General features: G+C 43.5%; 2 protein-coding genes across 4 annotated transcripts; one reads left to right on the top strand and one right to left on the bottom strand.

Moving 5' to 3' along the window:
* Positions 1-60,884: 60,884 nt before the first annotated feature.
* LOC141146896 (anterior gradient protein 2-like) lies at positions 60,885-67,447 on the top strand. The gene is made up of 8 exons (XM_073633678.1): positions 60,885-61,042; positions 61,323-61,499; positions 61,674-61,737; positions 62,019-62,071; positions 63,746-63,822; positions 64,012-64,075; positions 65,731-65,814; positions 66,685-67,447. Exons 2-8 carry the CDS (start codon positions 61,328-61,330, stop codon positions 66,732-66,734), a joined length of 564 nt encoding a protein of 187 aa, XP_073489779.1. The 5' UTR covers positions 60,885-61,042; positions 61,323-61,327; the 3' UTR covers positions 66,735-67,447.
* Positions 67,448-79,625: 12,178 nt separating this feature from the next.
* USP40 (ubiquitin specific peptidase 40) lies at positions 79,626-222,564 on the bottom strand. 3 transcript variants are annotated; one of them, XM_073633674.1, is made up of 32 exons: positions 222,466-222,564; positions 216,184-216,409; positions 213,981-214,048; positions 211,996-212,109; positions 210,061-210,225; positions 199,153-199,299; positions 193,125-193,268; positions 190,865-190,993; positions 188,221-188,307; positions 183,897-184,007; positions 183,026-183,299; positions 175,567-175,648; positions 160,632-160,803; positions 148,956-149,040; positions 147,543-147,613; positions 145,178-145,497; positions 144,384-144,510; positions 142,754-142,811; positions 142,237-142,287; positions 135,494-135,582; positions 135,073-135,159; positions 114,645-114,681; positions 106,276-106,343; positions 100,929-101,003; positions 100,723-100,846; positions 98,074-98,168; positions 97,806-97,924; positions 94,200-94,265; positions 90,532-90,742; positions 90,131-90,226; positions 86,128-86,222; positions 79,626-83,752 (listed from the first exon to the last, which is right to left on the bottom strand). In XM_073633674.1, exons 2-32 carry the CDS (start codon positions 216,386-216,388, stop codon positions 83,665-83,667), a joined length of 3,660 nt encoding a protein of 1,219 aa, XP_073489775.1. In that variant the 5' UTR covers positions 216,389-216,409; positions 222,466-222,564; the 3' UTR covers positions 79,626-83,664. The 3 variants fall into 3 exon arrangements, with proteins under 3 accessions (XP_073489775.1, XP_073489777.1, XP_073489778.1); XM_073633676.1 differs by having other exon boundaries at positions 100,741-100,846; XM_073633677.1 differs by lacking the exon at positions 193,125-193,268.
* Positions 222,565-275,107: the final 52,543 nt, after the last annotated feature.

The raw sequence follows: 275,107 nt of genomic DNA, 5'->3' as shown, positions 1-275,107 counted from the left end.
ATCTGCCCCTCCTTTATGTCATGGGTGGGGTTGGTGCCTATGTAACACTACCCCCCGCAGGAGCTGCTGGTGAATGGTCCCCCTATTCCTGCACAGCCAGGCATTCAGACAAAGGAAACAGTCTTTGGGCTTAGTTTTGTTGTTTTATTAGGGGTAATAACTTGCATGGGGTAAAGGGGTTATGGGATGCCCAGCTTAACTGGAATAATAAATGGGGACAACCTCCTTGCTATGTACAAGATACTGAACTGTCCTCCTTCTTGGACACTGACAGTCTTTGGTGATCAAAAGCCCCTTGTGGACTAGGAACTCTCAGTCCGTTTTAGAAAATACCACAGTGCGTCGTAAGCTGCATTCAGGAGTTTCTCCAACTTCACTGAAACTGCTCCTACCTCTACTGCCTGCAGGAACTACCAGTCCACCTGGCTGCTTTGAAGATTTCCCAGGCCAAAGGATAAGGGTTAAGCACAGTGCTGTCCTCCTGAAAGGCTTGCTACATGTGGCAGTCTCTGCCCTTGTGAATCCCCAGGTGTGCTGATGTGCTCTGATTCAGCCACCCTGCCAGGAAATTCTGCCTGGGAATTGGCCAAGTTCCCTCAAGTATGCAGATCAGCCCTCCTGGCCGCCGCTCAATAACTTCCAGAAGGTTCTCCAAACTTCCATATCGAGGAAGAAGTACCAGAGATATACCTCTCTGAGTCATCCAGCTTGACCTGCAGTAAACCCTGACCCAATTTCTGACTCACAAACTAACAATGAGTTATGACCTAAATTTTCCTGCACTAACACTAGTAGCACACTAGAGGGTGCTACACCTGTATACTGTATGTATATGCAGTGCTATCCCACGAGAAGCTGCAGAATTGTCTTGTGATTTCTCTGCACACCTGAAGATGACAAACCTTGCTCACCCAGCACTTACCGACACACTTTGAGGTATTTCAAAGACTTTATTAGGCCAAGCATAGCCTAATTCAGGTGTGCCCAGCCTTTTGAAGAGCAAGGGCCACTTAAGCGACTTGGTAACCGGTCGCGGGCCACAATGACGGAGCGGGAGGATGACAGATCCGTGTCCACTTTTCATTTGAGGACACTGACACAGCCGCTGTACTCTATGGGCCCTCTGACCCGATCCACCCAGGTGGAAGGGGGCGGATCTCCTGTTTTTTTTAAAGAGGAACTGCAGTCTACTCACATAATTTATAATAAAAACATCTTTGCCATTCTGGAGCTTCCCTCCAACCACTTTGCATATTATTTTATATATACTGTGATACTGTACTTGCCAAATATGCTGCAGAAATCTCCCTCCACTGAGTCTGGCTGCAACCATTTTCACTGTGGGCAGCTGAAGCTGCTGCCTGTTTACTTCCTGGATTTACACAGACACACAGAGGCACACCTCCAGCTCTGCAGCTCTCATTAGCCCTCTTATGACTCATCCCCTCCCTTCCTGGCAAACTCTCACAAGAGTGAGAGGGAGAGAGCTGCGCATGATGTCATAAGCCTAGGCTTTTTACCAGACAAGAAGCAGGAAGTGGGCTGTATAAGGTATTTACTGGCAGAAAAAAAAATGTTTGACTATCCAAGTTAAAACCACAAGGGCAGAAGATTTAATAGCTGGAAAGTTGAAAAAATGACTAAAGTTCTGCTTTAAGCGGATTGGAGGTAGGCGGGTGTAAATGGACACAAGTCAGTTTACATCTGCCACTCCATAGAAGTGAATGGAGGATCCGAATGGGTCCGCCTGAAAAAGAAGCTGGCTTCTGTGTGTGCAAGTGATAGTAGTGAGCAACGGGCAAGGGGCTAGCACTGGAGGTGGCTGAAAAAAAAAAAAGTCCTGCTGTGAATCCTCCTCTAAATAAAATGACACTAACCAATATTCTTATTCCAAAAATAATCCATACACATCCACTTCTTAATGGTCCTGTAATATATTTTTCATTAATTTTTTTTTTTTACTGTGTTTTTCCGTCACATAGTATAACATCTTCCGTGAGCTCCCAAACCTCCCCCTGTCCCTCTCACTTCCATCTGTATGAAATAAGCAGTGCACATCAGTTGTACACTCAGGGGTCAAGTCCTGGGAAAAAAGTGTGGGAACTCACCCAAGATTCCCCCCACCTCAAAAATAAGGTGTGTGTGGGGGATGTGTGTGTATATATAATATACGTACTTCTTTTTTAACAAATAAAGTGCAACATTTATTGTAAAGTGCCAGTTTACGAGGACACCTCCAAAATTCACATGCATTAAACAACTAAATATAGAACAGATGTAACAACAAAATAATTTAACCTGTATGCTATACTAACAAAAAAAACACCACAATGTGTGATAATGGTTCAATGCAGCCTCACTGTGCCGATCAATGCAGACTCACTGTGACCATCAATGCAGACTCACTGTGCCCATCATTGCAGCCTCACGTGCCCATCAATGCAGACTCACCATGCCCTTCACTGCAGCCTCACCGTGCCCATCATTGCAGCCTCACCGTGTCCATCATTGCAGACTCACCTATGCCCATCAATGCAGACTCACTGTGCCCATCATTGCAGCCTCACTGTGCCCATCAATGCAGCCTCACTGTGCTCATCATTGCAGCCTCACTGTGCCCATCATTGCAGCCTCAAGTGCCCATCAATGCAGACTCACTGTGCCCATCACTGCAGACTCACCATGCCCATCTTTGCAGCCTCACCTTGCCCATAATTGCAGCCTCACCGTGCCCATCATTGCAGCCATACCTGTGCCTATGAAATGCAGACTCACCTGTGCCCATCATTGCAGCCTCACTGTGCCTATCAATGCAGCCTCACTGTGCCCATCATTGCAGCCTTGCTGTGCCCATGAAATGCAGACTCACCTGTGCCCATCATTGCAGCCTCACTGAGCCCATCATTGCATCCTCACTGTGCCCATCATTGCAGCTTCACTGTGCCCATGAAATGCAGACTCACCTGTGCCCATCATTCCAGCCTCACTGTGCCCATCAATGCAGCCTCACTTTGCCCATCATTGCCGCCTCACTGTGCCCTTCATTGCAGCCTCACTGTGCCAATCAATGCAGCCTCACTGTGCCCATGAAATGCAGCCTCACCGTGCCCATCAATGCAGCCTCACCGTGCCCATCAATGCAGCCTCGCTGTGCCCATCATTGCAGCCTCACTGTGTTCATGAAATGCAGACTCACTTGTGCCCATCAATGCAGCCTCACTGTGCCCATCATTGCAGCCTCACCTTGCCCATCAATGCAGCCTCTCCGTGCTCATCATTGCAGCCTCGCTGTGCCCATCATTGCAGCCTCACTGTTCCCATGAAATGAAGATTCACCGGTGCCCATCAATGCAGCCTCACTGTGCCCACGAAATGCAGACTCATCTGTGCCCATTAATGCAGACTCACTGTGCCCATCTATGCAACCTCACTGTGCCCATCTATGCAGCCTCACTGTGCCCATCATTGCAGCCTCACTGTGCCCTTCATTGCAGCCTCACTGTGCCCATGAAATGCAGCCTCACCGTGCCCATCAATGTAGCCTCACCATGCCCATCAATGCAGCCTCAGCGTGCCCATCATTGCAGCCTCAGCGTGCCCATCATTGCAGCCTCACCGTGTCCATCATTGCAGCCTCATCGTGCCCATCAACCTGTATGCTATACTAACAAAAAAACACCACAATGTGTGATAATGGTTCAATGCAGCCTCACTGTGCCCATCAATGCAGACTCACTGTGCCCAACATTGCAGCCTCACCATGCCCATCAATGCAGCCTCACCGTGCCCATCATTGCAGGCTCACCGTGCCCATCATTGCAGCCTCACCGTGCCCATCAAGGTAGCCTTACTGTGCCCATAATTGCAGCCTTACTATGCCCATCAATGCAGCCTCACCATGCCCATCATTGCAGCCTTACTGTGCCCATCATTGCAGCCCCCCCAAGCCCAAGTTGGGAAGCTGATGGGAACTTGCAAAAATCTAAACACATGATGTCCTTCTCAGTGGCGGAGTGTAGCGTGTGTAGTACTGCAGCAAGGGTTAATAGATCATTGGGCACTCGCCGAGCTCACGTTGTTCACGGTCAGATTGTCGGGCTCGGACTGACTGACATGGCTCTATACCACCAGGAAGCATTGAATACAGTGGGAGCGGCGCCCGTAGTCCTGCCCACCACTAGAGAGTGGTGGGTGGGACTATGGGCGCTGCTCCCGGTGTGCTCAATGCTGCCTGGCAGTATAGAACCGTGTCAGTCAGTCAGTCCGAGCACAACAATCCAGCAGTGAACAGTGTGAGCTCGGGCTATTAATCCTTGCTGCAGTACTACACACGCTAGACTCCGCCACTGACAGGGACATCATATTTTACATAAAATGAGGAGGGGGGGGACTCTGCACCTGAACCTCCCAAGATCAGCCCACTGCAGCCACAGCACAAAGGGAACATTGTTCCTGCCTTAGAAAAAGTACAGGAACGACATTCCCATGCGTTCCTGCAGGACTCGAGCCCTGTGTACTCTGCTCTATGCACACTACAAATCCCACAGTCCATAATCCTAAGCCAAAGTCCACCTCAGGACCGTGCTTAATACAGTGGGACATGGAAAACAAACATAGCCACCTTCTAACATCCACATTATGTATCTATGAACAGTGAGCCTGGTGCTGTGTCTTGTATGTTCTCAAAATCTGAATGCATTTTGTGGCCAGAAACACCATTTTGCAAGCTGGAGACTTTTTGTTGGTGCAACCTGACCTCATTACTCATATTCCACTAGGGAATTCTTTACCCTGGTGTATGAACCTGTTCCCCAAGACCTTCTCACCGCCATCTTGAAAATATGCAAAAAATATCTTTGTAGCCAGGTGCTTGGCTAGAGACAGATTGCTATTTAAAACACTGTGCTGCAGTGCTTTCTGCATCTTAACTGAACTTCAGACTGAATAGGTTAACACTACCTTACCTCCATCCACCAGGGGTAGCAATGAATCATGGGAGATTAAGTTTATTAAAGCTAAACTCCAACTTTCTTTTCACTAGAACTGAATGGAATGATCAATCCCAGCGTAGATTCTACCTCTGTACCATGTTGCTCTGTTGTCTGCAGATCCCCTGAAATTCTGGGTTTAGTTGTAGCTTTGTGTCATGTGACATTCTGCATATCCTGCTGATAGACTCTGTTCCTTCCACAACCCCCTGCTGCAGCAGCTAGAGTCTATAACACACCTCTTTGTAGTCTTCCAGACTCTTTAAATGATGTAACTTCCTTCACAGCTTTGATGGTGGGTGGGAATGAATACATCCTATTAGCATCCATTAGTATTCTATCCCACCCATTCACACCTAAAGGAAGAGTCCAAACCTCCCAATTCCCACCTCACAGATCACAGCATTATTCAAGAAGGAAACCCTTCATATGATATACACAGCCCGTTTTAAATTTGCCGACCAGTGTGAACAGAGTCCCACCCCTCAGATCCCACCCTCCCAGAGCCCTGAGCCCTGATTTCTGTGAAGTGATTAATTTACATATGAAGTAAACACCTTCATAAAACCCTCCTAAAGGCCCTTTGTAGTCTTGCAGTAAGCCATTATTCTTTGGCATGCTGCAAGACTGGAATGACACAGGAGGAAGTATGATACATTTACCAAAAAAACAAAGGTCCTTGTGTGCACGCCATGCATACAGCCCCAATAGTGGGTGGGCATATGCATTCCTGACAAAGAGGTACCCCTGGGGGTGGCCATAACGTACTGGCACCTAATTATAAGAGTTGGCAGGGCGTATGTGTTCCTGACAAAGGGGTACCCCTGGAGGTGGCTATAAAGTACTGGTGCTTTATTGTTGAAGCTGGCCGACTTTCATTGGGGCCCTTCTGTAGGTTGTGCACATGTAGCTGTCCCATTAAGAGTGTAAAGTAGATGGCTAGTGGGCTGCTGAACAAGGAGCAGTCCCTATTGTCTTAATTGTGTTGGGATAGACATGAATGGTCAAGCTCACTCCTCCTGGTACACAGCCATCTGGTCCAGATTGCTTGGCAGTCTGCAGTTCTCTGAAGTCAGGTTCTGTCAGCTCAGTCTCTCAGCTCTGGTGAAGGCACTCATATGACATCTTGTCTCTCCAGTCTTGAGTTCTGGCATGGCAGGAGAACTCTCAGCGTCTCAGTTCTTTGGTCCCTGGTGTGGACACAGACACCCCAGTGATGGGTCTGTACTTCTCGAGGTCTCCTCACACAAGGGGCTCACGGTGGCTTAGGCTTTTAGCACTCTGTTGTGAGTGTGGATAGACACCTTACACAGCAGATCTTCACTCTCTCTATCCTGGCACTTGACTGCCTCAATCTCTCTCAATTTGCCCAGTTAAACACTGAAACTCTCCTATTTGGGAGGGGGATGGGCAGAAATACGATGGGCCGTGATTAGAGGTGGTGCAGGCTTCTGGAAGCTGCCCCTAGAGCCCTCACTTGCACTAGTACCTCCTACCCCCCGGATGGAAAGGCGGCCATCCATGTCCTTACCTTAGGAGGTGGTGCTGGATACAGGGTAGGGCTCCTGGAAGCTGCCCCTCCATCTGCTGCAGCTTGCCGAGGGAAGAGCTAGGCCACTGCTTCTCCTTATGGATGAACAGAAAGTGGGTCCTGAGACCCGATTGGCCAGGATTCCTAAGACTCCCTAGCCAATCAGGTCTCAGGACCCGCTTCCTAAATGGCAGGATGGAGAAGCAGGACAACATTACGAATATTAATTTGCTAATGTCACACAACTGGGTGGGCTCAGGGCACAGTGCTCTGCCCCCCAGCCCACCCGTTTTTGAATCCAATTGTGCTTCAAAAAAGAAAAAAAAAAAAACTATCTTTCATTCTGAATCTGTACTTTGTACAAGGGACACTTGGCCCCTTACTCCTACTCCTTCCTAACAGTTCCCCCCACCCTCTTTCCCTCTTCCTTTTCTCTCCCCCTACCCCATATACCTGGCTCAGTCATGGGCGCTTTATTTTTCAAATATTTGAGTATCCTTCTATACATTATCCCAGTCTCACTGTTCCCTTTCTGGGTTCGGCTGGCCATAGGAATGCTTAGCTTTCCGTATATTGTTGTGTTCTATATAGTTGCACAATTTTACATTTAAGAGTATACATTCTGGGTCTCACATGTTGCCACCTGATATGCCTTAAATGCCCTGCACATTGATGACCAATTTAATATTAGTAATGCTTTATGTGCCCATGCATATCGTGTCCTGCTAGGCCTGTTGGCTTGTGGATCTAATTGTGCGACCCTCTTTGTCATTTGATTATGCTTCTTTTTTCCTTTTTTCTATCTGACTGTAAACTGAAACTTTTTGGAAAATAAAGGAAATTGCAAGAAACCCCGCCCCCCATTGAAATCATTTACTGCAGAAATTTATCCTTTCTTTCATTTGCGCCTGCAAACTACATAGGATCCTCTATTCCACTCTTTGTATGCATACATTTTAGGGAAACCTAGGGATTTCCAATATAAAAAATGTATTACAAAGCTGCACAAATCTGATCTTTCTCTATTACATGCTAACACCGATGTAACCCTCTTGATGTTTTAGAGTTGCCAAACTGAGGCTCCATCCTACTAGCTGCTTTGTTTTGGCCCCCTCAAAAGGCCTGCCCATTATCCTTAGGTCCTCCAATGCTACATAGTCTGAGACTTTGGCCTCAGGTTAGATACAGGTAAGTTGATGTCTCCCTTTTCACCTTTGTTGCCAATCCTTAAGAACTCAGTATTCCCACTGGGCATGGACTACTCATGACTTTACGCATGTACATTATTTTTTGACCTTGCACATTTTTACTACCTGAGCAACTTTGAAAGATCATCATAAAGCACCTGGAGAGCAACATTATCACTATCTTCAACTTGACATTGGATCTCATCCCTCATAAGGAATTTTGAAATTCCGTATAGAAAGATTGGTCTTTAAGCAAGTCTGCCTGCATTCCTTGAAATCATTCAAGACTTTTATTACTCTTCTACTCCACTTTGAATACTCAAGGGTAGAGATTGGAAAGTCTGGAAAAGTGTGGAAAATGTTATTTTACAATGATAAACAATATAATTTTGACATGGTATTCAAACTATATAACATGGAGACCTTAATGAAAGATTTCTGACTTTAAAATTTTATTGCAAGTTCTCTCAGCTGAAGATAAGCAAATCCTGGAACACGATTCAAGTAACACTGTACTTCTCAATGCAGTTCTCAAAGAAGAGAAATATGCATTTCTGTCACTAGGGAGCACTGCAGGGGAAAGGCTCCAGTTTAGTTTGCTTGTGGGTTCCATCTTCTACCTTACTTGTGTTTATCTTTATAACCTTTAAATGAGTCCTGATAATGTCCTTCACCATCACAGCATAATGTTTACCTATAGTCTAGTCAGTAAATTGTTTTTTCTTTTCCTCCTCTCAGTAAAACAGTGAGACGAACATTTATGCCGCATACGCACGGTCGGAATTTCCGACAACAAATGTTCGATGTGAGCTTGTTGTCGGAAATTCCGACCGTGTGTAAGCTCCATCGGATATTTTCTGTCGGAATTTCTGATTTTTTTTTAACAAAAATTTGAGAGCTGGATCTCAAATTTTCCGCCAACAAAATCTGTTGTCGGAAATTCCGATCGTGTGTACACAAATCCGACGCACAAAATTCCACGCATGCTCGGAAACAAGCAGAAGAGCAGCACTAGCTATTGAACTTCATTTTTCTCAGTTCATCGTACGTGTTGTATGTCACAACGTTCTTGACGCTCGGCATTTCCGACAACATTTGTGTGACTGTGTGTATGCAAGACAAGTTTGAGCCAACATCCGTCAGAAATAAATCCAGGATTTTGTTGTCGGAACCTCCGATCGTGTGTACGTGGCATTAGAGTTTGGAAACATTTCCACAGTGCAATTTCTGCTGAGAGCAAAACTGCAATTTGCAAATATTGTGAGATGAAAAAATATGCTACAAGGATGACAAAACACATTTTGACATGCCAGAGGTGCCCTAAAGACTTAAAAAAATATTTTATGGAATGAAATGATGAGGACCAGAATAAAAGTGCGAGTAGCTTTTCCCTCCAGAGTTCTCATTCCAGAAACACTATTTCTGCTGCTTCTGGATCATCACAAATTGTTTCTTCCCCAGCAGCATCTTCAAGTAAGGAAGTGTTGCAAACCACGGCCTCCGAAAAAATACACAATTTATAGATAAAATTACACCTGAAAATCAGGAGAAATTTGATTAAGCTCTAGCAAGAGCAATATATAAATTTGGATCAGCATTGTAAATAACTGAACATATATTGGCAAGTGGCTTTTACATTATTATGAGGGATGTATGATATTATTATCATGTATAGTTGAAAATTTCTTAATATATACAGTCCTTGTTATTCCATGTATAATTAAAAATAGAAATTTAAAAAAGCAAGTTTAGTTTATTTACTGAAGAAGCTGTACTTTTATTTCAAGCATAATACTTTTATATACATTGCATGTTACCTTCCCAGTGTAATAAAAGGACTTTCAATTTGTACAACTACTCCACCCTGGATTTTTTATTACATTTTTTAAAAAATTTCAATTTTTTCGGAAAAAGAACAGGGGCAAAACTTTTTTCCCCATGGCTTTAAAATTTCCAGAAATGTTACATCTCTACTCAAGGGCCCCATTCACTTCTTTTGTACAGTGGGGACGGAAAGTATTCAGACCCCCTTAAATTTTTCACTCTTTGTTATATTGCAGCCATTTGCTAAAATCATTTAAGTTAATTTTTTTCCTCATTAATGTACACAGAGCACCCCATATTGACAGAAAAATACAGAATTGTTGACATTTTTGCAGATTTATTAAAAAAGAAAAACTGAAATATCACATGGTCCTAAGTATTCAGACCCTTTGCTCAGTATTTAGTAGAAGCACCCTTTTGATCTAATACAGCCATGAGTCTTTTTGGGAAAGATTTTCACACCTGGATTTAGGGATCCTCTGCCATTCCTCCTTGCAGATCCTCTCCAGTTCTGTCAGGTTGGATGGTAAACGTTGGTGGACCGCCATTTTTAGGTCTCTCCAAAGATGATCAATAGGGTTTAAGTCAGGGCTCTGGCTGGGCCATTCAAGAACAGTCACGGAGTTGTTGTGAAGCCACTCCTTTGTTATTTTAGCTGTGTGCTTAGGGTAACTGTCTTGTTGGAAGGTAAACCTTCGGCCCAGTCTGAGGTCCTGAGCACTCTGGAGAAGGTTTTCGTCCAGGATATCCCTGTACTTGGCCGCATTCATCTTTCCCTCAGTTGCAACCAGTCGTCCTGTCCCTGTAGCTGAAAAATACCCCCACAGCATGATGCTGCCACCACCATGCTTCACTATTGGGACTGTATTGGACAGGTGATGAGCAGTGCCTGGTTTTCTCCACACATACTACTTAGAATTAAGGCCAAAAAGTTCTATCTTGGTCTCATCAGACCAGAGAATCTTATTTCTCACCATCTTGGAGTACTTTAGGTGTTTTTTTTAGCAAACTCCATGCGGGTTTTCTTGTGTCTTGCTAGAGGAGAGGCTTCCGTCGGGCCACTCTGCCATAAAGCCCCGACTGGTGGAGGGCTACAGTGATGGTTGACTTTCTACAACTTTCTCCCATCTCCCGACTGCATCTCTGGAGCTCAGCCACAGTGATCTTTGGGTTCTTCTTTACCTCTCTCACCAAGGCTCTTCTCCCCCGATAGCTCAGTTTGGCTGGACAGCCAGCTCTAGGAGGGGTTATGGTCGTCCCAAACGTCTTCCATTTAAGGATTATGGAGGCCACTGTGCTCTTAGGAACCTTAAGTGCAGCAGAAATTTTTTTGTAACCTTGGCCAGATCTGTGCCTTGCCACAATTCTGTCTCTGAGCTCTTCAGGCAGTTCCTTTGACCTCATGATTCTCATTTGCTCTGACAAGCACTGTGAGCTGTAAGGTCTTATATAGACGGGTGTGTGGCTTTCCTAATCAAGTCCAATCAGTATAATCAAACACAGCTGGACTCAAATGAAGGTGTAGAACCATCTCAAAGATGATCAGAAAAAATGGACAGCACCCGAGTTAAATATATGAGTGTCACAGCAAAGGGTCTGAATACTTAGGACCATGTGATATTTCAGCTTTTCTTTTTTAATAAATCTGCAAAAATGTCAACAATTCTGTGTTTTTCTGTCAATGTGGGGTGCTGTGTATACATTAATGAGGAAAAAATGAACTTAAATGATTTTAGCAAATGGCTGCAATATAACAAAGAGTGAAAAATTTAAGGGGGTCCGCATACTTTCCGTCCCCACTGTATGTCCAGAAACAGGGCAGGATCTTACTGACCCATTGAAACTTGAGGACCAGGGAAAAATGTAGTGCAGAATAGTATAATGCTCTTTTAATATGATCATTCTGAAAGCAGATTACAAGCATAGTTGCCAACAGTCCCGATTTTCCCGGGACGATCCCGATTTTGGGACCATCGTCCCAATCGGAGGCTGTCCCGAATCGGGATTTTGCCCAGGGAAATCAGGAATGTTTGCATTTTAATTTTTTGGGCAGCTGGCTTCAGCAAAATGGCCACCGGCACCGCCGCTAGATCGTTCCCCCTTGTGTTCAGTGGAGGGAGGAAGGGGGCTCGATCCATGCAGCCAATGAATCGTCTTCTCTCTTCACACTGAAGCCGGGGTTAGCTGCATGGATCGGCCCCTCCCCTCTCCACTGAACACACAGGGCCGGCGGCCGCTCATGTCATGTTACTTCTAATGTAATGGACATGTGCTGGGGGCGTTATGGGAGGGGAGGGTCTGCACTGAGGGGGTCTGCACTGAGGGGGGTCTGCACTGAGGGGGTCTGCACTGATGGAGGGGGGTCTGCACTGAGGGGGTCTGCACTGATGGAAGGGGGTCTGCACTGATAGAGGGGGGTCTGCACTGAGGGGGGTCTGCACTGAGGGGGGTCTGCGCTGAGGGATGTCTGCACTGATGGAGGGGGGTCTGCACTGAGGGGGTCTGCACTGATGGAGGGGGGTCTGCACTGATAGAGGGGGGTCTGCACTGAGGGGGGTCTGCACTGAGGGGGGTCTGCACTGAGGGATGTCTGCACTGATAGATGGGGGGACCGCACTGAGGGGGGTCAGCATTGAGGGAGAAGGGTCTGTATTGAGGGGGTCTATACTGATGAGGGGGGTCTAAACTGATGGAGGGGGTCTGTACTTAGTGGGGGGGTCTGTACTGAGGGAGGAGGATCTATACTGATGGAGGGGCGGTCTGTACTTAGTGAGGGGGGTCTTTACTGAGGGAGGGGGGTCTGTACTGAAGGGGGACCATAGTTGGTGGAGGGGGGTGACACCAATTTTTTTCCGCACCGGGTGACACCAGCTGTAGTGACGCCACTGGCTCTTGTCTCTGCAGCAATTTAACTTTAATGTACAGGAGGGGGGTTAACTATATACAGGAGGAGAGGGGGTAACTATATACAGGAGGAGGGGGGTTAGGTATATACAGGAGGGGGGTTAACTATATAGAGGGGGAGGGTTAACTATATACACGAGGGGGAGGGTTAACTATATACAGGAGAGGGTTTAACTATATACAGGAGGGGGGTTAACTATATACAGGAGGGGGGAGGGTCAACTATGTACAGGAGAGGGGAGGGTTAACTATATACAGGAGGGGGGTTAACTATGTACAGGAGGGGTTACTATGTACAGGGGGGAAACTATGTACAGGGGGGATACTATGTACAGGGGGGGTAACTATATACAGGGGGGGTAACTATGGCTCTGCCTGGGACACTGATTTAAGAACTGAGGCTGGGAACACTGGTGTAAAGACTGACTGTGCTGGGGGCACCTGATGTAAGGAGGGACTCTGCTGGGGGCACCTGATGCAAGGAGGGATTCTGCTGGGGGCACCTGATGCAAGGAGGGACTCTGCTGGGGGCACCTGATGCAAAGAGGGACTCTGCTGGGGGCACCTGATGCAAGGACGGACTCTGCTGGGGGCACCTGATGCAAGGAGGGACTCTGCCGGGGGCACCTGATACGAGGACAGATTCTGCTGGGGACACCTGATACAAGGACAGACTCTGCTGGGGACACCTGATGCAAGGACGGACTCTGCTGGGGGCACCTGATGCAAGGACGGACTCTGCTGGGGGCACCTGATGCGAGGGCGGACTCTGCTGAGGGCACCTGATGCAAGGAGGGACTCTGCTGGGGGCACCTGATACGAGGGCAGACTCTGCTGGGGACACCTGATGCAAGGACGGACTCTGCTGGGGGCACCTGATGCAAGGACGGACTCTGCTGGGGACACCTGATGCAAGGACGGACTCTGCTGTGGACACCTGATGCTAGGACAGACTCTGTTGGGGACACCTGATGCAAGGACAGACTCTGCTGGGGACACCTGATACATGGACAGACTCTGCTGGGGACACCTGATGCAAGGACGGACTCTGCTGGGGGCACCTGATGCAAGGACGGACTCTGCTGGGGACACCTGATGCAAGGACAGACTCTGCTGGGGACACCTGATGCAAGGACAGACTCTGCTGGGGGCACCTGATGCAGGGAAGGACTCTGCTGGTGGCAGGCGACATGGCTAGTGACATGCTCAGGGATCCCACTGATTCGGCATTATGGTGAGTTGAATGATTTCATTTTATATTACAATGTAATAATGGAAATAATGCGCTTCAATCATCCTGACACCATAACAATCATGGTGCCGGGATGATTGAAGCGCTAACACCAGGTGTTTGGAGTATCTTTATCTGCTGATTGTTAAACTTTCTAGAATACACATATTTCTATTGTTGTGTAGGATCTGGGGCTGCTGTCCCTTCATTCCTCTCTCCCCCTTTCCCTCTCCATCCCTCATTTATCTCAGGCTCTAACCACACCCCATTGAGCCACGCCCATTTAAGCCACACCCACTATTTCACGTAAACCACTCCCACTTTTCACGCGCCGCAGTTTTCTTTTTTATTGCTATGCCATGCCTACAAACGCATGCCCCTAATTATTATACGACTCCGCCTACAGCCAAAAAAGTGTCCCTCACATTTTTTTTGCAATGTTGCCAACTATGTACAAGGTTCTCTTTTTGTAGTATTGGGTACCTGCTTTATTAGCTCATGCTTTCCTGCATTACAGTAACAGGTGCTTCAGCGGAGTGGTCAGTGTGGTGATGTACTACTGTCTGAAGCTGAATGCATTTTGGTCCAGAATAGTTGGCCTCCATCAACCCTTGTTTCATATAGTAGTCCCAAAGGACCCACGAGTGGCTCTCCCCACCAGACAATTCCAGGTCTTGTTTCATACCAACATAGATGAGCTATTTAAATGTTTTTGACTGCTGATGATAGCCAAGGCCTGGAAAACCCTACAGTTTATCTTCAAGAAGTTAAAAGAGAAGTACAGCCAAAGTTTGTTCTGCACTCCTATGACCCGTTTTAAGTAGACAGCGGGCAGAAGCTGACGTCACGGAGCCATGCCAGGATCGTGACAATAAAGTCGGGATCCGCCCACATCCCTGGACTGGCAGCTGGGCTCAGCCTCTCAGCGAGCTGCTGAAAATTTGAGCCAGCTGCTCCCGCCCCTTCCACAGCCCAGCCCTCCAGTAACTGAGAGGGGGAAGCAGAGCAGACAGTGGTGACTGACAGTTTACAGCTCTCTGCTCAGGGAGCCCTAAGAACCAAGTGATCGCAGTGTTTGATCGATTGGTTCTCAGTGTTAGAGCCAGTGGGGGATACATGCAGCATCCACCTAGGTAAGTATGATTCAGAAAAAAAACAAAACTCTGTACTTCTCTTTTAAGAGTCGTATGAATATGATGTTGGTCAATGAGAAACTATCCAGTATTCTCAATAATTCACAAGCCAAATTTATATTGCATACCTATGCCTATCCATCTTTGAGCTCTTTATCTGGCCTTTGGACCAAGTTCATAGGGTAGACATTTTGTGTGCCTCTTCTCCTCTACCTATTCCCTTTTTTGTCCTCGTTTCCCCACTCTTATTTTTGTCCCCCTCTGGCTTGCCTTTCTTTTTCCCCTTCTTCTATTGTTTCCACTTTCTCCTCCCTTCCCCTAAACCCTTTCCCAATATCTCCTCTCCTTCCTGCCTCTCCCATCTTCCCCTCTCCTCTTCCATACCTAATCTCTTAACCAGTGGACCAGGTCTATTATCTGCAAATACCATCCCCAAAAGGGCCCACTAGAATTATCTTCATAAAGATCCTTAATTTACCCTTTACCCTGACTTGATTGTTACTCAGATGTCCTAGACCCTGCCTGTGTGTCACAATTATTATTTACTCTTTATAACAAATAAAATGATTGCAGCAGAAATGGAAAGGTTTTGGCCTAGAGAAAAATATGTTGCAATCAGAAGCAAATGCTCACACAAAGAGACGACAATGGCAGTCCTTCTGTCATACTCATTCTGAAAAAGTTTGCACACAGGTATGTTTTCCTGCTAGACTGGTACTGAACTTGACTTGTGATGTGACTCATAGTTTAACTTGGTCTACTACCACCTGAACTCCTGCTCGTCTGATACTAGCTAACTTCAATTCCTGCTTGTAATATCATACCACTTTTTATATCTAATATTACAAAACACATACAGTTATTTCTTATGCACTCTTTTGTATGTTAATTGTTGTCTTGTCTAATGCCCCTATCATTTTATTAGTCAATCTTCCATTTATGGCATAAATTAGCCTAAAGCTAATTTATGCATTAGCAGCATTTTATTACCTATGGTTTATGTCTCCTATACAGCACAGCCAATTTGTATCTACTCCACTTACAATTGGTTACTAGACTCAACAAACCTATATACAGTCGGTCCCGGGTTTACCTACAAGATAAGGTCTGTAGGTTTGGTCTTAAGTTGAATTTTGCGTGTAACTTGAAACAGGTACAATTTTTAAGTAATTCCAGCCAAAAAATATATTTTTAACACTCCTGTAATGTTTGTTTTGCGGTCTTGGCCCCTCTTCAGAAGATTTGACCTCACTTTCTGTCCCTATGACAATTGGATTTTGAGAATTTCGGGTTGTTGTGGAAACAAGGATTGGTGATAAAGCTTCAGTGGAGACACCTTTTTCCGATAATAACTCTTACAGGAGTGAGATTCCCTTCCTAGGGGTAGATTTCCTCGCTCTTCCTGTTGTTTCTCTCTCGATTTGTAAGCCTGAACCTGTCAGGGCTGGCTCAGCCCTTCCTTCTCTGAGCTGGCCGCTCAGCTGTCAGCTAATTGCCAGCTCTCATCTCTCTCCTCAGTTAACCAGCTGTTGTGGATCTGCTCGTCAGTCCCGCTTACTTAAAGATCTCCAGCTCACTTCATTCCTGCCTTCGCCTTGGTCACATCACAAGAAACCATCTCCTGCGTTCCTGTTTAAAGACTGGCTTTGCTGACATCCCTTCTGGCTCCTTATCCAGCTTGCTGTTCCTCTACCTGGATCCCTGACTTCTGGCCTGGCTGATTACCCGATCTGGTTACTGAACTCTGGCTTGGCTGATTACCTCATCTGGTTACTGAACTCTGGCTTTTCTGACTACCCGATCCGGTTACTGGACTCTGGCTATGCTTTTACTATGCTTACTCTATTTACCTTTTTATTTTTATTAATAAACAAGTGTGATTTTACTGTACTTCTGTCTCGGTCTGGTTCATGGTTTCTGACAGAGTCGTATGTAAGTCGAATGTTTGTAACTCGGGGACTGTCTGTACAGAAGCCCAAGATTACAGACCCACAATGAAAATGACAGTAATAAATACAATACATATCTCCCAACTTTCTGACAAGGGACAGAGAGACAACTTTTAGTGCGGTGGACACTCTTACCACATCACCAGTCATGCAGATCATGATGAATTATCACTCAAACCCACTGGTGCTTTCTTCACCATTATGTTTCCTGTATACTAGGTTTTAATTATAACCAGTGCAATGATCTGAGGAGAGGATGACATTTTAAGTGCAATATTAACACCTTTGGCAGTTAAATAGTCTCATACAGTATTTTTAAAAGCCGGTGTTCTGCCGAGAACTGTCCTCCTATCATATAGTGCTCGCCCCGTACTGCGCAGGCGCAGCACCTGCGCAGTACGGAGGAGAAGGAGATGCTGAAAATGCCCAAAGTTGATCAGCTGACCATCAGCTGTACATGGTGCTCAGGCACTTGTTAGTGATGGCTTTGCAAGAGGGCCCCTCGTGGGCTCGCTTCGTTCGCCACGCTTCGGGCACGGCCTCGCTGCGCTCGGCAACTATTTATTCTTACTCTATGTCCACTTGGATAGCAGGGAATGAACCTGGACACAGGGTAAGAATAAAAGCGCAGGCGCCGTGTACAGCTGACGATCAGCTGTTGAACTTCGGAGACTTTCGGCGTCTCGTTTGTCCTCCGTACTGCGCCTGCGCAGTACAGGGCGGACACTTTTGGATAGGGGACTGTATTCGACAAGACACCGGCACATGAGACCTAAAATATAGACCTTTTTAAGGGGGAAAGAGAGACAGTATTTCCAAATGAAAGACCATTGGGAGCTATGGTCATTTAAATATTTACAGCCTTTTTAGTACAGATTCATATAATCAGATGTACACTAACCGGCCACTTTATTAGCTATACCTTAATAGTACCTGATTGGTGTTGGAATCATTCCTCAGAGATTTGGGTCCATATTGACATGATAGCATCACGCAGTTGCTGCAGATTTGTCGGCTGCACATCCATGATGCAAATTTCCCATTCCATCACATCCCAAAGGTGCTCTATTGGATTGAGATCTGGTGACTGTGAAGGCCATTGGAGTACAGTGATCTCATTGTCATGTTCACGAAACCAGTGGTGAGATTATTTAAACTTTGAGACATGGTACATTATCCTGCTGGAAGTAGCCATCAGAAGATGGGTACACTCAGAGCTTTTTTTCTCAGAGAATAGGTGCAGGAACTCACCCTCCCCACCCAACTCCCCGCCCCCAACCACGCCCAAACTCCACCCCAGCCACACCTTGTTTAGAGGGGAGAAGTACTGTGGTATCAAATAACTGTAATAAGTTAAGGATTAGAACTGCATATCACACAAGGCACGTGGTTCAGGAATGTGTATTGTACAGTGGTGAAAGGTGCGTATCATACAAGGCACAGAAAAAAAATCAGCAAAAAAGGACAGTACTTACATTCAAACCAAAGCATCCCTTGTGCTCAGGCATATGAAGCATCTAGCCCTCTGTACAGAGTGCAGGGGTCAGGAATATGTAACAGAGGGTATCACACAGAGTGCAGTGGTAAAACGTATGTAATATGCAGACCAGCATACAGAATGCATGGCTCAGGAGTATGTAACACAAAACCCATTGTACAGAATACAGCATGCAGTAGTACCATCCCGAGGCCTTTAATATGTGACATACAGCCAAGCATTACATACTCTTACTCACTGAACTCTGCATGTGTTACTGTTCCCCATCCCTGGTCTTCCCCAAGCAAAAATCCCCCTTCCGTCAAGTATCCTACCTCTGTGACCCCTCTTCCACAGCTCACATTTGACCCCCCATCAACATCTCACCTCTGCACCCCTAAAACCACAGCTTACACCCCCAGTCCACAACTCACTTCTACACCCCAATTCACTTATTATCTCTGCACCCCTATCTAAAGTTCACCTTAATCCACAGCTCTCACCTTTGCCACCCCCCATGTTTCACTTCTGCACCTCCAGCTTCCCCCATGGCTCTCACCTATGCACAACCTACCCAACTCTCCACAGCTCTCATTTTGCACAATCTGCCTTCTGCAGCTCTCCCCTCTGCACAGAGATCCCCCTTCCCAGTTCTCCTCTCCCTCTCTGCAGAAAAATCCACCCCCCCATCCACACTTTCCCAATTCTCCTCTCTGCACACATCACCCCAGCTCTCCTCCATGTACAAATCCCCTCTCTGCACACATCCCCCCAGCTTTCCTCCATGTAAAAGTCCCCCCCCAGAGCCCCTCTCTGCACACATCCCTCCAGCTCTCCTCCATGTACAAATCCCCCCCAGATCACCTCTCTGCACACATCCCCCCAGCTCTCCTCCATATACAAATCGCCCCCAGATCACCTCTCTGCACACATCCCCCCCAGCTCTCCTCCATGTACAAATCCCCTCTCTGCACACATCCCCCCAGCTCTCCTCCATGTACAAATACCCCCCAAAACCCCTCTCTGCACGCATCCCCCAAGCTCTCCTCCATGTACAACTCCCCCCAAGATCCCCTCTCTGCACGCATCCCCCCAGCTCTCCTCCATGTACAAATCCTCCCCAGATCACCTCTCTGCACTCATCCCCCCAGCTCTCCTCCATATACAAATAGCCCCCAGATCACCTCTCTGCACACATCCCCCCAGCTCTCCTCCATGTACAAATCCCCTCTCTGCACACATCCCCCCAGCTCTCCTCCATGTACAAATACCCCCCCAAAACCCCTCTCTGCACGCATCCCCCAAGCTCTCCTCCATGTACAACTCCCCCCAAGATCCCCTCTCTGCACACATCCCCCCAGCTCTGCTCCATGTACAAATCCACCCCAGATCCCCTCTCTGCACACCCCCCCCCCAGTTCTCCCCCATGTACAAATCCCCCCAAATTCCCTCTCTGCACACAAATCCCCCCAGCTCCCCTTTCTGTACAAATCCACCCCAGATCCCCTCTCTGCTAACCCCCCCTTTCACCGTTCCCTCTGCACAAATTGCTACCCACTCTTTTCTCAGCACATATTCCCCCTTCCCCCACACCTTTACAGTGCACTTCTCTCTGCACAACTTCAGGCTTTGGCAATCCCTCATCTCTTCCGATGGCCACCGGTCTCTATGGTATGCATGGCTTTTTTTTTAATTCAGCAGACTACAGAGAGCTCCGCCTGCTGTAGCACAGAGCCGAGGAGGAGTTTCAGAGCTCCTCAGCTCTGTGCTACAATGTCTCAGTAGCAGCAGCAAGCGGGGACAAGCTGTCTTTGGAATCACTGCAGCTGTAGCTTACAGTGCTGGGAGCAGAAGCATGCACAAGGGCTCGAACCTCGAGGGTAGCAGCACTGAGTGCCCATAGCTAACACAGAAAAGCCAGTAGAGGAAGTGAGCTGTGCAGAAAACTTCCTCTACTGGCTATCTGTAACAGGTCGGAGAGGAGAGGGTTGCCAGAGGTTCCAGAACGCAGTTCCGGCAAGTTCCGGCTGAAAAAAAGCCCTAGGTACACTATAGTCATGAAGGGATTGACATGGTCAGCAACAATACTCAGGCAGGCCGTGGTATTTAAACGATGCTCAATTGGTATTAAGGGGCTCACTTCTGATGACGTCTTTGTGACAAAACGCGTAAAGAGGAGCTACTGCGTCACACACGGTTTCAGTCCGTGGAATGTATCGCGACCTGTACTTCCTGGCTGAGTTACATAAATGCCTAATTTTATCTGGATTCATGTAAGTGCACTACATACTTACGCAATATTGCATTGTTATACAGAGTTACGCTATGGAAACAATTATAGTCTTTACATTAGTTCACTGGGGCAGAGAAAATCAAGGAGACAGCTGTGAGGATAAAGGATTTCACTTACAGTCAGTGGTACTGTGAAGGCTAATTACCCCTTAGTGGGTAGTTGTATCCGGTGAGTGCAGCAAGAAAGGGGGGCACGAGTGAGACACGGACACACTGCCTGATTGCATGCACATTGGCAGCACTATTTTCACATCATATTTTTTATATTTTTCATATTTTTTATGAACTTGACTTTATTATTTGTTTTTTATTATATCATGTATGTACACAGTTTCACTAATGGATGTATTTGTTATAGCACTTTTTTCATACTGTAGCACTTTAACACTTTGATTGATCATAGTTGCTACAGATGTTCACTAATTAATTAGCATAATTTAATTGAAGCAATTGTCACTTGCATTTAGCACTTTGTCGTGTTTTTTTATGATATATTGTGACACATTAAAGCACATTTACTAATAGCAGCACCAAATCCCCCTACCCCCTTATTTCCTATATCTTACCATCTACCCCGGTAGTTGGTTTAAGTGGAGGCAGCAGCTACAAGTGATACATTTTAGTCAATAGTGCGGAACCACTTTTTCTTTTACAAGACAGGATGGATTCATGCTTTCATGTTGTTTATGCCAAATTCTGACCCTACCATCTGAATGTCGCAGCTGAAATCGAGACTCATCAGATCAGGCAACATTTTTCAAATCTTCCATTGTCCAATTTTGGTGAGCCTGTGCGAATTGTAGCCTCAGTTTCCTGTTCTTAGCTGATAGGAGTGGCACCCGGTGTGGTCTTCTGCTACTGTAGCTTCAAGGTTCGATGTGTGTTCAGAGATAGTATTCTGCATACCTTGGTTGTAATGAGCGGTTATTTGAGTTACCGTTGCCTTTCTATCATCTCAAACCAGTCTGGCCATTCTCCTCTGACATCAACAAGGCTCACTGGATATTTTCTCTGTTTCGGACCATTTGCTGTAAACCCTAAAGATGGTTGTGCTTAAAAATCCCAGTAGATCCGCAGTTTTTTAAATACTCAGACCAGCCCCATCTGGCATCAACCATGCCACGTTTAAAGTCACTTAAATCCACTTTCTTTCCAATTCTGTTGCTCAGTTTGAACTTCAGCAAGTCATCTTTACCACATCCAAATGCTTAAATGCATTGAGTTGCTGATTAGCAATTTGTGGTACCAAGCAATCGAACAGGTGTATCTAATAAAGTGGCCGGTGAGTGTATATGCACATTTAAAGAGATGTTCTGCCAAATCATTATATAACCTTGAACCATCATAGTTAAAACTTATGTCTGATGACCTATTTGGATGTAATCTGTAAAAATGTGTGATCACTTGGTTGCAAAAAAAGACTAAGAAGTGGTCCTATGAAAAAAAGCTGTTATTGTTACATCAGGGAATGAGACTTGCATTGATTGTAAAGTCATTTCCATGTTTGATGCAATTTTTTCTGTACACCTCAAAAACATTTTTGAATAAACAGATTGAATTATAAAGAGATGTTTTAAAGTTCTTTGGTGATCGTTCAGACACATGACATTCCTGCTTATTTCTGATGAAGATTCTGGTGACATCCAAACCCAATGAAAAGCTGTAATTTCCTTCTCAGTGCTTAGTTTCAAGTTCCCCTTTCACTTGGATTATTAGGGAATAAAATATCTAGCCATGCCTTGGTAATCTGGAAAGTTAATCCTACCCTTCTTCCTAATAACGTAAACAAGAAAACACATAGGCTCCCAGAGGCTTTTGAATCAGAATGACATAACTGCAGCAAAACATCAAAGACTCTAAGGTAGACCACGTAATTACTGGCGGGCCCTGTAACAGCCAAGGGAACTGTCTAATTTATCCAGGCTAGAATAGCAGCTGGAAAATTATTTTTAATAATATTTTATATTCATTGGAGACAGTTTTATTCTGTTAGATTACTTTGTCTATACAATTGAAGATTTAGGGGTCCCTTTAATGCAGGCATGTCCAAAGTCTGGCCCACAGGCCAATTGCGGCCCCCATTCCGGTTTAATGCCACCCCACTGGTAATTTGTGTATATATATATCTTTTGTGGCCCCCAACACATCTCCAAGTGCCGCTCGGCACTTGGGGTGCCACAAAAGATCTATACTGTATTTATCATTTTGGCAGCCTTGGAGGGGACAAGAAGGGCCCGGGACGAGTGCCATCAGACTACAGACTAGAATCTCCTGTCTATTTGGCAGCCTCTGTATTAGGAAGTCCCATCTCCTGGGCTAGCATTGGACGACTGTTCTGTCGATCATAGGAGGCGGGACTTTGTATTAAAGAGGCCGCCAAGTAAACAGGATACTCCGGTATGTAATCTGTTGGTGCTCGTCCCGCCCCCCTCGCTGTCCCCTCCAAGGCTGCAGATGAGCATGGATCAGGCTGCATTAATGGCAATGGTGAGGCTGCATTCATGGCGATGGTGAGGCTGCATTCATGGCAATGGTGAGGCTGCATTCATGACAATGGTGAGGCTGCATTCATGACAATGGTGAGGCTGCAGATGGGCACTGATTAGGCTGCATTGATGGGCACTGACCCTTATTTTGCTTCACAGCTCTTTATTTAAAATTTAATTTTTTTTCATGAAACTTTTCCTGAAACTTCCCTCTTAAAGTGAAGGTGCGTGTTATATGTCAATAAATAGGGTATATCCAAATAACACGCCCGAGCTCATCCTTAGACTCTTCACCACACACAGCAACAAAGGCAAGATAATTCTGGTTGGACAGTGTATTAGATAATTTGCATTTAATTTAAATGGTTCAAAGAATCTCAGGCAAAATGGTCGGCCCTCACGCATATTCACTTCATCAAATCTGGCCCTCTTTGAAAAAAGTTTGGACACTCCTGCTTTAATGTAAACATTACGTGCCAGTATAATAAATACACTACTATGTATCATAAGCTGCTGGACTGCTGAACCGCATGTAGATTTAGAAAAAAGTTATATGTAATTTATCCTAAGTTCCCTAGTGTAATAAAATACTTTGGAGCAGCAGGCTACAATAGTGAAATAGGTGCAGTACTGAAGAGTATTTCTTGTAATTATGTTCTTATGAATTTCTGCCCTCCAGTGGTTAAAAGCAGCAGTGCATTGGCTGTAAAGTTTTTAGGTTTGTGCATTTCATGATAATGAGAATAGGCAAAAATACAGACATACTCACCTAGTTAAACATTCATTTGTCCACAGGGTGAATAAGCAAATGAAGATCTTCATATGACAAAACAAACAAAAGTACTGGGTTATGTCGGTTTGGGCCTGATCATTTTACCCATAAACATGCTACTTGTAACCATGGCAAACAACCCAAAAAGCATTAAAAGGGAATGATTGGTGAACTAATCATCAGTCACATAAATAGGCCCACGAGTGTGCTCAGCGTAGAGGTTTTTGATGTCTAGCCCTTGACCTGCCTTTGATCCAGATTAGGCTTTAGATAATTATAATACTAGGGGAAAGTCAAGAAAATGTATAGAAAACAGCTGCATGGTCAGCAATACAATACCACTGAAAATGTACTACATCACAAACAAAACAAAAGCAATTTAAACAGGGGAAACCCATTACAGATATCCAATTTCAGCTCAAACACCATATAGAAGTGGGTCCAACAGATGTATTATTACAATCCAGAGGCCTGCAAACTGTGGCCCCTACAAGATTTTTTCCAGCCCACAGCTAGGATCAGTGGCATATCATTAATGTGCTCAGATTTAGGATTCAGTTTGGCAGAGGCTGTTTGTAGCCTCCTTTGAAACTTCCCCCTCACCCTGCAGTCTCCAGTACAGCTATACCCCCCCCCCCCCACACTGCACTGTCGTCATCCCTATTCGATGATTGATAGGATCATCAGTGTCCTAGCATCCAATGATGTGCTTGCCCCAGCATTCACATGAGGTCATAACTTCCTCCATAATTACCTGCTCTGTGCAGTGGATTTGCACAGAGTAGCCCATATCCTCCTCTTCTAGGGTCCCTCCTCGATGCTCCTGGCCCATACCTCCTGTTGAGTGCCCCCATAGCAAGCTGCTTGCTGTGGGGGCACTCAACAGGCGGTAGGGGCCAGGAGCATCGAGGAGGGACCCTAGAAGAGGAGGATATGGGCTACTCTGTACAAATCCACTGAGCCGAGTCACAGCTCCGTGTCCATTTAGACATGGAACCGCGGCCCAGTCCAGCCCCATTTCTCTCCTAATTGACTGACTGATTTTGATGGACAGCAGTGGGAGCCAATGGCGCCATGCTGCTGTCTCAGCCAATGAGGAGGGGAGTCCCGGGCAGCCGAGACACTCTTGCAACATTGCTGGATAGAGAGGGGGCTCAGGTAAGAATTAGGGGGCTGAGAGAGGCTGCTGCACACAGAAGGTTTTTTTTATCTTAAAGCATAGAACCTTCTGCCTTTACAATCATTTTAAGACCTACTCCACCTCTCGCCTGCTGCTACAGCCATGCTGAAACCTGGAAGCCTTATGCCGCGTACACACAAGCGGAATTTCCGTTGGAAAAATCTTGGATGGTTTTTCGGACGGAATTCCGCTCAAGCTTGTCTTGCATACACGGTCACACCAAATTCCGACCATCAAGAATTCGGTGACATACAACACGTACGACTGGACTAGAAAATGGAAGTTCAATAGCCAGTGCGCCATCCTTTGGGCTCCTTCTGCTAATCTCGGGTTTATCTCTTGTTAGTAGAAGTTTGGCGAGAGACGATTCACGCTTTTCAGACTCGTGCTTTTGAGTCCGTTACTGCTCTTCAGTTTGTGCTTGTGGGTTTGTATCTGGTTTTCAGTGCGTGTAGTCAGTTCGTATCTGTTTTTCAGTGCGTTCTTGTTTGCTTGTTTCTGATTTTCAGCTCGCTCTTCACAGGCCTTTCTGTCCCTCAGTGCGTTCTGTTAGTTCGTTCTGACCAGCCGACCATTTTGAAGCCATGTTACGGGTACGTACTCATCGTCGCGTTCGTGGGGGCTTGGTGTTGGTGTTGGGGCAGGGTGGGGAGGAGTTCATGGACCAAGAATTGGTTGCTCCAGCGTGACCAATTCTCTCATATGCCTTTGCTGCGTGAGATCCAGGAGAATAACCCTGATGATTTCAGGAATTTTCTCCGGATGACGGACCCCCTTTTTCACCATCTGATGGCTTTGCTGTCCCCTTATATTACGAAGCAGGACACCTGCATGCAGCAAGCCATCACTCCGGAGCAGAGGCTAGTCGCCACGTTGCGGTACTTGGTGATGGGGAGAAGTCTACAGGACCTCAAGTTCTCTACAGGCATCTCCCCCCAGGCTCTGGGGATCATTATTCCAGAGACCTGTTCTGCCATCATACAGGTCCTGCAGAAGGACTATATTAGGGTAAGTTTCCTCCTTTAACATCACATTCTATGTATTTAATGTAAGCTAATGTTTTGTATTTCTTTCATCATCCCTTAATTACCATGATTGTAATATGCTGTGAATGTCCCCTTTGTGCCTATGCATGCTGTAAGCTTTTAATGCTCCTTTTTTGTCCTTCATGCATATTTGCCTTCACTAACCTCCCCAGCATGCTAACCTGGGCCCATATACACCTAGCCTAGTCACTTAACACTTAATGTATTTTGTCAGCTCCATTGTAGTGCTTTACCCTAAACACCCCCTAAAATGTGTCCAAATGTTATTGTTGTCCTTAAATTCAGGCAGAGTGCCAGAGGCTTTTTTTTGGGGTCCAAAACTCATTTATACCCCCCCCCTAAAATGTTTCCAATGGGCCATCAGAAGGGGTGAGGAATCTAATAAGTGGACCTTATCTTTTAATACTCCTTAAAATAAATGTTATACTGATGTTGGCCAAGAATGTTTGTGTCCAATCTTGCTTGCTTGCAATGTTATGTGCAAAAGTACCAATTTTTTTTTCTTTTTGACTCCATAGTTTCCTTCAACGCCACAGGAATGGCAGACTGTAGTTACCCAATTTGCTCATCGTTGGGACTTTCCCAACTGTGGAGGGGCAATCGATGGGAAGCACATCCACATCGTCCCACCGCCCCACTCGGGGTCATACTATTTTAACTATAAGGGGTTTCATAGTATTGTGTTGATGGCGGTGGTGTCTGCGATATACAAGTTTCTCTGTGTGGACGTGGTGAAGAATGGCCTGATGTCGGATGGTGGAGTCTTTGCCCAAATGGCGTTCTACACACGTCTCCAGAGTGATGGCTTGGGATTGCCACCTGCAGAAGAGAACGTGGAAGGACTCCCATTTGTTTTTATCTCTGATTAACTATTTGGTCTGGGTGATCACCTGATGAGGCAATCCCCCAGAGGACCCTCTGGCTGGACAGAGCCAGAAGAGTCGTGGAGAATGCCTTGGGAAAATGGGATAATGGCCAGCCTGTTCCGCCTATTTCTTATGGCAATAAATATGGAGGAGTACAAACTGAACCACATAGTTCTAGCATGCTGCATACTTCACAACTTTTTAAAAAGAAATGCTCCGAATTATGTTGCCTCAGTTGGGCCTGAGGCCGGACTTCCAGAAACTAAGACGGCCCTGGAAGCTGGCCATCCTGGCTTCCCCCCCCCAAAGCGCTCGTGAAGTGCGTCAAAAATATGTTGATTATTTTACGGGTAGGGGGCCATTGCTATGCCAGCAAATTTGTAATTATTTTAGATATTAAAAAAAAATTTGATCTGATAAAATCTTGATTTTTATTTACTGCTTGTGTTTCTTTTAGCTGTCTCCTAGGTTCTCCTAGTGCACTTGTAGTGCCAAGTGTTTTTTCCATTATTAAATAACACCCATTGTCACTGTAAACACCAACTTAATACAAAAGCATTGAGCATTGAAAGAAGAAGCCACACATTGTTGAGTATAAAACCTTTTACTCCGTGCACATTCACATGTGCGTTGTAAAACATTTTTGGGTAAAAAAAACATCTTGGGGGGCGTGTCCAGATGCAGTAGGAAGCGGACGTGTTCCAGAGGAGCTCCGTCGGTCCGAATGCAATCCGTAGGAATCCTGCCTTAATAATCCTCGCTTCTCTTGCACACTGACTCCTAAGTGCTGCCAGGCATCATTAGCAGCAGAACCCGGAGATATTGTGGAGGCCGACCGACTGTTGGAGCTGCCTTAGGCCCTCGGCAGGCACCACATCCTGGAGGCGATCCGCCATCTTGCAGCCTACGCAGGCCCCGCGATCCCCGGCCTTGGATGCCGCGATCAGCGGCTGGAAGACTGCAACAATTTAAGCAGTGAAGCTATCCGGCTGTGAGAGGGGGAATGACCCGGAGGAGATAGACAGAGCCATCGGCGGCACCTCGGAGGCCCTCGGCTGACGCCACACTCCGGAGGGGATCCACCATCTTGAGGCCTACGGAGCCTCCGCGATCCCCGGTCTTGGGTGCCGCGAACGGCGAGAAGAGGGCCGCGGCACGCCACACAACAACACCATCCGGCGGTGAGCTACAGCGGAGCCCGGGGGGGCCACTAGGGACACAGAATACCCCACAGAGAAGCTCGGCTGGCTCCTTATACAGGCCGCCGGCCGCCATCTTGAGGCCTTTAGCAGATACCAATCCCTGCCATAGTCCACAGAGGGGGAGCTACCACCAGGCCTGAGACTTCAACAGTGCCTCCAAAAGGACTACACCTAAGGACCATTGAGGGAGTCACAGTGGAGATCTGCATCCTGCCCTGCAGCCTAAAGGACAGTCCACAGCATATACAGTAAGATAATGGACTCTGGGGGGGTTGTATGACTGCAGACTTAACAGCCTGAACCCTTGCAGTGTGCTGGCCCGCATCATAGTTTATCCCATCCAGCAGTGGAGGGCACTTGGGCATGAGAAGAGGCAGATCTAGCTCCGCGAAGACAGGTGGGCATACCCCTAAAGCTTCCTCACAGCGGAAATCACAGTCCCCAGCGGGCGGAACCAGCTACACGAACATGCCGTCTCAAACTGTCCCTGCGGATCCAGGTTCAGAGGAGGACCGCTTCCAAGCTCTTATGCTGGCTATTTCTGGCTGCCAGAACACCTTAACAGCCAAAATTGACACTTTGCAAATGGAATTTGGGCTCATGCGCAGAGATATGGACAAGATGCGGGACCGCATGTCTGAAGCAGAGCGACGAATTGGTGACTCGGAGGATGCCGTTCGAGACAACCGGGCCTCTATCCATACCCTACAAGCCAAGGTAAAGATACTTGAATCGCGGGCTGAAGACAGTGAGAACCGTAGTCGCAGAAACAACTTGTGGCTAGTGGGCCTTCCGGAGGGCGCTGAAGGTCGGGATCCCACGGCTTTTACAGAGACTTTGCTCTGCACCCTACTCCCGCAAGCCCTATTCCCCCCGCATTTCGTGGTGGAGTGAGCGCACAGGATGCCTCCTGTAAGAGGCCCACCTGGGGCCCCATCGCGTACCTTTATCTTTCGATTGCTGAACTTCCGTGACAGAGACTTGGCCCTCCAGGAGGCCCGGAAGATTCCGGAGCTTCGCTTCGAAAACACCAAGATCATGATGTTCCCAGACTACTCTGTCGACACACAGCGGCTCCGCAGAACCTTCGACCACGTCAAGGCGCAGTTACGCCTGAAAGGGCTAAAGTACAACATGTTGTTCCCGGCTCGTCTTAGAGTGATTGATGGAGAGTCCTCTCGATACTTCACCTCGCCGGAGGAGGCTTCCCATTGGTTGGACACCCTGCCCCAAGATCGAAGAGGGCAGGAGTAGCCCCTGCAGAAATGCTTGTGTAAATCACCAACGCTGTGGCCCAGTGCCTTAGAAGTAACTTTCTTGGTAAAGTATGCCTGTCACCTTCAACATTTATCTTGATGACAATTTTTGTTCATGTTGCTGCTCACGCAGCTTTATTGCCACCCTTCCCCCCCCCCCCCCTTGTTATTGGTTCTGCTGCACTAAAAAGTGCCTGTTGGGGAGGGAGGGGCTGAGGTGATGGATGGCTCCCTTGCTGCTTTTTCCGCTTACTTCACCATGGGGCTCTACTTGGAGGTTCTATCCTCACCCACCTTCATGTAAGAAGACATTATGACACACCATTTGTTGTCGACTGAAGGGAAAGGAGGCCGATGGAGGAGAGCATTATTCCCCTGGGCCTCATTGGTAGGTCTGTGGGGGGTTTGTGTTACAGATCTGACCAAAAGTGTGTGCCCCTAGCTGCGGCTAGGTGTTTTTTCTTTTCAATTTTTATTATTACGTTTACTTTTCTAGTATACAAGTTATATGGATTCCTATTACGTTTCTTTTATCCTCAGGACACAAATGGATATCTCTGGACTGCACCGAACTTTGACCGCCCCTGTGTTATTTGGTGCTGTTCTGGGAGTTGTCTCTCTGCTTTGTGGGAGAATTTCCTAGAACCTAATGGGTTTTGTTTGGGGTTTAGGCACGCCGAGTTCCACAGCGGTTGTGCGGGGTGGGAGGGGCTTGGGTTTTTGTTTTTTCTTGTTTTATAGTGTTATTTGTTACTATATAAGACAGATGAGTGACAATGTACGTTGCCCGGGGGTGTTATGGATCCGGGCCCGGCTACTGCTTTGCCCAGATCCATGGCGGACCCATAGGTATAGTGTATTGATGATGTTGCCGGCCACCCAGGGTCCGGGTAACCATAACTTAATCCTTGAATATGTATATCCTCCCACGTTATGGCCCCCCTGAAAATTCTTTCCTGGAATGTCCGGGGTCTGGGTGACAAAATAAAGCGCTCACTAGTGTTTGAATATATCAAGAAATACAACCCCCATATCTGCATCTTGCAAGAAACACATTTAGTGGGAAGTAAGATAATGAGCCTTAGACACCCCTGGGTGGGGAGGCATTTTCATGCCACCCACTCAGGTTACTCACGGGGAGTCACTATTTTGACTCATAAGTCCCTTCAATTTGAGTTGCTGGATGTTAAGCTGGACCCTGGGGGTAGGTATGTACTAATTCATGCAATCATTGATACGGTTGAGATGGTAGTGGTGGGCATCTACTTACCACCCCCGGCTGACATTTCCCTACTCCATAACCTTATCCCCCTTCTAGCTCAATATCCCACAGATAATGTCCTCCTGGCAGGGGATTTCAATATAGCGCCGAACCCGTCCCGCGATAGACTCACACCTGACCCCGCCAAGGACTCTTCCCTATCCAGATGGACGGGTGTATTTGGTTTTGAGGATGTGTGGAGATGGAAATACCCTAATGAACGCTCATACACATGCTGCTCCCTTTCACACAATACGCTATCTCGCATTGATCTCATCTATGCCAGTGGTAGCCTTTTACCTAAGATAAGAGAGATCAAGATCCTCCCAAGAGGAATATCGGACCATTCACCGATGTTCTGTATTTTACAAGCGGAGACACACCCTGCTGACAGAATCTGGCGTTTGTCTAGATTCTGGATAAACCACCCAACTATAGAGTTTGAGATGGCCACCTTGATTAGACAATACTGGTTGATAAATGCAGGCTCAACGTCAGCGGGTAATGACTGGGATGCATTTAAGGCCTATATCAGAGGATGTTATATGTCTTCTATTGCTACGGAACGTAAAAATAACCAGCTTATACTTGAAGAGGCGGAGCGCAAGGCTCAGACTCTTGAATCTGACTTTGCCCTCACGGCTAACCCCATCACAGGACAGGACATGAAAGCAGCATATAGAGAGGTTCTGCTTCTTAGGGTGGCCAAAGTTAATAAAAGACAGTTGGTGCAATCACAAAAAATATTTGAACAAGGGGAGAAGACGGGGAGACTGCTGGCTTGGCTTGCTAAAGAACAATCCACGACCCCCACTATAGCGAGAATTGAAGCCACTGACGGAACAATAAAGACAGACCCATCAGATATAAAAATATGCTTTATGGAATTCTACTCCAATCTGTACTCATCAAGAGCAGGATACTCTGAGGAAGAGCTATCTGGGTTCTTGGATGAAGTGGACTTTCCTACCCTGACACCGGAAGCTAGGCAGTCCCTGGATAGTCCAATTACGCTAGAAGAGGTCCAAATAGCCTTGGGCTCTCTACAACCTGGTAAAACTCCTGGAACGGATGGATTCCCTCCAGAGTTTTATCAGCAATATGCTGAGGAGGTGGCTCCAAGAATACACAATATGTTTGTTAAAACGCTAAATGAGAGAGTTCTCCCCCCTTCTATGGCACAAGCAATCATAGTGGTAGTGCCCAAACCAGGAAAGAATCCTCAACTGTGTTCATCCTATAGGCCCATTTCCCTGTTGAATTCTGATGCAAAAATTTTAACTAAGATACTCGCCAGGCGTCTCAATGACGTAATACTGTCATTAGTGCACGAAGATCAATCGGGGTTCATGCCGGGCAAGGGCACTGACATTAACCTCCGGAGACTGTATGCAGTCTTGGCCTCGGGGATTGGAGACTTTGACCAAGCGGTAGTGGCCTCCCTAGATGCAGAAAAAGCTTTCGATTCCGTGGAGTGGAAATATCTTAGGGAGGTCCTCCGCAGATTTGGATTTGGTCCCGTCTTCATCTCCTGGGTTGAGGTGGTGTACAGGTCCCCGACGGCCAGGGTGCGTACTGGAGCGGTCCTCTCTCCGTCTTTCCCCCTTCGTAGAGGAACGAGGCAGGGATGCCCGTTATCCCCGGGGCTTTTTGCACTGGCGATAGAGCCCATGGCTATCCTTATTAGGTCCACCTCACAAATACAGGGTATTACTATAGGTCCACTACAGGAAAAGGTGTCATTGTATGCGGATGACACCTTGTTATACCTTAAAGACAATGGACAATCATTGACACAAGCGCTTCAGGTTATAGATAGGTGTGGGCGATATTCAGGAATATGTATTAACTGGGGAAAATCAGTATTGTTCCCACTGCACTCTGGGGTTGCTCCTGTGCATTTGGACGCACAGCTATGCCGGGTATCACAGTTCAGATACCTTGGCGTAGAGATACACAGAGATCTTCGTCAGTTCATTGGCCTGAATCTGACCCCGATGATGTCTCGAGTGACCCACCAATTTTCTTCATGGAAATCTCTTCCCCTGAGTCCAGTGGGCCACGTAAATTTAATTAAGATGTCCATCCTGCCCAAATTCACCTATTTGTTCAGACAAACGCCTGTACCCATACCCCTTTCCTTCTTTGCTAAGTTGGACAGTTTGGTCATCTCCTTTGTATGGAATGGAAAGGCCCCTAGAATCGCAAAAACAACATTTTAACTACCGGTTACGCTGGGTGGCCTGGCACTCCCATGTTTCTTAAAATATTATTGGGCGGCAGTCCTGGTGACGTTAAAGTGGTGGATCGCGGAGGAGCCCTCTAATCCGGCATCCGATGTGGAGGCCGCATTGCTGGGTTCCTACTCGGAACTAAGGAATCTCATACATAGAGGGCCCCGCTCCAATCCCAAAATTTCGGTGCCCATGAAAACGACCATTAAGGTGTGGGATACGGTGAACGCGAAACTAGAGAAACAACATACGTGGTCCCCTGTGACACCACTTTGGGGTAACCCGCGGTTGAGTCATTTTCAGTCGATTCCAGATCCCGTCATATGGGCTAGATGCGGCATAGTTGCCCTTGGTGATATTGTATCGCAGGGACAACTGATAACGTTTGATGATCTGAAAATTAGAAAGGGCCTCCCAAACCGGATGTTTTTTAGATTTCTCCAGATAAGGCATGCTTTTCGCTCCCAGTTTCCCAGCCCGATAACTCTGCGGATGTCGGATTTGGAGACTGAACTCCGTGCACCTGAAGGCACTAGACTACTCTCGTCTATCTATAACAAACTTACCCTGCTGGACACATCTAGAGTCTCACAAATGCTGACAACCTGGCGGCGTGACATCCCTGACCTCAGTGATGATGACTGGGAGGAGGGGGTGCAGCAATATCTAACTCTGACCATATCCTCTAGGGATAGATTTACCCAATTAAAATTTCTACACCGGGCTTATTACTCCCCGTCGCATCTTGCAAAAATTTACACAAATAGAACAGCCACCTGTCCTAGATATGGCGCAGATGATGCAGATTTTTTTCATACTGTGTGGACATGTCCACAGATAGTGTTTTTTTGGAAGACAGTACTGGATGATATTAACTCGGTGGGAAAAATCAGGGTCCCCTATAGCCCTCTCCCCCTCCTGCTGGGCATATGTAACTATCTTGAGGCCCCCAAAAGGAAACAATTATTTGTTTTTTATACTGCAATCTATGCCAGAAAGGCGATTCTCCTTAACAGGAATCAGCCTCAACCACCTACTAAACAACTATGGCTCTCTCTCATTAATGCAGCCCTGCCCCTATATAAACTAACATATATGGGAAGGAACTGTCCGAAAAAGTTTGATAGAGTCTGGGCGGGTTGGGTGGAGGCCAAGCACCTGACTATTCCATAGATAAACTAAGTACTATAACTTACACTCTTGGCTGCCCAAGCATTCCTGCTTTAGGTAATTTTGCCCCGGACAAGGCCTCCCCGCTACGAGGTTAATATATAACTAAGTTTGGAGGACCCCTGCGGTGCCTTCCTACCTGGGCCTTCCCCCCCCCTACCCTTTCTCCCCCCACACGGTGACTTTTATAGCGACCTGGATTTGAAGTTTTACAACCCTATTTTGACCATTTACTGTGCGGTTGAAATTTATTATCTGCAATGTACTAGTCGATTTGATATGGTATGGAAAATCCTTGTACATTATCTGTCTTGAGCTAATGTAACTTGTTTTGTATTCTGTTTGTTTGAGATAAATAAATAAACTTTATGTTAAAAAAAAAAAAAAACAAAACACATCTTGGTTTTATAAAGTTTTACCTTGAATATTTTTTTTTTAGTACATAAACAGGCATGTTTCAAAACATAACATACACAACTCAGGAACTTACAAAGTTCAACATTGAAAAACTGAAGGCAATATCAGACATTATAGTGTCAAAAATGTGTTGATATTGCCTTCATCAGATGGGGTGATGTCACACCTGTAACAGCCAAATTTTGAAGATGCACACAAATTGGGAGTCAAACTGGGGATTTCCCTCTTGATCCCATGCCTAATGTCAACATGTGCTAGCTCCCATCATGGGGGATCACGGACATGTTTTAGGGGTGCAACCACTTCCTCTCACCTACTTGAGTTATGAGGAAGGGGTTGCACCCACAAAACACATACATTGATATCCCCTGATGGCAGATAGCACATGTTGACACACTGTGTGCATGTTCAAAATTTGGTTTTTAAAATGCGTCAAAAATTTAAAAAAATTGATCCCCAAAAATAGAAAATGTTGTAATTTTGTTATTTAGATTCTTTCTAGTACATCAATCATGTTCTTCAGTTTTTGTTCTATGTCATTTGTTTTTTGCTTGATGATGTCTAAATCCTGACTACAAAACATTATGTCCTGGATTAGCCTTTGTGCACTGTCACTCGTGAAATAAGGAGATTGTTCTTCCACAACATGCACATCACCTAAAAGAAAAAATACACACCATGTATTATAAATATGCAGGCATACATCTATTTCCTGAATATGTGGTCTCAGACACTCATCTGTTGTGGTGACAATTTCAACCACCTCTTCTCACCACCTCACCTCTCCTTCCTCTACATCCTCTGGTTGCGGTGTCCTCTGTTCCCCTTCTTCAGGAGGTGGGGGGTTCCTGGTGTCCTCAGAGGTCCAGAGTCTTTTCTCCCCTATGAGAATGAAACAAAAGGTATACTTAGCACACCAATATTTGAGGCCAGAAATAGGAATATGAAACATTGCTTAGAAGTAGGGTACAATTGTCTGTTTTGGCAGAGTTCCAAGCTGAAGACATGATTTTTTCCCTTACCAAATCTGGAATACTTACCTTTTTTGGACAAGTTTCACACCTGGAGACAACCCAAGTATCCACTGGAGTACCTGTGTGGGACACCCTAAAAGGTTTGTTCTTGTGCCCCACACTAGTGCTCCTGAATCCAGATTTGTAAACAGCTGCTGAGTGTCCTCTCCTAACATTACACCGAATCAAGTTTGCAATTTTTTCTAGTTTCAAACACATCTAGACAACAATGTCCTAAACTTCTTTTAATACAAATAAGCATAACCAAATGTAGTTAACCCTGTATCTGCCCAAAACATTGTATTTAGTTGGAAAACGAACAATGTTTACTGCGACCGATTACTGTGCCCATGAACATGAAAGTAGCCATTTTAAACTGTACAACAGTAAAGAGAAGCACATGGAGCAGCATGCAAGTAATAATAATAATAGGAACACATGACAAATACTTACTTTTTAGAAGCACTTTCTTGATCCTTCTGTACTGATCCTGTTCCCTCAATTTCAGGTCTGACTAGCCTTTCCTCAATTGCTCCTTGGATCGTCGTACCCCAAATTTCCTGTGCAGACTCTTCACAACTTTACACATGATCTTGGCCTTTCTCACATTTGGGTTTAGGTAAGTTCCATACTTCCCGTCATAGTCGGCCCACTTCAAGATGTCCACCATCTCCGCCATCTCTCCAAAGGCCATATTTGAGGCCTTAAATCTCCTGCAGGATCGGGACGTTTCTGTCTCTCGCTATTACGCACCTGCTGTGTCTCCACCATGTTCCTCTCCCACTGCAATGAAAGAGAAGGGGTGGGGAATATTCTAGAAAGAACATCGGGGCGGGCGACGTGGGTGGAGTTTCACTCCTCCATATAAAGCTAACACGCGTGTGTCGTACATACCATCTGTGAGTGGAAGTGCAGATCATGAGAACGAAGGTAACATTTTAACTTGGAACATCAGTGGCCTATACTGATTCGAGATTGAGGCCTATATTGGGATAAGATTAGGAGAGTTTAGACTGATTAGTGTTTTTGTCTTGTGTTTTGTCTTGCAGCAAATATGAAACAATTCAAAGACCCAGAATTCATGGGCCAGTTCATAGACAGATACAGGGATATGAGAAATTTGTGGGAGCTTAAAAACCCCTTATATCAAAATAAACCAGCTAGGAAGGCATCGCTGGAGAAACTGCTGCAATTTGCGAAGATGCAGGTCCCCGACGCAGGCATCGTCTGGGACCTGCGATGTGTATGTACCCACTCTGTGGTACTACAACAGGATGCAGTTTCTGGAAGACCAGATTGAAGCCAGGGAATCACTTTCTACACTTCCATCCACGATCCCTCAACCCCAGCTGAGGAAGAAGTTGAGGAGCCCAGCTGGAGCCAGGTATAGTATTTTTTAACATATTTATTGTCCGAAAATTATTGTTGTTAACTAGATGTTATTATGGATAACAAATGGATGATTGAACAAAAAGTGTTTGACATATCAATAGACAGTAGGGGCCAAAAATGATTGGGACAAGAATGAAAAATGTTGGGCTCAGAATGATATTCTTTTCTATTTATTAACATTCAATTTGCAACAGTCATGTTCTGAAAATTGTGTGTGATTGATAAACCAAAAACTAAAACTATGTAATCTTTTTCATACACAGGAAGACCTCAGCCAGGACGAGGCTCTGGAATGTGGCAGACAGGAGGAGGTGGGGGTGAGTGTCAGCCAGGAGGAGGCAGGGGTAAGTGTCAGCCAGGAGGAGGTGGGGGTAAGTGTCAGCCAGGAGATGGCCAGGCCCAGTAGCCTCACCCAATCCCAGGTGCCTCCCCTCTGCCTTACAACAAAAAGGGCCAGGAAGGGGAGTAACCTGGAGGAGGCAGCCCTGGGCCTCATTAAGGACGCTAATGCGGCCCTGAAAACACCCCCGATGCTGAACAGGCCTATGGCTGCTATGTAGCTAAAAAACTGCAGCAAATGGAGGCGGGCCAACGCCTCATGTGTGAGAATATTATTTTTCAGGCCCTTCAGAAGGGGTTGAGGGGCCAAATTAGTGAGAACATACACTTATGTGCGCTCACCCATCCTCCTCCTCCTGCCACAAGTCCACCTCCAGAGCCACAGGCTGCAGGGAAGGCTGCAGGGAAGCGTGGAGAGAAGGCTGCAAGGAAGACATGAAAGTGATGGCCTGGGTTCAGTCTGGTCTGACAGAAGACGCAGGCTGTGGTAGTACCACAGCCTGGGGACATATATGTCATCTGCTGCTGTTCCTGATCTCTGGGAGTCCTGTACCAGATTGTGCTCCCTATTATATGGACTTCTCAGGCTACCACTTTTTAGTAACAAAGAGTTGATGTGTGTCCTGGGGTACAAAGGCTTCACGAATTCAAGCAGTTTCTCCAGCGTTGCATTCCTCTTTATTTTGTTATGAGCCAGAATAAATGGAGATTTTTTTTTTATATGAAAATACTTGCCTATGCGTTTTTCTTCAAAAAGGGCAGCTTGATTGTGAGTAGGCAGGTACATTTCAAAAATACAATGTCAAATTAACAAGGGACAATAACCAACTTCCTTGAGCTTTAAAAATACAAGATAATAATGTTGTTGTGGAAACTTGACACAAAAAAAAAATTATGGAGATCACTAGAAAATAATTTAAAAATAATCAAAAAAACTGATCTTCATTTAAAAAAATAAAAAAAATAAGATGACTATAAAAAATAATTCTAAACATTATTATGGAGATCTGGCTTTAAAAACAAAAAAGATTATTCAGGAGATCACGAGAAATAATAAAGAAGTAAGTTTGTCAGAACTGTGTGAAAATCAGCAGAAAAACAAATTAATTATTCTAGCATTATAAAGAACAAAAGAATGCGCTGCATTAAATGATCCAAAAATTTACAGCATGACGAATGTGCTATCTCCATTATGAACGCTAGTTTTACCAGACCGAGCGCTTCCGTCTCGTACTTGATTCTGAGCATTCGTGATTTTTTGCGTGTCCAAATTGCATACAGACGATCGCATTTTCGTATAGGAACTTTTTCCCACCAAAAGATAGAGAACATGCTTTCAATCTTTTGCTGGCTGGAATTCCGCCAGCAAGAGTCCGATGGAGCATACACACGGTCGCATTTTCCGACCAAAAGCTCTCACCTGAGTTTTGCTGGTGGCATTTCCGATCGTGTATATGCAGCATTACAGTTGTAAGGGGGTTTCTAAAGGGGACACAGATGTAAAGGAAAACTCTGATGGGGAGTGCGTGGGGCCCTTATAAAGGGAGGGCTCTGTCAGGGGAACGTTACATAGTTGATAAGGTTGAAAAAAAAAAGAAAGGTCCATCCAGCCAAGTGTGTGTGTGTGTGTGTGTGTGTGTGTGTAAATTTGAATTCTCTAACAATTCCCATAACCCTGTATATTACACTTCCTGAGGAAGAACCCTTTCCGCAACCTAAGGTTTAACCTTCTGTCCTCTAAACTGAAGTCATGGCTGCATTTCCACTTTAGGGACCTTAGATTAAACAGTGTATTACAGCTTTTGCAGTCACGTTTGATATATTTCTACATTGTAATTATATCCCCTCTTAAATACTTTTATTCCAGAGTGAATAACTGTAATCTATGTGTAGCACCCCCTAGCTAGTGTACTAGAGTGTTATTTTTGTTGTTGTTAGTGTAGATAAAATGTTCAGGCTTGACTAGAAGCACAGGCAGCACTTCCGATACCTCCCCCTACTTCTAGAAACTTGGAGAAGATTCTAGAATAATGAGTGGAGGTGAGGAGGAACTCCCTGGAGTGTTCTGAGAGCCCTGGCCAATCCCCAGATGGGTTGGCAGGGGGCAGGCCCACTCAAAAGCTCAGGGTCAGCCCAGCTTGGGCAGTGGAGTTCAGGTGGAATATGGAGATGGAGTGTTAAGAGGCTGTTGGAGATGCTTGAGGGTAACTCCATAGTCTGTGGGGGGGGGGGGTGACCTTGGGTTAGGAAAAGCACAGGTGTGGAAGGGACCCTCTTCATGACACACAGAGGTATCCTGACCAGTGCTACGGGAGCAGGAGCGAGGACAGCAGGAGGAGAACACTGCTGGGCAAATCTCTAGGGAGGAAGACAGCCAGGCAAGCTGGTAAGTGTTAAAGTCGGGGAGGAGGACTGAGAGGCAGCCTGAGAGGACTGGGTGAGAGCAGTCTGAGATGGATGCACAGTCAGTTTAGGAGGACTGTGGAAGGTTAGCCAAGAGGGCTGTAGAAAGGGGCAGCTGCAGTAAGGTGGGCTGGCAGTGCCGAAGAGGTGGTGCTGGGATCAGTAGCCACAGAAGGACAGCTGGGCACTAGGACTTTGCTACACAAACAAGGGGCCCACTGTCCCTGCCTGTGTAGGGCATTTGCTACCAATCTAACAGTGCCAGCTGGTCCTGGGTGTTGTAGTGCTTCAAGCAAGTGTTGTGCTGGAGGAAGCTGAGAACTGTAAATAGCTGTTCAGAAGAAATTGCCCTGAAAGTTCTACTAAAGTCAAATGGGCATCCCATATTACCTTTCTCCCTATCCAAGTTAAACTCAATAAAACAGTGGCGGCTGGTGCTCAATACTTTGGCCCCCTCACTCGCACTACCACCCCCACTCCCCCACAGGACGGGTCAGACGGGAAGGTCAGCAACCCATGGCCTTACCTTAAGAGGACAATGACGAGGTGGTGCTGGATCCGAGGTAGGGTTCCTGGAAGAGGCCGTTACTGCCCCTCCGCCCCTCCACCTGCTGCAGCTTGCCGATGGGAGGGCCGAGGCCATTGCTTCTCCTCCTGGTCGAACTGGAAGCGGGTCCTGAGACCCGATTAGCCAGGAGTCCTAAGACTCCCTGACCAAATGGGGTCTCAGGACGCAGGAAGACATAAGCGAATATTAATTTGCTAATGCCACACAACTGGGTGGGCTCGGTGTGCAGTGCTCTGCGCCCTGAGCCCACCCTTTTTGAAGCCAATTAGAGGCTCAGTCTCAGCCTCAAAAATAAAAACCCACATTGAAAACAATGCGTCCGGCATCCTGCATGGATATTACGGGCCGGGCGCCACTGCCCCCTAATAAAATTAAAAACACAAAGCACTGGGCTGTTTCATGCCTCAAGTGTACTGTGAGAATGCAGTGTGCCTGGCTGTGCAAGGTGGGGAATCCCTTTCTACTTGCAGGTCCTTAGGGGGTGCGCCACACATGTAATTGATCCTCATAGCTGAGATCTTCCATCCCCCTTATTCATTTTGTTGCCCTTCCCTGAACTTTTTCTAATTCAACAACATCTTTCCTAAGGATTGGTGACCAAAACTGAACTGCATATTCAAGATGAGGCAAAACCACTTGTTCTGCTTCAACAATCTAAACTGAAAGTGTGATCTCTATAACTAATTCAGTTGTGGTGGGATAGCTTAACTCACAGTCTAGTAGCTTGGCAGACAGTGGCTCAATCCACATGACATCCTGCAGATCGTTAAAATTTTAATCAAAAATTTGTGCAGATCATAACAGATGATCAGACAAAAATCATTGGGGGATTTACTAAAACTGGAGCACACAAAATCTGGTGCAGTTGTGTGGAGTTACCAATCAGCTTCTAACTGTAGCTTGTTCAGTTAAAGCAATATTAAAGCCTTGTTTTTTTTTTTAAATAACAAACATGTTATACTTACCTGCTCTGTGCAGTGGTTTTTGCACAGAGCAGCCCAGATCTTCCTCTTCTCAGGTCCCCCACTGGCGCTCCTGGCTCCTCCCGGGTGCCTCCACAGCAAGCAGCTTGCTGTGGGGGCACCTATGCAGTAGTGCTCCTGACCTGCGGCTCTGTGTCCAATCACACATGGAGCTATGGCTCGGCCCCGCCCCCTCTGTCTCCTGATTGGCTCTTTGACTGTGATTAACAGCAGCGGGAGCCAATGGCTCCCTCTGCTGCCAAAAGCCAGCCAGGAATGAGAGTCCCTGGAGAGGAAAGGCTCTCATGAATATCGCTGGATCGAGAGGGGGCTCAGGTAAATATTGAGGGGGCTGCTGCACACAGAATGCTTATTTACCTTCATGCATCAACCTGGATTCACAGTCTAGTCACCATAGGGCAGCACCACCAGATATGGGACATCGCCCCCGGCTGGGAAGATCCGCAAAAGAAGGTTGGTGGATATTGGTCAATTATTCAGACCAGGCGTGCAGGTACCATCGGTATATGACCTTATAAGCATTTTCTAAAATAACTAAATTTCTGGAACTCTTCAAAGCAGCTCGTAGCATAATCTGCCAATTCGCCGATGCAAACTCCGTTAGTTCACGTTCCTAATGTTGTTGGAAAGGGCACATTGACGGTTTCCTAGAAGATATAATCGAAGAGTTAATCAAGGAGATTATACCTGTAGAGTGTAGATGTGACCTGCATATGCTCTCGTAAGCCGACAGAAGTGGGACCAGAAGAGCTTCTGAATAAAATGATGAAAATAGCAGAAATGTTCACATAGCGGTATCTCATGTGAGGAGCGAAGGGTATTGAAAGTTATGATCCTAACTGGAATGAGTAAAGAGTAAACATCTGAGAACCCTTGTTCTGTCTACCAGCCAAACTGTCCGGGGTTGTCCATACCGGGGGAAAATAATGGGCAGTATAAGAAGCATAAGAGGGGTTAATGAGGTGATATCAAGCCTGCCGAATATGTAATTGAATCCTAAAGGGGGAGTTTATCTACTTTTGTGATAAAGTAGAATTTATACCTTTTGGACGGGAGGAAGGGGGAGCCATGGTAAGGAAGACACATTCATTTTCATTTCATTCATTAATAAAACCATTTTTTTGGCTTACAAATGTTTGTAAAATATTCGATGTGGCCATCATACTGAAGAATTTGGAGAGCCCTAATCAAATCTAAATGCATTAAATAGGATGTTTTATTCTACATAATAACTGTCACAAGGTGCGGGGAGCGCAACACAGAGGCTGGCTGTCCAGTGCAAGAGCTGGGGACTTATTTTTTCCATAGTTATTTCTTCCAATCCCAGAATTCTTCTGGGTCAATCCAGAGTCTGTCTGCTTTTTACCTGTTAGAGAGTACCTATTGCGGAGTGAAACAAGTCCCCTAATAGGGAAAATACGATGGAAGGTGGTGAAAGGACCACATAGTTGATCATTCTAAACCATCAAAAACTGTTTACTGATCTTTTGGGTTAGTGTATAAGGTGAGCGAGCATTGCACCTAGAGGGAATTGGTGGCTAAAGCACATCCAGATATTCACTATTATTTTGTTTGAAGTGTGGACTATTTTGAGCACATTATTATGGACACCTGCTATACTTTATAATTAAGAGCACAGTTTATAATCTATCACTTGTTGATGCTGGCAGCAGATGTTCACATCAATTATTATGTTCAACACAGATTTATTAACTGATGTAGTTATACATTACTTATGATCAAGGTATAAAATAGATTGTGTACTATTTATATTTAATGGAACAGCACACCATTTTTTTAAATTAGTCTTAATCTACAAAATGTTACTGTCAGCAAGTGCTTTACTTAGAAAACACACAGTGTATTAGCCTTTCCCAACCTGTTTAACACAGAGGAATCCTTGAAACTACTTTTAGATCTTTTGAAACCAGTGATGATGCCTGCACTGTAGTAATAATTTGCTTGGACATGCAGGTGTATTGCCTGTCTTTAGAGGGTGCCTATCCCCTGCTCTTGACTCTTGCACGACATGGAGCTGTCAAACACCTTCTCTGCCTGTGTACATTTCCACTTACCTGTTTGTATTACATTGTAGCAGGATCTCTGCGTATGGATAATGAACAACAGTGTGCTGACTATTCTAGAACCAAACTCCTAAGACTTTATGTTACAGACATACTTTTGTGGGAAGCCCAATGGTCTGATAAAAAATAAAATAAACATTTTTTTCTGTATTTGAAATACATCTGGACTGTAATTGCAGCCTAAAAAAATAAACCTACTTTTTTATCAGTAAAAAAACTTTATTAAAGGTTTCCAAAGTATAATATATTGACAAGAGTCAATATTGTTACCACAGTTCAAGTACTCCCCCCCCACCCAATTTCCAGAGGCATGGAGATGACCCCCCCAGACAAGACAGGGAGGGCCTTCATTCCTCCTCAGGGTGCAGGTTGCTAGGCATTTTGGGTGATGTACAAGGTAGAAAGATCACTTTTATGCTTGAACAAAGAGAAGTTTTTTTCTCACAACAGGAAAAATATGGAAGAGAGGGGTAGGGCACAGGACACCCTTAGTCAAAAACAGCGGCGACTAGCAGACCGGCAGACTCCTTAGACAAAAATATGTAGAAAAGGTAGACAGCAGTACAGGAAAGGGACCAGTGGCGGCTGGTGCTCAAAAATTTGGGGGGGGGGGGGGCGCAAACAAGCTGAAAAAAAAAAAAAAAAAAAAACATCAATTGCAGCCACCGTGCCTGTCAACTATAACCCCACTGCCCTAGGACACTAGCTCAAGAGTGCAAGTAGTGTATAGTGAATACAGCTTACATATTGTTGGATACCCTGCTATTGTCCATCTGGTCCAAACGTATTTACTTCCCTAATGTGACTATATTTACGCCTCGTATCATGGAATGTTGTTCCTCTTTTTTTTTTTTTTTTATTTCCCCACATGTATACTACTCTGTTGTCAGTTGCCGAGTTGTACATTATTCACAGGCGTTGGTATGTCTCTGTTAAGTTTACATGGACCTACTTATGTCTTTATGGTCTATCATGTATGATATTCTCTTTGTACTTTATAATGTTGAAAACTTAATAAAACAAGATTAAATATAAAATTGCATCATCATGAACCAGGCCTTAGAGACTTTACTTTTGATGATAAAAAACAACCATCCCAGTTTAAATGTATGTATTAAAATATATAGGAAAAGCTCATTAGATTAGATCAACAGATTATCACCTGCTTTTGTTTTGTTAATGCTGGGACAGGCTTTTCCACTATCAAACGGAAGGAAATGGGAATGCTGAATGGGAGAGTCTGCTTTTCATAATTTCATGATAAGTCCCAGAGTAGTAATAGGAGCAAAACTGCTGAACAATGAATGCAATTTCTGAGAAGATACATAAATCTGTATTATAAAATACAGATAAAGCTTCACATGCCCCCAGCAAACAAAAAAAAAAAAATTATTTGTTAACACAACATGAGTCACATTGGTCAGGAGATTTTGTTAGACTGTACGCTGTCAGGCCCAGTTACACCATTATCAAGGATTTTACAGTTTGGGACGTGCAGGAACAACATAATTAGAAGTCAAATGGCCCCATTGAAAAATTTTGAAGAGACCCAATCAGTGGCAGACAGAATATAATTTGCCCCTAGTTATAACCTCTATACATTAGTGGTCAGAGGTAAGCAACCTAAAATACACCTCTGTAGGGGTTCTTTCTATCCCTTGTAACATTGGTGGCCATTGTAATTGCAACCTTAAGGCCGAGGGTTCATGCCTGGGGTCCGATGCGTGTCTGTTCACTAGTTCAGGTGCAATTCAGGTCCGAAATTTTGCCTGAATTCGCACCTGAACCGAACCCAAACAAGCAAAGGACCTTTTTGCAATTTGCTCCGCGGCCACCCCAGACCTACGTGAATCGGCTCTATTGAGAGCCGAACACCCTCGTATGTCATGCGAACTGGATGCGGGGAAATCCGCATCCAATTCGCACATATGTGAACCCAGCCTTAAAGCTGCAGACAAACAGTTTGAATTAACTGCAGGCAGGGTTGCTGTAAGGCTTGCATTCCTCCTCATGAGTTGCTGCTGTGATGAGACTGTTATTTACCAAAAGCAGAGGAGCCTCGCAGTCAGCTCAAAACTAAGCAGGTAATTAAGTGTGTAATTAATAAATGGAAGGGTCTGCACTTCACAAACCCTCAACCAGCAATTTTACAGTTGATACAATTTTCCAATGAGCTACCATGACTGTAGTTATGCCCTTAGGTGGCAAAATCCTTGTGCATAGGCTACATTAACAAGTCTTCAGGCCTTTTTGGTTTGCTAATAAAATTACTCAATAAGAGAATGATTGTAAAATTGAAAATATGAAATCTATGTTATCCATGGAAAACATTTACTGCCATTACATAAAGTAAGACATTGCATGCTTTCTGGTCTTGCTAATCCATCAGAATTTTCTGGAAATTAGCCATAAAATATTTAATGACTCGCCTCTTTAACCTGTTGCCCCACATGCCAGATATTTCAGGATGACTGAGGTGTAAGAGCAGTTATTTGATATTACCAGGATTAATTTTTTCTTGGTAACAAAAAGATATACTTATGGATTTAACCAACTTTCCTGTTACACAACAAATCTTACTTAAACTTTAATAATAAATTATACTCTGATACGGTGTGATCCTGAAACCTTTAAACTTAACTTCCATTTGTTTTCTGATACTGACATCTTGCCAAAGCCTGGATTTACACTTGTTTCTTTGCGTTGCAATAATGCATGCATGTTACAGTGTGCTACATTATGTTAAGTAAATCCATCCATTTTAAATGGGCTGCCAATCCACAGGAATGGACCAAGAAATTAATACAGAACATTTTTTCCAATGCAGCTTCCCCGCTGTCAGCATAAAATGTTAGTGGGGAGGATTCCTCTATCCGCCTCGATTTTACAGATGGAGAAATCTGTTTGTTTTTTTCATTCAGTCCACTGGCTGAACAAAAAAAAAAACAATTTATCTATGGCCAGGCTAAAGCATGGTACACACAGAACAGAAACCGATCCATGCTCAGCCCGTGTGTACACCAGCCTGTCTGACAGAAGCCGGCCGAACAGGCTTCTGGAAAACCAGCCTCCAATCGACAATTTTTTTTTTGGGGGGGTGGAAAAAAAACAAAAAACACAGTAGCTCAGCAGGGAGGTCACTGTACTAACATTGGATAGTTAGTATGGCGAGCTTCTCAGTTTTTCTTGTTCGGCCTGCTTGTTTGAACGGAAAAAAAATGATATACCGCATACACACGATCAGATTTTCCGTCAACAAATGTTGGATGTGAGCTTGTTGGCGGAAAGTCCGACCGTGTGTATGCTCCATCGAACATTTGTTGTCAGACTTTCCGCCAACAAATGTTACCTAGCAGGTTCTCAAATTTCCCACCAACAAATTTTCGTTGTCAGACTTTCCGATCGTGTGTACACAAGTCCGTTGCACAAAAATCCACACATGCTCGGAATCAAGTATAAGCCGGAAGCAATCGGTCTTGTAAAGCTAGCGTTCGCGTACGTCTTGTACGTTACTGCGTTCATAATTGTTGGCCAACATTTGTGTGACCATGTGTATGCAAGACAAGTTGGAGCCAACAACCTTCGAACAAAAATCCACAGTTTTGTTGTCGGAAAGTCCGATCGTGTGTACGGGGCAATAGTGTGTACTAGGCATACCAATTCCTCCATTAAAACATATAAGTTGGATGGAGGAATCCCCCTCCAATGGGACATTGTATTCTGACAGCTGCACCCTCTAGCCAGCTTTATTGTGTGGATGTAGGAATCTGTTCATTTTTGTCGCTCAGCTGATAGAGAAAAAAATTTCCAACACGTCCCTTTGACAGAAGTTGATCAAATGATTCACTACTGTTGAGCGTGGACTGCCATACACTGATGGAAGTGAGGCTGGTCCCTGCTGAGACATCTGAATTTTGATCTGTGTATAGCCAGCTTTAGTTTATCATGTTACTCTTCCCCAAAAACAACATGTATGTACAGTATATGAATGATCTGTCAATTGCCACTTGGCTTTTACAACAAACTGGAATATATCTTCAAATGGCTGTGATGTCTGCTATTGTTAATAAACAAAATATGTAAATAACATTTACTGTAGGCAGAGATATATAATAACAGCTATTAGTGAGTGAGGTGGGTCTATAGTACAGGCTTCCTGAGATAATCCTATAAGTACCAATTTAGCTCACAAATGTAATCACAGCCAGGGGATAATAGTTTATCATATTACCTACTTGTATTTCAAATCCTTTTTCACTCAATAAAAATGTTCAACTAATGGTATCTGTAGCTTTATGTCTACAATTTTGGCCAAAAGTAGCCATTTTGTACAGTATAAATACAAAAAAAAACAAAAAACTTTGCTAATATTTTCACAAGTTTCATCACCATTTATTACAGCCAGGAGAAAATAGAAAAACAAATTATATAATTATGTTAACCACTTGCCTACTGGGCACTTAACCCCCCCTCCTGACCAGACCAATTTTCAGCTTTTGGTGCTCTCACACTTTGAATGACAATTACTCATGTAATACTGCACCCCAAAATAATTTTTTGGCCTTTTTTTCATACAAATAGAGCCTTCTTTTGGTGGTATTCGATCACCTCTGGGTTTTGTATTTTTTGCGCTATAAATGAAAAAAGAACGAAAATTTGAAAAAAAAACTAATTTTTCTTAGTTTCTGTGATAAAATTTTGCAAATTATTAATTGTTCTTCATAAATTTTGGCCACAATTTATACTGCTACATATCTTTGGTAAAAAAAACCCAAATTAGTGTATATTATTTGGTCTGTGTGAACGTTAGAGAGTCTACAAGCTGTGGTGCAAATCATAAAAAATTGATCACACCTGATGTACTGGTGGCTTATGTACTGGTGGCCTCTTTTTTGAAAGTAGACATTCCAAGGTATTTAGTAAGATGCATGGTGAGGTTTTTGATGTTGTCATTTTTTCCCACAATTCTTTGCAAAATGAAGATTTATTTTTTTCCCACAAAATTGTCATTGTATTAGGTTACTTCTCTCACATGGCATGTGTATACCACAAATAACGCCCCAAAATACATTCTGCTACTCCTCCCGAGTATGGCGATACCATATGTGTGGAACTTTTTCACAGTCTGGCCACACAGAGAGGCCCAACATGCAGGAAGCACCATTAGGTGTTCTAGAAGCATAAATTACACATCTAACTTGACTACCTATTACACTTTTGAAGGCCCTGGAGCACCAAGACAATGACAAATGACACTGATGTGGCACTGATACGTGGCACTGATGACACGTGACACTGATGTAGCACCGATACGTGGCACTGATGATACATGACACTGACAGAAGGCACTAATACGTGGCACTGATGGCACATGAACTGATGTGGCACCGATGACAGATGGCACTAATACGTGGCACTGATGGCACTGATGACAGCACTAATATGTGGCGCTGATGACAGATGGCACTAATATGTGGCACTGATGACACGTGACACTGATAACAGGTGGCACGTGACACTGACAGGTGGCACTGGGGACAGACAGCACTTATAGGTGGCACTGGGGACAGATGGCACTGATATGTACTGTGGGCACTGTGTTTTATATAGTGTTCACTCATAGATCTGCAGAACAGGTCGCTCTCCCTCCTCACATGCGGTCTCTGTGTGAGGAGGGAGAGCCGGCAATGAGAGATGATCTCATATGTTTACACTTGAGATCATCTCTCATTGGACACTCTGATCGAGTGCTAAATAGCCGCTGTGTTTGGCCATTTAGCACGATCTGTGATTGGCTGTGTCCCAGGGACACGGCCAACACAGAATTTCCCCGATGTGTGCCCGTGGCGGAGAGCGTGGAGGCAGTAAAAAGGACGTCCAGGGACACCTTCCCGGCAATTGAGCGCCGCGCTGTAGCTGTCTTTTGGCTATAGCGCGGGCGCAAAGTGGTTAACAATGCCATGCATTTTTTTCAAGCTTAGAACCTACAGTGCCTTGAAAAAGTATTCATAACCCTTGAAATTTTGCACATCATGTCATGTTACAACCAAAAACATAAATGTATTTTATTGGGATTTTATGTGAGAGACCAACACAAAGAGGCACATAATTGTGAAGTGGAAGGAAAATTATAAATTGTTTTCAACATTTTTTACGAATACATATATGAAAAGTGTGGTGTGCATTTGTAAGCCCCCTTTACTTTGATACCCTTAACTAAAATCTAGTGCAGTGCAGGCGAACTTTTGCACCCCAGATGTTTCGGAACTACATTTTCTATGATGCTCATGCACTCTGCAGTGTAGTTGAGCATCATATAAAATGTAGTTCCAAAACATCCGGGGTGCCAAGGTTTGCCATCACTGATCTAATGGAACAAATTGCCTTCAGAAGTCACCTTATTCATAAATGGAGTCCACCTGTGTGTAATTTAATCTCAGTATAAATACAGCTGTTCAGCGAAGCCCTCAGAGGTTTGTTAGAGAACCTTAGTGAACAAACAGCATCATGAAGGTCAAGGAACACACTAGACAGGGCAGAGATAAAGTTGTGGAGAAGTTTAAAGCAGGGTTAGGTTATAAATAATATCCTAAGCTTTGAACATCTCATGGAGCACTGTTCAATCCATCATCTGAAAATGGAAAGAGTATGGCACAACTGCAAACCTACCAAGACATGGCCGTCCACCTAAACTGACAGGCTGGGCAAGGAGAGCATTAATCAGAGATGTAGCCAAGAGGCCCATGGTAACTCTGGGAGGAGTTGCAGAGATCCACAGCTCAGGTGGGAGAATCTGTCCACAGGACATCTATTAGTCGTGCACTCCACAAATCTGGCCATTATGGACGAGTGGCAAGAAGAAAGCCATTGTTGAAACAAAGCCATAAAAAGTCCTGTTTGCAGTTTGCGGGAAGCCATGTGGAGAACACAGCAAATATGTGGAAAAGGGTGCTCTGGTCAGATGGGACCAAAATTGAACTTTCTGGCCTAAAAGCAAATTGCTATGTTGCGGAAAACTAACACTGCACATCACCCTGAACACACCACTGTGAAACATGGTGGTGGCAGCATCATGTTGTGGGGATGCTTTTCTTCAGCAGGGACAGGGAAGCTGGTCAGAGTTGATGGAAATATGGATGGAGCCAAATACAGGGCAATCTTAGAAGAAACCCAGTTAGATTCTGCAAAAAACTTGAGACTGGGGCGGAGGTTCACCTTCCAGCAGGACAACGACCCTAAACATACAGCCAGAGCTACAATGGAATGGTTTACATCAAAGCATATTCATGTCAAAGGCCAGACCTAAATCCAATTGAGAATCTGTGGCAAGACTTGAAAATTGCTTTTCACAGGCGCTCTCCATCCAATCTAACAGAGCTTGAGCTATTTTGCAAAGAAGAATGGGCAAAAATGTCACTCTCTAGATGTGCAAAGCTGGTAGAGACATCCCCAAAAAAACCCACAGCTGTAATTGCAGAGAGAGGTGGTTCGACAAAAGTATTGACTCGGGGGGGGGGGCTGAATACAAATGCATGCCACACTTTTCACATATTTATTTAAGTAATTTTGAAAAACATTTATCATTCATTTTCCTTCCACTTCACAACACTTTGTGTTGGTCTATCACATAAAATCCCAATACAATACATTTACGTTGTTGGTTGCCACATGACAAAATGTGGAAAATTTCAAGGAGTATGAATACTTTTTCAAGGCACTGTATATATGTAAAAGTATCAGGGAAAAAAATATTTCTCTAGGTAAGATAAAATTAAAGTAAGTTATGGCTTGACTATATAGATCACTATATGCTAAGTGATGTCAGATCCAGCATACCTGCAGTTCCAGACCTTCTGAATGGTTAAAAGTTCCAATGAAAGAGCACACTTACCAAACGGCTGAATGGCTGCTAATAAATTCATTGGTTGTGATTCCTCCTGCCCTGCACAACTTTACAGAATAGCGATGGTGGTCAGGGGAGTTTTGCAGGACAATGCTCAAAACTGTGAGACTGCAAGATATGCATCAAAATCTGGGGCAGTCCTGCAGAATGCAGGGCTGTTGGGAGGTTTGGATCCATGCAGTGCATGACTAGGACTAAATACAATGAGAGATAGACAGACCTTTGATCAGTCAGCTCACATGTAGAAAGCCTGTGGACAGCTGAGACTAATAAATGAGGTCTGGTGGACATGTAAGACTAGGACAGGGACCTAGGAACCTAGGGATGGAGGCTTTATCCCTACAGTCTCTGGAATCCAGGACCAGAATATAATTCAAAGTTGAATTCCAGGTATTCTCTCTCTTTTTTATTTTTTTTGCATAGTTTAATTGGTTCAACTTGAACAAGTGCAAGTATGCATATTCCATACCTGGTGAATCCCTATGGAAGAGGAGAATGTGAGCGGCCTTCTGTGGTTAATCTGCAACAGGCCAGTCGCATGCTCATCATGGGAGCCATGCAGAGAAAGCTTTGAATTCTCTCAATGAATGCAAAATGTTTTTTTGATTGGGCAAGGTGAACAGGTGGGACAGTGATAGCACAATCTCCACCTTGTCTAATCAGAGAATGCCTTGTATTCATTGAGCGGTTGACCCCTTGTGGGTACTATACAGCAGGACAGCTGCTGGGCACAGGTTCCAGAAGACAGCAAGGATCACGGTAATAATGGTGGCTACTACAGTGATTCTCCTCTGCCAAAGGGATTGGCCAGGTATAGAATATGAATACTTACATTGGTCCAAGCTGGACCAACGTAACTATGCCAAAAAACATACACTTTAAGATTCAGAGAAAACAAAGATCGTTTTCTCCATAGTACTCACCAACTCTGTAGCGCTTACCATGTGCAGGTGAGAACCTAGGAGAGACACATATACACCATCCACAATCCTGGCAGTCAGTGCCTCACTAATATATATATATACTGTATGTAAATATAAAACAGGGCTCACAGAAGTCACCCCTAGACAATACTTTTTCCAAAGGCCAGAATTGCCAGAGCGACATTTTGGGTAAGTGAAATGGATCTGAGGCACTCTGTTCTTGTGATAATTTATTTTGAGGGAAAAGTCAATACTTTCAGCTGTCCTGTTAATTAATTATACAATCTGTGCATTGGCACAGGAACATAAGTACTGGGAAGCACTGGCAGCAAACCACTTATATCTTCGCCCCCTCCTCTCCTGATGTCTGTCCTTTTTTGCAAAAGTGCTGGAAGTACATTAGTATCTGGTGCTCAAGTATACACAAATTTACTGAAAAAAAAAGACAAAAAAATATGATATTCCATACTCATTAGCAGGGCATCATCTGAGACCTGTGCAATAGGTTTAGTAACATTACACATTTTGCAAAATATGTCAAATGGCCTATGTAGTTAAAATACTCACAACAATGTGTAAAGTGCTAAGTAACCTCTAGTGACAAGATAGATTTTTTTTAATAATCAGTTTTTAGAGCATTTAGAACAATGAAAGATAAAGACTCTTTATTGTTTTTTGTTTTTAAATCTCAACTCCAAAACATTTTTCTGTATTGAGTGAAGGAACAGAACCCAGAGGCTCTGCAAATCCCTGGCACACAGGTCTTCTAAGTGTAACAGCTAGAGAAGCGCTGTGCAGTTTGCTCCTGTGCGGCTCTTCTTTACCCCCCACTGAGTGTGCAGCTCGAGTGGCCCCACTGTAAATAGCTGAAGAATGGGCCAATCTGCTCTGTGTGGATCCCTTGTTCCCCCCCAGCCACCGCTGCAGAGGAGGGAATCACAGCGGTCCGCTAAGTGTCAAAGCAAACTGTGACTCCCCCATCTTTCCTGGAAAGCATCAGAGGACCAATCTTAATAGATTGGAGGGGGATCAGGGGATATGTAGTGCTATTATAAGTATTTGCAGTGACTTTCATTCAACTAGGTGTGTCAGAGGAGCTGAGGCTGTTGTTGGAGTCGAGGTGCAGAACAGAGAACCCAAAATTACTAAGTGTCTCCTACGGGGGTAGAACTACATATGCACAATAAACATTTGGAACACTGTGTAATTTATCTACTTTTCAAAAATATGATTTTTTTATTCTCTAAACAATAATAATACAACTGATTATAAATTTCGGTCCCATTTATGTCTATGCATTTACGTAGAGAGGGGTACTAAATTAAAACTCATGGAGATCTGATCAGTAAACATTTCTTCCAGCAGAGGTCCGAATTGCATGTTCGTGGGATGACTCTTCACATCGCAGCCTCCTGCAGTGCTGGCCCCTCTTCACATTACAGCCCCCTGCAGCTCTGGCCCCCCTTCACATCACAGCCCCCTGCAGCTCTGGCCCCCCTTCACATCACAGCCCCCTGCAGCCCTGGCCCCTCTTCACATCACAGCCCCCTGCAGCTCTGGCCCCCCTTCACATCACAGCCCCCTGCAGCTCTGGCCCCCCTTCACATCACAGCCCCCTGCAGCTCTAGCCCCCCCTTCACATCACAGTCCCCCCGCAGCTCTGGTCCCCTTCACATCACAGTCCCCTGGAGCTCTGGCCCCCCTTCACATCATAACTGTCTGCAGCTGTGACCCCTGTTCACATCTCAGCCACCTGCAGCTGTGACCCCTGTTCCAGGGGCGTAACTACCACCATAGCGACCCATGCGGGCGCTATGGGGCACGCAGCTGAGTGGGGTCCCGTGAGGATGAGAGCACCGCCGGCACAGTCTCCCAGCCAGGGGAAGAGAGAGGAGGGAAAGAGGCGAGCTGTCCTTATCAGCAGAGAGCTGAATTGCCCAATGTAATAGCTTTCATTAGAACTTCCAGTGTTCCCGGGGCTCACGTCACATAGCTCCACCTCTTGGCCTGATAGACAGAACGCCGATCCAATGCGAGACATGTGACGTCATCAAAGGCATCGGGCCAAGAGGTGGGGCTATGCGACGATGAGCCCCAAGACAGGAAATTCAAATGAAAGCTATTACAGCGGGCAATCCCGCTCTCTGCTGATCCGGGTGGCTTGCCTCTTCCTCTGCACAGGTGAGGCTGTATGGGGCACAGGCAGACCAGGCTGTATGGGGCACAGGTCACGCTGTATGGGGCACAGGTCACGCCGCATGGGGCACAGGTCACGCCGCATGGGGCACAGGTCACGCTGTATTGGGCACAGATCACGCTGCATTGTGCACAGGTCATGCTGTATGTGGCACAGCTCACGCTGCATTGACACTAGGGCAGCTGTGAAGGGGGCTGTTTGCAGGGGGGCCCCATACAACACTTTGCTATGGGGCCCTGCTATTTCTAGTTACGCCCCTGCCCTGTTCACATCACAACCACCTGCAGCTGTGACCCCCCTTTACATCACAACCACCTGCAGCTGTGACCCCTGTTCACATCACAACCACCTGCAGCTGTGACCCCTCTTCACATCACAACCACCTGCAGCTGTGACCCCTGTTCACATCACAACCACCTGCAGCTGTGACCCCTGTTCACATCACAACCACCTGCAGCTGTTACCCTTCTTCCCATCACAACCACCTGCAGTTGTGCCCTCCCTTCATATCACAACTGCCTGCAACAATAGTCCCCCTTCACATCACTTGCATGGGCTCACAGAGTGGGAGGCACAGCAGCACTGGATGGAGGGCAGGAGCTGGCGGAGTTAACTTTTCATATTAACAAGCTGGTGATTGGTTGGTAGGACTGCCCTGCATCCTACCAACCAATCAATAGCCTGTTAATATGAAAAGTTAATTCCGGCAGCTTCCGCTCCTGCCCTCCATCTTGCGCTGCTGTGCCTCTGTGTATAGAACTGCTCTGCCTCCCTCTCTCCGCTCTGTTGTGATGGTGACAGCAGCAGAGACAGGGAGAAAGAACCGGCCTCCTAAATGGTGGGACCGCAGCGGTCTGGATGGGACAGTGACTTAGTCTAGATCCAGATTGTGATCCGCTATTTAGTGATGCCTGTCGTGGGTGTATGTTATTTTGACAGATTGAGCAGGTGCATGGACAGAATTTGGAGTGGATGAGGCTTGTTAATACCTGTTGCCAACACATCAAAATGCATGTTACAAGCACTTTGATGCGTTGCCATTCACTTCTATGGGCTTCACAATCTACTAAAATGCAGAAAAAATAGACATGTCGTATTTTTAAAAAATTGCTGCACTGCAGCACTAAGATGAAAACAGATGCACGTTTTGTTGTACCCACAATAAGGATTGTATTTTAGAGCATCGGAACTCAAAATACAATGTATCATGATTTGTGAATGGTGTATCTTCAATCAGGATTTGTAATTTAAGCTCCTTATATTTAAAAACTGTGTAATTTCCCTTCTCTACAAAATGGATTCTAATTACACTCACCAATAATCTACTGATTAGGCCTCTCCCAGTTGACTATAAAGCTTATCACTTGACTTTATCTGTATCCTGCTCTAGGAGCTTTAAATGACTGTACAGTTCAGGCAAAAGGAGCCGAATGCTCCGCCTAGCAGTGCACCTGTAGATGTGATAAATGAAGCATTGCTGGCTTTTAAGAAACTGTTACATAAAAACTGATACTGTGGATTAAATCTATAGATAACAGCAGGCGTGTGACAGAGGATAATCATTCTGTGATCTGAAACATTCTTTATGGTCAAGGGAAGCTGTGTAATTTACTTTTATATTTAAATATTAACTGTATTTGGTGACATGACAGCAATGGGAGTTAAATGAGCTTCCATCAGAAATAGAAACACGTCATATACAAACACCATGGCTACATTCACAAAGGCGATTAGAATCAGCGAATTCCTGCATCTGGAAAGACAGGTGTGTGTGAATAAGGCTGGCTATAGATGGAGCGAATCTCTTACGAAAGAAAAAAGGAAGGAAAGAAAATTGCTCGATTTCCCCATCAACACAATAAGTGTTGATTGGGGATCCCTCCCGTGGAGCCATTGTGTTCTTCCAATGGGGGGAGCCACCCCCACCAGGAGAACACAGTGATTATTGCTAGCGGCTATAACAGCCGCTAGCAATAATGGCATGTAAAATCTGACAGGCTGGTTGCACCGACGTTGATTAAGCTACTATCTTGGGTACATTCAGCCTGCCCATACATGGTTAGAATCTCGTCCGGATCCTGCTGAACCGGCTGAGATTCAAACAGTCTATGGCCAGCAGAACTATTACCTGTGGTGATTGTGGCTGGGCACACACAGAATGTGTTCATCCATGATCACCACAGTAATCACTGGCCGTGCAAGCAGTCACAAATAGCTGTGGCCGTCATTATTCTGTCATTGCATTGGCTGAGCATGTGCAGCTCTTTGCATACATCTCCAATTCCAGGCGCAGAAATACACAGGTTTGTGCCATTGAAAATCCCACGTACAGTAAAACCTTGGTTTGAGAGTAACTTGGTTTGAGAGCGTTTTGCAAGACGAGCAACATTTTTTAATAAAGTTTGAATTAATATACAAGCGATGTCTTGATATAACAGTAGCGTCATGTCACAACTGAGTATAAAAGAGAAGAGAGGCGCCTCTAAGTGTAGCAATATGGTTACATTTAATGAAGGTACAACATTTAGCAACATATTGCTACACTTATAGGGGCCGTTTGTGGATGGACATTTTATGGTTACATTGCTATAAATCTTTTTATATGGACTATAAACTAAAGAACCTATGAATAAATGGTTGCGGAACTAATCATCTGAGTTTCCATTATTTCTTAGGGGGAAATTTGCGTTGATATACAAGTGCTTTGGATTACAAGCATGTTTCCGGAACGAATTATGCTCGCAATCCAAGGTTTTACTGTACACTATATTTTCAAAAGTATTGGGACCCTTGCCTTTACACCCACATGAATTTTACTGGCATCCCAGTCACACCTCTGACACATAGCACAGCCTTGACCAGCAAGGCAGAAGACCTGAATTTTGTTTACTGCACTTAAAATGTATCTGTGGTCAATATTTAAATAGTAAATTTCCACGTTCACACGGCTGATTAGAATACACTATATTGTCAAAACTATTGGGACGCCTGCCTTTACACACACATGAACTTTAATGGCAACCCAGTCTTAGTCCGTAGGGCCCACCCTTTGCAGCTATAACAGCTTCAACTCTTCTGGTGAAGGCTGTCCACAAGGTTTAGGAGTGTGTGTATGGGAATGTTGACCATTCTTCCAGAAGCACATTTATGAGGTCAGGCACTGATGTTGGACGAGAAGGCCTGGCTCGCAGTCTCCGCTCGAATTCATCCAAAAGGTGTTCTATCAGATTAAGGTGCAGGCCAGTCAAGTTCCTCCACCCCAAACGTACTCATCTATGTCTTTATGGACCTTGCTTTGTGCACTGGTGCGCAGTCATGTTGGAACAGGAAGAGGCCATCCCCAAAACTGTTCCCACAAAGTTGAGAGCATGAAATTGTCCATGTCTTGGTATGCTGACGCCTTAAGAGTTCCCTTTACTGGAACTAAGGGGCCAAGCCCAACCCCTGAAAAACAACCCCACACCATAATCCCCCTTTGCCAAATGATTTGGACCAGTGCACAAAGCAAGGTCCATAAAGAAAAGGATGAGTGAGTTTGGGGTGGAGGAACTTGACTGGCCTGCAGAGTCCTGACCTCAACCTGATAGAACACCTTTGGGATGAATTAGAATGGAGACTATGAGCCAGGCCTTCTTATCCAACATCAGTGCCTGACCTAAAAAATGCGCTTCTGGAAAAATGGTTAAACATTCCCATAGACACACTCCTAAGCCTTGTGAACGGCCTTCTCAGAAGAGTTAAGGCTGTTATAACTGCAAAGGGTGGCCAACTCAATGTTAGTACGGTGCATTCGACAGACGATTTGACTTTTAGATCAGACAAAGGCTGGATGTGCAGGCTATAAAACTTTTGTCTGATGTGAACTCAACGTCTGATTTTCGGATGGTCAGTACAGAAATCCGTCACACAAAAGTCGAAAGTACAAACACGCATGCTCGGAATCAAGGAACAACTGGGAAGAGTTTGGTCTTGTAAACTACTGTTCTTAAAGTGGAGGGCCACCCTAAAATAGAAAATAGCATGAAAAATCTTTAAAAAAATAAAAAAAAAACATTTGAAAAAAAAAAACAATTCTTTAAACTTACCTGAACCCTTGTTTCTAGGCAGTCTTCCTATTCTGCCTCTTCCTATTCAATATACACAAAATAATTCTGCGCTACCCAAAGAGGGAAGGAAAAGAAAGCAGCTAACACGACCAACAAAGTATAAATGGGGAAAGCAGAGAAAAAGTGTAGCGCTATACAATGTCCAACATGAACGCCAATTGGCCAGTCAATATACAGTGAAAGGAATCAACCGTATCTAGGAAATAAACAATAAAAATGGGTAGTCCTCATGAAAACATTTTAAACAGAAAATTCCGGCATCCAAAATGCAGACAAGCTCACTCCCACCGAGAGATGAAAAGGCTAACCGGATGAGATGGACCCAAAGGGGCATACGCCAAGTTGGGTCGGATAAGGCTTGGGTGGTGAGTGGCTGTGCTTGGCCCAAAGAAATGATGTTAATAAGTGATCTCACGGATTACTGTATCCCTCCAAGTGGCACCCGGGTCCTCGCGGATATAGATGGTCCTGCAGATCCCGGAAGGGTGGGGTATTGCGTGAATGAATCCCTCAAGGCGATATTCCATGGACCAGAAGATGGTGTTAATAGGTGAGGAGAGACAGGAAGGGCCACATAGTGTAAATCCGAAAACAAAGATTTTATTTAAAATAAATAGATGTACACTCACATGTAAATCCAAAGTAAAAAACAGCGCTGTGAGAAAGTGGCGACAGTGGGGTCCTACCCGTCGCGTTTCGTCTTCATAGACGTCGTCGGGGGGGAGTGAGCTTGTCTGCATTTTGGATGCCGGAATTTTCTGTTTAAAATGTTTTCATGAGGACTACCCATTTTTATTGTTTATTTCCTAGATACGGTTGATTCCTTTCACTGTATATTGACTGGCCAATTGGCGTTCATGTTGGACATTGTATAGCGCTATACTTTTTCTCTGCTTGCCTCTTCCTATTCCGCGGCGTGTTCTGCACCTAGCTGAGTGGCCCCGTTGCCTTCTGGGAACTGTGTGTGTTCCCTGAAAACCACGGGGTCATTCACAGATCACCGCGCCTCTCATGCGTGCGCAGTAGGAAACTGGCAGTGAAGCCGCTAGGATGGCGGTGCCGGGACCTGAGAGCCAAGGGACGGGTTGGCCTCGGGCGGCCGACATCGCGGGCACCCAGGACAGGCAAATCTACTTATTTAAAGTCAGCAGCTACAATGTTTGTAGCTGCTGACTTTTAAAAAAAAAATTTAGTGGCCGGAATCCCGCTTTAATCTATAATTAACATTCATGAAGAGGCAATTGATGATATGTCAAAATTCTCATCTTCTTTAATAGGATAATTATAAAGCTGCTTTGCATGTGGTTATGCCAAACGTATTTTAAAAGGCATTTGTTTTTTACGATCTGAAAATCGCAAATCAACGCTCACCAAACTTCTACGAACATGAAATTAGCAGAAAGGGCCCAAAGAGTGGCGCTTGAGAAATGAACTTACTCTTTAAACTCCCATAGTATGTCACGTCACTAAATTTGTGTTTGTCAAATGACAATTTGCAGATAGTTAGTATGCTAGACAAAATCCTGCACATGCCCTTTTGACAAAAATCAGGCCGTGTGTACTAGGCTTAAGACCGGGATGCAATTAAAGTTCATGTAAAGGCAGCTGTCCCAATACTTTTGACAACATAGTTTATTCTAATCACCTGTGTGAATGTGGAAATGAATATTTAAATTTTGACCATATATACATTTTAACTGCAGTAAACAAATTTCAGGTCTCCTGCCTTGCCGGACATAGGGGGTCAGAGGTGTGAAAATTTTCAAATGGACAAAATTACAAATCTTTTGGCGGGTTGAACAGTTTATATAGATGTATTTCTTTGTGTATTTAGCTGTCTGCTTTGTGTTCAGCTTTAGGATCATTAGTTATTGTGCACATTTGGAAAAAAAGAATTTCTCTTCCTGCCATCTCTGAAAAAAAAAAAAAAAAATCCCTGAATATACTGTAGCTATGGGAACTGTGCATATTTATATGATAATGACATATCATTTTTATTATGTTCATTATTTCCCAGTGCAGCAGAGATGACGATTTGTTGAGATAAGCTTTCAGCTTCTACTGCATAGTTCTATTTTGTACTGTAAAAACACCATAACCAAGTTCACGTGGAGGTGCAATTTCTGTTGCCCCAGGGTCTACCTAGAACATGCAGGCCGACAGCTACACATCTCAGTATGACATAACAGCTAGCCAGAGGGCCATATTCTGGTATAGACAGTATTGGGCACAGTATAATTATAAAAAAAATCCCTGAGTAATAGTTTAAAAATGATGTTTAGAGAAACAGATACAAGTGTAAAATTTCCTGAAGACGTAAAGGAGCAAAGAAGTACAGTCATGCTTGTGAAAGGAATGTACAGTCATATATTTTCTTAATTGTTCTTCTTGGTTCTGAATCTCACAAACACTGTACTCTTCAGCCAATAAGTATAGGACACATCCAGAATAAAGGGCCAGGGACGGGTGTGTCCCCCAGCATATCTCCACTAAACAAACAATGGCAACCTGGAGAAAGGGAAAGGTGTGATGGGGGCAGTTCCTAGCTTTCGTTGAGCTCTGGGTTGGGTCAGACTGCAGGGATCAGGACATCCTGGTTTTAAGGCTGACGTTGATCTTTGGCAGACTGCTCAGCTCTGGGTATAAATAGATGTTCACCTGTAACCTGCAGTACTGATCATCCTGTTAGATTTCTGACATTGCCAGAGGCAGCCACAAGCCACAGGTGAGTGAAAGAAACAGTCCAGCAACAGATTTAAAGGATGCTTTTTAGTTATTTTCCCCAATTGCTATATATTGTTTTAACTTTCTATAGTAAAGCCTGTGTATACTTAAAGATGTATTAATAGAGAACATTATGTGCAATTTTGGAGTATTTTATACAGGAACAAGAGTTGTTTGTATATTGTTCATAGAAGGGTTTTGACAGCTTTGGCATCTTACTTATAGGGGAAATCTGACATCACCGTTCTTCAGTACTATTGGTATATGTTTTTTCTTTACAGACACCATGAATTCCAACCTGTCTTTTTGTTGCCTGCTTATCCTCCTGTGTACTGTGATGAGTGAGGCTGCCACCCGAAAGCCAAAAAGACAGCCAGCAGCTGATACCGCTGCTTCACCAAAGCCTGATGCAGAATCTACTGAAGCCCCTGTCGGTCAGCCCAAAACTCTTGACAGAGGTGAGTGTTTTCAATAAGATGTTCCTGGGGTGGTCTTGGTGGAAAGGTATACACTTATTAAACTAATACAAGGGAAGCCTTGCAATCGTGGAGACATTACAGATTGCTATGGTGGGAATTTTTTTTTTTTTTATAGTGAGAGCTGATGAATATGATTTATTCTTTTCTTTGTAGGCTGGGGTAGCGACATTACATGGATCCAAACCTATGAAGAAGCCTTAGCCAAATCCAGGGAATTGTAAGTAGAGCCTTCATGCCATCACATACAGAGATACCTGCATGTTTTTTGTTTTTTTTTTATCATTCATAAGGTCAAATCCTTACGTGTATGGGTGGATTACAGTTTTCGTGTAACAAACTTGGAATCAGAACCAGTTATAAAATTCTATTGCACTGATGTTAAGTTTTATTGCACTTTACATACATAATCACTAAACCAAGTGTGTTTGCAGCAAAGGCTTAAAAATGGTCATGTAGCTTTTATCATAACTCTTTTCTTTTGTCAATATTTCATTGTAGAAAGAAACCTCTTATGGTGATCCATCATCTGGAAGACTGTCCCTTCAGCCAAGGTAAATTTATTGATTATTGGTTTTAAAATATTGTCAATAAGAGGTTTTTTGCAAATTATTTAAGTAAAAAACTTAAACACCATGTAGGGCCTAAGCGGGAAATGTAATATGGAACCAATGTAACATTTGTTGAAAAATGCATTGTCCTCATAAACCAGCAGCAAAACTAAAGTTTGCCCTGGTCTAAGTAAAGTAGAACGCCATCTCTTATGAATACAATTCCAGCTTCTGGTGCCTAAGAAAGAGTATAAAGCTAATAAGAAGAGCTGATAAACTAAAACATTAGTTTGCTGGTCATCATAAATGCATAAATTAAGATTCTGGTGTAAGCTAAATTATTATTTCCAACCTCTGCTGGCTGCTAATGTAGGATGCCAGTCGTTGTAACCATGAAAGCCTAATAATCTCGCTTCTGATTTTGGGACCCAGCTGGGGTTGATGACAACCTTAGAGTCATGTTATTTTTTAAAACAGTCCTAAACATAAGCTGGAGATGGAATTTTTTTTTTTTCTTTAAGATTCTAGCAGCAGGAGGCATAGGCTGCTTGGCACCTCTGCTTAGTGATTCATGCTGGTCAGCTCTACCTTGACAGTTGACGTCAATCTAAGGGGCAGACTCTTAATTTAAATTAATGAGCACTGAGTTCCTCCCCATCTTTGAGTTGTTCCTAGACCTGCCCATCTACTGAGCAGAGTGCTTGGTTTTGAAAAATCATCAAATACTCCCCAAGTCCTCAAGAGTAAAATAAGTGGCATAGTGGTGCATGGTGATTTATATACAGTAATACCACGGCTTGCAAGTAACGCGGTTTAAGAGCGTTTCGCAATATGAGCTTCTATTTTTTTTTAAATCCTGACTCGGTTTGCACAAAACAAGCAGGATGCGAGCCTCTAGGGTGTGCAGTATCGCATTTGGCCAGAGGTGCGGGGGCGTCGATGACACTCGGAGCCTTTCGAAACCGCTCGGAAACATTCAGTTTCCGAGTGTCTTCGAGTGCATTCAGGTGACTCTGAGTGCTCTCCGAGCGTTCCCGAATGTCTCCGGCACCCCCCACCTCTGGTTACATGCGGTACTGCATACACTAGCAGTGCCACTGGAACGGATTATCTGCGTTTCCATTATTTCCTATGGGGAAACTCGCTTTGATATACGAGTGCATTGGATTACAAGCATTCTTCTGGAACGAATTATGTTCGTAATCCATGGTACTGTAGTTAGTTTAATGAGACACTGGCAGGGTAGAAAGTGCCATGCATGCCTTGTTTTTGAAGGTGCATTATAATCATCTTTTCTTTAGTACTAGGAAATTTGCTAGCCTAGAATACGACAATCTGACACTTTCGTGGCTTCATGCTTGTTCAGGGTCAGCTACTCACTATGTAGTGACTAAAGGATGACAGCCATGGGGTAGTTGTGGACAGTTTCATATTTCTGTGTTGACACATTATTCATATATAGCAAAAGCATTCCTATGGCAAGCAAACATCCAAAAGTTTTTCTTTGTAATGGTTATGTAGGCAGTACAACTAATCCATAGCTGGAATAAGATTGAAACCGTGAATCCCTACTAATATGTACCAATAGGATTCAGTGCTCTAAATTTATTTATTATGATCTCATATCCTACCAATGATCAATAAAACTGATTATTTTATTTTCTCTCCCATATCCAGAACTGAAAAAAGCTTTTGTTGCCGATGCCCTAGGACAGAAACTGGCTCGTGAAGACTTTGTAATGTTGAACGTAGTGGTGAGTTTTCCAGTATTTTTCTGTAATTTATACCTAGTTAATATTATATAAAATTAAATATACAAAAAGATATATATAGCTATATATATCCAGTACTTTTACTACAAAATAAAAAAGAAAGGATACCTGCCTGCAGCAACAGAATTACATGAAGATTATTCCATCTATATATCTGCTCTTTGCTTACAGCACCCTATCGCTGATGAGAACCAGTCTCCAGATGGGCACTATGTACCCAGAGTCATATTTGTGGGTGAGTTCTGTTGCCATTGCCAATAAATACAATTTTGTCTTGATTTGGACTGTTTATATCATCCCGAAAATTTATCTAACATTGCGTTCTTCATTTATCAAAGTATGTGAAATAAAAACTGTTTAGTTACTCCGATGATTCAATGTAATTCACATGTATTAACCAGCATTTATTTTCCAGGGAAAGCTTGACTTTCAATAACTGTGTAAAAGTTCTTATTTAAGACACTATGCCTTATTAGAACCACAGTGCCTTCTTCCCAGTATCTATAATGGCCAAGTCTTTATATTATCATCATTCTAGCCTATTTCAGGATAAATCCACAATGTCTAGAAACTAAAAGGGAAGGAATGTGTATTCTAGACATTCTTTGGTTCAACTATGGTTAGACTTGAATTTGAATGAATTAGGGGAAAGAACTTGCATATCCAAATTTTTTGGAATTGCATAGTCTACATTGTTTTTATATATACATTTCATAAGAGATCAGTTTGCTGTATATAATCGTATGCAATAATCAACATGCATGGTTGGCTGACTCATTAAAAACAAAACCATCTCCTTCTGGCTGATAATTTAAAGAGACTCTGCACATACCTTCAACATCTCCCAAAACCTTGCTGTCATGGGGGAAGGCTTAGACCTTCTCACAAACTCTGGCACATTGTAGTAGTGAAGCTTGCCAATCCCTCCCTGCCTTTTGTTTCCCTCCTGCCTTTGATAAAAAGACGTTTATCAGTTAACAAAAGCTACCCAAACATATGCAACAACATATCCACCTAATCAAAAGGCTTCTGGCATAAAAGCAAATTACATAACTAGCAGGAAAATTTAACTGCATATCCAGTTTTTCACGCCGGTGCACAAAGAATACATGCTGGTCTTCTGTGTATGTTCTTATCAACAAGACGCTACCAGCATTATTCTTAACTTTGGGGTATAGGGAGACCAATAGTCTATCAATTAGGGCTCGTTCAGGCTTGCTTAAAATACTGACGCTTATCAAATGCACCTATAGCGTTAATGTGCGTAATAGGGCAGTTGATAAGCTTTTAATAAGCATTAAAAAAGCTCCCCCCAAACGCCCTATGTGTGCTTGACATGCGTTTTTGGTGCTTTAAAACTGCACCACAAACACCTGTTATTAACTGTAATGGACTACTGCACCGCAACAGCATGCTGCTGCCCGCAGGGTTGCATTAAAAAAAAACTGTAGTGTGTACCAGGCTTTAGGCTATAGACTTCTCAAGATCATTGATAACATTATCTTTTGAGATCTGATTTCTGGTTTGTGGCCCATTACTGATAAAATTGTACAAAAAGGGCATTCATCATGCTATTTATACCTTAGCACCTGGATTCTATCATATTAAGCCATCTCGTAAGGTGTATGTCCACCTTTTGCGAAAATAGTTCTTTATGATAAAGCAAACTTGCAGTGTTTAAACCTTATACATACTATTGTTTTCAAACTGTGCTTGTACTGAATTTTACAATAGTGGTTCAATAATTATAGAGATGTTCAAATGAAAAGTATTTTCATAAGTTCTTGCTGTCTTAGTTGCATAGTTATTGATCGTTTAACTGTCCTAAGCTGTGGTCTTTGTCATTTGCTATCGATTTGTCACTTCTTCTAACAGATATGTTTTTTACAGATCCATCAATGACTGTCAGAACAGACCTTGCAGGAAGATACTCAAACAGACTGTATGCCTATGAAGCTGGAGACATCCCAGAATGTAAGAATCACTGGAAAACGGTTTTGTGTAAAAGGAAATAATTATACATGTAGCTATTTGTTTACTATAAAACACATTTAAAAACTGTAGGGGGCAACAGAGATATCGTTTTTTAGTTAGGTCAAAATTAATGTTTTTGTATAATGGTGTTTAAATTATTTTCTCATTATCCTAAAGCTAAAGTGACAAGCCTTTAGAAAATAATAATAAATAATCTGCACATTTTTTGGTTACCCAACAATTGCTTACTTAAAAACTTGGTGCAGAGGAAAGGTAGAGATGTTCTCTATAGTGACAAATCAGAAGCCATCTGATATAATTTAATTTAAATTAGAAAATGTAATCTGACTGGTTACTGTGAGCAACAGGCCTAGCCCATAAGAGGTGCAATTTCTGTCTTAAATAGTATCCATTCTTTTAGGGGCAGGGCTTACACCACAGAGGTCTGCTGTGTTCCCCAGTAGGATACAGTAGGATAAATTGGGTCAATTGGCTATTGCTGATCTACCTCTGAAAATGCTGGTTTCCTGGTCATTTTGTTGATTCGACTGGGAAAACGTATGCAAACTGAAATTCCAGCCTTACTACATGCGTGTTCACAGTCTGTGATTTAGACAATATCGAAGACAGTGATAGCCAGGCATCCAACATTTTCAGAAGGTAGTCAGCAATGACAGTCTACATATCTTTATCCTGACAGGTTTCTTTGTATTGATCTCACCCTTTCAAAAAAAACAGATGACAGTTTGTAATGCTTCAAACACTGTATATGCAAGTTACTTATCACTTATTGTTTGCATAGTGTAATGATTCTTTTGCCATCATGGATGATGATGTTAACACTTGCCTTTCCTTATATTTCACCAACAGTGGTTACAAACATGAAGAAGGCTAAAATCCTCCTGCACACAGAGTTGTGAGTGCCCAGAGAAAGGAGTCTTCCAGTGCTCCAATGGTGACCAGGAAAGCACCACGTAGCACAACCCAGGAAAGACCAGCAAGTCCCTATTTAAAAACAGTCCCTCACCTATATGAAACATGGTGAACTTGACCAGATAGAACTCCTAGAATCCTCATTTACAAGGTCTCCTCTGGTTAAGTTCCCAGAAGTACATTGGCTTTATTCTTTTTAACTCACAGCTATTTAATATTTTTTCACCTCTGTGCACTCCCCTAGTTAATTGAAAAGCTAATTGAAAAGATACATAACGCACATATTAATTTGAACTTACCTTCTGTTTAATATAGTGCTGTATAAACAGAGCAACACCCATCAGTCAACATTAGCCTACAATTCACAATATAAATCTCTCCCATATGCAGATGCCAGTACTTTGCGGGAGTCTCTAGAATTTACAACCTTTTACAGGCTGTCAGAACTGTAGGCCTTGTTTTTTTTTCTCACTGAAAATATTTTGTCCAAGTTATTTTATTCTATTGCTTTGTGTTATTTTATACAATCCACCTAATTTCCGGTGGGTGATGTTACCAAACACAGGCATTAGGGGCTCCTGTTCAGGTTTTTTGCACACACTTCTTTCGATCAACAGTTCACCTCCTCTTTAACTTTATACATTTTATATGAATATTTACTATGTATTTTTAACTGTATCAAATAAATATTTTATCGGAAGCATTCTGTCTACTGAGTGGTTGACTGCACATTAATAAATACAAGTTTATTAGTAAGCAAATCTAATTGCATGATGTCTGCAAACAGAAAGGACCAACCTAGTCATAGCTTTGTTTATGCATAACCTAAAGGGAAGCTACAGAATATTTTTCAGTCAGCACATACATATTTATTGTATTAGATTAATGATATATAAATATGGGGGCATTCGGGTTTGCTCATCAGATACACATGCTCCAGTCCATAATTTGCATTGCTGCACAATGATACTGCTTCTTCATATAAATCAAATCTGAGTCCACTGACTGATTGAAATCAACATAACGTGTTATAAAAGGTGAACTTTTATCCTATAAAAGCTAAGTTTACTTTTAGTAACATGTTACACTTGTATTTAGGTATAACATAAAACTATGCTTCAACCCCGTACTTTCCAATTCCCTGCAGTTCTTCTCCTTGCACCTGCTGTTACAAATTAAAACCGCCTATGCGGGACTCTGCCAACACAATCTTGTCATTACAAGAATCTGTGAACAAATAAATTACAAGTCCTGTCTGCCACTGCAGCAGATGGCTTGTAGTTCTCAAACTGTGAGGGTGCTGGTTAAGTTTGAGCTCCGCCATGTTCGCACAGCCCACGTGCAGAGCCCGCCAGGAAGTCAGCACTGCACTGCGCTGCGCTAATCACAGGCAGTGAGACATTTCCCGATCTGTGCAGCCGCGCATCGGGACAATGTCTCACTGACTGTGATTAGCGTAGCGCAGTGCTGACTTACTGGCGGGCTCTGCACGTGGGCTGTGCAAACACGCCGGAGCTCATCCTTAGTGCTGGTGTATGCTCTCGTAGTTCATTGACATTCCTACAGCTTTCAAACAGCCATACATAGGCACAGGCAGAAAGTTATAAGCAGTGTCTGCAGGATCGTGGGTTGGTGCAATGCTCTGCAGACACCTGAGAAAAACAAAAAAGATAACTGCACATTTTTTTACCTGCAAAAATGCGCATTGTTATTTTTAAAAGGTGAACTTATCCTTTAAACAAAAAAAAGTAAATAAAAAAACAAGTAATTGATCTAAGCCAGCAAGAGCTCCCTCTAGTGGCTAATCTACACATCTTTCTCTTTTAAAAGAGAAGTATGGACAAAACTCGTTTGGCCACTTCTCATGTGGGTCACAAGAGTAAACCAAGACTGGCCATACATTCTACAATTGTACCAAAACCATATAATACGAGGTCACACCTAAACGCTTTCAATTTGTATGCAATCAGGCAGGCCCTTGCACTACATAGTTGAAGGTAAATCTACAGGAAATTGAATAAGAAAATTGTACAATGTATGGCCAGCTTTACTTGTGCTCTCCTGTGACCCAGAATCAGCCAACAGAAGGCTAAAGCCCAACTCTGGAGGGATCGACGACAATGTTGGAATCCACCCAGATGCCTTAAAGGCTTCTGCCTCATCCTCTCATTGCGCTGCTGAGAGTCTGAGGAGCCAGCCTCTCATGCCTGGTGTTCCAGTTAGCGCTGGAGGAGCAGAGCAGAGAGCTGGTGATTGACAGTCCCAACTCTGCTCAGTGAAGACCGAGAACCGAGCGATCAGTGGTTACGTGCGCAAAAAAGGTCCATAAAGACATGGAGGAGTGAGTTTGGGGTGGAGGAACTTGACTAGCCTGCACAAAGTGCTGACCTCAACCAGATAAATTACAGCAGAGGCTGCGAGCCAGGCCTTCTCGTCCACATCAGTGCCTGACCTAACAAATGCGCTTCTGTAAAAAAAGGTCAAATATTCCCATAGACACAATCCTAAACCTTGTGGACAGCCTTCCCAGAAGAGTTGAAGCGGGTATAACTGCAAAGGGTGGGCCAACACAATATTGAACCCTACGGACTAAGACTGGGATGCCATTAAAGTTCATGTGCGTGTAAAGGTAGGTGTCCCAATACTTTTGGTACTATAGTATGTATACATAATACTGCCATGCAGTACAGCCTACATCAGTAGCCAAACTTTTCTCTTCTGCAGTTAAACAATAGTGTTTGCTCACCTGTCTGCACTAGTCTAGAAATGGCGACATGGGCAGTGAAAAAGAAGTAAAAGACTAATGACTCACTGCTCTGCCTTCTCCTCCTCCTTTCAGTGTGTCCTGTATGTAAGCCTTCAATCGTGTCTGATTTTTTATGCAATTGCCAGCGACTATAGCCGCTAGCAATAATCACTGTGTGTTCTCCCGGCGGGGGGTGGGGTGGGGTAGGGGAGCCGACCCTGTGGGGAGAAAGCTCCGCCAGAGGGATTCCACCCTTCAACACAGTTAGTCGTGAAAATCGATCGATTTTCTTTCCTGCAACCCATGGTTACAGGAATAAAAATTGCACATCTATGGCAGACTTTACACTAGTTGCATTTACACCAAGGCCCCTTGAACACAGGCATCAAAATTTACAGATGTTTACTGAGGAACTTGTGACACTCGTGTGCAGGGGGACAAAAACTGTGTGTAAAGACCTAAATAATGTTGAGTATAGGCGAGTAAAGTACGTACGTATATAGGCAAGTAAAATTCTTCATTCCCAGTATTTTAATATACCGATTTATACTTGTGTAAACATGCTTATAGACATGTAAACACGTGCATTTGAGTACATTTCTGTACTTGAATGTAAAATGTTCTATTTTTGTTTTACTGCTCTGTACTCAACGCTGTATTACTGATCTTTACTCAGCTGTGTGCAATGCACCTTAGACAATAATGCATCTCATTTCAGATCAGTAAAAAAAACTCAGCATTTTTTTACTCCTGTGTGCAAGAGGCCCAATTGGTGTTTTTAATATCTGTTTGGAGTTCAGCTTTATATAATTACAAAACTTACATGAAAATGACTTTAAAGTGTAAGTTCAGTTTATGAAAAGGTGAGTCAACATTCTACACCCTCCCCCTCCCTGGTCCCCTGATGTACTTACTTAAAATTCCTTCGAACATGAACACCGTTAAAGTCTATCGGACACGAACATGAATAATCAAAAGTGCTAATTTTAAAGGCTTATATGCAAGTTATTGTCATAAAAAGTGTTTGGGGACTTGGGTCCTGCCCCAGGGGACATAAATCAATGCAAAAAAAAGTTTTAAAAACGGCCGTTTTTTCGGGAGCAGTAATTTTAATAATGCTTAAAGTGAAACAATAAAAGTGAGATATTCCTTTAAATTTCGTACCTGGGGCGTGTCTATAGTATGCCTGTAAAGTGGTGCATGTTTCCCGTGTTCACAAAAGTCCCTGCACAAAATGACATTTCTAAAGGAAAAAAAAGTCATTTAAAAGTACTCGCGGCTATAATGAATTGTCGGTCCCGGCAATACACATAAGTAATTGAAAAAAATGGCATGGGATTCCCTCACAGTCCATTACCAGGCCCTTTGGGTCTGGTATGAATATTAAGGGGAACCCCGTGCCAAAAAAAAAAAAAAAATGGCGTGGAGGTCCCCCCAAAAATCCATACCAGACCCTTATCTGAGCACGCAACCTGGCAGGCCGCAGGAAAAGAGGGGGGGAGAAGAGAGAGCGCCCCCCTCCTGAACCATACCAGGCCACATGCCCTCAACATGGGGAGGGTGCTTTGGTGTATAGACCCCCAAAGCACCTTGTCCCCATGTTGATGGGGACAAGGGTCTCATCCCCACAACCCTTGCCCAGTGGTTGTGGGGGTCTGTGTGCGGGGGGCTTATCGGAATCTGGAAGCCCCCTTTAACAAGGGGACCCCCAGATCCCAGCCTCCCCCCTGTGTGAAATGGTAACGGGGTACAAATGTACCCCTACCATTTCTGATGCTACAGGGAAGCCATAGGGATGTCCCCATGCGTCAGAGGGGGCGGAGTCACCCTGCGACGTCACCGTGTGGCCCCCGCCCTCAGTTATAAAAGAACTGTCACCTGAGAGGACAGTCATTATGGCGGGTGCCTCCCATGAAGGCGGATCGGAAGACGACTTTGCGGGACATTTTTATTTTTTAATAAAGGACTTGTCCCAAGCCGTGTCATGTCATTTTTACCATTTTCACACTTTTTTTGTGAAATGGTAGGGGTACATTTGTACCCCGTAACCATTTCACACAGGGAGGAGGCCGGGATCCCCTTAATATCCATACCAGACCTGAAGGGTTTGAAGGGGCGAACCCCCACGCAATTTTTTTTTAAATCTTGGTTCGGGGTTCCCATTAATATTCATACCAGACCCAAAGGGCCTGGTAATGGACTGTGGGGGAATCCCATGCCGTTTTTTTCAATGACTTGTGTATTGCCGGGACCGACAATTCATTATAGCCGCAAGTACTTTTAAATGACTTTTTTTCCTTTAGAAATGTCATTTTGTGCAGGGACTGTTGTAAACATGGGAAACATGCGCCACTTTACAGGCATACTATAGACACCCCCCCAGGTACGAAATTTAAAAGGAATATTTCACTTTAAGCATTATTAAAATCATTGCTCCCGAAAAAAAACTGCCGTTTTTAAAACTTTGTTTTGCATTGATACATGTCCCTTGGGGCAGGACCCAGGTCCCCAAACACTTTTCCTGGTGCCTCCATGGCAGCATACTGGTGATAGAGCTCCTCGACTCCTCCCTCAGGACTAGTGAATAGTATAAATTAAAGGCATAGCCCCTCCCCCAACATTTTCCTTTTTTTCCTCATACCTCTTGCGCTGGTGAAGAGGAGCAGTACGTCCATACCTCTGCCTTTGGCAGCGTCCGCCGGGTTTAGCCTTTCCCGTGCGCAGTCCCTGTTCTTGGGCCGCTCACAACGCTGATAAGACTGGGAACCCCTCTGTGCATCTGTTGGGGTCTTCTCGCAGAGTTTCCTCACAGGAACGCAGTCTGCCACCACATCCTATGATAAATGTAAAGGAGTTGCAAAAGGATCAGCTCCCATTTTCGCAGACTGGTGGTTTTTGTTTTATTTAAGGCATATGTTATTCTCTCTCTCTTTTTCCCCCCTTCCTTCCCTTCCTTTGCTTTCCCTTTAAAAAAAAAAGTTTTTATCTTACTTCGTTTCTCTTGTTACACTGGTCTGCTTTATGAGGCCGGTGCCTTTTTTTGTCCTGACATGCTACCTGCGCTCATCTATTCCGTGTTCAGCGTGGGGCCTGCGGGTGCCTTGTTTTTCCCCTCTTCTTCAGTCATTCTGCCCGGCAGGAGAACATCTCTGGTTGGCGTCCCCGCTGCTGTATTACGCATGCGCGATCCAGGGCGAGATTGTGATCTGTCTGATGATGATCTGTCTGTCTGATGACGGTTCTCTGTACTGCTCGGCTTGGCGGTACGGCGGCCATTTTGGTGTCTGGAAAAGGAGCTAGATTTGCCCTTTTTCCAGAATTGTCAGTGGTGGTTGATGGGATTAGCCCACCCATTTAGAGTGTATTTAAGGTCACCCTCAGGGTTAGCTGTCAGAGTCTCCTCAGCTGTGCCCTGCTAGGTTTCTCTGATGCTGCTCTGTGGTAGGTATTTTTTTTCTTTTAATTGTACACACAAAAAAAAAAAGTGTTCTTTTTAAAAAAAAAACTCCAAAGTTCCTTTTCTCTTTCTTTCTATATTTCCGCAGCTGATCCTTATGCCCAACTTCACAATGAGTCATTCATATCGCAACAAAGATCCTCACATTTCTATTAGGTATGAGACCAACTATACGAGAGTATAAAAAAAAAAAAAAGTGCGCTCACTGGCCTAACGTGGATTTCTTAAGTCTTAGCCCTGTTCACACCAAGAGGTCTAGAAAATCCTCAAGACACCGTGATGACAACAGCCCAGACCGCAGGTCTCATTCTTCACGCCACCAGTCCCGCTCTCCAGGTTGTAGGTCCCATTCTTCAACGACTCTCACAGACGATCCTGCTGACGGGAGTAATGCGTAGGAGTCTTCACTGGTGGACCTTCCCAGAAAACCTCTCCAAACCTCGTCATCTGGGCTCCCTCCCCTGGATCACAATTACGTCCAACGCAAGTGGACAAGGCTGGGGAGCCCATTGCGGGGAAACCACGATACAGGTAAGATGGTCCTGTTCCACCCAGGGAGTGGTATCCAACATCTTAGAGATGAGGGCAGCATTCTTAGCGTTGACTTTGATGGCATCTCAAATCAGAGGCCAGAGAATACTTCTATGCCTGAACAACAGGGCAGCTGTCGCGTATCTGCAAAAGCAGGGAGGCACTCGCAGAAGATCACTCCTCAGAGAGGTAGAGCTGATTATGCTCTGGGCAGAGAACCTCCTGGACCTCAGAGAGATGTATCTTCCGGGCAGGTTGAACACGGAAGCAGACACTCTGTCAAGGAACTTCCTGGACAATGAGTGGGCCCTTCATCCTCATGTCTTCCATCAGACAGACAGCCTTTGGGATCCCCCTCAAGTAGACCTGTTCACCACTCTGGGAAATGCCAAACTGGCCAGGTTCTTCTCTCGCTTGCCGCATACGCAAGCCGAGGAAGTGGATACCCTGTCATGCCTTTGGAGGTTCACCACGGCATATGCCTTTCCTTCCCGGCCATTAATATTCAAGTTCCTTCTGAGGCTCCTCAGAAAGTCAGGCCAGGTGGTGGCAGAACTTCCATATTGGCCAAAGAGACCCTGGTTTCCTCTAGCCATGCGCCTCAGTGTGAGCTCTCCAGAGATCCCTCCTTTCCCTCAACTTCTGTCGCAGGGCAGTCTAGTTCATCCAAACCCTCAGAAGTTGAACCTTCGAATCTGGAGGTTGAGAGGCGAAGGTTCGAGTCCCTAGGATGTTCCCCAGGGGTCATAACAACCCGTTCTAAGAGCCAGAAAACCGGCAACCAATGCCATATATTCAAGAATCTGGGACAAGTTCTTGTCATTTGCTGCCACAGATTTGATCCAATCCTTCCTTCTACGTCCAATGTCCTAGGTTTTCTTCAGACAGGACTTGATTTGGGGCTTGGTCTAAGCTCCCTCAAAGTGCAGGTAGCTGCAATCTCTGCCGCAACAAATAAGAGATGGGCGGAGGATCCTTTGGTGGTCACTTTCCTCAGAGGAGTATTAAAGATTCGCCCACCTGTCAGACGATCTTTTCCTAAATGGGATTTGTCCCTGGTCCTTGAAGTTCTATCTGACCATCCCTTTGCTCCAGTGGAACAAGTAGCACTGAAGGCGGCTTTCCTCTTAGCCATTACATCTGGCAGAAGGATTTAGGAACTTCACTCTTTATGGATAGGCGACGAACACATCTCCTTCTTCCCCGAGTGGCGCTTCGTCCCCTTTGGGGGTTCACACCTAAGGTCGCTACTCCAAGCCACCTGTTGGAACCCTGGGCACTGCCAGTGTTTACTGAAACAAATTCGGAATCTTGTCACGAGTGGACATATCCAGAGTGCTCAGGGCCTACCTAGAAGCCACCAGACCCTTCAGAAACTCTGAGAGACTTTTCATTGTACCGTTCGGTAAATACAGGGACAAAGAAGCTTCCATCAGAACTCTGGCATCTTGAGTTGTAAAGTTAATCCAGAAGGCCTACAGGGTGAAGAATATGGAGCCTCCGTCCCGAGTGAATGCTCATTCTACAAGGGCAGTCTCAGCTTCCTGGGCAGCCAGGGCTAATGTTTTGTTGGAGACGGTGTGCAGGGCCGCCACCTGGTCTTTTCACAATACGTTCCTCAGACACTACCATATTAATCCAGGAGCTCTCACGACTGTTGAGTTCGGAAGGAGGGCAGTTCAGGCTGCAATGTCCCTTTCTAATTAAACATTTATTGTTAAGCATCAGCTAGTTATTTATCACCAGTATGCTGCCATGGAGGCACCAGGAAAACGAAAATTGTATCATACTTACCGTAATTTTCCTTTCCTGGTGCCCATCCATGGCAGCATACGCTCCCACCCTTGGTATTCTACATTACAGAGGATGTTGGGGGAGGGACTATGCCTTTAATTTATGCTATTCACTAGTCCTGAGGGAGGAGTTGAGGTGGAGCTCTATCACCAGTATGCTGCCATGGATAGGCACCAGGAAAGGAAAATTACGGTAAGTATGATACAATTTTCTGTTTTTATCACAATACCATGCATATAAAGCCTTTAAAATTAGCACTTCTGATTTCTCCCATAGACTTTTAAAGGGTGTTCCGCGGCTTTCGAATTTGCCGCGAACACCCCAAATTGTTCTGTATTCGGCGAACACCCTTACGTTCGACTCGAATATCGGGCTCATCGCTAGCAGTCACTGCCCACGCAGCAGTCCACAGATTTCAAGGCCCAGCTGTTCCTACTCTTCTTTATTTTAGGCTTCTGGGACAGATCAGAGTAATTCTGATTGGTCACATGACCATTTGGACCAATCATTATTGCTCTAATCCATTCTGGAAGCCCTAAGGAAAGACAGGAAAGAAAAACAGGGCATTCAAATCCCAGGACTGCTGCACTGGCTGTGTGGGCAGTGACAGCTAATCACCCACAGAGGTAAGTGCAGCAGGGACCAGGGTGTAGAGTGTTAGGTGAACTTACCTGTCAAAGCAATTTTTATGTGACTTTCGAGGGGGGGGGGGGGCAGCCCATCTCAACATTTTTAACACAGGGGAACCCTTAAAATAACATTTCTCAGAAAACCCCTACTAATAATTATTTTATCTAAAGCTCATGGCACATTCAATTGATGATCTCCAGGAAGAATGCTTTTTACATTTGTGGCAAGTGGAAAGAATCCCCTTCCTTACAGATAGAAAAAAGATCATTGGTTTCAAGGATACTTATCTTAGAGGCAGAAGTTGTCCTTTACCCAAGGAACCCCTAACAACCTCTGGAGGAACCCTAGTTGAGAAAGGCTGGTGTAGGGTGTTCCTTAACCTTTTGTATTTTGTGAAACAGTAAACGTATGCTTTAAAAGTGATCAAAATTATTATTTTTTTTAATAGCAAACAGGTTCATGCTTACCTGTTCTGTGTAATGGAATTGCACAGAGCATCCTCAAACCTCCTCTTCTCGGGTCCCCGGCCAGCGCTCCTGGCTCTGCGATCCCGAGCCATGCTGCTTGTGTCCAAAGACACAGACAGCGTGGCTTGGCCCTGCCAACACTCCCATGTCACAGGATTTGACTGTAATCTGCGGAAGCCAATGGCTCCTGCTCCCTCAGCAAAGTCTGAGAGACCAGAAAGTGAAAGGAGAGAGCTGCTGCAGACAGGAACAGCACTGGATCGAATGAGGGCTCAGGTAAGTATAGGGGGGGGCATAATACTTTTACCTAAACATTTTTTTACCTTAATGCAAGGAATGCAATAATGTGAAAAAAAAAATTAGGCTCTAGAACCACTTAAATCTAACACTGCAGTTAACACTCAAAATAAATGCTCACTGACAATATACTATGCAACCCTTTTAATGGTTCATACAGCTCTGCTTTTAGCAACTATAGAAAGCTTTGTTTAGTATTTTTTTTTACTAAACGTTCCTTCTTTCTTCAAAATGACCTAATATATGAATCAAGAGTTCACCATTACCAAGTAAAAGTATATTATTTGTAACAGAAGCAACATGCATATCCTTAGGCCATAGGGAACTACAGCATGAAGTAGAGGGGTGGACACAGATTGCATGGGTGTTAGGTACTGAGTTTGCATAATCCAAAAGAATATAGCAGGTAAATCATTTCAGAGCTTTTTTTCTGGAATTAGAGTTCCCTGGCTATCTCCAAGTTTAAACTTTTTAGCCAATGACTGGAAACAAACATGTCGCTCTTTAAAGTGATACTAAAGTCTCATTTGTTTTTGCTTTAAAAATAACAAACATGTTATATTTACTTGCTCTGTGCAGTGGTTTTGCACAGAGCAAACCAGATCCTCTTTTTCTTAGGTCCCTCTACAGGGCACCTGGCCCCTCCATCCTGTCCAGTGCCCCCACAGCAAGCCGCTTGCTATGGGGGCACCCGAGCCGAGCTGCAGCTCCATTTGTCTATTCAGACAGGGAGTTGTGGTTTGGCCCCACCTCCTCTCTCTCCTGATTGGCTGGCTTTGTTTGACAGCAGCAGTAGCCAATGTCTCAGCCAAATCAGGAGGCAGAGCCCCGGCTGGCTGAGACACTCGTGCACATCGCTGGATAGAGATGGGGCTCAGGTAAGTATTAGGGGAGCTGCTGAACAAAGAAGGTTTTTTATCTTAATGCATAGAATGCATTAGGATAAAAAAAAAACCTTCTGCCTTTACAACCACTTTAAGTCAGATAAAAGTCCAATCTCATCGTCATACTTTTCAAAATCAGTTGCTTAGAAAACACTGAAGTTAGTAAATCAGCATGACACCCAGCATTTATATACTTCTTTCGCAGAAATAAAAAAGCTTCCTATTTATCCTACACACCCATACCTCAGCATTCAGCTGGCTGTATACAAACATCTCCATTACTTCCTGGACAGACCTTGGAACACAGGAAGGAGTTTACCAGCTGACCTCATTAGCACACACCTTGCATCTGCCTTCCCCCAGATCACTACTACCCACCTCCTCAGGTGCTCACTAAATACACAGCCATAGATCGTTCACTTGGCAGAGTGTGCAGGAGCTGAGCAATCAGATAACAGCCTATGTGGATAGAGCTGTAGTATTGGAAACAGGAGAAGTATGTCCTGGGTTCTGTAAAGCTCATCATACACTATACAATCTGATTGCACAATTTACTTTACAGCTACCATCAACTATGTAGTCCAAGGACGTGAATAAACCAAAAACTCCCTGTGTTCAGGAACTATTATAACTGCAAAATTGGATTACATTATTGAAGCCATTTGGCTCCGTCACAAGCATGTTTATGGGACTTTGTTTATGTTTAATGATTATTTGAACTACAGATACACATACAGTATTTACCATTGGTTTGTGTTCTTATATGAATTGTATATTAGTTTGGCACTTTTATACTTAAATTTGTGTTTTTTCAGAAAAATTTTCATAGTGCAATTGGTCATATAATTTTCATTAACCAGAGGATATCTGTTAGTATGTAGTGCAGGGGCCTGCCTGATTGGATACAGAGTGATTGGATAGATGGGGAGTCCTCTTCTTAGTTTTGGTAAATGTAAAGGATATCGTACAGAGATTGTACAATCAGATTGTATCGTGTACGGCCACCTTTATACACCTAAAATAAACTAGTTGCACTTCCAGTGCCATTAATTGTTAATGGCACACCAAACACTGAAGCAAACACACATTTTGCCGTGAAAAAAAAAAAAAACAAGCAAACGCAGCAAAGCACACAGTAAAAAACATGCAATTTGCAACATGTCAAAAAGTCCTATAAGACAATTTGCCACGTGTAGCGCAGCCCATTGAAATTATCAAGCTGGCCTATGCGTCTCTCGGGAAAAACTAGCCAAAAAAATGCGCTCCCACTATGCTAGATGTGAACGAGGCCTGAAAGTGAAATTGGTGTGTTTACACAAGAACAATGAGGCTCCATTCACATCTGTGCATTTCCAAATGCATGGCAAACTGCACAGAAAAAGCATGCTTTGCCATGCCTTTTAGAAACGCGCTGCAAATGCACTGAAAAGCACAGTAAAAACACATCACAAAGTCCTGGAGCTTATTTGAGTCGCTTGTTGCGCCTAGGGCAGCATATTCAAGTTATTGGGCTACACTATGCATGATGAGCGGAAAGGCTCCAAAATTCCACCCCCCCCAAAAAAAAACCCCACCTGCGGGAATGTGAGTTTCCACTATGTGAAAATGTGAATGGGGCTTGACAGCCGAGTGTCTCCCTCCACTCCCTCCTATGTACTTTTGTTAAGAATATACACTATGCAATCCGATTGTACAATCTCTATAAAATTTTCCTTTATATTTACCAGAACTATGGAATAGGAAGACCCACTTAAACAATCTATTCAATTTGTATCAAATCAGGCAGGCCCTTGCACTACATAACTGATGTAGTGCAAGATGACCTACAAGGAAGTAATGCAAGCAGAAATTTCAAACCTGTGGATGAGGTAAGTGAGAGATAAGAGCATTGGGATGGCTGGGCCAGAAACTATAGCACAGAAGGATTCTATTTATTATGTAAGGTGAAATTCTGCCTGAAAAGGTTAACCTAGCCTTTAACCCACTGTAGTACATGCTGCCCCTTCCCCCTTATTCTTTGTGCCAAATCTTCAAACATGCTTCCAGGTTATCTCAAAATGATTAGACTCCTCTTATCCAGTTTGCAGTCAGTTTTCTTTAATAATGTTAAAACACAATTCATATATGTATATGCAAACAGACCTTGAAATTAATTTTGCAGGGCTAAAGATCAAAATGAACAAAAGGTTTACAGTCAAACAGAAACAATGAAATGTCAGTCTTCTTTTTATACTTTTAAAGTTCATCAAGGAGCAAATTTATTAAAAAAAAAAAAAAAATTTGCAAACAACAACTAACTCCTTTTTACATGGTACTCTGAAGTACAAAAAAGTGTCCAGCCTACCTGGGGTGGCAGGGATTTGAGCAGTGTTTGCACATGATCACATAATATAATCAGCAGTGGACAAGCTGGTAATATTTTGCAGCATGCAAAGGGGACACATGGAAGGATAAAGTTGAAGGCACAGCCAGTAAAGTCCACTATTAAGCAGGTCTTTCTGCTACGTTTACACTATATGATTCCATGCTATGTCTCACATGAAAAATAAAAATAAAAGCAACAACAAAAGTGCCACTCTTGCAGGCTGATTGAACCAACTCAGCCACTTTATACTAAAGTGTTAGGCTGGCCATAGACCGTGGAAATTCTTTCTTGCAGCCACAGTTTGCAGGAAAGAAATTCTCATGATTCCTCCATCAGCACTGACAGGGGAATACCTCCTGCCGAGACCATTGTCTTCTCCCGTCTGAGATTAGAACCGAATATGGCCGGCTTAAATCTAATTAAAAATTCAGTTAACCCAAAACGAATATTTTAAACTATAGATGTAGTGTGGGTGTGAGACAGTCCTTGGCTTATTTTATGGCTTGAATGCACCAACCCAGAGCTCTTCCTGTTATAATAGAGTTCTTGTCTACCTGGCTGTCTGGGTCCGCCTGTCAGTTTTTTAGGTGGAACCCATCGAACCATCCATTGTCCTCTATGGAGCAGTGTACCCCGTACTGTACACCAAAATAAGAAATGTAGAGGTAAATCAAAATTCCTATTATGTTGATTGCACAGTACAGAACTGGTATTCACAGATCATGGGGTGTACACAAGAATTTAAAAGTGAGGGTTGGGCAACATAGCAATTTAGAACTGCCAACAGGCTCACAAAAAATAAAGAAATGTTAAGGAACCCAAACAAATGCTCAGATAACCACTTGAAAGCCTGAGCTCGCCTAAGCTGAGGCCTGATAAAACTTGAAATATATGTGAACTGAGGAGCAGGTGGTGGCTTTACTATGAATCTGCTCAAAGGAGACCACCATGAAGCCCAGAACCCTCATGCAGAAGCAAATTGAAGGGTGGAGTTGTAACCCGAGGGTCCAAGAGTGGCTGGGAGTCCGACACTGGCCTGGGCTGTGTCCAAGCTTAAACCCAGGTAATCTGTGACTTGGAATGACTTGAATTCATAGAAGAGCCAGAAGGGGACAAGCACTTTTGTGGCGCACAGGAGAGCCTGAATGGCAGTGCTACAAACTGGAAAAGCTGGTTTTCCACAGCAAAATGCAGGAAGTGTTGATGTGATGGGAAAATTAGATTATGGAGATAGGAATGTCTACTGATGCAAAAAAATCCCCTTGTCTGAGGGAAGCAATGACAGATCTTGTAGGTTCCATTGATTTTTTTTTTTATTCAGATTTTAAAGACAAAAAGGTTTTTCATATTAACAGAGACAAGCTGTCACAAAGGACAGAAAGACCAAGAATAAGAGTAGAAGAGCATAGAAAGATAAAAAGGTACAGCACTAAAGGACATGGATTCCCATTTTTAAACAAAGATGTCACCCAGATACCTCACAAGAGCAGGCAATTCATCCACAGGTAACATTAAAAACAGTGTTCTTAACAAATAGTAGTATACTATCCACTCATCTATGGTTGGAGGTTTAGCAGATACCCATTTTAAAGCAAACAGTGGTAAAACAGTGATTTAATGACCACTAAGGTTAAACTGTCGTCCAACACACTGGGGTCAAAGTTCCCTAGAATATATGCAATAAGATCAAGGATTAGGGTAATAACGTATAAATTGTTTAAGGTGGTAAAAACCTTGCTCCAATAAAGTTTGAGTTTTGGGCATCTCTCTTTTTGTGGATTTAGGTATGGGGCTTTCTTTGGTCTGAGATTAGCGGATTGGAAGGTAAAAAGCAAGGAGAGAGGGAATAGAAATTCTATTTTGAAATGACAGATTGGTCCCAGAGGTCCAAAAAAAGAAATTAAAAATAATCTCCAGAGTAGAACAGGTCCATCACCCAAGGACCCTAGCAAAAAACTGGAGCCTCGTGGATCGGGAAGGGTTTGCCAGTGTCCAATCACTTTAAGGTAGAAGCAGATAATCCATGGTTCATTAATACCAGTCCTGTAATGTATGATTAAGATAACACAATTTCTGATATTCCATTTACGGTATCCTTTAAATGAATACTTTCTTGGCAGAAACATGGAGATTGCTACTGCTGACCTCTTTCTGAAATTGGTAATTATCTGGCTATTATACTAAGCTTCTGGCTTCAATAATTTGAGACACTAACCAGGAACCAGTACGCAAAGCAGGAAAGTCAAGTTATGGACAGCATAACAGCCAGACAACTAGCATTTGCTGCAGAAAAAAAAATGCAATAGCAGTCTTTAGGTTTCTTTTACAAAAGGTTTAATACACCCTGTATAAGTACTTGAAACCTGTCAGAATTTTAGCTTTCTGTAATCCCCTACACATCAGCACTCTAACTATCAGAGAGAAAGTACAGTACTCTGAGCCAATAAGGGTTCTCCCTGGTGCTTTGCAAAGAACTGTCATTCTAACATAGTGAACTTACAGGGGACGAGAGCACATGGATGGTCTCGCAAGGCTAGTTGGATGACACCACTTTGTTTGTTATAGTTGGAAACTGTACAAGGAATACACTGTTCTTGCTCCACCCTCAGTCTGCTGATTGGAAAATGAAAGAGCAGCAGCATAATGATCAGGCCATCTCTCTTTTCACTCTTCTCCTATCATCACGTTTCATGTCAGGACATTAGCATGTAATATATACCTGATTGGCTCCCAATCCCTCCCCCCTCCCCCCCAGTCCAAATGTTGCTTTACAGGGGGATTGCAACAGGCTGAAATTCAGGTGAAATTTGGGTACTTATACCTGTTGGATTTCCTGACAGGAAGTGAGGACAAATCTCCCAACAGACTACAAATAAAAACCTGACAGAGGGACTAACCTTTACATACTCTGCCCAAAACAAGGTTCTGCATGGAGTTGGGTTTTAATCTGGTTCATAAAATGGAAAAATTATCTTGAATCGGTTATGTGCATTACACACATGTGTACCATGAATGTTTGTCTTACTTTTTGTAACACATGAGCAAAACCCACATATTTAAAATACACAAAACTGCACAATAATGCACATGAATGCATGTCTAAGACACACAAAATGGCGCATAACTGCATGCAGTAATGTGTATCAAAACTGTGCATTACTGCATACAAGTACTGTGAGTATAAAAAGGCCATCTGAGGAAGCAATCTGAAACTACCTACATAAACCCATAACAAAAACACCAGATTAAATCTTTAAAAAAATTGTGCATGATTATCCCTTTATTCCTTGACAGCTGTTGACTCCCCAATAAAGCATGGGAATGTAATCCTATAAAAAAATGAACCATATAGAACTGACAAGTAACATAAAATAATAAAAAATAATGGAGGCAGGGTCAATCATATTTAAACCCTATTGCAAGAAATACAGCTATAGGTTTTCCTTATTTCTTATAGCAGCAGTTTAAAGAAATCAATTCCAGGTGACGTACAGCAGATAATGAGAAAAGAGAAGGCACCTCCATACACAGAAATTTCCTGACTGTTTTGCAGCTGAGGTCAGCTACAAGCACCCATACTCCTGCAGCAGAAATGCAGCACCTGGTTCTGACCTCCAGGGGGAACTATAGAATTATACCACAACACCACACTGCCTCCTAGTGACAGTATATTTTAAGTTCATCCCTGAGTTAAAGGGGGAAAGAGATTCTGTATTTCATGCTCCAACCATGGGAGCAAGTTTGTGCTATCTGAACACTCCCACACGGATGGATAGAGAACTTTCCGGCTTCCGTCCACTTGGCAGAACTTTTTGATTGCAATTAGATGGTGGACTATAAAAAAGAACAAGAAACAAAAAAAACAGAAATGGTGGTTATACATAATAGTTTGAATAAAACATCATCCTTCATGTTTACAATTAGAAGTTAACTAGAGGTTTTAACCACTTAAAAACCAGGCATTTTTTGTTTACTTTTTTTTTTGCTAGAAAATTTGCTAGAACCCATAAACAGTATATATATATATATATATATATATATATATATATATATATATATATATATATATATATATATATATATATATATATATATATATATTTTTTTTTTTTTTTTTTAAAGCGGATGCTCTAGAGAATAAATTGGTGGGTTTTGCCATTTTTTATGTTACGCGATATTTGCGCAGCAGTTTTTCAAACGCAATTTTCGGGAAAAAATACACTCTTTAAAATTTTAATGCAAAAAAAAAAAACAATACATAACCCAATTTTTTGTAAAATATAAAAGATGTCATGCCGAGTAAATAGATACCAACGCCTTTGCACACTAGCATGGGGGGACAGGGGCACTTTAAAATGAGTTTTTTTTAAATATTAATTTTAATTTTTTATTTTTACACTGTTGCTTTAAATTTTTTTTTTTTTAATCACTTTTATTGCTGTCTCAGGGAATGTAAACCTTGTCAAAGCAATAGGCACGTGACAGGTACTCTTTATGGAGGGATCTGGGGTCTATACCCCAAATCCCTCCTTTGCACTTGAAAGAATTTAAAACACCAAGATCGCTATTTTTGAATGCTTTCAATTTTTTTAAAAAAATGGTGCTGTTAACATGCCAGTAAACCGGAAGTCCTCTTCCACTGCTTGTAATAACAGCTGAGTGGCTGGCAGCCATCATCCCGGTACAACCACTTCAAATCAAATGACGTACCAGGTACTTGACTTGGCGGTAAGTGGTTAAGAAAGATTATAGTGTGCCAAGTCCACTGCTAAAAAAAAGTAATGTTTTCAGATTTTCATTATATTTTTTATCCATTCAGAGTTACAATGTTCCAGTCTGATCACGGAGGGACTGAGGAAATACATCAACCTGTCTGCAGCATAATGATGATATCTCAAAGTCAAGGTCACTTACTTGGAGCTTAAGAACTGTTTTTAGTGACACGAGGTACAGTTTTATATGCTTATAAAACTATACTTTTATTTTTTTATTTTATTTTACTGGTTACATGTAAGGAGTTTATTAATAGACTTGTCAAGTTAATGATGACAGGTCCACTTTAAAATACATTTTTTATTGAATAGTATCGTGTAAAATTTTTCCTACCCATGGTGGGGAAGAACCTACCCCATTGCCATTTTTCTATAGATACTGCCATTTACCTGTCTTGATACTTTGTTTTGATGCCTTTTTCTTTTAAAATTTAATAAAATATAGATTTGTCATTAAACGTAACCTTTATACATTAGAAAAATGGGCATGAACACAGCTGACTTGTTTTTAAAAGAATCAGATTCCGGGGGTTGTCATCCTAACCCTGGCGTTGCAATCTAACAAATCAATGTTCTGGAACAAGCATGCAGTCAGTAAAGTCTGAAAAATCTAAACTGCCCAGCCAGCATGCTTCATCGGGGTCACTGGCTCACAAAATAATGACGCTAGGATCCAAGTGACGACCCTGATCCTTCGCCTTTAAAAACAAGTTAGCAATAGCAACGCCCATACTTCTATCAGAGGTTCTATTTGATTTTCTACAGGTTATTGTATGTGTATTACTAGGTCATACGTTACTACAACTGTTCCTATTGAAAGAAGAAATTTCAAAAACCTGACTTGCTGGGAGTCCTGGAGGGCTTGGTCAGAGAAAAGAGTGGGTCAAATTTACATAGGAGTTGTGCAAAGTGTATATAGGGGTTTCCTAAATTGTGTATAAAAATTCCAAAAACACTCTGTAACTGCTGTCGAAAGTTAGGAACACCTAATTTTTTTTTTCGTTAACTTTTTTATCTAAGTATAGATCTAGGTTTGTCCCAAGCATTTTTGAAGCCACTGGCTCACTACCTCTGCTGGAAGTTTATTCCAAGCATCAACTACTCTTTCAGTAAAATAATTCTTTCTAAGATTAGTTTTGAACGTGTCACTGAGAGAACATTTGCTTTCTATGTACCATTGTGTTTAGTCTGTGCTGATTTATGCAGAACAACACAGCTCAATTGGCATGGTGTGAATGAGCCCTTAAAATTTTATATACTTTGACTAGTTTTTCACTGTATCCCTATCTAGGAATATCTGAATCATTGTGCTGGTATTGTTTGTAATGGAAAGCTATTGCAGTTAATAACTTACAATGAGCAATGGTATTTTTGCATAACAGTATATATTATACCCCTGGAAGTCAGCATGAGAACAATCAGAAAATAATTCCTTACATATTTTTCTTGCTTTCTGCACGTTGTCTTTGCTTTTCTTTTGCAATGTATTCATTCTCTGAGCTGAAGTCTATCTTGTCATCCAGTAGAAGGTTCTGAAAAATACAGTTTACATATTTTTTTATACGATGAACATGTCGCTGCTTCCTTCACACTGTTCAACTAATATTCCTCATCCGTAGGCTCATTAAAGTACAACCAAGGTCAAAACTGTAGTAACAAAAATGAAAGAGAAGGAATTTATCCAAAGTGAGGCAAATGCCCTCTTGGACAGTTAAAAAGGTGTCTACATGGAAAGATCTTCCATCTGCTTCTGCTCAAGTGACAATTTAAGATTCTGGATTTTCCCTCGCTTTCAGTGGTCTAATATGGAGGATGAATCTCCCTAATGGGCAAACAGACATGGGTTGTTACCCCCATCTCTCTATGCAAAAAAACAGTTTTGGCTTTAGATACACTTTTAAAAGTTACATATACACTAGGGCTGCAGCTAAAGATTATTTTCATTATCGATTAGTTGGCCGATTATTGTTTCGATTTATAACCTTAAAAAAAAAGTGTGATGTATAATTTAGTTAATATGTAAAGTTTAACCACTTCAATACAGGGCATTTTCACCCCCTTCCTGCCCAAGCCAATTTTCAGTTTTCAGCGCTGTCGCGCTTTGAATGACAATTGCGCAGTCATACGACGCTGTACCCATATTAAATTTTTATCATTTTTTTCCCACAAATAGAGTTTTCTTTTGGTGGTATTTGATCACCTCTGCAGTTATTTTTTGCGCTATAAACAAAAGAAGAGCCATAAGTTTGAAAAAAAAAAAAACCACAATATTTTTACTTTTTGCTATAATAAATATCACAAATTTAAAAAAAAAAAAAATTTTCCTCAGTTTAGGCCGATACGTATTCTTCTACATATTTTTGGTAAAAAAACCCAAAAAAACGCAATAAGCGTATATTTATTGGTTTGCGCAAAAGTTATAGCGTCTACAATATAAGGAATAGTTTTATGGCATTTTTATTAATTTTTTTTTTTTTTTTTTTACTAGTAATGGCGGTGATCTGCGATTTTTATCGTGGCTGCGATATTGCGGCGGACACTTTTGACACCATTTTGGGACCATTGGCATTTATACAGCGATCCATGCTATAATTACTGCATTGATTACATTGATTGATGCATTGATTACTGTATAAATGTGACAGGCAGGGAAGGGGTTAACACTAGGGGGTGATCAAAGGGTTAACTGTGTGTCCTAAGGAGTGATTATAACTGTAGGGGGAGGGGACTCACAAGGGGAGGAGACCGATCGGTGTTCCACTGTACTGGGATCATATGATCGGTCTCCTCTCCTCTGACAGGACATGGATCTGTGTGTTTACACACACAGATGCACGGTCCTGCTCGGTTAACGGGTAATTGCGGGTGCCCGGTGGACATCACGGCCTCCGGGCACACGAATCGGGTCCCGAGTGACGCGGCCAGGAAGCCCAGGACGTCATATGATGCCCGCCCAGGATGGGAGATCCCATCTGCAGACGTCATATGTACATGGGCGGGTATTGAAGTGGTTAAAAAAAGGCAATTTATTCTTAAATATCTCTATGCACTGGTAAATATAAATAACCAATTACATGGTTAGGGAGCAAAATATCTAATACACTCTGAGAAGAACAGACAGAAGAGATATACTGTATATACTATTAGAGGAGATATACTGTATAACCTATTAGAGGAGAGATATACTGTATATACTATTAGAGGAGAGAGATACTGTATATACTATTAAAGGGTGAATCTGTTAAATATCAGGCTCAGAGATCACATTTTTTTTATTTAAAAAACAATGTCTTTCTTTAAAAAAAAAATGTAATTTTAAGAACATTCGTTCGATTTTCTAATCGTTAGTGGGGTAAAATCGATGTTCCTTTTCAACCACAGTGACAGGAAAATTTGGAAATAATAGAAAACTCCTTGGTCAAAGGAATTTTCAGACAGTGTATGTGGTTTTCGTTCAGAAATTACATTCATTTTTAAAAACATAATGTTAAAAACAAGTGAAAATTTCAAACAACATTCCTTCATTCAGCGAACATACAAAGATTTTTCGTCTGAATGTTCTCTTCTGAAAATTGATCAGTGTGGCCAGCATAAGGCTCGGTACACACACCTATGCAGTACTTTTTGCTGTGCGTTTTGATTTTTGCACATGTGATTTTGCGGCGATTTGCGGTTTTGCATTTTTTTTTGGCCAATTTGTTGTTGGGCAGATTAAAAAAAAAAAACCACAAATTGCTGCAAAAACACATTACATGCTTTTCTGCAGCTTGTCCATTGAAGTATATTGAACCAAAAAAGCACAGTTTTGAGTTAAAAAAAAGTCCCTGACCCTTTCCAAATACGCAGTGGCTGAAAAAAGCATAGATGTGAACGTGTCCCATAGGAAACCATGTATATGAACTGTAGTGCGTTTCTGCACCAAAAAACACAGATGTGAACCAGGTCTAAGACATTTAGTAACATATAATGGGGTTTAAAAAAAACAACCTAAAATTAGCCCTTTATAGTACAAAAAAAAAAATAAAAAATCAGATAAATCACTACTGTAAGGGGTTCATTGTTTTACTGTAGAACTGTTAAAGTAATACTTACAGTAGCGACTATTTGCTCTTTTTTGTACTATAAAGGGCTCATTTTAGTTTTATTTTAACCCCATTATGTTACTGGCTGATTAATAGATTATGAAAATTGTAATTGATTAATTTCATAATCGATTAGTTGTTTCAGCTCTGCTATACACCACTGCAGTGCATGAGATAAAAATCTGCTTGCTGCAGTTTCAAGCAAAATACACCTTCTATAAAGAATGAACGCATATTACACAACTGTTAAAACATGTAAAAAATATATACAGGACATGGCTAAAATGTATTGCAGCACAACATTTCCCAGCTTACATCTATATACAGACCCATCGAAAGTGCTTTTCGCCACTACCCTGGTCTAAACTCTCAAATCTATTTCCCACTTCAGTGCCCATTTACACCATCCTGGTCTGTCGCAGCATGTTAACATACATTGCTAAAAGGCAGCCTATTCGTCTGAATGCACTATAACTGGACAAAAATCATATATGTATCACTTTCTCCAGCACAGAACACTTAAATGCATGGTGCACTGCAACACAAGTGTAATAGGAAAGAATGAAACCACAGTAACTTGCTTGTTACCACAGTACACTAGGGTAGGTGGGCTGTTAATCTTGACTCTCAATTTAAACTTTGAACATAATGCTGTGAAACTCTGTTGATGTATGTAGAATGCCTATAAATCTCACAACAGGTCAGACAAGGAAGCTCAAGAGAACTGGCCACAGGCACCCCAGTTACAGGGCGTACATAAACAAGAACATTTCCATACTCCTAAACCTCTTATCTAAGTTTCTCCATTTAAATTTCTAATCGCGCCTCTATCTTTTCAAACCTCCACCAAACTCTGTCCGCATACAAATAATAATTAAATTGTTCTGACACCCAACTATGTCTGCAAACAAACCAGATGCTCTGTTTTTTTTAAATTCTGACACTTTCAATTTACATACAGATTATAATGAAATTTGATTGCTTTCTTGAATATAAAATTATTTTCAGGTTAAAGGAAAGGATAGGGCAGATGGCAAAATGTTTAGATTGGTATTCATGGGGTTGAAGCAGGTGTAGCATAATCCGGTCTTTATTTCACTTTAATTGTGTAATAATAATGCAAAAATAAAATAAAAAAAATAATAATTAAAAAATGATGCACCAGTGATACATTGCAACTAGAAATCAAATTGACAAAAAGAAGTGAATTAGGGCGTGGAACCTTTTAAAATGGAAAAAAATGCTTATTGCAAAAAAGACAAAAAATTCCTTTAGTTTTTAAAAAAAATATAAAATAAATGCGTGACCAGCACTATTCTTATCCAATTAAAATATTGCTTAGTCCAGACATTACTCACCTTTACACCAATTATATCCCCATCCTTCAAATAGTATGGTGCCCCTTGCAGGTTCTCAGCTTTCTTTTTCTTTTTCTTTTTGGAAACATGTTGAGTCTAATGTAAAACAATAATGAGCAATAGCAGATAAACAATGTCTGTTTAAATCACTGTATGTTGGCTTGTGGATACTTTTTTTGTGACGCATGCTACACTTATTAATAAGGATTCTGAATATTGCTGAATTCTGAATTTGTAAAAAATAAAAATAAAAATCTTTATACATTATGAAGCTATATACACTCCTTTGGTAAGGTATATAATTTAAGAGTATATATATTGGTATTATAGTATTCTATAACAACATTTGCCATTTGGCGTATCTAGAATAAAGCAAACCACATGCTAGGTTAAAGCCTCACCCAGCTTGAAATTGGGAGCCATTCATGTTTCTCTGAAAAGTATTTTGCAATCTCCAGTTTGTCCACTGAAAGCGCACAGTGGGTGGCAATTCTCTGAAGAAGAGCCGAGGAGGTACATCCACGAGAGATATTCCATGCAATGTCCATTGGGGGAAAATAGCGATATTCTCCTGGTACAGAAATCTGGACTCTCAGTAGCAGATCCTGGGGGCTAAGGGATCAAGCAGGAAATTATTACACATTATCCATACATTGTTTGTTTTCGTTAAGAAATAGGGAATTATTCCTCCTAAACACGTGTCAATGCATCCCATACAGAAGTGAACCATTGTTAATGTAATAGGTGTATACTAGTTTGCCATAATTATAGGTATATGAGAAATGCAATAGCTATGTAAACAATTGTTTCAAATATTTTCTTCCTTTTCCCACCCTTTTAACTCCCGGAGAATGAAGCACGAACCTGATGTAGCTAAATTAGCATAGAATAGATGCATGTGCAAGGCTTTCAAGGAAAAGACTTTGGACAAATTATGAAGGGGCTATTTCTTTAGCCTACTACTATTGGAAGCAGCAGATGAGAGACTGAAACTGGCCACAGCTGGAACAAAATTTGGCTGGTTCAGCAGGGGCTGGCCAAATTTCGATTCATGTATGGCCACCCCCATTCGACAGAAGTTGATCGTTAGAATGGGAATGTTGGAATCCCCAACACCGGCTGATCAAAAAAGGAGTAATCCGTGCAGGGTTGGGACGGACGGACCGGGGAGCAGAAGGGACACATAATCCCATGTAGAGGCTGCCTGTAGAGTAGGGAGCATGCTGGGAGCTACAGATGCTCTCTTCTCCCTGCCACTCTCTGACAAAAGTGACGGCAGTGTCACTTCTGTTAGCAAGGCTTTTTTTTTTTTTCTACCTCCACCTCCAGTACTAACCCTGCACTCACCACTGTAGCTTGTAGCAGAAGACAGCTTCCTGTGCCGGCTTCTGTTTACAAGTGACAGTGCCCCAAACCTCCTCAGTGCAGGAGGATTGGCTGACAGGAGATTGGACTATCATGGTGCAGAGCAGGGAGAGCTCACACAGATCAGGACAACTCAGCCTTATGGCAATCAACTTTTCAGTGCTGAAGCAATACAAAATAATCAGTCTGGTTGCTGCTGCTGTTACTGGTTGTTGCTAAAATTTGCACTTTTCTAGTTGCTTTATAAAAATTTATATTGCATGTATAAACAACCAGGCACAAACAATTTTTTTCATATTGCAAACCTAAAGTTGACAAAAGCAGTTCCAGTGATGCTGTTGACACCGCACTACAGCTCCCTGATAAAAATATAACTTTTTTCAGTACTGGTGGCCTGGAATCCATGCCAATATAATCTTGTGATTAAAACCGTACTGATGTGCAAAACTACCACTTGTTGCCACTCCTCCCATCAGCAAGCGCATTGAAGATGAAACGTGGCTGGGTCTTTCAGCATGACAATGATCCCAAAGACACCACCTGGGCAATGAAGGAATGGCTTCGTAAGAAGCATTTCAAGGTCCTGGAGTGGCCTAGCCAGTCTCCAGATCTCAACCCCTATAAAAAACCTTTGGAGGGAGTTGAAAGTCCATGTTGCCCAGCGACAGCCCCAAAACATCACTGCTCTAGAGGAGATCTGCATGGAGGAATGGGCCAACATACCAGCAACAGTGTGACAACCTTGTGAAGACTTACAGAAAATGTTTGACCTCTGTCATTGCCAACAAAGGATATATAACAAAGTATTGAGATGAACTTTTGATATGGACAAAATACTTATTTTCCTCCATAATTTGCAAATAAATTCTTTCAAAAATCAGACAATGTGATTGTCTGGATTTGTTTCCACATTTTGTCTCTCATAGTTGAGGTATACCTATGATTACAATTACTGGCCTCTCATCTTTTTAAGTGGGAGAACTTGCACAATTGGTGGCTGACTAAATACTTTTTTGCCCCACTGGATTTCATTGCATGCTACAAAATTTGGCATGTGCTACTATTGGCCCCATCCACTTCTACATCAGTTTCCAGGGCACTGGATGACCTTGTCCTTGCACTGCTGAATCTGAGTCTGTTTTAAGAAGACTTGTGCATAAGAAAAAGCTGTAGTAAGGCCCAATTCACATTGGTTTTAGATGCTGTACGTTAAAATAAAAAAAAAATCCTGCTTGAGGTATCTTTGATACCCTTTCAAAAAAATGCACAATAAAAAAAAAAAAAAAGAAAAAAAGATATATGGCAATGTAACTTAAAGTTGCATTTCACCCTAAAGGGGAAGGTCCAATTTATGTCCTCCTTCCCCCCTCCTCTTTCTGGTGTGGGGGGGGGGGCGTGGGGGGGAGTGGGTAGTTTTGGTGGGTACTGTCTCCCACTTCCGGTTGCCTAGGTTATTCCTCCTGAAATTTGGCAGCCCCCCTCCCTGCCTGCCGCCTTTTGAGACACGTCACAGGTCCCAGCAGGCAGCAGACCATGCACACAGTGCAGCGTGGCTCACGCATGCGCAGTGGGAAACCAACTGTGAAGCTGCAAGGAGTCACAACCGGCTTCCCACACTAAACATGCTGGGGCCAGGGACCCAAAAACTGGTGAAAAACCAGCCTGGGTGAGGATGGCACCAGATCCTTGGATAGGTAAGTATTCTTTTTAAAAAAGTCAACAGCTACAGTATTTGTAGCTGTTGAATTTTACAGTTTTTTTTTCAAGCAGAGTGAAGAACCATTTTAAACACACTGAACAGATGTGAGTTCTAAGATCCTGTCAACTGAGGTTGATGAAAGGAGTGTCACTTCCAGTTAGTTACCTAGGAGGCAAAAACAGGCCTACAGCTCTGCTGAGTTTGTCCCAACATAGATATAAAGTAACAATGAATAACTATATTCTGGTGGGATGGCCAAGTGCCAATAAATTCCTGCATTGTAGGTGATGTCAGAGAGCTGCAATTGGCTGGGCAATGAAGTGAAGTGGCTTCAGGGGACTGAAAACAAACATTTAATCAATGTGCTGCAGGGATTTTCTTTGTTGTCCTGTTCCTTGTAATATATATTTGCTACTTTATTTGCTAACTTTTCTTATTCAATTTATCTTACTAATCCTACATACAGGTTAAGTCCTGGTTCACAATGGTGCGATGTGAGAAACCCTGCGATTCAGTGTTGGTTCCGCTTCACACACTGGTTCACACTGACATCTGCCAACTGCTGGGGGTGTCAGTGAAAAGTTAATGACACCCCCAGATTGGTTTGCAGTGCAAACTGTCAAATGGTGCAGGAATCGGATCGCATAGGTATGAATACCTACGCAATCCGATTCCTGTATGAACCAAAAAATGGGTCCTGCCTCATTTTGGTGGGAATGCAATGCTATTTCAGCCACACAGTTTGTATGGTTGAATTTGCATCGCACAGATATCGCATGTCATCTGCACAGCAATGCGGTGCGAATCACAGTCTGTGATTGCACAAGTGTGAACCCATTCTGAAATAGACTTCTCTTGTGACGTGTAGAAGAAAAAAGGTTCTTAGTTTACTTTGTTAATGAGACCTAAGCAGTTTGCTGTTAAAGCTACAGACTCAGTTCTAAATAAAGCACTTCTAGGAATAAAGAAGATAATTTATTGCTGTTACATAAACACAAGACTCACCCTAGACACTCCTCTGCCTGCAGAGGCTCCACACACAGTGTTGTCCTGATTCCCAGTTTGTGGTCACTAGCCAGAGAAAAACATTTTTATTGCTAAAAATCATACAGTGGACTGCTAAAGCTATACAGAAAACATTGCCACTATGTTAAAGACAAGCATTCACAAGTGGGCATTTTTGACAATTTGAATCTCCATGCTTGAGTCTATGGTTGACAGTCCTGTTCTTTACTTTTATTTTCTTGTTCTCCGAGCACAACAGTACTGGGCAAAGGCTCTTCAATAATGACAACTGGGTTATATGCAGCTACCTTATAGTGATTGGACACTGGCAAAGAAAAGAAGGCTGCAGGGACATTTATAACCCCTCCCACCCCAGCTACCCTCGGTTTTTGCTAGTATCGTAGTATAATGAATCTCCTCTCTCTACTGTGAGACCCTTATATTCTTACTAATGAGGTTTCTCTCTATCTTTGTATGACTGAATAATGATATTCCACCAAGCAAATTCTAAAATCAAGATTCCTGCTTCGCTATAGCCACATCAGCTTTTACTGCTACTCCCAGGATCAGTTGACTCCTCGGCAGAGTCTTGGGAGACCCAGCCTGTAATGTTGCTGTCATGCATTGAATCCTGCTGCATGCACTCTCCTTGGCAAGTAGCGCAACACATGGAGTTAGTTGCAGAGTGATTTACAGGTTTAGGGCCATGGTTTGCCAGTGGCAGAGCCATGACTCTGAAGACAACTGTAGGGGTAAGATCATTGTTAAAGACAAAACCAAGATGGAGCAGGTAACCTGCTGACCCTGGCTGCAGATGTTTCAACGTTGAGTACAGGGCAAAAGCCCTTTAAAACAATCATGCCCAGAATGCCCATTTTCTTATCTTAATCCCCCTTGGGTTATATAGAGCTTGTCAGCCACCCTTCAGATGATCATGGCTGGGAGCCAAGAGTACCGAGGTTTCTTTAAATTTGGTGCCATCTTTGTCTGTATTTGTGCCCATGTGCTGGCACTATTGTGCCTGTATGCTCTCCTTTGTCATTTATTGCCTATTTATAACGCCTGCCTGGACTGAGCATCTACTGCATCTCACTTTCAGTGGGGGGGTTTCTATAGCTGTGCACCCTGCCTCTTCCTCTTTCTGGACATGACTGCTGTGGAGTACAGAATACAAGGGTATCTCTGATATATAGCATCAAAGTGGACAATAATAACAATAAATTTCAGCTAAGATTACTACAAATTTCCATTTATGACTCCTTAAAGTCAGATGATTTATTCTTAAAGTGGTTGTATCCTCCGCTTGGTCATTTTTACCTACAGGTAAGCCTATAATAAGGTTTACATGTAGGTAAAATGAATATATCCTAAACCAGTATGGTTTAGGAGATAGTCAACTTGCATGTAATCGCTGACGTCCGAGGCGCATGCACTCTGAAGATTCGCGTGCATGCACGGGAGTGACATAATTGGGGCTCCGGCCACTCACAGCACCGGAGCCAGCGAACCCAGAAGAAACACTGAGGGAACATGTCAGATCCCTCAGCGGAGACCGGACATGCTGCTGGGGCCTCGTTCGAAGGTAAATATTTCATAATGTGCTAGTATGCGATGCATACTAGCACATGATGCTATTGTCTTGCAGGTTTTTTTTTTTTCCAGCGGTTTACTACCGCTTTAATTCCAGTTCAATAAAGTACTTCCAGAACACAAGATTAACAACAACAAGATAATCTTACAAAACAGTACTCTGTTCTAGGTAGCACCTGTTAATACAGAGACCTTCTTTAAAGGCATAGTTCACCTTTACCAAAAACTGCCAATGCAGGAAAGGGGTGTCTGTAGATAAAAACAAACTGTGCAGCTTTCACCAAAGTTGAATAAAAGGTATAGGTCATTTAAGTACCTCCCAAAGCCTGACTAAAAAACTCCTAGTGATGGAGTCCCCCCATCCTACCTTTTCAGGGGTGCTCTCTCTCCCCTGACGCTGTACCTCCAAGCTCAGTGTTTCAGAGCTCGCTCCTGCAATGGTGGATATGAACAGAAACAGCTGGGAGTGTCTTAGCAACGTCTTAGCAAGAAGGCAGGATGGAAGGTTTTTCAGTCAGGCTTCAGGAGGTACAGTACTTAAATGTCCTACACCTATAGCAAGGGCATAATTCAACTTTGGTCAAAGTTACACAGTTTGTTTTTATCTACAGACATCCCTTACTTGCATAAGCAGCTTTGTTGTGAAGGTGAACTTTGCCTTTAACCCTCTCGCTGCCAGGTACGTATGTCGTACAGACCTGACAGCAGGGGGAATCAGAACAATCCGGTGGCTGCAGCCACTGGTATTGTGTGTGAAACGGACAGGCAGACTCCTGCCTGTCAGGTGAAAGCATTCGGTCGGCTGAGCTGCCATCCGATTGCTCACACACATCCCCGGTATTGGCGCCCTGCCATGTTTTCCGGGCTCTGCTTGCCCACCTGCGGGCCTGGGGGCGATATGGCAGGTGCTGGCGGCTGAAGGGGAAGGAGAAGAGTGCACAAACATCCGCTCTCCTTCCCTTTATGTTGAAACCCAGAAAGCGATGTCTATGACATCACTTCCACATCAGCCTTTCAGTGTCCCAGGCTAGTTTAGCTGGGAAAGGATGTTTTGCAATGCGATCCACACTGCAAAACACTCAGTGGAGTCCAAAAGGAGACATGCAGGGTCTTTTGGACCCTGCATGTCTCATTATAGAGAACCTGTCACCTAAAAATAATCACATAGGGGACTTTTTGTTCTCTACGTGATGACAAAAAAATATATAAAGTGAGAGCAATAACTCTAACACCCTCTCCATAACACTAAACCGATACCTATAGGGAGCTTTTGAAGTGTTGCCTATAAAAAATATAGGGTGCTGAAGTTTGTAGCAATTTCACGGGGGGGGGGGACAATTTTAAGGTTTGACATGCTGGGTATCTATTTACTCAGCACAACCTCATCTTTTATATTTTACCAAAATTCTGGGTAGTTTATTGCGTTTGTTTGCTCCATAATTCACTTTAATGTGTTTTTTACTGAAATGTTGCATTTCCTAAACCTCTGCGGTAATAACATATGAACTAAAAAATTGGAACTACTACTATTTTATTCCCTAGAAAAAATATATGTTTAGGGGTCTAAATGATTAGAAAATATATGTCAGAAAATATATGTTTAGGGGTCTAAATGATTTTTTAGGCCTAAAATGATTTTTTAAACATGTGTGCAAAAAAAAAAAAACACGTCTCTGGCAGCGAAAGGGTTAAAGTAATAAATTTACACACAACAGTACAACATTCTTGCCTAATGACTCCCACTTTTATGGATAAGATTTCTTTTTGTTTTGTTTAGATGTGTATAAATAGCAGTATATGGCACCACAACTACATTATTTTTTCAGATAACCTTTTTTTTTAATGTGGTTGTTTTTGTTTTGCATAGTCATTATCAACTTTAACTGCACTCTGCAATTTATAGGGTAATAAGCCTAACAAATTCCATCTTCTTACCTTCTATGAAAAAGTGCCCAGATTAAAAAGGGCATGTATTATTACGATGGAACAAGTATAAATGAAGTGATAATTAAGCACCTGATCTGCAGTTTATTGAAGCGCAATATTTTTGCCAACCGTTTGTTTTCTAAAGTCCAGACACGGAGAAAATCAGGAGAAGGAACGCCAAGGGCATCAAAAAGTGGTAGAGTCATAACCTGCATAGAGAGAACAAAGGCACTTACATTGCCATGCCTACAGACAATTCATACTCCTTAGGCATAAGGAAAAAACTGGTGTTGAACACAAAATATAGCATAATGTCACAATGCACAAAAGTACCTAGGTATTGGTCTTATACACAAACCTGAAGTTTAAGCTCTTGAAGAGAAGCCTCTTTGGATATCTCTATATGACCCACAAAAGAATATTCAGAGTCTGGCTCTTCATGAGAGGAAGCATCTATGAAATAAATAGAGAAGAAGCATCTATGAAAGAAATAGAGAAGAAGCATCTATGAAAGAAATAGAGAAGAAGCATCTATGAAAGAAATAGATGCATACATGTGAAAAGGAAGAAAAAGAAAGCTGAGATTCATGAATCTGATAAACAACGTCAAGGTGGATTCCAGGACTACATGAATAAAATCAAAACTAAAGCACCTGCTTGCCTTTTCATCTCATACTTATCTGCTATTTGCTTTCCCCCAATATATTTGTTGTTTCTCCCCTTTCATGATAAACTAGTACCCTAAAAGCTGTACTAAAAACCACACCACAATGTTGGCTTGAATCACCTTGATTACTGCTGCTAATCAAGCACAGTGCAGTTTACATTAGACTTAAGCCAGCCATAGATGTATCAAATCTTGGCCAGTTCAGCAGGGACCGCCCAATATTCGATCCCTCTATGGCCAGAAGCACACGCAATAGTGCAAACCTATGATTTTCTTAGAAGCTTTGTGCAGTTAGAGCATCCTCATCCAGATACCTCAGTAAACACTGGGAAGGGTTACATATATTAGGTAGCTGGAGCACAGAACCAGTAATATCTCTATAGATGTGTGAACACTGCTCTAGGTCAGTCTCGCATCTCCACCTCCACTAACACACAGACCAGGTGCTGGCCCTGTGCATCACGGATTCCAATGAGCAAAAAAGAATTTTGGTTGGCCGTACGTCCAGTAAAATCACCTTTATTTTAGAAAGTCCATAAAAACATGTCCAAAAACACAAAAAGAGGGGAACAGCATCATCAGCTAACGCATATCACACTTCATTAGCTTAGCTGTGACTAAGCGCTAATGAAGCGTGAAATGCGTTAGCTGGCGATGCTGTCCCACTCTATTTGTGTTTTTATGGACTTGCTGAAATAAAGGTGATTTTACTGGACATGCAGCCAAACAGAATTCTTTTTTGCTCAGTAAAATCTGTAACTGCAGACCAAAAGTTATGTATAACCGGGCAATCCCATACCATATGGTATTTTCCTCTAACCCATTGATAAATAGACAAGAAATACTGGAGTCAAAGCGTAGTATTTCTGCCAAAGGCTCTATTGTTGGGGCAAACAGGAGGGGTGAAAGAGGACAGTCCTGCCTGGTGCTTCTAGCGATAGCAGATGGAGCTGAAATACAATTATTGAATTATCGTAATAAAACGATTTCCAAAGTCAAATTTTGCAAGGACTTCCTATATGGCCATTTAGTTTCTCTTTAATGGCTCATTCACAGCAGATTTGTTGTTATGCAATTTGCTGAATTTTCCAGCACAAGGCAATGCATGGGCATAAGAAAAAACTCATTGTTTTTATACACATATGCCTGTTCACACTGATGTGCTGTGTAGCAGAGCTTTGAAAAAAAATAATTATTTTGGGACCTGCATTTTACTATTTAAAGTAAAAGTGGAACTTTCGCTTTGGGGGGGGGGGTACCTAGTTTCAACAGGCACCCAGCCCCCTTCCTGCTCCTGACACCTCGCTGCCTAGGTGACTCCCCCTCTCCCTCTCTGCAATCTTCTGGGACATGTCACAGGTCCCAGAAGATTGCCTAACCAACTAAGAGTGCAGCGTGACTCGTGCATGCGCAGTATGCACCCGGCTGTGAAGCCACAAGCTGTCACAGCCGGGTGCCCACACTTGCAATGACAGTGCTGCGGAGAGGAGTGAGACTTCGGGCGGCCACATCACCAGACCGTGGGACAGGTAAGGGTCGGCAGCTACACTTTTTTGCATAAAAACTTACAAACGAGTGGAACTCTGCTTTAATGTGTTTTGGATGCCTTTTGAGTTTTTGAAAGTGCCCTTTTCAAATTGCTTAAAGCGGAGTTCCACTCATTTGTAAGTTTATTAAAAGTCAGCAGCTACAAAATGTGCAGCTGCTGCCTTTTAATAAACAGACACTCATCTGCCCCACGGTTCAGCGATGCAACCACTCAAAGCTTTGCTCCTCTCCCCCTCCTCTCCGTGGCTCCATCATTGCAAGTGTGGGCACCCGACTGACAGCTTGCGGCTTCACAGCCGGGTGCACACTGAGCATGTGCGAGTCGCACTACTCTGTCTTAGTGGCCAGGCAATCTTCCTGGACCTGTGATATGTCCCAGAAGATTGCAGAGAGGGAGGGGGAGAGGAAGAGTCACCAAGGCAGCGAGAGCAGGAAGTGGGAGCTGGGTACCTGTCAAAACTAGGTACCCACTCCCCCCCACCCAAAAAATGACATGCCAAATGTGGCATGTAAGGGGGCGAGGAATGCTTAAAGCGGAAGTTACACTTTTGGGTGGAATTCCACTTTAATGCATTATGCTTGATACACAAACGATAAGGATTTGTTTAGCCACGAAACTGCAGTTTTCAAATATTATTGGGCTCAACTAAAAATAACTTACTTGCGTTAAAAAAAGAAGCTTTATTCTTATCTGTTCGCTTTTAATTAAAGCCTAATGTGTTTTAAGGCATGCAAGCTAATGCAAGCAAGAAACACCCACTTAGCAGGTCATCAGGAACTACTAGGACATACCATCTATTTGTCTCTTACCCCCCGATTGAGATATCTGCAGGGCTCCTCGGGAACTGAAGACATGATTGACAGAATTCTGTTCCATTTGTGGACAGTACAACCAAACAGGTAACTTTAGAAATCCCTATAAAAATGATACAATATATGAAAGGAAATTATATATTTACAAGCAGTGTCAGATATAGACAGATATGGTAAATACCTACCTTGGGTGGAAGTCTTCCCTCTGTAATTACAAATGTGTCTCCAGATTGTATGTTTAAATCCTTCAGTGAGGAGTCCTAGAAAAAAATACAAATTAGCTTCTCATTTGTCTTTTCTCACAATTTATTTATCCTGTCTTAAGACTGTGTTAGTCAAACAAGAATGCAGCTCCAAAAAGAGACTTGCCCATTTATGTGTTTTAAAGTGATACTAAAGGTTATTTTTTTTCTTTAAAATAAAAAGAGAATGCTATACTTGTCTGCTAAGTGCATTGCTCACAGCGGTACCTTATATCCTCTTTAGATGACCCTACTGTCTGCTCCTTCTTAATTTGGGTTTCCCCTTAGCAAGCTGGGTGCTAAGCGTGCACCTGTGCACACTTGCTCCTGAGCTGGACTGTGTGTGTCCATAGACACATACAGTGTTGATAAGCCATGCCCCCGCACCCTCCACCACACAGGAGTTTGACTAACAGCAGCAGGAGCCTATGGCTCCTATGCTTGCAGTGTCTGTGAGACCAGGAAGTGAGAGGATCAGTAATCACACCCAAATTCCTGCATGTACAGTATCTCACAAAAGTGAATGCACCCCTCACATTTTTGTATATTTTTTATTATATATTTTCATATGACAACACGGAAGAAATGACGCTACAGTGAAAGTAGTGAGAGTGTACAGCTTGTATAACAGTGTAAATTTGCTGTCCCCTCAAATTAACTCAACACACAGCCATTAATGTCTAAACCGCTGGCAACAAGTGAGTACACCCCTAAGTGAAAATGTCCAAATTGGGCCCAAAGTGTCAATATTTTGTGTGGCCACCATTATTTTCCAGCACTGCCTTAACCCTCTTGGGCATAGAGTTCACCAGAGCTTCACAGGTTGCCACTGGAGTACTCTTCCACTCCTCCATGACGACATCGCGGAGCTGGTGGATGTTAGAGACCTTGCGCTCCTCCACCTTCCGTTTGAGGATGCCCCACAGATGCTCAATAGGGTTAAGGTCAGGAGACATGCTTGGCCAGTCCATTATCTTTACCCTCACCTTCTTTAGCAAGGCAGTGGTCATCTTGGAGGTGTGTTTGGGGTCGTTATTTTGAAATACTGCCCTGTGGCCCAGTCTCCGAAGGGAGGGGATCATGCTCTGCTTCAGTATGTCAAAGTACAAGTTGGCATTCATGGTTCCCTCAATGAACTGTAGCTCCCCAGTGCTGGCAGCACTCATGCAGCCCCAGACCATGACACTCCCACCACCATGCTTGACTGTAGGCAAGACACACTTGTCTTTGCACTCCTCACCTGGTTGCCGCCACACATGCTTGACACCATCTGAACCAAATAAGTTTATCTTGGTCTCACCAGACCACAGGACATGGTTCCAGTAATCCATGTCCTTAGTCTGCTTGTCTTCAGCAAACTGTTTGCGGGCTTTCTTGTACATCATCTTTAGAAGAGGCTTCCTTCAGGGACGACAGCCATGCAAACCAATTTGATGCAGTATGCGGCGTATGGTCCGAGCACTGAAGGGCTGACCCCCCACCCCTTCAACCTCTGCAGCAATGCTGGAAGCACTCATACGTTTATTTCCCAAAGACAACCTCTGGATAGGACGCTGAGCACGTGCACTCAACTTCTTTGGTCGACCATGGCGAGGCCTGTTCTGAGTGGAACTTGCCCTGATAAACTGCTGTATGGTCTTGGCCACCGTGCTGCTGCTCAGTTTCAGGTTCGTGGCAATCTTCTTATAGCCTAGGCCATCTTTATGTAGAGCAACAATTCTTTTTTTCAGATCCTCAGCGTTCTTTGCCATGTTGAACTTCCAGTGACCAGTATGAGAGAGTGAGAGCGATAACACCGAGTTTAACACACCTGTCCCCATTCACACCTGAGGCCTTGTAACACTAACAAGTCACATGACACCGGGGAGGAAAAATGGCTAATTGGGCCCAAATTGGACATTTTCACTTAGGGGTGTACTCACTTTTGTTGGCAGCGGTTTAGACATTATTGGCTGTGTGTTGAGTTATTTTGAGGGGACAGCAAATTTACACTGTTATACAAGCTGTACACTCACTACTTTACATTGTAGCAAAGTAATTTCTTCAGTGTTGTCACATGAAAAGATATGATAAAATATTTACAAAAATGTGAGGAGTGTACTCATTTTTGTGAGATACTGTATGTATGACTTACCTATAAATTCCTTATCTTGGGGTATAGTACAGGACTTTTATTCATAGACCATGGGTTATATGCAGGCTACCTTCTGGTGATTAGACATTGCAAAAAACTGGCCACCCCAAGAGGATACTCGTAACCCCGCCCACTCTGTTAGACACCAGTTTTTAAGAAATAAGGAGTGATTAAGACAAGGTGGGGAGGGGCCTGTACCCTGTACTGTACTCCAAGATAAGGAATATACAAGTAAGTAAAAATTTGTACAATACAGGACAAAGGGCCTGTATTCACAGACCATGGGATGCACCCAAGCAGTAAACTGAGGGTATAGCAAACAAGGGGGCCACACAAAAAAAACAAGGGTTAAAGAACCTAAACATAGGTTGCTTTGTTAATATAATCAAACCTATCTTTATGCTAGTAGAACTGCCCTATTGGTCTACTGAGCCGAGATCCTACTCTCATGATACTTCTACTTTCCCTTAGTCTCTATTATATAAAACAGGATAGTTGGATACTACACCACCAGAAGAGATATGTGATATATCTTCTAATCGCTTCTTAGATGTTATAAGGCTGATATCTGATATTTATCAAGTATTGAACTTTTCTTTTTTGGGGGGCTAGCAGACTTTCTACTGTGAATTATTTGCAGGAAATATATATTTGTAGAACACAAATTAGCTATATAAAATTCTACCAGCATGTACTTGTATTTGTTTTTGTATAGGTAACCCCACTGTTGGTGTCTGTAAATGGGGTGGGGGGAATACCTTGTTCCTTTTTTTTGTAAACCAAGTCAAAACTTCAATAAAAATGTATCGGATTAAATAAAAAAATAAAAAAACCTGAACAAAGCACTCAGATAATAGTTGGAAGCACTTTGCCACCAGAACTCACATCAGCTGTGGCCTGAATATCCACCTGGCGGAACTTAGAGAATGGGTAAACTGAAGACCAGGTGGTTGCATTGTAAATCTGAGAGCAGATGCTTAACCATTTCAGCCCTGGAAGAATTTACCCCCTTCCTGACCAGAGCACTTTTTGCGAATCGGCACTGCGTTGCTTTAACTCACAATTGCGCGGTCGTGCGACGTTGTACCCAAACAAAATTGACGTCCTTTTTTCCCCCACAAATAGAGCTTTCTTTTTGTGGTATTTGATCAACTCTGTGTTTTTTATTTTTTGCGCTATAAACAAAAAAGAGCGACAATTTAAAAAAAAAAAAACGCATTATTTTTTTACTTTTTGCTATAATAAATATCCCCCAAAAATATATAAAAAAAAAACTATTTTTTTCCTCAGTTTAGGCCGATATGTATTCTTCTACATATTTTTGGTAAAAAAAAAATTGCAAAAAGCGTATATTGATTGGTTTGCGCAAAAGTTATAGCGTCTACAAATAGCATTTTTATTATTTTTTTTTACTAGTAATGGCGGCAATCTGCAATTTCTATCATGACTGCGACATTATGGCGGACACATCGGACAATTCTGACACATTTTTGGAACCATTGGCATTAATACAGCGATCAGTGCGATTAAAAATGCATAGATTACTGTAAAAATGTCACTGGCAGTGAAGGGGTTAACACTAGGGGGCAGTAAAGGGGTTAACTGTGTTCCCTGGGAGGTGATTCTAACTGAAGGGGGAGGGCACTAACTACAGGAAGTGACAGATCGTGGTTCCTAGCTAATAGGAACACACGATCTGTCACTCCTGTCAGAACAGAACAGGGAAGTGTGTGTTTACACACACTTGTCCCTGTTCTGTGTCTCCAGCTCGCGACTGTCGGCCACGAGCATCGGCACCCCCGCTGTGCGTCCGCTATCTGGACCCCGTGAGCCAGCGTATAGTTACGTGGTTTCATGCAGGGGAGCCAACCTGCCGCAGTTAAACTGCGGCGGCTGGTCCGGAAGCGGTTAAAGTACAACTCAAGGCAACTTTTTTTGAAGTTTTGGATAGAGTGGAGACGGATTAGAACACAGTTTTTACTGCTCTCTGTGCCCCCCGTTAGGGAGATTCACCCTCTCTATTTGTCCTGTTTACCATTATCTCTGAAAGTGAAAGTAAAGGAAAATCACAAATTCATAGGCACTCAAAAGAAGTTGTCTGATCCACCATGGAATTAGAAGCAGGTGTGTGTATTTCTGACAAGCTGACTTTTGACTGTTGGATGGAAGCAGTCTGGCGCCTCCACAGCTGCCGGGTAACAGCGCCCCCTTGCCTATCTGTGGACCCGAGACCGGCATGGCGAGTGCCGCTGAGTCTGCTCTCCTCCACTTCTTCTTGCTGACCCGGAAGCAACGTGTATGACATAATTTCTGGGTCCTCCTCTCACTTTCACTGCATTCAATTTATTGGAGCACAGGGGAGACATCCAGGGTCTTTTAGACCCTGGATGTCTTATTGACCCATCCCCACATACCCTGCATGTATGTATGTAAATGCACGTCAGAGGAGTCTATGCATGAAAACGTAGATTGCGATAAACATGTTACATATCGATGCATACGCCTGAGTGAGAGCAATATTTCTAGCACCATAATGCTAAACTGATAACCTGTAGGGGGCATTCAAAGTATCATCTATGAAAAATACAGAGTGCTGAAGCTTGTGGCCGTTTCACGTGTGCACACAAATTTAACGCTCAACATGTTGGGCATCTATTTACCTCGGTGCATCCTCATCTTTTATATTTTACCATAAAAATTGGATCATTTATTGTGTTTGTGTGCACTATAATTAACTTTAGTGTATCTTTTACAAAAATGTTGCTTTCCTAGACTTTTGCGGTAATATCATGTAACATAAAATGTTGGAACTACCACTATTTTAATCTCTATGGTGTCTGCTTTCAGAAAATATATAAATGTTTTGGGGGTTTATGCAATCTTGAGGCCTAAAATTATTTTTAACACGTGTGCAAAAAAAACGGCTCTTGCGGTGAAAAAGATAACAGCATTTCTGTTGTGTGATACTTTTCTAAATGACAGCTGCGAATGTATGCAACTCTTCCATTATGCAGCAAAGCCATGAATTAAGAGTATCAGTGGTTAATAGCCAGAATAGTATTAAAAGGGAAAGAAATACAGGGATGTTATACAACGTGGTTAAAAAGAGCTGCATGAGTGGAACATGGATAAAAAGGCCAAGTTTTTAGTTAATACTTCTTCAGTTAGGGGATCTCCAGCTTCATAACACCAGTCCATTTTCCTAAGGTGCCAGCCAGCTTCAACTGAAAAAGAAAAACATATAGATAAATGTTGACAAGTGTGCACACTTCTACAAAAAAAGCTAACATATCTGATGAAAGCTTTCAAAAGACTATCAGTAAATGCCTTCTGAAATCTTTACAAAAGTGCTGAAATCTGTTTTTTTGCCTTTCATAAAGGTACTTTACACTAATTCTACAACAAATGAAATTATTTACCATCATGTTTACCAGTGACATACTGTATGTCTCGACTAGAGCTTTCATTTTAAAACTGTTTGTTTTATTGAGGGAATTTAACTTGGATGGTGTGAGGGAAATTTAAGATGCTCGGTAAATTGTATATCAATTGGTGGATTGTATATCGATCAATCGGGACAACTATGTACACGTCTCTGTACAAGTTACTACTTCAGGCTCCTCCAGCACTTTCCTTGCTTGCAGACTATTCCTCTTCCTTTCTCCTGCACAACCTTTTATCCTCAGGACCAGCTAGCACATTTAGGCCTCATGTACATTGCTGCAGGTAAACAGACGTTTAGGAGAAGTTGGGGCGTTTTTTTCAGCTGCCCCTGAACTCTCCTCTATGTTATCTTATCAGTACATGTACACAGTGTCGTTTCTAGGCAGTTGAGTTTAGAAGCATTTTTTGTAACGCAAAAAAATGCATTCAGGACGGATGCTCAGAGGCATTTGAAACGCCAAATGCCTGTAACAGCTTGTAAACGCTGTAACTCGCATTAAGCCGCGTTTCGTTTACAGGAGTTCTTCATTTTTGGCTATTTGAAAAAAAAAAAAATTATTATAATTATTTGTAAACGCGTCTATAATACAAAGGTGGCAAAATGCGGCATGTAAACGTGGCAAAACGGACATTTTCCCGTGTACATGAAGCCTAAAAGCTAGGCCCGACACTGGCTCAGCCGGGACTTAGCAATTGCCTTTTGCACGCAGGGGCCGTGGCCCCGGCCCCCTATGGTGTAGCAAAAAATGAAAAGTCTTTAGTGCTAGCTGTCCTACTGATGGACTACTGCTCCCAGTCAGCCCTCTACAGTCCCTGCCAACCCTCCTGGCGGCAGCTGCCCGACTCCACTGCCCATGACATTGCAGTCCTCGCTACTGGCTCTGCACCCATCTCTGACGGTCTCCTCTCAAGCATGCCTCCCCAATCCTTCTGACTGCACGTCACTCACCAGCCCTCCTGGATGCAACTGGTTGTTCCCTCCTGAAGACTTGCCTGGCAGTACTAGCTCCTCCTGTCCAGAACCTTCACACTTTCCTGAAGAGCTCCATCCTGCACCCGAGCTCCAGGCCCAAGGTCACCCCCCCCCCCCCACCAAGACTGGGGAGCTCCCTCAAAGGCAATGACAGCCTAGTACTCCATCTCCAGTTCTTCCACCCGACAACTCCCCCCATCTGGGCTAATTTTAGGTATTTAAGGGGACCTGCCAATCCAGGTTGGGGATTGGTCAGGGGTCCTTAGAACACCCGAGGCAGCTCCACCTCTCCTCTCCTTCGAGAATTCTCTAGAAGAAAGAGGGAGGTCTCAGTGAGGCTGCCTGTGAGTTACCAGCTGCAAAACTCTGAGCCACTCCCAGCCCGCACAAGCCAAAACAAACAGGCCTTGCTGCCTAAATTTACCTACACAACAGAACAAAAATCCTATTCTAGCACCTATCTTAATATGTATTATATAGCAGTGTTGCCTTTATTTTCTTTCTTTTTAGTATAGTTACCAAAAAAAAGTTTATATTTTTTTCTTTCAAATATTCTAAGAAAACTGCATTTCTTTCTCGAACATCACGGGACACAGAGCCACAGTAATTACTGATGGGTTATATAGGTATCACTGGTGATTGGACACTGGCACACCCTATCAGGAAGTTCAACCCCCTATATAATCCCTCCCCCTTGCAGGGATACCTCAGTTTTTACGCCAGTGTCTTAGGTGATGGACGTGTAAAGATGTCCTGTGCTGAGCTCCAAAGGGAATATCCTAAGATCCTATACTGGGGCAAGCCAGGCGAACCGGATCCATTCAAAGTGTCTTTTCATGGCCGAATTGAATGGTACCCGGGCCTCGTGTCCGAAGAAACGAGGTTTTACCCGTAATGCTTCTCTTTTTAGAGAGCTGGACCCCGCAGATCAGAAAATGGCTTTAAACTTCCTAATTTCTGGCGAGGTGCTTTACGGTCCCAGAACTGTTGGATCCCCCTACTGATGGGGGCCCCAGTCTCTGATGGTTTTTTCAAACGGAGCCCACCGTGAGAGGAGAAGATTGGGTCTGTGTAAACAGCACCCTGCGGCTGGATAAGGTAAGAGGAGATTCCACAGAATTTTTGAGTTCTAGTGGCTTTTCTCCTTTAAGGTAAATGCATGCTATGCCTATTGTGACCACCGGGGGCTGCCAAGAGCACAAACCTACACATGCTGACTCTGTCTCAGGTGTTGTAATCGCTGATTATGTCCCAGCGTCTCAAGCAGGCTGCAAACAGGTAAGGTGGAAAGGGGGATTTCTCATGTTTGAATGTTCCCCCCCCCCAGGCTAGAGAGGGGCCACAGGGGTCTAGAAAGTGGTTATACCACCCGGGCTCTGCGGCCTAATGGCCACCATCTCTCAAGATAGCCGTTCAGGCAGATCTTGTTACCAGCCTCTCTCCCTCCCCCCCCCCCCCCATCCCCAGCCTTTCTCCGGAAGCATGACAGGAGAGTCGGCAGCGCGGGAAGCGCTCGTTTTTTTCAAAACTCGAGGGGGGGGGGGGCGGTAGAGGAGGGGGCGGGACGTCAGCACAGAGTGCTTAGACTCCCACCCAGGCCAGCTGCAGGCTATTAAAGGCACTCTGTACAGGTGCACTCAGCCTTCTGAGAGACACAGAGCTGACGCTCGCATGTAAGGTGGGACACAGGCATTCTCCTAGGCAGCATTTACTGAAGTAACACCAGACTGAGCATTGGGTAGCAAGGCTTTTAGCAAGACTACATCGCTCAGCGGGCAGTGTTCATTTGTATACCTCACACCTTGTTGCTTTGCACTATGGGTAGAAGAGGTTCACGCACCCCAGGAACCAGAGACACTAGGGGATCTCGTTCAGGTTCTGAGGGCCCCCTGTCGGCAGCATCCTCCCCCCCTAAAGATGGGCCAGGGACGGCTAGCCAGGGAGAGCCATCGAGGTCAGGGGCTACACCTGCTTCTGGCACTTCAGCCCCTGTATATATTACACAAGAGGTTTTTTCCTCAACCATTAATGGTCTAGAGGAAAGATTAATGGCCGTGATTAAGTCTTCACTCAGTGGAAGAAAACGCACTAGGCTTTCCTCTGTTCCCCAAGACCCTCAGACAGAGGAGCTCTGGGATAAAGGAGATGAATCCCTTTCAGAGGATCGGGATGGGATGGATGATTCCTCTTCGGAGGATTCAGGTGGAGAGGGACCCTCTGCGACTTCCCAAGAGGAGAAAGTCTTAGTGCAGATCCTCACTGGATTGGTCTGCTCCACATTTATGTTGCCCAAACCTGAAACTGCTAAAGAATCCTCTTCTGCTTTGGGGTCACTGAAACCTTTCCAAGCAGCACATGCTTTTCCTGTTCATACTTTACTTGAAAAGCTTATTTATTCTGAGTGGGATCACCCAGACAAACGTGTTTTTCCGCCGAGAAAGTTTTCAACACTTTATCCGATGGAAGAAAAGTTTATTAAAATGTGGGGAATACCGGCTATTGATGCCGCCATTTCCTCCGTAAATAATAGCCTGACTTGTCCTGTAGACAATGCTCAGATGCTCAGGGATCCTGTAGATAAAAGGATGGAATCCCTATTGAAGGATGTTTTCTCCTTAGCAGGATCAGTGGCCCAACCTGCAGTAGCAGCGATTGGAGTCTGTCAATACTTAAGAGACCATGTTAAGCAGGTCATCAAAGTATTACCTGAACAGCAGGCCCAGGGGTTTGCTAACCTTCCAGCGGCCTTATGCTTTGTGGTTGACGCCATTAGAGATTCTATCGTGCAAACCTCCCGTCTTTCACTGGGGTTGGTGCATATACGTAGAATCCTATGGTTGAAAAATTGGTCAGCCGAAGCACCATGTAAGAAGCTACTGGCTGGGTTTCCATTTCGTGGTGCAAGGTTGTTTGGAGAGGACTTGGATAACTATATCAAGAGAATCTCTTGTGGGAAAAGCACTCTCTTACCTGTCAAGAAGAAGAGTAAGCGTCCCTCTTTCAAACGGACTCTTTCCCCAGCGCCGGGGGCTTCAGCCTCGACGGCCGCCTCCATCGGGGTCCAGAGACAAGAGTCAACCCCAGGGACAAAAGAAGTCCTGGGGAAAGAAGCCTACTAGGCAAAACACTAAGACCTCTGCATGAGGGGGCGCCCCCGCTCACTCGAGTGGGGGGAAGACTGCGACAGTTCTCAGAGCTCTGGCAGGAGGACTTCCAGGACAGATGGGTAATCTCCACGGTAACCTTAGGGTACAAGCTGGAGTTTCAGGAATTCCCCTCTCCTCGGTTCCTCAGATCAAATGTTCCCAGAGACCCAGAGAAGAAGCAGTCGCTCCTTCTAGCGTTAGAGCGACTTTTGTCGCAGGAGGTCATTATGATAGTTCCCGCAAAGGACCAGGGATTGGGCTTCTATTCCAACCTTTTTACGGTCCAAAAGCCAAATGGGGATGTCAGGCCCATTCTGGACTTAAGGGATCTGAACCGATTCCTAAGGATTCAATCCTTCCGCATGGAATCAATTCGAACAGTAGTTCCCACCCTGCAGGGAGGAGAATTTCTGGCATCAATAGACATCAGAGATGCATATCTGCATGTGCCCATTTTTCCTGCTCATCAGAAGTTTCTGCGCTTCGAGGTAGGAGGGCGCCATTTCCAGTTTGTGGCTCTGCCTTTCGGGATAGCCACTGCACCTCGAGTGTTCACAAAGATCTTGGCTCCTCCTCTGGCCAGATTAAGGGCTCAGGGTATAGCTGTCATAGCATACCTAGACGACCTGCTCTTGATAGACCGGTCGGTAGCCTCTTTGAAGGGAAACTTGAGGACCACGGTCAGGTATCTAGAACACCTGGGTTGGATCCTCAACTTAGAAAAGTCTTTCCTAAAACCAGTAAGAAGACTGGAGTATTTAGGTCTGATTATAGATACAAGCCAGGAGAAGATATTTCTACCCCAGGCAAAGATCACTGCTTTGAGAGAGCCGATTCTGACAGTAAGGACCAAGAAGGGTCCCTCAGTCCGCCTTTGTATGAGGCTACTAGGGAAGATGGTGTCTTCATTCGAAGCAGTTCCCTATGCTCAGTTTCACTCAAGAATTCTGCAACACAGTATTCTGTCGACCTGGAACAAGAAAGTTCAGGCATTAGACTTTCCGATGCACCTGTCGCATGCGGTGCGTCAGAGCCTCAATTGGTGGCTCATACCCGAAAACCTGCAGAAGGGGAAATCCTTTCTACCGGTTACCTGGACGGTGGTAACAACAGATGCCAGTCTGTCAGGTTGGGGAGCAATTCTGGAACAGGCTGCGGTCCAAGGGGTATGGTCCAAGACAGAGAGGACCTTTACCCATCAACATTCTGGAGATCCGGGCGATACATCTAGCTCTAAAAGCCTGGACTATCAGGCTACAGGGTTGTCCGGTCAGGATCCAGTCCGACAATGCCACAGCAGTGGCTTATGTCAATCATCAGGGAGGCACCCGGAGCCGAGCTGCTCAAAAAGAGGTGAACCAGATCTTAGTCTGGGCAGAGATGCATGTGCCATGCATATCGACAGTTTTCATCCCGGGAATAGAAAATTGGCAGGCGGACTATCTAAGTCGCCAGCAGTTACTTCCAGGGGAATGGTCTCTGCATCCCGACGTCTTTTGGGCCATATGCCAAAGATGGGGGGTTCCAGATGTAGATCTCTTTGCATCCCGATTCAACAAAAAGATAGACAGATTTGTGGCAAGGACAAAAGATCCTCTTGCATGCGGGACGGATGCGTTGGTGATTCCGTGGCATCGGTTCTCACTGATTTACGCATTCCCGCCTATTCTGCTACTACCACGACTCCTTCGCAGGATCAGGCAGGAAAGGAAGTCGGTACTTCTGGTGGCCCCCGCTTGGCCCAGAAGGACTTGGTATGCAGAAATAGTAAGGATGACGGTGGGTTCCCCGTGGACCCTACCGGTACGCCCAGACCAGTTATCTCAAGGTCCAGTGTTCCATCCTGCCTTACAAACGCTAAATTTGACGGTTTGGCTATTGAGACCCACATTCTGAAGAGTCGTGGGCTCTCAGGTCCTGTCATATCTACCTTGATTAATGCAAGGAAGCCAGCTTCCAGGATGATTTATCATAGAGTCTGAAAGGCTTATATAACCTGGTGTGAATCCAGAGGTTGGCATCCCAGGAAATATGTCATAGGTAGAATCCTTGATTTTCTACAGATGGGATTAGAGATGAAGCTGGCCTTGAGTACCATCAAGGGCCAGGTTTCTGCTTTATCAGTATTATTTCAGCGGCCACTTGCTTCGCATTCTTTGGTCTGAAACTTTATGCAAGGGGTGATGCGTCTTAATCCTCTGGTTAAAGCGCCCCTAAACCCCTGGGACTTGAATTTGGTCCTGGCTGTGTTACAGAAACAGCCTTTTGAACCAATAAGTCAGATTCCTTTGGTCTTGTTGACAATCAAATTAATTTTTCTGGTGGCCATCTCTTCTGCTAGAAGAGTATCAGAATTAGCAGCTCTTTCCTGTAAGGAGCCTTATTTGATTATACACAAGGATAGAGTGGTACTACGCCCTCATCCTAGTTTTTTACCAAAGGTGGTTTCTGATTTTCATTTAAACCAAGACATTGTTCTACCTTCCTTTTTTCCAGATCCCTGTTCTCCGGAAGAGAGATCTCTACATTCGTTGGATGTAGTAAGAGCAGTTAAGGCCTATCTAGGGGCAACTACTCAGATCTGCAAGACGGATGTTTTGTTTGTGCTGCCAGAGGGTCCCAATAGAGGACAGGCAGCGTCAAAAGCTACCATTTCTAAATGGATTCGACAGTTGATCATTCAAGCTTACGGTTTGAAACAGAAGATTCCTCCATTTCAGATCAGGGCACATTCCACAAGGGCTATTGGTGCTTCTTGGGCAGTGCATCACCGGGCCTCTATGGCTCAAATCTGCAAGGCCGCAACCTGGTCTTCAGTTCATACATTCACCAGATTCTATCAGGTGGATGTGAGAAGGCATGAGGATATCGCCTTTGGGCGTAGTGTGCTGCAGGCAGCGGTACAGGGTCCTCAGGTCTGATTGCACCCTACTTGGTCGTGGTTCCCCCCCTCAGGTAGCATTGCTCTGGGACATTCCATCAGTAATTACTGTGGCTCTGTGTCCCGTGATGTTCGAGAAAGAAAATAGGATTACAGCTTACCTGTAAAATCCTTTTCTTTCGAAGGACATCACGGGACACAGAGGTCCCACCCCTCTTCTAATACACTATATTGCTCGGCTACAAAACTGAGGTATCCCTGCAAGGGGGAGGGATTATATAGGGGGTTGAACTTCCTGATAGGGTGTGCCAGTGTCCAATCACCAGTGATACCTATATAACCCATCAGTAATTACTGTGGCTCTGTGTCCCGTGATGTCCTTCGAAAGAAAAGGATTTTACAGGTAAGCTGTTTTAAAAAATCCTATTATTCAGAGTGCCTATCTCCTTTACACATGTTTATGTGTCTTATGCCATTTGTTTTAAAGACCCTGTTTACCGAGCAATGACTTTTTCCTCATATGATTGACTTCAGTCAGACAAAGCAAGCCTAAGTCCCCTTTCAATTCGCTTGCTCAGCGGGGAAATTCCCACTGAGCAGGCAGATGACAGGTCCGTGTCCGCTCCGCTATGCATAGCGGACACAGTCCTGCTCTCCTCTATGGGGCAATCGATCTGATCCGCTGGACGGATGGGGAATAGGACCACCATCCATCTGTTTTTGGCGGACATGATCGGATCAGATGGCGGCAGGTATCAATGGACATCCACTGCTCCATAGAAGAGACTGGAGCGTCTGATCAGGTCCGCCTGAAAAACAGACAGGCGGACCTGATCGGACAGCCCATGTGAAAGGGGCCTAAAAGCAGGCAACTACAGCTGTGCTGTCCTTCTAAAAGAAAATCATAGTGCTCTGGTGTAGAAAATGTTTATTTGTAATACACACAAAAAAAAAAAATCAGAATTAAAAAAATATAATTAAAAAAAAATTGGAATAAAATCAACCCAAAGCCATTATAATTTCCTTGTAATACTTTTTTTCAGAAAAACTTAAATATAGACAAAAATATATGGTTTCTTACTTGGTAAATTCGCCTTCTGAAGCATTTGTTGTAAACACTGAAATAAAAAAATAAATAATCTGTGTTGAGTTAACAGGTAGCAAACTGCATGTACCATGGATGCAGGCAATTTGACAATGCAGCCCAAAATATCACTAAATCAGGGGTCTCAAACTGGTGGCCATCCAGCTGTTGCGAAACTACAAGTCCCATCATGCCTCTGCCTGTGGGAGTCATGCGTGTAACTGTCAGCCTTGCAAAGCCTCATGGGACTTGTAGTTTCGCAACAGCAAGGAGGGCCTTCAAAAATGCACTTAATCCAGTTTGTGATTGTACTACAAGTCGTGCGAGGAATGGGAATAAGGTCCGACCCCCAGGTCAGATTGCTACCCCATACCCTCCTTATGCAAGAATCTAGTGAAAAGAGGGAAAAAGGAAGAAAAGAAGGAGCAGAGAAGAGGGGAAAGGGGAGGGGAGGTGAACACCGGGGGAATATATAGAGAGGGGGTGGGATGACCACCAGCTACCCTCTTCATACTCCTCCGGTTGCTACATGTGTATAGAATCCACCATTCCCTCAGATCGCCACCACTAAAGGAGTAAAGAACCTTATAACATAAGTCAAATGTTATGCTCCTCCATCGTTGCTATATGATTAACAAGTGATGCCCATTGTTTCATTGAAGGGGCAATTTGGACCTCCAATGGACCGGTAAGAATAACCTAGCAGAATTATTCATGTGCATAGCCACCAACTTATAGTATCTTTTTGGGGAAATTTTGGAGAAATGATGGAGGTACTGTGCTGGTGAAAACTCCAATGGAATCGAAGAGATCTCAGTCGTCGCTTCATACACCTTACGCCAGTACGGCTGAATTAGTGGACACGTCCACCATATGTGGAGAAGAGTACCCAAATCCTGTTCACACCTCCAGCACCGATCCAAGACAGTTGGAATAAATTTGTGTAGCAGTTCCGGTGTCTTATACCACCTCGTTTTAATTTTATACCCGTTTTCCTGGGTGTTTATATTCATAGAGCCTTTGTGGATATACAAATGAATGCGGTCCCAACTAGCGTCTTCTATCACTGTGTCCAGTTCAGTCTCCCAAAATGTATGCTCCTAGCGCAAGGAAGCATAAGGTTCCCAGAACATTGATGCGTAGAGCACTGAGATCAGATGACTCTGGGGAGATGAGCTAGAATACAGCGATTCAAGGACAGTAGGGGCTTTCATGAAGCTTTCTCTGTTCGCTGGGTTGTCTAAATGGTGTTTTAGTTGAATATAGGCCCAAAAAGGGAAAGACTTAGTGTTAGACAATATCTGCCGGAGGAACCTCCCCCTAGAGAAAAATTGCTTGGCTTGCATTTCCGCGTATGGCCACTCAGCGGATAAATAGGCCTTAGCCATACCTGGAAGAAAGTCTGGATTACCTTTGATAGGTGTGATCGCTCAGTTTTTAGCTGAGTGTGAGTGCGCTTTGCAAGCCCTTTCAAAAGCACGAAGGGTCGACCCAATAAGAGGATGTGAATGAATGATATGTGGTATGTGTTTTTTCGAGAACCAAGGAATTGAGCGAAGCTCAGCTCCCGATATCAATTGCTCCAGCAACACCCAGCCCTTGCATCGTGTGTGTAGCCTCCAATCCACTACCCGAGTCAGCAGACTGCCCAATAAAACCACTGCAGATCCGGGAGGTCAATTCCGCCTCCAGATTTTGGCAACACCAGCTTCGCCCACCCCATAGGGAAGCCCTACAAATCTTTTGTATGCCGCAAAGAAGGAGGGCAGAAAGCGAATCGGGATAGTCTGCAGTTTATATAGTAGACAGGGGAGCACTGTCCTCTTTAGAATTGAGGCCCGTCCAAACCAAATGGTGGGTACCTCCCACCTGTGGAGATCCTGCTGTATGTTTTTCAATTCTGATAAGAAGTTTTTTTCGTAACGAGCTTTTAGATTACTAGGGAGTTGGATTCCTAAATAAGTGATGGCATCTGTTTTCCAGCGGAACAGAAAGTTCAACTGACACAGTTGTACTAGTTTAGGGGGTATTGAGATGTTTAGTGCGAAAGATTTGATTAATTAATTTTCAAGTTTGAGATCATTTTAAACTGTTCTAGAACTGGCATTAGATTGAGTAAGAATGTCAATGGAGATGAGAGGAAAAGTAGGATATCATCTGCAAAAGGGGGCAATTTTATATTCCCGTTGATGTACCTTGATTCCTTTTATGTTCGGATTTGCTTCAATGCAGCGCAAAAGAGGTTCCAAAGTAAGAATATAGCAAGGGAGAAAGAGGACATCCCTGTCTGGTTCCATTATGGATGGGGAAGGCGTCCGACAAGTGGCCATTGACCCGAACTCCAGCTCTGGGGTTGGCATATAGAGCTCCAATAAAGGCCCGCATATAGCTGCCTAGTCCCAGGGACTCCAAGACCGTGTCCATATAGTCCCAGGCCACTCGGTCGAATGCCTTCTCCGCGTCCTTTGCCAGAGGGAAGCCAGTGGTGTAAGTTTAGGGCCATGATGGTGTTGTCCCTGGCTTCTCTGCCAGGAACAAAGCCAACCTGGTCCAGGCCCACCCAAGCAGGCACGTGATAAGACAATCGGGTTGCCAGGACCTTGGAGGACAATTTAATGTCCACACTCAGAATAGAAATGGGTCGGTAATTGGCTACATCAGTGGGGTCTTTACTCTCTTAAGGGATTACCGATATATATGCCTCTAATAGGCTTCCCGAAGAGCAAGGGGAGTGAGAGAGGGTGTTGAAGGCCTTAAGAAAACCTGGCGCCAAGAGATCTGCAAAGCATCTATAATATTGTGCCAAGAAGCCATCTGGCCCTGGACTTTTCCCAGGCTTCGCAGCCTTCGAGGCCTCTTCCCTCTCCTCCACTGACAAGGGTGCTTCCAAGGCCTGCCAATCAGTAGCAGAAAGTGCACGCTGGCTATATTTGCCAAGAAAATCTCGTATGAGATCATAACGTGCATTCTCTGCTGCAGATCTTTGTTCATGCGATCGAAGGTCATACAGTTTGCAGGAGTGAAACTAACGAGCAATGTCCTCGTTTTTGGAATGAGTTACCCCACCCGCATCTACTACATGATGGGCAGTAGATGCAAGGGTGCGTTTCTGCGTGAACCTCGCTAAAAGCCTCCCTGGTTTATCGCCTTGTTCATAGAACAATTTCTGTGATCGCATCTGCCGCTTCTGTGCCCTTTTAAATAGTTCCTCTAGCAACAGTGCCCATGTGTAGACTAAGTCTTTTGCCACCCTAATTGCTTATGAAAATTTATGCTGTGCCTCCAATAAGGCTATTTTGTCGGTCAAGGCTTATATCAAGTATTGGTGTTCCTTTTTTTCCTGGCTGCGATGGCCAACAGGTGGCCTCGCACAACACACTTATGTGCCTCCCATTGAGTCATGGGGGGGATACATCTGGTGTGTCATTATGTCAGAAGTAGTCCCCAATATTCCGTTTGATGTCAGCTAAATCCCCAGGATCAGAAAAGAAGGGAGGCATCCATTCTCCAGATCCTGGTAGACGTTTCCCTCTGAGGGAATCTTAAAGTCAGTGTGATCGGGTGATGGTCAGAAAGTACCATGTTCTCTATAGTCGCATCATAGAGGTAGGACAGGTCTGCCTGGTGAATGAAGAGGTAATCCAGCCTGGAGTAGCGGTTATGTGGAGACGAGAAAAAAGTGTAATCTTTCTCCAACGGATTCAAAGTGCGCCAGGTGTCATGGATCGTGAGAGAAGCCAAATGAAGCTTCACTTGACGTAAAGCAGGAAACCGAAATGAGGAGGTACCAGTGGAGGTATCAAGAAGCAGGTCTAGGGCCATGTTGAAGTCTCCTCCCAGGATTAGAAGGCCCGTCTGGAATGTCGTGAGCTTCAGGAGTACATCCTTTAAAAAGGTCACCTGTCTAGAGTCTGGACAATATATATATTCGCCAGAGTCAGCGGTCTGTCTTTCCAGATCACTTTCAGAAAAAGGAATCTGTCCTCTGGGTCAAGGATCTGGTCAGTAAGGTGAAACGCACACAACTTAGCAAACATTATTGAGACCCCTTTCGTTTTGGAGTCACATGATACACCTCCGGGAATCGCCTATTGGATAGGTGTGGAATGGAGCCTAATTTAAAGTGGGTTTTCTGTAGAAATACCACTTGTGCTCTGTGGCGGTATGCTTCCGCAAGAACACCTCTACGTTTTTCCGGAATATTGAGGCCTTTAGCATTTAATGAGTAAGCCTTGATAGATAGAGGAGCTGAAGACCGCACCGTAGAAGGCATATTCAGTGGATGTGAGAGTGTAGCAATACCAACCCCAATTTTCAGGTGGAAAGGGTCTGAGGGGAAGGGAAGGGAACGGAAGAGAGAGAGGGAAGGAGGGGTGAGAGGGGGAGAAGGTAGGAGCTAAACCTGACCTAGTAAGACACTCAGGGCGTCCCAACAACCTCAGAGGGGTTTAGCACCCCTCTGAGGTTGTTGGGACAATTATCCCAAATATGGGGTTCGTGAGAAATATACCGGAGGTATTTCCAGTCCAGCTGAACTATCTAAAAGGGGATAGTATGGGGTACAGGAGTTAGGAAAGACTATTCCAGCTAGTTTCAAAGGGGAGACTGCCTCTTTGAGGTGGGGAAATGAAACCCAACACCAAAACAAAAATATACATCCTACCATCCAGAAACCTCAAAATATAAGCAGAAACGTTAAGGAAAAGCCTCAGCTATGAGAGCTGGAGAGACACCGAGCAGGCCCATCCAGAATAGGCAAAAAGGGCCACCCTCGGCGGACCGCCATCAGGCAAAGCCGAAGATCCCAACGGGTCAAAGATAACCATAGCATCAGACAGCAATATGTAGCAACATATAGCAGGACCACCAAATAAAGAGAGTACCCGCTACTGTGTTAACTACACTGGTTGATCAGTACCTCCCTTCCCTGGGCAACACCTGAACAAGATGTATCGCCAGGAAAAAGAGATCCTATTGCCCAGCTCTCCTCCAGGGTGAATTCCCTGAGATAACTGATATAAAGGAGATTATACAGCAATAAACCACATGACCATGGGAGAACGCCTACAGTCCATTGTGGACAGGGTAAGAGCGTAACCTGACTCTCAGCTCTCCAGGTCATCTACCGTATAATATGTATAACACACTAAGGCCATGAGCCTGGGCTCCTTCGCCTCATATTAAACTTTGAGTTGTCTTAGTGATGAGAAAACTAATGTATTGAAAAGCAACACGAGACAAATATTAGGATTTTTTCTACAGCTTACCTGTAAAATCCTTTTCTTGGAGTACAATAATACCTAACTGGTTATACGCCACCTATAGAAGAATGGACACTGGCAAACCATAAAAAAAAAAAAAAAAAGGCAGGAAGTCCTCCCCTATATAACCCCTCCTACATAGGAAGTACCTCAGTTGTGTAGCAAGCAAGAAACCTCCCAGACAAGAGGGGAGGGATCTCTGTGTCCCGCAATGTACTCCAAGAAAAGGATTTTACAGGTAAGCTGTACAAAAAAAACCTAATTCTTTATCGTACATCACGGGACACAGAGCAGCCATAATCACTAACTAGGACTTCCCCAAGCAATGCTGTTTGAGGAGAGGGCACCCATTATGACCAAAAGAAACACCATCAGAACAGGATCTATATTGCTGCCTGCATTACACTGCGTCCAAATGCAACATCCTCCTGAGTCCTAACATGCACTTGATAAAACTTAGTGAATGTATGTACCGAAGGCCAAATAGCAGCCTTGCAAATCTGAGCCATCGATGCTTGATGATGAACTGGCCTTGAAGCACTCACTCTTCTGGTAGAGTATGCCCTTACTGGAAAAGGCGGAGTCTTACCCTTTAAACCATACGCCTGAACAATCACTTGGTGGATCCACTGAGAAATAGTTGACTTTTGGCAATATAAACAGAACATCAGTCTTCCGCATCTGAGCCGACATTCTCAGATAGCCCGTACTACATCAAGAGAATTAAATAATCTCTCTTCTGCGGAACGTGGATTCGGAAAAAAGGAAGGTAGAATAATATCCTGATTTAGCTGAAAACTGGATACTACCTTGGGCAAAAATTCTGGTTGTGGCCACAAAATCGCCCTACCCTAGTGCAAGATCAAATAAGGTTCTTTACATGACAGAGCCGCCAACTCCGACATCCTCCTGGCCGATGTCATTGCCACCAAGAAAACAAATTTTCTTGTCAAGGGGACTAAAGGAATCTGCCGGATAGGCTCAAAGGGCTGCCTCTGTAAAACGCCCAGTACTAAATTTAAATCCCAAGGGCACAGAGGCAGCCTGACCGGTGGAAGCACACGAATCATCCCCTGTACAAACATTCGTACTAAGGAGTGAGAAGCAATAGGCCTCTGAAAAAAGATCGCTAAGGCCGAGATTTGACCCTTAAATTGTACTCAAGGCCAGATTCATATCCATCTCTTTTTTGCAGAAAAGCCAAAACTCTCCCGATGACATATCTACGGGGGGTGGCACCTCCTGGCCTCACACCAGACAATATAGGATCTCCAGACTCTATAGTATATACTTCTGGAAACTGGCATTCTAGCATTCAACATGGTAGACAATACTGACCCAGAAATGCCCTGGTCCATTAAAATCCTGGTTTCAACAGACAAACCATTAAACTTAGAGACTGTAAAGTAGGGTGGAATACTGGACCCTGTGAGAGCAGATCCGGACGGAGTGGAAGAACCCAGGGGTTTCCCACCGCCAGCCTTACAATCTGTGCGTACCAAGTCCTTCTGGGCCAGGCCGGAGCTACTAGGATTACGAGCTCTCTCTCTCTTCCCGGATCCTGCGTAGTAGCCTTGACAACAGCCGGAGATTGGGGGGGGGGGGGGGGGGGGGGGGGCATAGATCAGGGAAAACTGATCCCACAAAATTATCAGGGCATCTGCCCCTAATGACAGCGGGTATCTGGTTCTGGACACAAAGCTGTCTAGTTTCCTGTTGAACCTGGACGCCAGCAGGTCTACATCTGGAAACCCCCATCGGCGGCAGACTGATGCAAAGATCTCGGGATTTAGAGACCACTCCCCTGGTAACATCTGCTGGTGACTCAGAAAGTCCGCCTGCCAATTCTCCACTCCCAAAATAAACACAGCCGATAGGGATGGTACAAATCTTTCTGTCCAGGTCAGCATGCGATCCATTTCCTTCTGGGCTGTCTGACTCCTGGTGCCCCCCTGGTGATTGATATATGCCACAGGCGTGGCATTGTCTGACTGGACCCTCACAAGACATCCATGTAGTCTGGAAGTCCAGAAGCTTAGAGACAAGCGAGCTGCCCGAATCTCCAAAATGTTTATGGGCAAGCTCTTCTCCCTCCAGAACCACTCTCCCTGGACGGTGGCCTCCTCTAGGACTACCCCCCCATCCAGAGAGACTGGCGTCTGTCGTCATCACCTTTCAGACCACAGGTAAAAAGGACCTTCCTTTTACCAGATTCCTGGTTAACATCCAGCAACAGACTCTGACGCACCCTCAGCCGAAGAAACACGTGCCAGTCCAAAGTCTGGACAGTCTTGTTCTAGACAGACAGAATGGTGCTCTGAAGTGGTCTGGAGTGGAACAATGCATAAGGGACTGCTTCGAATGAAGATACCATCTTTCTCAGTAACCTCATACACAGGCGAACAGAGGGATATCTTTTCCCCTTAATGACTTGGACGAGGTTTTTCACGACTCTGACCTTCTCCGATGGCAAGAATACCTTTGCCTTGACTGTGTCTAGTATTAGCCCCAGATACTCTAGGCGCTGAACTGGCTGCAAGGCTGATTTTGACCAATTCAGAACCCAACCCAGACGCTCCAAGAAATGAACCGCCTGAGCTACATTCCCCCTCAGGTCTGGAACCGTTTGATCTATCAATAGTAGATCGTCCAGGTATCCGGTAACCAATATTCTCTGAGATCTTTGAACTGCCAATACCGGAGGCAATATCTTTGTGAATACCCGAGGTGCCGTGGCTAACCCGAAGTGGAGCGCCACAAACTAAAAATGTTGGTCGCCCACCACGAATCGCAGATGGGACCTGCAGATTGGTACGTGTAGGTACGTGTCCTTGATGTCTATGGACGCCAGGAATTCCTCCCCATGTAAGTAGGCTACCACTGTACGAATTGACTACATTCGGAAAGAACGAATGACCAGAAATTGATTCAGAGCCTTGAGGTCCAGAATAGGCCTTACATCTCCATTTGGCTTCGGGACTATGAAAAGATTTGAGTAAAAACCCTAGAATCTATCAATGATTGGAACCTCTGAAATCACTCCTTGTAACCTTAGTTGATCTATTGCCTGAAGAAAAGACCTCTTCTTTACCTGGTCTATGGGGACGTTGGACCTTAGGAACCGAGAAGGGGGAAGCACCCGGAATTCTATTTTGTACCCCTAAGACACGGTAGAAATAACCCACCTGTCTCGGATCACTTCTTCCCAGGCATCTGAGAACCTTAATAGCCCCCCCACTCGCGTGAGTGGGGATGCCCCTTCATAAGGAAGGCTTGGGACTGACCTTAGGGGGTCTCTAGGCCCAGGGCTTTTTCTGCCCCTTGCCTTGAGGCTTACCCCTAGGACCGGACGGCTGAGGCCGCTGATACTGCCTGAAATTAGAAGTGCTGGGTACTGAAGCACTAGACACCTTGAAGGAAGGTCAACTGCTCCTCTTCTTAACTGGTAGAAGCGCACTCTTACCCCTGAAATCTTCTGGATATATTTATCCAGGTCTTCTCCAAATAGCTGCTCCCCATGAAAGGGAAAACCAGCTAGTAAGTAATCTTGCAAAGTAACTCTGCAGCTCAGCTTTTTAACCAAAGAATCCTTTGGTTAAAACAGCAAAGATTCTTTGACAGCAGGACCAACCAGGACATCTGTATTGAATTCTTAAGGGAATCTACTGTGAAACATAAGGCCCGAGGTAATTCTGCCAAATCCTCTGCAGGTACCCCTTGATCCGGGAACAGTCTTAGTTACCCGCTTCACCTGGTCCTTTAAAGACTGACAGATACCGGTAGCTGCCACTGCCAGTTGTACAGCAGACCCGGCAATAGCAAATGAAGTCTTTAATAAAGACTCCAATCTCTTAACTGCTGGATCCTTAAACACCTGGGCATTATCTACAGAACAGGTAAGACTCTTATTCACAGAGGAAATGGCAGCGTCCACAGATGGCATGCTCCATTTTCTTACAAACTTTTCCTCCATAGGGTACAAAAGCGCAAACCTCTTTTTAGGAGGAATAAAAAGCTTATCCAGGTGATCCCAGTTAGCATACATAATTTTCTCTAGCAACGGATGCAAGGGAAAAGCCTGCAAACTCTGTGGAGGCCGTAGAGATCCTAAAGAAGAAAAGGAAACTTCAGGGACCTCCACAGGTGGCAATCTGAAACCTGATCGGACCATCCCTGCGAAGGACTGGATCAGCAGTCTCTGGGATTGAGAGGCTGAAAATGTTTCTTCACAACCTGACTCCTCAGAAGTGGAGTCTGTGGTCTGACCTTCCTTCCCGGTCATTCACTGCCACTTCTTTCACATCTTCTGCCCAATCCTGTTCCAATGCAGGTGGGGGCTCAGGTGAAGTGGATCTATCCCGTTTCCTTCCCCCTTGGGAAACTGAAGCAATCATACCTGCTATTTTCCCCTCTAGCCCAGCTAAAGCGGATGCCAAGTCGTCCTTTGTAACTTTTGTAACAGCATTAGCTGTTGCTAGAATGCCTGACAACTGTAATGGCTCAGACTGGCCAGTTGCCTCAGGTCTTTCAGGACAGTTAAACACAGCAGATGTAAGTCTAGCATCCTCCAATATCCATGGTGGTGCATTTGCACCCCTCCCTGCTGCACCTCCCCCACTCCTCTTCCGGGAAGACATGCCTGAGACAAAAAATTTGAGGTAAAGAAAACCCCACCTTTATGCACTTCAACCGCTCTGTAAATACTACAGCTCTTACAGGAGCTGTGGTGCCCTGGTCCATCCACCCACAGTGACTCACGTGCCCAGCTGACGCCGCTCTGTGTCCCCCCCAGCCTGCTTACAGAAGCCTAGAGCTGGAACAGCTCCTAATATGGCCACTTCTGCCCCAATGCGCATGTCTGGCGTGCACGCTTTACCACGTGCACGCTTGTAGCGTCCTGTGCAGCGCTCACACGCCTCCCACGTGCACGTCCCTTGTGCATAATCTTTCATGCCATTTCCGCGCACGTGCGCGCCCCCTCCGACCACATAAGCAGCGGCGGGAAAGGGCCACCGAAGGCACCGGCGCAAGAACTAGATGCACAGGGGCAGGGGAATATGAGGAACTGCCCGCCTCCTGATAGGATCAACCTGGCTGGAAGCTCCACAGAGAAGCGCCGCTGTCCGCAACACCACTGCCCCCCCCAGTGGACAGAAAAATTATGACACCTGGTTCTAAAAAAGGTAAGAGACTGAAAATACATCTTACGGTTTAACAAGTAAGTGCAAAAAAGCTTTTAAAAGCTTCTGCCGCAGGATTCTGCTAAAAAGCTAGATTCCAATCTTCCCCCATCATGGCGGGTCTCTGTCTCTTGGACCTTCAAGGACCGGGTCCCCTTGAAAATGGGGCCACTCTCTTGGACCTGTAAAGCACCCTACTGGAACTCCTTTGGGATCTTTTTTCTTACCAAGGATCCGGATCCCCAGGGTCCAGTGCCCAAAGGGTCACATTACAGGCAATACCTTGTAATCTTCTTGTGTAACGAGGTTTGGGTACCATCCATTTTAGTGTATCACTGTCCAGATGGATCCGATTATATAGCCCTTTAAATCCTTCAGGATCTGTTCCAGGACCATCTTCTTAGCTAGCTCATGGAGAGTTTCTCCAAACCGTGACCATCACCTTACAAGACACTGGCGAAAAAACGGAGGTACTTCCTGTGTAGCAGGGGTTATAGAGGGGATGACTTCCTGTCTTTTTTTTTTTTTGGTTTGCCAGTGTACATTCACCTATAGATGGCATATAACCAGTTAGTTATTATGGCTGTTCTGTGTCCCGTGCTGTACGATAAAGAAAACGGTATACATTCTCGGTAAGCTGAGCTGAACACCCTTCCCTCTAGAACCTATTGAATACAATTATGGATCTCTGTACTGCCATTGTATTTCCTGCAACAGCAATATAGCAAGTCCCATAGGCTCAACTACGAACCCATGAGAGCTAGCAGAAGGGAAAAAAAAACAAAAAAAAACAACCACACACACTTGTTCCCCTGCAGAGATGATCATTGACTCAGTCATATTATAAGGCAAACGTGAGCAAGAAAGAGCAGGACATCTTTAGTCTTCTCATGCAGCAACTGTACAAGATCTGCCAGGCGTCTCAGTGTAGCAGGGTGGGGAAAACAAGCATCTCCCCAAGGCCCAACTGCAGCCTTGTTTGAGAGAGTTCCCTTCGGCAGTTGGCAAGAGTCGGGGATGTAGCATAGGGAGTGCGGGATCTTTGGAGATAAAAGCCTACCTCTGTTCTCTGCTGGCTCAAGGCTCCGTAACGAGATCACCTGTTGTACACTCGGGCTGCAGCAATGCCTGATCTAGCGAGTGTACTCCCCAGAGCATGGGAGGGATATCCCGAATCTCCAGTAGCAATGTAATGTGAGGCACCTATCAGTGCAAGGGAGAACACGCGTGCAAATGTCAAAACCGAGCAACTCCAGTCACTCCCCATATGCTAGGAATCAGGAGTAGCAGTACAAACCATATCTCTAGTCAGAGAATACCAATAAGTAGAGGTAAAAATAGCGAGAATCTAAGGGTCAGGTCACCATACCGTGTACTCAGTGATCAGCCCTGCGACGAGCAGATGATGGAGTGACTCATGGACTTTCATTGGTTTCCATATCTCCACGACGTCTTGGTGGAGAGTTAGCCGAGGGTCTGCGGCGGCGTTGTTTGCTTCTTTGCGACCTCAGGGTGTCATCAGGCTAAGTAGAGATCCACTGATCTGAGTGCAGGCACATGCCATACCAGTCCGGATCGTGAACCACCAGGATACCAAGGGCGTTACAGAAAGGTTGAAGGTCGACTGGTGTTCACAGTTGCGCTGTGCGATTTTCATTAGTTGCTTGCAGGCAAAACGGGAATTTCCACCAATAAGGGATACGTCTTTCCCACAAGACTTGCAGGAGAGGGTGCAAATCTCTTCTGTGCTGCAGAATAATAGCGGTGGATCAGTGTCTCTTCCCCTAGGCCTCAGAGCTCTGTGACACCTCTCCATTTCAACAGGGGCATCTGGCGGTCTGCCTAACAGGGTATTGAAAACAGCCCACACAGCAGTTTGCAATTGGGGACCTTCAAAAGTCTCTGATATCCCCCTAAAATGCAGATTGTGTCTGTGACCCCTATTGTCCAGATCTTCCATACGCCTATGCATTTCCATAAAGTCACAAATGTGCTGGGTATGCACATTTGTGACTCTCTGTACCTGTTGGACGGCCGCTCCCTGTGTCATGGCTGCCGATTCCACGTGTTCCAGGCGAGAGGCAACAGCTCTGATGTCCATTTTTAGGTCCGAAATTGCCGCTGACAAGGTGCTCTTGATGTCTAGAGCCACTTGCTGGAGGTCAGCCAGACACAGGTGAGGAGATGTCTGTGAGGCTGCTACACTCGCCAAAGAGACCGCTGGGGAGTCAGCGGTGGCGGCGTAGCTAGCTGCACTACGGTCCGCGGCTTCAGATGCAGTCTGCGAGTCAGCATGCTGGGTACGGATCATTGGAATGTTTTTACTACGCCGGGTAGACGGGTCCAGCTGAGACCAGGTGGCTGACTGGCTTTTCCTCGTCATCCTTGCGCTGTTGGGTCGAGGTTTTCCCGCTGCTAAAGTGTCAAACAGAAGTTCTGGATGGCGGAGCTCCTTCTCTATGCTGCCATCTTCCTCCGGTGCTAGGCCACGCCCCCACCTGAACTTTTTTTACTGTACTCAGCACTATTTTGCTTGTGTTTTAACAGACATGAGAAAAATAAAAGGTTGCGCTAATACTAATAAAGGATAATGAATAATTTACAATGAAGAAAAATTCATATAGTGATCATGAATAAATCAATGTGCAAAACTTAGTGACATAGAAAAAAATGTCCATACAATAAAACATCAGTTAAGTGTTGTGGAAAGTCCATAAAATAAAACATCAGTTAAGTGTTGTGAAAAGTCCAAATCACCAACAATATGCAAAAAGGTCCAAGTGATATAAATGGAGGTCTGTGACAACAAGGGAGGGTCCACCACCAGAAATGGAAGGGGTTGCTCCTTACCAGAAGGCCATGACCCCCCACCACAGAGGATCACAGCAAGCAGGGATCTTTAAAAGCCAAAGATGGAAACTGTCAGCGGTGTCCACCAGAGGTCATCTCATCAACAGCAACTCCAACGACCCAGGGCATAGATACCTCCTCTGTTGCCACTTCCAGTGATGTCTCCTCTCTACTTCCTCCCGAGTCTGATGTTTTATTGTATGGACATTTTTTTCTATGTCACTAAGTTTTGCACATTGATTTATTCATGATCACTATATGAATTTTTCTTCATTGTAAATTATTCATTATCCTTTATTAGTATTAGCGCAACCTTTTATTTTTCTTATGCCTTTTTTACAATTGATGTTTTTGTGAGGATTGCTGCTTTTCACAATATCTGATTTGCACTTGGTTTTTAGCGCAGTTTTTTTCACCTTTTTTTATATTTTAACAGACATGCTTACAATTGCTTAGGTAAAATAGCGAAAACACTCACAAAAAAAAAAAAAAATGAACTTACAAATATAAAACAAACGATTACAAAATAATTAATAAAGAAAACAATAAAATAAATAAATGGCTAAAAGAAAGATTAAAGAATCCAAAAAAGTGAGGCAAAGAAAAGACTTTAGAAAGAAAGATGAATACAAAGTAACGTGACAAAAAATGTAATGGCAGAAAAAGAGTGGATTTGTTTTACTCACGCTAATGGCTATACACCATGTACTGTATGTATAATCAGGTGTTGTATGTGTGAATTAACATAATGAGAAGGAAGAGTTGAAATGCTCTTTAGAAAGAGATTACATTATTTGGTATTAATTGCAGAGAATTCTCATCATATTAAAAAATCACTAAATGACCTGTCCAGCAAGATAGCGCCTGGGAGGATAATATTTAACCACTTCAGCCCTGGAAGGATTTACCCCATTAATGACCAGGCCATTTTTTGCGACACGGCACTTGGCTACTTTGACAACTGCGTGGTCGTGCGACGTTGTACCCAAATAAAACTGAAGTTCTTTTGTTCCCACAAAAAGAGCTTTCTTTTGGCAGTATTTGCGCTTTAAACAAAACAAAAAAAAAAAAAAAACCTATATTTTTTACTTTCTGCTATTAAACATATCCAATAAAAAAAAAGTAAAAAAAATCAAATTTCTTCATCAATTTAGGCCAATATTTATTCGGCTACATATTTTTGGTAAAAAAAAAAAACAATTTCCAATAAGCGTATCTATTGATTAGTTTGCGCAAAGTTATATAGTCTACAAACTTTGGGATAGATTTATGGACTTTTTTTTTTAAATTGTTTTTACTAGTAATGGCGGCGATCTGCGAATTTTAGCGGGACTGCTACAGCTCTGTGCTCAGAAAGCTCGGAGCTCTGAGAACCGAGCATTCGGAGGTGTTAGATTGCTCGGTTCTCAGTGCTATGCCGCGTACACACGAGCGGACTTTACGGCAGACTTTGCCTGTCGGACTTTTCGACTGACTTTCTGAATGAACGGACTTTCCTACACACAATCAACCAAAGTCCGTCGAATTCGTACGTGATGACGTACGACCGGACTAAAATAAGGAAGTTCATAGCCAGTAGCCAATAGCTGCCCTAGCGTGGCTTTTTGTCCATCGAACTAGCATACAGACGAGCGGACTTTTCGACCGGACTCGAGTCCGTCGGATAGATTTGAAACATGTTTCAAATCTAAGTCCGTCCAACTTTTGAGAAAACAAAGTCCGCTGGAGCCCACACACGATCGAATTGTCCGATGAAATCCCGTCCGCCGGGCAAAGTCTGCCGTAAAGTCCGCTCGTGTGTATGCGGCACTAGAGCCAGAGGGGGGACAGATGCAGCATTGGACCAATGTTGCATCCACCTAGGTAAGTATGATTGGGATATAAATATGTGAAATACTGCGCCAACCTTAAAAAATATAAATAAGTAGCCAACACAGCAATGAGACTAATTGTGATACAAGTGAAGGTATAAAGTGTGGCGCTGAAAATGTAAATGGGGAGATAAAAATAAGGGGCTATGTAAGAGAGGTGATTCCTCTCTTAGGGACCTGTATATAGGAAAAGTGTTTCACAACTATACAGAGTATCAAAAAAATAATACATATAAACATCAATGTCATACAATATAAATTCACTCCTCAGCAAAACTATAATGTGTCATTACTGATAAAAAATGTGACAAAAAGCACTATAAGTGCAATAACTAAAAAGAGAGGTTCAATGACTGGTGAAGACAAATTGAATAATGTGGTATATGTAGAAAAATCCAATAAAAGGTCTAGAAGATGTGTAAGTCCCAAAAATGGTGATGGTAAATAGAGGCAGTATCAACAAAAATCAGACAGACAGTCTCTGGGGTAGATATGTTCGGTGGTAAATGTGCACCTAGGGGGTGCCATCACCATCGAGGGGACACAGGGAGAAGAGGGGTACCGCGTAGGGTTAATACGCCGGCCCTGGCCACCCTTCACTGCGCTCTGTTTTTTATCTGCTGATTATTTTTATGGAAATTGTATTTTTTGGATAACCGTTTTTCAGGGCCGGATTAACATAGGGGCTATTGGAGCTCCAGCTCCAGGCCCCTTACCTCAAGATAGGCCCATTTGCCCAAAAAAAAAAAAAAAAAAAAAAAAAAAAAAAAAAAAAAATTCACAAAAAAAAACCAAACAATTGACTTTGAGGGTCGTGGCTCGGCGACCAGGGGTCAGAGAGATGCCAAACATTGGGGTTAGGTAGCTGAAGACGTACCCCACCACTGATTAAAATGTGGGGCTCCTATCATCTATGGTTCTGGAGATACGGGGCTCCTTGCGCAGCCTGTCAGAAGCTACATACAGAGCGGCCAGTTTAAATACAAGCTGGCACACCTTGTTTGAAGCAGACTGAGAGGATGAGCTCACAGTGCCTCTCCTAACTTCTTGTCAGAGGCACTGAGCTCAATGGACAGCTTGGCGCCTGCAGAGTATGACAGGCAGCATCTCCTTTAAAACTCGCCTATTGATTTCAATGGGGCCACTCTGCAACTGCAAGCCAAATTTGCTCGCAGTAGCAGCATAGTCCAACAATGTAAAACTACCATTCAGCAATGTAAAAAAACGAAACAAGGAGGTGGCAGTAGCATCTCATGAACGCCTGTCAGCTGCTACTATACCACTCGTTGAAAAGCAATACACCACAGATTACTTTTCAGAGGGCAGTAAGCATTACCGCAAAAGTGAAAGAAACTTGAAGCACATCATCCATATCACACTCACCACCAATCAGATCACTCCCCAGCCACTTCCCATGTTAGCCACCTCACTTCCACTTATATCACAGGTGACCATTTCCCTACCTGCAGATGAAAGACCCAACTCCAAAAGATATCACTCCCAGTTACTCCCCCCACCCACTGATTGATATCCCTCCATGACCACCTCACACCCCCCTGCTGACAGACCTCTCTCCCTAGCCTGTCCCCACACACCCTCTCACCTGCTGACCTGTGGATGGTGGGAATCATTCCCGCAGTATTATTGTGTTCTGCCAGTGGGGAGCCTTCCCTACCCACAGAATACAATGATCAGTGTTGCTACCTATAGCTGGCAGCACTGATTGTTTTGGGAAAAACCTGACAGGCTGGTTGTACTCAAGTCCATTAATAGATTGACTTGTGTATAACCAGCTAGCCCATACATAGATCGACTATGGCTGGTCTCTGCTTAATTGGCTTAATTTAAATCCATGTACGGCCTGCTTAACCACTACGCAGTCCCTAAACATCCTTCAACGAACGTTTACATTTTTCCTTCCCAGATTCCTTCATCCTCCTCACCTGTACATAGTGCTCACTGTCATACCCTTCACACTCCTCTCCTATACATACTGCTCACTGTCATACCCTCCACACTCCTCTCCTATACATAGTGCCCACTGTCATACCCTCCACACTCCTCTCCTTTACATACTGCTCACTGTCATACCATCCACACTCCTCTCCTGTACATGTTGCTCACTGTCATACCCTCCACACTCCTCTCCTATACACAGTGGCCACTGTCATACCCTCCACACTTCTCTCCTATACATAGTGCCCACTGTCATACTCTCCACAGTTCTTCCTATACATAGTGCCCCCTGTCATACCCCCCACAATCCTCTCATGTACATACTGCCCACTGTCATACACTTCTCTCCTGTACATAGTGCCCACTGTCATACCCTTCACATTCCTCTCCTGTACATACTGCCCACTGTCAGACCCTCCACACTCCTCTACTGTACATACTGCTCAGTATCATACCCTCCACACTCCTCTCCTCTACATACTGCTCACTGTCATACCCTCCACACTCCTCTCCTGTACATACTGCCACTATCATTCTCTCCACACTCATCTCCTGTACATACTGCCACTGTCTTACCCTCCACACTCGTCTCCTGTACATACTGCTCAGTATCATACGGTCCACACTCCTTTCCTGTACATACCGCCCACTGTGATACCCTCCACACTCCTCTACTATACATACTGCCCACTTTCATAAACTCCTCTACTGTACATAGTGCCGGTTGTCATACCCTCCACACTCCTCTCCTGTGCATATGGCCCACTATCATACCGTCCACACTCCTCTCCTGTACATACCGCCCACTGTGATACCCTCCACACTGCTCTCCTGTACATACTGCCCACTGTAATACCCTCCACACTCCTCTCCTGTACATACTGCCCCATCATACCCTCCACATTCCTCTCCTGTACATACTGCCAACTGTCATACCCTCCACACTCCTCTCTTGTACATACTGCCAACTGTCTTTCTCTCCACACTCCTCTCCTGTACATACTGCCCACTGTCATACCCCCCACACTCCTCTCTTGTACATAGTGCCCACTGCCATACCTTTCATACTCATCTCCTATACATAGTGCCCACTGTTATAGCCTCCACATTCCTCTCCCTCACCTGCGCATACTTCCCACTTTTATACCATCCATACTCCACCCCCTATGCCTCTTACCCACAAAAACAGTTCTTTAAATTATATTGAATATCCTCAATGTTACCAGCTCTAGAATGGGCACACCTTTGTTAGTTCAACTAAAGGAAATCTTCTCAGTCCTCATATTTGTTCTGCCCATTATTAGTACTCATTTGATTTTGTGATTACTACTGTGATGTATAGAGGAACATAGGGGATGTCAGCTACTCTAAATATACCACTTGTAAAAAAAGTATCCCTGAAAATATTTTTTAAATGTTGGCAACTATGCACTTGGGCACTGCCCAATGGCCATGGGGTCAGTAGGGGGCCCCATGAGAGGCTCCTGTGATATTAAAGCGGTAGTAAACTTTGCTAACATTACTACTTTTTAGAGGCCCTGAGGTAGGTTATGCCATAATGTACTAGTATGCACTTACCTCTCAGACTGAACCCTCCAGCACTGCGATCAATCTGGCGGGTCCCGGGCGCTTCCATCTTCACCCGGTATTCCTTCCGGGTTCTGTGCCTTTGGTCACTTGCCTTGGCCGGGCAGCGTTGCCGTCACTCCCACGCATGCACATCCTCTCTCTCTCTCATCTCCATCTCTCTCATCCTTCCTCCCTTATTTATTTTTATAAAAAGCCCCACCAAAATCTTCAGCACCAGGCCCATGATGTTCTTAATCCAGCCCTGCCGTTTTTATATTTAATAAATCCTGCACGGATTTACACCATGTGGAGATTCTTTCTTTCCCTTGCATGTTTTTTAACATCCTTTATCTGAACCGGAAGCAAACTGATATCTGGTTGGCCGGCGCTGCCACCTTCCATCCATCTCCATACTTGACGTCCTGGAGGGCCATCTACCGATTGAAGGGGTCATCGTCCAGTCCCGCTTGAGAGTTTGGCCTCAGATCTTCCGATTTATGCCTGACTGATCCGCCACCATATGGCGAGTTGGGTCCACCGCCTCCGGTAAGGGTACCCCTCTTCTCCCTGTGTCCCCTCGATGGTGACGGCACCCCCTAGGTGCACATTTACCACCGAACATATCTACCCCAGAGACTGTCTGATTTTTGTTGATACTGCCTCTATTTACCATCACCATTTTTGGGACTTACACATCTTCTAGACCTTTTATTGAATTTTTCTACATATGTTACATTATTCAATTTGTTTTCACCAGTCATTGAACCTCTCTTTTTAGTTATTACACTCATAGTGCTTTTTGTCACATTTTTTATCAGTAATGACACATTATAGTTTTGCTGAGGAGTGAATTTATATTGTATGACATTGATGTTTATATGTATTATTTTTTGATACTCTATAGTTCTGAAACACTTTTCCTATATACAAGTATGATTGGGGAAATTTTTTTTTTTATACTTCTCTTTTAATTTTTTACAAATAACAAACATGTCATACTTTCCTGCTCTGTGCAATCGTTTTGCACAGAGCAGCCCCGATCCTCCTCTTCTCGGATCCCCTGCTGGTGCTCCTGGTTCCTCCACCTGCTAGTACCCCCTAGCAAGCCGCTTGCTGGGGGATTACTTATGCGGGCTCGATCCCGAGCCACACTGTGTGAGTCTATTGACAGACATAGTTCTTCTCCCCTGCTGCCACACCACTGGATTCGATTGACTCCCGCAGCTCTGAAAGAGTCCAGTGAGTAGGAAGAGATAGACTAGCACCACTACTCTCGTGCACAGTGCTGGACCGGGATCGGGCTCAGGTAAGTATTTGGAAGGGCTGTGGGAAAAGCTGCACATGAAAGGATTTTTTTATTAAAAAAAAAAGGCATTAAAGTTTAGCCTTTAAAATGGAAAATCCTGCATTAAGCCACTAGATGGTGCTATCATAGGAAATTCCTATGATACTTGCTGCCATCTAGAGGCCAAATTAGGTGTTTTCAGTTTCAAATTAATGAAATATTTATGACCAGCACAAGAAATAACCTAATATTTGTTTTTTGTTTTTTTTGTTTTTTTTGCCCCATTCACACAGAACAGCAGTACATGCACTTTCACTGGGTAAAATGCTATGCAATTTTTTTTTTTTTTTTTTTTAGAAGTACATCCCTTTATAATAGTAAAAAGTGATTAAGCATCCTAAAGAGGTGAACATGTTTCCATTGTGGAAGGCTGGATTGTTTTGGTGCACATACCTCTTTCACTGTTCGTGTTTCTTCCAGGATAATTTCTTGCTCTTGTCCTTCCTGAAGTTCAGTGCCAAGAACAAAGGACAGGAAGATCTGTGGATGTACATGAAGTACACGATGATTTATATGCAATGCACTAAGGTAATGCACCTCTGATTCACATACTTTACAGCCTATCAAAATGCATGGAAATGCACTACCACGCGCCTTGACAAAAGAAAAAAAAAAAGGTACCCGTCCCAATTTTTGTCGGTTCTGGTACACTGGCAACCCATTAATTTAAATGGGTTGTGTTAATGCAAAGCACATTAACGTGGGTTAATGCAATTTACTAAAATGCATAGGTGTAAATAAACCCTTAATTCAATTTAAAATAAAGCAAACCATTAGAATCTCATCACTAAGAGGTTTAAGTTTCAATACCCACTTCTGAGGCACCAGGTGCTTTTCCTCTGAATACTCCCAGGGTACTTCCAGGTTTAAGTTCTGCCTCTTGCATTGTGGCAACCTCTGGCACTGTAAACACAAAGACAAAACTACTTCATAGATGTCCACTGCAGATCTCAGTCATAAAAAGACCTAGGCTTGTGACAGATCTACTGCTTACATGGACATTCACCACTGTATTTCAGAGTATTGATTAACGAAGATGATTGATTGATGAATTTCAACCGAAGATGTTTTAACAGGACCAAAAATGAATGCCCAGACCACTTAATAGGGCATGGTTATGCCATTTTAGTCTGTAGTAGGAGTAGCATGATTTTGGATCTACTTAACCACTTCAGCCCCAGAAGATTTTACCCCCTTCCTGACCAGAGCACTTTTTATAATTTGGCAATGCGTCGCTTTAACTGACAATTGCGCGATTGCGTGATTGTGTGACACTGTACCCAAACAAAATTTGCTTTCCTTTTTCCCACAAATAGAGCTTTCTTTTGGTGGTATTTGATCACCTCTGCGGTTTTTATTTTTTGCGCTATAAACAAAAAAAAAGCGACAATTTCGAAAAAAAAAAAAAAAAAAACAATATAACAATAGAAAAAAAAACCCCCACACATTTCTTCATCAGTTTAGGCCAATATATATTCTTCTACATATTTTTGGTAAAGAAAAAATAATCGCAATAAGCATATATTGTTTGTTTTGCGCAAAAGTTATAGCATCTACAAACTATGGGAAAGATTTAGATTTTTATTTTTTATTAGTAATGGTGGTGATCTGCGATTTTTAGCAGTATTGCGACGGACAGATCGGACACTTTTTTGGGACCATTGACAATTATACAGCTATAAAAATGCACTGATTACTGGGTAAATATCACTGGCAGGGAAGGGGTTAACACTAGGGGCCGATCAAGGGGTTGTGTGTTCATTTGTTTACATTTGTGATCGACTGTAATTGGACACAGCTAATCACATAGTAAGGAGCCTAAGTCATCAGCTCTTTACCTTGATCAGTGCTGCACTGTGTGCCCCCGGGGGCGTGCACGAGCGACGCAATGTGAAGGACATCATATGATGTCCAGTCAGGATAGAAAAGCCACCGCCCAGGCCGTCATTCTGCTATAGGCCGGACGGGAAGGTGTTAAGAACTATCTTCAATGTAAAGAAGAACAAAGTGTCCTGGAAGTGATGGTTTGGCTCTCACAAAGTCATGATCTCAACATCATGGAGTCTGTCTGGGATTACATGAAGAGAAGAATTTGAGGCAGCCTACAGCCACAGAAATTCTGTGATTAATTCTCCAAGATGTGGCACAACCTACCTCCCCAGTTCCTCCAAAAACTGTGTGTAAGTGCATCAAGATGAATTGAAGAATTGATGCTGCTTTGAAGGCAAAGGGTGGTCCCACCAAATATTGATTTGGATTTCTCTTCTGTTTATTTTTATCAATTAAAAAAATGGAAAGTGAATAAACTATTAACACTTTTATAATATTGATCATGTAATTGGGAGCTAGTCCTACCAGTTACCAATCTTTCGTATGAGACCTGGAGCTATTGCCCACAGCTCAATCTCTGTGCTGGGGGCACAGCCTGTATAAACACAAGTGAGCATATACTGTATGTGGCACCACAGAAGGAGGCCCACCTCAGTGATGCTGGTGGGACCCAGTTTGGTTGCTTCTAGACATCAGGTGACAGTGAACCCATCATTTTGATGTCAAGTCTATGGGAAGAGGGGGCTGGAGCACAACTAAACAGGGAAAAACTCTTCCAATTAGAACTGCCACAAGATAAAAGGCACCAATGGCAATTGCTGCACCTCTCATCTTCCCCCAAAAAACACTAACATTTGTTCAATCAGAACGCTCATGTTTAACCTCTTGCTGCCCGCATGTGGGGGCAAAAAGGGTAGACTTTAATGGGCACATGGGAGGCTAAGGTATCAGTGCTGACATTTTTTAACCATGTTTTTTCTTAACTGTGTTTTTGTTACCCACGTTTTTTTCAGAGCTGTGTTTTTTTCAACCATCTATTTTTTTTTAATTTTAACTATTGCCGCATACACACGAGTAGACTTTACGGCAGACTTTGCCCGGCAGACTTTTCGACGGAATTTATGACGGACTTTCCGAATGGTCGGACTTGGCTACACACAATCCACCAAAGCCTGTCGAATTCGTACGTGATGACGTACGACCGGACTAAAACAAGGAAGTTCATAGCCAGTAACCAATAGCTGCCCTAGCGTGGCTTTTTGTCCGTCGAACTAGCATACAGACGAGCGGACTTTCCGACCAGACTTGAGTTCGACGGATAGATTTAAAACATGTTTCAAATCTAAGTCCGTCCAACTTTTGAGAAAACAAAGTCCGCTGGAGCCCACACACGATCGAATTGTCCAATGGAATCCCGTCCGCCGGGAAAAGTCTGCCGTAAAGTCCGACCGTGTGTACGCGGCATAAGTCTTTTCTGAACTATGTTTTACCCATGTATGCTTGAAGCACAGGCAAGAATTGTGACCAAGTGGAAAAGGAAAAAACAATAAAAACGAATAAAGTGTGTACAAAAGCAAACAGTACTCAAACAACAATACAGGTTTATCGTCATCAGTTACATAAACAGATCTGGGCAGCACTAACTATCCGCTATAGTGTACATGCTCATGTAAGGTGATGAAAAGTTTGTCTGGCATAGATCAATTCTGGTGAATCATAATCAACTTCTAGCAGTGGTACTTCTTTGTGAAAGAAAGAAAGAAAAAAAAAATGGAATAGGGAAAAGCCCCCCCTTCTTTGGTGCCCTGTAATTACCGACCCAACAGCCATTGAGGGTCACTGCACACTATGGACAGTGATTGGGTATGTCTGCATCTCGTAGTCAATTATGCCAGCAAGATCCAGTGGCAAGGTCCTGAAGGATGTTTTCTGACCCATGTTTTGTTCCAATTTTATTTGAACTGCGTTTTTTTTCCAAGCAGTGTTTTTTTAACGTTTTTTTTTTTTTCATTCAGTAGCAAGTTTTCATTTGAGTAGGCTTTCCCTCCTGGCATAGTAGGATGTGTGGAACAACAGTAGTTTAGCATGTTTCAAGATAGAGATGGAGTCATAAATATCTAACAACAGAACCAAAGGATCCAGGGGTCAAAGGTACCTTTAGCACCTTAGTCAATCTAGTTGTAACTAGCTTCCAATACTCACAGATCTTAGAGCAGCTCCACACATATCATAGAAACTGCCATATTCTGACATTTTGTTACAAAGTAGAGAAAAAAAAGAGTGGGATCACTGTTAAAATGATTAACAGATTTGTCTTTAGCAGAGATCATCAATTTTGTGTAAATAAAAAAATCCCTGTGCTATTAAATATCACAAAAGACAGAAAATATATCACATCATAGAGAGATAGGTAGAGTTGCACCCACCTATACACATAAACAACCAATCAGGTGAAAGTGAAGCGCTCCACACACATAAGAAATAGATATAAGACCACGAAATACAACAGTGCAAATACAAATAAGTCCTAAATAAAGTCCCAAATGTCACACAAGCAACTTTATTTGGGATTTATTTTTATTTGCGCTACTGTATTTTGTTGTTGTATATCTATTTGTATGTTTGTAGTGTTGAGCACTTCACTTTTATCTGATCGATTATCAATTTTGTGTATTGGGCCACCACATCTTTCCACTCCTCCTCAGAAAGAGAAAGGATGTCATGTTGCCATTTCTGGAAGAGCAAATGGGTCTTAACACCATGGTGAGTTATCGGGTAAGCACAAGTAAGGAGAGGGGCTTATCAAGATCGGAGATCCTCAAGAGGTTCCAGAGAGCATTACTGGAGGACAGACAACTTGGGGGAATTGGGGCCTACAAGCATGCTGTAATTGGAGGTACCTAAAAATGTAGTGGTTAGGAGATCAAATTCTGTATTTATTAAAATCAAAAAGGATCAGAGTTCACAAAACCCTTTTTAACTTTTTCTACACCATGGTTTTTCCAAACCACAGTTTTGTTTGGAACCCTGTTTTTTTGTTTTTTTTTTGACCAGTTTTTTTTTTTTTAATCACATTCTTTTGAACAGCTATATTTTTTTTTTCCAAGACTGCATCTTTTCCAAAATTCTTTTTTCAACTGTGTTTTTATTTATCACCACCTTCTTTGTAAGCTCCATTATTTTTACCTGTTTTTTCTGAAGCACTTCTTTCCATCCATAGATTTTTCCAAAGCACGTTTTTTGAACCACTTTTTTTTTTTTTTACTGTGTTTTTTCAACTCTTTTACAGCACTTTTTTTTTTTTTTTTTTTTTAATCTGCAGTTTTAAGGAATAAGGTTTCATTTAACCACTTTCTTTTTCTAATCTTTGTTTTTAACTGCTTTTTTTTTTTTAAAAATGTGTTTATTCCACCACAACTTTTGCCTGCCTTTGTTCGAAACTGCATTATTTAAACCAACCGTTTTCCAAATTCCATTATTAATAGTTTTTATTTTCTTTTTACAAACAGTTTTTTTTTCTCTAAAACCACCCTTTTTTAAGTACATTTTGCACCAACGTTTTATGCCCAAACTACATTTTTTTACCACTTAATTTCCGCACTACATTTTTGAACTGCAGTATTTGTAAATTGTGTTATCTTGAGAACTGTGTTTTTTTTAACAGCATTTTTCCTCCAAACCATATTTTTTACCTGGGTTTTTCCAGAACAATTTTTTTGGAACAATTTATTCTGGCACACATTTTCTTTTTACCCGTGTTTGTTCCAAGCCATGTTGTTTAACCCATTTTTCCAAACTGTTTTTTCATTTTACTTTTTTTTTTTTTCTAATACTTTTGTCAGAACACTTTTTTTAATCCCTTTTTTATCCACTTTTTCCCCCTAAACTATTTTTTACCTGCATTTTTTAACCGCCTTTTTTTCGAACAATGGTTTCTTTGACTGGCGGCATTTCCAAATCTTGGTGATTGCATTTATTTTTTACAGTATTTTTTATAGATGTTTTCTTTTTTACGATTTTTTTTTCTGAAACCGTGTTTTTCTCACTGTTTACAAACTTTTTATTATCCACTTATTTAATCAGCAGCTCAGTTCTTTTTAACAAACAGCTTTGTTTTTTTTTTCATATTTTCAGCCTGTGCTTTTTTTATGGGCTGTTTGTTATCATATATTTGTCATGAATTCTGATCTATTACTTAATTGTCTAGCAGATTTACTTGAACACTTTAATATTAAAATGCCATAAGAAGAATTTCCCACCCACTATTGCCTCAGTATTACACAAATGTGTCATAAGGGGGCTGGATCTAGGAATAGATTACATACAGATACCTGGTGAGATCTTGCATCTTCACTAATATGCTAGGTGCCCTGCATTCACACAGTACAGCAGAAGAGATGACAAAATAGTCCTAGGAAAAAGAGCAACTGCCAAATGCCTACTGCCAGTGAAGTATCCTTCAAACTGTCCTGTCTTGAATGATTTGAAGAATAAAGTTGCTCAATTTTACTTCTGCTTTAAGGCCTCATTCACACTTCAGCTTGGCATGTTTGGTGGTTTTAGAAGCATATTTATTTATTTATTTTAACGTCTGTACAGGTGTTTTTGTAGGAGTCTAAGGCTAGAGTCATTTTTTTCATTATTCTTAGCAAAGATAGTTGCTAGGGAAAAAAACGCATGATATTCCAGTGCTACTCCAACTGAAGTCTACTGGGGCCAAAAAGGCTTGGTGCTCAAAAGAAGCCCATGTACATTTCGAGCTACAAGCTCCATCCAACACTATGCTCAGGTGCGAAAAGACATGATCGAAAAACCACAGGATTTTTGATGTTGAGCATTTTGGAACGTGTACAAAAGCAAACATATTTTTATATCGCAGCCTACCAGTTCTTAGATGTGGTGGCTGCATTCGTTTTCTGTCCTTTATTTTCACCTGGCGATCTGGCCAGTAAGTCTGTTTTATTTAACAGAACAAACTCACTTGCAAATGTAGCAGTTAGAGTGTCGAGACAAATAATTTACCACTGACAGAGGCGCTTACAATGATCAGCTTTTATTTATTCAAGTAAAACCTTTGTTGATGTAACTGCTTGTTTAGCTGTCATGTGAGCTGGAGTTTGGCAGTACATCTAAAGCCTAGTACACAAAGGCCGCATGTCTGGCGGCATTGGCTGGTTCAAGAGAAGCCGGCCGACATTCGGCCTGTGTGTACGGCAGCCGGTCCGACAGAAGCCGGTTGTTCGGAAGAATCATGATGAAAAAGATCTGCTGACCGGCTCCAGATTGGCGTGCTAAGCCAATGGTTGAGAGCACTGACCGGCGTGTTCTGTTGAGGGGGGGTGTCAGAAAACAATAGCTCAGCAGGGGAGATCGCTGTATCAATATTGGATTGTTAGTACAGTGGCTCCCATATGAGCTGCCAGTTTTTTTTTTATAGTTTAATAGGGTTGAATGAAAAAAAAAAAAAATAGTAGTGTGTACGAAGCTTTACACCCCCCTCTGACCAGACTGACAATACTGCTGTCTAAGGGTTCCTGAGCGTCTTCATCCAGAGTGGGGGCACTCTAATACAGGCAGTGTGTTACTGGCCAGCTTACCGGGTGAAATCAGAGGCGTAAAAAAACCTAAAAGAGAAAACAAATGCAGCCACCACGTCTTAGGACTGGTAAGCTACAATATATTACATCTTTGAGGTTTAAGACAGTTTTAGGTTTCCTAGTATCCTACCTGGTGGAAGCAATCTCCCACTTCTGTGGATGGGTCTTAGGCAGGTATCACCTGACAAAATATAACAGAAGAAAAATGTGAGACTCACTTCCCTGCACACAGTCGAGAATAAATTACAACCAAGAGTTTTCATTGAACTCAAGTCTAACAGTTATACACATCTGAAACACATATGTATCTGTAGTTATTTTACTTTAAACAAGTTTGGAAAAATATACATATATCTTCTAATCCACACACCTCTGCTGTATTATGAAGCTACACAGCATAAAGCTGGCCATACACTGTTAGTTTTTTTTTTTTCATTGGCAGGCGCAACAAGCAAAAACTATACCTCCATCCACACAAAAGGAGGTGGATGGAGAAAAGGAATGGCAGCAGTGCATAGCACAGTGCACATTCTGCATAAACCTGCATGTTTGAGAATAAGGAAATGTGCTGTCACAATATTTTTATGCATTTGGCTGGAATTGTTCTCTCACAATTTGCCACATGACAGTGCTAGAAAAATTCTTACCAGTATGTTCATGCAATTCCAACAATTCAACAGCTTTCTGGTGGACACATGACACAGCCTGAAGACACAAAATAGTAAAAGAAAAAACCTTTTAAAAAAGGACAACCATTCTCAAATTTTCCCCAACATTTATATGGGCCACACACATGTACTTTTTATGGTAGTTTCATCCTACTTTCAAGAATGAAAACTGAGCGAATCAAGGCAAGCTACCACCAGCAGTCTCTGTCAAAAAACATGAAACAAGGCTGTTGGTGGAAGGCTGACTTGAGCCATTCATAGCGGTGGAAGTGTCACAAATATGTCCAACAAACAGCTGGAAAAATTCTGGCCACACACAAATTTTTAGGCTATTCAAATCACTTTTAAAATAGTTTTCAATCACAAACAACCAAAGAGATCAAGGCATCCTACTACCAACACTTTACATTAGTTTAAGTCAAGGGACTCTAAACAAAGGAACAGCGCCTCATCATTGGCGCCGGTGGGAGGAATGGCGCCCCATCATTGGCACCAGTGGGAGGAACGGTGCCCCATCATTGGCGTCGGTGGGAGGAACGGCGCCCCATCACTGGCGTCGGTGGGAGGAACGGCGCCCCATCATTGGCGTCGGTGGGAGGAATGGCGCCCCATCATTGGCGTCGGTGGGAGGAACAGCGCCCCATCATTGGCATCGGTGGGAGGAACGGCGCCCCATCATTGGCGTCGGTGGGAGGAACGGCGCCCCATCATTGGCGGCGGTGGGAGAAACAGCGCCCCATCATTGGCGGCGGTGGGAGAAATAGCGCCCCATCATTGGCGTCGGTGGAAGGAACGGCGCCCCATCATTGGCGTCGGTGGGAGGAATAACTGACCATTGTTGGTGTCAGTGGCAGAATTATGCCCCACTGTTGATGCCAGTTGGGAGAATAGTGCCTTTTACCAGAGAGAAGAATAGGGCCAGATAAAAAGAAAGAAAGAAACAAAAGGCCACATCTGGCCCCTGGCCATAGTTTAGAGACAACTGGTTTAAGGTGTCAATAGAAACTGTTGATGGTAGTTTACATCTGTCCATTTTACTTTTTTTGCAGTCAAGCTACTTTAAAATGGCTGAAAATTTACAGAAGCATGACCAGCATATCAGTAGCCACTTTCAATGTTTTGCCTGTCTTTATCAATTATGCCAGCCTCTAATGCTGCAAACCTGTGTCTCTCAAAATTTATACAGTGCTAAAAAAAAAAAAAAAAAAGGTCTGATGTGCCCCTAATATCTGGCCACACAAATTCATTGTTATACTTTTGCTTACTTTGGATGCCTACCATAATTTAGTCACATTTTTTTTGCATGTAAAGTATAATTGGCCGGCTTGTGTTGGACTGGCTGCAGTACACACGACCAAATGTCGGTCAGTTTATATTGAACTGGCCGATGCCGCCCAACATTCGGCCCGTGTGTACGGGGCTTAACTTCCCATTACCCTCCCTTCAGCCATTTACCTTACCTAGTTGACTTCTTGTTAAAATGGTACAACCACCTACTAATTTCCTAATCTCCAGCAAAGGCTAAATTTGTTAGTATAGTGGAAGATGGTCCATCCTACAGGAAAAGCAGATATGTTTTACCAAGTACATGGTATCATTAGTTACTTACGGAGTTAGGATCTACAGATATTTGAACCGTTTTCTTTTCTCCTGCAGATGTACACCAATCCTGAATGTGAATATAGTAAAGGTTCAGATCTTCAGCTGAATTGTTTTCTGTAGCAAGAACCATTTCTCTGAAATGCAAATACAAGGTCATTGAAGTTTTCTATATCTGAATTAGTTTGCAAAGCAAGCTGTAGGATGCACAACTGCCTGTGATATGAAGAAACTACAAAAGAACAAATCACATTAGCAACAGAAAAGATTGATATGTCATGCATACAAACGGATTTTAATAGAGATATAGACCGTCCTAATGCTACTCTATTAGACCAGAACTTCTAAAGCAGATAAATTCTGAAAAAAAAAATTAAACTGGATATTAAAAACAAATGGCAAGCTGGGTTGGAGGTTTAAGGATGACAATACAAAATGTACTAATCTGAGACAGAGGAAGGCTCAATCACATAGCAAAAGGAAAATAGTTGCAAGTAAGGATGAGCTCAGGCGTGTTCGCAACCCGCACGTGCAGAGCCCGCCAGGAAGTCGGCACTCCACAGCGCTAATCACAGGCAGTGAGACATGTCTCGATCTCTGCAGCCGCGGATCGGGAAAACGTCTCACTGCCTGCGATTAGCGCTGTGCAGTGCCAACTTCCTGGCGGTCTCTGCACGTGCGGGTTGCGAACACGCCTGAGCTTACCCTTAGTTGTAAGTCACTGTATGCCTATATTGGGAGTAGAAAGAGCAGTCTATTAATACCGTGCTACTAGCTCCTATGTACAGGCAACCAAATGCTTACCTTTCATCATGGGAATCTAACAGCAGCAGAGAACTTCCGTCCTTAAGCCCCAACATGTTAAGGGTTTTGTCCAAGTCATCCAATGCAAAAACACTCCAGCCTTCACTATTTTCTGTGGATGGAGAGCACAACAGTGACTCCAGTGAAGGACTACCAGACAACTTGTTTTGCACGTCTCTCAAGTGTAAATTTGATGGGAAGACTCTCTGGCTCTCCAAGTACTTTTGCGAGGAGCCATTGCTCTGGTCTTTACATGGACGAACGATGGTTAAAAGTACTGGTGTACAGTCTGGACCACTGTGTACAGGCAGACCACCGACCTGCATGGCAGTTACATAAGGAAATACAAAAATAGTAACTTGTATGAAAAATATTAATACTGGACAAACCATACTTTCTATACTGTTGCAATAACAAATCAACCCAGGAACCCACTACTGCAGTTGTGGCACAATCCAGTTTTCAGTGCAATTTAAGTAGTGTGACATGGCACATTTTTTATGCAATTTTCATACTGTTACGATTTTTGTTTTGGCCAATGGTAAACATATCTGCTGTGACAAAAATTATGTATGCAAAGTCCGTTTGCAGTGGTCCTTATACATTGGACCACGGGCATCATACAAAACGTGCAGTTCACGCACCAGGAGTATCGACTCCTCATAATCAATGTTAACTTTCTTGCCTCGTCTCTCCATCATGACAAGAGCACATGTTGCTGGGAAGAGGAGACTAAATAGGGGGAACAAATGCACCGGAATCACTTTAAAAATACATATAGATGTTATTTTGATGCGCTTCCTTTAACGTCTATGGGGCACAAAATCACACTGTGTCACACCAAAGCAGTGCCTTTCCCTGGTCTGGTTGCACTGATGTGAATGGGCACATTAGAAATCAATGTAATTTCCAATGTCATGCAATTTTGTGCGACCCAAAAACTACTATTAAACACTTGCCGCCCCGCCATAGTACATTTACTGCGGCAGGTGCAGGCTCAGTGCATAACAATATGTCGCTGAGCACATGCACACTGCTGCACCCCCTAGGGCACACAGCAGCGCGATCCTGTGACTTATAGCGATCACATGATTACAATGTAACCAAAACAGTCATGAATGGCTTCCATTCATGACTGTTTTTTTTTTACTATTGTGATCTTGTCACACAGCTATCACAGCTGTAGCGAATCACAGGTCACAAGCGGTCATGAACGAATCTACAACCTTCTGGAATTCATTGTATTCTCAATATTAATTTAGCTAACAGGATCACTATCCTAAATAAAAACAAGATTAAATAGGATATTGTGCACAAGTAAAGATTACACATTTTTTCATTAAAAAAAAAAAAAAAAAAAAAAAAAAGGCTCCTTTGCAAAATCTGATGAGTTAGTTGTTGCTGTGCTGATTTATAGCAAGTAACTTAGCAAAGAGGTTCAAAGCCAAGAATGTTCATTCAACAAGCAAAAAAAAAATGGTCATGAGATAAACAAGGGGCTGCCGTTCCTGACCTGCTTCTAAAGATGCTAGCGCCCCCCTGACTTTACGCAATTTCTCAAAAAAAGAAAAAAAAAACTATTTTAACAATTCGGATACAAAAATATTCAGATGTGCACTTAAACGGTCAGCTTCATTACAGAAGTGAATGCTAAATAATTACATGAACAATTGCATGTTATAACCCCTGCTGCAAAAACATGTGCATTTATGAAAAAAAAATTTGCAGAGCCATTTGTCTTGTGAAACTGTATGTCCATTTGCACTGCACACATAGGAGCAAAAAAGAATGGGCAATTGATTCCTATTGCTCCTCTGTACTCATGGAAGCTTGCCCCCAATCATCAGAAGGAGTATGGCTCCAGCTATAGAAATCAACAGAGCAAGTGGCCTGCATGTGCAATAGGAGCTGAATAGTCAGAACTTTTACTTCAAAAAGGCAGTATTGCGATGGGCAGGTCCAAACAGGAAGATCTTGGAAACAGGGATGAAGGTAAGTGTTTAAATAGGTGCCTTCACCTTTGGGGCGCGTGAGAGAGCCTTTAAAAAGGACAACTTCACTAAAAGCGAAGGTGTGCTTTAAAAAACAGCAGGTTTTTTTTGTGCTAGTTCCTTAGCAACAAGCCTGAGTATCTCAGAAAAGAATTGAGGACAGCCATATTCTTCTCTTCTTCCCACACCATTTACCTGATTAAAAAGAACAACATTTGTGTGTATTGTCCTAATTATGCTTATATTAACAAGACAAAAAGGCATACTGGTGGTATAATCACTACCAGAGAACATCAAGTCTTTGTGTTCTTTAACAAAAGCGCAAAAGTAGTGAAAGCTGATTTTCCATTGATTTTCTTAGGTTAAATTCATACCTGCTTTCCATCCCACACAAATATGTCACATCCGTCTTTTATTCCTGCTCTTGAAAAAGACTGTTCAGCATCTGGGAAAAACAGTAAAATAAAAATAGATAAATATTTTTGCACGAATGTCTTACAGTAGGGGTGTCAAACTCCATTTCATTGTGGGCCGCATCAGCATTATGGTTGCCCTCAAAGGGCCGGTTGCATCTGTAAGACTAGATGTCTAGAGCACCCTTATCCCCTCTTACATCAGATGTCAAGAACCCCCCTTCACCTTCAGAAGTCAAGAGCCCTCCACCCTCCGTTATATCACAGTGCACCCCCTCACCTTGTGCTGCTGCCGGGAAAAAGCTGGGGGCAGAGCTGGGAAGCAGAAAGTGCATGGTCTGGAGGAGGACCAGAGGAGGGCTGGAGTTTGCTGAATGCTAAGACCAAGAGAGGCAGAGAAGAGGGGGTGCTGTGGCTACACAGAGAGGTGATGGATCTGTAGAAGGAGTTCTGTCATCCCCTCTGCTGTGACTGCTAAAATTAGGGGGGGGGGGCGAGATGAGCCTTTCCGTGGCTGCATGGATAAGTGCAGGATCTGGCGGAGGAGTTCTGTCTTCCTCTTTGTTGCTGACACAAAGTGGGGCGGAGACAAGGGGGGTGCCGCAGCTGCAGGGGAGGTGCAAGGGCCAAATGAAAAGGCCTGGTGGGCCGAATTCAGCCCACGTGCCTTGTGTTTGACACATGTGCCATACAGGACAAAATATCCAACCACCTACAGTCTGAATAATGACAATGCAACTACTGCACTCTTTAACATCAATGTGTGTGATCATTGAGTGTAGCTATGGGAACATGCCAACTATGCTCCTAAGTACATCATTTATATTACATCAACAATAATTTCTATACATAAACACGGAACAAGTAAACCATTTTAAAAGAGTTTTCCTCAACTACTAACTTAAAAAAGGATCTAAAATCTAACATAACCCTAGACAATTACCATTCAAAAGCCCCCTCCTCTGTTGCCCTATATCCTAACCCAATAGACAAAGCTATGTATATACTTAACCCACAGCTCTAAGCTCCCTTCAGCTGTTGTACTCAAACAGTCTTGGCAAGTGAGTCATATGGCCACTGTCAAAGACTGATAAAGCAAGGGAATTAGTGGCTCTGCCCAACCACAAATCACATTATCTGACAATGCCCATTAATCCTGCTTCCAGGCATGTTTTAAGCTGAAGAGAGACCTAAACTGATGATCAGAAAATATTGAACAGCTTTGCAAAATAAATTAGGCAAGAGGACAGAAAAAGGAGAGGAAATAAGATTTTGATCAATAATGCGTTTTGCTGAGGCCCTCTCAAAAACCCATACATTTTTTTTCAAGCAATGACAAATTGAGAAAATTACTGATTTCTTTCAAGCACTCACCGCACAATGTCTCAAAGATATGGAACCCTGCTGGCAGAAGTTTGCCAATGCTCAGCACTTGTCCTTCCAATGCTTTGTCCACAAGCTGTAATAGTAATCAGGTAAGATGTTTAATAACTCCAACTCTGTAACTTTGTCACTTGTACATGACAGAGATATATACTGTATATTTATGCAAAGATTTGATCGCGATCCAGGCTACTTTCTCTCTCCTCACAGGATTCAACTGACAGCAACAGGAGCCAATGGTTCCTGCTAGGGTTGCACCGAAATTTCGGCTGCCGAAACTTAGCGTCCGAAAATGGTGTTTTTGCACATTGCCGAAAGAAAAAAATTGACGATAATGGCGCTGAAAATTGCGCATGCGCAGTAGCCGTCCACCGACAAGTGACGTCACTCACTGTTGACGGCATGCATGTTCCTCGTGGTTAAGACGCTGGACTCGTGAGTACGTTCCCTGCGGTTGAGATGCTGGAGTTTGGAGCACTTTCTCCGCGGACATTCCTCGTGGTTGAGACGCAGTTGGGACTCGGGAGACGGGAGCATACAGTGCTGCATTGGAGAGTGGGTAACGTCCCTCGTGGATGGCTACTATTACTACTATTTGATGGTGAGCATTGCCGCTTTCCTCTTAAACTAACTGACAATCCAACTAGTACTAAAACTTTGCATGCCATTTAGAAAGAGATATTCAGTTGTATGTAGTTAGTTCTACTACTACTAACTAAACTAACTACCAGATAATGCATGTTTGAACTGATATTTAGAAAGGAAGATAGCATTTTAGTATGTTATATGCTACACTGACAAGCGCATTAATTTTTTAAACATGACAGTACGCAATATACTACTGAATATCTCAAACAAATAGCATGCAATCAATATATTCTTTGGTACAAGATGTACTGCAGTGCAGACATAACTACCTTGTATGGCAAGAGAGCTGCACTGTTAAAAAAAGATTGGCTAGGTTTATTTATTTTTTTTTATTTTATAGTTGCCTGGGGTTTCGCTTTTACATTGATTTTAGTTCCCCCCAGATTTCACTCTCACTACTATAGATCATTCTATGCTATTCTCCTGCGCTACCAGCAAAGGTGGACCATGTCTGCAGTGTGGAAATATTTTAAAGTTTCTGATAAAGACTCCAAATTTGCAGTCTGCTGTCTTTGCTCAGCAGAAATTGCAAGGAGGAGGTACAGGGCCAAGGCATTTTTCAACAGGTTTGATACACCACCTGAAAACACGTCATCCAGTTAAGCATACAGAATACAAGAAAACAGTACGACTTCCAAAAAAGTGAATCAGGCTCAAGACCATCTGTGGCCACAGTCTTCGAAAAGGTTAAAAAATTTACAAGTGACAGTCCCAAAGCTCGCGGCATTACAGATAAAATTATGGAATTTATTGCATTAGACGACCAGCCATTCTCTGCTGTGAAGGACATTGGATTCCGTAGGCTTGTGCAACATATTGATCCGCATTACACACTACCAAGCAGACTCTACTTTGCAGATACCTATCTACCTGAATTGTTTTGCAGTGTTAGAAATAACATTCACGAGCTCATGACTACAGACATCATAGCAATCAGTTTTACTACCGACATTTGGAGTTCAGACATCAGTCCAACGAGCATGCTTAGCCTAAGGCTCGGTTCACACTGGGGCGACTTGGGATCCGACTTGTACGCCCTCAAGTCGCCCCAAGTCGCCCCAAGTCGCTTAGCATTTAGATTACAATTGTAGTGAATTGAACCGTCTTAACTGACACTACTGAAGTCGCTCCGACTTCAAAAAAGGTTCCTGTACTACTTCTATCCGACTTGTAGGCGACTTGTACCCATTCAACTCAATGTAAGTCGCCTGCAAGTCGGATCTCTCAAGCGACTTTGCAGAGAAAACCCCTCCCTCCCCCCTCCCTCCCAGAGAGGTGATTGGCCACAGGCGAAGTCGCCTGTCATGGAGGCGACTTCAAGTCGCCTCGTAATTTGCCGAAGTCGCGCTGAAGTCGCGCTAAAGTCGCGCTGAAGCCGCGTTGAAGTCGCGGTACAAAGTCGCGCTAAAGTCGTGTTGCCCATGTGTGAACCGACCCTGACAGCGCAGTGGATAGATGCCAAATTTCAATTGCAAAACATCCTACTTAACACACATGAGTTTGTTGGATCACATACTGCAGCAGCAATATCTGATGCTTTAAAAACCATGCTTGACACTTGGCACATTGAGAAGTCTAAAGTGCATTTGATTGTCTGAAATAATTTGCAGAACATGGCAAAGGCAATGGAGGACAGTGAACTTAAAAGCATACCGTGTATGGCACACATGCTTCAATTGGCTGTGAATGGAGGGATTGCTGAGTCAGCGCACCATATCTGATATTGTATCAAAGGGAAGAAAAATTGTGGGTCACTTTAAGCATTCTCCGCCTGCTTTTTCCAGATTACAAGCTTTGCAGATACAGTTTGGAATGCCACCGAAACTACTGCAGCAAGATGTAGCCACTCGTTGAAACAGCACCTACTATATGCTGCAAAGTCTTTTCGAATAAAAGTGTGTTTTAGCTGCGTACATTGCAGATTACGAGCTGCCGGCAACACTGAGCGCATATCAGTGAATGTTAGTTGAAAATAGTTTGTCTCTTCTATCTGCATTTGAACAGTTAAAAAAAGAAATAACCTCAGCTAATGCTTGCATTGCTGGAGTTATTCCCTTGATTGCTGCACTGAAGCGTCTGCTAGGATAAAAGAGGAAGAAACAGACTATGGTGTAAAAAACGGCTAAAACCACTCTACTGGAGGCCGTTAACCGGTTTCAAGACACTGAGTCCAACCCTCTGTACTGCACTGCAACAGTTCTAGATCCTCGATTTAAAGAGCATTATTTTAATGTGGATAAAAAGCAGCGTGCACGGGAAATGATACAGGCACAAATGGAGGTGATGGAAGCATCTGGTGAAGGAGTTTCGAGGTGTAGTACAGAGGAGAGTATACCAGAGAAACGGTTGCATACAAGTGAAGAGGAACACACTCCCTCGATATCTGATATGTTTGAAGAAATTTTACATGAATGCACCACGGTCCATAGCAGTGCCACAACAACTGCAGCTACCCAACATCTGGAGATTTATTTAGCTGAACAGCCTATCGCCAGAAGCAACAATCCCCTTGAGTACTGGCGCATCAACAACCGTTTTCCTTTGCTTGCACAGATTGCGCGCAGATCTTTATCTGCCCCAAGCACCAGTAGAGAGCGAGAGACTATTCAGTCTAGCATCTCATATCCTTGATGAGAAGAGGAACCGTCTCTCCTGTGAGAAAGCTGAACAACTTTTGTTCTTAAAGCGAAATCTGCCACTTTTACTGAAATAGATTAGAAATCAGTAGCACAGGCCAATTAATTTACTATGTTCCAATTGTCTAGTTGTGCCATTCGTTGTTCATTGTAGTTCTTCAACAGTTTTTTTTTTTTTTTTAACGTCTTCAATTGAAAAGAGATCTCCAGCTTTTGAACTACAAAGTTTGTTGTTGGGCCAAACTATGTCTCTCCCTAAGCTGTCAGCCCACTGTATGTGCGAAACTGTATGTATCTGTGGCTGGCTACATACATACAGTATACCGCACTGTGTTTCGGGTATGGGTAGAGACTTCAAGGAACACAGACTAGTCTACAGCAGCAGCGCTCAGTCAAACACAGCAAGCAATGTATTATTCTAATGAAATTGCTTGCTGTGATTGGCTGAGCGCCGCTGCTGTAGACCAGACTGTAGAATAGTTTGTGATCCGGGCAGTCTCTGCACATACCAGAAACACAGTGCGGTATACTGTATGACTATGTATGCAATCGCAGCTACATACATACAGTTTTATCGCAGATGCAGTGCACTGACACTTTAGGGAGAGAACTTAGGGAAATTAGTTCTCATTTAAGTTGAAAATAAAATAATAAAAAAAAAAATATGTTATATATTATATGTTATGTTTACAGAAAAAGTGTGAAACAGAATAACTGCCTTCTGCCATAATTCTGTTATGGTTAGTTCTTTAATTTTATAACAGTTTGTTTTGCATAGTAACTTTGCAATTAAAGGGATATGAAACGGAATAGGAAAACACACAGATGTTGATTGATTTACAAAAACTGGAGAGTGCAAAATCTGGTGCAGCTCTGTGTAGAAGGTTAGGTTAACCAATCAGCTTCCAGTTTTTTTTGTCAAAGCTTTGAACAAGCCGAAGAACTTCGAATCTAATTGGCTCATATACTTAGCTGCGCTGAATTTTTCAATCTCTCCAATTTTAGTAAATCAACTCCACAATCTCCGGAAGTGGGCCCCAGACTGTTGCCTACATTTTTCCCTGCTGGCTTCACTGGACATGCCTCGCCTTGATACCCTCTTATGACTAGGGAAGTCAGTGGATACACTGTGTAATGTTTGGGGGACCAGCTAGATCGCAGGACACAGGCTTTTCACTCAAAAGGAGATTTATTGAACTTAAATAGCTTTACAGCAGCAAAAACAAAAGAAAAAGGTTTTAGTCTCACCGACTTGCAAAGTCCAGAACTGCTATCGCAGTTAAACAGTCCTTAATTTCTGTTGCAGGTAGCTTCCCCTGGCAGGAGACTTCCAGGCAGGACACTGCTATTCACTTTTGTTGCTGCACAACAAACACCATCCACCATCCACATTCTCCTTTACACTCCTCCACACCCTCTCCAACTTCCTGTCTTGTTTTAAACCCACTTCCTCTGACAGGTGAGTTAACCCTTTTTGTTCCCTTAAAGGGACCACAGTCCAAACAGAGGGGAAACATAGCGTCCTTCCAGGACCCAGCCACGGCGTCCTGTACATATCCCCCCCCTGTGCCCCAACGCCATGGAGGTGGAGGCAACAGTGGAGCTCAAACAATGGACTCGGGAGAGGGCATCTGCATTTTGATGCAGTCTCCCGGGCCTATGCTCCACTACAAATTTAAATTCCTGGAGTGCCAGGAACCACCGAGTAACCCTGGCATTATTCCCTTTACCCTGTCTCAACCATGTTAAAGGGGCATGGTCAGAAATCAGCCTAAACTTCCTCCCCAAAAGGTAATATCTGAGGGATTCCAGAGCCCACTTAATGGCCAGACACTCTCGTTCAATTATAGCGTAGTTTTTTTCCGCTGGTGTTAACTTCCTACTGAGGAAGACTACCGGGTGCTCCTCTCCATTAATAACCTGTGACAACACCGCTCCCAATCCTACATCAGAAGCATCAGTTTGGACAACAAACTCTTTTGAAAAATTGGGTGCTACCAGGACAGGGTGTTGGCACAGTGCCGACTTGAGCTCCAAAAAGGCCTTCTCAGCGTCTGCATTCCACTCCACCATGACCGATTTCCGACCCTTAGTCAGATCGGTCAATGGAGCCGCCAACGTGGCAAAGTTGGGTACAAACCTCCTGTAGTATCCCACCATGCCCAAGAATGCACGTACCTGCTTTTTTGTGAGGGGACGGGGCCAACTCTGTATAGCCTCTACCTTGCTGACCTGAGGTTTCACCACCCCTCTACCCACGATATAGCCCAGGTATTTCACCTCCTCCATTCCCAAAGCACATTTTTCAGGGTTTATTGTAAACCCCTCCTTCCAAAGAGAGTCCAGCACTGCCTGGACTTTGGGCAAGTGTGATTCCCAGTCTCTGCTAAAAATGACTATGTCGTCCAAGTACACTGAGGCATATTTCTGGTGAGGTCGTAAAATCCTATCCATTGCTCGCTGGAATGTGGCTGGAGCAGTTTGCAATCCAAAAGGCATCCTTTTGTACTGAAAACTCCCCTCTGGGGTAGAAAAAGCAGTTTTCTCTCTAGCAGCCTTAGTCAACGGGATTTGCCAATATCCCTTGGTAAGGTCTAATGTAGTGATATACCTGGCTGGACCTAGTCTCTCAATAAGCTCATCTACCCGGGGCATGGGGTAGGCATCAAACCGTGAAACTTCATTAAGTTTCCGAAAATCATTGCAGAATCGCAGAGTCCCGTTGGGCTTCGGTACCAACACAATCGGGCTCGACCACTCACTCTGCGATTCCTCAATAATCTCCAGGTCTAACATCTTCTTCACTTCCTCTGAAACAGCCTTCCTTTGGGCCTCTGGGATGCGGTAGGGCCGGACAAAAACTTTGACTCCTGGTTCCGTGATGATATCATGCTCTATGGTACTCGTGAGCCCTGGCAAGTCTGAAAATTTTTCTTTATTTCTCTGCAAGAACTCCTTTGCCTGCTGGCTTTGGGTTTTAGACAGGGTATTTGCTACTTGGACACTCTCCACCCCAACCCGAGGCTCCAATCTTGCACTAGCCAGGGAGGTCACTGGTTCCCTCTCTGTCCAGGGCTTTAACAAGTTTACATGATATATTTGATAGGGTTTCCTCTTACCCGGTTGGTGGATTTTATAATTCACCTCTCCCACTTTTTCTACAACTTCAAAGGGGCCTTGCCACCTGGCTAAGAATTTACTTTCCACAGTGGGAATCAACACCGCTACTCGATCCCCCACTTGGAAATTCCTTATTTTAGCAGCCCTATTATAGACTCGTCGTTGAGCCTCCTGAGCTTTTTGTAAATGTTCCTTGACTAGTGGCAACACAGTTCGGATCCTCTCCTGCATTTGGGAAACATATTCAAGAACACTCTTATGCTGACTAGGTTCACTTTCCCATTCCTCCTTAACAAAATCCAGTAGTCCGCGAGGTCTCCGCCCATATACCAACTCGAAGGGCGAAAACCCAGTGGAGGCCTGGGGCACTTCCCGGATAGCAAACAGGAGAGCTGGTAACAGACAGTCCCAGTCTTTCCCATCCCTTTGTACAACTCTCTTAAGCATAGATTTAAGGGTCTTATTAAAGCGTTCCACTAACCCATCCGTTTGGGGATGGTAGACCGATGTGCGCAGCTGTTTAATCCGGAAGAGCTTACACACGTCGGCCATAACTCTCGACATAAACGGGGTGCCCTGGTCCGTTAGTATTTCCTTGGGAAAACCAGTCCGTGTAAACAACTGGAATAATTCCCGGGCAATAGCCTTAGAGGAGGTATTTCGCAGGGGTAGCGCCTCAGGATATCGGGTGGCATAGTCGAGAATCACCAGTATGTAGGAGTGACCTCGAGCCGACTTCACCAAGGGACCTACTATATCCATGGCTATCCTTTCAAATGGGACCTCAATTATGGGCAGAGGGACCAAAGGATTCCGGAAGTGGGTCACCGGAGCGGTCAACTGACAGGTGGGACAAGAGGTACAGTATCTCCTTACCTCTGCTTTCAGACCTGGCCAGTAAAACCGGTCGGTGATCCGTGCCTCCGTCTTTTCAACTCCCAGGTGTCCCCCTAAAACATCATCATGGGCCAGGTCCAGGACCTTGCGTCTATACTGTTGGGGTACCAATAATTGCTCTACCACATTTTCTCTCACTTTGGTAACCCGATAAAGCAATTCATTACATATTGCAAAGTGTGGCCACCGCTCATTCGCACCTGGCTCTTGGGGAACCCCATTTAATACTACCACCTGTTCCCGTGCATGGGCCAAAGTGGGGTCCTGCATCTGGGCAGTACCAAATGCCCCCTGCGGAACACCCAAATCCGGCAGGGCAGGGGTAACGGCCACTTCCTCATCCTCTTCCCCCAGCATTACCTGAAGTGGGAAAGGTTCCCCCCCCTCTTCAGTGTTCAGGTAGGTCTGTGAACCACACATTTTGACACCCTTAATAACATCAGCACTACTTTCATCACCATTAACCAAATCATTAGCATTTTCAAGAACATTCGGCATTTCAGGGTTATTTCTCTCAACCGCAGGAACAGAGGGACTAGTTTCTCCCCAGTCTCTGGACCGTTCAGGTAGTTCTCCTTGTCCCCACAGTTTTGCAAATAACGGACAGTCTCGTCCTATGATAACATCATGTACCAAGTTTTTTACCACCCCCACCTCTTGAGTACCAGTGCCACATGCTGCGGAGATGGTCACCGAGATGAGAGGGTACTCTCTAGTGTCCCCGTGAATGCACACCACCCGTAAAGTTTTTCTTACCGGACCGATCTTCCCAATTACTCTAGGATGGATCAGGGTTACCATGCTTCCGGAGTCCAGCAAAGCCCGGGCAGGGAGGTGGTTCACTTGGACTTCACACTCGAATTTCTCTTCTCCAAGATCGATATGTGTTGTACATGCTTTATGGGCATAGAAAGACCCCCTCCGAAGAACCCCGCATTCCATGGGCTCCTCTTGCAGTGGGCAGTGGGCCCGGGTATGGCCCCAGGAATGACATCGCCAACATTGTACATCCCCTCCTCTCCGAACAGGAACAGGTCGCTGAGAAGGTATCGGGAGTGACTCTTGACCTTCTGGGGTGTTGGTTCCAGGGCTCCGGGGAACGTCCTTTCGAAGGGCAGCAGTCGAACGAATAGGCCGTGGCAGACTGGGTCCTTGGCGCTTGGTAGGGCCAAGCAGATCCTCCACCACTGTGTATCATTCTACCATCTCGACAAGGAGGTTCACTGTTTTGGGGTCTCCATGGCTGACCCACCGTTGAAGGTCGTCTGGCAGTGACCTTAGGTATCGGTCCAGCACGACCCGCTCCACGATTTGGAGGCCAGACAACATTTCGGGCTGCAGCCATTTTTTTACCAGTTGCACCAGGTCATGCATTTGAGACCGTGGTGGACGATCTGGACGATACTTCCATTGGTGCACTCGTTGGGCCCGAACAGCTGTAGTTACCCCCAAACGAGCCAATATTTCTGCCTTTAATTTTTGATAGTCTTTAGCGTGATCTGGTGGCAGGTCGAAGTAGGCTTTTTGCGGATCTCCGGTTAGGAAAGGAGCAATTAGGCCGGCCCACTGGTCCTGGGGCCACCCTTCTCTCTCTGCCGTCCTCTCAAATGTAGCAAGAAATGCCTCTACATCATCACTCAGGGACAATTTCTGCAAAAAATGGCTTGCCCTCACGGTCACCTGGTTGCCAGGGGCAACAGCCGCTTGCTCACGGCCCTGAGAAAGCTGCTGCACTACTTCTTTTAAGGCAGTCACTTGAGCCTGCATAACCTCTTGCTGGGTCGCTTGCTGGGCTGCCAACTGGGCCACCAACAGGCGAGTGTTTTCTTGCTGTACCTCATGGCGAGTCTGCGCTTGTATATTAGCCAAGGACAGCTGTTTAATTAGCTCCTCCATTGCTTCAGCTTTCAGGGTTTGTGCGGCTTTAACCCAGGACATAAATCCACTGTACTGTCCCTTTAAATGTCAGTTTTAAGTCCAATACACAAAAAAAAAAAAAAACAGCAAGAAAAATGCCTGTTACTCTGTCCTGCCCGCATTCGAGCACCACTTGTAATGTTTGGGGGACCAGCTAGATCGCAGGACACAGGCTTTTCACTCAAAAGGAGATTTATTGAACTTAAATAGCTTTACAGCAGCAAAAACAAAAGAAAAAGGTTTTAGTCTCACCGACTTGCAAAGTCCAGAACTGCTATCGCAGTTAAACAGTCCTTAATTTCTGTTGCAGGTAGCTTCCCCTGGCAGGAGACTTCCAGGCAGGACACTGCTATTCACTTTTGTTGCTGCACAACAAACACCATCCACCATCCACATTCTCCTTTACACTCCTCCACACCCTCTCCAACTTCCTGTCTTGTTTTAAACCCACTTCCTCTGACAGGTGAGTTAACCCTTTTTGTTCCCTTAAAGGGACCACAGTCCAAACAGAGGGGAAACATAGCGTCCTTCCAGGACCCAGCCACGGCGTCCTGTACAACTGTCTGAAATAAAACAAGACAGAGGGCGCACCGGCCTAGTGCATTATCTTAAGAAAGACCTCTCTTTGTTAATATTGTAAGTAATATACAACAAACCAACAGGTGTACTCTATCAACCTTGTCGTCAAAGTACGTTTACAGTCCACAATACATCATATTAAAGCTCTGAGTGTTCTGAAAAAAAGGAGGGCGGAGAACTTACTCCGCAGGGCTCAGTGCAGAGATCTCTGACAGCTGATTGGAGGGAAGGGACACACCCCCCTTCATGCAGCACACAGGAACAGAGCGGAGGCTGTCAATCAGCTGGAGCGCCCTCCCCTGTCACCATTTTCATCTTGGTGTCAGGAAACTTGTTAGAAATGATTCATGCTGATGGCAGAGGAATGTAGCAGCAGAAAGAAAAGATACTTAGTGCTTTTAATTGAGTACACACTATAGAGGGATATGCTTTTTTCATATTTCATGTCTAAAGGTTTACAACCACTTTAAGAAAAGAAAACTTTATTTTAACCAATTTAATGCAGCAAAGACAATTCCTCTGCTTAGGAAGCAAAGCTGCATCACCCAAATGACCCCTAATAGAGAGGCATACATTTCAAATACAAACCCAATTCCAAAAAATTCAGGACACTGTGTAAAATCTACATACATACGAAATGCAATGATTTGCAAATCTCATAACACATATTTTATTCACAAAAGAAAACGCATTAAATGTTTAAACTGAGAAAATCTACCATTTAAAAAAAAATAAAAATAAAATTAAGGTAATTTTGAAATTGATGGCAGCAACACATCTCAAAAAATTTGAGACAGGTCAACAAAAGCGGGCAAAGTAAAACCCCAATTCCATAAAAAGTTGGGATAGGTCCATGTTTACCACGGTCTTCTTTTAACAACACTCTCTACACATCTGGAAACTGAGGAGACCAGTTGATGAAGTTTTGGGAGAGGAATGTTGTCCCATTCTTGCCTGAGCATATACTGCACTAAAACCTGGATAAATCAGCATTGACGGTGCCAGATGTGCAAGCTGCCCATTCTATACACATCAATGCACCCCCATACCATCAAAAATGCAGGCTTTTGAACTGAGTGCTGTTAACAAGCAGGAAGGTCCCTCTCCTCTTTAGTCTGTAGAAAGCATCGTCATAATTGCCAAAAAGAATGTTAGATTTTGGTTTGTCTGACCACAGAACAGTTTTCCACTTTGCAACAGACCATTTTAAATGAGCTTTGGCCCAGAGAAGACAGCAGCATTTCAGGATCATTTTCAGATATTGCTTCTTTGCATGATATTTATTTATTTCAAGTTCTTATATAGTGCTGTCAATTAATGCAGCGCTTTACACACACATATATATTGTACATTCACATCAGTCCCTTCACTCAAGGAGCTTACAATCTAAAGGTCCCTAATTCACATCCATACACATACTAGGACCAATTTAGACTGGAGCCAATTAACCTATAGCCCGCTTTTGGAGTTTGGGAGGAAACCAGAGTACCAGGGAGAACATGCAAACTCCAGGCAGGTAGCGCCGTGGCTGGGATTCAAACAGACAACCCTGGTGCTGCTAGGCGGAGGTGCTAACCACTTAGGTCACTCACTGTGCTGCTTTAACTAGTATTTTTGGATGGCACGGTGAACTGTGTTCACAGACAGCGACTTACTGAAGCATTACTTTTTTTCTTAAAAATGGTACATCGTCTCAGTTTAAACATTTGCTATGTTTTCTATTTTCTATTGTGAATAATGGGTTTATGAAATTCGCTAATTTTTGCATCGCTTTTATGTAGATTTTACACAGCGTCCCAACAAAAGAAAAGCAACAGGAAACAGGTACATGAAAGTGTAATGAGCCTGCAATGTAGAACAATGAGATCACCTCAAAAACTGTTTTTCTCAGGTCTGCCACAGTCCCGCGTCGATCTACAATTATCTCCAATGTGCCATCTCCTTGGGAGACCATTGGGTGTAAAGCACCATTTTCGAAGTGATAGCAAGATGAAAGGTGAAGATGCAGGTTCATCCGATGGGCTTCTGTGTCAGCATCCTTTCTGCATGGGTGTAAGATATAATCAACAACATTAATTTTGTTAGCTCCACACTTAAAAGGGAAAACCCATGTTTGTGAACCTTGTATTATTATTACAAATATCTCAAATGTAACAAAACATGAAATGGCACCACACATTCTGTCTGTTATCATTCACTACAACTTTTATAGCCTTTTCTATACATTCCAAACAGAGTAAGTTTTAAAAACTGACAAATTAAAATTCAATTCCAAAGCTTGGTAATATGTATACCAATGTATCATTTTTTAATGAGGTTTCATAAAGAACTGTCAATAAAAATGGAAATTCATATTTTACTGTGAAAATATAATTAAAACTTTTTCCATTTAGGATAGAGTAGAGACTAGTTAAAACCCTGTCACCATTTTTTTGCCATTTGTGTCCCATTCAGAAGATTTCTCTTCACTTCATGTCCTGTGGACACAACAAGGTACCCCTGACGTCACAAAGACATAATGCTTAGGGTGGAGTTTGTGGAGTGATGCCATTATGCCAGAAACAGGGAGTGGGCTGAGCTGCAATCTAAATAAGATACAGTGTTGCTTACATTGCTGCTTACATATGCTAAGCAATTTTCACTTAGTGCACAATTATTTTGTAATTTTGCAAGTGCTTTTTTGTGTGTATGTGCATTAAATTTTTTTTAAGCAGAAACACTATGGTCTTGTCTTGTATATGTGCCTTATATGATGATGATGGAGTTTTAAATGCAATCCATACTACGTGGTGATACATTCTTGTATTTACTAAAGCGCTGTATGACCTTGTATAACATATGAGGCCCACCACAGAGGGCGAGTCTGTGTTCAAAAAAGGGTGAGAGTGATTACTGAAGGGTGAGTGTTAATGGACTGTTGCACTCTAGTTGATATTTGTGCAATCCATGTATTGAAGAAAGGCATTTTTTGCACTGTGAGGAGAGAGTTTATTTGCACAATTGTATGAAGCACTGTGTATAAACTTTGGATTAGAACATTTTATAAAAGAAGGTCATACGCACTTTATTTTTTTTGTATAATTTATACATCCTAGATATAACGTTATCACTATCTGCACTCTAAGCCTAAATTATTAATTGCATAGGGTTTGTTTATATAATATATACACAGTTTATACATATACACACACATACATATACATACATATATATATATATATTAGTTTTGTAGGGTAGGTAGTATTGCAATATATTTTTTTTTGTGCAACAACAGGGAGTGTGAGAAAATCTTGACAAACAGGAAGTGAGGGAAAATCTCTCCAAATTGAGATACATATCCTCATAGATGGTTTTTATCAGAACTTGGCAAGAAAGGCACAAAAGAGCAATGTGTATTATAATGTAATCAAGGATAGGCTGCCCTGTTTAATAGTGAGCTGGAAAGCCTCAGTATATGAAACTAATGGCAGTAATGCCCACCAGCTGCCCCTTTAAGGTGTAACAACACCCTTTAATCAACAGACAAAACAGAACGGAATGGCGCTTGGTATGAATTGTATAATACCCAAATTAAAACGTATTCCTGATATATTGTACGATACCAAATAATAAGGTATTCCACCTCTAATGATGTTAGATGAAATACAACAATGTGCCTAATGCACCTAAAGTTATTATCAAAATAAATGCCTTCACGATAATGTAAAACACTAGGCCATATATAAATTTAAAAAATTCCAATAAAATGAACAATACTTAACAATAGACTAGCTCTACAGTTAGAATAGCTCTACAGTTAGAATAGCAAATAGTCCATGTGTAATTATCATTAGAAAGCCTAAGAAGTGTCAATAGTCTGTATACAATGAAGCAGGACCAAAGAAAATTGTTGCCAGGAGGAACTGGATCCACCGTACAAAAGAACGTGGCAGTGTGCTCTTACCAGATGGGCTGCGGCTGACGAGGCAGCTTACACACAGTTTTAGTGGTGATCCCTCTGTGGTGGTTCTTTCTCTTCACTCTCCTCATCTGAGATTTCCACTATGGATCCTATGGGAACTGTTTCTTATGCCAAAGTGCGTGTAATAAGACAATCCCAGAGAAGGATCATTGCGCGACATGTTTATAAAAACAAGTGTTTAAAATCCAAGATAATAAAAAACTACTCACATTTTGTGGGTTTCTGTGAGACATCAACAGATAGAGACCAGCTAATGTCCTGTTCAGCATTGTGTTCCCGTGGTCACCAGTTCCCTGTGTGTGCCAATAGTAGAGGCTGGTGAGTGTAGGAAACAGGTATGGCGAGACAGCTGTGTTTCAATGCATTTCGCGATATTCGCGTCCTCAGGAAACAAAGCCACACAATCTCAAAATGAAACGCGTTGACATCATCAGCATCACGTGACATTACACTCAACATGTCCCAGAAGGGAGCCAGTGTCAGCTAGAGATGGTGAAGCGATTTTGGAGATCGGGGAAAGTTCGGATAAACATAACAAGGATTCTTATGGTGGAACTATCATAAACAGTAGGTGTGGAGCATTGATCCACCTGCAGGGTTAAGTACATAGAGGGGTGAACTGTCCAAGTGCACGATTCAACAAGGGTAATGTACTGATTCCAACTACCTTGTTAATTGATCAGCAACACGGCTCCAGGTGTTTTATGGTCTTTATAATTACAGTGGTTTTTTACTATTCAAGCGCTACAAACCAATCCACTAATGACTTATTTACCTCATATGTATGGCAGTTTAGCCGACAAGTGATGATTACAAACACAGCAGACTTTTGTGCTGTATCAGCTTGTGACAGTGATACTTCCTCTAAATCAGCAACCGATTGTTCCAATGTATGTTGAAGGCGATAGGGATCCTGAAGATTCTCCATAGGATATTCCATCATAATAGAGCATCAAATTACAGGAACTTATGCCGCTTCATCGTGCTCATCTAAAAATGAATGTCACATTTCCACAGTGATGACCACCTACTTTTTGAACTAAGCAGTTCACTAGATTTGGAATACGCTTGGAATAACTGGTATTCTCATTGAAGGATGTTCTAGACAGAATCGGATTAATAACTGAAAAAAAGGATGTTATTTGTAAAAAGTGCCCTCCTAGTGAAACATCACTCTGCACCCTGGATTCAGAAATCCCAGTGGTAGTGTGATAACTGAATATAAAATAAATTTAAAATATTAGGAAGCAGCTACTTGAAATAAACCATAGAATGTAAGAATGGCAACAATCAAAAAGTCCCAAATCAAAGTCTTTTCAAATATTGCAGCAGTGCTTCATGACCAAAACATTTCACCAAAATAAAATGTCAAATGCAATCCATGTACAAACGTCATGGAGCGGAGATTTGTTGTAGCTTTTGCTGTGTTCTGTAAGGGCCTTCCACCATATATTTCACCACGTGAGGGGAACTGCCTCGATGGGGATGCACTCACCAGAGATACAGCAATAGTACGCCTTAGATCATAACCACACTTCTCCAACGCTCCAATGGATACGTCCACCTGGTGTCAGTCACGGTCGCTGGCACTCCGGAAGTACCATATGGGAGGAATGGAATGTCCACATAGTGTGATATTGTTTAAAATATTTATTGCATCCACAACAACCCCTTTAACAAAATATGCGTACCAAAAAACAATAGTATTGAAGCAAATGTAAAGTGCACTGTGCCTGTGTGATGCCTCGGTCGCCGGGAAGATGAAGGAAAATGTCCGCTGTGTACAGCAGCGGTATGCTTCCTGGTTCTGGAACGCACATGTCACTTCCGGTAGATCACGTTTCTGACGCGTTTCGTCACTTCCTGACTTCATCTGAGGGCGTGATCTACCAAGACGGAAGCCGGTTTTTATAAGAGTGATAACGGTTGCGGCCAATCAGAGTGAACCCTGTCATGACGTGGCCCCTGAGTCAGAATCCATGCACCGCTCACTGTCTGCACTGTCCAGTAGCCGGATCCCAACATTGCCTAAGGTCCACAAGGACCCCAAAAACCCACCAGCAAGACCAATCGTCAATAGTATTGACTCAGTTTCTTCTAGAATGGGTTGGTATTTAGATCAGTTTCTACAAAAAAACGTGGTGAACATTCGATCATATTTAAGGGATACAAAAAAACGTTTTAAAATTGCCTACAAACTGTGGACTTGACAGGTAAACAGCAGGTGCTCTTAGTTACAGCAGACGTTTCATCTCTGTATTCCATTATACAACATGACGATGCTCACCTTGCGCTAAACTGAGCACTGAGCCGAAGAGACGATCTCCCCCATAACCAAAAAGTTTTTCTTAGGAATGCATTAGACTTTTGTCTCAAATCACAATTACTTTTGGTATAATGGCAACTTTTATTCACAACAAAGGGGGGTGGCAATGGGCGCAAAGTTTGCATCCAGTATTGCAAATCTGTTTATGGCCAAGTGGGAGGATAAAGTGATTTTTAAAGAACAACGACCGGAATTGATTTTTTATAAGTGGTTCATAAATGACCTCTTCTTTATTTGGGCCGGCACCCCTACATCGTTTTTACAACAATAAAACACTAACGATAATAACATAAGACTTACCTCCAATTGGCACAAGGATGAAATTGATTTTTTGGATGCAAACATGTACCGGTCGAATGACAAATTGGAAACCAAGGTGCATTTCAAGAAAACAGACAGAAACAGCTATCTGCCCATTTCCAGCGGCCACCATCCCCTTTGGCTTCGGAACATTCCGAAAGGACAAATCATGAGGGTAAAGAGGAATTGCTCTGAAAACAAAAATTTTATCATTCAATCTAAGGTCCTCACTGATAGGTTTGAAGCCAGAGGGTATAATCCTGAAGCGTTGAAAAGAGTGGTTGAAGAGGTAGAAACAATACCTAGAGCCTCATGTTTACAAGAGAAAGAAGAAAATAATCAAGAAGATCGAGAGGTAGTGCCAATCCGGAAAAATCAGAATAAAGAATGGGGTTTTATTTCTGAATTTCATTCCCAATATAAGGATGTAGAGGCTATTTTCAAACAACATTGGCATGCGCTCTTAATGGACAGGAAACTAATCACCGTACTGCCACCAACACCACAATTTACAGAAAAACTACAAGTTTTGGGGACAGGGTAGTAAAAAAAGTTATTGACCCTCCCAGACGTCCCCCAACGTTTTGGGATCGTAGCGGCTTCTTTGCCTGCAGAAAGTGCAAGGCATGTAGGGAGGTTTCTAGACCACTCAGATCTGCTGACAGTTTTACCTCGCCCACCAATAGTCAGGTCTTTGAAATAAACCAATTTATTACATGTAATAGTACCCATGTGGTTTATGCTTTAAAATGCCCTTGCGGTCTACTTTATATAGGCCGCACAAAAAGGTGAGGATTGCTGAGCATATCCACAACATTAAAATAGGGTATAAGGACCATAATGTTTCATTACATTTTATGCTGAAACACAATAGGGATCCATCTGGTTTGGAATTTTGGGGTGTCGAACATCTCCGACCACACTGGAGAGGTATGAATCTCATCCGAGAATTATCGAAACGTGAGACCCAGTGGATACACTCGGTTTATGTTCTAGCCCCCAAGGGCCTCAATATAAAGTTAGACATTGTTTTATTAGTGATACTTGATCAACCCCCTTCTTCCACTGATGTATTTTCAACACGCAATTTTAATATGCATTTGAATATGCGTTTTGGGTACATACTTTAAGTTCACATGTAAACTTATTCTAACATTTTATACACTTTGTGACATATGTGCGTATATTCTTGACGGTTTCTACGTACACACATATGGTCATCTTTTTAACAGTAAGTATATTTATCATTAAGAAGATGTTTTTACTATTAAGTTTTTTCACTATTAAGAAAATTCCCTCTCCTATTTTCTATTTTATTTCATTTCATTTTTCTAAATTTGTCTATGTATATTCCACATACCTATATACATTTAGACTTCATATACTATCAATTTGTTGACTCCAGACACAGTTTAATTTGCAATTATATATAATATTCAATGCATGGTTAATGTGGGGACCCTGGTGTGATTATATTGTGTATATACATTTATTCGTTCGTTTTAAATTGTAATTTTAATTTGCTCAGGCATGTGGGTTTACATAGATTATATATATATATATATATATATATATATATATATATATATATATATATATATATATATATATATATATATATTTATATTTCATGCATTTATACATTTGTATTGCTCAATAGCGGTGATTTTAGTGCACAATGTACAATACAGTACATGCCTCACTGATCCAGGGTAATGTATACAGGTATTGCGCAATACCCACGCTCAGTAGCGATTTAATTAGTCTAAATCAGCAAGGCTTTTCTAGTAAAACTATGTAAACACAGGCTGATATTTTGGTTTGTTCAAGGTCCTTCATACAGTAAGCATGAATATGACTTGACTAGGGTCCAGTTTGAGTGACGCTAACGAATCGGAGGTCCTGCGCTGTCTTTCATCCATTGCAGACAGTGAGCGGTGCATGGATTCTGACTCAGGGGCCACGTCATGACAGGGTTCACTCTGATTGGCCACAACACTTATCACTCTTATAAAAACGGGCTTCCGTCTTGGTAGATCACGCCCTCAGATGAAGTCAGGAAGTGACGAAACGCGTCAGTGACGTGTGCTTTCCACGGGCTGAGAGAGAACCAGGATGTGGACATTCCATTCCTCCCATATGGTACTTCCGGAGCGCCAGCGAGCGTGACTGACACCTGGTGGACGTATCCATTGGAACGTTGGAGAAGTGTGGTTATGATCTAAGGCGCATTATTGCTGTATCTCTGGTGAGTGCATCCCCATAGGGCCAGTTCCCCTCACGTGGTGAAATATATGGTGGAAGGCACTTACAGAACACAGTGAAAGCTACAACAAATCTCCGCTCCATGACGTTTGTACATGGATTGTATTTGACATTTTATTTTTATTTTTTGGTGAAATTTTTTGGTCATGAAGCGCTGCTGCTATATTTGAAAAGACTTTGATTTGGGACTTTTTGATTGTTGCCATTCTTACATTCCAGGATTGGATTAATGTAGGGGCTATTGGAGCTGCAGCTCCAGGCCCCTACCTTAAAATCGGCCCGCCCAGCCAGCAGTAGGAGCTCGATTTCTCCTGTTCATAAAGGTCCGTGGGACAGGAGAAGTGGTTTGTAAATGTAGGGGTGGGTGGCTGGCACCTGTGTTGGCTCAGTGTGGTTGTTACAGTGTCACAGTTCCCCCTGCACAAATGGGAGAGGAGAGGCCCTCTGTGTTCCTACACTCTGTTAAGTCCCTGCAGTGAAGGAGCTGTGTGGGTGGTAAATTATAAACATAGCAGCCTGCAGATAAGGTGAACATGATAGCTCTGAGTGATGAGCCTCCAGGGACCATCCAAGTGTGAGCACAGTGACTGGACTCTTACCACCCTTCTCTCCCCCTCTTTTTTAACGTTTTCCTCCAGTAGTAGCTGTTATAACTGCAGCCTAAGGGTTTAGAATTGTGTCTTCGGCCTATGGTATTACTTGGTCCCTTGTGCTTTTAAGTGGGTTAGACTGATTTGCTATGTTTTGGCCCATTGCTGATGTATCCACAGTTTTCCTGCTTTTTACCAGCAGTCCTATTGATTTCTATTAGGTTGCATGTTTTTTTTTTTTTGCATTTTCTGAAAGCACCCCAAAATTCCTGCATGCTGCAACTTTGGCGCACTGTCAGAAAATGTGGAAAAAACCTGCAACCTAATAGAAATCAACAGGACTGCAGCTAAAACTGCAGATACACAAGCAGTGCGGCCCAAAGACTTGTACACACAATACCCCCCCTCTGTAGAACTTGGTCTGATCAATACCCCTGGGCATTCACACAGGGCCATACGATCCTGGCTCAGGAGGGGTGGGGGCTCCAGAAAATTGTTTGACTATGCAGGCCCTGTCCCTTCTACTCGTCCGGGCATAGTCCTGGAGGGAGTGTGTAGGTGGAGGAGGGACATGTGACTTGTGTGGGGCAGCTCTGCACTAATATCTAGATCCCATCCACCAGGTGGAGGGTGGTGGGAGTGAATGTGAAGGTAGGCGGGATGGTTTCATTTGCTTTTACCTCTATGCAAAGCTGTGGCCTGTATGTGGTCTGTGTCGCTGCCGATGTTTCTACTGCTGACACCGGCTGGGATTTCACAGGGACCAGTGTTCACACCAGCTGTCCGGTGAGCCCGCCTGTACTGCCTCTGACTGCAGGGGAGCCAAGTCTCACACACACTGGCTGTTCAGTAAGCCCACCCACAATGCCATTGATCGCTGGGGAGCCGCTGGGATCCAGGACCTCAGCCTGAGGCATTCAGCGTTGAAGAGGTCTGGCTGGGACCCAGGAGAGTCAGCCTTGAAGGGATCCAGTACCCAGGGGGAGTTAACCTTGAAGGGATCTGGACTGGACCCCAAGAGATCCACTACCCAGGGAGAGAACAGCTCTTTGGGAATACGGTATCTGGTGGCAGGCTGCGGGTGTCAAGTGGCACACTGTATCTGGTGGCAGGCTGCCAGTGGCACACTGTATCTGGAGGCAGGCTGCCAGTGGCAAGTGTCATACTGTATCTGGTGGCAGGCTGCAGATGGCACACTATCTGGTTAAGGAAAGAAATTGGCTGCACACTGACGTCCTTAAAGTCCATTTATGGAATGTTCCATACAAGCAATAACACACACCATGGTTGCAGTAGCCGGAACAGAGGTGGACTAGTTTCGCACAGCTACACTGTGCGAAACTAGTCCACCTCTGTTCCGGCTACTGCAACCATGGTGTGTGGCATTGTTTGTATGGAACATTCCATAAATGGACTCCAAGAACATCGGTGTGCAGCAAATTTCTTTCCTTATTCAGTCTTCTATGGCAGGCGATCCAGGGCTTGCACCCATGTGAGGAGTCTCACACTATTCATTGTGCCTGGGAGTTTCTCACCTGGAGTGCCGATTTTCCTTTGCTGTCTACTACACTGTATCTGGTGGCAGGCTGCAGGTGACAAGTGGCACACTGTATCTGGTGGTGGGCTGCTGGTGGCAAGTTGCACACTGTATCTGGTGGCAGGCTGAAGATGGCAAGTGGCACACTGCATCTGGCGGCAGGCTGAAGATGGCAAGTGGCACACTGCATCTGGTGGCAGGCTGAAGATGGCAAGTGGCACACTGCATCTGCTGGCAGGCTATGGGTGGCAAGTGGCACACTGAATTTGGTGGCAGGCAATGGGTGGCAAGATTGAATCCATTTCCCAAAATCTTTTCCTCCCCCTCTCCCTCTCTTCACTACAGTGGCTTGAGCACCCAGGGACCTCTGTACAAGTAGTTAACCCATTATGCATAGAAATTTCTTGTCAAACATACGGATTGTTGCTATGGTTCGACCACTTGTATATGGATTATCTGGCATTCGGACGATTGTTTGTTATACGTGTTATGTGGTGTAATGTCACTGTTTTTTCTTTGAGTTTTGTGTTAGTATTGCTATATTTGCAGAGCTATATTGTAAAGTGCCCGTTAAGATAAAAGTCTTCATGTATGCTTAACTACCTTTTTCTTTATTAGAGGCAGATCTATATGATCTCTTTTCATCTTAATAAATGTATATTTTGTAAATCCAAACACTATTTTGTGTCAAAAAGTTTCATATGCAGCGCTAGGAGTATGAAATAAATGGAATCCAAGAGAGGTGGTAAATAGAAGAGGCGAGTCCCTTGCACCAACTTCAGTGTATGTAACGGCACACCACACCACAGTGCTCACATATAATCTCCTTACCAGAGGTCCGATAAAGCAGGCATGATAACATGAATCCTAATAGCATCTCCAGGCTCCAGCATAAGCTCCCCCACAATTCAGGCAGCGTGACTGCTCTCCTTAGCCCAAGGTATGCCTCTTCTTGAAATGCAATGTGTAATCTCTCTGAAGAGCCTCTTCCTCTTGTGGATCTAGTAGCTTTATATATAAGATTCCACCGGCTTACCGTAGTTGCCAAGCTGCAGCTGGTCTCACTGTATTTTGTGTCACTCATGTGGCCGTCTTCTTTCCCCACAATCCTTGGTGGGGATCACTTTTGTTAATATGCCATATAGGGGCCAGAGTGACACTACCTCAATTGATAAGCAGTGTTAGTACAGGGTATTAGCTATATATGCTGCACAGCTATTTTTCTCTCAATCTTTTGTTTTTCGCATTAGGTACATTGTTGCATTTCATCTAACATAATTAGAGGTGGAATACCTTATTATTGGGTAGCATACAAAATATTAGGAATGCCTTTAATTTGGGTATTATACAATTCATACCAAGCACCTTCCTTTCTGTTTTGTCTATTATATACTGTAATAATTGTTTTGCTGCTCCATTTATGATTAATGTGGCCAACGTCAATGTTGCAGTACAAAAACCAAGCTTGGAAGGGGGCCACAGACAAAAAAGGGTAAGGAATATTGGTTTCAGGCTGGGTTCACACCTATGCGAATTGCATGTGGATATTCCCTGCATCCAATTCGCATAGCATCCTGTGTTCTGAGTTATCAACCCAGAATAAGCATGCAGCAACAGAAGTCAGAACTCTTAATCTTCATAATTTTGCAGGTCAGTGACTCAACATATTGTAGTCAGAGGATCAGCCTAAAAGTAAAGTGTTTAGCATTTTCAAGATAAATCATCTCTCTCAGAACAGTAAACAGAATGTACTTCTGTGCTACGAATAATGAATAATTGTGTGATTAAATATTTAAGGTTGCTGCTAGACACCAACTGTTGGAAAAGTGGAAAAATATAAAAAGATGACGCGTTACCTTATATCACATACTGTATATACTAATGATTACCTAGCAATATGAACAATAAGTGCACAGCAGTGACCCTTATGCCCTGTACACACGGTCGGATTTTCCGACGGAAAATGTGTGATAGGACCTTGTTGTCGGAAATTCCGACCGTGTGTAGGCTCCATCACACATTTTCCATCGGATTTTCCGACACACAAAGTTTGAGAGCAGGATATAAAATTTTCCGACAACAAAATCCGTTGTCGGAAATTCCGATCTTGTGTACACAAATCCGATGGACAAAGTGCCACGCATGCTCAGAATAAATAAAGAGATGAAAGCTATTGGCCACTGCCCCGTTTATAGTGCCGACGTACGTGTTTTACGTCACCACGTTTAGAACGATCGGATTTTCCGACAACTTTGTGTGACCGTGTGTATGCAAGATAAGTTTGAGCCAACATCCGTCGGAAAAAATCCTAGGATTTTGTTGTCGGAATGTCCGATCAATGTCCGACCGTGTGTACGGGGCATTAGTGGGAATAGTAAATATGATACTTAGAACTTTATATAAACAGAACAAAGTCCATATGATAAGTGCAATCTTCTTATGAACAGGTGCAATCAGCAAGGTATCCAACCATGAATATATGGCGAGTAAGTGACAGATGGCAAATAAGTGACAAACACCAAGTGGACCTTCCACCAGTCACACTATGTGCTGACCTCCCCCTCTTGGGGTCACAATTCGAAATGTCTTTTTAAGCTCCCATCAATGGGCTCCTGCAAGAGTGGTCTCTCGTAGGCGATGGCAACATATGGATAAAGAAGGAACCAACATAGTGTAGTACTGTAAATGTAGTTTAATAAAAAAAAAAAAACATACAACTGTTACTCTCACATGCACTAGTCTTGGTGCATACAGGTGATGAACTTAGGCATAAACAGATCAATCTATGGGGTCGCAGAATCATCCGCAAGTCCTCGCCCTCCTGGGTGATCGCATGCTTCCTAGGACAACTCAATAACGTCACAAGCCCCGCCCTGACGTGTTTCATCACTGCACATGTGACTTTATCAAAAGTTCATCACCTGTATGCACCAGGGCTAGTGCGTTTTTAAATGTGAGTGGAACAGTTGTATTTTTTTTATTAAACTACGTTTACAGTACTACACTATGTTAGTTCCTTCTTTACCCATACAGTTGCCATCGCCATACAATTGTGCTCATAAGTTTACATACCCTGGCAGAATTTATGATTTCTTGGCCATTTTTCAGAGAACATGAATGATAACACAAAAACTTTTCTTTCACTAATGGTTAGTGTTTGGCTGAAGCCATTTATTATCAATCAACTGTGTTTACGCTTTAAATCACAATGGCAACAGAAACTACCCGAATGACCCTGTTCAAAAGTTTACATACCCCAGTTCTTAATACCGTGTATTGCCCCCTTTACCATCAATGACAGCTTGAAGTCTTTTGTGGTATTTGTGGAAGAGGCTCTTTATCTTCTCAGATGGTAAAGCTGCCCATTCCTCTTGGCAAAAAGCCTCCAGTTCCTGTAAATTCTTGGGCTGTCTTGCATGAACTGCACGTTTGAGATCTCCCCAGAGTGGCTCAATGATATTGAGGTCAGGAGACTGAGATGGCCACTCCAGAACCTTCACTTTATTCTGCTGTAGCCAATGACAGGTCGACTTGGCCTTGTGTTTTGGATCATTGCCATGTTGGAATGTCCAAGTACGTCCCATGCGCAGCTTCCTAGCTGATGAATGCAAATGTTCCTCCAGTATTTTTTATAACATACTGCATTCATCATGCCATCAATTTTCACCAATTTTCCTGTGCCTTTGTAGCTCACACATCCCTAAAACATCAGCGATCCACCTCCGTGTTTCACAGTAGGAATGGTGTACCTTTCATCATAGACCTTGTTGACTGCTCTCTAAATGTAGCGTTTATGGTTGTGGCAAAAAAGCTCAGTTTTGGTCTCAAATTACTTTGTGCCAGAAGGTTTGAGGCTTGGCTCTGTGCCGTTTGATATATTGTAAGCGGGATACTTTGCGGCACTTGCGTAGTAATGGCTTTCTGCTGGCGACTCGACCATGCAGCCCATCTTTATTCAAGTGCCTTCTTATTGTGCATCTTGAAACAGCCACACCACATGTTTTCAGAGAGTCCTGTATTTCACCTGAAGTTATTTGTGGGTTTTTCTTTGCATCCCGAAACTATTTTCCTGGCAGTTGTGGCTGAAAGTTTCGTTGGTCTACCTGACCGTGGTTTGGTTTCAACAGAACCCCTCATTTTCCACTTCTTGATTAGGGTTTGAACACTGCTGATTGGCATTCTCAATTCCTTGGATATCTTTTTATATCCCTTTCCTGTTTTATACAGTTCAACTACCTTTTCCCGCAGATCCTTTGACAATTCTTTTGCTTTCCCCATGACTCAGAATCCAGAAACATCAGTACAGCACTGGATGAAAGATGCAAGGGTCTGTCAGGAGTTCAGAAACTCACTGACCTTTTATACACACACATCAATTACAAGCAAATGGATCACAGGTGAGGATGGTTACCTTTAATAGCCATTCAAACCCCTTTGTGTCAACTTGTGTACGTTATCAGGCCAAAATCACCAGGGTATGTAAACTATTGATCAGGGTCATTTGGATAGTTTCTGTTGCCATTATGATTTAAAAAGAGTAAACACAGTTGATTGATAATAAATGGCTTCAGCCAGACCCTAACCATGAGTGAAAGAAATATTTTTGGTATCATTCAAATTCTCTGAAAAATGGCCATGAAATCAAATTCTGCCAGGGTATGTAAACTTATGAGCACAACTGTATGTTGCCATCACCTATGAGAGACCACGCTTGCAGGAGCCCATTGATGGGAGCTTAAAAAGACATCTTGGATTGTGACCCCAAGAGGGGAAGGTGCTACTAGGCCTAATTGGGGGCCACTCTGGGAGGGGAGTGCATAGTGTGACTGGTGGAGGGTCCACTTGGTGTTTGTCACTTACTTGCCATCCATTCACGGTTGGATACCTTGCCGATTGCACCTGTTCATAAGAAGACTGCAATTATCATATGGAGTTTGTTCTGTTTATATAAAGGTCCAAGTGTCATATTTAATACTCTCACTAGGGGTCACTGCTGTGCACTTATTGTTCATATTGCTAGGTAATCATTAGTATATGTGTGATATAAGGTAGCGCGTCATATTTTTACATTTCATCTGAGAACAGGTTTCTTTGTACCCTTCTTTGCAAAACATCAAGTAGCAAGTCATAGAACAGAAACAGGGCCCCTTTCACACTGACATCCAACGCTCCATAGGGGTGAATGGAGGGTCCGATCAGGTCCGCCTATCAGTTTTTCAGACAGACCTGATCGGACGCTCCATTCACCCCTATGGAGCGTTGGATGTCAGAGGTGACATGTCCGCTGACATCCGCCGCTAGCCAATCCGATCCGATCTGATCCTGTCCGCAAAATCCAGACGAATGGTGGTCCTATTTTCCATCCGCCTGGCGGATCAGATATAATCAGATGAAAAAAGAACGTTTTAACTCGATTTACCCATAGAAAAGAGCGGGACTGGGTCCGTCTCCTCTCTGCACAGTGAGTGGACATGGACCCGTCATCCGATCACTGTCATCCGAGGAGTGATCCCCTGCTGACCAAGCGGCGTTCGCCAAACAGAAACGCCCGTGTGAAAGGGGCCTAAGACATATGCTGCTTGACTTGACCATGGCCAAATAGTGCTCCTCAGTTCCAGAAGCCGATAATCGTACTTATGATACTTTATTGGCCTAAAGTATGATGGCCATCCCCAAGATGATGGGCTTTCCATAAGTCTGCATATAGTGTGGAGTGCTACTCAAGCGAGGGTGGGTTAGTAAGAATATATTCAAGACACACCAGCTCTGATGCATGGAATTTGAAAATGTATTAAATGGTTATATGCAAGCAAGAAGCAAACTTACCTTTTCTGCTTAAGTTCCTCATTTATTTGGTTCATCTGGCGTATCATGTAGTCAGGGATTCCAAACTGTGCATTTCCTTTAGCTGTCAAAAAAATATTATTACAAAGAGATTCTGTTACACTGGTGTGGAGAAGGATTGGAACACCTGTCAGGTTTTCATTGGTGTTTGTGTCCCCATTAGGGTGATTCATCCTCTCTATCTGTTTTGTTTAGTTATCACCGAGAAGGAAAGTGAAAGAAAATCCCAAAATTTTGAGTTGTCACCACTATAGCAAGGAAATCTTAAAAACGGGGACACCAGTGCTGGTGACCCTGGTAACAACTGGGGATTGCCTCACTTTGGAAGGATTTCCTCTCACTTCCTGTTTCGGCTATGGGACAGCCTCTCTTTTATTGCAGGGTAATCATTGCTTTTAAAGGGACACTGACATCTAACAACTTTGACATTCACATACAACATGCTTGTTCCAAAACTGTGACTGCAACATATTTAAAGAGGCGTTCCAGCCTGGGTAAAATTAAAAGTCAGCAGCCACTTACCTGTCCAGAGAGCCCATGATGTCGGCACCCCAGCCTATCTTCAAATCGGCTCCCGGGTGCTGCCGCCGATCCAGAGTGGCCTCTGGTAAGGGAAAACAGCAGTGAAGCCTTTCGGCTTCACAGCCGGCTCCGGACTGCGCATGCATGAAGCACGCTGTGCTTTCCAACTGTCTCGGCAGTGGAGGAAGGAGGAGAGGGGCCGAACTTTAGAGGGACAGCTCCATGCCATTTTTTCCCCACCCCCCTGAAAGGTGTCAAATGTGGCACCGAAGGGGGTGGAGGAGGTTGAGGAGGTTGAGGGGGTTGGGGGGGGGGGGCGGGAGAGCAAATAAGCGGAAGTTCCACTTTTGGGTGCAACTCCGCTTTAAGTCAGACACAGTCAAGCACCTAGCATTTACAAAAGGAGGCCTGCAATAACAGTCCCCATACTTCTTTCATGACAGAATCACTTTAAAGTAAAGTACACTAATACTTTGTTTTACCTGTGTTAAAAGACAGTCAGTGCTGTGCAGGCGTGCCTTTTATTACTTTTGTTATTTTATGAGCACCCCAGGACCCCTGAAGTAATAGGTACACTGATATGCAAATCCTGATTTTTGCCTTTTCCGTTTCTTGTTTATTGAAAATATCATGGATATACAGGATTCTCAACTGTACAAATTTATAAAGAATAACCCTCAAAATGGGACTTTAACGGTACTGAGTCATTATAGTGTCAAGTGAATGAACAGTAATTCTAGGTAGTATAAAAGTTGACAAATCTTTATTAATACAAAATTGTGCAAAACATTACAATACATCTTAAAAAATGATGGGAAACAGGTTCTTGATACTGTACTTAAGATGGAATCAATGGAGAACAAAGGATGGGAATTGCTCATCCAACGCGTTTCAGATTAGATTTTCTTCTTCAGTGGTGCATACACATTATAGAAAGGAAATTACTTTCTTGATAGGCTATGAGTACATCTTGAATGAAAAACCAAAATTAAAATATTAGTTGCAATTGTCCTCCAAAGTCAACAGGGGGCGGCTAGACCAGTGCCTGAACAGTGTGCCAAAAAAGGTTTTTCCCAGTCATTCACCACAGGCCAGTGGAGATATGTGCTAAAGCAAGGGAGTCCATGCATCACCAACAGCTCTTAAAGGATATGTAAAGGTTTTTTTTTTTTTTTTTTAAAAACAAACACCACATACATATCGTACTTACCTCGTCTGTGCAGTTGGTTTTGCAGAGTGGCCCTGATCCTCCTCTTCTGGGGTCCCTCGGTGGCACTCCTGGCTCCTCCACTTCTCGAGTGCCCGTTGGAGAGCTGCTCTCCCTCAGGGGAATTGTGCAGGCAAGCTCCCGTGTCCATTGACACAGACAGCAGGAGTCGGCCCTGCCCCCCGGCTCACGCATCATTGGATTTGATTGACAGCAGCGGGAGCCAATGGCTGCGCTGCTATCAATCTATCCAATCAGGACTCGAGGCACTGACTGGAGCGGATGTGCTCATCCCTGTCGCTGTAAAGACCGGGTTCAGGTATGTAAAAGGGGGGCTGCTGCATCACAGGTTTTTCAAGGTGAAAAACCTTGAGGTTTTACAACACCTTTAAATGCATAGTTACCAGGGATCATGAAGTGACCTTTTTTGTGACACATACACACACACACACACACACACACACACACACAGATACTCCTCGTTTAACGACTACTCGGACTTACGACTCGCTCTCCCCACTCGAACGTCGCGTATATACATCATTGTACTGTACAGTACAGGTTTTTGTTCTGTACTTATGCAAATTAATACAACATTATTGAGCTGGAGTTTTGTGTTTAGAACTTTTTTTTACAGTACAGTAGTTAAAAATGCTTAAAATATTGATTACTTGCAATTCCTCATTTAACAACCAATTCGTTTACCGACCTGGTCTTAGGAAGGGAACCTGTTCGTTAAGTGAGGAGTACCTGTAGTGTATTAAATCATCTGTATATCTTTATATATGAATATCATTCATGACAATCCATTCAATATCTGTTTTGGGTAAAATTTAAGGATAGGAAGGTCACTAGAAAATGGAAGGGAGTCTATCCCACAGATTGCATTAACCGATTCCCGACCAGCCGCCGCGGTTATACTGCGGTAGGATGGCTCCCCTGGGCGAGCCGTCGTAGCTGTACGTCGGCTCTTTAAGACACTGTAGAAGCCGATGCGAGTGCCCAGCGGGCGCGATGACCACCGGGCACCTGCGATCGCTCGTGACAGAGCGAGAACCGGGATCTGTGTGTGCACAATGCACAAATTCCTACTAAGTAGGAACACCGATCAGTCTCCTCCCCTAGTCAGTCCCATACCCCCACAGTTAGAACACACCTAGGGAACACAGTTAACCCCTTGATTGCCCCCTAGTATTAACCCCTTCCCTGCCAGTGACATTTATACAGTAATCAGTGCATTTTTATAGCACTGATCGCTGCATAAATATCACTGGTCCCAAAAATGTGTCAAAACTGCCCGAATTGTCCGCCGCAATATTGTTCCAAAAAAAAAAAAAAAAAAAATCGCTGATCGCCGCCATTACTAGTAAAAAAATAAAATAAATAAAAATGCCATAAATCTATCCCCTATTTTGTAGATGCTATAACTTTTGTGCAAACCAATATATAAGCTTATTGCGATTCTTTTTTACCAAAAACATGTAGAAGAATACATATCGGCCTAAACTGAGAAAAAAATTTGTTTTTGTTTTTTTTAAATTGGGATATTTGTTTTAGCAAAAAGTAAAAGAGTGTTTTTTTCAAAATCGTCACTCTTCTTTTGTTTATAGCGCAAAAAATAAAAAAAACGCAGAGGTGATCAAATACCACCAAAAGAAAGCTCTATTTGTGGGGAAAAAATGACATACATTTTGTTTGGGTATAATTAAAAGGTTCATTTCTCACATTTGTGGCTTTTGAAATCACAATTAGTGTCTGTGTATAAATAGTCAATGAGTTTGTTAGCTCTCACATGGATGCACTAAGCAGGCTACACACTGAGCCATGAGGAGGTAGAAAAGAACAGTCAAAAGACCTGCGTAACAAGGTAATGAAACTTTACAAAGATGGAAAAGGATATAAAAAGGTATCCAAAGCCTTGAATATGCCAGTCAGTGCTGTTCAATCACTTAAGAAGTGGAAAATTTGGGGATCTCTTGATACCAAGCCAAGGTCAGGTAGATCAAGAAAGATTTCAGCCACAACTTCCACAGGAACTGTTCGGGATTCAAAGAAAAACCCACACGTAACCTCAGGAGAAATACAGGCTGCTCTGGAAAAAGATGGTGTGGTTGTTTTTAAATGAGCACAATACGATGATACTTGAAAAAAAGAGCTGCATGATCAAGTTGCCAGAAAGAAGCCTTTACTGTACAAGTTCCACAAAAAAGCCTGGTTACAATATATCCAACACCACCTTGACATGCCTCATTGGCTTTTTTGTGGCATCGGCGCAGTAAAGGTTTCCTTCTGGCAACTCAACCATGTAGCTCTAATTTGTTCAAGTATCGTTGAATTGTGCTCCACAACCACACCGTCTTTTTGGAGAGCAGCCTGTATTTCTCCTGCGGTTACCAGTGGGTTTTTCTTTGTATCCTGGGCAATTCTTCAGTCAGTTGTGGCTGCAATCTTTCTTGGTCTACCTGACCATGGCTTGGTATCAATAGAGCCCCTAATTTTCCACTTCTTAAGTGATTAGACAGTACTGACTGGCATATTCAAGGCTTTGAATATCTTTTTATATCCTTTTCCATGTTTGTAAAGTTTCATTACCTTGTTACGCGGGTCTTTTGACTGTTCTTTTCTACCTCCTCATGGATCAGTTTCTAGCCTTCTTAGTGCATCCATGTGAGAGTTAACAAACTCATTGACCATTTATACACAGACACTAATTGTGATTTAAAAAGCCACAAATGTGGGAAATTAACCCTTAATTGCCATTTTAACTTGTGTGTGCCACCTTCTGTGTCTGTACCAAGGCCAAACATTCCAGGGTATGTAAACTTTTTATCAGGGCCATTTGGGTGATTTCTTTTATCATTATGATTTAAAAGGGATCCAAAAAACTGTGTGATAATAAATGGCTTCATGTGATTTCTATCCTTAAATAAAAGACAGTTTTTTGGCATGATCAGTCATATTTTCAATATTAATGCCAAAATGTCATCATTTCTGCCAGGGTGTGCAAACTTTTAAGCACAACTGTATATATGTGTCACAAAAAAAGTCACTTCATGATCCCTGGTGACTATGCATTTAAGAGCTGTTGGTGATGCACGGACTCTCTTGCTTTAGCACATATCTCCACTAGTCTGTGGTGAATGTCCGGGAAAAACCTTTTTGACACACTGTTCAGGCACTGGTCTAGATGCCCCCTGTTGACACTGGAGGGCAATTGCAACCAATATTTTAATTTTGGTTCTTCATTCAAGATGTACACATAGCATATCAAGAAAGTAATTTCTTTTCTATAAATGTGTATGCACCCCTGAAGAAAATCTAATTTGAAACGCGTTGGTGTTAAGCAATTCCCATCCTTTGTTCTCTATTGATTCCATCTTAAGTACAGTATCAAGAACCAGTTTCCCATCATTTTTAAGATGTATTGTAATCTTTTACACAAATTGTATTAATAAAGGTTTGTCAACTTTTATGCTACCTAGAAATACTGTTCATTCACTTGACATTATAGTGACTTAGTACCGTTAAAACAGGAAGTACCCTGATGGTTTTAGTTCCTTTTTTCCCCTGCAAAGTAAAATCATAATGGGCTAGTATGCATCGCATACTAGCCCATTATGTTGCACTTACCTGCAAACAAAACCCGCGATGTCCCCGCTGGTGGCCGCATCCATCTTCACCCCTCTTCCTTCCGGGCCGTGGCCTCGGCTATGTGACTGGCCGGAGTCGCTTGACGTCATTCCCATGCATGCGCGTGGGAGCCGCCAGTCATGGCATGGGGCCCTTTAGAAAGCAAGCGTATATGGTAAATATCTCCTAAACCGTGCAGGTTTAGGAGAGATTTTCAGTACCTACAGGTAAGCCTTATTATAGGCTTACCTGTAGGTAAAAGCGGTGTAACTAGGTTTCAACCACTTTAAAGTCCCATTTTGAGTGTTTTTCTTTATACATATAATTCAGGGATGTTGGTACTCCAATAGCTACCCATTTCCGTATTGAAGTCAACTGTACAAAGGTATACAGTGCTACACGATTGTGTTTACAGCACGATAATTAGGTTACAGATAAAATAAAACCAAACATACAACAAGCCTCCATCACTTGTGCTTCCTTAATGCAGGGTACTACCCACAATGTCTACTGTGTCTCATAAAAGTGAGTGTCGATTTACTCCAGGCACCCCAAATTTTTGGTGTGGTGGACTGTATCCATTAAAGGGCTATCATATTGCATGCCATAAACAATGTTGTTTGCTTAGAAAGTTTAACATTGGCTTGCCCTGTCCCCCTACTTTCAATTCGTTCTTTAAGTTAGGGGTGATAAAAAGTAGCTGCTGTGGGCAGGATGTAGTAAAGTAACCTTTAACTTTCTTGACAAAACTACAAATTTGTATATAAGAGTGCCCAGGTTTTGGGGATACCTGGCTGCTTGTGAAGGAAAAGGTATGAGGGTGCTTGTATGGTATTCAAGCTGTCAGTAAAGGTGATTAAAGTGGTTGTAAACCTCAGACATGGAATATGACCAAAGCATATTGTGACAGACCTAGCCGGGAAAGAGACTTTTGGAGGGGACTGTATGCAAGCCTCTTGCCGATCGATCGGGGGCCCTTGCATTTGGGGGAACAGTGCTCTTTGTGAGCTGTATGCCTGGGGACCCTGGATTTGCCATATTGGAATAGTGGCTGATTTATAATGCTGGGACAGATGCTGTTAGGAGATGCTGATGTAAATTCCAACACCTGTCTGTCTATTGTCTGCTGAAAATGTGTATTGAAAATAAGTCTACTATGGGATCTAAGAGTCATTAGATCCCCATTGTTATTTGTGTTAATTAACTCTGCTATTGTGTGAAGAAGAGTCTATGTTGATTGTGTTAATGTTGATTGGATTTTCTGAACTACAAGACGGCCAGTCTGGCCTAACGATCATGTCTGAGTCATCTAGGCTGTCTAAAGGGATTAGTTAATTAGCTCATGTTAATTAGGTTAATTAGGTTACAGGTGTATTGTTAGAGTAATATGAGTGTATAAAAGCCTTTATTTTGTCAATAAAGATAGATTCCTGTTTGAACTTACATACAGCCTGCCTGGTGTTTGTTCTGAGCTATCACAACTGGACTAGAACGGCACAGAGCTGTGGTTCTAGTCCCGGACCATTGGATGACCGAACCATCAGACATTGCAATCTGAGTCAATAGCTGCAGAGGAGTGTTGGGAGAGTGAAACCGAGCGAGCAAGGGGCTCGTTACACATATACCTCTATAGTGTGTACTTGTCTCAATTAAGAGCACAAAGTGTCATTTCTGTTTGCTGCCTCTTTCCTCTGCGTTACTACTGACAAGTTTTCCTGACACCAAGAGAAAAATGGTGACAGGTGAGGGATCTCCAGCTGACAGCCTCAGCTCTGTTCCTGTGTTCTGCATGAAGGGGGGGTGTTTCCCTTCCCTCCAATCAGCTCACTGAACTCTGCAGTGTGTTATTTCAGCTCTCTGCCCCCTTTTTTTCTGCCAGCTCAGACAAGCTTTATAAATTCTGGACTTTGAACGACTGTAGAGAAGAGAAGACTGTAGATAAACAGGTACAACTTATGTAGAAGGATTTGTTTTATCTCTGTGTATCACCTGAGGCCAGTCACTTCACTGGCCATATGTAAGGCTTTATAACCACTTTAAACTAAGGAAAGGTTTAATTGTAAATACCCATTACAGACTTACCTTCTTTAGGTCTCTTTAATTGGCTTTTGCGGTAGAAGAGCATATATGCACTCTCTTTTCCCTGGAACTGTTTCTCAATTTCCCGTTCCTGGATACATTTAACCGTTGAGTCATTGAAATCAAACCAGTGACTAGCACCTCTTTGTGGTGCTTGGATTTTTCCTGAACTGCTTTGCTTACAGCACTGAGGATCAGTGGCATTTTCTGTATGCGCTAACCCCACCAAAGATCCATCAGAGCTCAACTGAAAGACAGAGGGATGATTCTGCAGGAACTGTAATAAAAATATAAACATAAAAATATAATATAAAAAAAAAAAAAAAACAAGAATAAAAGACTTCTGAATTGCATATTTTAGTTGCAGTGGCAATAAATATATGAACCTTGATATTTCCAATGCATAAGAATACGATTAAATTTATTTTTCCTGACACGGACAAAAAGATGCAATTCTGACAATACTAGTGTTTTTGGACAGAGTGGTGGAGAGTTAAAGCTGAACTGCAGCCTTACCTTCAGTCTTGCACAGTTGTACAATCCATCGATCGACTTACAAACAGCACGTCGGATTTTTACATGCGATTGTTGCCAGCGAATATAGCCACTAGCAATAATCACTGTGTTGTTCCGGCAGGAACAGCTCCCTGCTCCCCCCGACAGCAGAACACAATAGATCCGCGGGAGGGATTTCCTCCATCAACACTGACTGTGTTGATGGGGGAATCAAGCGATTTTCTTTTCTGCAGTCTGTGGTTGCAGGAAAGAAAACCACATAATTTATGCCCTGCCTTAGTTTCATTTGTCAATGAAGGGGCTGGGGGGCTGCGTTTGCCACAATTTACCCTTATTCTTATTTACACTTGTCCCGTACCTTACGGAGGGCTCCATGTTTCTTCCTATAGACCTTATTCCAAGAGGATCCTGTGTGCTCCAGCAGTTTCTGGCTCAGTTGATCGAGCGGAAGCATTTTATCTGCTCCAGCCTTTAAAATTAGAATGACGATACCAGTTATTGCAGGTAAATATATAAAGAAACGTGATTTTGCGCTAACCATACAAAAAATAAAAAAATTGTGCTGCTGCTCGTGTTAGTCCATAAATACAAAAGACCCAAAAAATAAATAGTAAATAGTGTAACCAGCGCGCATCATATCTTAGTGTGTATTAAATATAAGTGATCCCGATAGTTATGACTACTATTGGTATACCACACTTAAAGCCATTTCAATCCGGCCAAAACTCATGAAAAACGTTATTACTATAGACATATATTTAAAAAATCGTGAAATTTACTTATTTTTCTATATTAGGAACATTTAAATCCTATACTCACACCACGTGTTCAACAGTGAAACAAAACATGTGTTATTAATTACAATGTTACTTATGAAAATCAATCCGCAACAATGTGGTGAGCACCCTGAAACATATGTTGCTAGTAACAATGTTACTTGTGACTATCAATTCGCAACAATGTGGTGAACACCATACATATCCAAATTAATGCTAAAAATGCTTATCAGTGGGACACTTATTCCCCATGAACATCTTAGATGTAGAAACAATGATCAGTCCTTGATGGAAATATGCTAGGTTGATATTAGCACCAATCTTCTTTATAGAAAGAGACACACCGATATTCCTCCTTTTCACAAATATGGTAAAAAAGGCCGCTTACCGGATCAGATGGATCTCAGGTTAGTGAGATCAGATGAGCATGTTGCATTAGCCTGCCGGCCTTAGATTATCACCTGGGCGTTTTCCTGGGAGATTTCCTCAGCCACTGTGCTCCAATTCACAGGCAGATCTGGGCGTTTTCCTGGGAGATTTCCTCAGCCACTGCGCTCCAATACACAGGCAGATCTATCCTCACTGATACAATGTATCCGGTTTCAAAATATTAGTTCATCCATACAGAAGATACACCTCAGTGGGAATAAAACGAAAAGGGCTCCATAGTGCAAATGTGTTTTATAGATTTATTCAAAATCTCTTTCACAGTCACTTTAAAACAATTCTTTCCACTGCAAATGTTCACAGCAACACTCCACTGCACATCAGGAACTACAAATCAAAAAAAAAACTCCCAGTGGAAGCCTGTTTAGGGGAAACGCGTCGGGTGGAGCTAGAGGCTGTGACGCCATCACATTTGTCTGGTCTTTCTCCATGCAGTCAGCCGGTTTGCTCCCGCTCTGCATGCATGCTGATTTTTAGCTAATTTTTATCTGGTTCCCATTTTTTATCTGAGTTCCGTTTGGTGTATACTTGGGAGTTTCTTTTTTGATTTGTAGTTCCTGATGTGCAGTGGAGTGTTGCTGTGAACATTTGCAGTGGAAAGAATTGTTTTAAAGTGACTGTGAAAGAGATTTTGAATAAATCTATAAAACACATTTGCACTATGGAGCCCTTTTTGTTTTATTCCCACTGAGGTGTATCTTCTGTATGGATGAACTAATATTTTGAAACCGGATACATTGTATCAGTGAGGATAGATCTGCCTGTGTATTGGAGCGCAGTGGCTGAGGAAATCTCCCAGGAAAACGCCCAGATCTGCCTGTGAATTGGAGCACAGTGGCTGAGGAAATCTCCCAGGTGATAATCTAAGGCCGGCAGGCTAATGCAACATGCTCATCTGATCTCACTAACCTGAGATGCATCTGATCCGGTAAGCGGCCTTTTTTACCATATTTGTGAAAAGGAGGAATATCGGTGTGTCTCTTTCTATAAAGAAGATTGGTGCTAATATCAACCTAGCATATTTCCATCAAGGACTGATCATTGTTTCTACATCTAAGATGTTCAAGGGGAATAAGTGTCCCACTGATAAACATTTTTAGCATTAATTTGGATATGTATGGTGTTCACCACATTGTTGCGAATTGATAGTCACAAGTAACATTGTTACTAGCAACATATGTTTCAGGGTGCTCACTACATTGTTGCGGATTGATTTTCATAAGTAACATTGTAATTAATAACACGTTTTGTTTCACTGTTGAACACGTGGTGTGAGTATAGGATTTAAATGTTCCTAATATAGAAAAATAAGTCAATTTCACGATTTTTTAAATATATGTCTATAGTAATAAGGTTTTTCATGAGTTTTGGCCGGATTGAAATGGCTTTAAGTGTGGTATACCAATAGTAGTCATAACTATCGGGATCACTTATATTTAATACACACTAAGATATGATGCGCGCTGGTTACACTATTTACTATTGCAGGTAAATAGTAAAGCTTGTTGGCTGTATTGTGAGGGGAATGTCATAACATTTTTAAGAATTCAGCTGAAGCTACATAAATATGTACTGTATCTAAAAACCTAAATCAGATAATGCATACAGTAGAGAGATGTGTGACACTATTAAATAAAAAGTGTTTGTACAAAGAGTTGTAACCAACATATACCATTGATACGGGCTTTCCAGCAGCTGGAGAGTCTGTAATCATGCAAAATAGATATCTACCCTGATACTATAAAACACCTAGTACTTGGATTTGTCTTCAAGTCAGCCTCCTATATTTCCCTGTATGGCCGAACTTACAAATGAGAGAGTGAGCACCAGTAATAACAGTAAATTAGGCTTTTGTGTATTTACCAGTGCTCAGAATATTATGTTGTACAATGGGGGCTTAAAGGAGGTTTAAACCTCCATGGAGAAGTTGTACCTATAGGTAAGCCTTATTCTAGGCTTACCTATGGGTACTGTAAATATCTCCTAAAAGTGAGCCATTCAAGGGATATTTACTGTGCCAATGATGTCATCGTTGCATGCGCTCTGAAGGAACTGCTGCCTGTGCCATTTCTTCAGACAAGTGTGCCGTGACCAGTGGCTCCTGCGAGTGATGTCACACGGCTCAGGCCAGTCACAGAGCCGGAGTCTGCGGCCCTGGAAAGAAGACAGACGAAGATAAATGCGGCCTGCAGCGGGGACAACGCGGGCTTCATTTGCAGGTGTCACATAATGTGCTAGTATGCGATGCATATTAGCACATTATGCCTTTACTTTGCAGGGAAGAAAGGAAGAAAAACCCATCAGGGTTTACTTCCTCTTTAATTACACTAGGAGAGAGAAGTATGAACATAGCTCATTCAATGTCCTTTCAGCAGGGGGTGTACCCTGGATGGGGGTTTACTGCTCAGTAGCAGTGGAGGTGCAGGGCTACACTGTCTGAGAGGCGTGTCTTAATAATAAGACTGGAAGAAAATCATGACAAATCCATAGGTAGGTAAGATATTTCACATACAAATATTTCAACTGCATATTTAGTGGTTTGACTGCAGATTCAGTTTAAAGGGTCATTTATTCATGTAGATCTGTGCTTTCTACAGCTCTCACAGTGGCTAAGTGGTTAGCACTTCCACCCAGCAGCGTGAGGATTGTTGGTTCAAATCCCAACCATGACACTACCTGCCTGGAGTTTGCATATTCTCCCTGTTTGCGTGGGTTTCCTTTGGGTCCTCCAGTTTCCTCCCACAATCCAAAGACATGCTGGTAGGTTAATTGTCTGTTGTCTAAATTGGCCCTAGTATGTATGAATGCGAGTTAGGGACCCTCTCATTGTATGCTCCTTGAGGGTTAGAGACTGATTTGAATGTATATTATATTAAAGAAAAGCAAAGAAAGAAACAAGAGAGCGCACCAGCCTAGCGCATTATCCTTGGCAAATTTTTAATAAATTAAAAACAAGGTAAAAAGCTACTCACAAAAGTCGCAGGTAAAATAGCATATCAAACGCACAAAGGCAATAGTTCCAGTGGTAGGCAGCTATCCAGGTCCCAGGAGGGAGGCACACGGACTGCCGCTGGCTTACGCGTTTCGAAGGTTTGCCCTTCTTCCTCAGAGCCTTAGTGGTGGCAGTCTCCTGCCGACTTTTTATATACACATGTTAGGCTGAAACAGACTGATCTGGTTGGTAACGGGACTCCTCCCTTAATTGGTGGGCGGTCCTCTGAGAGGAGGGGAGGGGGGGGGGGGGGTTTTGTGTTGTGAATCTTGACAAAATAATATATTAATTTTATATTATATTAAAGTGCTGTCCAAATTGATGGCGCTATAAAAGTACCTGTGATAAATAAAATCTCTCCTGCTGCTATATGGCACAGATTTTTCTCTTTAAGCAGGGTCAGAATACATTTTATGAATAATGCTCATGCAATAACCTAGCAAATAAATTTGTGGGTATCCATCTACCTCTGCTATGATGACAGCAAGTGTAACAGCAGGACAGTCCTGTTCTTCCCCAGCACCCCCTGTCATTGGCACCTTTTTTTCCTCTTCCTGTTAAAGGTAAAAATATGTGAATAAACAAGTCATCAACAACAGAAAATAGTGTTTGTTGGATGTTAACACAGGGCTATTAATCTTGTATTGTACTTGGGGGGGGGGGGACTCAAAGTCACTAAAAAAGAAAAAAAGTATGTCTGCAAAATAATAATAGTTCCAAGTGTGTCAAAACCAAAGCACAAACATTTTATATACTGCAGCATACCAGCCCTTGGATGTAGTGGCTGCATTAGTTTTCTTTTTTCCAGCCCCTGTCCCTATATTTTCAACTGGTGACCCTGCCAGTAACACACTTAGGCCCCTTTCACACTTGTACAACCTGAAAGTCACGCAACTTCAACGTGACTTGAAGTAATGTCTGACCTCAGGTCGCATCAAAGTCGGAACAAAGTGCAGGAAATACTTTGAAGTCGCTGAGACTTGAAGTTGCACAGATATGAATGGTACTCATTGGAAATCATGGAGTATGACTTGTCATGCGACTCTGCAGTCCCAAGTTGCACAAGTGTGAAAGAGGCCTTACGGTTTTGGATGACGACCCATACTGAATGTACTGCATCTATATAGAAGCAGCAATGTCATGCTAGGCTGCTTGCTACAAATTAGGACTATAGAACACCTCTCCTGATCCCCACCATATGGGGGTGTTCTGTAGTCCACAGAAAACCCTGACATTACGAACAAGCATAGGAAATTATAATTTTATAAGATTTCTATCAAGATTAACATGTAATTGTTTTGTTACTTATGAAACAAAATACTTACAATGTTATATTCAACAGACCAAACCCAATTAAGGCAATCAGGGGCAATCGGGGTCAGGGTTTACATACACTTTAAGACTGTATGTTTGTTTTCTCCCCCATTTACATCTTCCTGCGTGAAATTGGTTCTGCATTCATCAAGTATGGATGCATGCGCTGATTGTTTTTTTTTTGTTTTGTTTTTTGGGTTATCTTGGTTGGGTTGTTTGTGTCCCCACTCTACCATCAAACAGTTTTCTGTATCTATGATCCTATATCCTTCCCTGGATATATGTTTGGATAAATACTTGGGATCCCCTTCTGCTTCAGTGTACTGTGTGTACTATGTATCATTTAGGTGGGGATGGATACTGGTATATTGGTATATAATGGTTTATAGGCATAGTACTAATAATAGTCTATATTTGTATAAATTGAAAGATGGCGACTGAAATTTTAGTATTACCATGGAATATTAGAGGAATTAAGGATCATATTAAGAAACAGGCTATGTTTAATACTCTGAGTCAACATTCACCATCGATAGTATGCCAGCAGGAAACACATTTGTCTCAGGATACGGTTACCTTGTTACAGAATAAAATGTACCCTACTCAGTATCATGCTGTATACTCTATGAATGCTAGAGGTACATGTATATTAATTTCATCTAAATTACAATTTTCCTGCAGGCACACGATGGTGGATCCACAGCTAATTGGTTGTAAACTAATTACATTAGCTTACAACCAACTTATGATGAAGTATCAAGATTTTAAGAATACTCCAGGTAGAAAGGGTTGGGAGAAAGACCTGGGGGGTATAACAGAGGATGAATGGCAAAATATTCTGAAGAGGGCCCCAATGGTATTCATATCACATACACAATGCCTATCTCAATTGTTTATTATATATAGGACATATAGGACGCCGGAAAAGTTATATAAGTGGAGGAGGAGGGAAACCCCGGATTGTCCGAGGTGTAATCCGGCTGATCTGATCCATATGTTGTGGAACTGGCGAGTGGTGGTGTCCACAATTAATGGAGCTTACAATACCAATATAGAAATGGAACCAAAGACTTGTCTACTGGGCTATGTTAATGAAGAGCTATATCCATTGGACAAGTTAATACAAAAGTGGCAGATTACTATTCATAGCTCGTAAGATAATTGCTAGAAAATGGATGTCTCCTAATAGACCAGTATACAAGGAATGGCGTTCTCAGGTAAATATGACAATATTAATGGAACAAAAGGTGTATAAAAACAGGGGCAGGATGGATATATTAGATAAGCTATGGGGACCTTGGGTAACAGCTCCACGACTGGCCTTTTTCTCTTTGCGCCCCCCCCCCCTAGAACATCATGGCAAGGATCTAGGTTATAACAGGTGGGCAGAAATGGGATAGACAGAATGCCTTATAGCTTAGGAGAGGACCGATAGTGATAGTGGGGAGGGGTGGAGGAGAGGGGAGGAGTGGGGGTTCCCTTTTTTTTTTCTTTCCCCTTCTTGTGTGTTGTCTGTTTGTTGTTTGATTTGTTCATTTGTTTGTTCTATTAGGAATGTTAAATTGGTATTCTGGAGATTATCTGTAACTAGAGAGAGGTATTGTAAAGAAGTAACGTGTATAATCTGCAGATAATGTAATTTGTCTTGGTGATCAGCTGTATTGTTTGAAAGTTTTAATAGATAATGAAGATTTAAAAAAAAACAAAAAACTGAATGTTTAAAATATTACACAAGCTTAGTCATACATATTTTTTTTTTAGGTTTGTTAATAACAGTTTAGCAAGGGAGATAGTCACCTGGTATCCCCAGTGTCCTAATTCATCCACATCCCTGATATAGACGTGATAATGGCCGCCATAGCAACTGCCCTTGTGTATAATAACTGAGAAGAGCTCATACATTTGTACAGCATCATCCAGGTTTTGCTACAAAGTAAACAGACAGACACATGCAACTTGAATACAAAGCCATATTTACTAATATTATTTATGATATATTTAATATTTACGAGAAATGGATTTACATTTTTTTATGAATATGTAAAGGGGGTTAATAACTCTACTTGTCAAATATAGTTAAAGCGGAGTTCCAGTCTCCTGTGGAAAAACTAAGAGTCAGCAGCTACAAAAACTAGCCGCTGACAGTTAAAAAACAACCACTCGCCTGTCACATGATCCAGCGGTGTGCTCACCCCAGTCGGTCTCGCCCACTGTCTTCTTTCCTCTGCGCTGGCATCTTCACTATGGGCAACCGGCTGTGACAGCTTCACAACCGTAAACCACTGTGCATGCGCAAGCTGCGCTGCACACCACGAATGGCGGATGCAGTCTTCTGAGACGCATTACATGTCCCAGAAGACTGGGGGGGGGGGGGGGTGTTGGAAGGAGGAAGGAGAACTTCCCTAGGCGGTTGGAGCAGAAGTGTGCTGTACACAGGAGATGCCCTGGCAATCTGGCATATTTTGAATGTTTTTGCAAAGATGAATGGGCAAATATTGCCAAGTCTAGATGTGCCATGCTGATAGACTCATACCCAAATTGACTGGGTGCTGTAATAAAATCAAAAGGTGCTTCAACAAAGTATTTGTTTAGGGTGTGCACACTTATGCAACCTTATTATTTTAGGTTTTTTTATTTTTACTTTCCTCCACCTAAAAGATTTTAGTTTGTTGTTCAATTGAGTCGTACAGTTTATAGGTTCTGAAATGATTTATCTTTGTCTCATTTTTTTTTTTTTTACATCACAGAAACCTGACATTTTAACAGGGGTGTGTAGACTTTTTATATCCACTGTATATATAACTTTTTTATTTTAGTGAAAAAATGTGTACTTTACAACCTCTCTAAACAGTCGAAGCATTATGGTCATAGTAAGGCTGGTCATAGAGGACTAATATATTTTCAATCAGCCAGCAGGCTGATCAAAAAAAATAAATAATAATGAACGTACTTCTCCATCCACACAAGGGATGTGTATAGATTAATCGTCCCCGCTGAGAAGTTGTATTCTGACAGTGGGGACTGTCCGCAGTCAGAATACACTGATCAGCGGCTGCAGCTGATAATTGAGAAAATATTTCCAACAAGCCCATTCAACAAAAGTTGATTGTTAAACTGACTTCTGATGGGCGGAAGCGGGCAAACATGAAACCATATTTGGCTGGTCCCTGCTGAATTGGCCAATTTTCAATCCACCTATGGTCAGCTTTACAATCAGGCAACTAGAATGCTCCGAAAAATAAGCCAAGCCGTAAAAAGACTCTTACAATACCCAGAAGCAAGGAAAGCTCACTTCTTCTAGGTGCCATTGGCATCCTCACTTGTAATGGGGGACTACCGGTCCTACATTGTAAATTATGATGGCAGAGCTGCAACGGCTGAGCAGAGCACCAAAGAGGCTTCTGGAGACCAGTTGCATAGAAGGAACAAGGTGGTACCCATTTAACCCTTGCAGTGCGGAGGTGAGCCCCACTGCAGGGTAGATTTTCTATTTCCCTGGAGTTTACCTTTATTGTGTAAGAGTCAGGAAAGAGTCTACAGTGCAGGTGTGTTGTAAAATAGCTTTCTGCTTTAGGGATTGTTTTGCTGGCAAAAGCACTTTAGGTTGCATTCAGCCTGGATTTGGGATAAGTTTGCGACAATTCTGAGATCATTCAACGTATATTCACATGTTCACTTGACCTGAAGTGGAGCTTCTTCTGACTGGCATTTGAGCTGTGTCTAAATAACATCAGCCTGCTTTTGCATTCCTATTGATTTGAATAGGAAAAGAAGCAGTTCTGACACAAGCAAAAGCCCATGTATACAAACCCTTACAAATGGCTAAGCAAAAAAGTTTTCTGAAGTCACCAAATAATCAGATCCCAAAAAGGGTATAAAATACACTCATAAAATCATTGCACAGCAAGCATGTTAAAATACCACATTACCTTTACTAAAAATTCGCTATAGCTTCACTTTCACTTAGGCAGCATGAAGATCATTTTCAGCAGTTAAGACAGAGAATATCAGAAAAAAAAATCCATCCACACTTGTGGACGAACAAAAAAACTCAAACCTGCTCACAAAAAGGCCTGATGTTTAGCCGGGTGGGGAAGGCATAACGTGACGTCTCTTTGTAGCGCTCACACTTACTAAAGTCAAAATTAAACCTTAGAAGAGAGAGTGTGAGAAACGGTGGCAACTTTCCTAGCTTTGCTGACTGAAAGACACAAAAAAAGAAAAAAAAAAAAAAAAAAAAACACACAGTTAAAGCATCCACTTCATCTATTTAATGCTTTACAAGAGCTTTTTAGAAGGACACAAAAAAACAAAAGATTTCAAAACATATACGTCCACAAAAAAAAAAAAAAAAAAAAATCACCAGTTGCTGCTAAACTTTTGTAGTACTCCGAATCCTCTTAAATTGTTATAACAGTGCCGATTTACCTCTTGTTGATTACGTTTATTTATTTACCGTACTTGTATCCTGTTTTCATTTTCAGAACAGAAGAGTCAGGCTGTAAGGCCATCCCATCTCCTGTCTGAGCTCAGGGCTAATGAGACACTCAAAAAACAGACGTTTGCCATAAATGATATTCAGTTTAGCTCCTACAACATAGAGAATAGACAAGGCTGCACTGACAGGGAGAGAGAGTAACATCACATAACTGCAAACACGTATACGAGGTAAGTTTCAAAACAACTTAGCAGTGTAACTATTTTTCTGGATAAGAGTGGAGAGGGATTAGAACCCCTATCAGGTTTTTATTGCATTTTGTGCCCCCTTTATGGGAGATTCACCCTCTCAATTTGTCCTATTTACCGTTATTGAAAGTAAAAGAAAACTCTAAATTTTGGCATGACATCAGAACAGTAATAGAGGGGAAATCTTCCAATAAGGACACTAGTTCTGGTGACACCCCAGGATTCCCTCACTTTGGAGGGATTTCCTCTCACTTAGGGCTAGTTTACACTTGCTTCAAAACAAGGCTTCGGACACGCTTTGTTAAAGCTCTCTGAACGCCAGTCAAAGCTCCTGTCACTAAATAAAATGGTTAGCTTACAGTCCTGTTTACACCTTGCGTTTGCTTTGCTTCAAAAATTATACCCCATGTCGCTTTAGTGTTGCTTCAAAGCCTCCATAGAACTCCATGACAAAGCTCGCTTGAAGTACCTGCAGCTTTTGAGAGGCTTTAATTCAGCTTTAGCTTCGCTTTGTTTTGGAGAAATTGTGGGTATGAGACACATACACACACACACAGGGCATCTGTCAAGCTTCAACAAAGCTTCAAAAGAGCACCACCAACGCTTCACCGAAGCACCACTAAAGTTTCATCGAAGCACCACTGAAACATCAAAAGCACATCATAAAAGCATTTTGAAGTCGTAGGCACTTTAATGAATGTTGAAGCCAAAGTAAGTGTACATGAGCCCTTACTGTTTTGGCTATGGGACAAGAAGATAAGGGAAATCTCCCCAATGGGACACAGGGGTTATAACCATCCCTTACTCTTTTCAAAATTAAAAAAAAAGAAAAGTTTTGACTTTAGTTACACCTTACCACTTCAATACCGGGCACTTTCACCCCCTTACTGCCCAGGCCAATTTCAGCTTTCAGCGCTGTCACACTTTGAATGATAATTGCACGGTCATGCAGCACTGTACTCATATAATTTTTTTTTTTCACACAAATAGACCTATCTTTAAGTGGTATTTAACAGCTTGCGGACTGCCCACCGTACATTTACTGTGGAAGGACGGGCGTTCTGTACCAGGTCACGAACCTAGTACATGATCTGACACTTCAGGGTCTGGGGCACGTGCTGCCGGCGACCAGCTCCCACTGATTATACACAGCAAGAGCCCGGCGGTGGGTACTGCAGACTGGATGTACGGTAGATAGTACAGAGTAAACAAGGCAGATTGTCGTTCTGTCAGAGGGTAAGGTACTGATCCTGTGTTTCTGCTAAGCAGAAACATGGATCTTTGCCCTCCCCTAGTCAAAAGCACCTACCCCACAGTTAGTAAGCACAATTTAGGCACACAAATAACCCTTTGACCGCCCCTGATGTTAACCCCTTCCCTGCCAGTATCATTAGCACAATGACAGTGCATATTTTTTTAGCACGGATCCATGTATTAGTGTCACTGGTCCCCAAAAAGTGTCAAAAGTGTCAGTTCGGTGTCAGTTATCCGTTGCAATATCGCAGTCCCGCTATAAGTCGCTGATTGCCACCATTACTAGTAAAATATATAAATAAATAAAAACATCCCATAGTTAGTAGACGTTATAACTTTTGTGCAAACAATTCAATATACGCTTATTCGGATTTTTTTACCAAAAATATGTAGCAGAATACATATTGGCCTAAATTGATGAAGAAATTAGTTTTTTTACATTTAATTGTATGTTTAAGACCCCTTTCACACTGCCGGCGCTCGGGCGTCAGCGGTAAAGCGGCGCTATTTTTAGCGCCACTTTACCGTCGTTTTAGGCTGCTAGCGGGGCGGTTTTAACCCCCCGCTAGTGGCCGGAAAGGGGTTAAATCTGCCCGCAAAATGCTGCCGGAGAGGCGTCTTGCCGGCGGTATCGCTGCGCTGCCCCATTGATTGCAATGGGGAGCAGTGGTGGAGGAGCGGTGAGTTCACGGCTCCTTCACCGCTCCAAAGAAGCTGCTGGCAGGACTTTTTCTGACGCCCTGCCAGCGCACCGCTCCAGTGTCAAAGCCCTCGGGCTTTCATACTGGAATGAATGTAGCAGCTGTTTTGGTACGTTTTGCAGGCGCTATTTTTAACGCTATAGCACCTGCAAAAAGCTCCAGTGTGAAAGGGTCTTATAGCAGAAAGTAAAAAATATTCAATTCTTTTTTTCCTTTTTTATTAAATCCTTTTTTATGTTTTTTTTTTACATACTGTGACCAAAGCAATACAGTGTACTATTCTGGAGTGGTGATCAGGATTTATTTTATTTTTTTAACACACTATGAGGTTGATTTCTTAAAGACAGATATACTGTGCACCGCAGTTGCTCTAGATCTGAGAGGAAGCTCTGCTGATTTCTATCTTCCAATCATGTGCAAACAAAAATGCTGTTGTTATTTTCCTTATATGTGATCGAGTATTCTTTGCAAAGTGAATCTTTTCCTCATTTACTAAGCTCTGGAGCAAGTGCACTTGCAGTGCACAGTATATTTGCCTTTAGTAAATCAACCTGTAAAAGCAGAATGCAAGGGGAAATACAAAGTGTTAAAGGTGTCATCAAAGCAAGAGGTGAGAGAAAATCATCCATTTGGGACAGATGTTCTAGTGACAGCTTTTAAGGATAGGAATTACCCTAACTTTAGGGAGATTTCCTCCCATTTTCTGTTGCATCACTAGGACAGGAAGTAAAGTGCAACAGTGACAGCAAAAAATAACCTGATAGAGGTTTTACTTTTCCCTACTCTATCACTTTCGGGGTGGTGATTCACCACCTATTTCCTGGTCTGACATTCCTTCATGATTTGCACCTATGACTTATTCAACTTCTTCCTTTGCTGCAGGCCTCGCATAGCCCCATGACAACCTGTTTTTATGCTTTCATTTCCTAACTCCCCCCACCATTTTCCACCCGTCGATCTGGTCACCCTTCTTTTCTGACCCTTCCACCTTTCACTTTTACAACCCCACCTCCTCACTTGCAGAAATCAGCTTTCCCTATTGGTCCCTTCCCACTACTTTTAACTTTTTTCTTTAAAATGAGACTCTCCAGAGATGTGCGATCGTTACGGCTTTAGGGTATATGCAATCTGGACTCATCATCTGAACTGGATTGCATTTTATCACCCTGAGACTTGCACTTTACATACACTGACGCCTTGTATTCTGTTTAATGTAATGTTCTCAGTGCTTGAAAGGTGTACTGTTCTTGCACCTGCAACTGTACAGAAGCATACCTATTTGCTGTAGCTCTGTTTTTGTGATCTTCTTGTAATAAAATTAGGAAAAAAAAGAAACAAAAAAAAAAGTCTACGTAGAAGTGTCCATTTCTACAGTATAGTGTGCATCTTGTTTTTCAGATATACATCTGAAAAAGATCACCTTAATGTAAATAATCTTAAAGCATATTAATGCATGAACCTTGCATAATGTATAACTACGATAACATTCTAAGTGTCTAAGTACAGTTTTCTAATGAGCGGTCACTGAATCAAAACAGGTGTGAGGTCACTGAATTAAAGCCCTTCACACTGAAGGCAGGTTTGAAATCGTGCAAGTTCAGCTGAACTCGCATGATTTCAAACCCTCATTTCAGCGTGACTTCGGGAGCGATTTGAAAGACATCTGTGCAGGTTTCATGCACAGATGTCTACTGAAAATCGCCCCTGAAGTCACCAAAAGTAATGCAGGAACTACTTCTGGGAATTGGTGTGGTGCCGCAAAGTCGGAATCGCACCGATTTGGACAGTGCCGTCGCCAGCAATAGGCTGTCATCTGACATGTCAAATCCCCCAGATGTGAACAGGGGCTTAAAGTGATCGTAAACTATCATGTTTTAAAACAGCCCATTTAGTTTAAAACTGAAACAAAAAAAGGCAAATAATTTGTGTATAGATATAACAAAAAGCATTCTAAATACCCTTTTCCCCCCTTTTTATAAGTGATCATATTCCCTCTGTTCTCAGCTGCATAAGAGCTGGGGGGGGAAAGCAACAGTACACTGAGCTTCCCAGTGAATGGTTGGGCATGGGGGCATGTCAGGACAAGTCAGATCATTGGAGGAGAGCAGGCTGAGTTCCAAACATAGCTAGAGAACTGACCACACAGTGTTCTCCTGTCTAGTGTGGTCAGTTTTTATTAGGAAAGCAGATGTACTGGCAGGAACACCAGAGATTTCACAGAAAGGAAGCAATACAGAGGGAACAGGAGACTTTTTCATACAAGAACATGGTACAGCAGGCACAATATCAGGAATATGAAAATGAATATGAATATGAAAATGCTGGGGTACCAAACACTTTAAAGTATAACTAAAAGGCAAAAAACTTTTTTTTTTAGTTTTGGATAGAGTGGAGATGGATTAGGACATATGTCAGTTTTTATTGCTGTCTGTGCCCCCGTTAAGGAGATTCACCCTCTCTGTTTTTCCTGTTTTATTGAAAGTGAAAGTAAAAGAAAATACCAAATGTTGGGTTGTTCCTAGAAATGTAATAGAGGGGAAATTTTTCAATGGGGATAGTAGTTCTGGTGACCTGAGGGTCCCCAAGAAATAACCTTTATTTGCAGGGGTTTCCTCTCACTTCATGTTTGGCCATGGGACAGGAAGTAAAGGGAAATCTCCTCAATGGAACACAGATGGTGAAAAAAAAATCTGACAGGGATTATGACCCTCCCTTACCCTATCCAAGATGATAAAAAAATAAAAAAAAGTTTTGCCTATAGTTCTACTTTAAGCCCAAAAGCAAACATTATATTGCAGCTTACTAATTCTTCAATGCGATAGCTATATTAGTTTCCTTTTTTAGGGTTGCTTGCTTCTATTTTTATCTGGTAATCCAGCCAGCAAATATATTGTTTTTCACAGCACAAACTCCCCAGCAGAATGTATCAGTTTACATGGATAAGACAAACCACACAACTCTGGCAGGGGTGATTAAAATGATCAGCTTTTATTTATTCATGCAAAATCTTTATCCCAAAAGGAAAAAAAAACTGTTTGCTGTAAATGATTATAAAAGTGTGAGCTGCAGTTTGGCTTCAATTTGTTAGCAGTTCTAAGTCTGCTAATACATTTAAAACTCCCCTCCCCACAGACTGACAATGCTGCTTGTCTGATGTGCCTCCTGTGTTTATTTCTCCAGAATTGTCTCTCACTAATACAGGAGCGTGTTACTGGCTAGTTCACCAGGTTAAAACAGAGGGAAAAAAGCCAAAGAAAAGAAAAACGGATGCAGCCACCACATCTAATGATTGGTAACCTGCGGTAAATTAAATTTTTTGGTCTTGGGTTTAATACCGCTTTTAAAAATCAGTAACAAAACGAGCAGGTGTTTGAAATTTGTGTAAAGTTCAGTTACCCCAAACCTTTCAACAGAATAAGATTATTCATCACAATTTATAGCTACCTTGGCTGCAGGGACAAGCTTATGACAAGCTCCACAACGGTAAAGGTTATCACCGTAAAATATTTCTTCCTCTACAAACATGTTGTATAAAGACTCCTCCAAGCTGCACATTTCCTTCACAGCCACTGTGAGGTCCAGGAAATCTTCCTGCATGAAATATATTGAATTCAGAATTACAAAAGGAGTCATCAGGAGGCAGATAAGCTGTGGGACATAATTTATTATTAATTTTGTATTCCACATTTCTCACTATTTATGTCTTTTTAAATCTGTTGTCAGCTTGGCTCAACAAATCAGATACCTATTTTTATTTATTTTTTTTTTTTAAAGGGTAATTTTTATTAACATTCTTTTAGTTACACAAGAAAAAACACATCTACACAGACTGCATATAGTATAAAAAGGCAAAAAATCTTCACAACAAATATTGTAACCCGAGCAGATAATGCGGTACATCCAGTGAAGAAAAAAAGAAACAGATTAAGAATGCAGACTGATGACAAGCAGCCATATAAAAAAAAAATATATCACATGTGTGCGGTGGCAATTAGCATTTAGGCAAACTGCAAAGGTATGGACTCCAATAGGTTTAGAGCAAAAGGACATTTATAGCACGTGACATGAGATATAAACAAGGAGTATATAACTCCTCTGAAGCAATGGACATTGTTGATAACCACCTTGATCATATTTTATCGAATTTCTTCAGACTCTAGAGAAATATGTAATTTCAGGAGTAAGACCTTGTTTATAAGATCTATGCAAACTTAGATAATGGGAGAATCTACCTCTTTCCATTTCAGAGACAAAGCTTTTTTCGAATAAAAAAAAAAAAAGGAGTAATGTATATGAAAAAAAAAATATATAGTAAAGCACTCCTCAAAATTAAAAAAAAGTTAAAAAAAAAAAACTATACAAAAATATATTACTGTATATAACATACATTATCCAAACAAATAAATATTGCATGTTCTAGCAATAAAGTGCATGTGCAATAGTAAACCACAACTATAACAATATATAATCAAAGGAACCCCTGGAATCGACTGCTTCCTGAGCAAAGATTATTGAGGTAATGAGTATTGAGGTGTCTTCAGCAAGTCCAGCACTGGGGCTAGACGCTCTGTGAACCCTCTGGAGCTGTGGCCAACCTAAAAGGGAACATTCACAATAAAAACGGCTTTCCACATGCAAATACAGAAATCCTTGATGAACCTGGAAACAAACCGCCACATGAAGACTAGCGTTTACAGATGATTATGGACCCCGAAATCTACCTCTTGTAGAGAGGCTAGATCTGTTCAGTGATGACCTATCTATAAACAGAGGGATGTTCAGCGGCTTGAGATCCAAGCCCCATACTAGTCCTGCAGGATTTAGCCAAGCACATATGCATCCAATGCAGCCTCTATGCTGTTTCAGAACAGAGAAAAAAAAAAAAAAAAAACTTTTGCAGACCAAACGCACACTATACTGGAGACACAATTCCTTAACGACCAGCCACCGCAGTTACACTGCGGCAGGTTGGCTCGGCAGGGCAAATCGCGGTAGCTGTACGTCGCTCCTTTAAGACATGACAGCAAAAATGTGTGCGCACCTGGCGCACGTCCCTGGAGCCGATGCGCGTGCCGGCGGGTGCAATGACCGCCGGGCACACGCGATCGCTCGTGACAGAGCAAGAGCCGGGATCTGTGTGTGTAAACACACAAATCCCAGTTCTCTCAGGGGAGAAGAGACAGATCGTGTGTTCACACTAAGTATGAACACTGATCTCTCTCCTCTCCTAGTCAGTCCCACCCCCCCCACAGTTAGGACACGCCCAGTGAACACAGTTAACCCCTTGATCGCCCCCTAGTGTTAACCCCTTCCCTGCCAATGTCATTTATACAGTAATCAATGGCTATTTTTAGCTCTGATCACTGTATAAATGTCAATGGTACCAAAATAGTGCCAAAAGTGTCTGATCTGACCGCCGCAACATTGCTGTCCCGATGAAAATTGCAGAATGCCATTACTAGTAAAAAATATAAAATAAATAATAATAATAATAATAATAATAATAAAAATAATTATAATAGCAATTACATAAATCTATCCCCTATTTTGTAGACACTATAAATTTTGTGCAAACCAATCAATATTTGCTTTTTTTTTTTTTTTACCAAAAATATGTATAATACATATTGGCCTAAACTGAGGGAAAATTTTTTCTTTAATTTGGGATATTTATTAATCGCAAAAACTACAAAATATTGTGTTTTTTTCAAAATTTCCGCTTTTTTTTGTTTATAGTGCAAAAAATAAAAACTACAGAGGTGATCAAATACCACCAAAAGAAAGTTCTATTTGTGGGGAAAAAAGGACATAAATTTTGTTTGGGTACAACATTGCACGATTGCGCAATTGTCAGTTAAAACGACGTAGTGCCGAATCGCAAAAAATGGCCTGGTCAGGAATGGGGCAGGCTGAAGTGGTTAAATTGTTCCCATGCCCATGTTTTTCCAAACGTACATATTTAAACATGCCTCTAAAGCAACAAGTTTGCAAGCATGTATACTACGCTACACCTGCCTTCCTTGTAAAAAACACTTTAAAAGGGAACTGCTATCTGTCCAGGGGTGTATCTACTTACAGTTGAACAGTCCCCCTGGATTAAGCAGTAAATATGCAGCATATAATCATGACTTGTCCACACAGTTCTCCCACAGTAAATACTTACACTTTGTTAGTATCCATGGGCTCCTGTTATGTCTCCAGAGGCCCTGCTGAACCTGTTGACCACACGGCAACATGGCCGCCCTTCCACTTGCTGCCTATATAAAAAATAGGCCATATTGAGCAAAACTGCACTCTCTAGTGGCTGGAGGAGAAACTGCAGCCCACATGACTAAGAAGTACACAGCATGATTAAACAGCACACTGCCCCCAGTGGCCACTAGGAGAACAGACAGTCAGATCTCTCTATTTAAAAAAAAAAAAAACTGCAAACAAATGCAGACTTACCATTCCTGCTGCAGGACTCTGAACATAACAGGAGTCCAATCTTCACCCATCACGGCGAGCTTTGTCATAGAAGACCTTCAGAGACTGGGTCCCCCTTAATGTGGGGTCTACTCCCCTTGACCTCTTTAGCACCCTGCATGAAAGCACTTTGTTCAGAACAAACACTGCACAGGGCTCCATTACACAGGGTCCAGCGCCATAAGGCTGCATTACAAGCAAACCTCGAGGAATATTCTCTCCTTCCAATGAGGCTCGGGTAACATCCATTTTGGTTGATAGCTTTTTCAAATGGATCCGATTGAAGTCAATGATTTTTAATAGAACCGTCCAGACCTCCAAGGATGCTCTAAGAGCACATGTATCACATCAGTGACCACCACCTCACAGACACTGGCGAAAAAAACTGATGTGCTTCCTGTGTAGGAGGGGTTATATAGGGGAGGACTTCCTGTTTGTTTGATCTACCAGTGTCTATTCACCTATAGGTGGCGTATAACCCAAGTAGTTATCATTATAATAACCGGCTCTGTGTTCTGTAATGTACGATAAAGGAAAGGGAGCTGTGTAATGTGCTGAATCGTGCACCACACTGCCCCCTACCACAGAGAGTTGCCGAAGTGGCGAAATCGCTTCAGCAGCTCTGCATTGCTGTGTGAATACGGCCTTAAACGTGGCAGAACTACGAAGTAATTATGCAAGTGGATCCATTGCTATAGGAACGGGTTATCAGGAACGGTTCAGAGATATTGGTATTGACCCTAATTCTTGCTTGTGGGGCAGTGTATAGGAGTGTCACCCAGGTAAGGAACCTAGGGTTGGTTCAGTGCTGTCTTTGGCCTGCAAGGAAGTTTGTAGGCAAAGTCAAACTCCTGATCTTCAGAATCGTAGCAGGTCAGTGCCTTACAAAGTATTGAAGCCAGTGGTCCAGCATCATCATCAGGCAACCAGCAAGTAGATGTAAAGCCCAATGGCCTAACTAAAGAAACTGAACAGTACCAAAGTCAAGTGGGAAACCTCTCTTCAGGACAGGAAACGATATGCCAGGGAGTCTTGGCATATAGTTTCCTGTCCCAAAGAGGATTTAGAGGCTTTAGGCTGAAGAAAGAGACTCCAGAGGGGGGGGGGGGGTTTCCCACTTGACTTTGGCACTGTTCAGTTTCTTTAATTAGGCTTTACATCTACTTTGATGTGCTAGTGCAAAGAACATGAATGCAGAAAATGATGCTTGCTGGGCGTGGCCCAGTCAGGCATGTGAGAGGACACATCTCCCAGAGCTCCCGGCAGCGATCCTGTAACCGATCCTCCCCCAGCCCACATACCAAACTTAAATCGCCCTATGCAGCACGGGTACGATCCGGAGACCCCAGGGGAACATCCGCCGGCTTTTTGCACCAGGGGAAAGTTCCGAAAAGGACAGATGGTGATATCGGGCCTGGATGTCCAAGATAGCGCCGCAGCGTCCCCAGTGAAGCACACACCGCCCGGACAGGACAAAATGAAAGACACCGGCCCCAAATCAAGTAAGACACTTAAACTCCCTAATAAAGATGCCCCTAGGGACATGCTATACTACGCTCAAAAGATGTATACTGGGGAAAGGAGGAGGGGGAGCAGACAGCCCACACATCTGGGGAACCCCACAGCTCAGCAGAACTGGACATTGTGCAACCTACTTTAGCTGATATCCTTAGAGCTGTAAATAATTGTACAGCCTCTGTTAACACTCTGAAGGAACAGTTTGGGGGCCTGAGAGAAGATGTGTCATTACTGCGACAAGACATGCAAAAGATACGCGAGCGCACCACTGCTGTGCAAAGTAGGGTCAGTGACATGGAAGATCAGCTACCACCCATGGCGCAGGACACCAGAACAGCATTGCAGCTAGCCAGGGATGCCTACGATCGAGCAGAGGACATGGAAAATCGCTTAAGGCGAAACAATGTTCGCATAGTGGGGTTGCCTGAGAAAGTGGAGGGCAGAGACCCCACTACATATGTGGAAAACTGGCTGGTGGAAATTTTTGGTAAAAACGCCTTTTCTCCCTTGTTCGCGGTGGAACGCGCTCACAGAGTGCCCTCACGCCCGCCTCCACCAGGGGGCCCCCCCAGATCCATCCTGGCGAGAATCCTCCACTACAAGGACAGAGAAGCTGTGCTGAGACAAGCTCGTGAAAAGGCGAATGTTTTACATAACGGTACCCGGGTGTCCTTCTACCCGGACTTTTCTGCAGAAGTCCAGAGACGCAGGGCCAAATTCACAGATGTGAAACGCAGGCTGCCACATCTTCAACTTCCGTATGCTACGTTGTACCCGGCTAAACTCCGGATAGTGGTGAGAGGCCAGGCTCAGTTCTTTGAATCCGCTAAGGAAGCTGCAGCCTGGTTGAAAAGGAATGAGCAGGCACTGAAAACGGCAGGCATCACAGGAGGAGGTTTGAACTAAACAAGAAGACTACTTCTAGGGAGTTGAGCTGATTGGTAACAGACATCCTGACTGTCTTTCTAGACAGGTAACCAGAGAATACCCTCTTTACAAAATTGAAAGATGTTCCTTGGCTGGGGGACAATATATTCCTAAACAAAGTAAAGAGAGCGAATTGGATCAAAAGTTGAACATACGGATGTTTATTTCCACTACAAATGAGTGATGGAGTATCACTGAAAATGTTAAAGTTGCCATGTTTATCTATTTATTTTATTTTATTTATTTATTTCAGGTACTTATATAGCGCCGTCAATTTACGCAGCGCTTTACATATATATATTATACATTCACATCAGTCCCTATACCCTCAAGGAGCTTAAAATCTAAGGTCCCTAACTCACATTCATACCTATACTAGGGCCAATTTAGACAGGATCCAATTAACCTACCAGCATGTCTTTGGAGTGTGGGAGGAAACCGGAGTACCCGGAGGAAACCCACGCAGACACAGGGAGAACATGCAAACTCCAGGCAGGTAGTGTCGTGGTCGGGATTTGAACCAGCGACCCTTCTTACTGCTAGGCGAGAGTGTTATCCACTGCACCACTGTGCCGCCCATGTTGGCAGAGTGCGAAGTTTACAAAACAGGACAGTTTGTTATTTTAAAACCCCCAATTGTTGTGGGGAAGAACTCATCGGCAGGGGACACACGCAGAATGAATACACACCTAGTTGTTCACGAACCCAATAGTCTCATTGTATACATCGGATCCAGAGGAACCTCGGCACGGATACGGGTACACCACCTTGCACATCTGCATATAAAATATCAGCCACTGAACACCGGAAGACATGGCGGACATCCCGATAGTATCTTGGAACGTTAGGGGTCTTCACTCCCCTTTAAAACGCACCATGATTCGTATGTGCTTGAAGAAATACATCCCCTGAATACTTCGCTTTCAAGAGACCCACTTGACCACGCACACTGTGAGCTTCCTGAGATACTCCTGGGTGGGAAAGGCCTACCATTCCACACACACTTCCTACTCTAGGGGGGCGAGTGTGCTGATTCACGGAAACCTGGACTATGAAGAATTTGCAAGTGATATTGATAGTGAGGGTCGCTATGTTTTTCTCCATTGCAGGTTGGGTACATTGACATGTGTGCTGGCTGTAGTATACATTCCTCCTCCTTTCACAGCGGCGGTGCTTAGGTCTCTGCTTACATTTATGGATGGCAGGCCTGATGCACCGTTGTTGGTGACGGGGGACTTTAATTGTTGTCTGAACCCAGTTGAAGATAGACACCCAGGACCCGGACCCTCTGCCCTCTCCAGGGGTACCCCCCTGGCGCGGTTGTTGCAAGAGGTGGGCTGGGTGGATGTCTGGAGACACAGGAATCCAGAGGTCAGACAATTCACTTGTTTTTCCAAAACGCACGGCTGTTTGTCCAGAATTGATCTGGGGGTGTGCAGCTGAAGCATGCTCCCATTTGTGTCTGACATTATACATAAGCCCCGCAGTGTATCCGACCACTCTCCAGTGGTTATAAGGATTATAATAGCCCCATTGGTTACACTACCCAAGGCCCCTTGGAAATTTAATGCCTTTTGGCTGAAACTGTTCCGCACTCATGAGGGGATAGTGGGGAGCATGCGTGAGTTTTTCTGCACCCAGGATCCAAATGATTCTATAGTTGGGCAGTGGGACGCCTTCAAGGCCTATTTGAGGGGAGTGCTGATTGCTGAAATGAATAAAGTCAAACAGGATTCTTCTGCTCTTAAAATCGAAGTAGAAGCTAGAGTACAGGAAAAGGAGCAATTGTATATTGCGGACCCTTCAGACTCGACCAAGGAGGCTTGGCAGGCAGCTCTTTCTGCATACCATCACCTGCTATCCTCGTCGGCCGATAAGAAGAGGTTCTTTGCAAAACAGGCATTTTTTGAAGAGGGCGAGAAAACGGGCCGCCTACTGGTGAGAATTGCGAATTCTAGTCACCAACCATAGGAGCCGTTAGGGCTAAGACGGGTAACATAGTTAATACACCTAAGGTGTTGCAGGAACTAGCTGATTTTTATGAAGACCTATATAGGCCATCCTACACCTCAGAGGATCTAGAACAATACTTGGGGCAGATTGACTTCCCTAAATTAAATAAGGATCAGAGATTAGACTTAGAGAGCCCTCTTACAGTAGAAGAGCTACAGACGGCGGTTGGCTCCTTCCCTAACTGTAAAGCACCAGGGGAAGATGGGATTCCCACGGAGATATATAAGCAATACCCTACTGAATTACTGCCACATTTACTTAAGGTTTTCAATAGATCCCGGGAGGAGGGGCACCTGCCAATCTAAATGTCCAGGGCCAATATTGTGTTACTCCTTAAACCGGGCAAGGACCCAGTAAATCCAGGGGCATATCGTCCGATTTCTTTGTTACAGAGTGATGTAAAAATATTAGCTAAAGCACTAGCCATTACACTGAATGGAGTAATTACTTCTATTGTGCATGGAGACCAGGCTGGCTTCATGCCCAATAAGTCAACTGCAGTCAATTTAAGAAGGTTATTCCTTAAAATTCAGTCTAGGGCGGACAATATGGGTACTAGGGCCCTACTGTCGTTGGATGCTACTAAGGCGTTCGACAGCATAGATTGGGACTACTTATGGTCAGTTTTGCAAAACTTTGGATTTGGTCCAAATTATACTTCCTGGGTCAAGCTCCTTTACAGCCAGCCGGAGGCCGCTGTGAGGGTGTCTGGCTTCCTCTCCCCAAGCTTCGCGTTGAGGAGGGGTACGAGGCAGGGATGTCCCCTGTCTCCCCTCCTCTTTGCGCTGGCTATTGAACCATTGGCGATTGGGATTAGGGCAAATCGGCGCATCACTGGTTTCTGTTATGGAGACATGCAGGAAAAAATTATGTTGTATGCTGACGATACCATGCTCCTACATGGTGACACTGACCTCTCCCTTCAGGAGGCCATGTCGACCATATCAAAATTCGGGAAGTTTTCGGGTCTACTTATAAATTGGTCAAAGTCCGCCCTTCTTTTATTGGACGGAGATGACTCACAGACGGTGAACGCCACTTGCCCTGTTCCGATTGCTACTTCTTTTAAATACTTAGGGATTCAGATTACTTCCCAGCCCAGAGATTTCATACACTTGAACATTTTTCCCCTTCTACAGCGGTTCCAGGACAAAATCAAAACTTGGAACTCCCTCTTTCTATCGGTAGCGGGTAGAGTAAACCTAATAAAAATAATTTTTATGCCACAGTTACTTTACTTCCTCCATAATACCCCCATGGTCATTCCCCTAAAGATATTTCATATAGTTAATGCCATTTTCCGAACTCTCATTTGGAGGAATAGACCTGCGCGGATTAAATTAGAACATCTACAGAGACCCAAAGACTGCGGTAGATTGGCACTGCCCAACCCATGGCTGTATTACCTGGCTGCTCAATTACAGCACTTGATCGGTACATAGGCAAAACTCATCCCACAAACTAATGATTGATACAGTAGGTAGGGGACCAATTCACATGGCTCTGGAAGCATTGGCCTTCACTAAACCACATAAAAAATACCCAACTTTCAGTTTGGTACAAAAGTGGTGTAATATATCCAAATACCTCCAGAATGCAGATGGCTACACAGAGTACAGTCCCATCTGGCAAAATGACACCTATAGGGAATTAGCTAAATTACAATGTGATGCTCATTGGAAGCAGTTTGGAGTTATACTTATTAAGCATGTATTTAGGGATGGGGTGTTATGTACGTTTGCTGACCTGAAGGAAACGTATAATCTGCCCGCCTCGATGCATTTTTACTATATGCAACTTAGACATGCGGTGGTGGTTCAGGGCCGCTCTTCGGAATGGCATTTGTCCCCAACCCCAGTATTTAACCTTCTGGGGGATGCTGACTCGTCTAAAGGATTTATTTCTCAATGCTATGCCATCCTTTTGCAATCCGTGATGAAGCAGCATCCCCTAAGGGTAAGAGAGAAATGGGAAACAGAGGTGGGACAGGGGATCAGTGGGAGGAGATCTTTCAGGCGGTGAACCTTTGTTCACTTAATGTGTCACAAAAACGTACCCAACTCTACATACTGTTGAGAACGTACTATACTCCCCACAGGCTACATCTAATGAATCTGCAGGCTGAACCGACATGTACAAGATGCAAACGCGACCACGGGGACCTTATACATATGTTGTGGAGGTGTCCCAAGCTACATACATAATGGGGCGGGAGTAGTGCGGAACATTAACTCAGTCTTTAACGTGAATATTCCACAGGACAGGACCCTAGAGCGTGTCTTGGGGGCTCTGGAGGAGTATGAGTTGGAAGGACACAGTAGAGAAGCTGTACATAGAGTACTTTTTCAAGCTAGGAAATTGATTATGACTCACTGGAAGTCTGATAGGCCCCCGACCATTAAAGAATGGACTGATATTAACACAACTCTGAGAATGGAGAAGTTGATATATCAACATAGAGGTAGCATGCAAAAATTTGAAAAAATATGGGCACCATGGCTGGATGTGCCGGGATTGGCCCCTATGGAGCTGGTGGCTGACAGGTTACTGGGAATCAATGCCAGGTGAGGTACAGATTGGGTTTGGCTATAACTGGGATGATGTGTTGTAGATGTTAAACTGATTGCTGATGATTGTGTACTGTACAAGAGGAGTCATATGGTCCTGATTACAATGTTTGTATTGTTTTTTCCTGCAAATTCAATAAAAATTTTGTTGAATTAAAAAAAAGAAAAAAAAAAAAAAAAAAAAGAAAATGATGCTTGCTATTTCATTGGCACTATGTCAGCATTGTCACCCTATGCACAGAGTTGACACTGGGGTAGTGTTTCTGGCAAGATCATCAGGGATCAACAGGTTGTCATTTCTGCAACTAGTGCTGACTGGGCAGGAAACACGACCAGTCTCGTGGGAGGAGGGGCACACCTTTTATTCATCCACCCATCCTCCAATCATGGAAAGATTTATAGTTCTGGTGCTATTAATGTAGCACAGGGTTGGAAAAGGTGGGTATAGTTGGTACTTTGACAAGTGCCTTGCACGGACGCAGCTGCTGATATTAACCCTCATAGCACCAGAGGATCATTGTTGCGAGGGTATCTGGGGCCAGAGGTCTCAGGATTTCTAATGTAAACAGCAGCCACCAGTAGACATGACATACCTAACTACTGGCAAGTATGCTGTTCACATTTTTTTCACCAAACTTCAGCTTTAATAATAATTTGTTAGTGTGTATAAATTCACGCTTTATACTTACAGCAGTCATCCAGATACCCAATAAACAGGCCTGTTATCTATCTTTTAAAGCCTTGGCTACTATAATGTATTACATTATAAAAACTTAAAAAAAATATCTGCTTGTACCCATTTAGTGGCTAATGAATTTTTTTTTTTTTTTACTATACAATAAAGTCATGTGGTAACTCTTACCTGCCTCTCGCTAACATAACCGCACTCCCGGCAATTAATACGGTTTACTACAGTGCCATGGTATAAATTCTTGATGAGGTTGTGACCAGAGGTGCCTTCCAAAGAGCTTTCCAAGGCACTAAACAGTATCCGATTTAACTCTTGGACATCCTGCTGGCCAGTCTCCTGCAAGGGTTATAGGTACAAATGAAAAAAATTAATAGAATAAAACCTGAAGTGATTGTACAGGTTCAATTTCTAATTTTCCTAATATAATAAACATGTTATAGTTAGATGCTCTGTGCAATGGTTTTGCACAGAGCAACCCCCCAGCCTCTTCTTTTGGGGTCCCCCGCCGGTGCTCCTAGCTACTCCTCTTCTCTGAGTGTCCCCATAGCAAGCCACTTGTTCGGGCTCAGCCCCGTTCATGATCTCTGCTCACAGAATTTGACTGCTGGGTGTCTGGTGAGAAGAGGAGAGAGAAGAGCAGCGCTGCTGCAGACAGGCACAAAATCGGGCTCAGGTGTTTGGGGGGGGGGGGGGGGTGGGTGGGAAACTGACATGGAAATAAAGTTTTTAATGATAATTAGGAAGGTTTTGAACAATATTGGCGTGAGGTTGTTGGTACAAGCAATTCCTAACACACCTCTCAAATTTATAAATTAGGTCAAGGCAAAAAAAAAAAATCCATGTGTAGTACATCTCTGCAATAAATACACATTTCCCAATAGGTTATCACTTTATAAACCCTACAAGTACAGAAAAAATTAGATTTCTGTACCTGACCTAAAAAAATCTATTTCTTAGAGTACATCACATGACTGTCTTCACATGTTGTGTCATTGTCAAAAACTTTAACCATCCCCAGAGAATCAAGAACATGTGCTGGGATATCTTGATGACTAATTGAGGAAGACTGGTCGATAGCTATTACTATAGACTTTTTTTTCTTGTCAATGATCTCAAGGCAGCTGGGACCATAGTCACCAAGAAAACAATTGGTAACACACTACACCGTGAAGGAGTGAAATCCTGCAGCGCCCGCAGGGTCTCCCTGCTCAAGAAAGTACATGCTCAGGACCATCTGAAGTTTGCTAATGAACATCTGAATGATTTAGAGGAGAACTGGGTGAAAGTGTTGTGGTCAGATGAGACCAAAATCAAGCTCTTTGGTATCAACTCAACCTGCCATGTTTGGAGGAGGTGGAATGCTGCTTATGACCCCAAGAACACCATCCCCACCATCAAACATGGAGATGGAAACATTATGCTTTGGGGGTGTTTTTCTGCTAAGGGGGCAGGACAACTTCACTGCATCAAAAGGGATGATCAACGGGGCCATGTACTGTCAAATCTTGGGCGAGAACCTCCTTCCCTCAGCCAGGGCATTGAAAATGGGTCGTGGATGGGTATTCCAGCATGACAATGACCCAAAACACACGGCCAAGGCAACAAAGCAGTGGCTAAAAAAGAAGCATATTAAGGTCCTAGATTGGCCTAGCCAGTCTCAGACCTTAATCCCATAGAAAATATGTGGAGGGAGCTGAAGGTCCGAGTTACCAAACGTCAGCCTCAAAACCTTAATGAGCATCTGCAAAGAGGAGTGGGACAAAATCCCTCCTGAGATGTTTGCAAACCTGGTGGTCAACTACAAGAAACGTCTGACCTCTGTGATTGCCAACAAGGGTTTTGCCACCAAGTACTAAGTCATGTTTTGCGAAGGGGTCAAATACTTATTTCACTCATTAAAATGCAAATCAATTTAGAACTTTTTTTTTTTTTTAAATGCTTTTTCTGGATTTTTTGGTTGTTATTCTGTCTCTCAATGTTAAAATAAACCTACCAAAATTATAGACTGATCATTTCTTTGTCAGTGGGAAAATGTACAAAATCAGCAGAGGATCAAATACTTTTTTTTCTCTCACTGTATATATTAACCCAAAAAGATTTACAGACCTCACTGTTATCCCAGCCAAAGCTGCTTGTGAGGTCAGTGGTTGATGCGGCCTGTTGATCCACGAGGAGAAGCTGAGCAAACAGTCGTTGTAACTGTAATGGAATGATCCGAACCTGGAAGAAGATTGCATAGTGAGCAAGACAGATGATGTAATAAACCCACCTCCAATTATATATTTGGAATAGATTAACTACTATAGGCCCAAGGCAATTCTGACACTTCTCACATAATGTACATGTAAAAATCTGCAGTTCTTTGCTAGAAAAATCAATTTCTTAGAATCCCTAAACATTATATATTCTCTGAAAGCAGGGGCCCTAGAGAATAAAATGGTGGCTGTTGCAATTTTTTATGTCACATAATATTTGCGCAGCCATTTATCAAATGCAAATTTTCAGGAAAAAATACACTTTTTTAATTATAGTGCAGGCAAACAACATAATACCCATTTTTTTGTAAAATATAAAAGATGATGTTACGCTGAGTAAATAGATACCCAACACGTCACACTTTAAAACTGCGCGTGCCTGTGTGGAATGGCAACAAACTATGGTACAATAAATTATCCATAGGTGACGCTTTAAAAGACTTTTCAAGTTACCAGTTTAGCATTAAACAGGAGGTCTGGCACTAGAATTACTGCTTTTACCCAGACGTTCGCAGCGCTACCTCACATGTGTGGTGTGATCACAGTTTACATGTGTGTGCTTTTGCATTTGCGCATAAGCACAGGGGACGAGGGAGGTTTAAAAAATAAAACAAAAAAAAAAAAAATGTTTAAAATGTATTTATTTAAATTTTTTTACACTGTCTTAAATTTTTTTTTATTCAACTTTATTACTATCACAAGGGATGAACAACATCCCTTGTGACAGCATGGGCAGTGACAGGTACTTTTAATAGAGAGATCTGGGGTCTATTAGACTCCAGATCTCTTCTCTGCCCTTCAGAGCAGTCAATCAAACTTTACTAGCTGGTAACGTCTATTAAACAAAAAAACTGAAACCAGAAGTTACAAATTAATCATCACTTCCAGTTTCTAACATCACAGAAGAGATCAGAGAATGGAGGTTCCATCCACTCTTCGCAGTGCTTCCGATGTAACAGGTCGCATAGGTCCCGGGCTTCCCAGAGGAAAGAGAGAGCACAGCAAAGGCAATGGGTGGCATCCTTTCCACCCTCTGTAAAAGCGATGGGGCGATTGTAGCCGTTCAGATCACATTTATATAAAAAAAGAATCGCCCCTTAAAATGTTGATACCAATATCCTGGCTGCAGCTGTAGCCATGATCCTGGTATAACCACTTAAACCAGTATATCCTACTGCGGGAAGTGGATAAGCAATGGCTTATTTCATTATTAAATTTCATTATTACATTCATTAAACGCTGAATTCCAGATGTGGCAATTTTTACATAGTTACATCAGTCCACCGTGGAACAATGTAAGCCTGTAGCCATACCTATGAAATCCCCTGGAAACTGGAAATCACTGTAGTAGGCACTGCTACGACAGTGATTGAAGCTAGCTTCTGGGTCATGTGCTTTCAGAGAACACTTTCTATTCTTCTTATTTAATGCAAAGATTGGACAATGTAAAGATTGTGACATCATCTCCCCACCTCACCCCATTGTCCACCCAAAGAACGCTTTGCATTCACTGAGAAAATTCAAAGTGCTACCTGAATGGCGCCTGTGCCAAGCAACCTTCTGTGTTCACAATGCAGAACAGTCGCTTGACACAGGACCTGGAAGCAAGTGGAGATCGATGTAGTAAAGCAGCCTACTTCAGTGATTTTCAGCCTCTACAGGGATCCCACAGGTATGGCCCATACAGCATCCAAGCTGGACCAATGTAACCTTTGTAAAGCTTGCCATACCTAGAATAGATACTTAAACTATGGTACCATAGAATCATAGATACTTACAATCATATCCACATAATAATGACTGCACAGAAAAAGGACCAGTCCTTCAAACAAATACCTTGGAATCTGGCACATCTTTATCTTCCAGGGATCCAAGCTCTTCAGGGCTCAAGGCAAAAAGGGCTTCTGCAAAGTGAAAAAAAAAAAAAAAAGGATTTTTTTTCATGCTCCCTCTAAAATTATTTTCTTGCAGAATTTGTTGAGGCACACAACATCATAGGTATGATCTCTGCTTGCATGAGGATGGACACTTAGAAACTGGTTTGCTTCCTGAGAGGCTACTCTAAAATTAGATTTGCAGAAGAGCACATACCTTTTTAGCACCTTATGGAATTTAAAAACCTGGTTAAGCTTCATCTATGCTTTTGCCCTTGGCAATTCTTTTTATAAAGTTATGCAAACCCTGGCAGCAGAGCCGATTAGCATGTAGACACAAGTATTAAGGCAGCATTTACTGTTCATCAGGTGCATACATGAACACCCCCTTTTCATGTTAGTGGGTACTAGGCCTTAAAATGAAACCTGTCAGGCCATTATATAAAGTCACTAATCTGGAGTTCTGACTTCAGTGGCTGCATAATGTACAATTGCAAGTCATTTGGGAGAAGGTGGTGAAGCTTCACTTTGTAAAGAATACCCAATCAGGTTCAAGGAAAACAATTTTTGCTTGCACATGATTGGATGATGGAACTCAGCAGAGTTTCACCAGGTTTAAAAATGAGTGCAACTGCACTTGCAAAGTGCACAGTCTGATTTTAGTAACTTAACCCTACTGACTTATTGAAGTAAAGATGACCCTTTTGATTGTTCATGCAATGGCTGGTTTCTGAGTCTAACAAGAAGGCTCCAGAGATAGCCAGGGTCAGGATTCACAGGAAAAAAAAAAATATTTTCAGCTGAATGTATCTCTGGATCTGTTGATATTTTACTAATTGCAACAGCTACTTCAGTATTTTGAATTGTGTCAAGGTTCGCCAAGCTTAAGATTTACTTTTAAGAAACCTGTGGCAAACATGATCAAAACTGCATTAGCAGAGGTTACTTTCAGCAAAATCTGCATGTAAAAATATCAGTAGATGCAAACATAGCAGCTGAAGTTATATGCAGATTTAGACTTTTCCTGCAAGAGTAAAGCCTGACCTTCTCTGCCTCTGGAGCCTCACGATTGTTCAGGGAGGTTACCCATCACAGTGACAGACCAATGCGGAAGCTTGGGGATAGAGGCGATAGGGCCAAGCTGGACATTTATAAAAAAAAAATGTAAATAAATCTTCAGCAGAATGGATGGATACACTTATCATGACAACATGGTTTTCAATAAAGGCAACATGTGCTGGTGCATCACAACCAGTTTGAACTGGCCATATGAGCAAAAAATGTACTAAGTACTGAAGGGAGAATGAGCACAATAGCCCTAGAAATAGAAACATTCAAAAACAAGTCAATAGGCAACTCATATAATTCTAACCTGACTGTTTCCTTTAATCATAGCAATCAGCGTGTTGTGTTATTACTCTTTTTATAGACAGCACAGATGTAGCCATAATTTTACAAAACCAGTATTACAGCCTACAGCTGTTTCAGGCTTCTTAGCTCTTACTAGTGTAGAATGTGGTTTTATGGTGTCTGGCTTGTGAGTCCAGAGGAATTGTGCAGCCATTAAGGTCAAGGTGAGATGGGACAACAGGAACCTTTACTTTTCAAACAGCCAGCCCAACTAAAGTGGTATTTCAGCTGTATGTGGGGACTGATAGGCTAAGTCAACAGGAAGCGAAAAAAAATGTTTTTTTTTTGTTTTTTTTTTGGAAATACAGAAAAAAAGGTTAGAGTTAGTTCACACCACATGCGTTCCAGTGCTTTTTTTTTTTATTTCTGCATCTAAAAAGTACAGAAAGTAGGTTACATGGTTTTCTATAGCATAGTTCACACCAGTGCTTGCATCTTTCCTGCACAGAGCTATACTGAAATGCGGTAAACCGCATCAAAAACACACCGAAATGTGCATACACGCATCAAAATCACACTGGGCCCCAGTACAGAGAAAGAAAACAGGAGGAAGAAAAAAAAAGCATCTAGAACGCATTCGGATATACATCAAAAACACACTGGAACGCAAGAAAAAAAGCATCAAAAACACGTATATGCAGAAACGTACCTAGAACGGATTCTGGAGGACATTTTTGTGGTGTAAACTAGCCCTTACAGCCAGAAATAGAAACAGTAAGTCAGAAAGGTTTTAAGAAAGAGCATGCCAACCTTACCTCTAAATTCTGGGGTGAAAAGCAGAGTCTGTAGCAGAGAGTTTAGGTAGCATGTACCTCCCTGGTTCCTAAGGCCACTTAGTTTGGTCTCTCCACACGGTTCCAGTACTTCAAAATCTTTGGGTTTTGCCTTTTTGCCATTACTAGTTGTGCTGTTTGATAGGAATGAGAAATCTTCCTCTTCTTCAAACAAGTCCCCAAACATCTCTAGTCAAAGAGTGCAAATCTGAAAGTCATGAGAAACAAAATGAGTTGAACTTAGAGAGAAGTGCTATGGCTTACTACTGCTACCTCAATCTCTGTCTTTAGCTAATGTTAGTTTCACACTAACAAGAGTAGAATCCTTTATACATAGGTCACATCAATGCCAACTCTTGAAATACATACTTGGATGCATATTTATTATTTACATTACCATACTGGCACAATCAGACACACGTTCAGAGACAAAGTTTAAACTAAGCTGAAACAATCAAACAAGCTTGAAAATGCAAAATCAGAACCAAATACTGCCCCAGGTCACAGTCTTTGATGCAATATTCTGGTCACAGTTACATTTATTTCTCCAAGGTGCCTAAACTCTGCCTGACCACGTGTGCCTTTTAAAAATCAGCTCCACCTGGAGTAAAATGTTAAAAGACACTAAGATTGTGTAATTAATTGTGTTCCTCGTTCCAGTTTAAAGCCCCACTCCAAGAACTTATTTTTCATTGAATAAAGTTTTTTTGTTGCCATCTCCACTGAGAAAATTCCCCTTACTGTGTGCCTCAAGGACACCCAAGCAAGAAATGAGGACAGCAGAGGTCACCAGGACAGGAAGGCACACCAATAAAAAGTTGTTTGAGCTTCTAACCTTTTCCCACTTTAAAAAAAAAAAAAAAAAAATTTAATAAAGTGGTTTCTTCCTCACTGGAGAAAATTCAAACCCCTCTTCGAAGTGACATCTTCCCAATGAAAACAGACAGCAGTAAAAGAGGAGAGATGTCTGGCTAGATGCTTAATAGCTTTCTTTTGTTTTCAATCTCTTTTTATTATTTTCCATTTAACATTTAATACAAATACATATATACATTCCTTGCTTTATAAAATAGTGACCCCTGTTCTCAACAAAGAGCACTGCTCTCTCGAAATTAATTCTATATTCTAACTATATATCAATACATTATTTTTTTTATCATACATGGAGTCCATTGCAATATTTTTCTTCCATTCATAACAAACATCCAAACCACAACCCCTCAAAGAGAAAAATAAATAAAGAAAAAAGAAAAAAAGGTCAACCCTAGACCCCCCCGAATCCTGCAATAATGGTTAACATTCCGATAAATATTGAATATCTTATATCAGAAATCCTTCACCATTGGACAATTATACCATATGTGTGTCATGGTCCCTCTTTCCTTAAGGTATCTCCCACATGTTTCCAAATGATCTCTATTTGTTTTATGTAAGTCTACTGGACTCCAATACCATCTCATCATGATTTTATAGTTTCTTTCTTGATTTCTAATCGCTATTGAGGTATCAAGGAGAATGCCTTATCCCATTCTACCAGTGAAATCGAACTCCCCACTTCGTTTTCCCACATTCTCATACATATTAACTCACTAAGAAATTCAGAAGAAAGTAGGAGCTTATATACAGTTGATAAATTATGGATCGGTCTTTGTTCCTTTATTAATAGTTGTTCAAAGCTAGTTGGGTGTCCACCAATTAAGCAAAGTTGTGTATTAGTCCTAATATATGTATTTAACTGTTGATATCGCATCCATTTGTGTTCATGTTCAGGCTCAGTTCGGGCAGTCGTGGAAGCTTGCCATCCACTAGGGTCTGAGCTTTCCTTACATTTTCAATCCTTTTCCATTTAAGAAAGTTTATAGCCTCTAGTGCTGGTGGGAATTCAGGGTATCTCGGGAATTCAGGGTTCGAAAATAAGGGAGTCATTGGTCCCATCAATGTGGAAAGGCGTCCCCTTTTCAAGGTTTTATCCCATATCCTCAGAGTCGAAAACGTAAAGAGCGTTAAATCTTTTTTCCCCGGTCAAAACTGGGATTAAATCCATGGAAGGGATTTAAGTTGCAAACCAATAATGTCTTCCTCTAAAGTTACCCATGGATTATACTTTGCATTATGCTACCGATCTATGATCCTAATTAAAGGCGCAGCTTGTAGATATTTTGTAAAATCAGGGAGAGCAAGTCCTCCGTTCTTTTTTGTCTTTTTTGTTCTAATTAGAATATCTCTTTTTATTCGTGATGTTTTATGAGCCCAGATAGAACTTCCTTTAGCTTTACGTAGCTGTGCCATTAGCTTAATTGGAGGAGTCAAGGGTATATGCTTAATAGCTTTGAAGTGGAAACACCAACTGCCACCTTGTCTGACTGAGGTCCAGAAACTTATTCATGATGTTCATAATACTCAACAGCTGGACTTCACAATTCCGTCTTTAAATTTAACAACATTCGGCACTCGCTGTAACCTTACGTGTCTCTTTTTTTAAAAAATATTTTTAAAAGGAAGTTATAAATTGAAAAAAAGGGGGCTAAGTGGTGAAGTTCTATACATTCCTTGCATGATAAACAAAGTTAAAAGATTTGGCTGGTGTTGGGCTTTAAAGCGGACGTTCAGTCATTTTTTTCAACTTTCCATCTATTAAATCTTCTGCCGTTGTTGTTTTAACTTTGGATAGTAAAACATTTTTTTTCTGCCATTAAATACCTTATAAAGCCCACTTCCGGTTTCTTGTCTGGTAAAAAATCTAGGCTTATGAATTATGCACAGCTCTCTCTTTCAGAGTTTGCCAGGAAGGGAGGGGGGATGAGTCATACAAGGGCGAATGAGAGCCGCAGAGCTAGAGGTGTGTGTCTGTGTAAATCCAGGAAGTTAGAAGGCAGCAGCTTCAGCTGCCCACAGTTAAAATGGATACAGTCAGAATTAGTGCAGGGAGATTTCTGCAGCATATTTGGCAAGTACAGAATCACAGTATATATAAAATAATATGCAAAGTAGTTGGAGGGAAGCTTCAGAATGTCAAAGATGTTTTTATTGCAAATTATGTGAGCAGACTGCAGTTCCTCTTTAAGTAGCTAGTGAACACTCTCCTACTTTCTGTCTCACTGCATAGCTTGATATAATTGCAAGCATTTTAAAGTTTTTGATTGACTTTAAATCTCAAATGGCCAAATAAGCACAAGCAGATAATGCTTAAAGTATCAAAAGCCAAAACGTTTTTTGTACAAGCCCATAAGGAAGTTGTCACCTGTACAGGCCAATCATCTGAGACCAGGGCACTTCCTACGTTGTAGCTACACGTATACAAGGGACATGTATCCATGTGACTATGAGGCGGGGAATGCTCTGACTGTCGATGATTGGCCCCTACAGAGGACAGCTCCTGTCTGGCTCCCCATATTTTGGATCCTGGTACAAACTGCTGGTGGTGACCATATTTACTGGGACTGAAAGTGAGGTAAAATCAAAAATGTTTAAAATTGTCACCAAGACAGGAACAGAAGATAAAAAAAATTTAAAAATCTCCAATGGGGATGCTGGAGAACTGTTGGAGGTCCATTTACACCAGAAAGCAGTACCATGTCTGTAGGCTGAAGCATATTGTGTTAGCCAGCCCAGTCAAGATAAATAGGTTGCTACACACCTCAATGCACAAAAATAAAAGAAATAAAAAAAAAGGACCGCAGTGCAACACATATTAGGAAGCAATTTTCAATTCTGTCACACAGTAAAGAAATGCTAAAAGATGAATTCCAGGAACTCAGCCACTTTGTAAAAGGTTCTGGGTTCTGTCTGTGGTGCCCTTTTTTGTTTGCGTGAACGCCTGGGATTTTGGGGCGGCTTTTGGGGTGTGCCCCCTTGAAGGAGAAGGGGCACCCTGGGGGCTTATCCTATGCATTTGGATGCTGGTGCAGATGGGGAGGGTATCGTGGATGGTGCTCAATTGTTTTTCTACAATCTGGGCATTCAGCTCCATCCGAAGGCAGCTTCTGATATAAGAAGCCTGGGGCAGGCAGTTTACAGCTTTGGTGTGGTCATTGCATCAAAAGCCTCTGGGTGTTCATCTGTCTATCCCACAGTGGGATTGCCTTGAACAGCCTTAAGTTAAGAACTCCCTCAATACATCCAGATCAAAGATAACACACTGGGAAACAATGGTCGTTTAGGTAGCCAGAACAGCTATACGTAGTTCCTTATTAACCAACAAGTGTAGAAGTTGCCAGTGTACAATTGCTTTGCAGTTCTTAAAGCCCACTATACGGCTGGGCTGGAGCCACCGAAAGTAACTGCTGCATATTCCACCAGCAGAATCTGAACATCGTGGACAGCAGAGACTTCAACCAATACAATAGGCAGGACAGACAAACAGGTTCTTTTATGGAGCATTCCTTCAGCACTACTGATGGGCTCAGCGGTTTGCACTACAACTGTCATAATTTTCCTTTCCTGGCGCCAATCCATGGCAGCATACTAAACCCACCCCGTTCGTTCCTAGCAATGTACAGGGAATCGGCTGTTGTGTGGGCAAGAATACTTTACAGCTATGCACTGGTCCTGTGGGCAGAAGTAGGCGAGGGTACTACCACCGGTATGTTGCCATGGATTGGTGCCAGGAAAGGAAAATTATGTATTTGATACAATATTCCATTTTTTTTTTTTTTTACTGATCACATGACTTCAGTTCTTAGCTGCATATTGGGCATAGAGAGCTGGGGGTGGAGAAACAGCAATACACTAATCTTCCCAGTGAAGAACTGTGCAGGGGGACATGTCAGCACAAGTCTTGGCCCTTGGAGGACAGGCAGGTTATCTCTCCACACAGCCAGAAAATGGACCATACTGGGATGGATGTGCCCTCATGCCTAGCATGGTCATTGAAATAGGAAAGCAGAAGGACTGGCAGGAACACCAGAAACTTCACACAAAGGAAGAATTACAAAGAGAACAGAATACTTTTTAACAAGTACATGGTACAACAGCCACATATAAGGAATACGAACTGTTGGGGTAACAAACATTTTATTTTGTGTATCTTATATTTGTCTGGAGTTCAGCTTTAACTTTCAAAGCAGGCTTTAACCGCTTCCTGCCCGCCATATAGCAATATGACGTGTGCAAAGTGGTTCAATTATCTCGACTGAACGTCATGTGACGTCCAGCAGGATAAGCCAGGAGCACACAGCGCGGCGATCGGTGGTGTCGTGTGTCAGGCTGTCACCGCAACACCTATCTAGGTAAAGGGCCTCTGACTGAAGCTCTTTACCACGTGATCAGCCGTATCCAATCACAGCTGTTCACAGCGTAAACAGGAAAAGCCATGTATCGGCTATTCCTCTACCGTGTCTGACAGACGTGAGTAGAGGAGAGCTGATCGGCTGCTCTCCTGATAGGGGGGTCTGCACTGATTATCAGTGCAGCCCCTGAGGATGCCCACCCATGACCACCAGGGATGCCAATCAGTGCCCACGATCCCAATCAGTGCCATCTATCAGTGTCCATCAGTGATGCCCATTAGTGCTGCATATTAGTGCCCATTATCAGTGTCACCTCACCTCATCAGTGCCCGCCAGTGCAGCCTCATCAGTGCCCGTCAGCGAAGGAGAAAACGTATTTACAACATTTTATAAGGGAAACAAAGAAAAAAATATTTTTTTTCTCAGTTTGTCTTTTTTTGTTTATAGCGCAAAAAACGCAGGAGGTGATCAAATACCACCAAAATAAAGCTCTATTTGTGGAAACAAAATTTAAAAAAAATGTTGTTTGGGTACAGTGTAGCATGACCGCGCAATTGTCATTTAAAAAGCGACAGCAATGAAAGCAATAAATTGGCCTGGGCTGGAAGGTGGGGGGTAGTACGCGGTATTGAAGTGGTTAACATCACCACAAGACCGGTGCGAATGGCAGGAAGCCAACTGATCGCTGCTATTATCAGGTGAGAATGATTCTGGGAATTTTATAGCGAATAGGAATACCAATCAATACACACAGTGCTACAGCAAAGACACAGGCAGGTCTTCTCTTTATTGGCTATGAACACTCTGTAACCGAACACATGCCATCAGTGAATAGAGGTAGACAGGAAGGAAGCGCGCGCACACAGGGTTAAACGACGGGAAGCCCGGGGTCATCCCCTCACACACACAATGGAGGAATCACTGTTGTCACACAACGACCAGCTATGGCTCCAAAGACACACACAGCAACCACAAGCCCACCTCGGGGAGCAGAGCTGAACATTTCCCACACACCGCTTACACGACCACCCTTTACCTGTCACCAGAAGGCTTTCTAACCAGGGGAAGTGCTATATGGAAGCCGCCATGTTTATTGTGTACTCTGTCTAGGTGTAAGGAATGCTGGGGTGTGTAGTTTCAGCAAATACAAATCAACGACACGAAGAGTCGAGTGAACTACAAATACCGGCATGCTCTGCTGCACTCCGGGAAGGAAGCGGAGCTCTTTCATTCGGAATGCTACAGCTTTATTTAAAGTCCTATCAGGGCACACACAATCTGTTCACACCACAGACACAGGTTTAGAATAGGGGCGTGGCACTGTGTATCCCAGCTTGTTCATGTATGCTGTGGGCGGGGCCGTGGTCTGTGTGAGTGGCTAGGCAGTCACGCTATACCTACAGTGTTTGAAGCTCTAGTGTAATGTGGGAATGTATTTGGCTAAGAAAGTTAGGTGATTTATAAAGTGACACATAAGAATTATCAAGTTATGCTCTTTAATACTTTAAAAAATACTTAAAAAAAAAGCAGAGCCATAACTTTAGTGCCACACTAATGAGCAAAGGTGTGTGTGAGCTTGCAAGCTACATAGTCGCTAAAAGGACGTTTTCCAACAGGTGTAATCATCAGTGTTCTGCGACAGCGGTCCCCAACAAGAGGATTAACGTAAACATGCACAGTAACTGTGCTGGTAAGCGGAGCTCAGCAAGTCAATCATCTTTTTGCAGCAGACACTTAAAAAACAGTTTATGACAGACAATACAATTCTTAGTAGCATAAATATCAAATGCCAAACCAGTCAACGGTGATACCCTTGGATGCAGGTTGCTCACTGATTTGGTGGCATTGCTTCATTACCAGCATGGACTACCACTGCTTGGGTAGCACTCCTAGAGGCCGTGTAAGAGGGGATGGGTTCCGCCAGGGCTCCAGCTCTTGTGTGGTAAAGCCTTTAGGCTTCCGCAGAGGCTGGAAGGTCCACAGGGGAACAGAGAAAGTGAGCTTTACCACCATTCTGTGGCAACCGATGGAAGGGATTTTCCCATCATTATGGTGTAACGCTAACCCCGCTGAAATTAGCTAGTTCTTTCCCAAACAATACAGAGTACAGTCACCCAAGCAATAGCCCATTCACTCCGGCTCCAATAAACACTCTAGGGGTTGTCATTTTGTAATTTATTGCTTTACAATTTGTATCAGGAGAGGGATTGGGGCATGGGATACTCCAAAATGCTTAGTAGTAGTTAGAGGACAGTCTCTGCTAGTAGTGGTAGTAGCTGATGGCAGAAAGTCCAAAGCCCCACAGCTGAACACCATGGGGCAAATTTTTGGGCATCTTGTTACCATGTGTCAGTAAGCAACTTTCAGTAGCCAGTTCAGCTTACAGCACACAGGAATCAAATTAAGGTCACTACTCGCAAGTCCCCAGGTTAGCTGCCTCCTTCCATCTTCCTCTGGACACAGTCCAGTGAGGAAGACGGCACCTCTCAGGGCCAGGTCCTTGGTGGCGTGGTTTCTGCAAACAACTTTGAGCAAAATCCATTCAAGTTCTCTGTCCTGGCACCTCTGAGGCCTTTGGAGCAGTTGTACAGTCCATGGGTTGCCCAAAAGCATCAGCCCCTGTACCTCCAGGGGTGAAGGAACCCTGCTCCCCAGTGTCTCAGACTATGTATCCACATTCCTTCCCCTTTCTGGTAAATTCCCCTCCAGGGATTGGCCAGAACCTGATAAATATCCAGACTGGTCATTTTGAGTCTCTCGCCCTTAGCTGTGGAAGCTTCTTCCAGAGACAGATTGCATAGTTGCCAACATTGAAAACAATTTTTAGGGACACTTTTTTGGCTGTAGGAGGAGTCTTATTATAATTAGGGGCGGGGCATGCATTTGTAGGCGTGGCACAGGAGGAAAGTAAAAATGCTCCGCGCGTCGCGGAGAGAAATGGGCGTGGTTTACGTGAAATAGTGGGCGTGTCTTAAGTGGGCATGGCTCAAAGGGGGTGTGGTTAGAGTCTGAGATGAATGAGGGATGGAGAGGGAAGGGGGGGGGAATGGAGGGACAGCAGGCCCAGATCCTACACAACAATGGAAATATGTGTATTCTAGAAAGATTAACAACCAGCAGATAAAGATACTCCAAACACCTGGTGTTAGCACTTCAATCATCCCGGGCACCATGGTTGTTATGGTGTCAGGATGATTGAAGTGCATTATTTCTATTATTACATTGTAATATAAAATTAAATCATTCAACTCACCATAATGCAGAATCAGTGTGATCCCTGAGCGTGTCACCTGCCACGTCGCCTGCCACCAGTAGAGTCCGTCCTTGCATCAGGTGTCCCAGCAGAGTCCGTCCTTGCATCAGATGTCCCCAGCGGAGCCCCCCCTTACATCAGATGTCCCCAGCGGAGCCCCCCCTTACATCAGATGTCCCCAGTGGAGCCCCCCCTTACATCAGGTGTCCCCAGCGGAGCCCCCCCTTACATCAGATGTCCCCAGCGGAGCCCCCCTTACATCAGGTGTCACCAGCGGAGCCCCCCTTACATCAGGTGTCACCAGCGGAGCCCCCCTTACATCAGATGTCCCCAGCGGAGCCCCCCTTACATCAGATGTTCCCAGCGGAGCCCCCTTACATCAGATGTCCCCAGCGGAGCCCCCCCTTACATCAGATGTCCCCAGCGGAGCCCCCCTTACATCAGATGTGCCCAGCGGAGCCCCCCTTACATCAGGTGTCCCAGCGGAGCCCCCCCTTACATAGGTGTCACCAGCGGAGCTCCCCTTACATCAGATGTCCCCAGCGGAGACCCCTTACATCAGATGTCCCCAGCGGAGCCCCCCTTACATCAGGTGTCACCAGCAGAGCCCACCCCTTACATCAGGTGTCACCAGCGGAGCCCCCCTTACATCAGGTGTCCCCAGCGGAGCCCTTCCTTACATCAGATGTCCCCAGCGGAGCCCCCCTTACATCAGATGTCCCCAGCGGAGCCCCCCCTACATCAGGTGTCACCAGCGGAGCCCCCCTTACATCAGGTGTCACCAGCGGAGCCCCCCCTTACATCAGATGTCCCCAGTGGTGCCCCACTTACATCAGGTGTCACCAGAGGAGCCCCCCTTACATCAGGTGTCACCAGTGGAGCCCCCTTACATCAGGTGTCACTAGCGGAGCCCCCTTACATCAGATGTTCCCAGCGGAGCCCCCCCTTACATCAGATGTCCCCAGCGGAGCCCCCCCTTACATCAGATGTCTTCAGCAGAGCCCCCCCTTACATCAGGTGTCCCCAGCGGAGCCCCCCTTACATCAGGTGTCCCCAGCGGTGCCCCCCCTTACATCAGGTGTCCCCAGCGGTGCCCCCCCTTATCATAGGTGTCCTAGTAGGAGGGGGTATACAAAATTATGTCTCCCTCCGCCGGCCATGTGGTTACAACAAAACCCTTGCCCCTTTCCATAACAGACCGGCAGCAGGGTGGGGGGGTAGGCGGGGCGGAGTGGGGCGCAGGGTGGGCGGCGACGCTGGAGCTTCATCTAGCCACCTAGCCGTTCCTGGTCTCCTTAAAAATGGGGACCTCTAGCGGCGGCTGGCAGCCCCCCTTACATCAGGTGTCACCAGCAGAGCCCACCCCTTACATCAGGTGTCACCAGCGGAGCCCCCCTTACATCAGGTGTCCCCAGCGGAGCCCTCCCTTACATCAGGTGTCCCCAGCGGAGCCCTCCCTTACATCAGATGTCCCCAGCGGAGCCCCCCTTACATCAGATGTCCCCAGCGGAGCCCCCCTTACATCAGGTGTCACCAGCGGAGCCCCCCTTACATCAGGTGTCACCAGCGGAGCCCCCCCTTACATCAGATGTCCCCAGCGGTGCCCCACTTACATCAGGTGTCACCAGAGGAGCCCCCCTTACATCAGGTGTCACCAGTGGAGCCCCCTTACATCAGGTGTCACCAGCGGAGCCCCCTTACATCAGATGTTCCCAGCGGAGCCCCCCCTTACATCAGATGTCCCCAGCGGAGCCCCCCCTTACATCAGATGTCTTCAGCGGAGCCCCCCCTTACATCAGGTGTCCCCAGCGGAGCCCCCCTTACATCAGGTGTCCCCAGCGGTGCCCCCCCTTATCATAGGTGTCCTAGTAGGAGGGGGTATACAAAATTATGTCTCCCTCCGCCGGCCACGTGGTTACAACAAAACCCCTGCCCCTTTCCATAACAGACCGGTAGCAGGGTGGGGGGGTAGGCGGGGCGGAGCGGGGCGCAGGGTGGGCGGCGACGCTGGAGCTTCATCTAGCCACCCAGCCGTTTCTGGTCTCCTTAAAAATGGCGGACCTCTAGTGGCGGCTGGCAGCGGCAAGCGGCGGCGGCGAAAAGTTGTAAGAAAACAGATTTCTCTGGACATTTCCCGGGAAACAATAAACTCGGGAAAAGAGTCCAAATCCCGGGAATGTCCCGGGAAATCTGGGACAGTTGGTAAGTATGAGATTGAACCAACCAGACTCCCAGCCTGTGAGATCCTGAACAGGCCAGAATAAACAATTACTGAAGGTCAGATGGGAAACATCTAGGTAGAATGGTACATGGGCCTCATTCAAGTCCAGAGTATCCTTCTCCCTGGTCTTAGCAGCAGTAAAGGTCCCAATGAGCACAGTAGCCTCCATCATCCGTAAATGGAAGAAGTTTGGAACCACCAGGACTCTTCCTAGAGCGGGCCGCCCAGCCAAACTAACTGATCGGGGGAGAAGGGCCTTAGTCAGAGAGGTGACCAAGAACCCGATGGTCACTCTGACAGAGCCTCAGCATTTCTCTGTGGAGAGAGGAGAACCTTCCAAAAGAACAACCGTCTCTGCAGCACTCCATTAATCAGGCCTGTATGGTAGAGTGACCAGACAGAAGCTGCTCCATAGTAAAAGGCACATGGAGTTTACCAAAAGTTTCCATGAAGGACTCTTAAGCCGCATACCCACGACCGGACTTTTCGGCATACTTGGTTTGGCGGACCGGAGTCCGTCAGACAATTCGATCGTGTGTGGGCTCCAGCAGACTTTTTTTCCCCTAAAGTTCGATGGACCTAGAAATGAAACATGTTTCAAATCTTTTCGACGGACTCGAGTCCGGTCGAAAAGTCCGCTCGTCTGTATGCTAGTCCGACGGACAAAAACCGACGCTAGGGTAGCTATTGGCTACTGGCTATGAACTTCCTTGTTTTAGTCCGGTCGTACGTCATCACGTACGAATCCGTCGGACTTTGGTTGATCGTGTGTAGGCAAGTCCGTTCATACGGAAAGTCCATCGTAAAGTCCGTCGAAAAATCCGCGGGACAAAGTCTGCCATAAAGTCCGCTCGTGTGTACGCGGCATTAGACCATGGGAAATAAAATTCTCTGGTCTGTTGAAACAAAGATTGAACTCTTTGGCCTGAATGGCAAGCGTCATGTCTGGAGGAAACCAGGCATCGCTCATCACCTGACCAATACCATCCCTACAGTGAAACATGGTGGTGGCAGCATCATGCTGTGGGGATGTTTTTCAGTGGCAAGAACTAGGAGACTAGTCAGGATCAAGGGAAAGATGAATGCAGCAATGTACAGAGACATCCTTGATGAAAACCTGCTTCAGAGCGCTCTGGACCTCAGACTGGGGGGAAGGATAATCTTCCAACAGGACAACGACCCAAAGCACACAGCCAAGATAACAAAGGAGTGGCTACGGGACAACACTGTGAATGTCCTTGAGTGGCCAACCAGAGCCCAGACTTGAACCCGATTGAACATCTCTGTAGAGATCTGAAAATGGCTGTGTACTGACGCTTCCCATCCAACCTGATGGTGTGGAGGAATGTAATGTACATAATGATAATCATAAAAATGTCTATTTTCTTATGTGTATACATGTTTCTATGCAACTCCTTACTTTTAATATAGTATACAGATTAGCTCTGCTTGGAAACTGAAGATGGCGCCTATCCCCTACTACCCATGCATTGCAAGAATGGGGAAGTGAAGACAGAACAAGCTTCAACCATGCTTCAAGCATCAAGTTTCTGCATTTTGTCTTGTATTTACACCAACGAGATTAGACTGACATAGCAATGACGTATAATCTATTATTCTCTCTGTATAAAACATTAGCGCCGTCCTGCAATAAAGCAGAAGTGTGGAAGTAACCAAGCTGAACACGTGTCAGAGTGTTTGCTTCCAGTGTGTATGCATATTCACACTTTCTAATTAGGAACAACAGCAGATAACCTTGAACTAGATTGCAGTTCTTATCCATTACAATGGAGCTTGAGAGGTCCTGCCAAGAAGAATCAGAGAAACTGCCCCAAAATAGGTGTGCCAAGCTTGTAGCATCATACTCAAAAACACTTGAGGCTGTAATTGGTGCCAAAGGTGCTTCAACAAAGTATTGAGCAAAGGCTACGAATACTTACTGTATGTACATGTGATTTTTGTTGTTTTTTATTTTTAAGACATTTGCAAAGATTTCAAACAAACTTATTTCACGTTGTCATTATGGGGTATTTTATGTAGAATTTTGAGGAAAATAATCCATTTAATCCATTTTAGAATAAGGCTGTAACATAACAAAATGTGGAAAAAGTGAAGCACTGTAAATACTTTACGGATGCACTGTAGCAGTTTGTTGGCTGACCAGTCTGCTAGGCAGCCATACACACGCACAGATTTCTGTCTGATCAATCTGTTACTTTGATGCTTGATCTGCATGCAATCTACAAACACACAATGTAATTATACAATTTTATATGTACCTGTAGGCCATGAGGTGCACTATCAGGTAGAATCAAGCTTGACATACAAGTAGTTTTTTTTTCATTCAGCCAGCAGATTTCTTCATCCACAGAAGTGAATCATCCCTGCTGGGACATTGTATTCTAGCAGCGGGAATTGCAGTTGTCAAAATACACTTGTAAGCAGGTGCAGTTAGCTAGTCTGCCACTAGGTGGTTCTGTCCCAGAATAGTGTGGGATGACAGAGAATAGTGTAATCGGGTGCTAGGTCCCCTTTAGGCTGGGTTCACACTATTGTGAATTGGATGCAGAGAAGCAGGAGATTTTGAGCTGCTCTCTATGGAGCTGGTTCACAAATCTCCAGTGCGATTTTGCACAGGGGTTCTGTGCGTCCTTTGGTCCGTTTCAGGTCCGAATTCAGACAAAAAATTTGGGCTGAATCGGACCTGAAACGGTGAACGAGGAGGCACCAGACCCCTGCTATAAGCCGCATGCAAAGACAGTGTGAACCCAGCCTTAGCTAGAGCCTCCTGTAGTGATGTAATGGGGGAGTCAGTGACCATACTGTGTATAAGCCAGGTTGGGAGGAGCCTTTTGGCAGTTAGGGCATGGGAGCCAGATACCCCTTAGTGTGCAGATGTAGTCATCTAGTGCAGGGGCCCTTAACAGTGCTGGAGGACTAATTTGAGATAGGTGAAAACAATATATACTCACGCTAAGATGAAAAACAATAATTAATGATGTATATAGAACTTGCAGCTGCTGTACACAATGTGCTAATTACTTGATAACTACAGTGGATACATTACAGCGCTTGCAACATTATAAATAAAGCAAATAACTTATCATAATTGTGTTGATGTATTTCAAAAATTATACTATTAGACCCCTTTCACACTGAGGCAGTTTTCAGGCATTTTACACCCAGGCGGTGCGTTTGTGGGACGTTAGAAAAAGTCCTGCAAGCAGCGTCTTTGAGGCGGTTTGGGAGCGCAGTATACAGCGCTCCTAAAATGCCCCTGTCCATTGCAATGAATGAAGCACCGCGTCATGGGAGTTTTTAAAACCATTTTTGGGGTTAAAAGTGCCCTGCTAGTGGCCGAACTGCGGGGCAGAACAAAACAGCGGTAAAGCTTCACTGAAACAAGTGGTGCTTTACCGCGAACGCACAGGCGGCCCCAGTGTGAAAGGGGTCTTAAAGTGCTCTACTGCTCCAGAAAAAAAAAATTAAAACACTGTATAAAATTACAATGCTTGAAGCAGTGCAACATTAATATGTAAACAACAACATATGGGATTGAATTATATTTTTACAAAAACGGCCCAGTATAGGTGCTCTTGTGCTCCAATCCACTGAAAAGTGCAAAGTGTTTCAAACTTCCACTCTGTGATGTGACACACTCCCCTTCAGTGTCCCCACTCACCAGATAAAATGGACCCCTAGCTTTTTAGTCTAACGGTCAAGTAGGCTGATATCTGGCTAAGGATGACGATTTAAACAGGTCCACAAGAGATCTCTCCCAGCGTGGTTAAAGTTGCAATATTCACCAGGAAAGGGAGCTAATAGTGAAGTTCTGTGTGATCGGTATTTATTGTGCAAACAAAAAATTCCTACTTACAAGACACCAAATTACAATGGGCATGTAATTAGATACAGGGATACAATCCAGGAATGCCGGATCCAGTGTGCGTTCCACCGAAACCGGAAGTGACGTCGCCTGGACTCGGAACCGGAAATTACATCAACGCATTTGGGAAGTCCTCTGGCAAGAAGTGGGCACAATATGGCGGAGGTTCAGGGCTCAGGGTGGGTTGCTCTAGCAAGAAGAAGTGAGGCAGAGACTTGTACCAGTTGGCGCCAACCTTGGCCAGTCATAAGCCCCCTTACATACTGATCAGTGACTGTAGCTGCTGATAAACATTTTCCAGCATTGCCCTTTGACATAAATTGATCAAGTATTTGACTTCTGTCAAGCAGTTATGGCCACACACTGATCAAAATTTGGCCAGGCCCTGCTGAACTGGTAAAATTTAGATCCGTCGAAGACCTGCATTTGTTTTAGTTTTCTGCGGCTGATAATTTAGATTTTATTAGAGGTAAAATATGATGGTTCAGAATCATCTGTGTGTACAGACCTCTTCCCTTGATGGACTCGACACGGCTAGAGATTCAATTTGTGGTTTAGTGAGGTAACAGTTTTTTTTCTCTATAGCAACAAGGATGTCAGAACGTCACTGGCATCTAGGTGTCAGTTCCCCGAATCTCCAGGCACAAGAGCTGTCTATTCAGATTTTTAGTTTGTGACACTTTGCCTACTACTGACCGCTAAATTGCTGTATTTATACCACTGAATTAATAAGGGCATCTGTCTGCTATTGACTTCTGGAATTAAAATTAAATGTGATACCAGCTTACACCTATGTTTTAATGTCACATTTCCACTATCTCTATTATCACCCACTTTTTTTTTTGTCACAGGCAGCAATAGGCAGAAGTGTTTCTGGAACATGGCTTCAAATTGCAGGTTATTGATTGCTTGGCCCAGCTGGGCGAAATCTCATACGGGTACGTCCTTCCCTTTTTCGGCCACCAGAGGGTAGGGGACACGATGCGCGTGGCCGGCAGGCAAGATTGCCGCCCGCTACGCGCGATCACGTGCACGAGCGCCAGCACGAGGATTTGTGTGTGTCAACACACAAATCCCTGTGCTGTCAGGGAGGAGGAGACATATCGTTTGTTTCTACTAAGTAGGAAAAACGATATGTCTCCTCTCCTAGTCCATCCTATCCCCATACAGTTAGAAAACACTGAGGGAACAATTAACCCCTTGATCGCCCCCTAGTGTTAACCCCTTCCCTGCCAGTGACATTTACACAGTAATCAGTGCATTTTTATAGCAGTGATCGCTGTATAAATGCCAATGGTCCCAAAAAAGGGTCAAAGGTCTCTGATCTGTCCGTCGCAATGTTGCAGTACTGCTAAAAATCGCAGATCATCGCCATTACTAGTAAATAAAAAAATAATACAAATGCCATAAATCTTTCCTATAGTTTGTAGACACTATAGCTTTTGCGCAAACCAATCAATATACGCTTATTGTGATTTTTTTTACCAAAAATATGTAGAAGAATATAAATTGGCCTAAACTAATGAAGAAATTAGTTTTGTTTTTTTTTTAAATGGGGAATATTTATTATAGCAAAAAGTAAAAAATATTATTTTTTTTCAAAATTGTCACTCTTTTTTTGTTTATAGCGCAAAAAATAAAAAACACAGAGGTGATCAAATACCATCAAAAGAAAGCTCTATTTGTGGGGAAAAAAAAGGATGCAAATTTTGTTTGGGTGCAGCGTCGAACCACTGCACAATTATCAGTTAAATCGATGCAGTGCCAAATTGTAAAAAGTGCTCTGGTCAGGAAGGGGGTAAAATCTTCCAGGGCTGAAGTGGTTAATGAATGCACTGTAATTACCTGAATTTGACCCGGTATCAGCCTTCAGCAGTCCCTGTACAGCACAGCTGGAGTGTGTGAATGAAAGCCGCAGTAGAAAGGGCAAATCAGCTTATTTGCTGTCAAGAGCATGCTGATAGGGAAAGAAAGCAGAGTAATGCCGCGTACACATGGTCGGATTTTCCAACGGGAAATTTTTCGATGGGAGCTTGTTGTCGGAAATCCCATCTGTGTGTAGGCTCTATCAGACATTTTCCGTCGGAATTTCCGACAAACAAAATTTGAGATCTGGATCTCAAATTTTCCGACAACATAATCCGTTGTCGGAAATTCCGATCGTGTGTACACAATTCTGACGCACAAAATTCCATGCATGCTCAAGTGCTGCACTAGCTATTGAACTTAATTTTTCTCGGCTCATTAATTTTTGTGATGCCTCATTTGGTATGTAATCATCACGTAGGGGTGGGTACTATCATCCTAGTAAAGTTTGAGAAAAGGGACGGGTTAACTAGAGCTACTCCAAATGTTATTGCCCAGTAACGACAAAAATGAAGGGAGGACTATCTCGGTACCCAGTGATTGGAAATTCATAAGGTTATATTAAAAAATATACATTTATTAGAAAAAATTGATAAAAAATACAATCACAATAGGACATATAACAAGATTGTTGTAAGAGGTAACAAGTTAACAAATATGTGCTCTAAAACCCTACTAGTGGGTAGAAACAAAGTGATGCGGGTAGAGATGGTTCCTCAACATGTTGTCGCTTCTTCAGGAGGTATTACCCAGAGCATCTAAAATAAACAAATACAATCTTACACCCATTTCCCCCTTCCCCCCTCCCCCCTTCCTCTACCCCCCCCATTCCTCCTCTCCCCCCTTCCTTGTCCCCTTTTCTTCTCCTCCTTCCCACTCTCCATTCCTTGGTTCCAATTCCCGGTGTCCCCACCATATTGTTATATATTCTTAGATCCTTTTTTACACTATTCCAGCTGGTTCCACGCTCATTGCCTCCCGTGTCCTCCCGGGTTGGGACACCCGCTCTGGGTGTCTCAATAGCCGTCTTGCGCCCTCATCGGGTCCTAAGTGGTGAGTCACACTGTTGCCTATCATTCTGCATTAACTCAGCTGTATCTGAAGTATAATCAAGCTGTTTAATTTGTTTGTTTTTTTTCTTTGTAACTATGAGATTGTATTTGTTTATTTTAGATGCTCTGGGTAATACCTCCTGAAGAAGCGACAATTGTCAAGAAACATGTTGAGGAACCATCTCTTCCCACATCACTTTGTTTCTACCCACTAGTTGGGTTTTAGAGCACATATTTGTTAACTTGTTACCTCTTACAACAATCTTGTTATATGTCTTGTTGTGATTGTATTTTTTATCCATTTTTTCTAATAAATGTATATTTTTTAATATAACCTTATGCATTTCCAATCACTGGGTACTGAGATAGTCCTCCCATCATTTTTTACTGTGTGCATGGACCCTGACAGAGAGATGAGTTCATCCTTGTGCTGTTTCCTCTTTCGCTGACCATTCACCGGCTGGGGCAGATCCAGGATGGCCTGGGCTCAAAGGAAGTGGATTGAATAATGTTTGCTATCAGATGAGAATTTCTAATTGGAAAAAATACTATAGGGGAAATATCTGAAATGAGGGTGAATATCGCAACAAAAGCTGGTTTTGTCATATCTTTTAATGGGCAGTGCATTTTTATCTTGTTATTTTTGGCTGGAGTTCTGGTTTAACCTTAAATGATCTATTGTTTTAGATGTTCCTGACCAGTACCTTTCACACTCTGCACTTTTCTACCAGTGTACTTTGAATTCAAACAACTTTCAACTCTGGTACAATTTTTTTGCATTATCATTTATTTTGGCATATTTAAGTCTCTCTTGGCAAAATATAGTATGCCTGAAAGAACTAATTAGTAAAACAACAAAACATTCCTAATCTAGTCCAAATAAGAGATGTTATTAATTAATCTAACTATCCTCAGATGACATGTTTTTAAGATGTAGCCAATGTAGGCTTAATTTATAACAAGGGTCAGAAACCCCTGTCATACAGTACATGCCAAGGCAAGCACTCAGTGCCTTCTCCTCTGACGTGTTATATTTTGTAAAGTTTCTAGGTTTTAAACTGAGGTTTTATATCTTTTTATTATGTAAAATAAATATTTTTTCTACCAAAACATTTAACAGAAGATACAATTATGATATAATACAGATGTGATGCAATTGTGACACTGTATTCTCAGAGCATTATGAATTTACAAAAGGAAGAGAGAGAGCACAGCAAACCTTCAAAAGAGAATGGGGTGAGGGGGAGGAGTCTCCATTCTGTCACTTATTGGCTTGTGTGTTTAAAATACTGCTTGAGCTACTGTCAGGGACTTACTACAGCAAGACGGAGATGCGTGCCTGCGCGCATGCGCACACGGGTTCCAGTTTGGTCCGATGAGCTGGGCAGCAGCGTGTGTGTGCGCACGCGCGTGGGGGCACGCGCTAACCTCTGCTTGGTACCAATGAGCCTTTAAAAGATCTGCAGCTTACCCATGTTCTGAAACCTGTACCTGCTCTCTGTTACCAGTGCTGACCCGGCTCTGCTGACTTACCTGCTTTCTCCAATCCTGACCTCGGCCTGCCTGACTCTGCTAAACCTATCATGCATGATATCCTGTTGCCAACTACTGCCTGTCAATTTGACCTTGCTCAAGCCTGCTGCCTTGCTCTATCTCATTACCTGTGCTGACCCGGCTTGTCTGACCCTGCTCCAGCCTGCTGCCTTGCTCTATCTCATTACCTGTGTTTGACCCGGCTTGTCTCACCCTACTCCAGCCTGCTGTTGATCCTGCATCACCCAGCACACTGGATCGCTGACCTGCATCCCACAGATATGCCTCGGTTCCCATGCCTGCCCTGGTTGGCGCCTGTTCCGTCTCTGCGGGGCTCCCCACCGCAGCTCCCGGTTGGGGGTACCCTGGATGGCTTGCGGTGTCCCGCCACTACACCATCATTACACAGAACCCCAGTAAGTATTCATATATTAGCTGCGGGGGTCTACACACCTCGCTCCTAAATTACAATTGTCCTTGCCCCTTTTCTGCCTTTACTTATTTCAGTCATCTTTTCAGATATCACACGTGCTTGCTCCTGACGAGTGGCATGGAAGCCACGAAACGTGTTGAGCCATCATTCGCCGTGTTTGTACCTTTCCATACATAGATCTCACACACTTTTACCAATATTCACCCCTACAGGTTCAGTGAGGCCCTAGGTCCTGCAGGCACTACCATTTAAATCATATTTTTACTCAACTCTGATTGTGGTGAACTAGGGAATTTTATTAAAGTTGTACCTTGAGCTACCATTGCTTAACCTTTTTATCTTGTTACTATTCCATCATTTGTATGAACATTACAATGTATGTTTATATTTTATTATTTATCTATGTATCATATGTTTGTATGCATTTTGTGATTGTAACGTGTATGCTCCAGCATTATGTGAATAAAATTCCTTTACGATCACCCTACTACCTTCTTGCTGTCACGTGCGTCATACAAAGTCCCACCCTTCCCCTTAAACACAAACCCCGTTTTTATAACTGGTCTTTGCAGCAAGGAGCACTGGAAAAGTAACGTACAGTATGTCAAACAAATACAAAGGGATTTCCAACTCCAAACTTACCAACCAGCCAGCAACCAACCAAACTGACCTGTCTAACAGTATGCATTAAGAACAGGGATTTGGTCTGCATCAGTGGCATAACTAGAACCTTCAGGGCCCAGATACATGAAACCATGAAGGGCCCCCCTGACCCCCAGACAGGGCTCTTTTCTCTGAGCCCGATGGCGGAACACCAGGGCCCAGTCACAAGTGGATGGCTGCATATAAAGGAACCGATTTCTCCATCCCCCCCCCCCGCTTCTCCTCCTCTCCCTCCCGCAGGCATTCAGCGGCTGCAGGAGGAAAATCCTCTATGCCGGTGTTTCTCAATCTTTTTCCAGTCAGGGCACCCTTGAAGTACACCCCCGAGGTGAATGGGGCTGCACTGCAACCACTTCACAACTGTGTGCATTGCATGCAGTTGCGGGATAGTGATGATGCATTTAAGGGGTTAAAACAGGCGGTCAGTAGGCAACTTATTGCCTCTTTACCGGCTGTCAAATGCCTCTGAAAAGCGAACTGAGCATGGATCGCTTTTCGGAGGAACAGCATTTTTTTTTGCCGGTACTATGAACAAGCAAAAAAAATAAAAAAATCGGTTCTGATTGTACACATATAGGGGGTCAGGATTAAAAGCGTATACCTAAAATGTGCATACATACATGTAAACACACACACACACCCACGTATAAACACACACACTCATATATAAAAACACACACATATATATCAGAAACAGATGTATAGTAACACAGAGTGGTACTGTGGATACATAAACAGTATAAAAGTGCCGCGTCCTGAAACTAATCTCGCGAAAGAAAAAGGGGGGGAGACTTGAGGACTTTGTAGGCACAGTGACACAAATTATATTACAAAAATAGTTTATTGAAAAAGCATAAATAAACACTAATTATTAAAAAACCACAAGATATCAACATGCAGTAATAAATAAGGTTGTTGCTATACAAAGCCATCTCTGTGCATAGGGACTCGGATATGGGAATGACTTATCCAAAGTAGGTAATTATCCGAGGATATGGTTGGACGATAGGTCAACGATAGGTTATTTTCTGTTAACAAATGCTCAACATGTTACGCATGCCGTCACGCTTCTTCAGGAGCAGGAAAAGTTGTGGTATGATAAATATATGTAAAATCATATGCAGGTGCAGACACGCAGTGATTGAAAAAAAGGTAGAAGAGAGCTAGACAATATATGTAGTGTATGGTCTAGAATGGGTATGTGCAATCACATTGCCAATCAATAGGTTGTTCTGAAAATTGTATAAAATCTACAGGTGGAGTGTCCTGATAGGGATATAGCTGGTTAGCACATATCAAAATGTCAGAAGGGATCCGGAGAAGGTATAAATGCTATGTGTGGATCGTCCATAAACAGTGGAAAAAATGAATCTGGAGTCTGGACAACATCCACCTGAATAATATAAGGTCGGCGTCTCACTGCGTCTGTCTGAAGTATCAGCTGGTCTGCACCTGCATATGATTTTACATATATTTATCATACCACAACTTTTCCTGCTCCAGAAGAAGTGTGAAGGCACGCGTAACATGTTGAGCATTAGTTAACAGAAAATAACCTATCGTTGATCTGCTGTCCAACCATATCCTTGGATAATTACCTACTCTGGATAAGTCATTCCCATATCTGAGTCCCTATGCACAGAGATGGCTTTGTATAGCAACAACCTTATTGATTACTTTCTGCATGTTGATATCTTGTGTTTTTTTAATAATTAGTGTTTATTTATGCTTTTTCAATAAACAATTTTTGTAATATAATTTGTGTCACTGTGCCTACAAAGTCCTCAAGTCCCCCCCCTTTTTCTTTCGCGAGATTATTTTCAGGACGCGGCACTTTTATACTGTTTATGTAGCCACAGTACCACTCTGTGTTATGATACATCTGTTTCTGATATATACGTGTGTGTTTTTATATATGTGTGTGTGTGTTTGTTTACATGTATGTATGCACATTTTAGGTACCCATATCCGAGTCCCTATGTGCCTACAAAGTCCTCAAGTCCCCCCCCTTTTTCTTTCGTGATATATATATATATATATATATATATATATATATACACACACGGCACAGTGGTGTAGTGGGTAGCACTCTCACCTAGCAGTAAGAAGGGTCACTGGTTCAAATCCCAACCACGACACTACCTGCCTGGAGTTTGCATGTTCTCCCTGTGCCTGCGTGGGTTTCCTCCGGGTACTCCGGTTTCCTCCCACACTCAAAAGACATGCTGGTAGGTTAATTGGATCCTGTCTAAATTGTCCCTAGTATGTATGAATGTGAGTTAGGGACCTTAGATTGTAAGCTCCTTGAGGGTAGGGACTGATGTGAATGTACAATGAATATGTAAAGCGCTGCGTAAATTGATGGCGCTATATAAGTACCTGAAATAAATAAATTTAAAAAAAATATATATATATATATATATATATATATATATATATATATATATATATATATATATATATATATATATAAATGCACATATGCACGCACATATAAACCAGTGGTGGCTGGTGCTCAAAATTTTTAGGGAGGCGCAAGCAAACTGAGAAATTTAGAAAAAGAAACATCAATTGCAGCCACTGTGCCCATCAATTGCAGCCACTGTGCCCATCAAATGCTGCCACTGTGCCATCAAATGCCACCACTGTGCCATCAAACTCCACCACTGTGCCCATCAAATGCCGTCACTGTGCCATCAAATGTAGCCACTGTGCCCATCAAATGCTGCAACTGTGCCTATCAAACTCTGCCGCTGTGCCATCAAATGCCGCCAGTGTGCCCATCAAATGCTGCCAGTGTGCCCATCAAATGCTGCCACTGTGCCCATCGAAGACTGCCACTGTGCCATCAAATGCCACCACTGTGCCCATCAAATGCCACCACTGTGCCCATAAAATGCCGCCACTGTGCCCATTAAATGCTACCAGTGTGCCCATCAAATGCTGCCAGTGTGCCATCAAATGCTGCAACTGTGCCATTGAATGCTGCCACTGTGAATCCCCCCCCCGCCCGCACGCTCGCTGTCTGCCCAGCACTTACCCTGTCTCGGTGGGGCAGCAGGTGACGGCCACGAGCAGGGTCCTCCATGCGTCTCCTGCCGTCCTCATCTCCCATCCTCTCCTCATGATAGGCGTCCAATAGCCGCGCCTATCGTTTCAGCCAATCAGGTGACGGGTAACAGACCCGCACACCCTGATTGGCGGGAAAGGCAGTTTAGTGTTAGGAAAGTGAATATTAATTCACCTTTCTAACACACCTGGGTGGACTGTGAGTGCCAAGCATGGTACTCGCAGTTCACCTATTTTGAACCCGATTAGAGCATATGGCTCTAATCAGGTGCTTAAAAAACATCCCCCGCCACTGTAATTCAGGCACCCGGCACCCGAAAAGGGGCGGACACCTAAAAAATGGGGGTGGCAGTGGTGCCCATGGATAGATTCATGCTATGCATAAATCTATCCATTGGTCATAGAGAAGGGGGTGGCTGGAGAGAGGGGGCGGCGCCTGTGCGCCCTTATGGATGCACCGCTACTGGAGAAAAACACATGCACACTCACATACATACATACATGCACACATGCACACTCACATACATACATACATGCACACATGCACACTCACATACATACATGCACACTCACATACATACATACATGCACACTCACATACATACATGCACACTCACATACATACATATGGATACATACATGCACACACACATACATATGCACACACACATGCATACATACACACACATACATACACACATATAAACACACATACAGTAGATAGTCTTATAAAAAAATGTCAGATCTTTACCTTAGCTCTTCCTGCCGGGTACTGCACTGTAGGGGGAGACAAAGAGCACAGCACTGTACTTTCACTTTGATGAGCTCCCTGCACAGTCAGTGCCGATTACAGTTCAGCTGAAGAGCTCGTCTCAGCCGCCCCTGCCATTCCTCCTATCGAAGAGTACGGGGGCCCTCAAGGGCCCCCTGCAGCAAGGGGCCCGGTCGCCATGGCGATCTCAGCGACCCCTATAATTCCGCCACTGGTCTGCATACATTTGATAAGGCGTAACAGGAAATGGGGAATGGGATTAGGACTTTTGAACAAGCCATGTGGTAAGACAAGGGACCAAGTTGTTTTGGAAGAGGTAACACTTGTTCTGGAGACTTCAGAAGCAACAGATGTTTTGTGCTGGACTCTGAGCGAGCCAAGAGCCATTAGAGAAGATTCCATCAATGGAAGGCACAAGTTAAAGTGGCTGTAAAGGCAGAAGGTTTTTTTTTCTTGATGCATTAAAATAAAAAAAAAATATGTGTGCAGCAGCCCCCCTCAGCCCCCTAGTACTTACCTGAGCCCCATCTCTATCCAGCGATGTGCACGAGTACGTCAGCCATCCTGATTGGCTGAGACACAGCAGCAGTGCCATTGGCTCCCACTTCTGTCAGTTAGCCGGTCAGGAGAGAGGGAGGGGGTGGGGTTGAAACGCTGCTCATTCTATCTTTACCATTGCAGGGTCGGTGTTGAGACCTGCGTTGGCCATGGCCCTGAGGTCTCAGGTGCTTACTGACTGGGCCAAGGTTCCGCGGCATAGTTTGTCCTCTGCACAAGTGGATCAGGTGTACGTGGATCTGGCAGACCAGTTGGTCCAGGACCTACAGTACTTTTATGATGCGTCCTTGGATGCTGCTCTGCTGTTTTACAAGCTCTACATTTTGGCAATTGATCTTTGGTGGGGGGCTTTGGCTCAAATTCTGGTCTTCTAACCAGACTTCTAAAAGGACCTTGACAGATCTACCCTTCCAGGGAGAACATCTATTCAGTGCTACCTTGGATGACATTATCAAGAGCATCATGGGAGGCAAGAGTATTTTAGTCCCACAAGCCAGGGGATTGAACCGTGTCGGAAGCCTGAGCCTTCCTTTACTGCCCGCAAGAGGCTTTTTCATTCCCCTGACTAGGGCTCCAAGCCCTTCAAGGCCCCCGCGGGTGGTGAGAAGTGCTCCTGGATGCACAAGTTCACCAAGCCTGTGGACAAGTCTGCCTCAGTATAAAGGTTTGCCACACCCTTTTTCAGAGTGAGGGCCGTCTTCGATGGTTTTTCGGGTCCATGGACCTCCCTCATTTCAGGCAAGTGGGTCCGCAAACTAGTTGTGTCTGGTGACAGGATTTCTTTCTTATCCACCAGAGAAACTCTATCCCTACAATTTTTGCCTTCAGCCATCGCGCCTTTGGGCCCTGTGAAGGGCAGTGCAGGATCTGCTGTGCCAGAGAGCAACAGTCCCAGAGCCGGAACGGTTCCAGGGGGTTTTACTCCAATCTGCTCACTATTCAAAAAAAGGGCAGGGTTCACCAGATTTTGGATGACCTCCAAGACATTGGACTTGGGAAAGTTAGGAATCTTTTGGAAGGACATTTTTGGACGGTGACTTTAAGAGTATATTAAGTTTGATAATAGTGAGTGCTGAGTTTTATTTCCCCATTGGGATTGTGGGGTACTTTTAGCTGCTGCTATAGCCTCAGGGTGGACATTACTATAGCCCCTAGTCATACTTGCCAATAGTCCCGAATTTCCCGGGACATGCACGAATTCGGGAGCCTTGTCCCGATTTTTTTATTTCCCGGGATTTGTCCCGAATTTCCTTGCTTGTCCCGAGATCGTAAATTTTTTTGGGCATCAAAAGAGTTAATTAGTATCCCCGCAGCTTCGGTATCCTCCCCCCTGGCTCATTTTGTCCTCCTTGTCCTCTATTGGACAAGGAGGACACCTGCTCCTTCTGCCTGTGTTGATTTGCCAAGTTAGTATGGCAAGCGGGGGCGTGGCTACTGAAATTACCATGCCAGCCCACCCAAAGACCTGCGCAGTTGGAGCACATGGACTGATGGGGGAGGACGTGCTGCGCTTCGCCGCTCTGGACTGACTGCGACTGTGCTGCCGGAAGATGCCTGCCTGTGGCTGTGTCAGCAGCCTGCCAGGACTCACTCGGAGGAGGTTCGCCTCCTCCTGTTAGCTCCTGACGCTCAGACAGCCTAGGAGGAGGAATTAAAAGGTCCGGGGGAGCCCAAGGCCGCGACCACCACTTCACTTGGCGCCACGTCGGGGGAGCGAACTGACAGAACGGTAAGGCAAAGTGTTCCCAGCTTCTGAGGGGGGTAAAAAAAAAAATTCTCCCTTTTGAGGGGGGGGAGAGGGGGATTGTTACAGCAAGAATTATGTTTTTTTTTATTTTTTTTTTTTTGGGGGGGGGGGTTGTTACAGAAATTGTGTGGTGTTTTTTTTTTTTGGGGGGTTGTTAAAGCAATTGTGTGGTGTTTTTTTTTGGGGGGGGGGGGTTGTTGCAGCAATTGTGTGGTGTGTTTTTTTTGTTTTTTTTTGGGGGGGGGGGGGGGGGTTACAGCAATTGTGTGGTGGTTTTATTTTGTTTGTTTTTTTTGGGGGGGGGATGGGGGGCACAAAGAGTTCAGTTTTTGGGGGTGGGGGGTGTGATAGGAAGCGACAGTGAGCACAGCCTTGATGGGTGGGATTTATTCTGGGGGGGAGATAGGAAGTGGCAGTGGGTGACCCCTGTATGGTGACAAATAGCTGATGGTGGCCCAGGTAGATTTGTGTGTATTTAAAAAATGAACAGGGTCACCCACCGCCACTTCCCATCTACCCCCCCTCCCCCCTATCAACGCTGGGCTCACTGTCGCTTCCTATCACACCCCCCCAAAATGGAAAAAGAAAAGGAGAGGGTCCACCTTCATCCATCCAACCCCATAAAGGCCACCCACTGCCGCTTCCTATTACCGTCCCCCACACCCACTAATTTAAATTTTTTTTAAATACACAAAAATCTAGGGGGTGGGGGGCGGTAATAGGAAGCGGATGTGGGTGGCCTTTATGGGGTTGGATGAAGGTGGACCCCCTTGTTTTTCTTCTTTTATTTCACATTTGTGTGTGATAGGAAGCAACAGTGAGCCATACTTGCCAACTGTCCCGGATTTCCCGGGACTTGGGCCCAATTCCCGAATTTCTGATGTCCCGAGAAATCCGGTGCCGCCGCTAGAGGCCTGCGGCCGGCGGAGACAATGTCTCCGCCGGCCGCCATTTTGATTAAGCTCAGGAAGAGGGCTGGGGGGGGCTAGACAGAGCTCCTGCGTCGCCGCCCCGCTCCACCTCACCCCGCCTACCCCCCGCCCCTTTCCATATCAGACTGGCAGCAGGGCGGGGGGTGAGGCAGAACGGGGCGGAGGGTGGGCGGCGACGCAGGAGCTCTGTCTAGCCCCCCCCAGCCGTCTTCCTGTCTGATGCTAGCCATGCTGCGGACACGTGAATACCAGGACACCTCTGAGGGGGGGGGCGCACCGCTGTGGGACTCCTGATGTGAGGGGGGCTCCTTTGGGGACACACACCTGATGTGAGGGGGGCTCCACCGGGGACACCTGATGTGAGGGGGGGCTCCGCCGGGGACACCTGATGTGAGGGGGGCTCTGCCGGGGACACCTGATGTGAGGGGGGGCTCTGCCGGGGACACCTGATGTGAGGGGGGGCTCCGCCGGGGACACCTGATGTGAGGGGGGGCTCCGCCGGGGACACCTGATGTGAGGGGGGGCTCCGCCGGGGACACCTGATGTGAGGGGGGGCTCCGCCGGGGACACCTGATGTGAGGGGGGGCTCCGCCGGGGACACCTGATGTGAGGGGGGGCTCCGCCGGGGACACCTGATGTGAGGGGGGGCTCCGCCGGGGACACCTGATGTGAGGGGGGGCTCCGCCGGGGACACCTGATGTGAGGGGGAGCTCCGCCGGGGACACCTGATGTGAGGGGGAGCTCCGCCGGGGACTCCTGGTGTGAGGGGGAGCTCCGCCGGGGACACCTGATGTGAGGGGGGCTCCGCCGGGGACTCCTGGTGTGAGGGGGGCTCCGCTGGGGACATCTGATGTAAGGGGGGCTCTGCTGGGGGCACCTGATGCAAGGACGGACTCTGCTGGGACATCTGACGCAAGGACGGACGGCTGGTGGCAGGCGAAGTGGCTAGTGACACGCTCAGGGATCCCACTGATTCTGCATTATGGTGAGTTGAATGATTTCATTTTATATTACAATGTAATTATAGAAATAATGCACTTCAATCATCCTGACACCATAACAACCATGGTGCCGGGATGATTGAAGTGCTAACACCAGGTGTTTGGAGTATCTTTATCTGCTGATTGTTAAACTTTCTAGAATACACATATTTTTATTGTGTAGGATCTGGGGCTGCTGTCCCGTCATTTTCCTCTCCCCCTCTAATCCCTCTCCCCCTCTAATCCCTCTCCCCCTCTAATCCCTCTCCCACTCTCCATCCCTCATTCATCTCAGACTCTAACCACACCCTCTTGAGCCACGGCCATTTAAGCCACGCCCACTATGTCGCGTAAACCACGCCCCTTTTTTGCCGCAAAACGCTTTGCGTGCCGCACTTGTATTTTTACCCTAAGCTACGCCTACAAACGAATGCCCCGCCCCCTAATTATTGTACGGCTCCGCCTACAGCCACAAAAGTGTCCCACATTTTTTTTTTACAATGTTGGCAACTATGCCTAGTGCGCTGATCTGTGCAACAATGTGTGACTGCAGTTTGAATGTTTTTCCTCCTTGACAGTATTTACCACCTCATTGCATCTCAGCTAATACAGTTCATCTGTAATTTTAGCCTTTGCAACTAAGATATCGCCTTTTGTGATGGCACAACTGTCATCTTGGAAGGTCACTACATTCCCTTGTTTTCCTAGATAGCAAGTAATTGTGCTGTAAGTTTGAAAATGACTTGCTAAGCTCTTGCCAGGCTTCACAAGTTTGTTGCACAATTGCAGCAAGTCTGCATTGCATGACTCCAGATCAACTTTCTTTGCAAACATTCTGCAAGTCTGCTGCAAGTTCTGGTTCAGTTGTGTTGTGTAATAGTCATCCCAATACAGGGAGCACTGTGGCTGAATTTTCATCATTGCTCCCTACTGTGTGTAAGTTTTTTCTTTCATTGGTGCTGGGGCAGCCATAGAATCACTTTGGGAGTGGTGTGCAGAGGTGAGTGGTAACCACATAGCTCTCAACTGTCCCCGATTTGGAACAAAGTCCCTCTTTTCTCCCTCATCTTGGTCTGATCTATATAGTTGTATATAAAATGCATTATTTATCTTTCAGAAAGTGTTTTCCAGTGCTAAACATTTCCTCCAATTTCTAAATCGCTGCATTGGTATATTTCAAAAGCCAGTATAAAGGAATAGTAGTGGTAAAAAAAAGCATTTGCGGCTTTAAGGCCCCTTTCCCACTGGGGCAGGGGCGGCGGTAAAACTGCGCTATTTTTAGCGCCACTTTACCGTCGTTTTAGCGGCGGTATTCGGCCGCTAGCGGGAGCAGTTTTACCCCCTGCTAGCGGCCGAGAAAGGGTTAAAAACCACCGCAAAGCACTGCTGCAGCAGCGCTATGCCGGCGGTATGGCCGCGCTGCCCCATTGATTTGAAGCCCTCTGGGCTTTCACATTGGAGACACAGCAGCGGCGCTTTGCAGGCGCTATTTTTAGCGCTGTAGCGCCTGCAAAGCGCCCCGGTGTGAAAGGGGTCTAAGTAAATTTTTTTTAATTATGATTCTCCTTTAAGGGGGTGTGGCAGGGTGTGTGTCCTATGCCTACATACTTTTGCTAATAGGTGTCCCTTGTTCCCAACTCAAAAAGTTGGAAGGTATGCAGGGCTTTTTTTCAGCAGGAACGTGGGGGAACGCAGTTCCGGCACCTCCACAACTGAATGTATTTTTTGGCAAGGATTGCTGGGGTGTGCTGGAGGGTCTATTGATGCTAGCTGCTGGGGATCTGTTGTCATTGTTGGGAGTCTATTTTTGTGTGAGGGGTCTATTGTTATTGGGCAGGTCTATTGTTGCTGGCAGGGGGGTCTACTGTTGCTGGGAAAGATCTACTATTGAGGGAGAGGTCTACTGTTGCTGGCTGGTGGAGGATCTGTTGTTGCTGGTGGGGTCTAGTGTTGTTGGGGTGGTATTTTGGTATTTTGTTGCGGGGGAGGGCATTGTTCCTGGGGGGAAGGTCTGTTGTTGTGTGGGGGGATCTATTGTTGCTGGAGGGTCTATGGTTGCTGGGGTGGGGTCTATCAAATTCCATACAAATTACTTAGTAGCACAAAATGATACTTGGTTTTGTATTCTCTAAAAGGGATGATTTTGGGAAGTGGGTAGGGGTTGGAGTCAAGAGACAGTGCTCAGAGGTGGGTAGGGGGCAGAGATAAAGAGTGACCAATTACGTTTCCGAATTTAAGACCTTTCTGGACCTATCCCTCCTCATGGGCATAACTAAAAAGAGTGAGTTGCGGTCATATTGGTCCACTGACCCAATTCATCATATGCCCTTGTTCTCAGCCTCCATGACCAGGACACGATACGAGCAGATGTTGTGGTTCATGCACTTCAATGAGAATGAACTCCGTCGTCCTCGGAGTGACCCTGGATTTGATCGGCTCTACAAAATTCGGCCCCTTGTAAACCACTTGAACCACCGTTTTGCAGCCTTGTTTACTCCCGATCAAGTTGTCTGCGTTGATGGGTCCCTGATTAAGTTATCTGGCCGCTTGTCTATCAAACAGTATCTTCCCAGCAAGCGCGCCAGATACGGGGTCAAGATGTATAAGCTCTGTGACAGGGCCACAGGCTATACATATAGTTTTATGGTTTACAAGGGAAGAGATAGTCACGTAGAGCTGGAGAACTGCCCAGACTACATAGGGAGCGCTGGTAAGATAATGTGGGACTAAGTGTCACCCCTATTCGGAAAGGGGTACCACTTGTACGTGGACAATTATTACACGAGCGTGACACTTTTTAGTCACCTTTTTGATTATGGAATTGTTGCATGTGGCATTTTGTGATCTAATCGCCGGGGCTTCCCCCAACGGCTTGTAGAATCCCAACTTAGATGGGGGGAGAGAGCCTGCTTGAGGTGTAATAATTTGTTAGCAGTGAAGTGGAGGGATTCACGGAATGTTTTCGTTCTGTCCTCGCTTCACGCAGACACGACGATCCAAATTCCTACAGCGACTGGTGTTGTGGAGAAACCACTCTGTGTCCACGAATACAATCTTAACATGGGAGGGGTGGACCTCAACGACCAGTTGTTGGCGCCGTACCTAATTTCCCGTAAGGCCAGACGCTGGTACATAAAAGTGTCTTTTTATTTTTTTCAATTGGCTTTGCTGAACGCTTTTGTGCTATACAAAGCTTTAGGACGGACTGGATCCTTCCTTAAATTCCAGGAAGAGATCGTCAGACGATGCTCTAGCCCAACTTCCCAACGCAAATGCAGTGAGCCGGCTGCATGAGAGGCATTTTCCTTTTGTCCTCCCTGATACCCCTACCCAAAGAACACCCCAAAGAAGATGTCGTGTCTGCAGTAAACACGGATTTCGGCGTGACACTCGCTTTTATTGTCCCTCCTGTCCTGACCAACCTGGTCTCTGCATTAAAAGAAGGGGACATGGGGGGCAGAAGGGGCATTGGGACTTTGTGTGAAACACAGCACTTGGGTAAATTGAGTCATTCAATAGAATAAACATGGTATTTATTGATATCCAATTAAGCATAGTGCAATTAATGATATACATATTAAATCAATAAGTATGGTACAGAGTAGGTAAAACATGATTAAACATCACATCATAATAAAATTGGTAGCATATTAAACACTGTAACACGTGATTAATAATAATAACATCAGCAGTACACCCAAATTGTATAAACAGATTGTATTAGTATTAAATAAAATTGAAGACTCAGTTAATTGAAACCCATGGTAGGCACATGATTGCTGTGACATAACATCAATTATATATGCTCGACGCGTTTCGTGGAAGTTTGTCCACTCATCAGGAGCAGCTAACTGGGAATACCTATAATGAATAATAGATTGGTAATTAATGGTAATTAATTAATAAAGACAGGAAGAGAGGGAACAGAAACTCTGGTCCTAGCACTCTTACCTATGGGTATATATTAAAATTGTAATAAAGCATAATTGATGATATTCATGATTATAGGAGGCAACAGGAGATGAGCATAGCATCCCCCCGGGAGCTGAGGCGGTATCAAAGTGGCAGCAAGGTGGGGCGACCCAGGGAACCAAGTGTAGAAAAAGATGCATGAGAAGGATCCCCCTTCCAACTCTGTAGTGTAAAGTATAAGCCCAAAGGGTTGCTGTAATAAATAATAATGTATAATATATAATAGTGAGCAAGTGGGTATTGTACTGGGAACTACATTGGTGAATGTTTCAAATGCTACCACACACTAGTTAAGTATTAGCGTAGGGTACAGCACCACGCAGTCCTAGGCACACTAACACAGGGTCTCGGGGTCTCGAAAGATGTGATGGCCATCACATTTTGAGAGACCCCAATCTGCAACGTTCAGTTTACAGTTTTTTTTACAGTTTTTATTAAAGTGAAAAAACAAAACAAAACACAAAAAAAAAAATATATAAAATAAAAAATCCAAAAATAGCTGTGGTTGTATTTTTCTTCTCTCTCTATTGTTCGCTCTCTACTGTCCGCTCTACTGTTCGCTCACTATTGTTCTATAGCTATCGTTCTCTCTCTGTTTTTTTTTTACTATGTTTTATTGTATTTGCTTTTCAGGTATGGTATGTTATACTGTAATGTTTGTTTTATTGTTAACCATCATTTGCTTTGCAGGTACGTGTGTTGCGTTTGTTACAATATGATTTTTTTTTATTAATCAGACATAAGATACATGGGACATACCATTACAATAGTGGTTGATCATAGAGATATTGTCAGTTTTTTAGCTTGAGTAGATTTCTCAAACAAATGCGGTTTCATACAATGGGGTTAGATACCATTGTTGTATTACAGTTTGAACAGGCTATTGTCTCTATAGCTACAGTACACAAGTAAGAGATTTACTTGTTTGAGGTTTTTTCAGTTCTCAAACTGAAAGAATGACTATTAGATTACTGTCAGGTGTTGGCTTTATTAGACAATGGGTAAGTAGATACAGTTTTCAACAGTCCATTGTCTACACAGCTACAGTAAACAGGTATGTTTTCTGTTGTTTGGTAACTATGGTAAACAGCCTGGCACATAAAAGGGGGATTCAGGCATAAGCAAGACACACACACACACACACCATCATGCTGTAACATCAGAAGCCACTCATGACAGAAGAAACTTGCCTGATGCTCCAGGAGAATTGTTGCCAATGGAGATCACGAACATACAGTTACAGAAGATAAGTAACCTGTGCTAGGCATTTTGCTTGTTATAGATATCTGTCAGTCTTGTATTCCTAATATTGTAATAGTTTTTGTATGTACAGAATCTTTGTATAATAAAGCACATTTACACTCTGCAGAAATCTCAGCTTCCTTGCTTATACCACAGAGTAACCTTGCCAGATAGACGCAAGCAAAACATTTGGGGGCTTGTGAAGTGATCTATGCTATAATTCAATTGAAGCAGACCTGTTTTTTTTCTGTAGTGTGTTGTGTAGCTTGTGCTAGGTAAAATGCTGCATAAGTTGTTTAGGAAAAGCAAGGCTACAGAGGGTTCTGGTGGCCAGAAGGAAGTGTGCAGCTTACCTATCTGGGCCAGAGACAATGAGTGGGAGCCTCTTGCTAAAGAATTTGTGAAGCATGCTTCTCCCTTGAACCTGACTTGGGGTGATAAAGTCTCAGATCGTTTTGTAGATTTTAGCCTTAAGGGGTTGGATTTAAGTAAAAAAGAGAAGAGGACAATGTCCACAGTGGGTTGGCACTTCCTTAATGCTATTTATACCAAATCACATAGAAGGAAGAAGGCAGAGGCAGAAGTTAAGGTATTAAAAGACCTGCTAGCAGTTGCTTCAGAGTGTGTGCGTTCAACTGCTAGTCGGGCTGATGATTTGCAAGAGCGGTGTGCAGCCCTCATGACCAAATCAATTAATGCCTTAAGGAAAAGGAAGGGCCCTAAACCTGTTAGTAAAGCCAGGGTACGTGCCATTGTCACATCCCAAAATTGGGATTGTGAGGATGTGCTCTCCTCAAATGATAGTGAGGATGAGGAGATAGAGTTTGATATTTCGCATGATGATCTGCTAGTGCGAAAGAAAAAGTATGCCAGACCTCTCATTACTAAGCATAGCAAACAGCAACATGATAGAGAGGATATGGCAGATGGAGAGGTGCATTATCGCAACCCCAGAGATGTTGAATTTGAAGAAGTACGGGAGTTTACACAAACAGAACTCCATGAGCTGGCAAAACAATACAAACAAAGGTCTGGGGAACCCCTAGTGAGTTGGCTCCTACGCTTATGGGATGAAGGGGCGGACAGTGTTGTTTTGTCAGGTAAGGAAGTAGTGACTATGGGAGTGTTAACCCATGATCCACAATTGCGTCAAGCAATGCGAAAAGCCAGAGAGTTTAGCGTGAATTTTTCACTGTTAGACCTCGTGAGAGATGGAATAGTCCAAGTATACGCTAGTCCTACTGACCTGGAAAATACCCACCCCTGGAGATCAATAGGAGAGGGTATTTCCAGGTTACGTGAGATGAGTTGTAAACCGGATTAAAAACGTTTCCAGAATGGATGGGTCCAGATATGGAACCCTTTACGTCTGCTCTGCGCTCTAAGCTGATGAAGTCTGCACCATTTAATCTCAGGGCTCCATTATTGTCCTTGTTGGGAGGCCTGGGATTAAACAGCAAGATTCATGAAGCCACAACCCTTTTAAGCCAGTTGGGGGAGCTAGAGGAGACTAAAACAAAGCCTGTCAGGGCAGTAGATAAGGTCAAGGCCAGACAGGAAGAATACAAGCAGAAAAGAATAGAGAAGAAAGGGAATGGGGTAGAGAAGACAGGAAGTGAAGAGAAAACCAGGCTAGTTATTTCTAGGAAAGAAATGTGGGTGGACCTATTAAAGGCAGGAGTACCTAAAGATGAGATAGATGGCATTTCTACTGCAGAAATGCTGAAGATGTAGAAACATTTAGTAGGGAAAACTGTCAGGGTTAGAAACACTACTAGTGAAGATAACATCAGCCTAGACTTAGAGGAAACAGAACAGACCCCTCCCGCCCCAAACCAATTCCCAAAACTGAACATGAACCCAAACCCAAATCCCTTTATCCTGGGGAGGAGTTAGAGAGAATCAGAAAAGGTGATTGGGAGGTTGCTTACCCTTTATGAAGGGAAGGTGAGCCTCCTGTAATAGCAGTGAGGGCAGTGACAGCAGGAGACCGACCCCATATGCACCTGTCACTGTATGGTGGGGGAAGTCATCTTCTCCTACACATGTAATGGCTTTAGTTGATAGCGAAGCTGAAGTTACACTTTTGCAAGGAAATCCTTCCCATCACAAAGGAGAATTGATTTATGTAGAAGGTTTGGGAGGGCAAACTACACCAGCAGTTAGGATCGGGTGAAATTGGCTATTGGCAAGGGATCAGGATTTATGACAAATGTTTTGGTATCAGTGTTACCCGAAAATATTCTTGGGATGGATGTACTTCAAGGTCAGTCAATTCAGACTGAAAGAGGTACATTCACCTTTGGGTATCCTGATAAAGTGTATCTGGTTAGGGTGGTGAAAGCTGTGGTCAGAGGTCATGCGAAATGGACCCCTGTCTACATTCCCACATCAGAGAAGCCAGTCTGTCTCAAGCAGTACAGACTTCCTGGACAACATGAACACAAGTATAGGCACATCAACACAGAGATCATAAAAGTTCCAATACAAATCTGCTAGTAATTGACAATATAGTCCATCTGGCATACACAGGCAAATCAGCTATGTAGTGGTATTGGGAGAGGGAAAAAAACATCCACAGGGAGCACACGAGGCTGCCATCAATTAAGGGAAGAAACCATATTCCAAGGAGCTGAAAAAAAGCACAAGTGGAGAGGCGCCTCTGGGTGCACTCGTTTTTTAGAAATCAAAAACAATTAGAAAGAGTTATAGAGACTGCAAACCAGCAGTGGTGGGACAAATTCTTTCTCAGCAAATATATTGCCACCAAAATCTCTCCTAGAGGTTTAAGGGTCATGAAAGTGTGCCCTTTCCTTGACACTGACAATACATGGGAGTGGGCTGATATTTCGGCTTTCTGTACTTCCAAATGGATGAGCATTCTCATTTCCCACAGAACATCCAGATTTGATAAACTCAAGCGAGACGTCTGTACACTGATTTCAAATATTTCCAGTTTACACACAACCATTCCTCTTTCATGGTTCGACACATTAAAGAAAAATACCAAAGCCGATGAGGATTCCCTGTTACGTATGAAGTTGGGAAAGTTCAGACGTGACCTAGACGATTTTAATAACCATACAGTATTCTCCTGGAACAAACAAGGGAAACATTACCCTCATAATGAACTTCCGACCACTCTAGGCCAGAAAGTTCCTCCTCTCTATACCCATCCTGACCCACCCTCGTGTTCACCTCCCAATACCAATCCCCCACGTCCTCTTATGAGCATTCCTGTGAGTCCTCCAACTCAACCCTATCACTGGAAGCCCACTAGAGCTCCTCACAGTTCTGACTCTCCACTGCATAAACACTCTAGCAGTAATAATCATACTAGGAACCACACCCCAAAAAATCTGTATAGTAATTCCAGTCTTCTCCTTGCCTTAAACCAATTTTATAATAGACCACCCACCACCAAACCTTGTGACAGTTTGACCATACCCATTACCTCTTTTGCTATTCCTTCTGGCCATGGACCACCAGTATTACCTCCCATTTCCAGCCAGACCACTTCTGGTAACATAGTTTCCAAGAGTTCTACTATCTCTGATTTGGATACTACAGTAACCCCTTCTGTGGGTGCAGATATCATTGCATCTACATCTGACAATAATCCTCTTCACACTAACAAATACACCCATTCTACCTCTCCTTTTTTAGTGTCCAGTCCTCCTCAAACAGCCTCCAGAAAAAGAAAGTTCACCAGAGAGGCTGTAGAGGAGGACGAAATAAAAAATTATCTCAACGTATCCAAAATAAGGAAACAGTGAAGATTTTCAACTTATCTTCACACCACTTGTCAAATGCAGATATTTCACTCTTGAGTAGAGGTCTTAAATTTGGACCTATCAATAAACCCAACCCATTTCTTCTTTTTAAGGATCTGAACAAATATGTGCGGAACCTTACCTTGAAGCGTTACTATTATATCAAAGAACAAAAGAACATTCAGGTCAATGCCAATTCTCCCTTATCATCTCCTGCCCTTACATCAGACACCTTTTCCTTTGACATCAGTTCTGCCGGATATATGGATAACTCACTGTTTGATGCTGAGTTTGCCTATCTTCTTACTCAACACACTGCTACCCCCTTTAAGTCATTTTTTTATCCGTCACAAGCTAAAGGCCCATATATATAGAGCTTTTATAGAGTCGTGTTCTCAGACTTTCAAAAGCTTTGTCAGTCCTCCAGTACCATCAAAACGAACAATTTGTCACCGCTAGAGATCAGAGCCCTTAAATCCTTGATGGAAGCCGACAATTTAGTTATCAAATCAGCAGACAAGGGTGGGGGAATTGTTGTACAAGATAAGAGTGACTATATGGAAGAGGCAAGAAGATTGCTATCTGATGCCACTACATACCAGCCAATCAAGAAAGACCCAACTTCTGAATTTGCCAAAGAAGTACATACCTTAGTGTCCACGGCCTTCCATAACAATATTCACAATAAATTAGAGAAGTCTTTTCTCCTTCAAGACTTCTACCAAATCCCCTACTTCTACCATCTCCCCAAAGTTCATAAAAGTTTAGACCACCCTCCCGGTAGACCAATTGTAGCGGCTATGGACAGTGTCACCACAGGCTTAAGTTTATACATCGATCATTTTCTACAGCCCATTGTCCAACAGCTACAGTCTTGCGTTAGGAATGGGACACATCTCCTTGAACTTCTGTCTGCCTACAAGTGGGAGCAGACTTATGTCTGGCTCTCACTCTCACAATTCATTGTACACATTGTACACATCCATCCCCCATTCTTTTGGCCTACTAGCATTAGAGTTTTTTCTAGCCAAAGATCCCCTTATCAACCCGCGCCAGGCAGCATTCATTCTGGACGCTACTTCCTTCTGTCTAACGCACAACTATTTTCAGTTTGATGGGGATTTTTTTGTACAAATACAGGGTACGGCTATGGGGGCAAATTTTGCGCCCTCCTATGCCAACCTTGCTATGGGCTACTGTGAGAACCTTTATATACTCCACAATAACCCATATGCACGCAATGTTGTTTTCTTTGGCTGTTACATCGATGACATCATCGTCATCTGGGACGGTCCTACTGATGTGATAGACAATTTTGTCGATCACTGCAATGACAACCAATATGGTTTATCCTTTACCTATGTTACTAACCCTGATATGTTATCTTTCCTTGATCTTGAGTTGGGCTTTGATCCAGCTACCCTCACCATCATCTCTTATGCCCTGTACACACGGTCGGATTTTCTGACAGAAAATGTGCGATCGGAGCTTGTTGTCGGAAATTCCGACCGTGTGTGGGCTCCATCGGACTTTTTCCATTGGATTTTCCGACACACAAAGTTTGAGAGCAGACTATAAAATTTTCCAACAACAAAATCCGATCGCGTCAATTCCGACCGTGTGTGGACAATTCCGACGCACAAAGTGCCACGCATGCTCAGAAGAAATTCCGAGACAGAACTGCTCAGCCTGGTAAAATTATCGTTCACAATGGATATAGCACTTTCGTCACGGTGCAATGTTTGAAATAGTTTAATGCAGCGCACTCTGTTCTTCTTTATAATGCTAGAAGAATGAAGTTGTTTTGCTGCTCATATTCACACAGGCTTCTCACAAACTTCTTTCTTTATTATTTATCGTGATTTCATCACTATATTTTGATTTGTCACATCTGACTACAAAATTTCTAACTTTTTTTATTTTTTTGGGGCTTTTTTTTTTTAAAGCCTGATCTTGTTTTTTTTTGTTTTTTTTTTAACTCCAGAATATTTTTGGGTGTGTTTTGTGTGTATAAAGTTACCACAACACCATTATTATCTTGTATTATTTAATCTCAAGGAGGTTGCTTGGTGTTGGTGTTTCTTGTTAATTTCACCTGCCTCCTCACAAACAAACTGTCCTTTTTGAAGGAAAACACACATAGGCGAGTATAATAAATCAAACCAAAAATTTATTAAGGGGTCCTAACCAAGGAAAGAGGGAGGCAACGCTGGAGAAACAGCAAAAATTGGTGAAGCCTTTGGCCCCCAGGGCACACATCAACTATTTGACTGCAAAATTGGTGGCCTGAGGAGTCCTTATCTAAGGGAGTTCAATCTGGTCCAGAAGTCCAAGAGATCATGAACAGCAGCAGATGACATCTGTGTCCCCAGGCTGTGGTCATACAAGAGCCTGCATCTTTTGTCAGAACAGACTGAACCCAGGTCATCACTCTCTGGTCTTCCTTCCACTCTTCCTTCCACGCTGTGTCTGTGGTTGTGGAGTTGTGGCAGGAGGAGGAGGAGGAGGAGGATGCTCCAACTCACACAGGTGGGTATTGGGTGTGATTTCGCCCCTCACCCCCTTGGTTAAGGTTTTATAAAGAAGGTCCTCACACATGAGGCATTGGCCCTCCTGCATGTTCTTCAGTTTTGTGGCAGCCATGCAGGCAAAGGCCTCTTCGCGAGTGGGGAGGGCTCTGAGGGACGCAGAAGCCTCCTGAATCAGCCTGAGTGCTGAATCCTGCACATTACTCCCCTTCCTGGGTCTTTTGTTTGGAAGGTGGAGGGGAGGGACCTGCGATTCTGTCAGACTCCTACTGGGCCCTGCCTTCTCCTGGCTGACACTTAGCCACGCCTCCTCCTGGCTGCCACTATCCACCGCCTCCTCCTGGCTGCCACATTCCACAGCCTCCTCCTGTGTGCCACATTCCACAGCCTCCTCCTGGCTGAGGTCTTCCTGTGTATGAAAAAGGGACATAGTTTTAGTTTTTTCTTCATCAATCACACACAATTTTCATCTCATGGCTGTTGCAAATTGAATGTTAAGAAATATAAAAGACTATCATTCTGAGCCCAGCATTTTTCATTCTTGTCCCAATTATTTTTGCCCACTTCTGTCTATTGGTATGTAAAACACTTTATTAAATCAGCAATTAGTGATCAATAATAACATCTAGTAAACATCATTTATTTATTGACCAGAAATCTGTAGAACAATGCTATACCTGGCTCCAGCTGGGCTCCTCCACTTTTTCCTGGCTGGAAGTCCCAGGTTGGACATCGGAAGCCTCAGCTGGGGTGGAAGATAGGGTGGAAGGAAGAGAGGAAGGAAGGGTTGAGAGGGATTCCCTGACTTCAGTCTGGTCTGACAGAAATCGCAGTCTCTCATAGTACCACAGCCTGGGGACATAAATGTCATCTGCTGCAGCTCCGGATCTCTGGGAATCCGTGACCTTCTTGCGCTCCCTAAGATAAGTGCTCCTCAGCCCACCAATTTTGGCTTTTAAATAGGGGATGGTTGCCGTGGGGACCACCGGCTTCACCAACTCCAGCAGTTTCTCCAGCGCTGCCTGCCTCTTTTGTTTATTGTTGTATTGGGGGTGTTTGACCTGCCACAGACAGGGCAGCTGCCTGTATTTGTCTATGAACAGGGGGAGGAATTTGTGGTCATTGAAGCCATCCATTTTATCTGCAATACACAAGACAAACCCTAATGTCAGGCTAAAGTCTACTAATCTTGTCCCAATATAGGCCTCAATCTAGAATCAGTATAGGCCCAATTTTAAATGTTACCTTCCTTATCACGATCGGTGCTTCCAAAACTCTTTCCTCCGCTCACAGATCGTATGTACTACGCACACGTGTTATGCTTTATATACACTGCGCATGCGTGAAACTCCGCCCGCCCCTGACGTTCTTTTTAGTCTATTCCCCGCCCCTTCTCGTTTGGCGCAGTGGGGAAGAGCACATGGCGGAAACACAGCAGGTGCGTGCTAATTACAGCAACAAGGAGGAGGAGGAAGGCCCAGAGCCACAAACGTCCCGATCCTGGAGGAGACGATTTAAGGCCTCAAATATGTCCTTTGGGCAGATGTTGGAGATGGTCGACATACTGAAGAGGGCCGACTATGACGGGAAGTATGGACCTTACCCCAACCCCAATGGCGAAAGTAGTCAAGAGTCTGTAGAAGAATTTTGGGGTACAACGATCGAAAGATCAGCTCAGGAAGCGGTGGTCGGACCTCAAACTAAGGGAGCATGAGCAGTACAGAAAGATCAGGAGAGTGCTGCAAAAAAGTAAGTAGTTGTGCTGTGTTCCTATTCTTTATGTTTATTATGTTCGTGCTGCTCCATGTGCTTTTCTTAGGGCCCTTTCACACTGGGGCGGCCGTCGGCGTCGGCGGTAAAGCGCCGCTATTGTAATCGGCACTTTACCGTTGGTATGCGGCCGCTAGTGGGGCGGTTTTACCCCCCGCTAGCAGCCTAGAAATGGTTAAAAACCACCACAAAGCGCCTCTGCAGAGGCGCTTTGCCAGCGGTATAGCCGCGCCGTCTCATTGATTTCAATGGGCAGGAGCAGTGAAGGAGCGGTATACACTCCGCTCCTTCACCGCTCCGAAGATGCTGCTAGCAGGACTTTTTTTACCGTCCTGCTAGCGCACCGCTCCAGTGTGAAAGCCCCGAATGAAAGCAGCGGCACTTTCGGGTCGGTTATTAGCGCAATAGCGCCTGCAAACCGCCCCAGTGTGAAAGGACCCTAACTGTTGTCCAGTTTTAAATGGCAACTTTCATGTTCATGGGCACATTATTCGTTCGTATGAAACATTGTTCGTTCGACCTAGAACACACCATGTTTTGGACATATGCATTTGAATACATTTTTGCTAGCCTACTTCTCTTCAAATAATTTTGGTGTCTAGATGGGTTGTTAACTAGAATGAAATGCAAACTAGATTCTGTTTAAGCAGAGGACACTCAGCAGCTGTTTACACATCTGGACGCTGGAGCACTAGTGTGGGACAAAAGAACACCCTTTTTATTAGGGGACCCACACAGGTGCTCCAGCCTATACTATAGGGGTGACTCCATCTGTCACGCTTGTACAAAACAGGTAAGTATTCAAGCTTGACAAAGGAAAAAAATATTTCTTCATCTTGCAACTCTGCCAAAACAGACAATTGTACCCCACTTCCAAGCAATGTTTCATATTTCATATCCTATTTCTGCCATCAAATATCTGTCAGGAAGGTCCTGCCAGTAATCGGCGTTCCAGGCTCACTGGAGCGCAGCCACGGGCGCTACCGCGCACGTGCACACGGGCTCTACCGCGCATGGGCATGCGCGCGCACCCCCGTTGGCTGCAGGCGGGCTGTTTAAACCTGCCTGTCACACTCAGTCCCCGCTGTCTGCTCTACAGCGTTCCGTGTGCCAAAACTTGATCTGATCTGAAACCTTCTGTTATTTGACCCAGATTCCTGTTTGACTATCCAGCTATCCGCCTGCATCTGAACCTTTGGCTTGCATAGACCATTCTCCTGTCTGATCCTTGGTACCTCTGCTGTCCGCTGTTCTTCTGCTTGTTACCTGCTATCAGCCTGCTATCTGCTGTAGTTCCTGGTTCCAGTCCAGCCTTCCAGTACCCAGCCTGCTACCTGCTGTTGTTCCTGGTTCCAGTCCAGCCTTCCAGTACCCAGCCTGCTACCTGCTGTTGTTCCTGGTTCCGGTCCAGCGCTCCAGTATCCAGTCTGCTACCTAATGTTGTTCCTGGTTCCAGTCCAGCATTCCAGTATCCAGCCTGCCACTTGCTGTTGTTCCTGGTTCCGGTCCAGCACTCCAGTATCCAGTCTGCTATCTCCTGTTGTTCCTGGTTCCAGCCCAGCATTCCAGTACCCAGCCTGCTACCTCCTGTTGTTCCTGGTTCCGGTCCAGCGCTCCAGTATCCAGTCTGCTATCTCCTGTTGTTCCTGGTTCCAGTCCAGCATTCCAGTACCCAGCCTGCTACCTGCTGTTGTTCCTTGTTCCAGTCTAGCACTCCAGTTTTCTGCCTACTTACCAGCTGTTGTTCCTGGCTCCAGTCTGCGTTCCAGTCTCCAGTCTTCTCTTCTGTTGCTGGTTCCTGAGTTCCCACCACTCCAGGACTTCTGGGTGACTGCTGATCCTGCCAGGCACCCATACCACTCCTTACTCCTGTGTCCTCTGTCCCCATTCCAGAGGGCCGAGAGTGGGAGCCGTAGGGGAGGTCTCTCTCTGCACTTCAGGCTCAAAACCTACCAGGTACGTGACAGTAGCGGACAGCCATGTCTGAGCCTGAGCAGGGAACCTCTCCCATGGAGGAACTGTGTACACTCCTGGCAGGATTGACTGAAGCAGTCAAGAATCTGCAGCAAGGATACACCCGGCTGGAAGAACGGGTATTAACTTTGACTAACCCTACCGGGGTCCAGTGAGCCCCTCTTGCTTCCACGTCCTCAGCTGGGCCTCCCCCAACGGTGGTGATGCTTCCTCTGGAACCTAGAGTTCCGACACCTGAACGATTCTCCGGAGACTGACATAAATTCAGGGCTTTTCGCAATTCCTGTGAACTATTTTTTGCTCTTCAGCCATGTACCTTTTCCCTGGAGGCCACCAAGGTGGGCTTTGTGATTTCCTTACTTACAGGCGACCCCCAAACCTTGGCCCATCGTCTCCTGGAACAAAAAGATGTATCTCTGACCAACCTCATCACCTTCTTTGACGCATTGGCCCAGTTGTATGAAGACCCCCAGCTTTCTGTGACTGCCGAAACTGCACTGCATACCCTTCAGCAGGGCAGCAGAGGATTATGTGGCTGAATTCAGAAGGTGGAGCGCAGACACAAACTGGAATGATGCGGCCCTCTGCTATCAATTCCGAATGGGACTTTCTGATTCTTTAAAGGATGAGTTAGCCAGGGTTGGTATACCACAGATTCTGAATGCTTTGATCGATCTGGCCATTCAGATCGATCGACGCTTAAGGGAACGTAGGGCAGAAAGAGCTACAGGATTTTCTCGCCCAACCTGGATGCTTCCCAAAGTTCCCAATCATACTTCACCAGCACCATCTACCTCCACGTTTAACCCACCTGAACCTATGCAGTTGGGGGTCCTTCGGCCTTCTCTCACCCAGGAGGAGCGTCAACGTCGTCAGATGAATAATCTGTGCCTGTACTGTGGGGAACCTGGACACTACGTCAGGAACTGCCCTCTTAAACTCCGTAAGTGCCTCTCCCTGTCTACTGACTATGTTGTTCCTCTGGCCAAGAGCACTTCTCACCTTGCCCTCTCTATCTTATTACAGCTCCCACGAAAGACTCTGCAAATAACCGCCATTATTGATTCCGGAGCTTGCAGCTGTTTCATGGATTCCTCTTTTGCTGCAAAACACAAGATTCCCCTGATGTCTAAGGCCCATGGACTCTCCATTCATCTGGCTGATGGGACCGCCATCAAATCCGGACCTGTCACTCAAGAGACTGCTCCAATACCTGTTACCATATTTAACTCTCATCAAGAGTTGCTACGCTTGGACATCATTGCTTCACCCTTGTTTCCCATAATCCTCTGCATGCCTTGGTTACAAGCACACAATCCTGACATCAACTGGGCCACAGGAGAGGTTACCTTTTCTTCTTCCTATTGTCAGCAGTTCTGCGGATTTCAAGACGCTCATAGAGCCACTACCTTGCTATGCCTAGACACAGATTCCAGCCTACACCAGTCTATTCCCGAAGTTTACCATGACTTCCTAGATGTGTTTAGTAAACAGGGGGCAGAGGCCTTGCCTCCCCCCCCCCCCGGGCCTCTGACTGTCCTATCGAATTGCTCCCTGGAGCAGAGATTCCGTTCGGAAGGATTTTTCCTTTAACAGAGGTAGAACAAGGGACTTTAAAGGAGTATATTGATGAAAACTTAAAGAAAGGCTTTATTCGCCCGTCATACCCATGCGTCCATGCGTGGACTACCGTGAACTAAATAAAATTACAGTAAAGAATTGCTATCCTCTCCCCCTGGTACCAGAATTGTTCCAAAGACTTGGAACTGCCACTGTGTTCACTAAGCTTGACCTCCGCGGAGCCTACAATTTGGTCCGTATCAGGGGCGGAGACGAGTGGAAGACTGCCTTCCGTACCCGCTATGGGCATTTTGAATACTTGGTGATGCCCTTCGGATTGTGTAATGCCCCTGCTACGTTCCAATAATTCATCAATAATGTTTTACGAGACTTTCTAGATCTGTTTGTCATCGTCTACCTAGATGATATACTAATCTTCTCTTTTTCCCTAGAATCTCACCGCAGGCACGTCAGAAGTGTGTTGGCTCGGCTTCGACAGCATGGCTTATATGCGAAGGCAGAGAAGTGTGAATTTGAACAGGAAAGTATACCATTTTTGGGGTTAATCATCTCTAGTAAGGGCATTAAGATGGATCCTCAAAAGATCGCTGCAATATTAGACTGGCCGGTTCCAACAGACAAAAAGGGAATCCAATGATTCGTTGGATTCGCCAATTTCTATTGGAAATTTATTAAGGGGTTTTCAGCCATTATCACGCCCATTACCCAAACCGGGAACACCTTTTCACTGGTCTGCTGAAGCCCAAAAGGCTTTTGAGACCCTCAAGGCCCTCTTTACTTCTGCTTCCGTATTAAAACATCCAGATTCCTCTCTGTCGTTTGTACTTGAAGAAGACGCATCTGAAATTGCTGTAGGAGCAGTGTTGTCCAAAGACAGGGAACCAAGGCCCTGCTGTACCCGGTGGCTTCTCTCGCGAGTTGTCCACGGCAAAGAGAAAATATGATGTAGGAGACAGAGAGTTGTTGGCAATTAATTCAGCGTTAGAGGGGTGGCGCTACCTTCTGAAAGGAGCCGTTTATCCAGTCTTAATTTTTACAGATCATAAGAACCTGAAGTATTTGAGATCTGCAAAGAGGCTGAAGTCACGACAGGCCAGGTGGGCTCTCCTTTTCTCCAGGTTCTCTTTTCATGTCACTTACCGCCCCGGCTCCAAAAACACTAAACCCGATGCCCTATCCAGGATGTTCCACAAACCCCAAGAAATTTCCCCTCCGGACACCAACCTGTCCCCGGGGAATTTTTTCCTGCTTCAGGGAAACCTGCTTTCCCAAATGAAGCAAGCTTCCACGGGACTTGGTTCTTCTGTTGGGCCAGAACTTCAGATTAAGGATGGGCTACTTTTGCACGAAAGTAAGATTTATATACCCGAAAATCTATGAGTACCTATATTGGAACTTTGTCATGATCATGCACTGGCTGGGCATTTTGGTATAACTAAGACCACCGATCTGGTACAGCGTACCTTTTGGTGGCCTCAGTTACGTGAAGATTGCAAAAGATTTGTGGAATCCTGTACAACCTGTATTAGGAACAAGGGTTACAAAACCAAGGCATGGGGGCTACTGAGACCTTTGCCTGTCCCAGACAGGCCATGGAAGATGCTATCCATAGACTTTATTGTTGAACTACCTTCGGCGGGGGGGCTACACCACCATCTTTGTAATAGTAGATCGACTATCAAAAATGGCCCATTTTGTCCCAATGAAGGGTACTCCCTCAGCTTCAGAAACAGCACAAATGTTCATTAAAGAAGTCATCAGACTCCACGGGGTGCCGGCCAATATTGTTTCAGATCGGGGGGTACAGTTTACCTCCCGATTCTGGAAGTCTCTGTGTAAAACGCTGAACATTGAGCTATCATTCTCCTCTGCCTACCATCCCCAGACTAATGGGCAAACAGAGAGAACAAACCAAACTTTTGAACAATACCTACGCTGTTTCTCTTCTTTTGCCCAAGATGACTGGATTTCCGTACTTCCATTGGCTGAATTCGCCTACAACAACTCCATTCATTCCGCTATCAAACAGACTCCATTTTTTGCAAATTATGGCTTCCACCCTTCTTTTCTACCTAATTCCCTTCCTGAATGTACGGTACCCGCAGTTCAGGAGAAATTGAATTTCTTTACCTCCAATAATCAAGTTCTGCAGGAAACAATGACCTGGACCCAGGAGTACAACAAGACAACTTTCGATAAAAGAAGGCGAGGTGAGCTGTTACTTGCACCCGGTGACCAGGTATGATTGTCTACGATGAACCTCAGGTTGGCCTGCCCTTCGAAAAAATTGGGTCCCAAGTTCTTAGAACCATTTCCTGTCAGATGGAGAATTAATGAGGTGGCATATGAACTAGAACTCCCTGATTCGTTAAAAGTCCACCCGGTATTCCATGTGTATTTACTCAAACCTTCCATTTTCAATCCATTTCCAGGTCGAAGTACGGATCCTCCTGATCCAATTTTGGTAGATGGCGAGGAGGAATTCGAGGTGGAATCTATCTTGGACCACAGGAGGAGAGGTAATCAGAATCAATTCCTGATAAAATGGAGGGGGTTTGGACCCGAAGAGAATTCTTGGGAGCCTGAGGATAATATTCATGCTGAAGGTCTGTTGCAATCTTTTAAGTGGACCCATCCCGAAAAATTTGCCCGAAAGGGCATCCGGAGGCTGCCCCTTGGGGGGGGGCAATGTCAGGAAGGTCCTGCCAGTAATCGGCGTTCCAGGCTCACTGGACCTCGGCCGTGGGCGCTACCGCGCACGGGCACGCGCGCGCGCACCCCCTTTGGCGCCAGGCGGGCTATTTAAACCTGCCTGTCACACTCAGTCCCCGCTGTCTGCTCTACAGCGTTCCGTGTGCCAAAACCTGATCTGATCTGAAACCTTCTGTTATTTGACCCGGCTTCCTGTTTGACTATCCAGCTATCCGCCTGCATCTGACCCTATGGCTTGCTTAGACCATTCTCCTGTCTGATCCTTGGTACCTCTGCTGTCTGCCTGATACCGACCACCAGCCTGTCTGACTATTCTTCTGCTTGTTACCTGCTATCAGCCTGCTATCTGCTGTTGTTCCTGGTTCCGGTCCAGAGCTCCAGTATCCAATCTACTACCCGCTGTTGTTCCTGGTTCCAGTCCAGCCTTCCAGTACCCAGCCTGCTACCTGCTGTTGTTCCTGGTTCCAGTCCAGCCTTCCAGTACCCAGCCTGCTACCTGCTGTTGTTCCTGGTTCCGGTCCAGTGCTCCAGTATCCAGTCTGCTACCTACTGTTGTTCCTGGTTCCAGTCCAGCATTCCAGTATCCAGCCTGCCACTTGCTGTTGTTCCTGGTTCCGGTCCAGCGCTCCAGTATCCAGTCTGCTATCTCCTGTTGTTCCTGGTTCCAGTCCATCATTCCAGTACCCAGTCTGCTACCTCCTGCTGTTCCTGGTTCCGGTCCAGCACTCCAGTATCCGGCCTGCTATCTCTTGTTGTTCCTGGTTCCAGTCCAGCATTCCAGTACCCAGCCTGCTACCTGCTGTTGTTCCTGTTTCCAGTCTAGCACTCCAGTTTTCTGCCTACTTACCTGCTGTTGTTCCTGGCTCCAGTCTGCGTTCCAGTCTCCAGTCTTCTCTTCAGTACCTGGTTCCTGAGTTCCCACCACTCCAGGACTTCTGGGTGACTGTTGATCCTGCCAGGCACCCATACCACTCCTTACTCCTGTGTCCTCTGTCCCCATTCCAGAGGGCCGAGCGTGGGAGCCGTAGGGGAGGTCTCTCTCTGCACTTCAGGCTCAAAACCTACCAGGTACGTGACAATATCTGTGTGCTAAGTATACCTATTTTTTTTTTACATAGAGGAGAAAAGACTCTATATTTTTAGGCGATCGTGATGTTGTGGATGAAGGTCATTTCACCAGTGAAAGTGCCCAGATCCTGATCGGGGAGATCATGGGGTGTAATAGGGACTCTACGAGGAGTACGTATAAGCAACATGGCTAGATGTTAAAAACAAAATGAAGAACATCATTGATGTTTTAGGGAGAGTTTAAAACCCCTCGAAATCCCTAATGTAGTTTGCATTTTTTCCACAAAAAATTGTTGCACCTTTTTTTTATATAGTGTCGAAAAGCCAAATTTTGAAGATGCACACAGTGTGTCAACATGTGCTATCTGCCATTACGGGAGATCAATGTATGCGTTTTGTGGGTGCAACCCCTTCCTCAATAATAAAGTAACTGAGAGGAAGGGGTTGCACCCCCAAAACATGTCCCTTGATCCTCCGTGATGGCAGCTAGCACATGTTGACATTCAGCAATTTGTGTGCATCTTCAAAATTTGGCTTTTCCAGGGGTGACTTCACCCCATCTGAACGCAATATCAAACACAGTTTATAAATACTCATGTCTGATATTGCCTTCAATTTATAACAAAGTTGAACTTTGTAAGTTCCAGATTTGTGTATTTCTTGTTGGTTTTAAACATGCCTGTTTTACCTTAAATGGACATTTCTACTTTTATTAATGTGACCCCAAAAATTGTTATACAACAAACATATTGGTTTGTTTTAAAAACCTTTGATAAATGCACATGTGATTGTGCTTGTATTAAAAAGATTGTTCATCAAGAATGTGTGGATTCTTCTTTCAATGCTCTCCAAATGTTTTGTTGGTAAAATTGTTGGTTTCTATGACAATGGGGGTTATACTCCGTTTATACTCCGCCATATGTATGGGTGTAAGAAATAGGCGGAACTGGCTGGCCATTATTCCAAACGTGTTCTCCACCACTCTTCTGGCTCTGGCCAGCCGGTAATTTAAAACCCTCTGGTCCGGGGTGAGGGTCCTCATAGGGAATGGCCGCATAAGATGGTCCCCCAGCGCAAACGCTTCATCTTCATCTCTCATCTTCAACAAAGACGAATGGGAGTCCTTCCACATTGTCTGGAGGTGGCAAGTCCAAGCTGCCATTCTGGAAATGCCTGTAGAACTCCGTCTGGGTGAAGACTCCACCATCTGACATCCGGCCATTCTTCACCAAGTCCACATACAGGAACTCGTAAGTAGCCGACACCACTGCCAACATCACAATACTATTGAACCCCTTGTAGTTGTAATAGTATGACCCCGAGTTGGGTGGTGGGACGATGTGGACGTGTTTCCCATCAATTGCCCCTCCACAGTTAGGAAAGTCCCACCGCTGGGCAAAGTGGGAGGCCACAGTCTGCCATTCCTGTGGGTTGGAAGGAAACTGTGGAGTCAAACAAGAAAATAAAATTAATCATTTTTCACATAAACATGGAAAGCAGATTAGACACAAACATTCTTGGCCAACATCAGTCTAACATTTATTTTAGGGAGTATTTAAAGACAAAGGTATAAGGTCCACCTATCAGATTCCTCCCCCCCATGGGCCATTTTATAAATTTTAGGGGGGGGAGATGTTTTGGACGGGTCACCCTCTACACTTCATTGAGAGATGAATGCCTAAATAATGTGTATTACTTTGGCCAGCCCCTCCTTACTTACACTATTGGCAGCCCACTGGACAGGTAAGAAGTGTCATAATACAAAGAGATAAATACACACTGTACACATTTTAGCACATTTTTACATTCTGCTATTACCTATCAAGTTAATAATAGGATACAAAAACTTCAAACAGTACCAATTTAAAGTATTCAGGCAGGCCCTTGCACTACATGCTTTGGGGAATTCATCCATAAATCTGACCACAAAAGAGGTGGGTATAGTGTGTATGGGTTTGGCAAAGACAGCAGATAGAGGATTGGTATCAGCTGAGTTAGCAGTTGGGGGGAGGGAGGGTTCCAAATGATTTTGTGACCCAAAAAAAAAACCTCTGGCACTCTGCCAGAATTTAAAGCACAAATCACAATTTTACACATTTTAGGGGGTATTTAGGGTAAAGCACTAATATGGAACTGACAAAATACATTGTTAAGTGACTACATGAGGTGGATATAGGCCCAGGAGAGCAGGCAGGCCCTTGCACTACATGCTTTGGGGAATTCATCCATAAATCTGACCACAAAAGAGGTGGGTATAGTGTGTATGGGTTTGTCAAAGTCAGCAGATAGAGGATTGGTATCAGCTGAGTTAGCAGTTGGGGGGAGGGAGGGTTCCAAATGATTTTGTGACCCAAAAAAAAAAACCTCTGGCACTCTGCCAGAATTTAAAGCACAAATCACAATTTTACACATTTTAGGGGGTATTTAGGGTAAAGCACTAATATGGAACTGACAAAATACATTGTTAAGTGACTACATGAGGTGGATATAGGCCCAGGAGAGCATGCTGGGGAGGTAAGTGAAGGCAAATATGTATGAAGGACGAAAATAAAAATTACATAAAAATCCAGCATGCATGAGGACAAAGGGGACATTCACAGCATATTACAATCATGGTAATTAGGGAATGAGGAAATAAATACTATACATTAGCAAACATTAAATACAATAAAATGTGATGTTAAAGGATAAAAATCTTACCTTAATATACTCCTCCTGCAGGACCTGGATGATGGCAGAACAGGTCTCCGGGATAATGATCCCCAGAGCCTGGGGGGAGATGCCTGTCGAGAACTTGAGGTCCTGCAGGCTTCTCCCCGTCGCCAAGTACCGCAGGGTGGTGACTAACCTCTGTTCCGGAGTGATGGCTTGCCTAATGCAGGTGTCCTGCCTGCTGATATAGGGGGTCGGCAAAGCCAACAAACAGTGCAATACGGGGTCCGTCATCCTGAGAAAGTTCCTGAAATCATCAGGATTATTCTACCGGATCTCACGGAGCAAAGTCATGTGACAGAACTGGTCACGCTGAAGCAACCAATTCTTGGTCCATGAACTCCTCCCCACCCTGTTCATGGACTGGACTTGTGTCAAGGTAAGGACCCCATCACCAAGCCCCCGCACAGCACGAACTCTACGAGGAGTATGTATACGCAACATGGCTAGAAAACGGTCGGCTGCTCAGAACGGAGTAACAGAACCCACTGAAGAACAGGAAGGCCTGTGAAGAGCGACCTGACAATCAGTAACGAACGAATACGAACACAATGACAAGTCAATTGTACTCGCTGCACGCACTGAAGATCAGATACAAACCCACAAGCACAATCTGAACAGCAGAAAACGATCTGAAAGCCACGAGTCTGAAAAAACGCGAATCGTCTCTCACCAAACTTTTACTAACATGAGATTAGCAAAAGGAGCCCAAAGGGTGCCGCACTTTGTGCGACCGTGTGTATGCAAAACAAGTTTGAGCCAACATCTGTCGGAAAAAATCCATGGATTTTGTTGTCGGAATGTCCGATCAATGTCCGACCGTGTGTACAGGGCATAAGAATTATGTCAAACCCACTGCGGGAAACTCTTTTTTGCATTACAACAGTTACCATCTCCCACAATGAATCAACAATATCCCTAAGGGTCAGTTCTGTCGACTCAGACAGAACTGCACAAGAGAATGTGATTATGTCGATCAAAGTACTCTACTCACTAAAAAATTCAGGGATAAGGACTATCCCCCAGCTCTCATCGACCAAGCATTTTAATATTATTTAAAAGGGAAACCTCCGAAACAATTGCATGAACCACCCAACCACACTGTTCGGTTCACTACCACCTTTCATCATCAATTCAGGAAAATGGAGAAAATCTTGGCTGACCATTGGACCATACTATTACAGGACCCATTCCTAAAACCCTTCATTCCAGATAGACCACGAGTAACATATCGGAAAGCGCCTAATTTAAAAACGAAAATAGCTCCCAGCAAAATCCGATCCAGACGCACTGTCTTGGACAAACCCATACTCATTCCACTAATTGGGATGTTCCAGTGCCGCAAACCCTTATGCAAAACGTGTCAATACGTACAACATGGTAAAAAGTAATTCACCAGTAAGGGGGTCACCCATACACTGAAGGACTTCTACAACTGCTCTTCAGACTTTGTAGTATATGGACTTACCTGCCCTCTACTATACGTAGGCCGCACTATACGAGCTCTCAGGACCAGGTTTGGGGAGCATAGGAGGTCAATCGAAAGTGGCATTGACCCATTAAAGGTGGCCCACAGTGTGCCTAAACACTTTACCCAAGCCCACCAACAATCCATGAAAGGGCTTCAAGTTTGGGTGATTCAACAAATCCCCAATTCTCTTCCAGCTGCAGAGCGATTCAAAAAACTCTGCGCTAGAGAAACTTACTGGATTTATCATTTAGATGTCCTTTCACCTGGTGGAATGAATGAAGGTATAGAAATTTCCACCATCATATAAACCCACCTTTCATCTTTGTTAGTATACTTCCGCCTATCTTTGCTTCCTTTTTTTTTTTTTTAATTATATCTCTTATATCTACATGTTTTTATGGTGCTAATTTCCATATTAATACATTTGGTATGTGTGTGTGTTTGTATGCCTTTTATATGCCTGTAAACGCATATACATATGCGTTTTATTACCACATTTTATCCCAGCATATTGCGAGCTATTATATTATCCCACTTAATTTTTTATATCATATATGTTTTGTATGTAGACCCATTCTGTCTTATATATTTATCATTTTCAGCATGCGTACCGCCTGCCAATTTATGTACTTCTATGTTTAATAATGTTATTGTTTTATTTATATATCCCTACATATGTTTTATAATTTTCATTGTATTTATGGATACTTCCCATGCGTGCGCATTGGTGCTCTGTGGGTTTAGCTTGTCCTCCTCTTTCCATTTTTCATATCCAGCATATATAATAACAGTTTTTATTTTTCTACTTTTTTTATATGTCCATTAGTTTATTTAGACTATATATACATATTTTTCTCCCCTACCAGTATTATATATACTCAGCCATAGTTTTTATTTGCGTATTATAGTATTTACATCTTAATTTGGTTAGTCTACTAATTTCATTATCACTTCCAACCTCCCCCTCATTGCCTCATCCAGCTCCACCCTGTCTTTCCCTTATTTAATCCCTCTCTATGATATTCAGACTTTGTCTGCTGAGGAAGGAGCGCGACTTGCAGAGCATACAAGTGTGCATGCTCATAAAACGCGTCCATTTTTGATGACATCGTCCCCTTGCTGCCAGCCATCCACTGTGTTCCAAGTCTCGTTCTGAGGCCGCTCTTCCATTGCCGGCGTTTACATAATTCAGAAGATCCCATAGTCATCATACACAGCACGGATCTTGTCACAGGATGTGGGAGCGTCATCTCGACTTTCTGGTACCATGCTTTTCATTTTTATACTACATGTAAGTTGATCTTCTCATTTATATTTGAAGTCACTGTTTTTTTCAGTCAAGATCATATGCATATACTGATTCACATTTAATTTATATGGACATCACTGTTTTTTGATACATTTTTCTGATTATTGCATTAGTTTGGAATCTCTTTAGTTTTGTGATTTCCCAAGAGGAATTTTCAGATTTAAATTTCATGATTGTAACACATGTATGATTCATTTATACACACTCATATTTTAGCGCGTTTTTTTTCTTTACATTTGATATTTTTGGTGTGCATCCCACAGTTAAACTGCTGCTTTTTGGGAGTTTTACCGGTATAGTGGTAGTGCAGTATTTTTTTCCTTCATTGCTTATGGTTGTCCCAAACAAGTCCAAAGTGATAACGGCTCACACTTCATTGGATCAACAGTACAGCAGTGGGCCAAAGATTCTGGAGTGTACTGGTTGTGCCACATCCCATACCATCCACAGGCAGCTGGTTTGATTGAAAGATACAATGGGCTATTGAAGGACTAGATATGCAAACTTACACCCACACATACACTAAGGGGGTGGGATCAGGTTCTCACACAGGCAGTCATGTTGTTAAATTCTAGGCCAATACCCAAAAGCACACCATATGAGAGGATGGTAGGGGCTGGGACACAGATTCCACAGCTGGAAGGCAGAGTTCAGTATTTATGTAAGGTTCCTTGAAAGAACAGGGCTTAACAGATGCCATGTTACTGCTTCCCATGACAAAGAAATCAAGAATGATGTATCTGAAGCTGAAGCCTATCTAGGAATGAGAGGGAATCTGGCAGGAAGGTTTGAAGTTACATTTGCATTGACAGATGAGCTTCAAGACAGTGGCTGGGACTCTGACTGCTTAGTGGATACTTCTCAGCAAGAGTGGAAAGTGAGGCTACATAACAGCAAACCTTCCAAAATAAACAGCAGTGATCTTCTGGGAAATATCAGTATATTTCCTCTCCTCCCTGTTGATGTTCTTTGGGAGGGTCAGAAGTGGGTACAGGCAGGGGGCAAAATGTTAGTCGGATATCCAGGCACGAAGCCATTTAGAGGAGAGATTGTAGCTGAAGGGCTTGGATCTACTGTTTATGTATTATTAGAAGGAACAGATAATCTGCTTTGTTTTCCACTCCACAGGCTGTCTCTGATTTGATCAATAGGACATGATGGAAAGAATGACGGAAGATCGCAAGAGCTGTGGAGAGCAAGGCCTTTGATGCATTACAAGCCTGGACTTGTTTCTAAAGAACTTTAGAATGGACTTTCTAATGAACTTTTAAAGACTGAAACACCTTTTCAATGACAGAAATATGGGAGGTGTTGCATTCAAGTAAAATGAATGTTTAAAATGAGTTTTCATAGTAATTGAAAGTGATTTTCTCTATGGAATCTGAAAGGAAAAAAAATTAAAAATCTAGGGCAGAATGTGTTGCGTTTGTTACAATATGATTTTTTTTTATTAATCAGACATAAGATACATGGGACATAACATTACAATAGTGGTTGGTCATAGATATATTGTCAGTTTTTTGGCTTGAGTAGATTTCTCAAACAAATGCGGTTTCATACAATGGGGTTAGATACCATTGTTGTATTACAGTTTGAACAGGCTATTGTCTATAGCTACAGTACACAAGTAAGAGATTTACTTGTTTGAGGTTTTTTCAGCTCTCAACCTGAAAGAATGATTGTTAGATTACTGTCAGGTGTTGGCTTGATTAGACAATGGGTACATAGATACAGTTTTCAACAGTCCATTGTCTACACAGCTACAGTAAACAGGTATGTTTTCTGTTGTTTGGTAACTATGGTAAACAGCCTGGCACATAAAAGGGGGATTCAGGCATAAGCGAGACACACACACACACACACCATCATGCTGTAACATCAGAAGTCACTCATGATAGAAGAAACTTGCCTGATGCTCCAGGAGAATCGTTGCCAAAGGAGATCACAAACATACAGTAACAGAAGATAAGTAACCTTTACGTGTATTTGTACTGTTATAGACCATAAGCTGTGCTATGCATTTTGCTTGTTATAGATATCTGTCAGTCTTGTATTGTATTCCTAATATTGTAATAGTTTTTGTATGTACAGCATCTTTGTATAGTAAAGCACATTTACACACTGCAGAAATCTCAGCTTCCTTGCTTATACCACAGAGTAACCTTGCTAGATAGACGCAAGCAAAACAGTATGCCATTCAGCTGCAGCGCGGGTTTATTTATCTTGACAGCGTTTGCTCCCACGATACATAAAGGCGTGACTCCAGCACTGTCGGAGGTGATTTCACCACAGATAAAAAAAAGAGCATATATGCTGAAGCATGGGGACATGGGGTGGAGGAGCGATTTGCACCTAATATTAGGGGCGGATTGCCCCCATGCTTCGGCATATATTTTTTTTTAGCACAGATTGCAATGTTTTATTTATACTATGTTTTATTGTATTTGCTTTGCAGGTATGGTAAGTCTTACTGTTATACTGTAATGTTACTTTGTTTTATTGTTAACCATCATTTGCTTAGCAGGTACGCCATTCAGCTGCAGCATGGGTTTTTTTTATCTTGACAGCAACAGCATTTGCTCCCACGATACATAAAGCCGTGACTCCAGTGCTGTTGGAGGTGATTTCACCACCACAGTTAAAAAACAGAGCATATATGCCAAAGCATGGGGGCAGGGGTGGAGGAGCGATTTACTCCTAACATTAGGGGTGGATTGCCCCCATGCTTCGGCATATATTTTTTTAGGCACAGATTGCAGTGTTTTATTTTTACTATGTTTTATTGTATTTGCTTTGCAGGTATGGTAAGTCTTACTGCTATACTGTAGTGTTACTTTGTTTTATTGTTAACCATCATTTGCTTAGCAGGTACGCCATTCAGCTGCAGCACGGGTTTATTTATCTTGACAGCAACAGCGTTTTCTCCCACGATACATAAAGCCGTGACTCCAGCGCTGTTGAAGGTGATTCCACCACCACAGTTTAAAAAAATGGTGCATGTACAGTATGCCCATCATTAGAAGTGGGTGGATGAAGGGCGGCATTCTAATGGTGGGCATACCCACCGATCTATCTCTTTTTTTTGTGCAGCCCACAGACTGCATGAAAAAAAGAACATTACAACAGGGCTTTTTTTCAGGGGGAACTTGGTGGAAATCAGTTCCACCACCTCTAGCTCAGACTCTTGAGGGGGGCCTGCTCACCACAATCACTTGTAAACACAGAAGTCTGGTTTCTGTGTTTACAAGTGATAGCTCTGCACTCTGTGTGTAACCCCCCTGAACTCTGCACTCTGTATGTAATGCAATCCTGGTATTTATTGCCCCTTTAGGACCCTCCTACTGTTTGTGAAATTGGACTGACAACACCCACTATTTAATGTGATTTGGAGAGTGTGTGTGGGTGGAGGGGTTTTGGGGGGTCGTGGTTATGTTCCAGCACCTATTGTTTGAGAAAAAAAGCCCTGCATTACAATGTATGCCCAACAAGGACCAGCAATGTACTGGTTAAAAAAAAAAAGGAAGGGGGGAATGTGGGACTTTGAGTGAGGTAGAGACCAGGTATGGTCTCATGCCTCCATCCATATATATATGAGCAAAATAAAAGGGGGCAAAGCGGGACTTTGAGTGAAGCACATAGTCATCAGTGAAGGGTCAAAACAAGGTGCTTTATTAGAAACCATAAAAATTCATACAAATAAATACGTCACAATATAATTCCAGGTATGGTCTCATGCCTCCATCCCTATATATATGAGCAAAATAAAAGGGGGCAAAGCGGGACTTTGAGTGAAGCACGTATTTATCAGTGAAGGGTCAAAACAAGGTGCTTTATTACATACCATAAAAATTCATACAAATAAATATGTCACAATATAATTCATTTATATACAAAAAAAGGAACATGATAATACATGACAGTGGAAAGGGATTGAGCCTACACAACCTGAGAACTTCCTATTGTATCAGAATTATTTAAAACTCTTGAACATATACAATTGTATATATGAATAATATAGAGGTCATAGTCGGTATAAACATTGCATATACAAAGGCTCTACGCGTTTCATGAAGTATTTATATCCACTCTTCAGGAGCAGCAATGTAAGTATCTGAAATAAATCATATGGGTTTCTTGGTCACTGCCTTTGAAAAAAGAAAAAAGAAGAAAGCGAATACAAAAATGGTGTAGATAGAGAGTACACCCATATAAAAAAAATATATATACTCACAACCGCCATGTGACAGTGCAACATTGAGAGCTGGAAACTCCCCTTAGGGCATCTTTTCCGGGAGCTGTGGCAGTATAAAGCGCGGCCCCCAAATGACAACTCCAGGGGAGGACAATTATCCATGTAGTAGTGGTCCCTGAAGCACAGTGTAAGTAATGACTGGAGACATCTTGAGGGATTTCTTTTGGAAGGATCAATATATATAATTAGCATAAATGCCGAATACTCTATGCTTGAATAATAACAAAAACATAGAATAGGGATCACAAGACTATATAGGTTACCTAGTAATTGGCCATATAAGACCATGGTGTAAGGTATAGAGTGTTTGGTCATGACAATCAAGGAGGACCAACAAGATGCACAGTCC

This window comes from Aquarana catesbeiana, linkage group LG06 (genome assembly GCF_042186555.1).
Source record: "Aquarana catesbeiana isolate 2022-GZ linkage group LG06, ASM4218655v1, whole genome shotgun sequence".
Taxonomy (NCBI): Eukaryota; Metazoa; Chordata; class Amphibia; order Anura; family Ranidae; genus Aquarana; species Aquarana catesbeiana.
This window is presented reverse-complemented; position numbering and strand designations above follow the sequence as displayed.

Bases quoted from the DNA above. Each gene is read 5' to 3' on its own strand.
- LOC141146896 (XM_073633678.1), top strand. From the start codon at position 61,328: ATGAATTCCAACCTGTCTTTTTGTTGCCTGCTTATCCTCCTGTGTACT. The intron at 62,072-63,745 runs GTAAATTTATTG...TCCCATATCCAG, and splicing joins AGACTGTCCCTTCAGCCAAG to AACTGAAAAAAGCTTTTGTT. The intron at 63,823-64,011 runs GTGAGTTTTCCA...CTTTGCTTACAG, and splicing joins TTGTAATGTTGAACGTAGTG to CACCCTATCGCTGATGAGAA.
- USP40 (XM_073633674.1), bottom strand. From the start codon at position 216,388: ATGTTTGGGGACTTGTTTGAAGAAGAGGAAGATTTCTCATTCCTATCA. The intron at 145,498-147,542 runs GTATGAATTTAA...ACTGCCATGCAG, and splicing joins TTGTGTGGGATGGAAAGCAG to GTCGGTGGTCTGCCTGTACA. The intron at 86,223-90,130 runs GTGAGTAATGTC...TGTATTTTTCAG, and splicing joins GGGATATAATTGGTGTAAAG to AACCTTCTACTGGATGACAA.